Genomic DNA, 285557 nt, shown 5'->3' with positions numbered 1-285557 from the left:
TACAGGGTGATGGCATCATGGGGTATACTACCTACAGGGATAGCTATATAGAGACTACTACCTGCTGGAGGAACTCCCTGCACAGAGAGGCCTAACTACTGTATGGGGCCAAAGGGGGCCATAACTACTGTATGGGAGCATACACGGGGCGAACTATGGTTGCATGGAGGGTTCATGTACTATAGGGTCAGAAGGGCCTAACTACTGTTTGGGAGCACAGAGGGGGCTAACTACTATATGGGAACAGGGGGCAGCTAACAACAGTATGAATTCACACAAAAATGCAACAGCTCACCGCTAATGGCAAGACAGAGACTCAATACAGATATGAAAAAAGCAGCCCCCCCCCCCCCCCCCCAACTACTAAAATAAATCTTAAACTACTATTTAAGGGCACAAAGTGGCCTAAGTACTATTTGAGGACCCATTTAAGGTCTAAATGCACAGAAGGTGGCCACTGTTATTGTTTGATGTGATGCAGATGGGAATTTTGTATGGAGGTGAGGATGTTGCTGAAGCATGGAGCCTGAAATGTTTGTCAGATTCTACAGAGAGCAGTCGTTCCCAGGAGAATTATTTATGCTGACCAGTCCACATTAGAAGAGGAAAAGTGGGCAAAGCAGATAAGGAAAAAAAACCCGCTTGTGATTTACTCTTGGGGGATGTCTCCTGAGAGTCACTGGCTGCATGGGGTGCCAGCTACTATGAGGGTATGTTCACACTGAGCAAATGTGCCTGCCTCAGTGTGACATTGTTTCTCTATGGGAGGGCTCACACGCCTCCATTCTCTGCTCAAAGAATCGACAGCACGCACAAGACAGCCTTCCCATAGAGCAACAGTGTCACAGTAAGTCAGACGGGATTCCGCCACATTTGCTCAGTGTGAACATACCCTAAGGGGTTACACAGGGGGGTAATCTACTAAAGGAGGCTGCACATGGGGGGGGGGTAGCTACTATAAGTGACTTCATGAGGGGCAAGCTACTATAAGGGGACTACACAGGGGGGGAGGCAATTACTGTAGGGGACTACATGGGGGCAGCTATTATAGGGGACTTCATGGAGGGCAAGCTACTATAAGGGACTTCACAGGGGGTACAGCTTCTATAAGAGGACTACACAGGGGGGCCAGCTGCCATAAGGGAACTGCACAGGTGGTGGGCAGCTACTATAGGGGCTTGCACAGGGGGGGGGGCACCTACTCTATTGCTCGAGTACAGAGGAGGATCTACTATATGAACACTGCTTAAGGGTACAAACACACACACCGTATACGCAGCGTATTTACTGCTGCGATACGCAGCAAATACGCAGCAGGTACGCAGCCGATTAGATCTAAATAACTGAACACAGCATCAAGTCTTCACCATCAAATCTGCTGCGTATCTGCTGCATATACGGTGTGTGTGTGTTTGTACCCTAAGAAGGCATTTCAATGTGGTGGCTGCACAGAGGGGTCACCTGTACTGCTGCAGCCACTAACCAGGAACAGGACATCAGGGAGCCGGGAGCCACAGAAGCATGCTGGAGTGCGGATGGGTAAAGTATTCACCGGTCAGCAGGCGGTTAAGGCGGACAGGGTTTACATACTCGCATAATCCGCTGTGAGTATGTAAACCCATACAAACTGACAGTACCGGGAATCGCTGCGGATTTCGCTGCAGAACTCTCAGCGTGCAATCCACTGTGATTCTACTACATGCGAATCTACCTTAAGGTTATGTTCCCACACAGTATTTTGATCAGTATTTCTCAACCACAACCAGGAGTGGATTGAAAACACAGAAAGGCTATGTTCACACACTGTTGAAATTTAGTGGATGGTCGTCATTTAATGGCAAATAACGACTGTTGTTTTAGTCGAAAAAAACAGGAAAAATACTGTGTGTGAACATAGCCTTATATTGTAAATGATTGCTGTTTATAGGTCAGAAGCCTCTGACTCCTATTCTAACAGACGCTTCACTTTCTTCTTTTATTAGGCTGGGTTCACACTATGTATATTTGAGGCTGTATTTGTGAGGCTGTATAGCAACCAAAACCAGGAGTGGATTGAAAACACAGAAAGGCTCTGTTCACATAATGTTGTAATTGAGTGGATGGCCATCATTTAAAGGCAAATATTTGCTGTTATTTTAAAACAACGGCTGTGGTATTGAAATAATGGCCGTTATTTACTGTTATATGGCGGCCATCCACTCAATTTCAATATTGTGTGAACAGATCCTTTCTGTGTTTTCAATCCACTCCTGGTTTTGGTTGCTATGAGGACCTGACATGAGGACCAAATACAGCCTCAAATATACATAGTGTGAACCCAGCCTGGCCAGTGTGTATCTATATATACAATGTGGGATACAATAATGTTTATAAAGTTGCCAGTTTGCTCTTAGAAAATGCAAGACTCTTGGATTAATCCTTATTGTTACTTTATTTGGTTACATTCTCTAAGTGGTTGTACTGACAGTATAGAAGTCAAACACCAACCCATCCAGGTGGTCACTATTAGGAGAACCCACATTGTTTTTCCCCTAATTACTCGCATTTTTACATATGTCCTTGAAGGGAAAACCAATCCTGGTATAGTATACACTTGTGATAGTGTAGTTATTGAAGATAGAGTAGGGAGCATTTATTCCTAGCTCATAGGTTATGGATTAAACCTTGCTGTGAGCTTACTCTTTTAGGCTTTGTTCACACTGCGTAAGTTTCGTGGAAATCCACGGAACTTACGTAGCGCTGCCGGCTGAGGGGATCCCAGCCGGAGTGTATACACTCCAGCTGGGATTCCTAGCGGCGCCGCAGAAAACTCTGTCAGTGCAAACTATGGAGCGAGCGGCTCCGACCGGGATGCACCCGCATCAGAACTAAGCGGCGCTAAAGATCATCTGTGATGATCTTTTCTGAGACCGGCCGTTCCGTGACCTGGCCGGGTCACGGAATGACCGATCTCATACTGTGTATGAACATGGCCTAATACTCTGCTGCAGCAATTGCAGTATGTGCATTGCCATGATTGGCTGTTATGCACTTCAACTCTCATCGCTGATCCTGAATCCGTTTCAGGATTGTTACTCGATCACCACCCCTCCGGCCTCTTTCGACCTGATCAGTCATGGAAAAAAGTGATCTTGTGCCCGATGTCCAGCCTCCTTAAAATGTTTGCGCTCAGGGAGATCAAGTTTTTTCTCACTAACACACACAGATAGTCACAGCACGTATAGCTCTCAGTCTCCCCTCTTCCTCTCTGCAGCCATGCTAATGTTGCTCCACACTGTAACTCTGAGGACCTGTGAATCATATCACTTCATTGCTCTCCCTCTCAGTGTGCAGGGCTATAGGCTGGAGACTGAATTGCTTTCCTTCCTTCAATTGCAGCTGAACAACCCCTGCCACACACAAAACTTTGACAGTTTGGACGGCTATGGGCCCTCCAGGAGGCCTCCTGGGTGGCCACCCAAGTCACTCACATTATACGCCGTACCTGCTCCTGGGGCCCACTCGGCTACCTAGCGCCAATCTGGTCGCGCCCTCCATCCATTGAACTGTAACCTCATACAGGTAGAACAGTTCTGCATTCTTTATAGTTGCATATCAAGAGGAAACTGTGACTAAATAAGTCTTGCTTATCAACTAAAAGGGGGTAAGAACAACCTATAAACTCTAGACATAAGAAATCAAATGCAATTACACTATGGGGGGGTCAGCCGGTAAGACCTGGGCACTGTGCGGCCCATGTGCCACATGCAGCTCGCTGACTTGTTCTGACCGGCCAGTGTCTGAGTGTCTGTGCTGCTTAATCAGACAGCGATCACAAGGGGCACAGCCAGGGGAAGAAGCAATTCTCTGTGACACCACCCAGCCCCTTCGGGTCTCCAACGAGCTGTGTGACGTATGAGGCTGTGTGTGATGGGAACACCTGGACTGTGCGTATACTGTAGGTGGCTGCAGGTGTGTGTCCCCGTGTGAATCACTGGAGGATACTGCCCTCTTGAGGTGCTTGGGTATGATCTGTATGTTACTAGAAGGTAATACTCAGGCCTGATGGTAGATTAGTGACCGGATGGATGGTGTCACAGTTATGGCATGCAGCTGTCGGCTATGGAAAGCCAATGCCGTAAAGCTCTCTACACACAGTTCTGGTGCAGAAATCCCAGTAAATTGTCTAAGTACCGAGCAGCACAAAAACAACATCCAGAGGCTATAAAGGTCCCTGATATTTGGTGTACTGGTACAGAATTGGTCAGGGCAGGCTCAGGGGCCAAAGGCAGAGTTTCCTGAAAGTGTATATTGGAAACTGTCCCTTGCTTTCCCCATGTATCAGATGATAAAAAAAAAACAACAAAGAATAAACATATTGGCCAGACCCTTAAGAGCTATTCCTATTTCTCATGTGGTCCAGGGCTGTGGAGTCGGAGCTAGGTTTGGCTATAGTTGGAGTCAGAATTGGAGTCGGAAAAAAATGTACCGACTCCAGCTTTAAAAAAAATCTTTAAAAAATTTAGAATTGAATTTTGATATGAATTTTACAAATTTTGCTCATGAATATATATTATGAGCAACATTCTAATAGGACACTGGCCCTATTAGATAAGGGTGGTTGAGGAAAAGTTGTCGAGTCCATTGTGTGGGGGGAGATCTGTGCTGTTCTCTTCCTGGGTGCTGGATGACTGTATATGAGCAGCAGTGTAATATGAAGATATCCTGTTTAATATAGAGAAGGAGGAGAAGACATAAGTAGTGTAGCAGTAACCTCTCTCCTCAATGTGGTGTTTTCTCTCGGGGAGAAGATTGTGTGTGTGTGTGTGTGTGTGTGTTATGGCTGAAGTAGGTTGTGTGTGTGTGCTATGACTGCAGCAGGCTGCGTATGTATGCTATAGCTGCAGCAGGCTGTGTGTGTGTGTGTGTGTGTGTGTGTGTGCTATGGCTGCAGCAAGCTGTGTGTGTGTGTTTGTGTGTGTACATTATGGCGGCAGCAGGCTGTGTGTATGTGTGCTATGGCCGCAGCAAGTCGTGTGTGTGTGTGGTGTGCACTATGGCTGCAGCAGGCTGTGTGTGTGTGCTATAGCTGAAGCAGGCTGTGTGTGTATGCTATAGCTGCAGCAGGCTGTGTGTGTATGCTATAGCTGCAGCAGGCTGTGTGTGTGTGTGCGTGCTATTGCGTGCCCCCACAGTGACCCTCTATATCACTGTGTGACCCCTCTCTATATCACTATGTGTGACCCCTCTCTATATCACTATGTGTGACTCCTCTCTATATCACTATGTGTGACCCCCCCTGTATATCACTATGGCTGACCTCTATATTACAGGTATCTGGCATTGTTAGCAGTGTTTCTTTAAGTATGGTGAATATTTAGTTAGAAACATAGAAGACTGTCAGCAGGAAAAGACCACCTGCTCCATCTAGTCTAGTTGTGAGTTGTTCAGGACATGGAGGCTGGAGACTGGCTGCATCCACTGCACACACAGGAGAATCTGCTTTATATACAGTATTCCTTTATTCACTCAGAAGTCACCCCAGGATCATGTAGGACATTAGGGAGAAGCTGCTGAGCCAGTGTGATAAATAAATCCCCTGGTATATGACTGGCCATTTATGAAGGAGTCGGAGTCCGAGTCGGTCCTGATAAAATTCAGGAGTCGGAGTTGGAGTTGGAGCTGCGGCTTACCGACTCCACAGCCCTGATGTGGCCCAATGGGAAAATTAATTGCCCACCCCTGCTTTTGGTCATGAAACTTTGAGAACACCTAAAGTACATTTTAGATCCTCCTTACAATACCATTGAGTATTTGAATTGCTTCATTATACATTTTTGTTCATTCCGGGATAACCCTTTTTCATGAACTTACGCCATTTATGAAAAAACTGTTTTGTGGTCTTATCCAGAGACCTGAGAGTGTCCAGTCTAGCTATATGTAGAAGAGAATGTAACTAGTCAGAAATTTCCAGTTTTAGGGGAATGGGAGATAATAACCAGTAGCGGAATAAACATTTTTTTGACAGCTACTAAGTCAAGTGAACCTCTTTTACTACCACAATTCCAGAATCGTCACAATCAGAGGAGTGGGTTATATAATGTAATATACAACTAGTCGGTGAATTTTGTATTTTAAAACACATCTGTTCTGTATAGAGAAGGAAGTCCCTCCAAACCTTCTGGACCTCCAGACACAACCACAAGCAGTGAAATAAATTAACCTAGGTAAGGAACATTTTGGGCAAGCTCTTAGGTAATGAGCTGGTGTCTCCCTGTGAGAGAATTGAAAGGCATACGTAGCCTTGTGGGCAATTTTTAAGTGCGTTTCGCTCAATTGCTCACACTTAATGGATGTACGAACACTGAATCCCAGGGTCCTCATGAGCAACTTTGGGAGCGGTTTGTGCTCCCCTAGGAATAAAAATTTAAGAGAAGGTAGGTACGTCCTGAGATGAAAAATTCTGTACTTTATTAACACAATGGTGTTAAAATCCCATGGTACAAACTGTGGCAGGAACTGTGCCACAAATGATTTGTTTGATGAAGAATCTAAACTACTTACATATCGTTTACAGAGACGCGGCTATAAAAACAGTTCTATTGAGAGAGCGTATCAGACATAGAGCAGAATTATTTGGTCCAAAATAAAAAAAAAATACAATACAATAGAATACAAGATATTATTAATAAACACACACTTATACTGTACCATGATGAGAGCTTTAAAATAATTCTCCAGAAAGGGTGTAGGGTCCCAGTATACCCAGTAACAGAGTAATAATACATTACATTATAATCGTGTTGGACATTACATAATAAGAAAAACCCACAGGTGAACAAATTAGTGACATAACATTAAAAAAATTTAATCAGCTGGCAACTCGCCCCTATCTCTGCACCCCCATCAGAGCTAAAAACCAGAAGTGTGAGCACTGCACATGTATCCTTACCCACAAGGGTCATGGATGACGTATTCTTCATTCGCACATGTGCAGTACTATTACCCAGCTAGTGAACGCCATCTTGGAAAAGGGCAAATTACCCAAATGTGAAACTATAGAACTGATATTGCGTGGCAAAATATATGTGTGAGGCATCTTGTGTGGAGCTGACTACAGCCATTAAACACAATGTATGCAGAAGTATATTCCATACTAATAAACATAACAGGACATGTAAATACGGTGCTCTAGCTATACACCACAAGTAAATCTGTGTGTCACCACTAGATGTCAGCCTTGTATTGATTCACTAATAGGTACATATTAAACTGGTAGATTCAGAAGTAAAGATTGTATTAGCTGTACACTTATGTAAATACTCCAACATAACGCAAATCAACACCTATGGCGCAATTACTCAGATATATGAAACACACCCACATATATAATGTGCATGCATCCATTCCGAGGAGCATCCTACAGTCTGACATCATTGGAAGTCATGCACTTGTCATCCGTGGATGAAGTTAAGTTGGTCACCCAGTGTATCCCATTGTGCTGCAGCTAGTTTGGGCTGTAATGACTAAGCTGTCTCACTTTACACAGTTATAGCTTTGTGATGCTTTAACATATGCTAGAGATTCTCAGATTCTCTTTTATGGTGCGTTCACACCTACAGGATCTGCAGCTGATTTTCTGCAGCAGATTTATTTTAAATAACTGAACACAGCATCAAATCTGCTGCAGATCTGCTGCAGATCCTGTAGGTGTGAACGCACCCTTAGGGTACAAACACACACGGCATATACGCTGCGTATTTACTGCTGCGATACGCAGCAGATACGCAGCAGATTAGATCTAAATAACTGAACACAGTATCAAATCTGCTGCGTATCTGCTGCGTATCTGCTGTGTGTGTTTGTACCCTTATAAAAAGATTCGCCAGCCATATCCCCTGATCCAGGGAGGGGCAACACAGCAAGGCTGGGGGGAGGTGTGGCAACCTCCCGCACCTCATTTATTAAGGTTTATGCCTGGAAACCAGGCAAAAATGTACAACTGTTGTGGAGTAGGAGTACATTTTTGAGCATTTCCTGCGCAAGTCCTGCAGGATACACTATGAAGCGTGCACAGGGCCTTATTTGGGACACATGAGTATGCCAGTCTTAATAATTGTCTCCTATTGTACTTTATGTTAGTGGCAAAATTTTGTCACTATCTTGTGTTTTTTTGTGTGAAAAACATCAAAATGTCATGAAAAATTGGAAAAATCATGATTTCTTTTTTCTTGTCTTAAACCTACGTTATAAGAATGTGGTAAAAATAACATAATAAATGTATTCTCTGGGTCACTACAATTACAGTGATACTAAATTTGTATTTTTTTTTTCTTTTGCACAATAGATTTAACTATCTTCATTAAAACAAAAAAAAAATTGTCACCACATTGCAAGATCCATAGCACTCTTATCTTTCACGTGACAGAACTGGTTTGGGGTTCATTTTTGGGTAGGAAGATAGTTGTTGTTTATAGTTTTACATATACAGTGGTGCCTTGGATTACGAGCATAATTCATTCTAGGACTGTGCTTGTAATCCAAATCCACTCTTACACCAAAGCAAATCATAGAAATGCAGACAATTGGTTCCTCACCCCAAAAATAATGATTTTATTTTCTGAATAACAGGTAAAACAAACATTTAGAAACAGCTGAATATGTCATATTATATATGGGATATTATGTGATATTATAAGTAACTGTACAGTATAGCAATCAGCATGTGGTGTATAATGTATAGTAAGTGCATAAGAATGAAGAAACAGCAGCAGTTAGTAGATACAGGATGAAACTGCAGATCTTCATAATGCAGTAGTTTAGTACAACAGGCTAGAATAGAGATGCAGGGCTGCTGTCAGAGGTCTGTGTGGTCACATGAGAGCAATGGGGAAGGAGGTGTGCTCAGCATGGACCAATCAGGACTGACAGAGACTGCAGGGAGCATGAAGGAATGAGCAGGGCAGATGTGGGCACAGTATAGCGGCACTCTGTCCATCGAGCCCCAGCCTATAGTGGATCTGCCATGATTTGGAAGGTGAGATAGACTTCCTGGGTCAGAATACAGTGCTGTAGACCCTGCTATGCAGACCATGCCTCTCCCCCACTCCCCCTCCCACCCAGTACAGCAAGCTCTTAAACCAAAGCAATGCTTTAAAACCAAGTCACAATCTTCTTGCAAAACACTCGCAATCCAAGTTACTCTTAAACCAACCAAGTTTTTTTTTACAGTGTGCACTGTGTATAAATGATGCTGTCACATAATGATGCAGATAATAAATGGGAAATCTTCAAATCCAAATTAAATAACTGTACTGACAAATATATTTTTATGGGTAACAAATATAAATGGTTAAAATCAAATCCCACATGGCTTACAACCGAGGTTAGAAGGGCTATAAATGACAAAAAGAGAGGCATTCAAAAAATCTGAGGGGTCAGCTGTAGCCTTTAAACATTATAAAACCTGTAAAAATGTAATAAAAGCAGCAAAAATTCACAATGAAAGGCAGGTGGCCATAAATAGCAAAAGAAACCCCCCAAAATTCTTCAAATATATTAATGCAAAAAAACCAAGGTCAGAGCATGTAGGACCCCTAAATAATAGTGATGGGGAGTTAATAACGGGGATCAGGAGTTACTTAACCCCTTCACGTCAGTAACATGTATATATACGTTCCTACTGCACACACCCCGTGCAGTAGGAATGTATATATATACGTTCCTGACTGACAGGGTTCTTGATGTGAGCGGGAGCGCTGCAGGGATAGCGCTGCCACTCACATCACTGAGTCCGGGGCTGGAGGTAATGAGAGTCAGCTGCGATCCCTCAGCCGACTCTCAATAACCCCTTAAACGCCGCGATCTACAGCAATCACGCCGTTTAAGGTGCTCAGTGACAGATCAAGCATCTGTCACTGAGTGATCGGGACCCGGGTCCCGATCGCATGTACTGACAGGCGGAGGTAAGCTCCTTACCTCTGTCCTGTTGGTTCGGCGATCTATGTGTAGAGTCTGCTCTCAGGCAGGCTCTATACATAGATTGCCGATAACACTGATCTATGCTATGGCATAGCATAGATCAGTATATGCAATCTAATGATTGCATTTTTTACAGTAAAAAATGACACCCCAACCAGCCCTGTAGGTGGAAAAATAAAAGCGATATGACTCTTAGAAGGCGGGGAGGAACAATGCCTTAATTTTACCCGGACTTTTGTGCATCAAAGGGCTCTGTCTTGAAGGGGTTAATGGGTTCTTCAGCTCTCTATATACAAAAGAAGATGGAGCTGCGGTGGGCAGGGCCAGTGCTGCTAACACATGTAATGTACTAAACTGGCTTACTATAGATATGGTCCAAGATAAATTAAATAAACTCAATGCTCAGGGCTGTAATTTCTCTACCCTTGTATGAAATATTCCGTGATTCTTTGCTAACTGGTATTGTGCCGAGGGACTGGCGTAAGGAAAATGTAGTGCCGATCTTCAAAAAGGGCTCTAGGACCTTCCCAGGTAACTATAGACCCGTAAGCTTAACATCCATTGTGGGGAAACTATTTGAGGGGCTTATAAGGAACTATATCCAGGAATATGTAGTGGCTAATAGTATTATAAGTGATAACCAGCATGGTTTTACTAAGGATAGAAGCTGTCGAACCAACCTAATATGTTTCTATGAAGAGGTGAGTAGAAGCCTGGATGGGGGGGGGGGCAGCTGTGGATATAGAGTACCTGGATTTTGAAAAAGCGTTTGACACAGTTCCTCATGGGCGTCTGATGGGTAAGTTAAAGTCTATCGGTTTGGAAAGTTTAATGTGTAACTGGATTGAAAACTGGCTTAATAATCGTACGCAGAAAGTGGTGGTCAACGATTCCTACTCCAAATGGTCCCCGGTAATAAGTGGTGTACCCCAAGGGTCAGTACTGGGCCCCCTTCTGTTTAACTTGTTTATTAATGATATTGAGAATGGAATTAACAGCAATGTTTCTATCTTTGCAGATGACACCAAGCTTTGTAGTACAGTACAGTCTATGGAGGATGTGCAGATGTTACATGCTTACTTAGACTCACTGAGTGTTTGGGCATCCATGTGGCAAATGAGGTTCAATGTGGATAAATGTAAAGTTATGCACCTGGGTACTATTAACCCACATGCATTATATGTCCTAGGGGGAGTTACACTGGGAGAGTCGCTGATGGAGAAGGATCTGGGTGTACTTGTAGATAATAGACTACAGAACAGTACACAATGTCAGTCAGCTGCTTCTAAGGCCAGCAGGATATTGTCATGCATTAAAACAGGAATGGACTCTCGGGACAGGGATATAATATTACCGCTTTATAAAGCTTTGGTGCGGCCTCATCTGGAGTATGCCGTCCAGTTTTGGAACCCGATTCATAAAAAGGATGTTCTAGAGCTGGAGAGGGTACAAAGACGGGCAACTAAACTAATAAGGGGAATGGAGCATCTTAGTTATGAGGAGAGATTAAAAGATTTACATTTGTTTAGTCTGGAGAAGAGACGTTTAAGGGGAGATATGATTAATTTATTTAAATATATAAATGGCCCCTACAAGAAATATGGGGAAAAAATGTTTCAGGTAAAAAACCCTCAAAGGACAAGGGGGCACTGCCTCCGCCTGGAGAAAAAAAAGGTTCAATCTCCGGAGGCGGAAAGCGTTTTTACAATGAGAACAGTGAATCTGTGGAACAGTCTACCCCAGGATCTGGTCACAACAAAAACAGTAGAGGGCTTCAAAACGTAATAGACAAGTTCTTAGACCAAAATGCATATGTATAGAACCTATCATCCCTCCCCCTTCCCTGTATCCTTCCCCTCCTTGGTTGAACTTGATGGACATGTGTCTTTTTTCAACCGTATTAACTATGTAACTATGATGGTAAAGTTTTATAGGCTGGGTTGTTACGGACATGGTGATACTAAACATGTATAGTATTTGTGTGTTTTTTTTTTTTAATGTTTTATATACCGTATTTTTCAGGCATAAGGCGCACCGGATTATAAGGCGCACCTTCAATTTTAGCCTGCTAAGCCATCTAGGTTCATATATAAGGCGCACCGGACTATAAAGCGCACCAGACTATAAGGCGCACTGCATTACAGTGTATAAGTTTGAACGAACGAAAAACGTAAGTCACCTGCTGATCACAATACTTACTGAGGCTCCTTACTATGTCACCTGCTGATCACAGTACTGTATTTACTGAAGCTCCTTACTATGTCACAGTACTGAGGCGCCTAACTATGGTGGCCATAATGCACCATGCAGGATAGGCAGAATTCTGCCAGCGAGTCCCGTTGGAGCATTGTGGCCACCATAGTTAGGAGCCTCAGTACAGTACAGTGTTGCTCTATAACCTCCGGCCACTAGGTGGCGCTATTGAATGAAAGTCTATGCCTGAAGCCTATGCCTGAGCCTGTATCTGGGCTGCGGAGAGCAGGGAGAGTGGGACAGCAGGACAGGCCTGCGGAGCCATGGTCATGGAGTCCGCTGTGCTGTGCGGCGGGGAGATGCGAGCTCAGCAGCCTATCTGCGCCATGGAGGCCGGAGCTGTCCCGGTCCATATATAAGGCGCACTAGACTATAAGGCGCACTTACAATTTCTTAGAAAATCATAGTATTTTAAGTGCGCTTTATAGTCCGAAAAATACGGTAACAGTTTATTCCAGGGAATGCAATGTAATTTTATTTCTAGGGGCATGGGGGGGATTTCTTTTTTTAAGTTTTGTTGCACAATTTTTTTTTTACTTTTACACAAGTGTTCATTTACCAGTGATCTTCTGATCACTGTTACAATACGCTGCACTACCACAGTAGTGTAGTGTATTGTATATGTCAGCATTATACTGACATGCAATCTACACAGCCGGACTTCTGATCGGTAAGTATAATGGCCTTACAGATCCCATTACATGGCGCTGTCATGATTTGACATCGGCAAGTAATGGGTTAAACTAGTTACAGCAGGAGATCAGCTGTCATACTGAGCGGCAAAAACTTATTCTGCCGTCACTGTGAAAAGCTGACGGGATCAGAACAAGCCCATTAGTGACTGCCATGAAAACCTGTATCAGCGGTCACTAAGGGGTTAATGACAGATCCCTGATAGTAAAGGGATGGCCAGGCTCCACCCACTTGCATATTCCATTTTCTATGTCTATTTGATCATAAAATGTAAATTAAGGCCCTTGTGATGTAACGTGTAATGTGTTACCTCAGTTCTCTCCATTTCAGGAGTGTTACCCAACCACCACCAACCATCATTTTGTTCTCACTTTTACTAATAATAAAGCTGAATTGAACACAACTGAACAAGTCCTCCAATGGGGCTTTTCCTGCTTCTTCCGGTAGTGGTGTATTCCTTCCAGCCTGACACAGTGCTGTTTAAGGGGCACTGCCTTGTAGGGGACCAGTTCCGGGAGGGCCACACTGTTAATAGAAGCTACATGCAGCAAACACTAGTGTCTGCTTCATAAAGTGCCCGACTGAGACAGAGTCCAAGAGGCAGTAATGGAGACGTGAGCATTGGCATGAGACAAACTATCAAGCAATCATTTTGTGGGCTGTCCACTCAATTAATTGACCCATATTGATCAGAGTTTATTATCTGGAGCCCATCAGCCTGTATAAAAGGGCCCTTAATAGGTAGCTACCTATAGGCGGCACTAAGGGCCCTATTACATGGAAAGATTATTTTGCAAAAAAATCATTATATTGTTCAAATTTAAATGATAATCTTCCTGTGTGTATGCAGGCAACGATGAAACGACAAATTTGTTTTTATGTCATTGATCGCATTTTTTGAGCTGACTATGTAATGATTGTTAATAATTTTTTAATCGTCTGCAGATCTTTCAATGTATGTATATATAATTTGTTAATTATTATGGTAGTTTGTATATGCATATTCTAGAATATACGACTGATCATAATTATGATCTTAACTATAGACTATCATTCCGTGTATTATGGTGAATGATTTTAGGTTGTTCACAAATTGCTCTTTTGTGATCGTTTATCGTTAATTGGAGAAAACGAAAAATCGCTTTGTCTAATAGGACCCTAAGGCAGTTTGCTTCCCTCTTTTCCCAAGGAGTATTGAGTAACCTTCATCCCCAAGCTAAGTAAGACATCTATCAAGCATTGCTATGAATTAAGTAGTTTTTTAAATTCTATGAAGACATAAATCTGTCACTTGAAACACCAACATTTCACACAATATGATCTCTTAGGGGCAGATGCATCTAGAGCCACCTTTTTTGGCACAGCAATAATTTACAATTCCCCCATTTGCAGATTTATCAAGAGCTGCACCCTTCTTGATAGATCCAGTGTATTGAATGCTGCTCAGCAGGTTAAATCTACACCAGCTCTGAGCTGGATTAATTTTCGCTAACCCTGGCGAAAATGTAATTAAATTTAACACGCCTCTCCATGCGCAATGTTGTGCCCCCTTCCCGCTTACATGGCAAATTGGGTGCAAAACAGGGGGTTCCTTTCGCACAAATTTTAGACTTTTTGCCAACTTGCACAAGGTGCAAAGCTTGGTGCATCTGCCCCTTAGTTTTCACATTACATTCAGATAAGTGTCATGGTCATCTGCTCTTTTTAGAACATTCCAAATAAAATTTATGCTTAGATTTATAAAAAAAAGTCTTGCTTGCATAAAGAATACTTATGTAATATACACAACGCAGAATCAATATATCTATGTTAATTTTAAAGCAAAGTGTCTATGCTACAAGGAGAAGAAAACCATAACCTTTACATATAATGTGATATTTAAAGAGGAGTATATCCTGTATGATTTAAGAAAGTCCCTGTTTAAGTGGCGGTGGAATAGAGTTTTGCATTCATGCCTCTGCAGTTCAACCCACAACCTCTGCATATTTTTAATGCCACAACTGTCAAAAGAGACAAAAGCAAAATGTTTCTGAGGCTTCCGACATCTGGCAGTAGATTGTTTCATAGAACTGTACAGACCAAATATTAAAAAGTTGTTGACATCAGAGGGGAAAAATGTCAAAGTTTTGTTTCCTGTTAGAGCGTTAAAGGTGCTGAAAGGTGTGAGTAACCGTAACAACAAATCCTTATATACCCAAAAGTTATTGTGTGGTTTGTTATGCTCAGATTTTTGCACACGCTTCATGTAAGATCCTTATCAGACTGCAGTTATGAGAGGTATACAAATGAAAGTAGGATGAAGAACATCAAAACAATTCCGTGTGGTTTTTTCACATGCTGTAAATGGGTTAGGTGCTCAACTATCTGTAAAAAAATATCTATGAAAGGAAGGTTTATACTGAACAGAGGAAAAAAGGGATTTTTTGTAGCTAATTAAAATTAGGCATGTGTTTATATAAGCAATTAGCTGTTATTGCTTGGTTTTGTTTTAATAGATGGATATCTTTATTATTACTGAAACATAAATTATGAACAGTTTCCTAATATGTACACAGAAAACTGCAAATTGCAACCAATGAACAGTCAAAATGCTAAGCAATCTGTCAGACAAAAGTAAGTGTGAATTGGTCTCAGACTAATAGCAACAAAATCACAGCTCATTTTTGACAAAAACTGAGCTGTATACAAGTTCAAACACAGTGAAAGTCAACTCACCTCTTTGAGACAATTGTGTCGCCAAGGTACATAATTTGATGAGGGTGCATGGGCCCAAACGGTTGTCAACCGCAATTCATGTAAACAGAACTGTAGAGGTGATGGTCCCAGATCAATGCATATTGCGCAGGTGCACTTAATCATGGTTTAAATTATGCAATCACAGGTTAAAAATAAATAGTAACCAATAATGATATAACACATCATCATAAGTCATCTTAAACAAAGTCAACTGATGTTAGATCGCAGGTCTACACTAAGGTGTCGAACGGACACAAGAAGTTACTATACATATGTACTAATCACATATATGACAATAGCCATAAGTAATCCTACTGCTACCATAATTATGACCATTATTGTAGAACCATTAATTGTATTATTATCAATATTGATTCTCTATACTATTAAGAATAATAAGTTTCCTGCTTACTTATGTGCATATGACTTGTTCACACTGTTTTTCATGTGTGCGTTATTGCTATGTTGGGAACTTGTTCACATTAATAATTATAATTATGGTACAAGTTGAGTCATGTGATTAGTTCTTATGTATAGTAATTTCTTCCACATCTTAGCATAATACTGCAATCTAGCATTACATAACTTAGTTTAAATTGATGTGTATGATTGGTCGGTCATGGTTGGTCATTATTTGTTTTTAATTTTTGTGATTGCATGTGTAATTTAGACTGTGATTAACCCCTTCTAGCACAAGTCCGTACATGTAGGAGGTTAGTTTCAGCACCAAGACGTATATTTACTGACCTGCTTCCGATGCTCACTGTTTACACAAACAGTGACAGGGAGCCGCAACTAAACTGTCAACTCATAGCTGACAGTTTAGTGTAACTGCCGCCCAAAGGGGGTCCAGCACCTGCAATCGCCGGCATAGGTGGATCGGTAATGGTAACTGGTGTGGTAAAAAATACAAAGGATTACATTGGAATCTCAGAAAATGCTAATTTTAACTTTCACTCTTATTTTGCAGTTATTCCTGTGAAATACTGAAAGGGTTAAACAAAACAGTATGAAGGTCAAAAATCGAAAGGGTGAAAATTTTAAAAAGGAGTGATTTCTAGTATAGAGGCCTCTAAAATATACTCCAAAACTGAACTGGTTCCTAAAGAATTTCTGAGTTTGAAATTTTCATGAATATTTAGAAAATTGCTACTGAACATTTACGGCCTCTAACATCCTAAAAAGTAAAAGCGTGTTCAGCAAATGCTGTTAATATAAAGTAGACGTGTTATAGATATGAATTAATAAATATATTATGTAGTATTACTGCAGGGGCGTAGCTAGGGGTTCAGCCTAGGGGGGGCGAGTGAGTCTGAGTGGGCCCCCAACCTATTATGTTACCCATAGGGAACCTCAGTAGACCACAATGCTTTTCGAATAATAAAGGGTATATTCTGCTCCATTACTCAAAGTGATTAAAAGGGTTACCCAGTGCTACAAAAACATGGCCACTTTCCTCCAGAGACAGCCCCACTCTTGTCTCCAGCTTGGGCAGGGTTTTGCTGCTCAGTTCCTTGAAATGAATGGAGCTTAATTGCAAACCGCACCTGAACTGGAGACAAGAGTCGTGTTGTCTCTGAAAGAAAGTGGCCATGTTTTTGTAGCACTGGATAACCCCTTTAAGGATTGAGAGCAGTGTAGGAGGCTTTCTAAATTTCACATATATAACCGTGTAAAAAAAAGGGGTTATTAGAAAACCATAGCTGCTTTGTTCCAGAAACAGCACCACCCATGTCCTGTTTGGGTGTGGTATTGCAGCTCAGTTTTACTTAAAGAGAATAGAGACAAATTGTAATACAACACACACAGCCTGCAGGTATGTTGCTGGTTTGGGAAGAAAGCAACTAATGTTTTATTTAATCCTGGAGAACCCCTTTAATCAGACTATCTTTGTCTACACTTAATGGTGGTATAGGTAATAAACTTTTAGTTATTAGAAGGTGTTAGCTGGTTGTGATCACCATATCACTATATTATCTATCTATCTATCTATCTATCTATCTATCTATCTATCTATCTATCGATTGTGCTGTAGCTGATGGCCTAGCATGGGACACACATACTAGCTACAGGCTACAGCAAATTTTTGTATATATAAAGGATAATATTAATAAGCTAAGAATTTTCTAATTCCAATTCTCTAAATAGCATCATAGCTATCAAATAACACCAGTATACATGAAGTAAATATTCTCACTATACATGTTACTGCCATACTCACAAGAGGCGTCTTCACTACATGAATTACAGGTGATGTTTTTGATATTTCGCTTTTCCTTAGTTCTCCATCTGGCCCGGCCATCATGAAGATTTTTTTTACCATGACTCGTTTCCACAGAATCTGCTGGAGAAAGATTTTAGGCACCTTGTTCAAGCATCATCCTCATCTCCATACAAACTCCCCTGTAGTGAAGCCTCCTTTATGTAACCTCTTTATTGTATACCCCCCCCCCATGTATATCCCCCCTCTGTGCAGTATAGGTCCCTCTGTAGTACACCCCTCTCCTCTGCCTGCACAAGTACCCTTGTCTCCTGCCTGCTATTCCTTAGCTGTGTATGCTGACGCACAGCTACAAGTCACTCTGGGCCAGGGATTTGGAACTTAGATTCCAGATCCCCGGGCAGGTTTCTCTGACGCTGAGGGGCGGGCGCAATAGGTGGCGGCTACAGCCCTAAACAGCTACTGGGGGACTGGCCCAAGAGGCAAATTTCACCCTGCCACCTGGATCAGCCTTGGTGGGGCCGGGAGCGACCGCCCCCTTTGCCCCCCTCTATTTTCGCTACTGTATTACTGTCTTCCTTATTGGCAGAGACTTTCAAAATTAGAGAAATTATAATTTATTTATTTTTTTTCATAACATTTTTGAGTTTTTCACAAAAAAATTCTAAAGGTATCAACCCAAACTTACCACTATCAATCTTGGAATCACAAGGATTGGTAAAAGCATTCCAAAGTTATTAATGCATAAACTGACATGTCATATCTGAAAAATATGGCCGTGTCATAAATGTCAAAACTGGCTGTGTCCCTAAGGAGTTAAGTGCACCTGCGCGAAATGCATTGGTCTGTTGTTACTCCAACATGTTTGTTTTTTTTACTTTTATTTATGCATTTTTTTTAAAACAAAATAGACAACACCAGTGCACATAACCGTTCTCAAGCACCAGGAACTCCAGAATCAGGCGGCCTGAGCAGAACAGAAGATATACAGAAAGAAGTAAGACACAGGACCAGAGAGTCCAGAGCAGATCAGTAAAAATGTCCTTGGTGTGGTGTCACTGCACAACCCAACAGGTGGAACAAATTTGTTAGCTACCTGATGCTTAAAGTGACTCTGTACCCACAATCTGACCCCCCCCCCCCAAACCGCTTGTACCTTCAGATAGCTGCTTTAAATCCAAGATCCGTCCTGGGGTCCGTTAGGCAGGTGATGCAGTTATTGTCCTAAAAGACAACTTTTGAACTTGCAGCCCTGTGCCAAACGGCCGTGGCCTAGATTGTGTATGCATTAGGCTGGCACAACCTCTCTGTCTCTCCTCACCGCTCTCCTCATCATTAGGAATGCCCAAGGCAGATTTTCTACTATTCATCACCTGTGTGAGCATGGCACATGGGCTGGATCGTTAAGTCACCTGTGCAGTTTTCACTGCAGAGAAATAGGAAAAATGGTGAAGAGGGCGGAGGGAGGGACGGAGGGGTGGTGCAAAGTTAGGGCACAGATACTCCAAGCCACAGGGCTGCAAGTTTAAAAGTTGTTTTTAGGACAATAACTGCACCACCTGATAAATGGACCTCAGGACAAATCTTGGATTAAAAGCAGCTATCCAGTGCTAAGAGTTAACTCTATAGATACTGCGGTCAGCACTACTGCAGCATCTATAGGGCTTCTGACAGAGAATTCTCCCTCTATAGAGGGAAAATTCTCTGTCCGCTGTCCATTGGGGCTCTGCGAAGCCTCAGGCTTCCAGTTTCCTGGCTACAGAGGTTGTGGGGGGAGGAAGGGAAGGCTGGGCATGCGCCCATAAACTCTGCCCCCTCCCATCTCTCCCTTGCCGCTGTCACAAGATTGTAACAGCGGCAAGGGACAGAGGAGAGGGGGCAGAGCTAGGGACATCAGCTTATGGGATCATTATGATCCCATAAGCTGATGTCCTAAAACGACCTGGGCATTTATTTATCAATGATCCCAGGTCGTGAAAGGGTTAAAGGGAGCACAGTCAACAGATTTATTAGTCATAGACAATAATGTGTGTTGGCCTATAATGTGTGTTGGCCAGTAATCACTAACTATAGATCCTGGTAATGCTCATTCAACTGATAATTGGCTGCTGTAAAAGTACCAGAGATCGGTCAACGAGCGAGAAAGCGTCTGTTCAGCTGTTGATACAGGGATCATTCAGATGGCGCAGCCAAATGATTTATCATGCCTTGTACAGGCAATGCAAGCAAGCACTGATTTCGATGATGTGCTGGTTTGTAGAGTAGTGAAATATTCAAATTTTTGAATATCGAGTTGAGTAGATTTGACTCTAATGCCTCTGGAATGCAACTGGGACAGCAGGAGAAGCAGGCCTGGGTGCATCTAACATGCCAAAGTCACATCAATATGCCACTATCATAGCCTCTCAACAATAAACTCCAAACACAATATAACTGTAACGCCTGGAGTAGTGGATCCACTGGACCGTCACCAGCGATGGCACTAACCTCACCAGGGAGCGGAGTCTAAGGGGCCGCTGGTTTTCACCAGAGCCCGCCGCAAGGTGGGATGGACTTGCTGCGGCAGGCGACCCCCAGGTCGCTACCCCTGGCTTGGTTGCTGGTGATGGCAGGCGAGGCGTGGCGTGGCAGGAGCAGTAGGCAGGAGATGGTAGTGGCAGAGGTCTGTAGTCGTGACCGCAGGAGACAGGCTGAAGACAGGAGCAATAGAGTAACGGGGAAGCAGGAACCAGGAACAAGGACTAGGGACCAGGTAGTGGACAGGAATCAGGAACAACAGGGGAAGCATGTAGAGGCTCCAACACAAGGGACAGGGCATGCTGGGATTTATAGGGAGTGATTGGGTGCAACTACCAATTAGGGACGGACTGGCCCTTTAAATCTGAGCCAGCCGGCGCGCGCGCGCCCTCGGAGGCGGGGACGCGCGTGCCCTAGGAGGCGGGGACGCGCGCGCCGGCCGGCCGGCACAGACCGAGACAGGAACGGAGGAGAGGTGAGGCGCCCCAGGGGCCGAACTAGCAGCAGCGCCGGGTCCCTACACAAGGACCCCGGCGGCTGCATGGGACAGGAGGCGGTCGCGGCGGCGACCCGGAACGCGGGAAGCCGCCGCGGCCGTGACAGTACCCCCCCCCTTTGGCCTCCCCCTCTTTCTTGCCTGCAAATGGCACAGGAAGCCACAAAGTCTTTGACATCTTGGAACAAACTGGGCCACCAGTAGTGGCGGGAGATCCGTTGCCCGGTCTTTCGGACTCCAGGGTGCCCGGCCTCCAATGAGGAATGTCCCCACTTCAAAATCCCTCTTCGAAGCGCAGGGTGAACATGGGTCTTTCCAGGGGGTATTCTCTGAAGAGTAGAGGTGACGACTGGTACTAGGCGATCAGGAGGTATACTGTGGCGAGGGGATGTGGGTTTGTGGATGAGATCCTTCTCGGCAGAGAAGGCATCCGCCAAGTCTTGGTCTTCTGCCGGTAGGCCGGATAGAGGCTTGGCGGGGTCAGGTGACGACACCGAGTACTTGGTCTGAGGTGACTTGAGACACTGGTTGGAACAGTCCTGACCCCAACTGATAATCTCCCCGGTTCTCCAGTCCAGCTTAGGAGCATGTAATTGCAGCCAAGGGAGTCCCAGGAGGATGGCGGGGGATGAATGGGGCAGGACGTAGAAGGATATCTTTTCCTGATGTAAAGGACCCACCTGGAGGACTAGAGGTGCGGTCTGGAAATATATCTGGTCGGTAAGAATCTCGCCCGTGACCGAGGAGATAGTCAAGGGCCTGGCTAGTTGGATCACGGGTAGCCGCCATCTTTGGACCAATGTTGCCGCAATAAAACTGCCTGCTGACCCAGAATCGAAAAAGGCAGTAGTCTGGTGATTTTGTCCTGAGGGTGTCTGGATGGAAACCGGCATAGACAAACTTGGAAAGGTAGCGTTCACACCTAGGGACACCTGTCCCACCGGACCTAGGTGCGAGCATTTCCCGGACGTTTGGGGACGTAGGGGACATCTCAGCCGAAAGTGATCCGAACCACCGCAGTAGAGGCAGAGATTTAGCTCCAGACGACGAATTCTTTCATCAGGCGTCAGGTGAGCCCGTTCCACCTGCATGGGAATCTCAGGAGAGGGCTGGGGCACCGGAACGTTAGGATTCTGGAAAACCGGCGCCAGCTGGTGATGGCGACGGGGCAAGCCTAATAGATGTTCATGCCGAACCTCCTCCTCCCTCTCCGAAAAACGAGTATCAACTCTGGTGGCCAGTAGGATGAGTTCGTTCAGGGAGGTGGGTAGGTCTCGGGCGGAAAGCACGTCTCTCACCCGACTAGACAGGCCCTTCTTGAAGGTGGCTATTAGAGCGGCTTCATTCCAGTCCAATTCAGCCGCCAGGGTACGGAACTGGATGGCGTAATCGCCAACAGAGGAGCTCCCTTGAGAGAGGTTGAGGAGAGCAGTTTCAGCTGAAGAAGCACGGGCAGGTTCCTCAAAGACAGAGCGAAACTCGAATAAGAAGGTTCGGAGATTGGCAGCAGCAGGGTCATCTCGGTCCCACAGTGGCGTGGCCCAGGCCAGAGCTCTACCCTCTAATAGGCTGATGATGAAAGCCACTTTAGAGCGCTCAGTGGGAAACTGATTGCTTAGAAGTTCGATATACATAGTGCATTGAGTCAGGAATCCTCTGCACAACTTGGAGTCACCAGAGTATTTGCTTGGGAGAGCCAGTAGAAGTCTCGAGGTAGCTGCAGGTGATGATAGGCGCTGGGCTGTAGTATGCTGCTGTAGGGCGGCAGTCAATTGCTGGATTTGCTGAGCCTGTTGAGCGACCACTCTGGCGACGTCACGGAGATCAGGCACCTCGCCGGGATCCATGGTTGGAGCCTACTGTAACGCCTGGAGTAGTGGATCCACTGGACCGTCACCAGCGATGGCACTAACCTCACCAGGGAGCGGAGTCTAAGGGGCCGCTGGTTTTCACCAGAGCCCGCCGCAAGGCGGGATGGACTTGCTGCGGCAGGCGACCCCCAGGTCGCTACCCCTGGCTTGGTTGCTGGTGATGGCAGGCGAGGCGTGGCAGGAGCAGTAGGCAGGAGATGGTAGTGGCAGAGGTCTGTAGTCGTGACCGCAGGAGACAGGCTGAAGACAGGAGCAATAGAGTAACGGGGAAGCAGGAACCAGGAACAAGGACTAGGGACCAGGTAGTGGACAGGAATCAGGAACAACAGGGAGCTGGGCCAAACGCTATGGGAAGCATGTAGAGGCTCCAACACAAGGGACAGGGCATGCTGGGATTTATAGGGAGTGATTGGGTGCAACTACCAATTAGGGACGGACTGGCCCTTTAAATCTGAGACAGCCGGTGCGCGCGCGCCCTAGGAGGCGGGGACGCGCGCGCCGGCCGGCACAGACCGAGACAGGAACGGAGGAGAGGTGAGGCGCCCCAGGGGCCGAACTAGCAGCAGCGCCGGGTCCCTACACAAGGACCCCGGCGGCTGCATGGGACAGGAGGCGGTCGCGGCGGCGACCCGGAACGCGGGAAGCTGCCGCGGCCGTGACAATAACCTCTATGTAAAGTTGAAACCAGGAAACCTTATTTCTTCTACATTAGCATAGACATAAAGCCAAATTTTAAGCAAAAGAAACATTTTCATGCACCCCTTTAAATCACGTTGCCTATGACAACCGTAGATAGTGTAAGCAAGGAGGAAATCAAACAGCAACCTCCCCTATCTGTCATTGTGTGTGTCCTCTTTAAAATTGTCTTGCGATGAAGTGAGTGACCGAACCTGGCCCGATGTCATGTCTAGCAGTTAAAGCTGTGGGGATGTTAAGGCATGCGTAGCACCGCAAAAGGCAGGAAGAGGGAGTGGGGTGGCCAGAGGCAGAGGACAGTCCATAGTGAAAAGGCAGACTAGAACCAGCAGGGCCACAGCTCTTCCCCGCAGCAGCCCCCCCACAGAAAGCTCCCCCATCAAGGGCTTGTTCTCCCTTGGTCTGGAGATATTTAAATGTGTGCGCAAACGACAAAGATAAAAAACAATGTACTGAACTTCAGAATAACATGATCTGATTTAAAGGGATGCTCCAGCGTGGGGGCACTTTTTTGGGGGGACCGGGGAGGAGGTGGCTGAAATAAAAGACGTCCACTTACCTCCCCGGTTCCAGCGGCGAGTCCCGCATCACGGCGCTCCGATGCCCGGTTCCCGGCCGCTTCCGGTGTCTGACGCCGCCCGAGACGCTATTTCTCAGGGCCGCTCAGCCACTCAGTGAAGGAGGCGGGATCCGAGCGGACTTCAAACGGATCCTGCCTCCTTCACTGAGTGGCTGAGCGGCCCTGAGACGTAGCGTCTCGGGCGGCGTCAGACACCAGGAAGCGGCCGGGAACCGGGCACCGGAGCGCCGTGATGCTGGACCCGCCGCTGGAACCGGGGAGGTAAGTGGACGTCTTTTATTTCACCCACCTCCTCCCCGGTCCCCCCAAAAAAGTGCCCCCACGCTGGAGCACCCCTTTAAAACTATTAACAACCTTACAACTATACACAAAACATAGGATGGAAGAAGGCGTAACAGAGCCTGACACAGCACACTTGTGGCGACTTCTCAGCGGCAATTGCGGGCAGAGGAGGAGGCGGTTTTACATACAGCAGACGGTAGCACTCAAGTTGGGTCCGTTCATTTAATTCAGGCGAATGGAGCGAAGAGGAGGAGATGGAGAGTCATCCTTTTGGTGTGAGAAGCAAATGATCCGGATTCAGAGTCTGTCACATATGGCGGACTTCATGTTGGTCTGCTTTTCACGTGACAAACTCGTTTCCCACATCATGAAGATCAAAACATATTGGATCTTCACAATCCTCGACCCCAGTAAAAGCATAACCTATCTTCCCTTATTCCTGTAGAAGAGAGGAGCAATCTTTTGACTTAATACGACAAAAGACACAGCTTCAGAACATGATGGGAATCTTCCCACCTTACATCGCTAGCGGCAGAGAGGAGAGTTACGGGCGGAGTTTAGGGACATCTAGGAAACCCACAGCCATCAGGGGAATACTCTTGAAGGTGTGGGACACATTTATGGCACCCCCTTGGGAAACTTACACCATTGCGGGGCCTATAAGGAGCAGGAGGGAGAAGGGACAAGTTTTGAGAGATTACCGCGCCAACCATAACCCTGTCCCCCCAATCCCTCTTCGCCCTACAATTAAAGGGTGTCCAAGCTGGACACATGGCTGTAACTGTACCTCTACGCCTAGGAGGTGCTGGCCTGCCTTGCCAACAGTGTTCTCTCTGAGAGGGTATTTAACCCAGCTGGGGGCATTATCACGGAAAAGCTCAGCCACCTGTCAACTGACAGCTGACGTTTATCAAAATGAACAGCCACTGGACTAACCCAGACTTTGTCTCTGTAAGGGTGGAAAGCAGCAAAAACATTACCCACAATAATTTTTTTTTCCTTCCCTGGAAATTTCTGCATTTAATCTCCCCCATGTGAATTCTCCCTTAGCCCAGCCCTGTCACACACCATATTACTAGCCCGGCCCTGTCACACACCATATCACTAGCCCGGCCCTGTCACACACCATATCACTAGCCCGGCCCTGTCAAACACCATATCACTTTTTTATGGCACCTTTATCACAGTCTTGACTTAAGTTTTATGTATTGCACTTTGCGTGTTCTGTAGTGTACACAGTGAAACAATGTGTAGCACAGTTTTGTTTTTAATTGTTTGCAGAGCGCTATGTACTGCACTGTGACAAATTTTAGCTAACAGCAGCTAAGCAAACACTTGCAAATTCAGTATAGGTAGAAAAGTGGACGTATAACACTGGCAGATACATAACTTTTTTTCTTTATTTTTTTATTGTTCACAGAGCGCTATGTACTGCATCACGACAATTTTTTGCTAAAAGCAGCTAAGCAAACACTCAGGGCCGTATTTACCATTAGCAGGGGTGATTCTAGCCTCTCTGCTGCCCGAGGCGAACTATAGAATGACGCCCCCCCCCCACCCGTCAATCCGCCCACATTATAATCCACTACTGCCCCCCCACTGGCGGAACTACCGTGACGCGGGCCCCTGGAGCTTACATATCCTGCAGCACCCGGCGGCTGAGCATGCCTCCCGGGTGCTGTAGCCGGGGGCCGGTCCCGTGCTCCTCCCGACCCGAGACTCCTTTCCCCAACCATAGGAAAAAGGAGTCACTGGGCCAGGAGGAGCACGGGACCGGTCCACAGCGCTCCTGTCACCCCCTGTCTGATGCGCGGCTGCCGTCTGATGCCGCGTCCTAGCCCCGGCAGCGCGCGTATCATAGAGTTCTGTGCGGGCTTGTGCTGCGGCCGCGACTTCCGGCACAGAGACGTGTGCCGGAAGTCGCGGCCACAGGCCCACACAGAACTCTGATACGCGCGCTGCCGGGGCTAGGACGCGGCATCAGACGGCAGCCGCGCATCAGACAGGGGGTGACAGGAAAAAGGCTCGACGGGGGAGCGTGTTGTTAGGTGAGTTTTTTTTCTTTTTTTTAAACTTGGTTTCCCTGGGGGGGGGGGGGAGAAGGGGGCATCTATAAGGAAGGGGGGGGAGAAGGGGGCATCTATAAGGAAGGGGGGGAGAAGGGGGCATCTATAAGGAAGGGGGGGAGAAGGGGGCATCTATAAGGAAGGGGGGGAGAAGGGGGCATCTATAAGGAAGGGGGGGAGAAGGGGGCATCTATAAGGAAGGAGGTGGTGAGAAGGGGGCATCTATAAGGAAGGGGGGGGAGAAGAGAAGGGGGCATCTATAAGGAAGGGGGGGAGAAGAGAAGGGGGCATTTATAAGGAAGGGGGGGAGAAGGGGGCATCTATAAGGAAGGGGGGGGAGAAGGGGGCATCTATAAGGAAGGGGGGGGAGAAGCGGGCATCTATAAGGAAGGGGGCATCTATAAGGAAGGGGGGGAGAAGAGAAGGGGGCATCTATAAGGAAGGGGGGGGAGAAGGGGGCATCTATAAGGAAGGGGGGGGAGAAGGGGGCATCTATAAGTAAGGGGGCATCTATAAGGACGGGGGGAGAAGAGAAGGGGGCATCTATAAGGAATGGGGGGACGAAGGGGGCATCTATAAGGAAGGGGGGGAGAAGGGGGCATCTATAAGGAAGGGGGGGGAGAAGGGGGCATCTATAAGGAAGGGGGGGGAGAAGGGGGCATCTATAAGGAAGGGGGGGAGAAGGGGGCATCTATAAGGAAGGAGGGGGGGAGAAGGGGGCATCTATAAGGAAGGGGGGGGAGAAGAGAAGGGGGCATCTATAAGGAAGGGGGCATCTATAAGGAAGGGGGGGGGGAGAAGAGAAGGGGGCATCTATAAGGAAGGGGGGGGGAAGAGGGGGGAAGAGAAGGGGGCATCTATAAGGAAGGGGGGAGAAGAGAAGGGGGCATCTATAAGGAAGGGGGGGGGAGAAGAGAAGGGGGCATCTATAAGGAAGGGGGGGGAGAAGGGGGCATCTATAAGGAAGGGGGGGGAGAGAAGGGGGCATCTATAAGGAAGGGGGGAGAAGGGGGCATCTATAAGGAAGGGGGGGAAGAGAAGGGGGCATCTATAAGGAAGGGGGGGAGAAGAGAAGGGGGCATCTATAAGGAATGGGGGGAGAAGAGAAGGGGGCATCTAGAAGAGAAGGGGGCATCTAGAAGGAAGGGGGGAGGGGACATCTATAAGGAAGGGGGGGAGAGGGGGCATCTATATGGGAGGGGGGAGAGGGGGGCATCTATAAGGAGGGGGGGAGGGGGACCATCTAAAAGGAAGGGGGGGAGGGGGGCATCTATAAGGAAGGGGGGGAGAGAGGGCCATCTATAAGGGGGAGAGACCATAGGGGGAGAGCAGGCCATCTATAAGGGGAGAACATAGGGGGAGAGGGGGATATAAACGTACAACATTGGGGGAGAGGGGAACATCTATAAGGGGACAATAAAGGGGGGAAAGGGGGCCATCTATAAGGGGACAATATAGGGGAAGAGGGGGCCATCTATAGGGGGGGCAACATAGGGGACCATCTATAAGGGGACAACATGGAGGGGCATCTATAAGGGGGACAGCAGGGGGGGGGCAACATAAGGAAGCTATCTATAAGGAGGGGCGACAGAGAGGAGGGCCATATACTAAATTGGGATCACATAGAGTCAGCCTACCCACTAAATGTGGGTGTAAAGGGGCCAATACAGATGTGCAGTTGGTAGAGATGAGGATGGTGACAGAGTGTGGAGCCTAATATGTCTGTCTGGCAGATTCTGTGGATTCGTGGCCCGGAGAAGTTCTCATAACGGCCCAGGGCAGATGGAAAAGAAAATGAAAAGGGAAGAACTCCGATCAGAGAAGACGTCTCCTGTAAGTCACCTGATGTAACTGTACTGTAATTTATATGGTGTACAGGACCTGTGTAGAGCTGAGTGTGTTGATGGCATAGTGGTCGATCGAGAGGGGTTGGGGCGAGGGGGCCCCAATCAAAAGTTTGCTATGGGGCCCAGCCATTTCTAGTTACACCCCTGCCCCCCCCCCCCCACTGCTGTCCCCAATAAACATAATGTTTGGTCCCTTGCTGCACAGAGGATGTCAGGAGAGGCGGGGCTGATCTTATAGGGGAGGTCCCAGCAGCACAGAGGATGTCAGGAGAGGAGGGGGCTAATCCTATAGGAGAGGTCCCAGCAGCACAGAGGGTGTCAGGAGAGGAGGGTGCTAATCCTATAGGAGAAGTCCCAGCAGCACAGAGGATGTCAGGAGAGGAGGGTGCTGATCTTTTAGGAGATTGTCCTCCTCTTCCCCCCTTATAGATGGTCCCCCTCTTCCCCCCCTTATAGATGGTCCCCTCTCCCTTATAGATGGTCCCCCTCTCCCCCCTCCCTTATAGATGGTCCCCCTCTCCCCTCTCCCTTATAGATGGTCCCCCTCTTTCCCCTCCCTTATAGATGGTCCCCCTCTTCCCCCCTTATAGATGGTCCCCCTCGCCCGGACAGCATCTGTAATTAGATGCTGGGAGCGGGGGAGACTGCATTCATAAGCGCCACGCTGTAGTGAATCAGCCGCGCAATGCTGTTACTACAGCGCGGCGCTTATGAATACAGTCTCCCCCGCTCCCAGCATCTAATTACAGATGCTGTCCGGGTGCAGGGGTCTCCAGTACATGGTACAATCAGTGGCGGATTATAATGTGGGCGGCCGCCCGAACCGCCCATATTATAATCTGCCACTGAATGCCGCCCCCATGAAGACAGCTGGTGGCGCCACCTGAGGCAGACGGCTCAGGTCGCCTCATCATTGCGGCGCCACTGACCATTAGGCACCCGTGGTCCGGTGCCTAGGGCAGCACCTTGCAGGGGGGCAGCACCAAGGAGCAGGGGGACAGAAAAAAAAAAATTTTTTGTTTTTATTTTTTATAGTTTCCCTCCTCCTGTTCAGACTTGCCAGTAAATCTGTTGTCTTTTCCAGGGGGGTTGGTGGTATGGTGGTATTGGTCAGGTCAGGTTTAGTGCCTAGGGCAGCAGCAGCTGTTAATACAGCCCTGCAAACACTGGCATATACAGTATAGGTAGAAAACTGGACGTACAACTCCGGCAGATAGGTAGCCTTTTTTATCTTTCTTTCTTATTTTTTTTTGGCTGGGTGCAGAGCGCTATGTACTGCAGTGTGACAATTTGTTTGTTACACGTAATAGGCCAACACAGGTGTATGCAGCAAAATTATACACTGCCTGCCTGTCTAAGTAGCTGATGCCTGGTAGTCTGTTCACTGTATGAATGTAGATATATGTTGTACAGGTAGCCTGCCTATTTACTGTATATGCAGATGTATGCGCTATGCTGTGTATTGTAGTACCCTTGGAAAGGGCTTGTGGGGTCTTGCCTTGTTACAATCAGTTAAATTCACACTCTACCTACTCCAAAAAAACCTATCCCTGAGATTGTCCTGCAATAGTTAGACTGTCGGAGCAACTAAACCCAGTGCAGCTCGTTCATAATACACACCAGCTGCCTGTCTGTCTTAATAAGGCAGCTCCTGTACAGGTAGCCAGCCGATTCTCCCTATATGAACGGAATATACTGTGCTGTGTCTTCTAGTAGCCCTAACAAGGGCTTTAGTGTCCTTTTCTGCCTAAAATCTGCTAAAACCTCCCTTTCCTTGCAGAAGCCTCTCTCCTTGACTACTTCCAACATGGCATCTGACGAACAGGAGGCCCCAAGTTTTTGTACGTTGAAGGTCACATGAGTAAGCCAGCCAAAGAATGTAGATGCTGTTTTCGCAATGCAAGCGTTCTGCTAGGGCCTCTAACACCCCCTGCATAGTTATTGGTTCAAAAAAGGTGCCAGGGAAGGTGGGAGGGGAATCAAATTTTTACTGCGTATTTGGACAGATGTTTGATCAAAAACAAGTATTTCAAACAGCGTAGTACTCGATCTAATACCTACTCGGTCGAATATTACTCGCTCATCTCTATTGGTTTGCGGTCGAGCTCAGACGAATAACATTTACTGGATATAATTTAAAAGGACCCTAAACGCCCTATTAACCGAAGCGATAATCTGCTGAATAAAGTTGATGACAACTATTATTGGCTGATGGTTTCTTTTGGTGCAGACCAAATATACTCATTCACCTACTGTGCATTAATACATCTAATAGCTATGCACGGCTAATGACTATGTAAAGAAAAAATTTTAAGAATATATAATAGCTCTTCACGTTTCCTGGGAGCCTTCCTGGTTCTCCACATTCCCCGCAGCCACTGGTCTCTGAAGTGACAGGCTGCTTAACCAATCACTGGCTGGGACCACCGCAGCCGGTGATTGGCTGATCGGCCTGTCAAATCAGAGACTGGTAGCGTGTAGAAGCCAGGAAGACACCAGGGAGCTTTGAGAGGTAAGGTATATACTTTATTATTTTACACTTTTAAAGCAAGGGCTGCACGGATATTGCTAACAATTTCTGAATCTGGCCATATAGTACAACCCTAAGGCCCCCTTCACACGTCCGTGTCAGTTTTTACTGTCAGGAAATCCTGATCAGGAGGCCTCAAATCAGGAAAGTATCAGGATTTCCTGACAGTAATCCGTTTTTACCTTCAGGAAACCATCAGGAAAAGCCTTCAGGATTTTCTGATGGAAGAAGTAAAAATAGGACATGATGGAAGATGTAGTTCTGCAAACTGGATGGCCGCAGGCTGCAGAAGTACAACTCCCATCATGCCCATCTTACAGGTCATGTCATGATGGGAGATGTAGTTCTGCAAACTGGATGGCCACAGCTTGCAGAAGTACAACTCCCATCATGCCCATCTGACAGGTCATGATGGGAGATGTAGTTCTGCAAACTGGATGGTCACAGCTTGCAGAAGTACAACTCCCATCATGCCCGGCTGACAGGTCATGATGGGAGTTGTACTTCTGCAAACTGGATTGGCCACAGCTTGCAAAAGTACAACTCCCATCATGCCCGGCTTACAGGTCCAGGGGGGACGGGACGGTACTGGCACTGATCGGGCGGCGGGCAGGGGGGTTCGGGGGTGGCGGCCGCAGCTGTTGTCAGGGTGCAGGGAGTCCGGGGGGGGGGGGGGGTGTCGGGGCGGGAGGGCATTGATCGGGCGGTGGGCAGCTGATGTCCTGTCCGGAGGTGCGATGCACGGGGGCTCTCAATCATCCGGGAATCACGGGCACTTTCCTGATGTACATCAGGAAAGTGCCCGTGATTCCGGCGCTCCCATAGACTTCTATGGGGGCGTCCGGGCCGGAATTCCGGACAAAAATAGGACATGTCCTATTTTTTCCAGATCATTTTTCCGGAACGGACACCCTTCCGGAAAAATCCGGAAGGGTGTCCGTGCCTAATCAAAGTGTATGGGTCCAGAAATCCGGGTGGTTTTTCCGGACGTGTGAAGGGGGCCTAAAAGTTTTGTCTCAGGTTGATAAATCTGAGCCAATTTTCTTTGTATGATGATATTGTATATGTCTTTATCTCTAAGTAATAGTGATACAAATATTACCATTATACAAGAAACAAATATCACCATACTGTTAAAGGGGTTACCCAGCGCTACAAAAACATGGCCACTTTTCCGCCACTCTTGTCTCTAGTTTGGGTGGAGTTTTGAAACTCAGTTCCATTTAAATGAGAAGTCAGGCAAAAGATTTTATTAAAGTATTGTATTGCCCCCCAAAAGTTTTTCAAATCACCAATTTTCCCCTTTTACGGGAAATGCACATAAAATGCCTTTTTTACTTGCACTTACTACTGCATCAAGGCTTCACTTCCTGGATAAAATGGTTACGACACGACCCGACTCCCAGAGCTGTGCGGGCTGTGGCTGCTGGAGAGGATGATGGCAGAGGGATGCTCAGTGTCCCTCCAGTGCCCTGAGTCTTTCAGTGTCCCCCTGCCATCATCCCCTCCAGCAGCCACAGCCCGCACAGTGCTGGGAGTCAGGTCGTGACATCACCATTTTATCCAGGAAGTGAAGCCTTGATGCAGTAGTAAGTGCAGGGAAAAAAGCACTTTATGTGCATTTCCCATAATAAGTGTTTATTGGTCAACAGCCAAAAGACATGAAAACAGTTGAACTTAACTAATTTTGGGATGCTGATTTTGAAAATGATGTTCAAATTTTGAAATTGGCTCTAATTTTTAAGCTATAGATGTACTGTCTATATTTCTCACAGCCTGTAATACAATATTGGGAAAAGTTTGCATCATCAGTATTGCATCAACTGGTATATTGCATCATCTTAGAATGACCAACAGACGGATATAAAAGACCATGGGGGAGATAATCAAAAACTGTCTAACGGTAAAACTGTTTTAGTTTCCCATGGCAACCAATCAGAGATCAGCTTACTGCTACTGGTAAAATGAAAGCTCCACTCTGATTGGTTGCCAAAGGCAACAAAGACAGTTTTACTGTTAGACAGTTTTATCTCCCCCCATGTGATGCAACCCTAACTAAAATGACATAACACAGCTTTATATATTCTCCCTTTATCAGTCACCCAGCAATTGTTACAGTTCATATTACGTCTTTGAGTCTGTATAGGTTCATTACAGTTCGGTTCATATCATTCAGCCTATTTACGTTTAGCGATGCCTCGGACCTGCTATAATAAAGCAGATAATTTCTGCTATATATGTGGTGAAGTCACATTTTCATCACAGAAGCGTCTGACTCCTTTGGCTCCTTTGTCTGACTCCACTTGTATTTTGGCTGCAAAAGGACAAGAGTTGGGCTCCACACACATGCTGACATCCTGATATCGCAAAGTGAACTGAACGATCTGTTTAGAGATCTAGACCTGCCCAAGAGTAATGCTGGGTTTACACGGAATGATTATCGTGCGAATTTGCACAATAACGTTCGAATTTGAACGATAATCGTACGTGTAAACGCAGCAAACGATCGAACGACGAGCGAGAAATCGTTCATTTTGATCTTTTATCTTGTTCATAAATCGTTGTTCGCAAAAAATTTGCCGATCGTTCCGTGTAAACAGTCGTCGCGCGAAAGTCCGGCCGCCCGCCGCCTGCAGCCCGGCCCCCCGCTCGTAGCCCGGCCACCCGCTCATCCGCAGCCCGGCCCCCCGCTCATCCGCAGCCCCCTGTGCCAGCTCCCCCGCCGCCCCGGCTACGAGCATACGTTACCTGCTCCGCGTAGCAGGTCTTCGAAATCCCCGACTCCCCTCTTCAGTGCATTGATTGGCTGAAGAGGTGAGCCGGGAAATTCAAACGGCTCCTCTTCAGCCAATCAGTGCTGAAGAGGAGCACTGATTGGCTGAAGAGAAGCCGTTTGAAATTCCCGGCTCACCTCTTCAGCCAATCAATGCACTGAAGAGGGGAACCGGGGATTTCGAAGACCTGCTACGCGGAGCAGGTAACGTTTGCTCGTGGCCGGGGCGGCGGGGGTGATCGGAGCGGCGGCGGGGGGGAGTTCGGGGTTTCGATCGGAGCGGCGGTGGGGCGATCAGAGCGGTGGCGGGGGTGGCGATCGGGGCGGCGCAGGGGGCTGCGGTTGACCGTGGGGCCGAGCTGCGGATGAGCGGAGGGCCGGGCTGCGAGCAGGGGGACGGGCTGATCGTTATGAAAAAAAAATTTGTTACTCCGACATCGTTAATCATACGATCGGGCCAATTATCGTTTCGTCTAAACACAGCATAAGGGTCCGCTTACACACACAGATTATCTGACAGATATCTGACAGATTTTTACATCCAAAGCCAGGAATGGACTATAAACAGGGAACAGGTTATAAAGGAAAGACTGAGATTTCTCTTTTTTTCAAATCCATTTCTCGTTTTGGCTGCAAAAATCTGGCAGATATCTGTCAGATAATCTTATTGTGTAAACGGACCCTAATGGTGCGTTTACACAAACAGATCTTTCTGACAAATTTTGGAAACCAAAGCCAGGAATGGATTTGAAAAGAGGAGAAATCCCAGTCTTTCCTTTATGACCTGATCCCTGTTTATAGTTCCTGGTTTTGGCTTCAAAGATCTGTCAGATAAATATGTCTGTGTAAACGCACTATAATGCTGGGTTTACACGGAGCGATTACTGGGCGAATTCGACGTGTAAACACGGCGAACGATCGAAAAATCGTTCATTTTGATCTTTTAACATGTTCAATTTGCCGATCGTTCCACGTAAACAGTCGTCGAGCAATAGTCTGGCCGCCCACCGCCCGGTTTTCCGCTCGCAGCCCAGCCCCCCGCTCATCCGCAGCCCCCTGCGCCGCCTCGATCGCCACCCCCACCGCTCTGATCGCTACCCCCGCCGCCCCGATCACCACCCCCGCTGCCGCTCCGATCGCCACCCCCGCCGCCGCTCTGATTTCCACCCCCGCCGCTCCGATCGCCACCCCCGCCACTGCTCCGATCGCCACCCCCACCCGCCGCCGCTCCAGGCGCCCCCCCGCTCCGATCACCGCCGCCGCTCCGATCGCGCCCACCGCGCGGCCAAGAGCATACGTTACCTGCTCCACACACCAGGTCTTCCGACATCCCCGGCTCCCCTCTTCAGCGCTTTGATTGGCTGAAAAGATGAGCCGGGAATTTCAAACGGCTCCTCTTCAGCACTGATTGGCTGAAGGGGAGCCGTTTGAAATTCCCGGCTCCCCTCTTCAGCCAATCAATGCAAGGCAGCACTGATTGGCTGAAGGGGGGCCGTTTGAAATTCCCGGCTCCCCTCTTCAGCCAATCAATGCAAGGCAGCACTGATTGGCTGAAGGGGAGCCGTTTGAAATTCCTGGCTTTCCTCTTCAGCCAATCAATGCAAGGCAGCACTGATTAGCTGAAGAGGAGCCATTTGAAATTCCCGGCTCATCTCTTCAGCCAATCAATGCGCTGAAGAGGGGAGTCGGGGATGTCGGAAGACCTGGTGCGCGGAGCAGGTAACGTATGCTCTTGGCCGCTGCGGTGGGGGCGATCGGAGCGACGGCGGCGATCGGAGCGGCTGCGGGGGGGGGGGGCGATCGGAGCGGCGGCTGGGGGGTGCGATCAGAGCGGCGGCGGGGGGGGCGATCGGAGCGGCGGCGGGGGCGATCGGAGCGGCGGCGGGGGGGCGATCGGAGCTGCGGGGGTGGCGATCGGAGCAGGTAGGGGGCTCTGGTTGAGCGGGGGCGGGCGGGCTGCGGGCGCGCAATCGCAAAACGATTTTTCCATACGATATATCGGACCTTCTAAACGCTGATCGTTATAAAAAAAAAAAATTGTTACTTCGAAATCGTTAATCGTACAATCGGGCCAATAATCGCCTCGTGTAAACTTAGAATTAGGCAGAGCTCTTTGGTTCCAGGCTTCAACAGTGGCATATGTTAGCAGATGATGTTCAGATTTCTTTCTTCCACGACTGTCAAAAGCATCTTGTCCAATCCCTCTTCATGAAAGGTGATCATGTTGCATGCAATAATGTCTGCGGTTTATGGAAGCCCTCAAAATCAGCTATAACCCCGATGAGTGGAGGCTATTTATCGACTCATCGACACTAAGGGCCCTATTCCACGGGCCAAGCAACGATGTAAAGGAGCGCCGATCTGCTAGATCAGCGCTCGTTTACTGGGCCTATTCCACAGCCCCGTTACGATGTTCTTGCAGCCCTTGTTTTGCAGCCCTTGTTTCATACATTACCTGTCCGGGCTGCAGGTCTTCTTCTCCCTGTCCCGCGCGGCAGCATCGGCTTCGGAGCGGAGCTGTCTGAACTGACAGACTGCTCAGTCAATCACTGTCCGCGGCGTTTCCAAAGCCGATGCTGCCGCGCGGGACCGGGAAAAGAAGACCTGCAGCCCGGACAGGTAATGTATGGTTCTGCTAAAATCGTAGGTAACCGCCGCTCACCGCTATTCAACCGTAGCAATGCGCTGGTGGCGAACGACGATTTTAGGTCTGAACCTAAATGAATGATCAGCCAATGACATGATCATCGGCTGATCGTTCTTTCTATTCCACGGAGTGAAAATCACTCCTGTGGAATAAGGCCCTAAGTCTTAAAGCTGTTTTACTGCACAATGGCAATACACTACCTTCAGTTTCAAATGGTTATGCAGTTCACATGAATGAAACATATAACAACATCTCTTGAGATGCATAAACTATGATTAACATCTATGGTACCTTTGTGGTGACTTAAAGGTGGTTGCGCTAGTGCCTGGGCTACAGGGTGGATACACCAAGTACTGCTGCTTCCTATGTGAGGGGGACAGTCGTGCAAGATCAGCACATTACAAGAAAAGAGACTGGCCACTCCGAAAATCACTGCAGTCAGGGACTAAAAATGTTATGTATTTAGCACTTGTTCAGCCAACAAAGATACTGCTACCTCACTGCATATCAAGCTTGGTCTTATGAAGAATTTTGTAAAGGTGATAGAAATGAAGAGGCATTCAAGTATCTCCTATGTAAGTTTCAAAGGTTAAGTGAAGCAAAGATAAAGGAAAGAGTCTTTATTGGTCCCCAGATTGGCGAACTTCTTAACCCCTTCAAGACAGAGCCCTTTGATGCATTAAAGTCTGGTTTAAATTAATGCAATGTTCCTCCCCGCCTTCTAAGAGCCATAGCGCTTTTATTTTTCCACCTACAGGGCTGGTTGGGGTGCCATTTATTGCTCCATGATCTCTAGTTTTTATTAATATCATATTGGTGTAACAGAAAAATTTTGATTGCTTTTTATAAATTTTTTTGTGATATATAATTTAATAAAACCAGCAATCCTGGTGCGTTTTTTTTTTTTTCCATTTATGCCGTTCACCATGCGGGAACAATAATGTTAAATTTAATAGATCGGACAATTCCATACGCTACCATATGTAATATGTTTATTTATATTTTTATTTTTATAATGGGCAAGGGATACTTTAAAACTTTTATTGGGAGGGGTTATAAGGTTTTCTTTAATACTTGCATAAAACTTATTACACTTATCACTGTAAAATATGCAATCTTTAGAGAGCAGACTCTATACATGGATCGTCGAACCAACAGGACAGAGGTAAGGAGCTTACCCCCGCCTGTCGGCACGGCTGCGGAGGTCCCGATCACTCAGTGACAGATGCCTGATCTGCCACTGAGCACCTTAAACGCCGTAATCGATGTAGATCATGACGTTTAAGGGGTTAATGAGATTCGGCTGCAGCGCTCCCACACACATAATTAACCCTGTCAGAGCAGGAACGTATATATACATTCCTACTGCACAGGGAATATGCTGACGTGAAGGAGTTAAAGCGTAACTGTCATTTCAGGGTCATTTTTCTGAAAACATTAAATATCAACAGTACAAGCGATTTTAAGAAACTCTGTAATAGGTTTTATGTACTAAAAGAGTTTCCTTCTGTACTGAAAAAGCAATCTCCCAGCCTCCCCCCTCACATCAAAAGCAGCAGGATTTCTGTGTCCATTATGTGGCTATGGAGAGGGGAGGGGCTGTTAGGAGTGACTGAGCATGGAGCAGGCTTGCAAAGCACAACACCCTGCAATCTTCCCTCAGTAAGTTCATAGATAAGCACTGACCTTTCTGACACCTGAATTTAGCGTTTTAGCTGCCCAGAGAGTCTACAAACAGCTGACCTTCATGTCACCTCTTCCTGCTCCCTCATCTCCCCCAGCCCCTCCCCCCTTCATAGGCTTACAATGGAGAGAGCAGAACCTGTCTTCACTGGCTTCTCTGTAATGAAGACGTGTTTGCCTGATAATGCACAGATAAGAAGTCAGGGGGGGAGGCTGGGAGTTGCTTCTTGAGTACAGAAGGAGGCTTTTTTGGCTGATAAAACCTATTAAAGAGTTTCTTAAAATCGCTTATACTACTGATTTCTGCAATAAAAAAAACATGACAGTTACGCTTTCAAGATGATGAGTTTCATCTTTTACTGCGTGACAAAGAAAAGACTGCATGGGAAGCATTCCGGTTAGTAATGACAACGTTTTTGGGAAACACCAAGGCAGATAACTATGAAGAGTTAGTGGAAAATCTCCTCAAGGCATATAAAAACATGGGATGTAACATGTCTTTAAAGATTCATTTCTTGCACTCTTATCTAGACTTCTTTGCACCAAACTGTGGAGCGGTGAGCGACGAACATGGTAAACACCAGGAAATTGGTAAACACCAGGAAATTGTTACTATGGAAAAAAAGGTATCGGGGTAAATGGAACCCATCAATGCTTGCAGATTACTGTTGGACAGTTATCAGAGACAATCCCATGTATAAATACAAAAGACATGTGTAAATGCACCGAGTAGCCAGTGAATAAGGACATACATTCCAGAGTTCAAAAAACATAATTAATTTGTAAAATTTCTTAGATATGCCTGTAACTTGTAGTTGATTTCGGATAGAACTAAGTTTCCTATGAATATATTTCAAAAGTTTATGAACTGTAAACTTGCTTCCTTATGATTGCAGAAGTAATAAATATGTAGGCTATTATACTGTATGCTATACAAATCACAAAACAGTAAAATGAGAACTCTTCGATAGCATAGAAACTAGAGCCAATTAACATTTTTCCTTGTGATATTTGAATTCAGCAGATAAAAATCATTAAGAAATGGCTAATTTTATTTCTGAACCAAACAACTTTTGAAAATTTGTTCATTTTCACCGGACTTCTCCTTTAAGTAAATGGAGCTTAATTGCAAACCACCATCTGCCTTCAGGAGACTGGACCTGGATTTTTGGTAAGTTCAGCTTTGTTTTACAGCATGATAACAAAAAAAAAATAATGAAAGTTTATTGCAAACTTGCTTTTATTTCACATCTACTGTTGATTTAGATTTTTAAAGTTACAACGACAGTGACACTTTAACCCGTTGCTTCCTTCAGGTGTGCATAATACTAGATACATATAAGAAATACAGCGACAACTAGTGGGAAAAACTAACAGTACAACCCTCCTTCATCCCACTGTGAGAACCTTAGGGAGATACTTTGCCCAGGTGCATAAGAGACTTAGGGCCCTATTCCACGGGAGCGATAATCGGGCGAATCGGCCCGAATAGGCCGATTATCGCTTGGTGGAATGGAGAGAACGATCAGCCGATGATCGTGTCATCGGCTAATCGTTCATTTAGGGCCAGACCTAAAATCATCGGTCCCCCACCGCACATTGCTATGGTGGAATAGCGGTGCGTGGCGGCAACTGACGATTTGAGAAGCAGCACCATACATTACCTGTCCGGGCTTCCCCTGCACTCCATCTTCCTCCCCGGGTCCCGCTCGCAGAATCAGCAGCTCCGGAGCGGTCTGACCGCTCAGCCAATCACAGGCCAGGACCGCCACGGCTGCCTTGCCATGACCCCCCTCCCTTTCCCCATCCCCCAGACTCGACAGCCAGAGGAGGATTTAGGACAGCAGCAGATAGTGGAGGGTTCACAGTGTAAGTAGTGCCATATTCACATGTCCGCAATTGCAGATAGAACATAGGACCAATAGATTTCAATGGCCCCGCTCACACCTCCGTACATGTGTATGGGTCTGTTATCTGTGCCTCAAAATAAAGCACAGGTCCTAGTGCATACTCTCTAGTCAGGAAGCCAGTACCTACTATTACCGTGGGCCCCAGGAGTAGTATTTCTAAGGAGCCCCTCTGCCTGGGGCACAGCAGTGGTCATTTTACTAAGTGGGGGCACAGCAGAAAGCATTACTACTATGGGGGGCCCAGTAGGGGGGATTTTATTATGGGGGGGTGCATGAAAGGGGCATTATTACTATGTGTGGTTGCATAGTAGAGAGCATTATTATGTGGGGGTGCACAGCAAGGGTCATTATTACTATGGGGGCATTTTCTATATGAGTTTGTACAGCAGGAGGCATTTTACTATATAGGGGGAACAACGGGGGTATTATCACTATATGCAGTACAGTGAAGGCATTATTACTATATGGAGCAACACAGCAGGGGGCACTTATACTATATAGGGTACAGGAGGTGTCATTATTACCATATCAGGGTGCACAGCTGGGGTGATTGGTTCACTTTAACTGTTACTAACATCTGTTCAGATACTAAGTGCATCTAAGAGGTCACCTAACCTCTGGTAAACCTAAATTCTTTGATCAGGACACATTATAAAACTCTCAGATCCTCCTTTAATTATAATCACACCTGTAGACAAAAGTCAGTTTTGTAGCTTTCTCACTAGAAAACTTTAAAATAGATTGCATTGTAATTGGTTTGAAACAGCCAATTATAACTAAAAGCTTTCGGACTTCATATGTTTCAGTAAAAACATAAAAGAGAAATTATACCCTGTATAAATTAGTTTTCACCACCTTTACAAAATATGCATTTCCACATCTAAGCAGCTTTATTTGATATGCAAATTCACAGGACAAGACAAAGAAAGTTACAAATAATAATAGTTATTTAAGCAGCCACATTGTAATGTGTAAATCAGGAAGCAACAGGACCCAGGGGCACATCTTATGAGACGTTAGGATAAGGGTGTTGCTTGTAGGAAGACAGTAGAACTAAGGCTGGTTTCACACTGCGTTTTTGCAGTCCATTCTTTTCATTTGTATTATGCAAAAAATAAAATAAAATAATGGATGATAAAACAGATGTGTGTGTATTCATTTTGATCTGTTTTTACCATTGACTTCTTTATTATTAAAAAAAGGATAGAAAAATGGAAAAATGGATCAAAATGCATGCTTATTTTAGCATACACAAAAAGATGGTCAAACATGCACAAACGTACGTGTGTTTGTGGGGGGGGGGGATTTTGTTCTGTAAAATTAAAAATAGCTTCTTCTTTTTTTTTCCATTTCATGTGTTTGCTAAACCTGGTGTATTATCTGTGTTCCTCAACTCAGTTCTATTACAAAAATAGGCAATGTATATAACTTTTATTTTGACTGCGTTTAAAAAAGGTAAACCTTTTTTTTTTTTTAAACTGAATGCGTTGGAAATTGCTTTATTCTTATAACGCACTTATTTTTTTGGTCTATGGGGCTATTTGGGTAATCATTTTTTGCACCATTATCTGTACTTTTTATCTGTGTCTGGCGTGCGTATATGTCACTTTTTGATCACTTTTAGAAAGAGCCAATGAGCCGATCAGGCAGCAGGGACTGAGCCAGGCTGTCATCTTTGAGCATACATCGCAAATGAAGAAGCAGAGCTTATGAGCCATTCATCCTGAATGCAGCAGCAGGGACAGACCTGGCTTGATATTTGATGGGAGTCGGTTTACAGTGTGACGGAGCCAGCTTGTGCTGGGAGTTGTAGTTCCTCAGCAACTATCAGTAATATGATGCAGAAAGAGCTTCATATTACAGATAGCTGCTGAAGAACTACAACTCCCAGCACAGTGTTCATGTACAGCAGAGACAGACAGCCCCACACCTCTGCTGCAGCTCATTAGATCAGGAATTGCTGTTAGAGAACTACACCATTATCAGCTCTGCTACATCAAGAACCAATCAGGGAGAAGCACGGCATGACTCCAACAGAAAGTAAATCAGTGGTGACAATGATGAAATGCTTCCTAGCACCCACACAGTCTGGTTGCTTCTCACAGGGGGAATGAGTCTCAACAGTCCTATTCTGTAAGCCACCTGATTCCCACTGGGCTGAATTTTGCAGCTCCTGAGTTGTGATCTTGTGATAAATCTATCTTCACTGTTTCTACCTCACACACAGGACCTTGCTTACTTTTATCTCACACAACACTGACTGGACTCTCTTCCTGATTATTCCATGTCGCTCCTCTCCCAGCATGCAGAGCACAGCTCTCACTGTTAACTCCCTCACTTCTGGACAACTAGCAATGTGTGCTGGCACTACTGTCACTCTCTAACTGCCAGCCAGAGGTAATTCATTAACCCTTGACCATGACAGTCAAGCTCACCCTGGGTCACATATCCATATACATAGATAGATTAGAAAGAGATGAAAAAGCTCAGGAGGCTGTCATTGTTCTGTGTTCCCGCCAGGTGCTCACTAATTGGTGTAATGTCAGTGGTGGGCAGGGTTAGAGATGAGGTGTTACAGCTTGCCTGGCAACAGAAGAGACCAAGTGACCAAGAGACAGAGGAGCTGAGACCATGTGGATATTTTAGCAGCTTCAGGCTATATTTGAGGCTGTATTTTTGATGCTGTATAGCAACCAAAACCAGGAGTGGATTGAAAACACAGAAAGGCTCTGTTCACATAATGTTGTAATTAAGTGGATGGCCGTCATTTAATGGCAAATATTTGCTGTTATTTTAAAACAACGGCTGTTATATTGAAATAATGGCCGTTATTTACTGTTATATGGCGGCCATCCACTCAATTTCAACATTGTGTGAACAGATCCTTTCTGTGTTTTCAATCCACTCCTGGTTTTGGTTGCTATGAGGACCTGACTTGCGGACCAAATACTGCCTGAAATGTACGTAGTGTGAACCTAGCCTCAAGGTGTAAGTCAAGATGTGCTGCAGACAGTCCAGTTCATGTAATAGAAACCTATTACAAAAAAAGCTTAGATTATGCGTAGGGATTAAACAGGGTTACATTTTCTTAAGTGGAGTACCCCTTTAAGAGAAACATGAGCTTTGGTTGCACACAGTTATCTGACAGATTTTTGAAGTCAAAGCCAGGAACAAACTAGTATATAAAGGAAATACTGAGATTTCTCCCCTTTCCAAATCCATTCCTGACTTTGGCTGCAAAAATCTGTCAGATAATCTGTCAGATATCTGTGTGTGTATAAATTAAGTTCCGGTGGATTCCGTCGTTCCTACCCGCTCACATCGGCGCATGTCTCGCCCATGCCATAGACACCACTCTGTGAACAGGCGGATTCCGCCTTCCCCTGGAAGAACTGAGCAGGTACAAGCAACAGAATCCGTCGAATCTTATCTGTGCGGATTCTGTAGTGTGAACCTACCCTAATGGTGTGTTTACACAGACAGATTATCTGACAGATTTTTGACGCCAAAGCCAGGAAATCTATTGGCTAGTCTTTCTGTGTAAACAAATCATTAGTTAGACTTGCCAGTTGTAGCTGGATGGATTGCTTAAAGGAGCAATGTCCAATAAGTATTGTATTTTACTGTATGGGGGCCTGGCAATCTTGGAATAAGTTGCAATTACAAGACTTGGAAGAAATATCTATACTTATGGTTAGGGCAGATTCACATTTACCGAGTTCTAAGCGGATTTCACACGAAATCCTCTGTGATACTGTGTACTGTTATGATCTATGGCTCTGCATTCTCGCTTGGTGTTTTTGTGACTCTAGAATGGCAGTTTTTTTCAAAATGCAGCATGCTGAGGGTCTGGCGTTTCTTCAGCCAACTGTGGCATTTTTCTCCTATAGACTTCAATGAAAGTCTTCTGCTCCACTAAAAAACACCATAGCTTATGCAGATGGTGCTTAATTGCAGGGGGTCCAGGGGGCAACAGTCTGGTCCCCAGGGGTTAAATGAACCCCCTGTGGGCCAGACTGAATCCGTTATGTTGGGGCAGGCAGCGGAGGGTTAACTTACCTTCCGGTCTTCTTGTAATCAGCAGCTGAGCAGGGGTGCCGCTTTAGCTGCTGATTGGCTAAAATAACGCTTATGCATAGTCATCTCAGCCAATCAGCAGCTACAGCCAGAGCCCGGGACACTTGTAGCTCAGTGGGCCAGGCTCTGGTGAAGAAAGATGATGTCGGGGGTGAGTATCAATAGGGTCCCCCGTCTCGCCCCAGCACTGCACCTATCAAAGCAAGGAAGGGGGGTACTTACAGGACAACTCCGGCCAAAACTATTTTTTAATATGTTATTACTTATGGAAAGTTAGGCAAATTTCAAATGTACATTAATTATGGGAAAAGCACATATAGGGCTATTTCCCCTAATTTAGTAGATCAGGGACACTTCAGATTCTCTAAAAAAAAATTGACGTCACGAACCAGGGGTGTAATTACAATGGAGTGTCCAGCAGGGGCGCACTATATATAGAAGTCAATGAGTACCATTGACTGCTATATATAGTGCGCCCCTGCAGGACACTCCATTGGAATTACAATGGATGTGTATGTAAATGTAATATACAGTGTTTTTGATTGAATATATTTATGGAATACTTTGGGGAGCAAGTGTCCTTGTTCCCCAAAGTATTCCATAAATGTAATCAAGCAGTACATCACAGTAAGCCCGCTGAACCGCCGCCGCCCGCCGCCGCTCTGGACTACACTCAACTACTACTCTCATCACCTGGCTCATAGCATGAGCAGGTGATGGGAGATAGTAGCTGGGTTATATGGCTGAGATCACCGCCGCTGATGCTGCCTCGCAGGGGAAGCCGCTCATCACTGTGCAGCAGCTAACATCCCCCTCCGCTCCCCCCTCCTGCTTTATGCGGGATCTGGGCAAACTTTACACTATCTGACGGCTGACTCCCCGCTCTCCGATCACACGTGCCGGCGGCCGGGCGGGGGTCAGCCATCAGATAGTGTAAAGTTTGCCCGGATCCCGGAAGAAGCAGGAGGGGGGAGCGAAGGGGGATGATAGCTGCTACACAGTGATGAGTGGCTCCCCCTGCACGGCAGCGGCGGCGGCGATCTCAGCCATATAACCCAGCTACTACCTCCCATCACCTGCTTATGCTATGAGCCAGGTGATGAGAGTAGTAGTTGAGTGTAGTCCAGAGCGGCGGTGGGCGTTCAGTAGCGGCGGGTGTTCGGTACCGGCGGGCTTACTGTGATGTACTGATTGATTACATTTATGGAATAGTTTGGGGAGCAAGGACTCTTGCTCCCCAAAGTATTCCATAAATGTATTCAATCAAAAACACTGTATATTAAATTTACATACACATCCATTGTAATTCCAATGGAGTGTCCAGCAGGGGCGCACTATATAGAAGTCAATGGTAATCATATAGTGCTCCCCTGCTGGACACATTGTAATTACACCCCCCGATTTGTGACGTCACAGTTTTTTAGAGAATCTGAAGTCTCCATGATCTACTAAATTAAGGGAAATAGCCCTATATGCGCATTTCCCAAAATTAATGTACATTAGAAATTTGTCTAACTTTCCATGAGTAATAACAGATTAAAAAATAGTTTTCGTCGGACTTCTCCTTTAACCTCCTTCCCTGCAGGGATGGGTACATTGTGACATAAATGTGGCCCCTATTGGGCATGCATGCTCACTTAACCCCCTTGGGGCCACATTGTTCAGTCTGGCACACATACAGTTAACCCCTGCCAAGTGCTGCATACTGTAAGGTTGCTCCTGGCTTTTTTTTGTGTGTTTTTCCCTTTGGTTTTTCAGATATCGGTATCCAGAGGATTTGGTGGACTACGTTGATGACCAGCATTGTGTTTTATAAAATGGTAAACGAGGTGTGTGGTGGTTTTATTTATAAATGAAACAATTTGTGTTTTATTTTATTACAGGCTTAGTAGTGGAAGCTGTCTAAGTTTAAAAAAAATTGCTAACACTAGCCCCCCAATTATTACCCCACTACCCACCGCACCAGTGGTATTGGGAACAACCGGGTACCAGTAGTCCCGAAGCATCATTTTCTCTGTGTTTTTTTTTTTTATTACATGCTTACCAGCGGTATAAAATGGCTAACACTATCCCCCCATTATTACCCCAGTACCCACCGCACAAGGGGTATTGTGAAGAGCCAGGTTCCAGTAGTGCCGGAGCTTCAAACCTTGTGCTCCTGGACTGGGCGGTAGCAGATTGGTGTTATTAGGCTGGGGAGGGCCAAAGAAATGTCCCTTCCCACCCAGGTACTACTAGGTGGCTTCTGTTTGGTTTATAAACCTGGCTGGTTATGGAAATAGGGGGAACCCTATGCTTATTTTCCCCTTCGACATGACAGCACCACGGACAGAGGGACCCCGCCCCCAGGGACAGGAAACCTGAAGCATAAAAGGATTAGGCCCTCCTCTCAACCTCAGTGTGGTTTCCTGTCCCTGCGGGAAGCCTGGAGTACGGAGGCTCTGTGAGTCTCCTAAAGGATTAAAAAGAAGCCGGAGCCTCCCCATTTGCTGGGGCCTATTCTAATGGAATGACCGGGGGAATGGCTCTGCATAGCGCCGGTGTAGCGCTAAAAGCCCGACTCACCATCACCAGCCGTATTTCCAGAACGGCAGAGGAGCCGGATCGGAAGCCCCGGGATCTGCTAGTGGCAGCCGCTGGGTATTCGGAGGCAGTTGTGGGCCGAGGCAGTAAGTCACGTCCGTACGGAGCGTGCGTTCCACAGTGTGGCCTACTTCCGGTCCAGCGCGCGGCGACTTCCGGTTTGGCGTTGCGCAGTGACGTGGTGTGGGAGTCACGCGGCGCACAAAATGTGACGTCAGACGCCGGAAGATCCTAGGAACAGCGTGGTGTGCGCGGTGGTGAGCTCTGCCGGCATACTAACAAGCTACAAACTACAATGAGTTCCAGCAGCGAGGCTAGGAAGGATTCCTCTGGGGCTCAGGCCTCTTCCCGGGTATTGAATCACTTCTCCCCTGGTTGGGGTGGTAAGATGATCAACTGTTATTTTACCTAATAGTATATTTGTCTTTTCTTATTTTTCTACAAACCATATATTAGGATTCGTCTAGGAAATCTAAATCCTCCAGACATAAAGAATGCAGACTGTGCAAAGTCAGACTTAGCTCCAGCTATGATAAGCCAACTTGTGAACAATGTATTGGAAGATTGGTAGCTGCGGAGGTTCCATCCATGGACTCTATTCTCTCCTCCTTAAAAAATTTAATAAGAGATGAAATTCAAAATTCCCTTAAAAGTGTACCTGCTACAACTCCGGTTAGTGTTCCAGGACCTTCCCAGAGGATTACTACGGTATCTATACCTGACCATGAGGAAGGGGAAGCTAGAGAAGAAGAGGCAGACGCAGCAGGATCAGAAGATTCTGACACTGGGACAGGAGTTAAGGCCTTATTTTCATTAGAAGATGTGTGGACCTTAGTTAAAGAAGTTCGCTCCACAATGGAGATTGAAGATCCTAAAGAACCTAAGTCCATTCAGGACATCATGTTTGGAAGTTTAGAGGAAAAGAAAAAGAAGGATAGATGTGTCTATCTCTAAGATGTCACGCAAGGGGTCCTTACCTTTTGACGATCTAGGGATACTCAAGGACCCCATGGATAAGAAAGCTGAGGGGTTTCTACAGAAGACTTGGGAAGCTGCCACAGGAAGTTTCAAACCAAACATTGCAGGCACTTGCGTGGCTAGGTCAATGATGGTTTGGCTTTCCCAGCTAGAGATAGATCTTCAGGCTGATGATTTTAAGGAAAAATTCACTACAGCTTTACCTCTGCTTAAAAAATCTGCCTCCTTTCTAGCTGATTCATCCACTGATGCACTCAGGTTTTCTGCTCGCTCAGCTGCACAGTCCAACTCGGCCCGTCGAGCCCTGTGGTTAAAGAACTGGTCAGGGGATGCATCAACTAAGGCAAAATTGTGCACCATACCATGCGAGGGAGAATATATATTTGGGACTGTGCTGGGTAAGATCTACTGGGTAAGGCCGCAGACAAAAAGAGAAATTTTCCAGCAGCTTTTCAAGGGAAATGATTCCAGTCCTTTCAAGGTCAAGGAAAGGAAAAGTTTCACAGAAAGAATACGGACAAGTCTAGTAGAGGAAGAGCCTACAACAAGTCAAGAGGCTATATGTTCTCCCAAAAATCTGACTCAACAAAGAAGTTCTCCTCGCAATGACGCCAGATTTCGAGTGGGGGGAAGGTTAAAACACTTCGCACAGGAATGGGAAAAGATCTGCGGCAGCAGATGGGTACTTCAGTCTATTCAAGATGGAGTACGCTTAGATTTTGCATCCCTTCCTCCCAATTGTTTTGTTATAACAAAGGGCCATCAGGACTTAAGGGAACTAGAGTCCCTAAAATTGGAAGTTCTAACAATTCTGGAGAAGGAAGTCCTGGTTCCAGTTCCGAAATCAGAAAAAGGTCAAGGGTTCTATGTGTAATTGTTGTAATTGTTTCTGGTAAAAAAAAAAACAGATGAAAGTTACAGAGTCATAATAAATCTCAAACCTCTGAATCAACATCTTCGCTACCAAAGATTCAAGATGGAAACCATCAAAAGTACAGTAAACTTGCTCTTTCCAGATTGTTTTATGGCATCAGTAGACCTAAAGGACGCGTACTTACACATTCCAATCCACAAGGATTTTCAGAAATATCTCAGAATAGCAATCTGGATCAACAACTCCCTGATTCACCTACAGTTTCAAGCTCTGCCCTTCGGCATCTCCAGCGCCCCACGGATCTTCACCAAGATAGTGGCGGAAATGGCAGCTCATATAAGAGAGCAGGAAGGAGGTTTCATTCCATACTTGGACGACTTTCTGTTAATAGCAGAATCAGAAGAAAAACTTCAAACAATGTTAAAGAGAACCCTGTCCATTCTAGAAAATCTCGGCTGGATAGTGAATTACAAAAAATCATCATTAACTCCAGAAAGGGAAAAGCTGTTCCTGGGAATTTCACTGGACTCAGTGACTCAAAAATCATTCCTGCCCTTGGAGAAGATAGAGAAGCTGCAGGACTTAACAAACTATCTTCTTCAGAATCCAGTAACATCCATAAGGAAGGGTATGTCGCTTCTTGGTCTATTTACAGCAGCCATTCCAGGGGTTCCTTGGGCCCTAATTCATTCAAGGCCCTTACAGGCTCAGCTCCTCAAGGTATGGGATGGTTCTCCCACAGGTTTGGACAAAAAAGTTACCTTATCCCAGGTTACATTGGAGAGTTTTGCCTGGTGGTTATTCAGGAATAATCTCTCAAAAGGTCTTAGCTGGACTTTTTCCTCACCTGAGATAATAACCACAGATGCCAGCCCTTCGGGCTGGGGCGCTCACATCAGACATCTTAATTTTCAGGGTACCTGGGATGAGGAATACAGCAATAGATCTTCTAACTTCAAAGAATTAGCAGCTATTTATTTTGCCCTGTGTAGGGCAAAGTCTCACATAAAAAATTGTAATGTTAAGATCTTCTCAGATAATTCAACAGCGGTTTCCGTTATCAATAGGCAGGGTACCACCAGGAGCCCCCTGTTATTGGACATGTCTTATCTTATTTTTTCTTTTGCAGAGAAAAATCTTTTGAGTCTATCAGCTGTCCATCTCAAGGGAATACTGAATACAAGAGCAGACTACCTCAGCAGACATCGGCTACTACAAGGGGAATGGCGCCTGAATCCCTCAATCTTTCAGATGATAACTCACCTTTGGGGGAGGCCGGTCATAGATCTGTTCGCAACCAGAGCAAACAGACAGGTGAGACAGTTTCTTTCCTTGTCCCTAGCAGACCGGCCCCTAGGCGTAGATGCCCTAAGTCAGACTTGGTCAGTCTAATGTACGCTTTTCCTCCACTGGCCTTGATCCCTCAAGTACTAAGGAAGATACGTCAGGACTCAGCACGAGTGATTCTTATAGCCCCATTTTGGCCACACAGAGCTTGGTTCTCAGGTCTCAGATCCATGTCGGTGACGGATCCCTGGGTTCTACTTTCTCAGGGTCCAATCTTTCATCAAGAAGTGAATCAGCTGCTCCTGAGGGCCTAGCTTTTGAAAATTCATGGCCTCTCTGACGCTGTAATTTCAACCTTACAGAAGAGTAGGAAGCCTGTAACCTCTAAGATGTACTTCAGAATTTGGAGGACCTTTTTTTCTTTTTTGGGGGCAGATAAAGTAGACCTTCATAAGCCTAATATTGCTCAAATCTTGGATTTCCTCCAAAAGGGCCTAAAGAAGGGCCTTAAGCCAGCCACTTTAAAGGTTCAAGCATCTGCTTTAGGTGCATTATACAACCAACAGATAGCTACTCACCCTTGGGTAGTTAGATTTTTTAGAGCAGCTTCCAGGCTCTCTCCAAGACTGTCTCCCTCAGTTCCTTCTTGGGACTTGAGTATAGTCCTTAAAGGGAACCATTCACCCCGTGGCCCCCGGCAGAAACTGACATACAGTGACATAAAGGTCAATATACTTACCACATCGCTCCCGGTCCCGTCCTGGATCCCGTTGTTGACACAGAGAAATCGACGATTCTTCTTCTCGCGCCCATTATGGTAATGAGCGCAGCCGGGTCCGAAGTCCGGCCTTCTCCCCGCCTCCAACACTTGATTGACGCCGGGTCCTCTTCCTCCTCTTCTTTCTTCTCGCTGGATCCCGCGCAGGCGCCGTGACAGTCGTTTTCGGCGCATGCGCAGTTCACAATTGAAGCCGCTCTGCAGCTCTTCAGTTTACTGCGCGTGCGCCGATTGTCTCGAACATGTATCCTGTTTACCGTGCAGGCGCAGAAGAGGTGATGGGACCATCGCAACAGCGCCTGCGCGGGAATTCGTCAGAAGACTGAAGACTAAAGACGTCAATCAAGTTCCAGGAGGCGTGGATGGGCGGCGACGAGAAGAGGACCTCATGAATAAGTTGGACTCGTCCGTCGTTTCCTATGGACATTGGACTCATCTCAGCTCATTACCATAATGGGCGGGAGAAGAAGAATCGGCGATTTCTCCGTGTCAACAACGGGATCCGGGACGGGACCGGGAGCGATGTGGTAAGTATATTGACCTTTATGTCACTGTATGTCAGTTTCTGCCGGGGGCCACGGGGTGAATGGCTCCCTTTAAGAGTTTAACAGATGCTCCCTTTGAACCTTTGTCAGAAATCTCTCTAAAAAACCTTACTCTTAAAACGGCCCTTCTAGTGGCAGTAGCATCAGCCAGGCGAGTAGGGGAGTTAGCTAGTCTGTCATGCTGTGAGCCCTATACTAAGATTTTGTCAGACAGAATCATAATCAAACCCTGCGTTTTTGCCCAAAATTGTTTCAGATTTTCATCGCTCACAGGAAATAGTATTACCCTCTTTCTGTGATAATCCTGCTAACAAGAGAGAACAGGAATTTCATTGTTTGGACGTAGGACGCTCAGTTATACAATACCTGGAAGTCACTAAGCAATTTAGACGATCTAGATCTCTGTTTATTCAATTTTCAGGAGCCAATAAGGGTTGCAAGGCTAGTAGTAGTTCTATAGCCAGATGGATCAGGCATGCTATTTGCTCATCTTACTCTTCTGCTGGTCTTTCTCCTCCCCTTAGGCTCAGAGCTCATTCCACCCGTGCGGTTGCGACCTCTTGGGCTGAAAGAAGTGATGCTTCCATCTCTCAGATCTGTAGGGTGGCTGTTTGGTCCTCACCGCACACTTTTTTCCGACACTATAGGTTGGATCTTTCTGATTCCTCTGGTGTATCCTTTGGGCGTAAAGTCTTACAGGCTATAGTCCCTCCCTAATTCTTTTTTCATCTCTGGTATTCTCTCCGTGGTGCTGTCATGTCGAAGGGGAAAACAGAAGTTACTCACCGGGTAATGATGTTTCCTCAAGTACATGACAGCACCATTACGTCCCACCCTATTGGTTATCTTCACTGTTTGTTTCACTTGGGTGTGCAAAGAAAAAAAAAAAGTTTTTGTTGATTTGATATTGGTGACGGTTCTTAAAAAGAGGTAAACAAATCCTTAAACTAATCATGGCTCTCTTCAGTCTCTGTAATACACACTGAGGTTGAGAGGTGGGCCTAATCCTTTTATGCTTCAGGTTTCCTGTCCCTGGGGGTGGGTCCCTCTCTCCGTGGTGCTGTCATGTACTCAGGGAAACATCATTACCAGGTGAGTAACTTCTGTTTTCCTTAATTATTTTTTATTAAAAAAAAAAAGCATAGGGTTCCTCCTATTTCCATAACCAGCCAGGATTAAAAACCAAACAGCAGCAGCCTAGTAGTACCAAGGTGGTAAGGGCCATTTATTTGCCCTCCCAGCCTAATAATACCAGTCTGCTACTGCGCAGTCCAGGAGCACAAAGTTTGAAGCTATGCCACTTCTAGAACCCTAGCTCTTCCCAGTACCCCTTGTGCGGTGGGTACTGGGGTAATAATGGGGGGGACAGTAAGACACCCGTCATTGACCATTTCATTAATCAGTTAGTGACCGCCCATATGTCTTTAGACGGCGGTCTCTAATGGGCCTGTCAGGAACCGGACAGCAAGACAAGACACAGTGAGCCCTAAGCTCAGCCCCGCCCACTGTCCTCTACCTATTTGCCACAATCCGCCCTAAGATGGCGGCGAGCAACTGGGCGTCAGTCCCTGCACTGGCTAGGTGGGACACAAAGACAAGACAGACAGACAAAACACAATAAAGAATGGTCGACAGTCCGGGTCACAACAATCGGGCAGCAAAAGTACAAAATCACAATCCAAAGGCGAGGTCAATAAACAGGCAATATGGTCAGGGGCAGGCAGCAAGCAGGAATGGTCAGAAATACAAAGCAGAGTCAGAATCAACAGAGCAAGAATAGCAAATACAGAACCAGGCAGAGACAAGCTCAATATCCGGCAGTGAGAGGCAGGCTGGCAGACACTATATAGGAGACCAGAGGTCCAGTGCAGGAGCTGATTGGACCAGACCCCTAATCTCCTCAGAACACCTGGGGCAAGAGCAACCTGACTGGCAGGGAGAACAGTCTGTCAGACTAGCTAACCAGCATCAGAGTTAACTCCGGAGTGGCCAGGAGTATCTCAGGCAAAGCGGGTGTGGCTGAACACACAGAAGGAAATAGAGCAGTGTTCAGACAAGGTTCAGGTTACTGCTCAAGACACACAAAACACTGAAATCAGCGCCATCTCAGCCGCGCAGCACGAGCCGAGGGGCGCACGGAGTTCATCCCAGGCACATTCATGACAGTACCCCCCCTTTTATGAGGGGCCACCGGACCCTCACTCAATAAACCAGAAGTAGGCGGAAAATTACCTCTTACCACACAGGTTTGAATATCACTAGCAATATCGCTATCAGTCTCCCACTCGTCAGCAGAGGACTCTGAGTTATAGACAGATGAGGTACAGACAGAGTTATCATCACCACAATTTTCATTTACATCAGGCACAGGTATGGCAGGATTATCAGAGGAACAATTTATGCCAATTTCACCAATTGTTACCTGTGCGCCCAGATGACCTTCCTGGTAGTCATCTGGACGCTGATGATGTTCTGATCGCTGGGGACGGATGGGGCAATGGCTGATGTAGTGACCACCGTTCCCGCAGTAAAAGCACAGGCCATTGTCTCTCCGGAATTCTTGTCTGGTCCTGACAATCAATGCTCCCATCTGCATAGGTTCCTCCTCTGAGACAACAGGGAGGAAAGGTTTTTCAGCAGGAAAAGAAGAAGATTTGAAGAGGTCAGAGTTTGCTTTCGCCCTCTTCCTGTCACGGAGTCTGCGGTCGATACTAATGGCCAAGGCCATGGTCTCTTTAAGGGTTGGAGGATCTGGGTGACCTACCCAGGCATCCTTAATGGCCTCTGCCAATCCTTGCTTAAAGTAAGCCTTCAAAGCTGGTTCACACCAAGCAGTCACCACACTAAATTTTCTAAACTCGGAACAGTATTCCTCTGCTGGTCGTTTACCCTGACGGAGAGAGAATAGGTTATTCTCTGCCAATGCCCTGTCATCAGGTTGAGCATATATAGTACCCAGGGACAAAAAGAATTTCTCCAAGCTATTCCATTCCTCCGCCTCAGGGGGAATTTTGAGAGCCCAAGCCTGAGGATCTCCCTGAAGTAGTGAGACCACAATACCAACCTTCTCCTGCTCAGAAGGGAAGTGATTGATCCGAAAAAACAACATGCAAGCACCCCTAAAGGACTCAAACTTTTCCATATCACCAGAAAATCTATCAGGGAGCAACATGACCGGTTTTCTAGGCCTTTCCACCACTGGGGGCGCTACCACAGCATTATTCTGGTTGACGGACAAAACTTGAACCTGTTTAGCTAGGTCTTCAACCAGGCAAGACAAAGCCTCCATCTTAGCAACCAGGTTAGAATCCATTAACTGGGTGATCTGGTTTGCCAGTTTGACCACCAGGCCTGACACCCCCTCCACCCGGGTAGCAAGATCTTCCACAGTAGCCATGGCACCAGAGGGGGCAGTATATATATTTGGCCGGATATTCTGTCAGGAACCGGACAGCAAGACAAGACACAGTGAGCCCTAAGCTCAGCCCCGCCCACTGTCCTCTACCTATTTGCCACAATCCGCCCTAAGATGGCGGCGAGCAACTGGGCGTCAGTCCCTGCACTGGCTAGGTGGGACACAAAGACAAGACAGACAGACAAAACACAATAAAGAATGGTCGACAGTCCGGGTCACAACAATCGGGCAGCAAAAGTACAAAATCACAATCCAAAGGCGAGGTCAATAAACAGGCAATATGGTCAGGGGCAGGCAGCAAGCAGGAATGGTCAGAAATACAAAGCAGAGTCAGAATCAACAGAGCAAGAATAGCAAATACAGAACCAGGCAGAGACAAGCTCAATATCCGGCAGTGAGAGGCAGGCTGGCAGACACTATATAGGAGACCAGAGGTCCAGTGCAGGAGCTGATTGGACCAGACCCCTAATCTCCTCAGAACACCTGGGGCAAGAGCAACCTGACTGGCAGGGAGAACAGTCTGTCAGACTAGCTAACCAGCATCAGAGTTAACTCCGGAGTGGCCAGGAGTATCTCAGGCAAAGCGGGTGTGGCTGAACACACAGAAGGAAATAGAGCAGTGTTCAGACAAGGTTCAGGTTACTGCTCAAGACACACAAAACACTGAAATCAGCGCCATCTCAGCCGCGCAGCACGAGCCGAGGGGCGCACGGAGTTCATCCCAGGCACATTCATGACAGGGCCTTATTCCGATACATATGCCTTTTAACGCCATATGTATCGGAATGCTCTGCGGCGGTGGGGGGGGGGGGAATCAGCTGTCAGTATGATGGCTGATCTCCCCCTGTAACTACCTGGAGCGAATAATCTGTCAAATCAAATCATGACATCGGCATGTAATAGGTTCCGGTGGATGCGGGCCATATGTGATCGTGATGTCCGCCATGCCATGCAGTCCCCTGATGGTCTCCATGGTAATCACAGGGGCCTATTGAAGGCCCCCCGGATTACCATGTATATGCCTCTGCAGAACCATGCCAGAAGCATGGCTGTGCACATTGCCTGTCAGCATGATGCTGACATATACAATACATAGCACTACAGGAGTAGGGCAATGCATCGTATCAGTTATCAAAGATCACTGTTTAGTATTACACTAGTGTACAGTAATGTACACTAGTGTAAAAGTTAAAAAAAAGTGCATCAAAACACAACCTCCCCCAGCCCCCACAATAATAAGAATGCTCGACGGGCGTGTCCCCGTCTCCGAAGGAGCGCGCGTGGGCTCTGCTGTAATTTAAAGGGTCACTTTGCCTTTAATTGACTGCTGCTCTGCTCTGAGACTCTCCTATAAATTGCAGCCCTGCCCCACCACAGGTGTTGGAGCCTCTGCATGCTTTCCTTAGTGTGTAGCTCTCCTGTATCCAGCCTGTGTATCCTAGCTGTATACTCCTGCCTGTGTATCCTGCTCTTGTATCCTGTCAAGTGGTTCCAGCCTATCTGCCTACTTGTCTCCTGCTGCACCTCGCCACCACCACTAGCAAGCCAAGCCAGGGGTAGCGACCTGGGGGTCGCCTACTGCAGCAAATCCATCCTGCCTTGCGGCTCTGGTGAAGACCAACGGCCCCTTAGACTCCGCTCCCTGGTGCCGCTTACGTCATCGCTAGTGGTGGCACAGGGGAACCACAACTCCCAGCGTTACAGTAGGCTCCAACCATGGATCCCGACGCGGTGCCTGATATCCGTGAGATCGCAAGAGTGGTCACCCAGCAATCTCAACAAATCCACCAGCAGTCTCAGCAGATACAGTAATTGGCTACTGCCCTACAGCAGCGTGCGTCAGCACAACAGGCTCCTCCTGCAACTCCACCACCTTCGGCGCCAGTAACGTCACCTCTTGGCCCGAACCTACGCCTGGTACTTCCATCTAAGTATGGTGGAGACCCCAAGATGTGCAGAGGATTTGTCACTCAGTGCGCCATGCACATGGAGCTCCTGGCTAACCAGTTCACCACTGAGCATTCCAAGGTGGCGTTCGCTATTAGCCTCTTGGAGGAGGAAGCCCTGGCCTGGGCAACACCATTGTGGGACCTAGACGATCCAGTTACCGCTAACCTCCGGACCTTCCTGGCAGAGTTCTGGTGTGTGTTCGAGGAGCCAGCTCGAGTCTCATCTGCGGAGACTGCGCTCCTCAACCTGCAACAGGGGAACTCCTCTGTTGGGGAGTATGCTGTGCAATTCTGCACTCTGGCCACTGAACTAGACTGGAATAACGCCGCTCTAGTGGCCACCTTCAAGAAGGGCCTTTCCAGTCGAGTGAAGGACGTTCTTTCCGGCCGAGACCTCCCATCTTCATTAAATGACCTGATCCACCTGGCTACCCGGATTGATGTCCGGTTCTCTGAGCGCGAGGAGGAGCTTCAGCAAGAATGCCTGCTACATCGTCCTCACCAGGCATTCCGCCTGGTTCCAGTTTTTCAGAGGCCGTTCACCCCTGAGCCCTCGCCTGTGTTGGAAGAGCCTATGCAGGCGGAGAGAGTGCGCCTGACTCCCGAGGAGAGAACATGTCGCCTGAAGCAGAATCTCTGCCTCTACTGTGCCGGTTCCGGTCATTTCCGCCTGGATTGTCCTCAGCGTCCACAGCGGGTGGAAAACTCCTGCACCTAGGTCCGGTAGGTGTATATGCTTCTTCTCTAGGTCCGGTAGGCCTCCCTAGGTGTATATGCTTCCTCTCCACGATTGTCCTTCCCGGTTGTGATCTTTACTCCATCTGGTCGCCAGTTCCAGTCCTCAACCTTCCTGGATTCCGGCTCCGCAGAAAGTTTCATCGCTGCATCCCTGGTGAAGGAATGGCAAATACCAGTGGTTCTACTTGCCAAACCCCTGACCATTTCCTCTGTCACAGTCGAGTCTCTCAGCGATGTGGTTAGGTATCAGACTGGACCGTTAACCCTTTAGGTGGGGGAGCTGCATTCGGAGAAGATAGTCTTCTATATTTTGTCCCGCTCTTCTTCGGCCATCTTGTTGGGGTTGCCATGGTTGCAGCTCAATGCTGCCAACCTAAATTGGAAGACTGGCGAGATCTTACGTTGGGGTCCAGAATCTTTTGGCCAGATCCAGCCTCCTTCGTCTTCGCCTGGCTCCTCCAAACTTCTGCCTGGTCTACCGGCCGAATACCGAGACCTGGCAGATGTAATCTTAGAGAAAGAAACTGACACTCTACCGCCTCATCGGCCATACGATTGCCCTGTTGATCTCCTTCCAGGTGCCACACAACTTCTCGTGGTAGAGTGTACCCCCTTTCAGTCCCAGAGACTGAGGCCATGGCTGCTTACATCAAGAAGAACCTGCAGAAGGGCTTCATCCGTAAGTCCGACTCTCCTGCCGGTGCTGGGTTCTTCTTTGTCCAGAAGAAGGATAGATCACTCCGTCCTTGTATTGATTACAGGGGACTCAACAAAGTCACGGTGAAAAATCGATATCCTTTGCCTTGATTTCTGAGATATTCGATCTTCTCCGGGGAGCCCGAGTCTTCACTAAGCTGGACCTCAGGGGGGGCCTACAATTTGATCAGGATCCGAAAGGGTGATGAATGAAAGACTGCCTTCAACACCAGGGATGGGCACTACGAATATCTGGTCATGCCTTTTGGTCCCTGCAACGCCCCAGCGGTCTTCCAGAAGTTCGTCAATGACATGTTCCGGGATCTCCTCTACGTTTGTGTCATTGTGTACTTGGATGACATCCTAATCTACTCCCCTGATATGCAGACCCATGTGACTCAAGTACGCCAAGTACTGCGATGGCTAAGGGCCAACCATCTGTATGCCAAATTGGAGAAGTGCATGTTCCATCAGTCCAGCCTTCCCTTTCTTTGGTACATAATCTTAGACCATGGTCTACAGATGGATCCAGCTAAACTCTCGGCAGTTCTTCAATGGCCACGCCCCGTTGGGCTCAGAGCCATACAACGCTTCCGGGGGTTCGCCAATTATTATGGACAGTTCATTCCACATTTCTCCACCTTGGTTGCGCCAATCGTGGCTCTTACCAAGAAGAAAGCTGACCCCAAGCAGTGGCCAAATTGAAGTCAGCCTTCGGTTATGCTCCAGTCCTCTCTCGTCCAGATCCCGCCAGGCCATTTTTGTTGGAGTTGGATGCCTCCTCTGTGGGCGTCGGAGCTGTTCTCACTCAGAAGGACTCTTCGGGCAAGACTAGGACCTGTGGCTTCTTCTCTAAGACCTTTTCCCAGGCTGAAAGGAACTATACCATTCGAGACCGTGAGTTACTGGCGATTAAGTTGGCCCTGGAGGAGTGGCGTCATCTCCTAGAGGGGGCAAGACACCCAATAAACATCTTCACAGACCACAAGAACCTCCTGTACCTCCAATCGGCACAACGACTTAACCCCAGGCAAGCCAGGTGGTCCCTTTTCTTCTCCCGTTTTAACTTTGTTATTCATTTTCGTCCAGCGGAGAAGAACGTGAAAGCTGATGCTCACTCGCGGGCTTCCGATATTCTTGGACAAGAGGACACTCCCTGCCACATCATACCACCAGAACGGCTGATGCCGGTCGCCAGCTCTGTTCTCCAGAATGTTCCTGCCGGCAAAACCTAGGTTCGGCCAGCTCTCCGAAGGAGAATTCTGAAATGGGGGCACTCTTCGTTGATCGCTGGGCATCCTGGAGTCCGTAAGACAAGGCAAATGATCTCCCGCCACTACTGGTGGCCAAGTCTGTCCAAGGACATCAAGGACTTTGTGGCTTCCTGCACCACGTGTGCCCAAAACAAGTCCCCTCGTCAGAGACCAGCCGGCCTGCTGCAGCCTTTGCCCATTCCAGAACATCCGTGGGCACATATTGCTATGGAATTCATTACTGATCTTCCGCCTTCTGAAGGAAACTCCGTGATCTGGGTGGTTACCGATCGGTTCTCCAAAATGTTGCATTTCGTACCTCTGCCTGGCCTGCCTTCTTCCCCTTGCCTGGCCATTCTGTTTTTCCAACACATCTTCCGGTTGCATGGTCTACCACAACATATCGTTTCCGACAGAGGACCTCAATTCATCTCCCGGTTTTGGCGTGCTCTCTGTTCCCAGCTCCAGGTCAAGTTGGACTTTTCTTTGGCCAATCACCCAGAGTCCAATGGGCAGGTTGAGAGGATCAATCAAGTTCTAGGGAACTACCTACGGCATTTTGTTTCTGCTCGCCAGGACAACTGGGCTACCCTACTTCCCTGGGCAGAGTTTTCCTATAACCACCTAGACTCAAGTTCCACTGGCAAGTCCCCGTTCTTTATTGTCTACGGTAGTCACCCTATTCCCCCGCTACCTCTATCCACATCTACTGAGGTACAAGCCATGAAGGAACTAGTAAGAGACTTAAAGTCCATCTGGGAGCAGACACGCCAATCCCTGATACATGCAACCGGTCAAATGAAAGTGCAGGCAGACAAGAAGAGGAGACCTGCCATAACTTTCAATCCTGGTGATAAAGTCTGGTTGTCGGGCAAGCACGTTCGATTGAAGATCCCTAGTTACAAGTTAGGTCCACGTTTCCTTGGTCCATTCACGGTCCTGAGGCACATCAATCCGGTCGCCTATAAACTACGCCTGCCTCCTACCATGCGAATCCCGAACTCTTTCCATGTCTTGCTCTAAAAACCAGTGGTCCTCAACCATTTTTCCAGTAAACCCTCCTCTTCTCCTCCACAAGCAGTCTCTGATGACATCTATTCTGTTAAGGACATCCTAGCAATGAAGACTGTTAGAGGAAGACGCTTCTTTTTGGTTGACTGGAGAGGTTTTTTTCCCAGAGGAGGAGGATCCTTGGAACCCGAAGCCAACATCTTAGATCGGGATCTCATTAAGAACTTCTTGCAGGCAAGAAAGCGGGGGAGGCGGCCACGCTGCTGCTGCCCCATCTCCTGCTCTGTGCCGGGGTTCCTCCTCCTCCAGCTCCCTGTCAGCTCGACGGGCGCGTCCCCGTCTCCTAGGGAGCACGCGCGCGGGCTCTGCTGTAACTTAACGGGTCACTGTGCCTTTAATTGACTGCTGCTCTGCTCTGAGACTCTCCTATAAATTGCAGCCCTGCCCCACCACAGGTGTTGGAGCCTCTGCATGCTTTCCTTAGTGTGTAGTCCCAGCTCTCCTGTATCCAGCCTGTGTATCCTAGCTGTATACTCCTGCCTGTGTATCCTGCTCTTGGATCCTGTCAAGCGGTTCCAGCCTATTTGCCTACTTGTCTCCTGTTGCACCTCGCCACCACCACTAGCAAGCCAAGCCAGGGGTAGCGACCTGGGGGTCGCCTGCCACAGCAAATCCATCCTGCCTTGCGGCAGGCTCTGGTGAAGACCAGCGGCCCCTTAGACTCCGCTCCCTGGTGCGGCTTACGCCATCGCTAGTGGTGGCTCAGGGGAACCACAACTCCCAGCGTTACACATATTCCCACGTCCAAAACAACCCAATCTATAAAACTATATCATTAGAAGGGGGGCCCTATTGATACTCACCCCAACATCTTCTTTCTACACCAGAGCCTGTCACACTGAGATACAAGTGTGCCAGGCTCTGGCTCTTCAAATCTCAGTACAGTGTATCAGCAGCTGCAGCCAGGACATCACTGCAGCCGCTGATTGGCTAAAATGACAAGGCACAAGTGTCATTTAAGCCAATCAGGGGCTGAAGCAGTGTCCCTGCTCAGCCACTGAGAAGACGGGGAGAAGACCGTGGGTCTTTCTTTCTGAAGTCCATGTTTGGGTAAAAACACCAGCCTGAAAAATGCCCAAAGTACAAAAAACACATTCATACATAAAGTCAAAAATGGCACAAAAAACGCAACCGCATAAAAAAGGCACCACACGCAGCATTAGCGTTTTTTGGGCGTAAAAAAGTGCTGTGTGAGGGCATCCTGAATGGCTTTTCTAGCCATATTGAACTTTTTTTTTCTCTCTATGAAGATTGAGCCTAGGACCTAATGCTGTAATTCTGGAATGCTAAGCACTGGGTCTTGGGATGTCACAACACATTTTGAATTTTGAGTTCGATACCGATACCAGCTTTTTTATTTTGATACTCCATACCAATTTGATACTTAAAGGGGTTGGCCACTTTATAGTAAAATAGTTCAGTACAAAGTATTAGTAAGTGTGCTCAATGTATATACTGACAGCAGCTCCCTGTGTACCTCATAGAGCTAATATCAGACTCCCCTCCTCCAGGCTGTGCTGCCCTGCTCTGTGGTGATTTGGTCCATAAGATTGCTTACATGGAGGAACATGTGACCATGCCCCGCCCCCCAGTGTCCACCACTGAGCCTGTATATGTCTATGGAGGACACAGGGGACAGGGCATGGTCACATGCTCCTCCATGTCAGCCATTTTATGGACTGAAACATCACAGAGCAGGGCAGCCCAGCCTGGATGAGGGGAGATGATTTTAGCTTTATGAGGTACACAGGGAGCTGCTGTCAGTATATACAGTTAGTACACTTACTAATACTGTACACTGAACTATTTTACTATAAAGTGGCCAACCCCTTTAAGAAAAATTTTGTTACATTGTATGGTTCAGACAATTACGCACTCAATGATGTCAAATATATATATTTTTGTTAATTTTTGTAACTTTTAAAAACACTTTTAAAAAAATAAAATAAAAATTCCCTCTACCTCCCAGCATACCCCCTGGAGCACAAGAAGGTATGCTGGGTGTTGTTGTTGTGTCAGGAGGCGGCTGCTGCACAACTGCAACTCCCAGCATACCTCCTGGTGCACAAAAACTCCCAGCATACCTTCTTGTGCACAACAACTCCCAGCATACCTCCTTGTGCCCAACTTCCAGCACACCTTTTTGTGCACAACTCCCAGCATACCTTCTTGTGCACAGCAACTCCCAGCATACCTCATTGTGTACATCTTCCAGCATGCATTGCATCTCAGAGCCAACTGCCAGGTACCTGTCCCTGTCCTGTTGTCTGCTCACCACTGGCTCAATCTGTCCCTGCTTTGTAAAGTTAAAGGGGTTATCCAGCGCTGCAAAAACATGGCCACTTTCTTCTAGAGACAGCACCGCTCTTGTCTCCAGTTCAGGTGTGGTTTGCAGTTAAGTTCCATTCACTTCAATGGAACTGAGTTTCAAAACCTGCAACCAAACTGGAGACAAGAGTGGCGCTGTATTTGGAAGAAAATGGCGAAGTTTGTGTAGCGCTGGATACCCATTACCCCTTTAACACAGTATCTATCTATCTATCTATCTATCTATCTATCTATCTATCTATTCATCTACATAGATTAGAGAAACAGAGATAAAACAACATTGTCTCCTTTCCCCTATACTACTGAAGAGAGGCTGTTGTTTTCCCTGCTCCTGACCAGGTGATCAGTGTGAGATGTCAGTGGTGAGTGGGGTTACAGATGAGGTATTATAGCTTTCCTGGCAAAAGAAGCGACAGAGATCATGTGACCTCTCTCTCAGAAGGGAAGGTGAGGACCAAGAGTGGACTAGGAAGTTTGGATTTTCATCAGCATCAGTGTGTGTCAGGATGTGCTGCAAATGGTCCAATTCATGTAATAGAAGCCTATTACAAAGAAGCTTAGATTATGGGTAGAAGGATTGAACAGGGTTATTTTTTTCTTAACCATCTTCTTTATTGATGCTATGTATTGGTGGTTTTACACGGAACGATGTATCGTTCGAATTTGCACAATAACGGTCAAATTCGAACGATAATCGTACGTGTAAACCACTGGCTCAATCTGTCCCTGCTTTGCAAAGTTAAAGGGGTTATCCAGCGCTGCAAAAACATGGCCACTTTGAAATCAAATCACCCACTTGCTTAGATGCCTAAAGGACAGGCTGTGATAACAGGCGGCTAATAACAGAGAACAGTTACATGTGCTTTAATCCATTTTTAACCCCACAAATACCGAACAACCAAACTGGTAAGGAAATAGAACTAGAGTCATAGAACTCTATGGCAGAGCCTGTGGATAAACAAAATTGGCAGGTTTTGGTTGCTAGAGTCAACAAAGGGAATAATACTATAAGGCTATGTTCCCACACAGTATTTTTGCTCAGTATTTTGCAACCAAAACTAGGAGTCGATTAAAAAACTTAAAAACACAAAAAGGCTATGTTAACACGCTGTCCAAATTTACTAGATGGTCTTCATTTAACGGCAAATAACGGACATTATTTCAAAACATCAGCTATTGTTTTAAAATAACAGCAATTATTTGCTGTTATTATTATGGCGCTCATCCACTACATTTCAGCAGTGTGTGAACATAACCTTTCTGTGTTTTCAATCCACTGTGTGGCAATAAAGCCGCCTAAGGGTGCCTTCATACACACCGGATCCGCAGAAGATTTCACGCTGCAAATTTGCAGCAAAATCCGCTGCGGATCTGGTGCCCGTTCATCCCAATGAGAATACATACTCGCAGTGGGATTGACATCCTGCTGCGTGTATGTAAGTAAACCCCCCGCCAGCTGGAGCATACATTATCTGCTCTGAGATCCGGCTTGCTTTGGGGGTTCCCATCGTCTGCTCGTCCCGCTTAGCCTATCAGTGCGCTGCCCTGCCGCAGCCACTGATTGGGCAGGACGTCCAGTCGAGAACCCCCGAAGCAAGCTGAAGCGGGGAGGAGGTGATGTATGCTCCGGTCAGCGGTGGGTTAACTTACATACACGCAGCAGGATGTCAATCCCGCTGCAAGTATGTATTCTCATTGGGATTAACAGGCACTGGATCCGCAGAGGATTGCACTGTAAATTCGCAGAGTGAAATCCGCTGTGGATCCGGTGTGTGTAAAGGTACCCTAAGGCTGGATTCACACAACGTTTTTCCTATTCGTTTAACGTATACGTTTTATGGAAAAAAACGGATAAAATTGCGTGCCATCTGTTTGGATCCATTTTTCCATTGACTTCCATTATAAAAAAGAACGGATCTAAACAAATTCTTTTTTTTTTTTTTTTAACGTACACAAAAATAGTGTTGACTACACTTTTCTGTTCGTTAAAAGCAACTAATTAAAAACGTAGTGTGATCCCAGCCTAAGGCAAAATACTAAGCAAAAATACTGTGTGGGAACATAGCCCAAGGGTGGACTCACATGTACTGCAGTGAAATCCACAGTAATACTGATTTCTATTAAAGTCTATGGCAATTTTATAGAATATCATGCTATAGACTTGAAAAATTTAACTCCCGACACAATGCTTACCTGTCCGTGTTCACCAGCGTGATTGACTGAGCAGGGACTCACAGAAGCCTGGGGGAACACAGACAGGTAAGATTGGTCATTAGTTTTCCACACAATACATTCTTGCAGCAGAATGAAAATCTGCTGGGAGAATTGAGCACTATAAACTTTAATAGAAATCAGTAGCGCAGCGGATTCCACTGCAAAACTCACAGCATGAAATCCACTGTGATACAGTAGGTGTGAATCTACTCTAAGAAAGTGCCACAAACCTCCCCAAACTGTTCTGGCAATTGGATGTCTACAGAACACAAGCAGTGATAATGGCTGATAACAGAGAACCACAGTCCGCCAAGGTCAAGACCTTTACATAAACTCTCTGGGTGCCAACGTATCTGCATGCCAAATTGGGGGCCGAAGAGTTGAGGCATTGGGAGGCCTGTAGAAGGACAGCCATCGCCTTTATACCATAGATGTGAAGCTGAAGACAATGCTATCTAATCTATCTACCTCATGTTATACAGCAGGAAGAACTGAGCAGAGTGATCTATATCGTAGTGAGAAACTTGTAGCTTGTTGATTTAGTACGGGTTCACATGTACCATATTCTGCAGCAAAATCCGCTTCGGATACGTTCCCTGTCATTTTCTGAGAAGACATACTCGCAGGGGGATTGTCATTCCGCTGAGAGTATGTAAATGCCGTCCCCTATAACTTGCAGCCGCCTGGAGCATATATTACCGACTCCGCTGCCTCAGATGCCGCCGCAGCGTGGAGCAGGTACAGTATGCTCCGGACGGCGGCGGGATAAAGGGGGTCGGCATTTACATACTTTAAGTTAGATGACAATCCCCCTGCGAGTATATCTTCTCAGAAAATGACAGGGAACGTATCCGCTGCAAACTCGCAGTGTGAAATCCACTGCGGATACATAACGTGTGAACCCATCCTAAAGTTCCGGCTCATCATGGGTTAAGGAGTCCTGTAAACAGTGTCACCCAATGATAGGATCACTCTCTGGACTCATGGCAAGATCAGGGATCCCAATCACTAGATTAGAAGTTACACTATTTCCCATAGAGATTTCATCCTCTCCTCTATAACACGATGCCGGCAGCTGAGGTAGCACTTTCATTGTGACAGGTTCTCTTTAAGAGCCTGGCCGTGCCGCCTTGGTTCAGCCCCCGGGTGCTCCATGCAGCCATCAATCAGCGGGCGGTGCGCTTTGAAGTGCTGCTCTGCCTCCCCCTTTTCCTCACACGATCACAAGCTACAACTGCGCTCGGCTCCTGTCCCGTCCCTGCTGCGGCAATCCGCTTCCTCCAAACTTTTCCCTGCTCCCCCTCTCATGCCGGGCACCCTCGCCTGGCTCCTGCCGTGTAGTTCCTCCGCCCCACTATTCCGTGTTGCCCCAAGTGCCCGAGCAGCAGGGTCCACTAGCTGCCATGCCCCAGCTGAGTAGCGGCGGAGAGGAGGACCTGGGCGCCAGCGATGAGATGATCTCCTTCAAAGACGAGGGCGACCAGGAAGAGAAGATCCAGGAGAATTCCTTCACGGAGCGGGATCTGGCAGACCTCAAGTCCTCCCTGGTCAATGAGTCTGAGAGTCCGGCTGATCACTCTGAGGTAATCCCCGCGCCCGCTCCCCGCCGCTGCCCTGCTGCTCCCACACAGCCTCTCACTCCCTGCTCTCTCCACAGGCGATCAGGCGGGCACAGGAGGCACAGAGAGTCTACCAGGAGAAGCTGGCCGATCACATGGAGGATGGTAAGCTGCAGAGACAATCCTTCCATCCCTAGTCAGACCCTGACACAGGTACACACAAGGGGGCATTAGTTGGGGGGTTAGTACAAGCTGCAGGAAGCTAGCCCTCCTGTATGGAGCCATTACTGTACCTCATCCTCCCAGGTGCCCAGTGTAGCACCTTCTTCCAGGATGCTTCCCAGTTACACCTGGGAGGCTTTCCACCAGTATATGTTATCCCCCCTATTCACCTGACAGAGACCATGCAATTCTATCCAAGGGCATGCATCAAAAACTGTGCTGGCTCCCAGATATGCTTGGGGTTTTTTACTTTGTGGCCATCTATGCGTCTTATACAGTGGCATATGGTGGATGTAAATACCTGGAAAGTAACACACTATGTGGATTAGAAGCAGCGATTCTTACCCAGATCTCAATATATACAACAGAATATTGGAAGACAGCCCTCAAATATTCCCTTGTATACCTGGAAATTAACCGTATATTTCTAAAGTACACTAAAAATTCATTGTGTATCCATATGGTTCAGCCTTGGGCTTGTGATTACTATGTCTCCTCACACGCCAAGGTGCAACTTCATAAGAATTTGCATCTAGATGATTGTAAACTTCTTAAAGGCTTCTTCCAGCATTAGAAAAACATGGGCAAGTTCTTCTAGAGACAGCACCACTCTTGACTCCGGTTTGGGTGCAGGTTTTGTAATGCTGCGTTTACACGGAACAATTATCGTTTGAATTTTGGCATAAACTGTTGCGTTTGAGCGATAATCGTACTGTGTAAACACAGCAAACGACGAGCGAGAAATCGTTCATTTTGATCTTTTAACATGTTATTAAATCATCGCTCGCTGAAGATTTGCAGATCGCTTCGTGTAAACAGTCTTTCATCGATTTACCCTATGTAAAAGATGGGCTTAAGTGATCTTAAAAACGATCGCAATAACGATTTTTCTTACAAATTTTCTAACTATTTATTCGTCTTAACGCTGATCGTTCTAAAAACCAAATTGTTTCTACAAAATCGTTAAACGATCAATTGGGCGAATTGTCGCTCCGTGTAAACGTAGCATTACACTGTTCCATTGAAGTGAATGGAGCTTAATTGCAAACCACACCTAAACTGGAAACAAAAGAGGTGCTGTCTCTGGAAGTAAGTGGCCATGTTTTCATATTGCTGGATAACCCCTTTAAGCATTCTGACGGCCGGAAATCTAGAAACACTCCTAGTTCACGTTGTTGACAATTGTAAATAAAGTTTATTTGTGATATCCTCTCCTGTCATTTCTCACCTGTACAAAAGCCTGTAATACTTGTGGTAAGGGACTGGCTGCTGATCGGCTCATATTGTGGGTTTCCCGGCCTGTGTAGAAGGGACCTAAATAGAGGAGCTGGGCTGGAGCTGACCTTTTCTCTTTTTTTTTTTGAGAAAAAAAAAAGACCCTGTCTTATTTTCGGAGAAACATGCTGGAATCTAATCCAACCTTTATCCAACAGATCATAGAAGCCAAAGCCAGGAGCAGACTATAAACAGAGTACAGGTCATAAAAGACTGAGATTTCACCTCTTTTCAAATCCATTTCGGGCTTTGGTTCCATATTCTGTCAGATATGTGTGTGTAATAGGGGACTAAATTGCCCCTCTAGGTTTTGCAATGTGGTCTGTATTATCTGGTATAAATGTGGTCCGTGCACCTCGTATAATAAAGACAGACAGGTGCTAAATGTTGTCAGCTGCTGCTCGACGTGATGCATTTTCTCTGCAGCTCAAATGTTAAAGGGGTTATCCAGCGCTACAAAAACATGGCCGCTTTTCCCCAACTCTTGTCTCCAGTTCAGGTGTGGTAAGCTCAATTTTCTTCAATGGAACGAAGTTTCAAACCCCACACAATCTGGAGACGAGAGGGGAAAAAGTGGCTGTGTTTTTGTAGCACTGGATATAACCCCTTAAGGACGGGGCCCATTTTCGTTTTTGCGTTTTCGGTTTTTCCTCCTTGTGTTTAAAAGGCCATAGCACTTGCATTTTTCCACCTAGAAACCCATATGAGCCCTTATTTTTTGCGTCACTAATTGTACTTTGCAATGACAGGCTGAATTTTTGCATTTGGTGCACTACGAAACCAGAAAAAAAATTCAAAAGTGTGGTGACATTGAAAAAAAAACCTGCATTTCTTTTATTTGGGGGAACTGTGTTTTTACGTCATTCGCCCTGGGGTAAAACTGGCTTGTTATGCATGTTCCTCAAGTCGTTACGATTAAAACAATATATAACATGTATAACTTATATTGTATCGGATGGCCTATAAAAAATTCAAACCATTGTTAACAAATATACGTTCCTTAAAATCGCTCCATTCCCAGGCTTATAGCGCTTTTATTCTTGGGTCTATGGGGCTGTGTCAGGTGTCATTTTTTGCGCCATGATGTGTTCTTTCTATCGGTACCTTAATTGCGCATATACGACTTTTTGATCGCTTTTTATTACATTTTTTTTCTGGATTTGATGCGACCAAAAATGCGCAATTTTGCACTTTGGGATTTTTTTGCGCTGACGCAGTTTACCGTGCGAGATCAGGAATGTGATTAATAGTTCGGGCGATTACGCACGCGGCGATACCAAACATGTTTATTTATTTGTTTACTTTTATTTAAAACCTGGGAAAAGGGGGGTGATTCAGACTTTTATTAGGGGAGGGGGCTTTTTACTATAAACAACACTTTTTTTTTTTTTTTTTTTTTTTACACACATACTAGAAGCCCCCCTAGGGGACTTCTAGTATATATACTTTGATCTCTCATTGAGATCTTTGCTGTAAAGATATACAGCAAAGATCAATGAGAGAGGCACTCGTTTACTTCTGGCTGCTGCAGCCGGAAGTAAACGAGTGCCGAGCCGGGGACGGCGCCATCTTGGACGAGTCCCCGGCCGGCATCAGTAACGGAGATCGCTTCTCCGGGACAACGTCCCGGAGGAGCGATCTCCCCCACTAGACCCCAGGGAAAGGTTGCCTCCGGTAATCAGAGGCAGCTGTCAACAGCTGCCTCCGATTAGCTAATTAGTGGGCACGGCGATCAGACCTTGCCCACTAATAGCGGCGGTCCCGGGTTACACGTGGCACCCGGGACCGTGGCGCTTCAAAGCGGGGTCGCCGCTAAGAGGTTAAGGGGGGAAGAAAAGCCTTATATATAGTGGCCATTTGTAGATGCTTTGGCAAATTGTGTGTCCATAGGAAAGGTTGGGCATAATGTTCATGCATAGCCTGCTACTATTTACTAATACAGTGCTTCTCAATTCCATTCCTCGTGGCCACCAACAGGTCATGTTATGAGGATTTCCTTAGTATTTCACAGGGGATAAAATAATACTCTGTGCATCAGGTATTATCACAGGTGACCTTTGTATGGGATATCCTCAAAACACGACCTGTTGGTGTGGGCCATAAGGACTGGAATTGAGAACACTGGCCTAGAATGAGTCAGATTACTGTTAGTAACTCCATTACTTTTCTCTAGCACAAGTTTTGGTAATTTGCCCTGGCTTATTGTACAGTATTTCTCATTCATGCCACTTAGCTAAATGCTCATTTTTCCTACAGACCTTTACAGATAATTCCTGACTTACAACTAAGACTGCCATTATGTTTTAATAATAGTATTTGTATTTTCTAAGCTGCATTGTCTACAGCCTGAAAGATTAAGGAGAGCAAGTGAAGTTGGAACTGATATTAGAAGTAATGGCGTTACCGAATGTAAGTTTCTAGCAATTGGAGTCGGTCATTTCAGAACTAGAAGTGCCTATAGATATGAGCTTTGGACTGCAAAGACTTTAGCAAAATTATGTTTTGCCGGCTGCTCGTAAAGCACAATTAAAAAAATGTGTGCATTTTCTGCAATGCGTTTTTTTATTTTTTTTTATATTTTTCTCTACAGATCTCAAACACAAATGTGGGAACGTAGTGTAAAGACCTCTAAACATTTTACTGAATAGATTCAGTATGAGAAACTTCTTGTACACAGGTCTGCTTTAGGGTACAAACACACACAACATATCCGCAGCGGATTTCTCACTGCAGAATCCACTGCAGATACGTTGTATGTTTGTACCCTTAACCTTTAACGACATGGGTTGTACGTTTACGCCCCCACAGCCTGGGCCTTGGTGCAAACGGGTGTAAATGTACGCCCCGCCAGGGTACCGAGCTATGGAGCGGGCTCAGGAGCTGAGCTCGGCCCATAGCGGGTGAGGACCGGCTGCTATCAGCAGCTGGGCCCTCATCCCCAATGGCTGGCTGCCGCGGCCTCCCGCCGTGAACCCATTAAACGCTGCGACAGCGTCGTTTAAGTGTAAGTGACCAGAGCATCTCTGGTCACTTACCGATCGGGACCCCCGCAGCGTGTCTGCGGTAGTTCCGATCGCATGGCCTGAGTGCCGGAGGTCTTTACCTTCCTCCGTGCAGAAGATCACAGATAACGCTGATCATTGCTATGCTATGGCATAGCAGAGATCAGTGTATGTAATCCAATGTTTGTATGTAAAAGTCCCCTAAGGGGACTATAAAAGTGTAAAAAAATAAATTTTAAAAAAATGTCCCAAAGCCCCTCCCGCCAATAAAAGTGAAAATCACCCCCCTTTCCATTTTATACATAAAACAAATAAAAATAATAAAGCTAAGCAACATATAATAGACCGTACAGTGCGTAATCGTCCGATCTATTAAAATTAAACAATATTGTTCCCGCCTGGTGAACGGTGTGAACAAAAAGCGGTAAAAAAACCCCGCAGAGATTGCTTTTTTTAAATCACATTTTATGTATAAAAAAAATTAAATGTAGTAAAAAGCGATCAATACGTCTGAGCTAGAAAATTTTTTTACTAATAAAAACTAGAGATCATGGCACATAAAATGATGCCCCATACGACCCTGTAGGTGAAAAAATAAAAGCGATTTTAAGAGTCACAATAGGGCCTTTTTAAATACACCTGTTTGCAAAAGAAAAGTTTTACTGCTAATAAAAATAGTAAAACATTAGAAAACATGCATATAGCTGCGTTCAGACTGACCTATTGAATAAAGAAAAATGACAGTTTTACCCTAAAGTAAAAATGCCCCCCCCCCCCAAAAAAAATATTTTTTTTTTTCACCCAAATTTACACCATAACTGGGTTCACACTATGTATATTTGAGGCTGTATTTGTGAGGCTGTATAGCAACCAAAACCAGGAGTGGATTGAAAACACAGAAAGGCTATGTTCACATAATGTTGTAATTGAGTGGATGGCCGTCATTTAATGGCAAATTTTTGCTGTTATTTTAAAACAACGGCTGTTATATTGAAATAATGGCAGTTATTTACCGTTATATGACGGCCATCCACTCAATTTCAACATTGTGTGAACAGAGCCTTTCTGTGTTTTCAATCCACTCCTGGTTTTGGTTGCTATGAGGACCTGACTTGAGGACCAAATACTGCCTGAAGTATACAGTGTGTGAACCCAGCTTTTAGGGTGTACAGGATCTGCAGCAGATTTGATGCTGTGTTCAGTTATTTAAATAAAATCTGCTGCAGAAAATCAGCTGCAGATCCTGTAGGTGTGAACGCACCATAAATGATATTTTGGGGGTTCCGTCATTGAAAGATGCCATTACAAAGTACACCTGTTCCTGAAAAAACAAGGTGGAAAAACAAAAAATATGGGTCTTATGGTCCTTTTTAGATGGAGCAATAATTCGCACGATTAGCGATCTTGAATGAACAATGTGTTGTTTTTTTTTTATAACGATCAGCGTTTAGACGGAATGATACATCGTACGGAAAAATCGTTTTGCGACACAGAACGATCTGCAAATTTTTTCCGACCGATCGACGATTTGAAAGATCAAAACGAACGATTTCTCGTTCGCTGTGTTTACATGGAATTGATTATCGTTCGAATTCGATCGTTATCGTGCAAATTCGAACGATAATCGTTCTGTGTAAAAGGACCATTAGAAGGCGAGGAAGAAAAATCAAAAACACAAAACGGGCAATTGGCCTGGTCCTTAAGGTCATTTCAGGCCCAGTCCTTAAAGGGGTAGTGTGGTCTAAAACATTTTTTCACTAAATAACACACATTACAAAGTTATACAACATTGTAATGTGTGTTATTTAAGTGACTGGCCCCCTTCCCAATGTTCCCCGGACGTGGACCCGGAAGTGTGGTACTTACGGAATCGCTGTCGACCCCAACCGCCATCTTGGGATGATCATGTTGTGTTCAGGAGGCCGGCCTGACTGCTCCAGCCCTCCTTCATGCTGGCCCCCCTCCAGCGCGTCATCAGCTGCGATTGGCTGAGCATAACAGTTATTCGAATTTTATAAGTTGTTCCCATTTTATAAGTAAAAATAAAAAAACATATTTGGTATCGTTGTATAAGTAATCGCACAAACTATTAACTATTCCTGATAATGCATGGTGAACGGCGTAAGTGCAAAAAATGGTAAAGCGCGAAATTGCTGATTTTTAGTCACATCCAATCCAGAAAAATTGTAATAAAGCGATTAAAAAAGTCGCATATACGCAAGCAAGGTACCGAGAGAGTACAGATCATGGCACAAAAAATGACACCTCACACAGGCCCATAGACAAAAGAATAAAAGCGTTAGGGATGGGAGTAGAGCAGTTTTAAGAACATTTCTTTTTTTTTAAAGGTTTTAATTTTTTTAAAAGCTGTAAAAATAAGTTATACAAGTTACCTATCATTGTAATTGTACTGACGAGGAACATGTCAGTTTTACCATAGGGTAAACACTGAACCCCCCAAAATTAAAAAAATTGTGGCTTTTTTTTTTTTTTTTTTTTTAGTCATTGCAAAGTACAATTGGTGATGCGAAAAATAAGGAAAAAAATGAAAGCACAAAGTAAAAAATTTGGCCTGGTTATCAGAGGGTCTATTTATGCAGAGAGATTTATCTGACAGATTTTTGAAGCCAAACCCAGGAATGGATTTGAAAAGAGGAAGTATCTCAGTCTTTCCTTTGACCTGTTCTGTTTACAGTCCGTTCCTGGCTTTGGCTGCAAAAATGTGTCCACCAATCTCTGTGTAAGCACACCCATAGGGTTTATTCCTACCCCCTCTCCCCCTGCCAAAATGTATCAATATCATGCCGGAAGGGGAAAACTACAGTGCCGCAAAGATACAGTTTTCCTGCTCCCAACATCATATTGATACATCTACTGGGCGGGGAAACATTCTGTTGCAGGGCTTCCATGTCCGTAATTTACGGGATGTGGGAATAAGCCCTTAGTGTATGTTTTCACTGTGTGTTATACTATATGTGGCCTTGTTCTCATTTATAATTAAACTTTATTTTCAGGGTTTTTTTGCTAGCGTTGTGTGGACGTGCATTCCTATACCACACAGCTTACTTCTTAACTGTTAGTATCATTATTATTTGAGGGAGGCTGGCCTGTGGCAGACTCTATGCAATGATTACCCATCTGACTGCATGGAGGAAGGTAAGAGACCTCCGGCAGTCAGTAAAAACGTTCAGGACCCCCGCATTACACTGTTGGGTCATCTGGGCCGTGACTTTCATGGCACACTTTTATGTCCATTGTCATTAAGGGGTTAAAGGAGATATTTTAAGTGCTTTACAGTGGGTTATTTAACATTATGACCAAAAAGGAAATGTCTGTCCTTTCTAAGGCTGGGTTCACACTACGTTTGTGTGACGGATCGCACACAAATACGTTCGTTTATTTAATCTTTCGTTTGCATAATAAAATGGGTGAAAAAAACGCAGTGCGAACCTAGCCCAACCTAAAAAAAAAACAAAAACAAAACGTGACGTCACAAATCAGTTGTAATTCCTATGGAGTGTGTCCAGCAGGGGGCGCACAAATATATATATATATATATATATATATATAATAGAAGTCAATAAGTACCAAGTCTATGTAAAAAGTTATGTAATGTACAGTATGTTTTATTGATTGAATACATTTATGGAATACTTTGGGAGGCAAGTGTCCTTTTCTCCCCAAAGTATTCCATCAATATAATCAATCAATACATTTGGAGGGCACCGAGCAGGGAGGGAGAGAGGTGCCTGTGCATCTAACTACCTTCCCCCTCCCTACCTTCTCGTATGAGCAGATGATGCGGGAGTAGTACTAGCGCTATCCCCATAACATGCACATCCCTGCTGCTGACATCGCCGCAGCTGATGCACTCACATGCCCTGCCGGGGACTAACTGCAGAGCTCACCGCTGCCCAGCTTCTTGCAGAGTCGTTACCTGATGTCACCTGAGCTGCTGGGGGTGACATCAGGGAACGAGTCGGCAGGAGGCAGGGACGGCAGTGAGCTCTGCAGTCACACTCACATGCCCTGCCGGGGACTATCAGCGGGGGCAGGGATGTGCATGTGAAGGGTGTGATAATCGACAGGTAATCAGTCAGTCACTGACGGTAATCTGCTCGTGTAAAAGAAACAACCATCAAATAACTGATCGCATCTTATGCGCGGCCAAATGCTTTAGCATTTAGCCTGTCAGGGCAAGCTCATGTGCAGTAGGTTCCAGAGGAACCAAAACTGACGAACTATGTAAAGTGCTGCGAATCAGTTGGCGTTGTACAAATAAAAGCATTATTATTAATGCTGAAAAAGGGGAGGGCTCGTCTGCTCAGGATTTAAATAGGGCAGAAAGACACCTGTCAATCTGTAGGCCAAAGAAGTTCACTAGCTGTGCTTTTCAGGGCACTAGCATCTAGAAATTACTGTCTTGCTCACTGCTCTTCACAATAATTCCCAAAGAGTTGCTAGAGTTATGGTCCTTTTTAGACAGAGCGATAATTCGCCCGCTCGCACGATTAACGATTTTGAATGAGTGATGTGTTTTTTTTATAATGATCAGCGTTTAGACGGAACGATAAATCGTTTTGCGATCGTTTTGTGATCGCTTAAGCCTATAGGTGAAATCATTGAAAGACTGTTTACACAGAACGATCTGCGAATTTTTTACGGACGATCAATGACTATTTGAGAACATGTTGAAAGATCAAAATGAACGATTTCTTCGCTTGATCGTTCGATGTGTTTACACTCAAATGCGATCGTTATCGTGCAAATTCGAACGATAATCGTTAAGGACCATTAAGCATGCAGTGCTGTGGCCAAATACTCTAAGTGGGACATTTTATTAAGTCCGACGTTTTCTGCGCCGGACTTAAAAATGCCCCCGCAGCTCTGGCGCTACGGAAATTTATGTAGATGCAGACTGCCTCTACATAATTCCCCTGAACGCCAGTGCGCACAGCCGAAAACCTACGCCACCTGAGGACTGGAGTAGGTTTTCGCCGTAACTTTGGCCGCCGCCATCACTGTGAACAGACTCTGTTCACAGTGATGGATTCCTAAAAATGATCAAAGCTCCATTCTCTCCACCATCGGAGGAGGCAGAGAGCATGGGGCAATGATCGGGGACCACCCAGTGTGGTCCCAGTACAGGCGGTCAGCGGTATATACTATGTACCGCTGATCACTTGTTCCAAATGGTGCCGGTACTTTTTTACCCTTGTCGCCAAAGTCAAGTGCCCCGGATTGCCCGTGACCTCCCCGGATTGCCTGTGACCATCCCAGACATCCACATATTGCATGTAACTAAAATGACACTCCTTCTCTTCTGAGCCCTGCTGTATGCCCACAGAGTGGTTTATGCCCACATATGGGGTACCATTGTGCTCAGGAGAATCTCCGTTACAAATGTTGAGGTGCTTTTTCTCCCCTGTTCCTAGTGAAATTGAGAAATTTCAAACTAAACAAAACATGTTAATGGAAAAAATTAAATTTTTTCATTTTTACGGTCTAGTTTTGAATACTTTCCTTCAATACCTGTGGGGTCAAAATGCTCACCACACCCCAAGAGGAACTCTTTGAGGGGTGTGCTTTCCTAAATGGGGTGACTTTTGGGGGTTTCTATTCTGCAGACATTACAGGGGCTCAGAAACTTTTCAGAAACGCACCTGGCGCTCAGAAACTTTTCCAGAAAAATCATGCACTGAAAATGCTAATTGGCGCTCCCTTCCTTCTGAGGCCTGCTGTGTGCCCATACAGTGGTTTATGCCCACGTATGGGGTACCGGTCTACTCAGGAGAACCTGTGTTACATATATTGGGGTGAGTTTTCTCCCCTGTTCCTTTTTGAAATTGAGAAATTTCTAACTAAACAAACATTATTGGAAAAATTCTATTTTTTCATTTTTACTGTTTCCTTTTGAATACTTCTAATACCTGTGGGGTCAAAATGGTCACCACACCCCAAAATGTATTCTTTGAGGGGTGTACTTTCCAAAATGCGGTGACTTTTGGGGGGTTCTATTCTGCTGACACTACAGGGGCACTGCAAACGCACCTGGTGCTCAGAAACTTCTTCAGCAAAATCTGAACTGGAAATGCTAATAGTCACTCCTTCTCTTCTGAGCCCCACTGTGTGCCCACACAGTGGTTTATGTCCACATATGGGGTACCGTTGTACTCAGGAGAACCTGCGTTAAAAAATTTGGGGTGCATTTTCTCTCATGTTTGTTATGAAAATGAGATACTTTAATCTTAACAAATATATTATTGGAAAATTTCTATTTTCCATTTTTTTTACTTTCCTAAAGCCCCTGTAGGGTCAAAATGCTCATTAAACCCCTAGATTAATTCTTTAAGGTGTCTAGTTTTCAAAATGGGGTCATTTATGGGGGTTTCCAGTATACAAGCCTCCTAAATCAACTTAAAAAAAGAACTGGTCCCTAAAAAAAAAAATCAGTTTTGGAAATTTTCATGAAAATTTGATAATTTGCTGATACATTTCTAAGCCCCGTAGCACCCTAAAAAAGTGAAATATGATTATGAAATCAGAATAAAGAGGACATATTAATGATGTGACTTACTAATTTTTGTTATGTGACTTTTTTTTAGAAGCAAAGAATTTCAAAGTTTGTAAGATGCAAATTTTTTCAAATTTTTCATGATATTTTGATGTTTTTCACAAAAAAACACACAAGACAGTGACCAAATTTTGCCACTAACATAAAGTATCATATGTTACGAAAAAACTGTCTCAGAATCGCTAGCATACCTTAAAGCATCACTGAGCTATAAGCGCATAAACTGAGACAGGTCAGATTTAGAAAAATGAGCCTGGTCATTAAGGTCCAAATAGGCTTGGTCCCTAAGGGGTTAAAGGACAACTCCCGCGGGACCCCCCCAAAAAAAAAAAAACACAGACACCATACTCACCATCCCTCCGGTGACGATCGCCACTCCATTCGCCCGCCGTCCGCCTCACCGTCACCGCCGTCCAGCGATGTCTCTGTCTTCCGGGTCCTGGGGATGGAAAAGGCTGCCAGTGCGCTTGCGCACCGGCAGCCTTTTCATTGGCTGGAGCGCATCACATGGCTTCCAGCAACCGTCCCATTCACTCTCTATAAAGACGCCGAGGAGGAAGAAGACCCGGACCGCCCCCCGGCTCTGACGTCGTCGTCACCAGATGCCGCCCGGGAGAAGAAGACCGTGACGATCGTAATAGGTAATGTATATATTCTTTAACTTCCGGGCGGGGGGGTCGGGGGTCCGAAAGTGGGGGAAGGGGGCCAGACCGGGTATTTAACCACATTACAAAGTTATATAACTTTGTAATGTGTGTTAAATAAGCTAAAAAAAATTTTTGTGGGAGTTGTCCTTTAAAAGCAGTTTTTGAGTGACGGTAATAATTGGAGGAATAACTGTATATACATAAAGCAGTAATAGTGTGGGCATACATCTTGTACATGTTGTGTGACATTTCCTCTGTAAGCGAGTGCAATCTACCAGGGGAGTGGTGCTGATTTACCACAGCCGAAAACGGCTAGTGTGAGTACTTTCACCTTTAACGGCTTCACAAGAATCCAGCAGCACTGTACCTGTGTTGTCATTTGTCATGTGTGACCCTTTTTGTTTTTGTATCTTTACCTTGAAGTTACACGTCATTGCTTCGCCTGTGATCAGTGTAATCTGATCAAATAACTGTTTGACAAATGAAGATTATGGTGCGTTTACACAGACAGATTTATCTGACAGATCTTTGAAGCCCAAACCAGGAACAGACTATAAACAGGGAACAGGTCATAAAGGAAAGACTGGGATCTATCCTCTTTTCAAATCCATTCCTGGCTTTGGCTTCCAAAATCTGTCAGATAAATCTGTCTGTGTAAACGCAGCATAAGTCAAATAGCTGTAGAAGAACTAAAGGCCCTATTACACGGGCCGACCCGGAGGAGCAAGCGAGTGCTGACCTGTCAGATCAGCGCTCGCTTGCTCCTTGTTCCCCGCTTGCTGCCCCGACAGGAGCCCACATGGCAATGAGTGACAGCCAAGAAAACAGAAGATACACACCATAAAATTCTTTTCAGTTTCTTTATCCAAAATAATTTCAGGATAACAATGCACATAAGGTATATCACCCAACACTCGTGCTCATAATCTTCAGATGCTGTGTGAGAGACGGAAAAGTCCTTTAAGGCTTAATCCGAGCTCTGTCATCCTCATGGAGGTGATCGGCGTCGCGGGAGCAGACGCCGGATTCTGCGATGTTTCGTGGAGGAACTCCACTTTGTCAAGCAAAAATCGATTGGTGTAATAGGGCCTTAAGGCTTGTGTAGACACTAGATGATAAAGAATGATAATTTAATTTATAATCACATGTTTTATTGGGATATTTAAAGAGCAGCTGCCTGTATAAATGATCAGTAATAGTCTAACTACCAAATGTAATAGTTTAAGGGGTTATCCAGCGCTACAAAAACATGGCCACTTTTGCCACAATCTTGTCTCCATTGTGGGTGGGGTTTTGAAACTCTGTTCCATTGAAGTAGATGGAGCTTAATTGAAACCACACCTGAACTGGAGACAAGAGGGGGGCAAAAGTGTCCATATTTTTGTAGCACTGGATAACACATTTTCTGTAAATGTAGTAAGTCCATACAAAATGGATCAGAGGATATCCAGTCTTATAAACCTGATCCTGGTGTGTCACAATGTGTAAATGATGAAGGGAAACTAGATGGTAAGCCTCTCTAGTTATATGGATTGCTGTTACATTGATGATCTGCATGTAGTGCTGCTAGATATGTTGGCTAGATATGTTCTCTAAGGGTGTCGGACTCCTCTCTGAGCGCACACACTGCTTCCAACGGGGATTCCTCAGCAGCGGGACGGGGTCCAGGACTTCGAGAGGGGGATAAGTATAAGGGGCTCCACCCTGGCTGCCAAGGTGACAGGCTTTCTTTAAGTTTGCAGTCCTATTGCATATGTGGAATCACAGCCTTAGGCTAGGTTAGCATGTCTGCAGTCTTGTTGCGTTTTTATTCAGTTATTTTTTGTTCACACAATTAGGCTGCGTTCACACTACGTATATTTCAGTCAGTATATGTATATTTCAGTCAGTATACAGTATATTTCAGTCAGTATTGCAACCAAAACCAGGAGTGGATTAAAAACACAGAAAGGATCTGTTCACACAATGTTGAAATTGAGTGGATGGCCGCCATTTAATGGCAAATATTTGCTGTTATTTTATACAACGGCTGCTATATTGAAATAATGGCAATTATTTACTGTTATATGGCGGCCATCCACTCAATTTCAACATTGTGTGAACAGATCCTTTCTGTGTTTTTAATCCACTCCTGGTTTTGGTTGCAATACTGACTGAAATATACTGACTGAAATATACGTAGTGTGAACCCAGCCTTTGAGCGTAATTTTATTTTGTTGACGTTCCCACGTTTGCAATTGTGAATGAGTGAAGATCTATGCCTCCTTTTTTCACCAATAGCTGTGCTATATTGCCAGAATTACTGCTATTATCATGCGACTATCTGTAACCGCATGGGGACGTGGTTTGGGCCACGATCTGGGACCAAATTGTGGGAATGTTGCGTTTTTGGGCTCTGTAGTTTTGTCTTGGTTGTTTAAATCTGATTAAGATCCCAGACAAATCAATTGAAGCAAAACTGCAGGGACTACATAATTAGCCTGTTATTAATTTGTGCATGACTGTATGTCCATTTCTGCGTTGCAGCATTTGGGAAGCAGATCAGTTACACCTTTGGTATGACGCCGGCCAAAATGGTGAGAAAATACACATTAAAAATAAATAAAATCCCCCCCCCCCCCCAATCCCCTGTTAGGGTAGACTCATACTGAGGAATTCTCGCAGATAATATCCGCGGAATTCTGTCGGCTGTCCGCGGTCCTTTCCGCCAGCTTTATAGACACCATTCTATGGGTCGGTGTATTCCACTATCCGCCGTAAGAAGTGACATGTGCAGCGTGAAATTTAGGCCCATTCATCCCTATAGAGCACATACTCGCAGCGGGATTGACATCCCGCTGCGGGTATGTGCGTTAACCCCCTGCAGTAGTTTAACTCTCTGCATGCCGTGATCAGTATTGAGTGCAGCATGCAGAAAGTGACTGTTCGGTTTCTAGGACTATACACTCCTTTTGTGGCAGCCACGGTGTCTCTGCTGATTTGAGTCTGGCTTAGGTAGACTTGGGGCCTTATTACATGGAGTGATAATCTCCCGAATTAGGCCGATTCAGCATATTATGGCTACATGTAATCAAAACAATGATCAGCCGTAGAAACGATAATTGTTTAAACCTGCTTAAAAATCACCAGCCGCATATCGCTCTGTGTGTTCGTGCGTAGCAGATGACAGTGTAAAAGTTTACCAGTTAGTATACTGTATATGATAGGTCTTCCATTTTCGTTTTATTGGTACACTGGTGTACACTGAACAAATAAAGAAGAAAATGTGTATCTTTATTTCACATAAATCAAAGTAACAAACATCACACTGGCACATAAACAGTTAAAAACATCTAAAAAAAAAAAAACAACACAAAATACATCAAGGGGGCCCCACTACATATAGGGAAAAGCCCCCAGGACTCTCTGACAAGCAGAAATGGCAAGGACCATATCTGACCGATGAATCTGATGTGATAACTATGCCCCACTACTGTAAACAATGATAAGGTGGTAAAACTACCAAAAGATGTGCAAAACAAGCCAGGGCAGGTATAACCAAAAAATGACCAAATATGGAGAATAGGTAGGTATATACTCTATCATTTTTTATGTAAATAAACAAGGGCTGCACTATAATAGAGCTGTGTATGGGCTTGTTAGGCAAGTGCCAATCTAGCTTTGTTTAGGGTGTGTGCACACTACAGAAATCATGCAGATAGCTTGCTGCGGATTCCGCCACTCGCACTCAGCGCTCTTGCTTTACTGTCCGCCCGTACCATAGACTCCATTCTATGCTCAGGCAGATTTCAAAGAATGGACACGTTCATTCTTGGGTGGACTGTGGAAACTGCCTAAGCAGTGTAGTTTATGGGACGGGTGGACAGTATGGCGGGAGCGTGGGGGGATGAGCGGTGGAATCCGTTGCAAGTTATTTGCGTGATTTCTTTAGTGTGCCCATACCCTTACTGTCAGGGGTTCGGCAGTGTAATACAGACCTTAAACAGCAGAGCTCTGATCTAACTGATTCGTGCTGTGCAGTGGCAAAGCATTGATTAGGGTCCGTTTACGCAGGTTATTTGAAGCCAAAGCCAGGAACAGACTATAAACTGGGATCATGTCATAAAGGAAATACTGGGATTTCTTCACTCTTCATATCCATTCCTGGCTTTGGCTTCAAATCTTTGGCAGATAATCTAATCCATCAGATAATCTTTCTGTGTAAATAGACCGTGCATTTAGGCAGTCTAATGATCGCCTATTGTAGTCCCCAATGGGGAATTAAAAAAGTGTGTGTGTGTGGGGGGGGGGGGAGTGTTTTAAGGTAAAAAAAAAAAAAAAATCTCTTCACTAGGGCGATTAATTAAATTAATTATGAGTAATTCTCCCTCTGTACTCTGTACCCACAATCTGACCCCCCCCCCCCCCCCCCCCCCCAAACTGCTTGTACCCTCAGATAGCTGCTTTTAATCCAAGATCTGTCCTGGGGTCCGTTTGTCAGTTGATGCAGTTATTGTCCTAAATATAGCTTTTAAACTTTCAGTGATTTGAGGTTAACTGGGGGGGGGGAACCCTAAGGACAAAATTGATGATTTTTTTTTGTCATGTTATCTATCAACTATTAACTATTACCTCAATCAAAACCTGAAAAAAAAGCCATTGTACTTCTCTGTAGATGAAAAAATTACAAGGAAATTAAAATATAGGGATTCAAAACAATGTTGTTTTTTTTTTTTTTCTTTTTTTTTCCACTTTTATTTTTAAAAGTTGGTATGAAAGATTAAAAAGTAGATAAATTGGGAATCGTTGTAATGGTGCTTACTAGGGATGGTCCGAACTGCCGAGGTTCGGGTTCGTCAGCCATGGGCTGTATCCCAGTTTTCCAGGTGGTCCTCCGGCTGTATCAACCCTCTCCACGGAGGTGGAAGACACCGGGAATCATTGCCGAGAGTTCAGGTTCGTACGAACCCGAACCTCGGCAGGTTCGGACCATCTCTAGTGCTGACCTTCAGAATAAAGATAATTTGTTGTGTTTTTGTTCCCCAATTTTGGCCTAGAAATATTATACTTTTCTGTTTTACAGTACGTTTTATGATACAATGAAGTTCTTTTTTAAAGAATAGAGATAAGCGAACCTCGAGCATGCTAGAGTCTATCCGAACCCGATCGTTCGGCATTTGATTAGCGGTGGCTGCTGACGTTGGATAAAGCCATAAGGCTATCTGGAAAACAAGGATATAGTCATTGGCTGTATCCATGTTTTCAGACAACCTTAGAGATTTATCCAACTTCAGCAGCCCCAGCTAATCAAATGGCGAACTATCGGGTTTGGATGGACTCGAGCATGCTCCAGGTTCGCTCATCTCTATTAAAGAACTATTTGTTTCTCAAAAAGGAGCCCTCATATGAATCATTGTATGAAAGAATATAAGAGTTACTACTCTTAGATGTTTGGCAAGTCTGTAACTTCTCACATTCAATGGGAAAAGGGGTAAAAGAATATAATGTTGATTTAGGTTGTCTAGGATAATACATTTCTTTTGTTATCACTCTTATTTTTCAACAGAGTATTCGGATTTAAATAAACATTATCCACCAATCACAATATAGGGGATAAACATCAGATTGCAGGTGGTCTTATTTGGCTGATTGGGACCCTGCACAGACACTTTCTTCAGTATAGGGCCCAAAGGCTGCCAGAAACGGCTAGGATTGTTCTGTGGAGTTATTTTAGAGTACCTCATTAACCCCCCCCCCCCCCTACAGTTTTCCCCGAGTCCCAACTTTAAAGGAAATCTGTCACTAGTTTTATGCTGCCTTTAAATGAGGGCAGCATAAACTATTGACGAATGCTGAACAGATCGGTTTATTACTTCATTTTGTTCAGCCGTTCTCCTAATATTTAGGAGAATAGGATTCATGCCTCACCTCTGCCTCCAGCTGCTGATTGACAGTTGACTGCCTATACACAGCATGGATAGCTGCTGGTGGGTGGAGTTTTCTGCTTCTCATGAATATCCAGGACTACTGGGCTCACGTTCATAATGGAGAGGACTACTTATTGTCCATGTTGTTCAGAAAGATATCTCCGAATCAGCTGCACAGAACAATGTAAGTGAAACATCATTCTGTTCAGCTTCTGTCACTGTTTTATGCTACCCTTAGATAGGACAGCATAAATCTACTGACAGAGTCTTTAATCTTTAACTTCCTAGAAAATGAGGACTAAAACCTGACTGGTGGATATAGGTGCGTGCTTGACTTCCCTTTTTGTGTTTTTCATAAGTCTCCCCAATATACGAATAGATTCTAATAAGTAAAGTAGTAAAATAATTGTTGGTCAGAAAAAAAGGATTTAATGTTGTTATAAATGAGTTGACGCTGTATTTTCTATTCCTACAGGTATTAAACATCTGGATGAGTCCAACTTTAAAGGTTCAGGATATTCCAGTTATCCATTCCTTATGCTGTCGGATCCCTATTTCTCTAATGGATCTATGTCTACACTAGTAAGTCTACCGAAGGATATTCAAATTTTACTGGAAGAAATCATAAAGGGCAATTGAAACTAGATTTGCATTTCCAGGGAAATACATAGTGCTTGAAAAGAGCGCCCCTTCAACAGTGACTTCCCTTTAAGAGAAACTTTAACCCTTGATACCCTCCCTTTAAGAGCAACTTTGGTACTGTCCCTTAAGGAGCGACTTTGGTGCCAACGCTTTGAGTGACCTATATACTGTACCTTTCAGACCAGCTTAAGCATATATCATAGCGTGCAGGTCCTGATCTGTTAAAATATAAATATTTGTTCCTGCACGGTGAATGGCGTGAACGAAAAGAGAAAAAAAAAACACCAGGATACCTTTTTTGTTATTAATAATAATAATAATAATCAGAAATTTTTCTTTTATGCCAAAATGATACCAATAAAAACTATAGATAATGGTCCAAAAAACTATGCCCCAATCAGCCCTGTAGGTGGAAAAATAAAAGCATTATGGCTTTTAGAAGGCGAGGAGGAACACTGCTTTAATATATAATTTTTTTTTTTTTTATAAGTGTAATTATAATTAAAGTTTTATAACAATAACGAAGACGTACATGTAAAAAAGAGAAGGGAGGAAAGCAGGTCCCACGCAAGGGAAAAAGAAACAAATACATTGCATAATGTTGTCAACATTACACATTATGACGTGGAGACTAGACAATAGTATACAGATATTAATGCCATGAGATAAAGAAATTGATGGCAAGGGAACATCAGGCTAAAGAAAATAATTATCATAATTAACCCAACCGGGAGACTACCTACGGGAGTGGTGAGAGCAATACCAATCAAACACAACTAGACAGGAAAGACAGGACAAACTAACAAGGGGGGGGGGCGGGGGGTAGGGGGAAATAAAACAGGTACCTAAGCCGGAGTTTCTTGCGGAGATGAATACGCATCCCAAGGAGCCCAAATTCTATCAAACTTTCCTAACCTGTTATTGAGGGATGCAGTAAGACGACCTCATCTCTTTGATCCTAGCAACTAAGTCCATTCAGGAAGGGGGTGCCATCTGTCTCCAGTGCCGAGCCACGAGCGTTTTTGCTTCCACCAATATCTGTATCAGTAGTCTGGTGGAATGCTTACCCAGAGTTTTGGGGGTGAGATTGAGGAGACACACCATAGGGTCACAGGGGACCGATTTTTGCAAGACCGCCGAGGCTAGAGTGCAAACCGTGTTCCAGTAAGGTCTAATAACTGGACAGCGCCAAAAGATGTGATACAAGGACCCAACGTCCCCAAGGCATCTCGAACACAGCGGGGATATAGTGTTATTCAGCTTGTGTAGGAGCTCTGGGGTGTGATACCATTGCATAAGTATTTTATATTGGGTTTCTTTGTAGGTCGTGTAAATGGATGACCTGGCAGCTCTGTCCCATATAATTTGCCAGCATTCTGGGGATATATCTTTAGTGAGGGCAGCTTCCCATTTAGTCATATGTGTGCCTAATTGGGGAGTCATCTGCAGGGGAGTGTAAGATCCTGTAAATATCTGATATTAGGCCTTTGGTAGAAGGGCCTCTACGCATCAGTTGCTCAAACATGGTAGGTTTAGAAACTGTAAGGGACCCCTAAGTTGTATGCATATAGTGGTTCAGTTGCAGATAAGTGTACCTTTCTGAGCGAGAGAGATTGTATTTATCAACTAGCTCCTCAAAAGACAGGAGTTTTCGGGTTATAGGGTTCACAATATCTGCAAACTGGAACAATTTTCTGCTCCCCCATATCTGCACCACCGCAGACTCTAGACCTGGAGGGAAGGATGGATGATGCAAGAAAGAGATTAATGGAGAGGCCAAAGAGGTGAGGTGGAAAGTGGGATCACAGGAGGACCAAACGTGAACACTATAGGACCCAGGAGAGGGCCCAGTGGCGGAGAAGGGGGGAAGGTGTGCCATAGCAGGGAATTAGGATGTACAGGAGCTAGCCAACGTTTCTCAATCTCAGTCCATTTTTTATAAGCATGGTACTGTGACCAAGAGGAGACATGACGTAGGTGCGCGGCCCAGTAATAGTAGAGGATGTTCGGGGTGGCCAAACCTCCCTGTGCTTTGCTACTCATCATGACCAAACTGGGAATCCTGTGCCTCTTACCACTCCAGATAAACCTAAAAATTGCCGTCTGGAGTGATTTAAGGACAGATCTGGGGATTCTCACCGGCAGGGTCTCAAAGTAGTAAAGCAGCTTCGGTAGGATGGTCATCTTGACCGATGCGATGCGGCCCAGGAGGGAGATGTAGCAATCTTTCCATTTCGTTAGAAGGGTCCTTATTTCGTTAAACAATGGGAGGTAGTTAGTGGAGTATAATGAAGTGTAAGTGGGGGTCAGACGGATGCCTAAATAGCGGATAGAAAAGGAGGACCACCGGAATTTAAAGTTTGTTGTGAGACGTTGATAAACATCGCTAGGGATATTCAAAGGCAAGGCCTCAGTTTTGGTCGTGTTCACCTTATAGCCCGACAATACCCCATAGAAATTCAATAGATCATGCAGTACAGGTAATGATATGTGAAGATTAGTTAATTTCAATAACACATCATCAGCGAATAGCATGATTCAGAATTCCTTGCCCCTAACGTTTACTCCCTGAATGTCCAGGTTATTTCTGATGGCCGCCGCCAGGGGCTCGATGCATAATAAACACTGCTTAATTTGACCTGAACATCCTTGCATTAATGACCTTTAGTCGTGATGGGGTTAAAGAGGAGTCAGTCATGGAATTAGGCCAATAGTGGACAGGAATCGCCAGGGAGAGAACCGCACATGGAGGGATTCGCACAGGGGGAAGAAGCCATACAGGGAGGGAGCTGCACAGGGAGAGAACTGCACGGGGAAAAACATGCATAGAGAGGGCACTCTGGGTAGAGAGATGCACGGGGAGGAAGCTGCAGGGGGAAAGAGCCACACTGGGAGGGAGCTGCAGGGGGAGAGAACTGCATAGGGAGGAAGCCGCCAGGGGAGAGAGGCATACAGGGAGCTGCAGGAGAAGAGAGACTCACAGGAAAAAAGCTGCATGGGAAAGAAGCCACACAAGAAGGGAGCTGCAGGGGGAGAGCACGGCAGGGCTAGGGAGACAAAGTTCAGCTTACTGGAGGCAGGCACACTGAAGGTGATGTCTGGTGTCCTCCCTTTCTTCAGTGGGCAGGGTTATAATCGCTAACCCCGTCCATTGAAGAGACGGAGGACACGTGATGCCGACATGTAGGGTGGGCGCTAGGAGAAAGGAGCAGTGTCGGAAAGAACTGGGTTTAGTTCCTTTTTTTGCATTCAAAGGGTGTGAGAGAGAGCAGAAAAAGGACCAAAACTGCTCAAAACCCATAATAACTTGCTTTGACCAATATGTAAAATTTTAAATTTTGCGTAAATTTTTTCCTCCTTGCAATGTAAGGGCGCCTTTCGAACTAACATACCATGTATGATGGAACCCCCAAAATATAATTTATGGGGTAAAATTGGGGGGCAAATTTTGGGCAGGGGGGGTTCCATGTTTACGTAATGCACTGTTGGAAGTGCCTGCCTGGGTTTAATGGCGGGCCGCTGCAATCGCGAAGCGAGTCATTAACAGTGAGCACCTGGTGGTTGTTGGCAGCTGGTGCCGATGCGCTATAAAGTGAGCTCAGCTCCTGAGCTTACTTCATAGCGCTGCTGGACTCACTGGCATACTGGTACGTCATGGGTCCTTAAGGGGTTAAAGTGCATCTCCCTTCAGTTTTCACTGATTATAGACTGCCTCACCATGTGTAGACTGCACCTCGGTCTAGTCGTGGCATCCCTTACGTTTATTATGTTATCCCAATCAAAATAGTGTCCAATGTGCTCTGGGGAAACACTCTAGATCTGCAGCAGGTTTGATGCTGTGGATCATGTATGTGTGAAGCTACCTTATAAAAGAATTTATAGATATCTGACAATGAGTCAAACCTGTCCCTGGTACCCATTAGCTTATCGAAGTTCCCCATTTTTTTCCATATTGGAAAAGTCACATACTATGGGTGTACATGAAGATATGAGTTGTAAATATTGGAAAGAGAAAGGGGAATACAGCGCACGGCGCACATAGTGTAATTCTGCAGGGTAGGTTGGTGTAGTAGTGAGTGATAGAATATTGCTCACCTTTGCGTGTCGTGCTACGAGCCCGACACCGCCAGATGCTTTAAACGCTCGCTGCCCACCAGGGGTCCGACTGGGTCGGTAGAAGAAATCGGTGTGCAAGATCACTTTATCCAGGCAGGATACGTGGTGTACTCTGGTGTCCGGCGCTGAGCGGGTTTTCCAAAAATTTTCAAGGAGATGATGGAGTCGTAGTATTAAAATCTTAAACTACTTTATTGCATGACGTAAAATAAAATACGTTTCGAGGAACATGCCTCTTCATCAGATAATTGAAACCATATGGACAAGCTCTCTATTTATAATGGGCCGGGGCGGGAGATTCAACATTCAAATTTCCCGGGCGGGACTGTCATTGGCTGTGCTCTCATCTTCAGTCTACTTTCATTGTTTACTCAAAACATTGTAATGTTCTTGGGAAATACGTGCTTGTACTTAATCATAAATGAATATATAAAAATACATGAAATAAATACATAAAAACATAAAAAATACAAACTGACATTTTACTGTGTATATACATACACCAACACTTGTTGGCTTTTGATATGTGTCTAATTCTAACTCTAAATCCTTTACCTGGAGTGAACCTGCTGGGTGGTGAGCCGGCAGATGTCCCGACCCCGGCAGCCGGCATCCCATGTTCAAATCCCCAGCCAGACAGATTCCAGTCGAACAGTTTAGAGTGTTTTCTGCACACAATATTATGCTAGAGACTGGTCGGGAATAGATTCAAAGGATATTAAATAATAAAATGAAATGAATAATAAAATGAAAATATATTCTTCGCGGACGCAGGTAGGTGTTCCACTGTATATAAAAAAAAAACAAAAAAAAAAAACAACATATTGTTATGAAGTTTGGTTACTCAATCATTTCTGTGATCTCGTTTAATCCTCGGGGTTGGAGTGTATTCAAGCGATATATCCAATACATCTCTTTTCTAATTAAATTACCCAATCTATTGTTCACATGTATAGGTATGTGATCAATGGGATAGATTATCAATTTTCTGAAGTCGCAGTCATGTTTTTCATAGAAGTGTCTGGACAATCCGTGTTTTTGGAAGCCTCTTCTGATATTCAGTCTATGGCCATTTAATCTTAGGTGTAATGGCTGTGTCGTGCGCCCGACATACTGATATGAACATGGGCATTCTATCACATATACAACATAACTGGAAGTGCATGTGAGGGAAAATTTAATAGGAAATTTTTCGCCCTCCCTGCTGCTAAACTCTGTCATTCCGATTTTTAAGGAGAGGCAGCATAGACATCTGGACTTTCCACATTTATGGATTCCCTTAGACGGGTTGGTGGTTTCACTCAATCCTTTCGTGTGTTTGCGCAGTCTACTAGGAGCTATCAGACTTTTTAGGTTGGGTGCCCTACGGTAAATGATCCTTGGTTTATCGGGTAGGATGTCTCTTATGAACGGGTCCAATTTTAGAATGTACCAGTGTTTTTTTAGTATCCGTCTTAATTTATTGTGATCAGTGGTATACGTGGTAATGAAATTTGAGGATTGGGTTTGTTCTTTTTCTTCTGGTTTTTCTTTTTCTTTTTCTTTCAAGCATTCGTCCTGTGTAAGGGCTCCAGCCCTTAGTTTTGCTTCACTAATTAATTCTTCTGGGAAACCTTTTGATTTAAATCTCTTGTGGATGATGGTCGCCTGTTCATTATATTTACTCTCTAGTGTGCAATTCTTCCTCACTCTTCTGAACTGTCCGAAGGGAATGTTCACTTTCCATTTTTTGGAGTGACTACTATCAAAAGGAAGGTAGCTGTTAGAATCAACGGGCTTGAAGTAAGTGGCTGTGAGAAATTTATGTTGATCATGGTAAATTAGTAGATCTAGGAATTCTATCTGTGCTTTGGAATGATGTGGTACGAGTGTTATTCCCCACTTGTTCTGGTTGATGTCACTTACAAACTTATTGATTTCTCCACTTTCCCCCTCCCATAAAAGGAAGAGGTCATCTATGTAACGTTTGTATAGTCTTACATTTTTATGGTATAAGGCGTGTGTTTTGATGAATTTCTCTTCAAACCTGCCCATGAATAAGTTTGCATATGCCGGTGCCACTCTAGTCCCCATGGCTGTCCCGCATATTTGATGGTAAATTGTGCCATTATATTCGAAAAAGTTGTTCTCCAATGTATATTTCAGACAATTCATTAGGAAATTTCTTTGGTCTTCGGGTATTTTTGTATCTTGTAGTAGGAAGCTGTCAATACATTCTAGTCCTATGTTATGCTTGATATTGGTATAGAGTGCAGAGACGTCCATTGTTAGCATAATGGTCTCGTTAGACCATGTTTCATTTTTTAGAAGGCTTATCAATGAATCTGAATTTTTTAAATAGGAATCCAGGTCTAGCACATATTCCTGTAGTAATAGATCAAGATATTGGGATATATTGCATAGGGAGCTATTTATGCCCGAAATAATGGGTCTTCCTGGTGGATTGGTTTCTGATTTATGAATCTTAGGAAGATGATAGTAGAATGGTCTGGAGGGATTCCGGATTAGCATGAATTTCTTTTCCTCCTTGGTGATTATTTCCCTGGTCAGGGCATCTTCAATTAATCTGGTTACCTTTTGTTGCAATTCAGGGAAAGGATCTGTTTCCATGACCTTATAATATTCCAGATCTTGGAGGTTCCTTAGTGCTTCCGTGTGGTAATCGTGGTAATTCTGTATCACGATTCCCCCTCCTTTATCTGCTGGTCTGATTACGAGTTCCTTATTAGATCTAAATGTTTTGAGAGCCTGGCGTTCCCCCTTACTAAGTCTTCCTTCTTTCTTTGTGCACTTTTTTGTGGGTATTAAACAATTTATGTCTTCTGAGACTGCATCCAAAAATGTTTTAATGGAGGGTCCTTGACTTTCCACTGGATAGAATCTGGATTTGGTCTGCAGTTTAGGGTGTTTACCTTTAACTGGATTGTCATGGATTCCGTTTTTCGACGGCATTCTGTTCTGATTGGACGGAAGCGAAAAGTGTCTCTGTAACGTCAGTTTTCTTATGAATTTGTGTAGGTCTAAGTACACATCAAAATTCTTTGTCTGGTTTTGTGGACAGAATGACAGTCCCTTCTGCAGTAGGGATAGTTCATTTGTGTTCAAAATATGCGTCGATAAATTGAAAATTTTTATGTTTTGGTTAGTTTGGTCATTGCTTTCATTAGTAGTTGTTCTTAGTAGTGTTGTTTCTTTTCTTTTTTGTTGTTGTGTATGTCTTCTTCTGATTTTTCTATTCTCGAGTCCTCCTCTTCTTCCTCGTCTCGATTTTTTCTTTTGTGTTTCTGAGATGTCCTTAGGGGGAAGAAGTTGGTAATGAGATGTTTCCCTTTTTCCTTCTCTTTGGTCCTTGGGTTCGGGCCTAATTCCAAAAAAGGCGTTTCTGTTGCAGTTTCTTCAGTGAGATTTCCTGTGGTGGTATTCCTATAAATTCCAGGTTGCAAAAAGGGTACAGTGGCCTTACTATTGTGAGCTGTATTATCAATAATGATATTGTTGGTTCCAAAAGCTGTGTTACCTTCTTGTTCTGGCAAAATGGGTGAGCTAATAGGACTAAAGTGTACTGTAAAAAAGGAATCCCCTGGTTCTTTCAGTGGTGTGTTTTCATACGCGTTAATCGGTGGACCTTTTCCTTTCTGGCCAATGTTGCTTGGCTGGGGTGAGTATTGGAGGATGTTTGATTCTCTGTACTTGGCTTTTATTCTGTCTATGTTCTTTCTGATCTCTTTTAGATCGTTAAGGGATTGTTTGGGAGTTCTCGTTGGCGTGCTGTATCCTGGGGAGTTGATGGGCAAGTGATTGCTACATTGAATGGAAGAGGTAGCGGGAGGATCAGGATTCTTCTCCCTCCTGGAGTTAGTTCTATTGGGGGCCGGTGGTGGGTTTTTGAGTCCAGATTGAGGTCCTCTTTTGGAACTGTTGAAATATGTTTTAGTGTATGTTTTAGGTTTGGTGGAGTTCACTCTGTCCGTATTGAATGATTGAGTAACCAAACTTCATAACAATATGTTGTTTTTTTTTTTTTGTTTTTTTTTTTTATATACAGTGGAACACCTACCTGCGTCCGCGAAGAATATATTTTCATTTTATTATTCATTTCATTTTATTATTTAATATCCTTTGAATCTATTCCCGACCAGTCTCTAGCATAATATTGTGTGCAGAAAACACTCTAAACTGTTCGACTGGAATCTGTCTGGCTGGGGATTTGAACATGGGATGCCGGCTGCCGGGGTCGGGACATCTGCCGGCTCACCACCCAGCAGGTTCACTCCAGGTAAAGGATTTAGAGTTAGAATTAGACACATATCAAAAGCCAACAAGTGTTGGTGTATGTATATACACAGTAAAATGTCAGTTTGTATTTTTTATATTTTTATGTATTTATTTCATGTATTTTTATATATTCATTTATGATTAAGTACAAGCACGTATTTCCCAAGAACATTACAATGTTTTGAGTAAACAATGAAAGTAGACTGAAGATGAGAGCACAGCCAATGACAGTCCCGCCCGGGAAATTTGAATGTTGAATCTCCCGCCCCGGCCCATTATAAATAGAGAGCTTGTCCATATGGTTTCAATTATCTGATGAAGAGGCATGTTCCTCGAAACGTATTTTATTTTACGTCATGCAATAAAGTAGTTTAAGATTTTAATACTACGACTCCATCATCTCCTTGAAAATTTTTGGAAAACCCGCTCAGCGCCGGACACCAGAGTACACCACGTATCCTGCCTGGATAAAGTGATCTTGCACACCGAGTTGTAAATATTGTAATTTATGGGTTGGTGGGAGGTGGAATTTATCACTCAATTGTTTGTGGGATAATATGACATAGTAAACCCGGGGTAAGGATTCAGACTTTGCGGGTAGAATATATGACATAAGACTGGAAAGGAAGGTCATTTTTCATTTTTGTTTGTTTTTTTCCTCCTCGCTTTCTAAGAGCCATAACTTGACTTGTTTTTTTTCAAGAACAAGTGTACTTTGTAATAGCACTGTTCAGTCTACCATGAAATGACGAAGTCTATGTAATGCACTTTATGGTAAAACCGGTGTCCTCTTATTCTGTAGGTCAGTCTGAATACATAGCTTTTGTTATGTGTGTATATATTAGTGTTGCATGATGCACCGAAATATCGATACGACTATCGATATTTCGTGCAGAAAAATGGTTTGGTACCAGGATTTCCTGGTATCAATACTTTTTATGTTAAGCTGCATAATAACGCAGCTTAATATAAAGTACAGCGCAGAGAACACGGCAGGCGGCTAGCTGAGCGCCAGCCTTGTTCTCTTTGTGCCGCCCCCTGGTGCCACCTCCTCCGCCCAGGCACGGATTTCCCAGCGGCGCCAAATTCAAAAAGCCGGCACATAGCGATCGCTAGTGCCGGCTGTTTTACACGGTAGTCACAACTGACAGCGGCATTTAACCCCTCCAGAGCCGCTCCATATGCAGCAGGAGTCTGCTGCATATGGAGCGGCCCCCACTGCCAATGACTGCGGCCCGGGATATTACGGGCGGCAGTCATTTAACCATTTCCCCGCCGCCACTGCGTGCTTCCAGTCCTGCCCCCCATTCTGTCAGCCCCCTGCACCTGCCAGTCCAGCCCTTCATCCACCCCTCCCCTCCCTCCCCCGGGACCCGCCGCTGCACTTTCCGGTCCCTCACACCGGCCAGTCCCCTCCCAGCATACCTGCTTGTGCACAAGAAGGTATGCTGGGAGTTGTAGTGCACAGAGGTATGCTGGGATCGGGAGGCTGCTGCTCCACAACTACAACTCCCAGCATATCTCCTTGTGCACTACAACTCTCACCATACCGCTTTGCACAAGAAGGTATGCTGGGGGTTCTACTGCACAAGGAGATATGTTGGGAGTTGTAGTTGTGCAGCAGCAGCCTCCCGACACTACAACTCCCAGCATATCTCCTTGTCCACTACAACTCCCAGCATACCTTCTTGTGCACTACAACTCCCAGCATACCTCCTTGTTTACAAGGAGTTATGCTGAAGGTTGTAGTGCACAAGAAGCTATGCTGGGAGTTGTAACACACAAGGAAATATGTTGGGAGTTGTAGTTGTGCAGCAGCAGCCTCCCAACACAACAACAACTCCCAGCATACCTCTTTGTGCACTACAACTTCCAGCATACATCTTTGTGGACAAGGAGGTATGCTAGGAGTTGTAGTGCACAAGAAGGTATGCTGGGAGGTACAGGGCAATTAAAAAGTGTTTTTAAAAATTACATAGTAACATAGTTAATAAGGTTGAAAGAAGACAAGAGTCCATCAGGTTCAACCTAGGGAAACTCTACTGTGCTAATCCAGGGGAAGGCGAAAACCCCTATGAGGCAGATGACAATTAAAAAAATTCAGAATAAAAGTTCTAATAATCCCCGCTTTTCCCTTCTATTCAAGTCAAAAAATAAACATTTGGCATCATTGCATGCGGAATTGTCCGAACCATAAAAAGTGATCAAAAAGTCACATAAATAAAAATGTGGTGCATGGGGGCATCATACCCACAGTGTGGGTGAGGGGGTAGATGTCATTATGTTTGTATTTTAAGCGCTTTTTTTCAAAAGTATCGAAATGGTATTGTATAAAAACAAAATAAATAAATAAAAAATGTCGAACTGAAAATTCTGATATCGTGACAACCCTAGTGTATGTGTATATGTGTATATATATATATATATATATATATATATATATATATATATATATATATCTCATTTTATTTTTTTTTTAATTCTTATATATATTGTGACTTCTTATAACTTTTTTATTTTTTTTAATCTACAGCGCAGTTTGGGGTTTCAATTTTTGCGCCATGATCATGTTAATCTGCTCGCGTTGCAAAGAAAGCATTGAGTCTTAATAAGCGCCTGTAGTCCAGGGTAGTCAGTGTTTCATCCACATATAGCCGGATTGATGGAGGCATCTGAGACAAAATGCCACTATTAAGCTCCATTGACTCTGTTTTAGCAGCATGGTCATAAGTTTATCCACCTTGGCTTCAGTATCTGAGACCCGCTGACTTACCTCCGGCTGCCAATTGGGAAAGTTCATCCTGAAAAAATTGCTTTATGGAGCAAGTCTTTCTGTTGGATTCATTACTATCTCATAGAAACATCGATTATTGTCGGCAGAAAAAGACCACTGGGTCCATCTAGTCCCCCCTTTTAGGATTCCCCTCCTTATTATCTAAGGATAGATATACAGTGGTTCCTTGGATTACGAGCATAATTTGTTCCGGGGCCATGCTGGTAAACCAAATCCACTCTTAAACCAAAGAAAATTTTCCCATAAGAAATCATAGAAATGCAGACATTTGGTTCCACACCCCAAAAATAAATATTTATTATTCTGAATAACATGTAAAACTAATGAAACAAATATTCAGAAACAGCAGAATATGTTATCTTATAAGTTACTGTACAGTAATGGAGAGGATGGGAAACACAAGGGCGGACAGAGACTGCGGGGAGTATGTAGGAATGAGCGGGACATATGTGGGCACAGTATAGCAGTGCTCTCTGTTTGGGTAGAGAGGGGTTACAGCTATGAAGAGATTACCTCCACAGTCCTGTCCCCTGATGTGAGCCCCAGCTTGAAGTGGATTTGCTATGATTTAGAAGGTGAGGGAGTATTACTTGGTCAGAGTACAGTGCTGTAGACCAACCTGTGCAGGCAATGTCCCTTCCCCACTCGCGCTCCCACCCAATACAGGGAGCTCTTAAACCAAAGCAATGCTTTTAAACCAAGTCACAAGTTTGAAAAACTGTGAGCTCTTAAACAAAAACGCTCTTAAACCAAGGTACCACTGTATGTTTATTCTAGGCATGTTAAAATTCTGTTTTAGATTTACCTACCACATCTCCTTGAAGTTTGTTCCAAGCATCTACTAATCGTTAAGTAATTTTTTCTCACGTTGCCTCTAATCTTTCCACCAACTAACCTCTCACTGGGTTCTCTTGTTCTTGAGTTCAGTTTTACTAAAAACACTTCCCTCCAGAACTTTATTTAGTCCTTTAGTATACTAAAGTTCTACAACAGGGAGAAGGGGCAAATCTGGTGTATGCTCCTGCCAGAACATTGCTAAATGTCCCCCATAGTGTTTATAATATATTTAAATATGTAATAAATATACATGCTGTGTGTGTGTGTGTGTATCTATATAATAAAAATGAAAAGTCTGTCTGTACCGTATAGACTTCCAAACGCCTGAACCGTTTGACCCCAAATTTGGCACACAGATACATTGGGTGCCCGGGAAGGTTAGAGCGAAGGTCCCGTCCCCGCCAGTTGTACAGAGGGGGAGGGGGAAGAGCTGTGCCCCATAGAGATGAATGGGAAAATTTCCACACTGCACACACGGGTGTTATAATTAGCTGCATCTTTCCAGCAAAAACGGCAGTTGGGAGCCCTAGCAACGAATAGGATTACTACTTTCATTTTCATAGAGAGCTGAAATCTGAATGGTTGCTAGGGCAGCTGCCTCACAACAGATCCACAGAAATAACTGGTAGACCCCCTACTCCATCTATACAGTACAGGTATACAGGGCAGTATTACCAGCTGCTGCTGCCCTAAGCACTAAACCTGAAGCTGGCCCATCCTCACTCACTAATTAGCATCAGGATAGGTAGATTGGTAGATAATAGCTCCAGACGTCACATTTAACACCGCCATATCAGACCTGGCCAATACACCAAACTGTGACTGGATAACACTGTCATACCAGACCTAACCAATACCGCCATACTGTGACTGGATAACACTGCCATACCAGACCTGACAACTACCGCCATACTATGACTGGATAACACCACCACACCAGACCTGACCAATACCTCCATACTGTGACTGGATAATACTACTATACCAGACCTGAACAATACCGCCACACTGTGACTGGAGAACACCGCCATACCAGACCTGACCAATACAGACACACTGTGACTGAATAACACTGCCATACTTTACACTACAGTTATACAGGACTCCCGAACTATATACTACAGATATACAAGACATCCACCAACTATACATTACAGGTATACAGCACCAACTATATACTACAGGACCCCCGAACTATACAGTACAGGTATACAAGACTTTCACCAACTATACACTGCAGGTATACAGGACTTCCCAAACTATACAGTACAGGTATACAGCCCCCCCCAAACTATACACTACTGGTATACAGGACCTCCATCAACTATACACTAATGTAATACAGCCCCCCCCCCCAACTACACACTACAGGTATACAGATATATATATACTACAGATATGCGAGACCCCTAAAAACTATACACTGTAGGTATACAGAACCCCTCCAACTATGCACTACAGGTATACACTAATTCCACTGATTAACTCAGATGAAACCATGCCTTTAGATTGGCCTACTGGGCACCTTAGAACAAATCTAATTAACACACTGACACTCAAATTAATGTATTTGGAAAACTTTATAAGTTGACGGGCCCTACAAGTAGAACTGTAGTAGCTGAGATGGGTCCACAAGCCGTACAAGTTTAACAATTATCCTAAAGGCTTAAAAATATCCAAGTATCATAGTGTAGTGGTCAAGAATATTTTCAGCTACTGTAAGTACAGTTCTGGTTTCCTTAAAGGAGAAGTCCAGCGAAAATTATTATTTAAGTATTGTATTGCCCCCCCAAAAGTTATACAAATCACTAATATACACTTATTACGGGAAATGCTTACAAAAGTGCTTTTTTCCCTGCACTTACTACTGCATCAAGGCTTCACTTCCTGGATAAAATGGTGATGTCACGACCCGACTCACAGAGCTGTGCGGGCTGTGGCTGCTGGAGAAGATGATGGCGGAGGGATGCTCAGTGTCCTGTGTCCCTCACTGTCCCTCTGCCATCATCCTCTCCAGCAGCCACAGCCAGCACAGCTCTGGGAGTCTGGTCGTGACATCACCATTTTATCCAGGAAGTGAAGCCTTGATGCAGTAGTAAGTGCAGGGAAAAAAGCACTTTATAATCCTTTCCAATAATAAGTGTACATTGGTGATTTGCATAACCTTTGGGGGCAATACAATACCTTAATAAAAAATTTTACCGGACTTCTCCTTTAACAATGCTTTTGTGTTAAATTTGTGACTCTTCCCATGGTGCAGTTGGAGGCATGAAAATACTTGCTGTCTGGACCACTTTTTGCCTTTTGGCATGCTTGAGTCAAAGATTCATGGATGTGGCACACATTAAAATGGCAAATGTTCTCTGGGAAGCCATACATGACACTTTTATTTATTTTTAGGCTATGTTCACACGTCGTAAGAGACCGGCCGGGTCACGGAACAGCCGGTCTCTGGCCGGATCATCTCGGCCGGTACTTAAGTACTGGCCGGATGATCTTTCCGGCCGCAGAGCTCTGATGCGGGTGCGCGTCAGCATCAGAGCTTCCCATGGCACACAGTGACCATGTGACACCAGGGCTGTGAAAAGATAAAAAAGACTAAAGCTTTATAGTTTCTGCCTTCACATCTGAAGGACAATAGTGTTTTGCTAACAGTTCATCCACCACAACATTTTTTTTTCTCACAGAGATGAGTTATTCTTTGACTGTGAACCATATGAAGCCCATTAAGCTTACTCTTATAAAATCCACATCACTTTACCACATGAAAGGAGGATCCTATAAATAGCTGTGTGCAGGGGATGCTGGAGTAGTTACAGTCTGACTGATCATCAAGTGGTTTGTTCTTTTGTCCTGGATTGGAACTAGGTGCCTATTACAGTTATATAGTACATAATGTTTATAATGTTTGAGTGTTTTCAAATCTTTTCTCCCCTCCATTGCTACAAATAACGGTTATGTTCCTTTTGGCTTATTAGACTAAAGCCAAATAAATTGTGAGCTACATTAGTCACAAGAAGAGGCATTGTACATTGAACTAGTGCAAACAGTAAGTGTGATGTGGTATGAGAAGAAACTTTTGAATAAAATTTGTTTTATTAGTCATTAACCCCTTAAGGCCCCCTGATGTACTGGTACGCCATTGGGTCTGGCGGCACTATGAAGTGAGCTCAGGAGCTGAACTCTCTTCATATCGTGGGATAACAGCCAGGTCCTCACTATTAATGACTGACCGTGGATCAAAAGGATTGAAACGGATCCCTTTTTTTTAAACGGACACCAAAGTAGCATTTTTTTTTTTTTTTTATAATGGTAGTCAATGGAAAAACAAATCAAAACAGATGCACACAAATGCATGTTTGTTTGTTTTTCCATCCGTGTGTTTTTTTTTTTTTTTGCAAAAAAACTGGTTAAAAAAACAGATTGCAAAAATTCAGTGTGAACCCAGCCTGGTCTAATAGGACTCTTAGACCCATTTTTATTAAAGGGGTATTCCACCCAAGAGCTAAAAAATGAAATGCTCCCAAATCTAGCTGGTCTTACTCAGCAAGTCCCCTTGAGTATTTTGAGCTATATCTCGTCTTTCTAGTTGCCGCCATTCCTGAGCTATGAGTTTTTCTAAAAGTCGACCTATATCCAAGATGGCACCAGCCAGGAAACTACATTTTCCAGCATGCATTGCACATCAGAGCCAACTGCCAAGTATCTGCCCATCACTGGCTCAATCTGCTTCTGTTTTACACTGTAAACAAAATATCTATCAATCTATTCGTTATCCGCAGCCACTTTTTAAAAAATGGTATGGCAGTGTGGGGTACTGTAAGTTCTTTTAGATTCTGAGGGAATTGGAGGGGGTGCCTTTAAGCATATCCTCTTTATAGCACACCACTTGAAGATAAGTAGGCTCCACTGTAGTGAAGTTTAAAAGGATTTATTCAGAGAGAGATTACACAACTGTTTCTTTTTCCCTATACAGCTCTGGAGGCTGCTGTTCTGTTGTTTCGCTGCCCCTTGGCCTTGTGCTCACTGATTAGTGTGATGTCAGTGGTGGGCGGGATTAGATGTTAGAGAGAGGTGTTACAGCTTGCCTTGCATCAGAAGAGACAGAGTTCATGTGACTTTGGTCTCAAGAGGGAGGGGAGGACAGAGAAGCCGAGACAATGTGGACCAGGAAGTGAGGATTTTCAGCAGTCGGGACATGCTGCAGACAAACTGTACAATTCAAGTAATAGAAACCTATTACAAACAAGCTTGGATTATGGGTGGGGATTGAACAGTGTTAAATTTTATTAAGTGAAGTACCCCTTTCAAAGAGTATAAAATAGATACTGACATAACCAGTCACAGCTTAGCTTTCAGCTCTGGTAAAATAATCCTGAGCTGAGATTTGTTGTACCAGTTTCAATGAATGATGATGATGATTATTGAGGATGATCCACACACAGCAATATAACACAAGGCAAATCATACTGCACTTTAAAGGGTTAATGGTCATGGTTTAAGAGTTTTTTTTTTTTTTTTTATAATTAACCCTTTGAGGACCAGGCCCAAAATGATCCAGTGGACCGCGCAAATTTTGATCTTAGTGCTTTAGTTTTTCCCTCCTCCCCTTCTAAGAACTCTAGCACTCTCAGTTTTCTATCTACAAGCCATGTAAGTGCTTGTTTTTTACAGGAATAGTTGTACTTTGTAATGGCGTCATTCATTTTACCATAACATGTATGATGGAATTCCAAATATATTATTTATGAAGATATAAATAGGTGAAATCGTAAATAAGAATGCAATATGGTAACGTTTGGGGGGTTCCTGTGTCTACGTAATGCACTATATGGTAACAGCGACATGACACTATTATTCTATAGGTCAGTCCGAACACAACCATATGCAGGTTACACAGATTCTCTAATGTTATATATGTATTTTTTTTTATGAAATCCTTTTTTTTGGCAATTAAATATTAATAAAATGGGCCTATTGTGATGCTTATAACTGTTTTATTTTTTCACCTACGGGGCTGTATGGGGTGTCATTTTTTCCGCCATGATCTCTAGTTTTTATTAATACCATATTTGTGAAGATCGGCCGTTTTGATCACTTTTTATTGATTTTTAAAAAAAAATATATAATGTAACATAAAATCGGTAATCTGCGCACTTTTTCCCCTCTTTTCGTGTACGCCGTTTACCGGTCGTAATGACGCTTGTTATACTTTAATAGATCGGACAATTATGCACGCTACGGTATATTATGTTTATCTATTTACCATTATATAGATAAAATATATAAAAATGAATAAAGGGGAGTGATTTAGACTTTTATTGGGGGAGGGGTTTTGGGGTAGTGTGTTAGTGTTTTGAACTTTTTTTTTTTTTACACTTTTGAAGTCCCTTTGGGGGACTTCTACATACAGTACTTTGATTTCTACACTGATCAGTGTTATCGGCGATCTGCTCATTGAGCCTGCCTGTGCAGGCTCAGTGTAGCAGATCGCCGATCGGACCGCACAGACGCAGGTCAGAGACCTCCGGCAGTCCGTTTCAACGATCGGGACCCCCGCAGTCACACTGCGGGGGTCCCGATCGGTAAGTGACAGGGGACTCCCCCTGTCACTTACACTTAAACGCCGCGTGTCATTACCGGTGAGGTCCCGGCTGCTGATTGCAGCCGGCCCCCACCTGCTATGAAGCGCGCTCCGCTCCGGAGCGCGCTTCATAGCGGGAAAAACACCCAGGACGTAAGGTTACGTCATGGGTCGTCTGGGGACAGACTTCCATGATGTAACCCTACGTCCACGGTCGTCTAGGGGTTAAGGAGTACGAAGTCCTAAACGTTATATACAAGAAATATCATCTTTTACCACCTTACATTGATTACAGTAATAACTTTTTTTTTAACTTTTGTCTTTATGTACCGTAATGTTCTGTGAGCTGTAAAGTAAGGTCACTGGGTTACAGGAGATATTTAATAAATTGCATAGCAATGTAGGCCGTTAAACTGCCGTCTGCCAGGCTGCATTCCTGATGCTCCAGCAGCCGATACCTCTGTATCCGCTGCAGGAACGTTCCTTTTTTTTATTTATTTTTTTTTATTTGCGGACGTGTTAAAATATTGTGTGAACACAGCGGGAGGCATTGCATTGAATTCAATGGAAAGCCACCCCTGCAGTAAAGAACAGACGCTGATTCCATTGCATTACTTAAAAATTGTTGTGTGAACATAGCCTTATGCTGTCTTAAATGAGGGCAGCACAAACTAGTGACAGAAATGCTGAACAGATTGGTGTATTTACGTACGTACTTACATCATTCTGTTCAGCTGTTCTCCTGATATGCAGGGGAATGGGCTTTGTACACGGCACTCCATTTACCATCTGACTGCTGATTTGACAATTTTCTGCCTATACACAATAGATGTATACGCACAGTATAGATAGACAGCTGCTTATCAGTGGCTGATGGGCTGAGGGAGCTGGTGCTCATGGTTATTGATGACTACAGAGCACACTCATAGTGGAAAGCCCTGGTTTTCAGGATGATCTCTCCAAATCTGCTTCAATTAACAATGTAAATGATACACCATTCTATTCAGCTTCACCTTAAGTAGGGCAGCATATGAGACTCAATGAATGAGGTAGCCTCTAGCGCCAAATTTTAGACCGTGTACAGCAGGGGTGTCAAACTCAAATACACAGTGGGCCAAAATGAGAAAATTGGACAAAGTCGTGAGCCAACCTTTATATTTAATGAAGAGTGAATGCAGCGTTTCTGGAACTGCCTGTCCTAAAGTAATTGTCCCCACATGGTGGTTACCCATTATATCCCTCAAGCAGTAGGTTATCCCATAAATGTGCCCAATGAAGTAGACCCGCCCCCAATAGTGCCCCACATACTCGCAAGGCCTACTACTAGAGGCCCACATAGTAGCCGGCACCTCCAATAGTGATCCATATAGTAGACAGAACACCTAATAGTGGCCAATATAGTAGCAAGCCCCCCCGGTAGTGTCCCATATAGTAGACAGCCCACAATAGTGTCTTATATAGTAGCCAGCCCTCCCAATAGGCCCAATACAATAGTCCTCCCTCCCAATAGTGTCTTGTATAGTAGCCAACCCTTCCAATAGTGTCTTATTTAGTAGCCAGCCCTACCAATAGTGCTCAATATACTAGCCAGTGCTCCTAAAAGTGTCTAAGATAGTAGCCAGCCCACTTAATAGTTTCTTATATAGTAGCTAGCCCTCCCCCCATAGTTTCTTACATAGTAGCCAACCCTCCAAATAGTCCCTTATATAGTAGACAGCCCTCCCCAATATTCTCTTTTATAAATAGAAGCCAGTCCCTAAATTAGTTTCTTATAATAGTAGCCAGCCCACCCCAATAGTTTTATATAGAAGGCAGCCCTCCAGTATAGTCTCCAAAATAGAAGCCAGCCCCTACTGTAGTTGTTCATGACTGCCCCATTAGCTTGGACTTACTCTTCCTGTATCTTCTCAGGCTGCGGGAGGCGCCTAGCAGGGGATGTACGCAATGACTTCACCGCGTTGCCAGTGTCGGGGCACTACTGACTGACATCTAGGCCGCAGGCAGTTTCTACGAGATTATAATATGGTTGGTCCAAGTGGCGGTCCGGTCCACCCATATTATAATCTGCTGCGACGTCAGGCGGGCCAGATTTAATACAGCAATGAAAAAGCTCAGCGGGCCAAAAATAATGGCACAGTGGGCCCGATTTGGCCCGCAGGCCACAGTTTGACATGACTGGTGTACAGGATCTGTTTTTACAATCTTGTGTTTTTGTAATGTCCACCACTATGTTGTAAGATGAATGTATGTTTGATACATTTTACTTCTGTGTTGGATTTGCCCTTCTCCTTTTTCTTGTAAGTCTTAATCAGATTCAATTTATCTAATGTATATTGATTGTCACTGTCGTTTAAAACTTTCAAAATCTAAAACAATAGTTGATGTGAAATGAAACAAGTTTGCCATTTGCATCCATTTTTTTTTATTTTTATCATGCTGTAAAACAAAGCTATACTTATCCAGGTGTGGGCTCCTGAAGGCAGATTTTTAGTCTTGCGCTGGTTCAAAAAACGAGACTCAATGCATGAAGTCTGACTTGTGCAGAGTCAATAGCGCTATAATTGGTGTACACTTGCTCTCAGGGACATTTTAGCGTCACCTTATAGGGGCTATACATACTGACTATATAGCTACATATCCTATCCTGTTCCACATCCTAATATATACCTGGCCTTAGGAGCGGAGTGTATATATATTTTCACATGTTCAGCGTGTGATTTATTTTGCATAATATTGATCCAACTGTGATATTTAACTCGCGTATTTGCTTTATTATTAATAATGCATACCAATAAAAGTAAAATTTTATTCATATCTAATACTATCTAGACTCAGTAGTGGTAGGGGATATTTCAAGATAGAGGGGTTCCTTTTCGGGCTAATGGTCTTATGTGTATTGACTGTTTTGCAGGTCAGATCTATTAACCCCTAGACGACCCAGGGCGTATAGTTACGCCATGGAAGTCTGTCCCCAGACGACCTAGGGCGTAACTGTACGCCCTGGGTGTTTCTCCCGCTATGAAGCGCGCTCCGGAGCGGAGCGCGCTTCACAGCAGGTGGGGGCCGGCTGCAATCAGCAGCCGGGACCTCACCGGTAATGACACGCTGCAGCGATCGCGCTGCCGCGTGTCATTAACTCCTTAAACGCCGCGATCGCGGCGTTTAAGTGTAAGTGACAGGGGGAGTCCCCTGTCACTTACCGATCGTGACCCCCGCAGTGTGACTGCGGGGGTCCCGATCGGTAAAACGGACTGCCGGAGGTCTCTCACCTTCCTCCGTGCGGTCCGATCGGCGATCTGCTACACTGAGCCTGCACAGGCAGACTCAATGAGCAGAGCGCCGATAACACTGATCAATGCTATGCCTATGGCATAGCAATAATCAGTGTACAAATCAAAGTACTGTATGTAAAAGTCCCCCAAAGGGACTTCAAATGTGTAAAAAAAAAAAGTTAAAAACACTAACACACTACCCCAAAACCCCTCCCCCAATAAAAGTCTAAATCACCCCCCTTTCCCATTATATAAATAAAACATATAAAAATAAATAAACAAATAAACATATAATATACCATAGCGTGCGTAATTGTCCGATCTATTAAAATATAACAAGCGTCATTGCGAACGGTAAACGGCGTACACGAAAAGAGGGAAAAAAGTGCACGGATTACCGATTTTATGTTACATTATATATAAAAAAAATTAATAAAAAGTGATCAAAACGTCCGATCTTCACAAATATGGTATTAATAAAAACTAGAGATCATGGCGGAAAAAATGACACCCCATACAGCCCCATAGGTGAAAAAATAAAATCGTTATAAGCGTCACAATAGGCCCATTTTATTTATAATTAATTGCCAAAAAAAAGGATTTCATTTTAAAAAAATTATAACATTAGAGAATCTGTGTAAACCTGCATATGGTTCTGTTCGGACTGACCTATAGAATAATAGTATCATGTCGCTGTTACCATATAGTGCATTACGTAGACACAGGAACCCCCCAAACGTTACCATATTGCATTCTTTTTTGCGATTTCACCAATTTATATCTTCATAAATAATATATTTGGAATTCCATCATACATGTTATGGTAAAATGAAAGACGCCATTACAAAGTACAACTATTCCTGTAACAAATAAGCCCTTACATGGCCTTGTAGATAGAAAACTGAAAGTGCTAGAGGTCTTAGAAGGGGAGGAGGGAAAAACGGAAACACTAAGATCAAAATTTGCGTGGTCCACTGGGTCATTTTGGGCCTGGTCCTCAAAGGGTTAAAGTTAAAGGGGTTTTCCAGGGAAAAATGATTTTTTGTATTAGGAAAGGGTTAACCAAGGTTAACCCTTCTCTAATATACTTACCTGCCATTAGATGTCTGCTCTGGGAGATCTCTGGGACGGTCACGTGACTTGCTTGCTTCGGATCTTCTGTCTTCCTGTCATTCTCCGGACCGGAAGCTTCTCCTGTCTCTGCTTCTGGTTCGGTGACGTCAGCTGCACTGAGCTCTTCTGCGCCTGTGCCAGCCTCTCCCTCTTATTGGCTGCAGAGTACTTGAGCCTGATTGGCTACACAGTAGCCTGTGCAGATCAAGCGTGAGGGGGACTTGTGAAGACGGAGGAGCTTGATTTCTATCAGGCAGGTCCCAGCAGGTCTCGGCAGCAGCACAGGCAGTGTCTCTCCATCCCCAGAGTAAGTCTGAGTCATCCTGAGAGGGGAGAATGCTGTCTGCGCTGCTACAATTCTGATCAACACTTGGTTCTGTGACATGATATACATAGAGCTGAAGCAGCTGGGGGGAGGGGAGGAGGTCAGGACAGGGGAGATGATTTCTGTGTGACACAACACTGTTCCCTGACACATAAATCATCTCCTCTGCCGTCCTAACCCCCTCCCCCCCTCCCCACACACAGAGAAGCCGTCAGGGTAAACCTTCATATACATAGAGCTGAAGCAGCTGGGGGGAGGGGAGGAGGTCAGGACAGGGGAGATGATTTCTGTGTCACACAACACTGTTCAGTCTGAGAGAAGAGGTGAGGGGCACCAGCTATATCATCAGGAACACTCAGCAACACCACAGAGGCACACAGCGTTTCCCTCCAGTAATGAATATCAATGCTGACATGTGCAGATATTCATTATGGAGAGTGAGGGGCACTGTGGCTGTATGTGGGGGGCTGGCATGAGTCCTGTGGGGGTGGGGGCACAGAACTGGGGTAGTGATGATTTCTGAGAGGCAGAACACTATTCAATCAGAAAGAAGAGGTCCACAAGCTATGAGAATGGGAGCACTCTTGGCAGCAGCAGAAACATTCACAGATGGCTTCTGTACCTCTTAGGCCCCCTTCACACGTCCGGAAAAACCATCCGGATTTCCTATCAGGAAATCCGGACGGATTTCCGGACCCATACACTTTAATTAGTCACGGACACCCTTCCGGATTTTTCCGGAAGGGTGTCCGTTCCGGAAATATATCCGGAAAAAATAGGACATGTCCTATTTTTATCCGGAATTCCGGCCCGGACGCTCCCATAGAAGTCTATGGGAGCGCCGGAATCACGGGCACTTTCCTGAAGTAAATCAGGAAAGTGCCCGTGATTCCGGATAAGTGAGAGCCGGCCGGCCCCCGCAACCACTGGCACCCCTACCTCCCCACCGCACAGGCAGCGGCAGCACAGGCCTCCCTCCCGGCGCCCCGCCCCCGCCCCGGACAGCTTCCACCAACTCCGCCCCCTCCCGACCGGACAGCTTCCAACCCCCGCACAACCCCCCCCCCCCCCCCCCCCCCCCCCGGCCCCGACAGCATGCACCTACCCGCGCCCCCCCGGACCGGACAGCATGCACCTAACCCCCTCCCCCCCTTCCCCGGACAGCATCCACCCAACAAGCCCCCCCCCCCCCCCCCCCCGGACCGCAGCCGCCGGATGACCCGGCCGCGTAAGCACAACGCCAGCGCACTTCTCCCCCGCCCCCCCCCGGAACTCACCACTCTTCGTCGCTGCACCCCCAGACCGGACAGGGACAGCTGCCGCCCGATCATCCAGCTCACCACTCTTCTCTGCACCTCCGCCGGCCCGCACGGGACTCACCACCAGCCGCCGCCGACAGGTGAGATACAACATCCCCCCTGAACTAAAACTCCCATCATGCAGGCCATGATGGGAGTTGTACTTCTGCTGCCTGTGGCCATCCAAGTTGCAGAAGTACAACTCTCATCATGCCTCTGCTGCCAGGCCATGATGGGAGTTGTACTTCTGCTGCCTGTGGCCATCCAAGTTGCAGAAGTACAACTCTCATCATGCCTCTGCTGGCAGGCCATGATGGGAGTTGTACTTCTGCAGCCTGTGGCCATCCAGGTTGCAGAAGTACAACTCTCATCATGCCTCTGCTGACAGGCCATGATGGGAGTTTTACTTCTGCTGCCTGTGGCCATCCAGGTTGCAGAAGTACAACTCCCATCATCCCTTATGTTGGCATACTAGACCATATTAAGAACTATTTTTTTTTTCTCATCAGGAAATCCTGAAGGTTTTTCCTGATGGTTTCCTGATGGTAAAAACGGATTACTGTCAGGAAATCCTGATACTATCCTGATGACATTTGAGGTCTCCTGATCAGGATTTCCTGACAGTAAAAACTGACACGGACGTGTGAATGGGGCCTTATTTCTGTGTTTTTTCTTTCAAATAGAAATCATCACCACCTGGCTCCCCATCCCTTTTTTATTTAATTATTCAGAATTAGATCTATTTTATAGACTATTTCCCTCTTGCTTCAACAGCCTCCTACTATGGTGCAGTGGTAAGTGACAGGTTTACCATGCAAACTGACCAGGGTTCACATCCCGTCAGATTACTTTTTTTTTTTTCCCAATTATGACTTGTGCTAGATATTATGGTGATTGTAGTTCCTCTGCAAACAAGAAACACTGAGGGTAATATACAAACAAGATGAATTTTCTAAGAAAATAATGCTCTAATGACTCTATTGCTCCATGTATAGTTGTATGCATGTATCACCTAATCAAAATAAAATCATATCATATCTTTTGTCCACAATATAATAAATTATATTTTATTCCATTGTGGCAAATAGATATGATTTTATTTTGATTAGGTGATACATGCATACAATTATACATGGAGCAATAGAGTCATTAGAGCATTATTTTCTTAGAAAATTCATCGTGTTTGTATATTACCCTCAGTGTTTCTTGTTTGCAGAGGAACTACAATCACCATAATATCTAGCACAAGTCATAATTGGAAAAAAAAAAAAAGTAATCTGACGGGATGTGAACCCTGGTCAGTTTGCATGGTAAACCTGTCACTTACCACTGCACCATAGTAGGAGGCTGTTGAAGCAAGAGGGAAATAGTCTATAAAATAGATCTAATTCTGAATAATTAAATAAAAAAGGGATGGGGAGCTAGGCGGTGATGATTTCTATTTGAAGAAAAAAAAAGTACATGTTGACTCCTTTGAGGTCATGACCAAAGGAATAAGTATATATATTTGAACTTGGGGTTTTTAGGACAGATGTCATTTTGTTCCTGTTTTCATAAAACTACCGTGATTTGATTAATAACCAATTTTTTGTCTACAATAGGCCTAAAAATACAGCTTTTCCAAGGATCGTACATCAAACAGCCCAAACATTGTATACTACTATAAATGTGGTCTAGAGACCAGGCAGGGAAAAAGAGAGTGAGGGAAATTATATATATATATATATATATATATATATATATATATATATATATATATATATATATATATATATATTAGTGTAAAGCATGGGTCCCAAACTCGCGGCCCGCGGGCCAACTGCAGCCCTCGGGACACTAGTTTGTGGCCCCCACCTCAATGGTAAGTTTACTGTAAGTGTGGCCCGGGGGCGCTCCGGCAGAGAGCTGCACTGCACATGTAACTACAAATAGAAGATAGAAGTGCCGTTTTTCTGCTGGAGCGCCCCCTCCCCCGCCCTCCTCCCAGGCTCCGGCAGAAACACAGCACATCTATCTTCTATTTGTAGTTACATGTGCAGTGTAATGCAGCTCTCTGCTGGAGCGCCCCGGCCCCCCAACTCCCGCAGCGCTCAGCTCCACTCCTGCGCGGCGCCGGAGCATGACTTCACCCGGACCGCACGTTCAGCCTATCAGTAAGGGGACGTGCGGCCTGGGTGAAGTCATGCCCCGCCGGCCCTCAGGTAAGAGTACTCTCGGCAGGGGGTGATAGTGGTGTGTGGGGGAGGGCTGGGGGTGATAGTGGTGTGTGGGGGAGGGCTGAGAGTGATAGTGGTGTGGGTGGGAGGGCTGGGAGTAATAGTTCTGTGTGTAGAGGAGGGCTGGGAGTGACAGTTCTGTGTGTAGAGGAGGGCTGGGAGTGATAGTTCTGTGTGTGGAGGAGGGCTGGGAGTGATAGTTCTGTGTGTGGAGGAGGCTGGGAGTGATAGTTCTGTGTGTGGGTGGGAGGGCTGGGAGTGATAGTTCGTTGGGGGGGAGGGCTGCGAGTGATAGTTCTGTGTATGGAGGAGGGCAGTTCTGTGGGGGGGGGCTGGGATTGATAGTTCTGTGTGTGGGGGGAGCGCTAGGGGTTTTAACAGATGAAAAAATAAAAACATTTGATGACATTGGAATGTTTTTGTAAGAGCTTTTCTTGTGGAAAACCTGATGCGGCCCAGCCTCACTCAGACTCTACCTCCAGCGGCCCCCGGGTAAATTGAGTTTGAGACCCCTGGTGTAAAGTGAGACTGGCTCAGTTGCCCCTAGCAACCAATCAGATTCCACCTTTCATCCCTCACAGACTGATTGGTTGCTAGGGGCAACTGAGCTAGTTTCACTTTACACCGTGTTTGATAAATCTCCCCCCTAGTGTGTGAGTACTAACAAGCAGTGTTACAGTACAAATGCTTTGCTTCTCATAGCAAGCACTGCTTTCATTTTTGCAAGGCTAATTACTATTGAAAGCAAAGCTGCAATCAGTTGCTATAGGCAACAAAGGAAAGTACTACTGTAAGACTGCACCACTTCCACCTGTATGTATGGAGAGGGAGGGGGAGGAGTAAAGAGATGTTGAAAGAGAGTGTGACCATCACATACAGAGTAAAACAAACAGTAGCGTGTAGACACACAATATAAAATTCAGCTTACTAGTGAATGGTACATAAACGGAATGATGGAGCAAAAAAGGTTGTGCTAAATATACATAGTTTACTTCAGACAAAATTACATACATAGATACAGTACAGTAAAGCAGAGAGGGATAGGAAATGAACAGTATAACAAATGTTTTAGGAACAATCAGTACATAAAAATAAAACGTTACCATGCTGTGGTATTTTATCATGCACAGCTGCAGTGTCAGCAACTGTATATGTGATAACCAGTGGCTTGTGGTGGGAGGAGCCTGAGGCTGCAGTTCATGAGGTATTTGATTAGCTTGTTATACACTGCAATTCCAACTCTGGCCACTGGGTGTGCTGTGTATGTAAACAAACTGAGCAGCTTGTAAACAAACAATACAAGATATAAAAAGAGCTTTTTCATCTCATGAGAAGCTGATAGAGAAGAAAAATTTATATGGGGAGGTTTGTCTTGACTTAGGCAATCATGCTGGATGATTTTTGAAAAAACATAAAAATCCTGGAAAACCCCTTTAAGGGGTAAAGTTGTTTTTCTTAACCCCTTAACAACGCATGACGGTTATACCTGCAGTGTCCCAGCACATAGGTTCTTTCTTTCTAAAAGTATTCTGTTAGTTTAGTGCTGGAAAGTGTAATAGACACTGCTAAAGCTCGTTTTATGTTGAGCCCAGTGTTTAAGTCTGGTATTGCATCTTATTCTGTCATAATACTGCTCATGTATATTGATCTGCTTATTTGTTAGTCATGTGGTGTGGTGATGCAAGAGGCCTAGTATCACATGATTCCCCGGCTGCCATAGCAACTCCAATAGCCATTGAGCTTTTGGCTGGGGTTTAGTTAGTTCCTCTCTAGTCCTCAAGAGAGAAGGTCGCTTCCCCTCTGGTCCTGTGAAGAGAAGGTCCGCTACCACTCCTGTCATATATATCTACATACCTGTTCTGGTCCAGTCAAGACCTGCTGTAGTCTCCAAAACTCCTATCCACTTCAAGATCTGAGTTCATTGTTCAATTCTCCATATTCTCCTCATCATCGCTAACTGCAAGTATTCTCTTCTCCACTACTATACCCAGCATCAGTATCTCAAGGGAACTACTACTCCCATCCTCAGTAAAGATTCTTCCTAACAAAAAAGACACTTATAGATCACGGCCTATTGCAACACCACCCATCTCTTCAGTTATAACTAATTCTGCCTATTGCCAAGTTGATTATTCCTGGTTGCATCCAGAGACTGTTGCCAATAGAGTTGCTGCTCAAATAAACATACAACTACCGTTGTTTCCGAACCCTGGCATTGGTCTCATCATTGGTGCCTTGACTAGGGACAATGAAGAATTGGGCTGCGTGACCAGGCTCCCGTGGACTAACCACATACTCTCGTGCCATAACCGTGACCATACCACCTTGCAAGTGCCAATCTGGGGCCTGGTTACCGCATAGCCTTACAAGTTTTTTTTTTTTTTTCTTGTAAGGCTATGCGGTAACCAGGCCCTGGGTTGCCACTTGCAAGTTGGTATGGTCACGATTATGGCACGAGGGTATGTGGCTAGTCCATGGGAGCCTGATCATACGAACCCCAACCTCGAAGGGTTCGGACCATCCCTATATGGGAGTAGTAGTTCCCTTGAGATACTGATGCTGGGTATAGTAGTGGTGAAGAAAATACTTGCAGTTAGCGATGATGAGGAGAATATGGAGAATTGAACGATGAACCCAGATCTTGAAGTAGATAGGAGTTTTGGAGAATACAGCAGGTCTTGACTAGACCGGAACAGGTATATAGATATATCTGACAGAGGAGTGGTAGCGAAGCGTCCACACCACGAGGCTGGCGGTTCCGGACCTTCTCTTCACAGGACCAGAGAGGAAGCAACCTTCTCTCTTGAGGACTAGAGAGGAACTAACTAAACCCCAGCCAAAAGCTTGATGGCTATTGGAGTTGCTATGGCAGCCCGGGAATCACGTGATACTAGGCCTCTTGCATCACCACACCACATGACTAACAAATAAGCAAATCAATATGAGCAGTATTATGACAGAATAAGATGCAATACCAGACTTAAACACTGGGGGCAACATAAAACGAGCTGTTGCAGTGTCTATTACACTTTCCTGTACCAAACTAACAATACTTTTAGAAAGAAAGAACCTATGTGCTGGGACACTGCATACCCGTCATGCGGCCGTTAAGGGGGATCAGAGAGGGCTCCCGGCGTGAGCCCTCTCTGCAGCCGCGGTCCCCGGTTGCTATGTGCCGCTAGGGACCGTGGGTATTAGCCGCCACGGCCGGCTAATTATTCAAATGCAGCTGTCAAAGCTGACCGCTGCATTTGAATAGTGTATGTGGACCCTCTCCCTGGTGTCTAGTGGCTCGGCAATCCATTTAGATGGTTTGCAGCAGACCCTTATAATAGAGCACCGATCTGATGGATCGGTGCTCTGTTAAACACAGCGTTGATCTCAATGGGAGATCAGTGCTGTGTATATAGAAGTCCCCCAGGGGGCTTCTAATTACTCTATGTAAAAACAAAATAGTGTTTTTATTAATAAATAACCCCCTCCCCTAATAAGTCCACATCACCCACCTTTTCCCATTTTATAAATAAAAATAAATAAATAAATAAAAAATAAACATATTTGGTATTGCCGCATGCGTAATTGCCCGAACTATTAAATGCTTACATTCCAAAGTGCAAAATTGCACTTTTTTGTTTACATTAAATCCAGAAAAAATGTAATAAGTGATCAAAAAGTCGCATATATGCAAACAAGGCACCAAAAGAAAGAACAGATTGCGGTGCAAAAAATGACACATCACACAGCCCCATAGATCAAACAATAAAAGCATTATAAGGCTAGGAATAGAGCGATTTTAAACACATTTAGTTTTCTTTTAAAAGGTTTAAATTTTTTAAAAGCCATCAAATAATATAAAAGTTATACAAGTTACATATCGTTGTAATCGTAGTGACTTGAGGAACTTGGATAACATGTCCGTTTTACCATAGGGCGAACCGCGTAAATATGAAACCCCTCAAAATAAAAGGAATTGCATCTTTTTTTCAAATTTCACTGCACATATAATTTTTTTTCTGCTTTTGCAGCATATTTTATAGAAAAATTATGTCTGTATTTGCAAAATATAATTAGTATCGCAAAAAATTAGGGCTCATGTGGGTCTGTAGGGGGAAATATGCAAGCGCAGTGGCCTTTTAAACATGAGGAGGAAAAAACAAAAGCGCAATTCTGACTTCTCTTTATAGATGTAAAGGGTAAATTAAGCAGTTTTCATACCATATTTTACATCATACGTCATGGTGCTTGTTAAAGTAAAAAGTGATCTTTTATCAACTGCAGATTGTGCTAAGTTGGCGTGGCTTCACAGCAACTGTGCCACTTAGCCCCAACCACAGCACCACCTTAGGCCCCGTCTCTCCGTGGCATCATCGGCACATAGGCCCGCCTCTTGCTGACCATTGGAACAGGCTGGCCTAAAGGTGGAGGCGCCATCCCCTCTAGGTTGGCCCATACCAATGAGTGTCGAGGGGGCGGGCCTATGTGCTGATGACATCACAGAGGGGCAGGGCCTAAGGTGTTGCTGCGGACGGGGCTAAGTGGTGCTGCTGTCATGAAGCCCCGCCCACTTAGCACAATCTGCAGATGATAAAAGATCACTTTTTGCTGGAACAAGCAAAATAAGGTAAGAAAACTTCTAAATTTTACCCTTTACTCCTGTGTAGAGAAGTCAGAATGCAACAAGGGGGTGATTGTCACTGTAAGAAAGTACTTGCGAGAGAATAAAAGGATAGGCTTTCCTTTCCATCCTCTGTGGTTTTCTGCCCCTGCAAGAAGCCTGAAGCAAGGCCTAGTTGTTTGTTTTTTTTAGCAAAAGCCAGGACCAAACACTCTTTACACCTCTTTCCTGGGCTACCATGGTGTTGAGTAGCTGAGGGGATTTTCAGTGGGCCACATTGTGCAGCTCAAGTTTCCAGATCGCTTCGTGTAAACAGTCTTACAAAGATTCACCCTATGTGTGAGAGAGGCTTAAGCCTATGAAGAGGGGAGGGGCTGAGGGAGATGAGGGAGCAGGAAGAGGTGACATGAAGGTCAGCTGTTTGTAGACTGTCTGGGCACCTAAAACGCAAAATTCAGGTGTCAGAAAGGTCAGTGCTTATCTATGAACTTACTGAGAGAAGATTGCAGGGTGTTGTGCTTTGCAAGACTGCTCCGTGCTCAGTCACTCCTAACAGCCCCCCCTCTCCATAGCCACATAATGGACACAGAAATCCTGCTTCATCTGATGTGAGGGGGGAGAGTGCTTTTTCAGTCCAGAAGGAAACTCTCATAGTACATAAAACCTATTAGAGTTTCTTAAAATCGCTTGTACTGTTAATGTTTAATGTTTTCAGAAAAATGACCCTAAAATGACAGTTACGCTTTAAAAATGATCGCAATAACGATTTTTCTAACTATTTGTCTGAATGCTAATCATTATAAAAACCAAATAGTTGCTTCAAAATTCTAAAAAGATTGATTGGGCGAATTATTGCTTGGTGTAAATGGACCATTAGAATCAATAATTTTGTGGATCCAAAACAGCATGGCTTTACTGCGGGCAGATCAAGTCAGACTAATCTCATTGATTTCTTTGATTGTCACCAAAGTGCTGGATTTAGGTGGTGGACTATCTGGATTTTAACAAAGCTTTTGATACAGTTTCCCATAAAGAGCTGATAGAGAAGTTGGCGGGAATTGGACTTAATCCCTGGATAGTTCACTGGATTTGTGGTTGGCTGAAGGATAGATATGAGAGGGTTCTTGGTAATGGGCTATCTTCTGATCAGGGACTGGTTACAAGTGGAGTGCCACAGGAGTCTGTTCTGGGTCCTATTCTTCTTAATATATTTGTGAGGCAAGGTTTGTTTGCTGATTGTACATAAAGTGTGCAATAGGGTTGATATTCCTGGTGTTAACATTACTATATATGTGATCCAAACAATGGAAACTGCAGTTCAATGTTCCTAAATGTAAAAAAATGGACTTGCTGAGAAGAAATTCTCTATTTAGGAATTTAGGGTACGGTAGGATTTAGGGGTAGTAGTTTCTCATTGGCCCTAGGCTTGCACCGCCTCTTCATCCCCTTTTCATTGCCCTCCTCATCATTAGGAATGCCCCTAGAACAATTTCTTCTATTCATCATCTGTCTGAACACTGCACAAGTGCTGGATTGTTAAGGCACCTGTGCAGCGTTCAGACATGTGATGAATAGGAAAAATCCCACTAGGGGCATTCCTAATGATGAAGAGGGCAGGGAGGAAGGGGCGGTGCAAGCCTAGGACATGGGTTCTCTAGGCCACACCAATTTGACACAGGTCTGCAAGTTTGAAAGTTGTTTTTTAGGACATTAACTGCTGCACCTGCTGAACGGACCCCAGGACAGATCTTGGATTAAAAGCAACTATGTGACATTACAAGCAGTTTGGGGGGGGGGGGGTGTCAGATTGTGGGTACAGAGTCACTTTAAAATGAGTCACCAGGGCAACCTGGCCATAGGGAAGGCTAATCTTATGCTGTGCTGTAAAGCTAGAGGTATAACCAGTAGGAAGAGGGAGATCGTGATTCCGCTGTTTAGAGCTCTGAGACCTCGTCTACAAAAGATATTGATAAAATGGCTATAATAGGCTAAAACAAAAGTGGGGATGACAGGCATACTGCATATTAGGAAAGACTTAAAGGGGTTATCCAGCTAAAATTTGTAATTTACTTTCATTTAAAAATTTTCCCATAATTATCAGCTGCTGTATGTCCTGCAAGAAATGGCGTTTTCTTTTCAGTCTGACACAGTGCTCTCTTCTTAGAAAGGAACTGTCCAGAGCAGGAAAGGTTGTCTATAGGGGTTTTCTCCCGCTCTGGACAGTTCCTGTCTCAGACAGAGGTGGCAGCGGAGAGCACTGAGACAGGAACTGTCCAGAGCGGGAGCAAATCCCTATAGACAACCTTTCCTGCTCTGGACAGTTCCTTTCTCGGACAGAGATGTCAGCAGAGAGCACTGTGTCATACTGAAAAGAAGACCCCATTTCTTTCAGGACATACAGAAGCTGATTAGAGATGAGCGAACTGGGTTCGGGTTCGAGCTGATCCGAACCCGAACGATCTGCATTTGATTAGCGGGGGCTGCTGAACTTGGATAAAGCTCTAAGGTTGTCTGGAAAACATGGATACAGCCAATGACTATTTCCATGTTTTCCACATAGCCTTAGGGCTTTATCCAAGTTCAGCAGCTACCGCTAATCAAATGCCGAATGTTCGTATTCGAATCGACTCGAGCATCCTCGAGTTTCGCTCATCTCTACAGCTGATGAGTATGGGAAGACTTGAGACTTTTAAATGGAAGTAAATAACAGAATTGTATAGCTTTCTGAAACCAGTTGGTTTGTTTTTTTATAGGTCCTGACTTTTGCTGTTCAATTTAATTTAAGCACAAAGAATGCAGAATTTGTAAAGGAAAGTTTAGCATCTGATTATGACTGTCCTACTTCTTTGTATTGAAATAGGTGGCAGCTGAGGTTCCATCTTTCCCTTCTATCCTATCATCGGTTAAGGTCCTCACTTAAACAGTTTTCCAGTGGCAGCTAAAAAGCAGCCTGAACCCTCGTCTGTTGTGCAAAATCTAACAATAGAGCCAGAGGGAGGGCCTTTAGGGGAGAGGATTCAGACTCTGGGTCTGAAGGGGATCAGTCCAGGAGACCCATATTCTCTTAGAGGACTTAGAGCCTCTTGTTAAAAAGGTACAAGTCACAATGAATTTGGAGGACCTTAAGTAAGAAAGGTCCATACAGGACATTATTTTCAAAGGGTTGGACACTAGAAATTAGACTATGGGTGCTATTACAGGGAATGATAATCGTCCGAATTGGCAGGATTCTGCCGAATATCGCTTGGTGTAATAAAGACAACGATCAGCCAATTGTTGTCATCGGCTGATCGTTGATATAGGTTAGAACCTATAATTACAATTATACAATTATAATATACGTGTAATAGCGGTGCGCGGCCAGCAACTGACGATCTACGTTACCTATCCACGCTCCAGGGCTGCTGCTGTGGTCCGCTTCTCTCCGGGTCCCGCGCGCTCTAGCTTCAGAGCGGCCTGTCAGCTGACAGGCCACTCAGCCAATCACAGGCGTGGACCGCCGTAGCTGAAGCTAGAGCGCACGGGACCCAGGGAGAAGAGGACTGCTGCAGCAGCCCTGGAGCATGGATGGGTAATGTATACCATCTAAGCAAGGACTCCAAGGACATCGGTAACTATGTCCTTGCAGCCCTTTTTAAACGATTATCAGGCCGTGTAATAGGCCCAGTAAACGAGCACCGATCTAGCAGATCGGCGCTCGTTTACAGTTGTTATTGGGCCCGTCTAATAGTACCCTAAAAATATTCTTTGATGGGATAGGATTGACATGTAGGACAGTCAAGAGAAAATATCCCTTTAATGAGACTGAAAACCCCTCCTGGGAATGATCCCCAAAAATATGTCTCAATCACAAATGATTCTAGAAGGGGGTCTTTGCCATTTGAGAATCGCGGTTCTTTTGAACATCCCATATAGAAAAGGGCAGAGGGGTTTTTGAAGTCCTGGATCATTATTGTCCTGGCTCTCTAAATTAGAAGAATAGAATAAGAGAAAGCACTCCATAGCGTAATCCAGACAAAAGAAATAAGGTGAAGGTATATATGGAACTCACACTAGTGAGTTGTGCAAGTATAAGACACAGCTCTTACAAAGAGCACAAAATAGAACCACAGCCACTCCCGTTTAATCCTCTAAGGGATTAACACAGACTAACTCCTCCACTCTAACAGAATGCCTGGCGCAGGTCCAGGTAGCCAGGAATCAAAAGTGAATAATAAAATAATTTATTAAAACATGTGTTACAGGATACAACGCGTTTAGAGTCTGGTCTCGACGCGTTGTCCTGTAACACATGTTTTATAAATTATTTTATTCACTATTGATTCCTGACTACCTGGACCTGTGCCCGGCATCCTGTTAAAGGGGAGGAGTTTGTCAATTAGAAGGTGTTTAGCCTAAGGAATCCTGGGAAATACTTTTGTCCTTTAACCCCACAACTAAAATCCAGTTGCTTTTTTGGCACATTCAATGCTGTGAGGTTTTCGGCCAGGCCAGCAGCCCTATCTAACTCTACCAGAAGAGCGATCTGGCTTAAAAATTGGTTGGGGATGCAGGGTCTCCTGGAGTAATCCTCATCAGACCAGGTATTAAAATCTGAAGATAGACTAACTTTTTTTTTTTTTTTTTGCTTAACCCCTTAAGGTCAAAGCCTATTTTCGTTTTTGCGCTTTTGCTTATTCCATTTTAAGTTTAAAAGTCCATAGCGCTTGCATTTTTTCACCTAGAGACGTATATGAGCGCTTATTTTTTGCGAAACCAATTGTACTTTGCAATGACCGACATTATTTTTCCATAACATATGCTGCAAAACCGGAAAAAAATTTGCGCTGTCAAATTGAAAAAAAAAACGAATTTGTTTTGATTTCGGGGAGTTTTGCATTTACGCCGTCCGTCCTATGGTAAAACTGACTTGTTATGCATGTTCCTCAAGTCGTTACGATTACTATGATATATAACATGTATAACTTATATTGTATCTGATGGCTTGTAAAAAATTCAAACCATTGTTAACAAATATACGTTCCTTAAAATCGCTCCATTCCCAGGCTTATAGCGCTTTTATCCTTTGGTCTATGGGGCTGTGTGAGGTGTCAGTTTTTGCGCCATGATGTGTTCTTTCTATCGGTACCTTGATTGCGCATATACGACTTTTTGATCGTTTTTTTATTACATTTTTTCTGGATTTGATGCGACCAAAAATGCGCAATTTTGCACTTTGGAATTTTTTTGCGCTGACGCCGTTTACCGTGCGAGATCAGGAATGTGATTAATTAATAGTTCGGGCGATTACGCGCGCGGCGATACTAAATATGTTTATTTATTTATTAATTTATATTTATAAAATGGGAAAAGGGGGGTGATTTGGACTTTTATTAGGGGAGGGGATTTTTTATTAATAAAAACACTTTTTTACTTTTTTTTTTTTACATGGACTAGAAGCCCCCCTGGGGGGCTTGTATATACATAGCACTGATCTCTCATAGAGATCAATGCTGTGTATATACACAGCAAAGATCCATCAGATCGGTCATAGATTACTATGGCCTGCTGCAGGCCATAGCAATCTATTGCCGAGCCGGGATCAGCGTCATTCCGACGCTGAGGCCCGGCACGGGCAGAAGAACGGATCTCCCCCCCGCGATCGCATCGCGGGGGGGAGATCCGACCCACTAGACACCAGGGATAGTGTGCATAAAGCACTTCAATGCAGCTGTCAGGTTTGACAGCTGCATTGAAGTGCTTAATTAGCCGGCGTGGCAACGGGACCCGCGCCGGCTAACAGAGGCACTGCCCTGCTGCACGTGTCAGCCGGGATCAGCGCCGTTCAGAGCGGGTTCCCGGCGGGACCCCGCTCTGAACACCCCCCGCGGCGCCATGACGTATCAGATACGTCATGGGTCGCTAAGGGGTTAATCTAGTTTTAGATATTTTTTGTCTGGAAGAAGAAGGGGATAAAAAGGATTTCCTAATAATTTACCAAAACTGACAGTTTTGGTCCATACAGAGTAGTAATAAACCTAAAACCCCTAAACAGCCAACTCAAATATGAAAAGTTCAAGATGGAAACCATCAAATCCCCAGTAAATCTGCTTTTGGAGGATTGTTTCATGTCCCGCATAAACCTAAAAAGATGGTTATCTGCATGTTCCTCTAAACCTAGGCATTTAGAATTACCGAAGGATAGCCGTAGTCATCAATACTCATCTTATGCACCTCCAGTTCAAGGGCCTGTCATTCGGGATCTTCATTGCTCCCCAGGTATTCCCAAGATAGCGGCGGAAATGGCTGCTTATGTAACTTAAATTTTTCAGACGTAGTGATGTGCGGCCGTGCTTAAATGACAATCAGCCTCCTTGGCTAATTGTCTTCATTACCTGGAGTGATAATCTGCCAAATCTGCCTGATCAGACAGATTATCTGTGTAATGGGGCCCTTACAATTTCATCCTGGTGGGAGACTCTGTAGAGGAATTACATATTTATGGACAGAACGCTAGGAATCCTAGAAAAGTTGGGGTAGATCACAAATCCTCCCTAGTTTCACATCAAAGGGAAAAATTCTTAGGCATTGTTCTGTATTCAGCAGCTCAACAATAATTTCTTGAAAAAGAAAAGATCCTAAAGATTTAGACCTCTGTATCCTCAGTAGTACGCAACCCAACAGAAAGAGTATGTTAAATATCCCTTTGGTGTTGTGCGGTGATATGCTAAGGGGTTGTGTTGCTGGGTGGTGTAGTGCAACCTTAGGGCTCGCCTTCTGAAACCTTCCTGTCATGGTGGGTTCCGAGGGTGCTGGGGCACCTTGTCTTATTCAGCATACACACAGGGACATATAATTTTTAATAAAAGTCTTCACACAATAGCGGTGAAAGTATATTGAGACTTTACTTGAAGGATAACTTTATACAATCCAATACAGGGGCATCTGATGACTGTAAACTGTTTGCTTAATCTGAGTCCTTAATCAGAGTCCTTAGCTTCTGGGGGAGGGTTACCTTGGTTACTATAGCTTAGACTTGGTGGATAAATTGGGTTTCAAGTAGACAGACCTGTTCCAGAGACTATAGCTTTCCGCCTTTATAAGGTACGTGTGAATAGGTACTTGAAGTTACTGAAGAGACTTGACGCTGTCAACGCTCGCTATCATGTAGGAGGAAGACGCATGGACACACTGACTTGGAAGCCAGGAAGATGTGGACGGTGAATGGGAGACCCTCTATCACTTCACCAATCCGACAGCAGGCACTAATAAATACAGAGGATGTCCTGCTAAGACTTAGAAGACACGTATTAGCCTTTATGGCTGACTAGAACCAGGTTATGGGTTGAAGATGGAATCTGACAGGATTACTAAGGTGATGTAGGGAGGTTAGATGTGACTCTGGCAATGCCAGACTACCAACTGTCAACTGACAAGACCACACAGCCCTTCTGGGTAGAAGGTGGGCGGAGCTAGCTTTCCCTTGGCCAATCACTAGAGTGTGATAGGTTGCAGGGGAGGAGCACTGATCAAGCTCAACACTTGTCTCATTAGAGATTACTACATAACATATTGAATAAATATATGACAGAAAACACTATAAGACAGTTAGGAAAAAGCAGCAAATACATGGGTCCCAATACAGACTATCCAAGGTTTCCGATTGCAACAATACATCTCCAGACGCCTGACAATAAATACCTTTCTGGGGCATTACATATGTCATTATTGGGGCTCTTCACAGCTTCTATCCCGGCAGTTTGCTTGGCTCAAATCCATAAAAGACCCTAAGAGTTAGAACTTTTTGCAACCTGTGATGGGTCCCTTCTGGATTTTGATAGAACAATTACTGTTTCCCTTGCGGTGATGGTTTAATAATGGTCAGTACAAAACCACCAACTTAAGTAGGTCTTAATTGGTTGGTCAAGTCTCCAAAAGTAATCAGTATGGAGGACTTGGGGGGCCCATATATGTAAGCAGAATTTTCAAGGGTCTTGTGCGAGTGAAGTCTTTGGGACTGATAAAATCATGACCAATAACTCCATAGTTGTGGCTCTAATTAATAGATAAGAACCACTAGAAGTGTGTCATTAAAGAGGACCAATCACCTAAATTTAACTGTCCCTGTTGTAAAAGTTCCTCTCTCCCTAAGTCATCTCTGAAGATACAGACTGCCACTCTGTATCTTTCTAATTTACCTAATCTATCCTAGTGGCGCAGTAAGGCCGGGCGCGGCCATCTTAATTATGTCCCTTGCGTTCCAATGGTGCGTTCCACCGTCGGACCGCAAGTGACGTCATCAAGATGGCGCCCTACTTTACAGCACCGCTACAGAGGACTGGGTAAAGTATAAGATACAGACTGCAAAGGCAGTCTGTATCTTCATAAAGTCTATTCCTGAAGATACAGACTGCTTTTGCAGTCTGTATCTTATACTTTACCCAGTCCTCTGTAGCGGTGCAGTAAAGCCGGGCGCCATCTTGATGACGTCACTTGCGGTCCGACGGTGGAACGCACCATTGGAACGCAAGAGACAAGATGGCCGCGCCCGGCCTTACTGCGCCGCTAGGATGGATTAGGTAAAATATAAGATACAGACTGCAAAGGCAGTCTGTATCTTCAGAGATAAACTAAACTGTCAGTTAGGACATTTATACACAGTGATCTCGCACTGTATAGCGCGGGATCACTGTGTATTTACAGAGCGGCGGGCAAAGGCTCATGGGAGCCCTTCCCGCCGCTCGGCATGCTGGGAGTTTCCTGTCGCGCGCCGGCTCTTTTGAAAAGAGCCGGCGCGCGACAGTGAACGGAAATGCAAATATATTAAAAACCCGGCAAAAAAATTGATATTTACAAAAATTTATTAAAAATTAAATCTTATTAAATGGAGCAATAAAAAAAAAAAACATTTGCCCGTGATTGGTTCTCTTCAAGTTTATACCTATTCAACTAGAAGGAGACTGCACTACCAACCAGGGTGCTGCCTAAGGCTTACTAAACCAGCAACCACGATTACACAAAGCAAAAAAGAATAAGTCTACAGCATGACAGGCGCACACCCAAATGGTAAAAAATGAATACATCTTTATTAAACATCATAAACATTACACAGTAGCAATTGGAACTAAAATCCCTATACATGATTAAAAACCAGAAACAACGTGGGGGTACCAGACAATACAAGAAAAAAACCCCAGGGCCTACAACCCAATTATGAATATAAACCAACCTTCCCATGTAAATAAATACCTAAGTACACGAAAGAAAAACCATGATTATAATTATAAAGTGCTATACCTCAAAGTGCAAAAAATATTTATATCCTATTGCAGTTCAAAAAACCCAAATATTGCATATTCCAGTACAGAAGAATAAATATAAATAAATTAAATAAGCAAACAATTCATATCACCATGTGCATGGGAAGGGAGGAACACAAAGTCTGCAAAGTGCTTGTATGGCTCATTCAGTGCAGGTCTGGACAGATTCAGAACACTGCTGTACAAACTTCATTGTTTGTTTGCTGGGGGACAGGTAAAAAAAAATAAAAACCATCATATTCTCTTACCTCCGCTTCCATCCATCTGAAATTTTTAGTTTTACAGCTCCCACAGCAACATATCACATTTTCTTGTGATACTGGAATATCCCTTTTAAGTCAGTGCTTCTCAATTCAAGTCTTCATGGCCCACCCAACAGGTCATGTTTTGAGGATGTCCTTAGTATTTCACAGGTGATATTATCATACATCAGATATCACAGGTGTTCTTTGTATGGGATATCCTCAAAACATGACCTGTTGGTGGCCATAAGGACTGGAGTTAAGAAGTGATATGTTGCTATTTGCAAGAGATACATAAGGCTGGGTTCACACTAAGTGTTTTTTTTTTTGTTTTTTTTTTTCATTTGTTGAAAAATAACTGATGCATTTGTGTGCTTCCTTTTTTCCATTGACTTCCATTATAATAAAAAAAGTATCAAAACAGATCATTTTTTAATGTACACAAAAATGGATGTTTTTGATCTGTTTTTGTTTTTAATGGAAGTCAATGGTAAAATTAATAAAAACGGATGCACACAACAGATGGGAAAAAAAAAACAGATTGCAAAAAAATGTAGTGTGAACCTAGCCTAAGACATTGCTTTGCTACATGTTTGCAGTGATATTGCATGAACATCTGCAACCATTTTGCATTTTGTAGGATAGATACATTAATTTGTGGTCCAATATTGTTTTTTCTTTTGGAACATGCATTGTCGTTATAAAACATTTAATTATTCAATTATTTCAGTGTGTAATTTTAGGTTTAGTTTTTCCCTTCCTAAATACATTTTAGACTTCTAATGAATGTTTTGCTTTGGGGTTTAGAAACGTTTGTAGGTTTAGAGTCAAATAATAGGCTGTTTAGTTAAATGACATTGTTGTCTTAATGAGCTGAAATGAAGTTCATTAGGTTTGGGTTTTAACTGAAATCAGATGGCGCTTTGCTTAAGAGCATGTATTTCAGGCGCATCGTACACCATGTATTGCTTCTGTACAGTTTTCTGGCTTGCATCCCCAGTCATGTCCTAAGACGTCTTATTGGGATCAGACACTGACTTTAAGGGTGGTATTACACGGGCCGAGCAGGGCCCGATAATACCTGTAAACGAGCAGCGATCTGCTAGATCGTTGCTCGTTTACTGGACCTATTACACGGCCCGATAATCGTTTGACAAGAGCTGCAAGGACATTGTTACCGATGTCCTTGCAGCCCTTGCTAAACTGGCATACATTACCCATCCACGTTCCAGGGCTGCTCCTGCGTCAGCTTCTCCCGGGGGTCCCGCGCGCTCTCTAGCGTCACAGCAGCCTGTCAGCTGGTAGGCCGCTCAGCCAATCACAGGCCGGGACCGCCGCGGCCTGTGATTGGCTGAGCGGCCTATCAGCTCACAGGCCTCTGTGACGCTAGAGCGCGCGCGGGACGCAAGGAGAAGCGGACGGCAGGAGCAGCCCTGGAACGGGGATGGGTAATGTATATCGTTAGTCGCCGGCCACGCACCGCTATTACACGCAGCGGTGCGCGGTCGGCGCCCGACGAAATTAGGTTCTAACCTATATCAACGATTAGCCGATGATCGTTGTCATCGGCTGATTATTGCATTTATTACACGGAGTGATAATCGGCCGAATCGGGCCAATTCGGCCGATTATCGTTCCGTGTAATACCACCCTAAGGGAATCTACCTTCAGGCTAGTTTCACACGTACAGGATCCGCAGCGGATTTTACGCTGTAATTTCCGCAGTGAAATCTGCTGCCATCCTGTGTCCAATCGTTTTCTATGGCTTTACCATACTCCAAAGCGGATTTTTCATTCCCCTCCTTACTTAACCCACCGTTGCAGGGCTAATATGTTACCTGCCCGTGCTCCTGCTTGCTTCTTAGGCTCCTGGATCCCTGGTGTCAGCTCAGCCAATCAGTGCAATGCCCCACCACAGCCACTGATTGTCCTCCTGGCTCCCTTACATCCTGCTGAGCCAAAGGATCACAGCAGATTTTGCTGCTAACTCGCAGTGTGAAACTGGCCTTAAAGAGTTGTTGGGCATATTCTTCCTAGTATTTTTAGGATGTGCCATCACGTAATGATTTTTGGGTGTTCCTCATCTGGGCTCCTTTTACTCTCCATGGGAATTAGTCGTCAGTGATTAGTAAATCAGAGAAGATGTCCAACATACCTTTTTATTTATTATTATTTATTTATAAAGCGCACTTAATTCCAGAGCGCTATACAGGCGACAAGGGTAACAAACAAGAACATTACAAGATCAAAACACATTACATGAAGGCAGATGGCAGACTGATACATGGGGAAGAGGACCCTGCCCATGAGGGCTTACAATCTATAAGGTACTGGGAGAGAAACAGGAGGTAAGTGCAGCCATTCAAGTGTGATGCCGAGTTATTGTAGGTTGTAGCCTTGTTTGAAGAGATGGGTTTCCAGGTTACTTTTGAAGGACTTGATGGTGGATGAGAGCCAGATGTGTCGGGGTAGTGAGTTCCAGAGTATGGGGGAGGCTCGGGCAAAGTCTTGGAGGCGTTTGTGCGAGGTATGAACAAGGGGGGAGCGCAGACGGAGGTCACTGGAAGATCGAAGGTTGCGTGAGGGACAGTAGCGAAATATCAGGTCGGAGATGTACGGAGACGACAGGCTGTGGATGGCCTTGTAAGTCATGGTCAATAATTTGAAGTGAATACTTTGGGCAATGGGGAGCCAGTGGAGTGATTGGCAGAGGCAAAGCGAGAGGAAAAGTGGATTATTCGGGCGGCAGAGTTAAGGATAGACTGGAGGGGAGTAAGGGAATTAGAAGGAAGGCCAGAGAGGAGGATGTACAGTAGTCCAAGTGGGAAATAATGAGAGCATGTACCAGCAGTTTGGTAGAGTCAGGGGTGAGAAAAGATTGGATTCTGGAAATGTTTTTGAGGTGAAAGCGGCAGGAGGTGGTCAGGGCCTGAATATGCGGTTTAAAAGACAGGGCAGAGTCAAAGGTGACCCCAAGGCAGCGGACTTGGGGGACAGGGGACAGAGTGCAGCCATTGATAGTGATTGACAGATTAGACGACAGGGTAGAGCGGGATGGGGGGAAAAATGATAAGTTCCGTTTTGTCCATGTTGAGTTTTAGAAAGCGGGAAGAGAAGAAGGAAGATATGGCCGACAGACACTCTGGAATCCTAGATAGCAAAGAGGTGACAACCGGACCAGAGAGGTAGATCTGGGTGTCATCGGCGTAGAGGTGGTAGCTGAAGCCGAGGGACTCTATGATATGTCCCAGGCCAGAAGTATAGATGGAGAAGAGAAGAGGCCCAAGTACAGATCATTGGGGAACACAAACTGTGAGCGGATGAGGAGAGGAGGTGGTGTGAGAATAGGAGACACTAAAAGTGCCGTTGGAGAGGTAAGAGGAGATCCAGGAGAGGGCTGAGCAAGTGACGCCAAGGGATGAAAGAATTTGTAAGCGAAGAGAATGGTCGACTGTGTCGAAGGCAGAAGATAGGTCAAGGAGAAGAACAGCAGAATATTGGCGTGAGGTTTTGGCAGTTAGCAGGTCATTGGCAACTTTGGTTAAGGCAGTTTCTGTGGAGTGGTGTGGGCGGAAGCTGGATTGCAGGGAGTCAAAAAGTGAGTTGGATAAAAAGTGGGAGGAGAGTTCATGGTAGATGAGCTGTTCTAGGAGTTTTGAGGCAAAAGGGAGAAGTGAGATGGGGCGGTAGCTGGATAAGGAAGTGGGGTCAAGGGATGGCTTTTTAAGGATGGGTGTGATAGTTGCATGTTTATATGGAGATGGGAAGATTCCAGAAGTTAGTGATAGATTGAAGAGATGTGTTAGTGCTGGGACAAGTGTTGAGGAGAGGTTGGGGATAAGGTGGGATGGTATTGGGTCAAGTGCGCAGGTAGTGAGATGTGATGTGGAGAGTAGTTTGGAGAGATGTTCTTCCGTGATGGTGGAGAGGTGAGTTAGTGGGGAAGAGCACTGGATGGGCATTGGGGGGGGGGGGGGCTGAGGGGACTGTAAGGTGAAGCTTACTCTGATGTTGTCGATTTTCTGCTTGAAGAATGTAGCAAAGTCCTCAGCAGAAATAAGAGATGTGGGGGGTGGCAGTGGGGGGCGGAGAAGAGTGTTAAACAGTTGCCTAGGGTTGTGAGATAAGGAGGATATGAGGGAAGTAAAGTAGTCCTGTTTAGCAGAGGTGAGAGCAGATTTGAAATCAAGGAGTGCTTGCCTGTATGTCTGGAAGTGTTCCTCGGAGTGGGACTTCTTCCAGCGCCGCTCGGCAGCTCTGGACACTCTCCTTAGTTGTTTGGTTATGTGGGTGTGCCAGGGCTGTCTGTTTATGTGTCGTGTTCTCTTTTTGGTAAGGGGGGCAACAGAGTCAAGAGCGGAGGTTATTGTGGAGTTGTAGAAGGTTGTGGCTGTGTCCGTGTCATTCAGAGAGTGTATGGTGGAGAGTGGCGCGAGGGAGTCAGAATGTTTGGGTGTTGAGGTTTCTAAGGTTCCTGCGAGGGTGGGCAAGGTTCTGGACTGGGGGGGCAGATGAGGAGAAGAGAGGAGAGCATGTTAGGAGGTTGTGGTCAGAGATATTGAGAGGTGTGCTAGTGAGGTCAGATATAGGGCAGAGGCGGGAAAAGATAAGGTCCAGTGTGTGACCCTTTTTGTGAGTAGCCATGGAGGACCACTGTGTGAGGCCGAAGGAGTAGGCAAGGGATAGTAGTTTAGAGGCGGCTGATTTGGATGCATCGATGGGGATATTGAAGTCGCCCATAATGATATTGGGAATGTCTGTTGAGAGGAAATGTAGTAGCCAAGTGTTGAATTGGTCAAGGAAGGTGGTTGCAGAGCCTGGTGGTCGGTAGATCACGGCCACTTGCAGGTTAGAGGGGGAATAGATACGGATAGAGTGTACTTCAAAGGAGGTGAGGGGAGGGGTTGGGGTAAAGGAGCAGTTGTCCATTAGCAGCAGGCCAACCCCACCACCCTGTTTATTGCCAGGGCGAGGGGTGTGAGTAAACTGGAGCCATCCGTAAGAAAGTGCAGCAGGGGAAGCAGTGTCAGTAGGGGACAGCCATGTTTCAGTTATGCCTAGGAAGAAGAGGTTGTGGTAAAGAAAGAGATCGTGTATGAATGTGAGTTTATTGCGGACAGAGCGTGTGTTTCAGAGTGCAGTGGAGAAAGGGACAGTGGGAGGGGGGTCAGGACGGATGCGTATGGTGTTAGAGGGGCGGCGTGATGTAGAGAAATGTGAACGAAAGGAGGGCAGATGCAGGGTAGATGACATCTGGGGGGGGGGGGGGGGCGGCAGGGTTTGGTGAAATGTCGCCGGCAGTGAGAAGCAGCAGAGACAGCAGGTGTGAGAAGGTGAGGGGGCGCGGACATTGAGAGCATTTAGAGGTAAAGGTTTTAGTGTATGGAAAAAGGATAACAGGAGGGGTGAGATCAGCAGGTAAAAGAGCTGGAGAAATAAAAAGATTGTTACTAGGTGTGGGAAGTGGAGGGTTAAAGCAGAGTTTGAGGATAATGGAAGCGAAGGTGAAAGTTAAAATGAACATTGTGAGCTAAGAGAGGGAGTAGGGATGAGAATGTGGAGGAGTGTTACCTTTGGTTCACTTCTGGTTTCAATTCTGGTATGAATTCTTTTTCACACTTAGATGGACTCACAGATGATCAGGGTCACATATGACCCAGAGTCCACAATATATAGGGATATAGCAATCACTAATACCAGGTGTGAGACATGGGGTGGGTGGGGGCCTTAGGGGTCGGGTGTAAAGGACGACACAGCTCTCTGGCTGTGGCTTACCGTTCCCCATAGAGAACACAGAAATGCTTGGCACAAATGTTCCTCTGTACGTGGAGCACAAGGACAGCCCTTAATGTTCCTCTTTGTTTATTGAAGGCAGATAAATACTACAGGTCTATAATTTTTTTTTCTGGTTGAAAACATATTTTCTATAAAAGGGGGGAATAATCAAAAAACCTCTGTTGCCTATAGCAACTGTAGACATGTCACTGGTAAAGTGTGCGAGGGGGTGTACATCTCACCTAGGTTACAGCTTAGTGTGAGATGGTAAATCTGGGAGAGATCGGTTGCTCAGCAGTGATATGCTGCTGAGTCGTTGTTTAAGTTTTCCGGGCCGGATTTACTGGAATGGCGGATAGGTTGGTAGTGGGATCTGCCATTCCCTCCCCCTCGATCCAGTGTGGGTTTTGGGATCAGGTGAGCTCGGATCCCAATCAGCCTGAGAAGGCAAAAAGCTCACACAGTGTACAGGTCCTTGCTCTCAGACAGGAGTAAACAGCCTGCGTGGTCTGTTTGGTGAGAGCTGGGAATACAGCCGCTGCTGGGGCCTGTTCACACCCCGCAATACTGCCGACTGAAGTGCCAGAGAGGTAACCTGCTTTGTTAGTTAGCGCCCAGACCTTTTTGTTTTGTTCTTAAAGCACAGTGTTGCTATATTTCTGTTATGGACTGTTTATGCTGCAAATAAACGCCAAGCTGTTATTTTACAAGTCCAAGTCTGCTGTGAACTGTGTCCAAACACACCATCCCCCGGGAAGATCCCTACACAACCTATTAGAAAGTTAGATGCCCCCTCAGGGATGCTGAGGAGAAAGGAGTACAGTTAGGAGCACTGCCGCGTCATCCCACCTGCCTCTTTTAATGATAATGGAGGGGGTGGGCGGGATGACGTGGCAGTACCCCTAACGGTGCTCTGGAGCGAAGTTTACCCTGGCTAACAGTGAGGGACCGGTGCCGAGGAGGAAGGTAAAGACACATACCTTCCTCCTCAGCGTCCCAGGTGCTATAGGGGGCTATCAGCAGGTTAGATTAGTCTAACTTGATAGTTTCCCTTTAACTTTTTAATATGCTCTGTGGTTACTTTTGAATATGTCCCATATTGTATTCTCAAGTAGAATAAGTTTTTAACTAACAAAAAATTGCGGATAATAATAGAGATAACTAACAGTCAAATGATTGTTCAGCCGCCAGCTATTAAAAGTGTATGGTCGCTAGAGATGAGCGATTTTATAGTAAAAAAAATTAAACTCTTTGCTACACTCGGCAATTGGCTTGTCTGCTGGCTGCCTTTGATGTCCAATCCACTTCTTCCAGGACTGCATCCAGATTTGCCAGCCACTCGGAGAGGAACAGAGCAGAGATAATGGATTCCGGCTGAAAAGCCGATTGCCGAGTATATCAATGCACCTTGTTTACACTGTAAATTTGCTCCCTTTAATGCAAAAGGCTTGCACTCTTTTGAATCTGGCTGTCACTATAAGGCCTCGCCCACACAGCTAACATGTAATTTGTTATTACTTGTAACATGTAATACCACACACAAATAAACATTAAAAAATAATTTAAAACTTTTTTTAAATTCATACTACCTTAAAAAACAGAAAGCAATCAGAATGTCATCCCAGATGTGCCCCATAATGGTACCAGTGTAAACATCAACTTGTCTCAAAAACATTTTAGTAGCCCAATGCCTCTATAATTTGATGTGATGGCTATAATATATCCTGAAGAAAAGCTGGCCCAAAAATCTACTAGGTGCGCATTTGTGTCAGGTAGGTAGCACACAAGGGTCACATTAAGGATGGTTCTAAAGACATCATAATTAGAATAAATATTAAGTTTCACTTCTTTAACATCTGCTGGATTATGATTACAGAAAAAAAAATAATAATTAAAATTGAATATCTGCCAGAAGAATAAATGTTTCTTTCCTGCCTCAACTGTGGCTTAATGAATTTCTGAAATTTTAAATTCTTTTAAGGGGTGCAGTTTTTCAAATTGTGTAATGTTTGGAGGGGTTCCAACATACAGGCCCATCAAATCCACTTTAGGGCTATGTTCATACACTACATACAATGGTCATTCCGTTGTTTAAAAGTGAACTCAAGGTAGAGGTTTAAAAAATGAAACTTCTGCAGAAGCATAAAGCATTACTATCTATCCCAGTTTTGAAACTAACAAAAATCTATTTGTTTTGGGGGGTTTTGTTCTGGATTGTGTTTCTGTACTTCCTGGTTGAGCAGTTCCCAGAATGCAGTAATGGTTTCAGAATGCAATGCTTTCCCTCAGCTGTTCATCACAGTCCTCCACCCTGCCCATTCCCTGCCCTAATCTGTTGCAGAACATCTAGGCTGTGTTCACACATTGCAGTGTTACTGAATGATTTGCAGTACTTTATCATTTTATTGTGGTCCCACCCACACAGCACACAGTTACTACCTGTAACACCACATAGCACACTGTATTCTCTACCTGTAACATCACACAGCATGCTGTATTCTCTACCTGTAACGCTGATACTGGAATAAAGTAAAGAAATTATTAAATTTAATTTTTTTCCCCTTTCATTTCCACGCATCAAATATCTTTTGAAGTTGAGCCCCAAAATAATGAGTTTATGCAATACTATCTTACATGGGATATACTGTTTATGCCTCGTTTTTTGTCCAGGTGGAATTGGCAATGCCTGCTTTGATCCTCTCTGTTGTTTAGCATCATTTGCTTGTGTTACTGCATCATTATTGTGAATACGCTGCAGTACTGCAATGAAACTCCAATTTCACTGCACACTTCTGCACAGTCAGTGAAATTGCAGCAGCTGCTTCTGGCCGGTCAGAGATGGTGAATCACTCAGGGGATTGGGGGATCCAGCCAAGCATCCTGTGACATCATGCTCTGCCCCCTGTCTGCATCATCAGCCTGTGGCTAGCACACACACAATGTGAGACAGAGGCATGGAATATTTGTCTCCTAAGGTGGGAGAGCAGAGGGAGCAGGATACAATGTGAATTGGCACAAAGGCCGTTTTTCTTCACTTCCTGGCTTCCTATCCGCTACCAGTGTGGCAGAACCGCACAGATATGCTGATACATTATATAGACACATCTATATAACTTTTAGGGTGCTCTCACACGTACCAGATCGAGTTTGCAGCGAATTCCTCTGCGGATCCATGTAGTGCGAAGGTCTATGGGGGTTACATATCCGCAGCGGAATATTCATTCCACTGTGGATATGTAAGCCGGCCCCTTAAACCCCGTGAACTGATGGGGAGCCGGGAGCCTCACACAGCCGCGGCGCCGAGCAGGTAATGTATGCTCCGGGTCGGGGGCTACGGGATGCGGGGGTTGAAGGGGCCGGGTCACATACTGGCAGCAGAATGCAAACTCGTAGCGTGAAATCCGCTGCGGATCCAGTACGTGTCAAGCTACCCTTAGGGTGCGTTCACACGTACTTGATCTTGAGCAGATCTGGAGCAGGTTTGAATCCGCAGCGGATTTCATGGCCCAGATTAGATTTGCATTAAATCTGCGCCATCAAATCTGCTGCAGATCCTGTACATGTGAATGCACCCTGAATGTACTTTTAATAGAAAACAAATTTTCCTTATGTGGAGTTCCCCTTTAACAATAGCTGAAGCCATTTGTACAGCATGTGGATATAGACTAGATCTGAACAGGTTGTTGGGTTATTAAAAATGTTTTTAAAATTTTCCTAACAAATTGCTGCTAAATATCTTAACATCCTGAAAAAGTAGAAAGATATTTAACAAATGATGCTAAGATAAAGTCTACTTATTGTAGAATTTAGAAGGCATAATTATTTCTCTTACCAGCAGAGAATTTCAAACTTTGTAAATTGGAGAGAGGAAGCCCTAGAGGGCCAAGAAGCAAAATTGATTTTTTGTTACATTAATTCAGGAACAATTTGAATAATATAGTCACATATTGCTGTCACCAAGTTGCTTTTTTATTGTCCTTTAGCCCATTTTGTCACCGATGTCCGTAGATAGCTCTTTGGTCTTGGCCAGGTTAGGGATTTTTAACTATTAACGACTAACGATAAACGATTGCAAACGAGATTTTGTTTATTTTTAACCTTAAATCGTTCACCATATTACACAGAACGATAATCGTTAGCTACGATTGTTAATGCGATCGTTACTATGATCATTTTATACCTTCTGATCCCCGCAAAACAATGAACAATGTGTAATTACACTGAATGGTAAAAAAATGCAGAACTTGAGCGAACGAATGTGGAATTACAGTGAACGAATAATGATAATTTTAGGTTCAGATCTAAATCAACGACATACAAACTATTTTACGATCGTTGCCTGCACTTACACAGAATGAATATTGTTTAAATTTGAACAATATATTGATTTTTCACACAATAATTGTCCCGTGTAATAGGGCCCTGAGAGTATGATTGACTGAGAGTATGATTGAGTGTGTAAGTAGGTGTTTTTATAAACAGGTAACATGATCAAACAGGTGAGTGCAGAGTAGGAGTGCTTATTAAAGAAAACGAACAGGTCTTTGAGTGCTAGAATTCTTGCTGGTTGGTAGGTGATCAAATACTTATTTCATGCAGTAAAATGCAAAATGCTTAATTAAAAATCAGTGTGATTTTTTTTTTTTTTTAAAGATTGTCACCCACAGTTGAAGTGTAGCTACAATAAAAATTACATCTCTATTCTTTGTAGACTGGAAATCTCAGAGAGCTACACTGCTGATTATTTATCTATCTATCTATCTATCTATCTATCTATCTATCTATCTATCTATCATATAATCTCTGAATAAAAGCCTTTTTTCTCCAGAAATGGTTAATATTATTGCTGTTTAAGATTAAGAAACTTCCAGAGCTCCCCAACTGTACTCAATTTAGTTAGTCAACCAGCATTTAGATATTTTTAAAATTCCAACCTATAATTTCATGCATTCCTGGATTAGTGCTTCTCAGAAACACACAAATCTGTTCACTACTCTTTTTGCTTTCTGTTTTGGCAGGCTCAGTTATTCTCTGTAGCTTCTTAGGTAATTTAATTGACATTCAAGAGTTAAAGGGGATCATGATGGAAAAAGAAAATAATAATGTGGATATACTTTGCTTATTGTTATCGAAAGCACACCTTCCTGAAAACTCTTTAAAGCGAATGTGCATCCCCCCCCTTTTTTTTTTTTTTAATATAAGCAGACGCGGGGATCCCAGTCGTTTTTTTAAACACCACCCGGTTCCCATGTTTAGCGCTGTTCTTTTGCCATGCATTGGCCCACTGCCCCTACTGTGACGATATGCTCTCCACTCTGTGACATGGCTTCATTAGAACCATGTCGCAGTGGGGAAGGGGATATGTTCGACACTGGGTGGCGGTGAGTCCATCCCCAGTCCGTAGAGCCGTGTCAGTGCACAGCAAAAGAACATCACTAAGCGCAGGAACAAGGTGGCGTTTGAAAAAACTGGATCCCTGCATCGTTGCCGATCCCAAAATGATGTACCTGATGGTACATTCACTTTAAGGCTACTCACTTCTGATAAGGACCCTACTATTTATAGAATAGGTAGTCATACTTGCAGAATTTTGAGAGGTCTATTTTATTAAATTTATTGAAGATTGCCTATTAGCAGCCATGTTTGCAGCATTTCAAAGCAAAAACTGTTTTATAGGATTCAAAAGCGTGTCTAATGTTAAAGCTTTGGCTTTCCAGGCACGATGGGAATTGTAGTTTTGCAACAGTTGAAGGGCTGAAGGTTCCCCATCCCTTATTTGCAATCGCTAGCAATGTTCACAGAGATCTTTCCTTAGTCAACCGCACGTCTCTTATTACAAGGAGGAATGGGTAACCGACTGCAAATAATTTTTTGACGTATTGAAAAACAGCGATCAGCCATCAAGCCAACAATTGCTCCCTTTTCTACTGACCGCTGGCTCTATTGCATCTAAGCCTCTTGGTAAATTTGGCAAATCTGATGCTGGAGTAGACATAGATTTTCATCATTCTTTACATCTGCCTGACCAAAAATACTGTGTGTGAACATAGCCTTAAAGTGACTGTACCACCAGGCCCAGGCTGAAGCACTGGAGGCAACCGACCCACCCTTAGTGGGAAGAAACCCTAGCCCCTCCATGACGTGACTCCATTAGAAGCAATGGAACCCTATCATAGAGGGGCTAGGGTTTCCTCCCACTAAGGGTGGGTTGGCCCGCCTCCAGTACTTTAGCCTGGGCCTGGTGGTATAGTCACTTTAAAGTGAATGTACCATCAGGCCCGGGCTGAAGCACTGGAGGCTGGCCAACCCAAACCTAGTGGTAGGAACCAATGGAGTTGCATCATAGAGGGGCGGGGGTTTCCTTCCACTGGGGGCAGATCAGCCCACCTCTAGTGCTTCAGCCCGTGTCTAATGGTACATTCACTTTAATCAGAATTAATCCCTGGAGAATGACCCTTAGGGTATGTTCACACTGAGCAAAATCGCTTGGCGGAATCCCGCTTGCCTCAGTGACAAATCAGTGGGGGAGATTTATCAAACATGGTGTAAAGTGCAACTGGCTCAGTAGCCCCTAGCAACCAATCAGATTCTACCTTTCATTCCTCAGACACTTTGGAAAATGAAAGGTGGAATCTCATTGGTTGCTAGGGGCAACTGAGCAAGTTTCACTTTACACAATGTTTGATAAATCTCCCCCAGTGTGTCTATGGGAAGGCTCGCATTCTTCCACTCTCCTCTCAAAGAATTGGGTGCCACACTGTAAGCAGCAATCTGTAAAGATGCTGCATACTAAAGGGTGCACAACACCGCTCACAATGATGGTTGTTGTGCTCCTGTTTGTGTGTTGTGTTTCTCCCTTTTTGTTTTTCAGCTATCGGTATCCTGTGGATTACGGCGGATTCGATGGACTAAATCCATGACCAGCGGTTGTAGGGATTTTTTTTTTTTTTATAAAATGGTCAACCAGGGGTGTGGGGGTGTTTTTATTTGAACAAAAAATATTTTTCACTTGTGTCGTATCTTTATTTCTTTATTATAAAGACTAAGGGCCCTTTTACACAGAAAGATTATCTGACAGATTATCTGCCAAAGATTTGAAGCTAAAACAGGAACAGACTATAAACAGAGATCAGGTCATACAGGAAAGCCTGAGATGTCTCCTCTTTTCAAATCCAGTCCTGGCTTTGGCTTCAAATCTTTGGCAGATAATCTGTCAGATAATCTTTCTGTGTAAAAGGACCCTTAGTAGTGGAAGCCGTCTAATAGACGGAATCCATTACTAAGTTAGGGCTTAGTGTTAGCCGGTACAAAATGGCTAACACTAACCCCCCCCCATTATTACCCCAGTACCCAATGCAACCAGGTGTACTGGGAAGAGTTGGGTGCCAGTGGTCCCGGATTGTCAAAATTAACGCTCCCGGACTGGGCGGCAGCAGGCTGGTAATATTAAGGCTGGGGTGGGCCAAAAACAATGGCCCTTCCCACCCTGGTGGTACTAGGCTGCAGATGTTTGGTTTTTAACCAGGCTGGTTATGAAAATAGGGGGAACCCTACACGTTTAAAAAAAAAGAAAAAAAAAATTATTAAAAAAAAAAAAACCTGTAGGGTTCCCCCTATTTTAGTGTTAGTTTTAGCCATTTTATACCTGCTAACACTAAGCCCTGACTTAGTAATGGATTCCGTCTATTAGACTGCTTCCACTACTAAGTCTATATAGTAAAGAAATAAGGACATGACACAAGTGAAAAATATTTTTTATTCAAACACCCCTTGATAACCATTAAAAAAAAAAAAAAGTCCCAACAACCACTGGTCATTGACTTAGTCCATCGAATCCGCTGTAATCCACAAGATACCGATATCTGAAAAACAAAAAGTGAGAAACACACAAACGGGAGCACAACACCTATCATTGTGAGTGGTGTTGTGCACCTTACAGTATGCAGCATCTTTACATATCTCTGCTTACAGTGTGGCACCCAAGGGGTTAAAGGAGGATGCATTGCATCCCCCTTAACCCCCTGGGGGCCAGATTGTTCAGTATGGCACCCAAAGGGTTAAGTAAGGGTCCCCACTTAACCCCTTGGGGGCCAGACTGATGTCAGACTGCACCCATACCAGCAAGGAAGGGGTTAAGTATTAAAGTATTAATAATTACATTCAGCTATATTACTGGTAATAGGTATTGCAGGCAATAATAAAGCTTCCCGTAGTAGTTAATATTTAATTAAGGCTATGTTCACACTGCATTTTTGCAATCCGTTTTTTTGCAAAAAAACGGATGCATTTGTTTGCATCCGTTTTTCTATTGACTTCCATTGTAAAAAAGGAACAAAACGGATCAGTTTTTTTAAACGGACGCAAAAGTAGTGTTAGCTACGTTTTTGTGTCCGTCAAAAAAACCGGATCAAAACTGATGCACACAAATGCATCAGTTTTTGCAAAAAATGGAAGAAAAAAAACGGATTGCAAAAACGCAGTGTTACCCCGCCTAATAAAACACATTTCCGTTCTAATAGTTATTTATCGCTCATCTCTAATAGTAACTATTTGTATATAGTTATTGGTCCTCTTTCTGTTGTCTTTTTATTAAAGTAACAATAACACAGCTTTCTTTTTACATAGTAACATAGTAAATAAGGTTGAAAGAAGACAAGAGTCCATCAGGTTCAACCTAGGGAAACCCTACTGTGTCGATCCAGGGAAGGCAAAACCCCCCACGAGGCAGACGACAACCACCCCACCACAGGGAGAAAACTCCCCCCGACCCCAATGGCAACCAGAACAATCCCCGGATCAACGTATCACCGGAAATCTAATGCCCATAACTTATAATATTATATTGTTCAAGAAAAGCATCCAGGCCTCCCTTAAACTTATTTAACCCCTTCACGTCAGCCATCTGTATATATACGTTCCTATTGCACATGCCCCGTGCAGTAGGAATGTACATATACGTTCCTGACTGACAGGGGCTTTGTGATGAGAACGGGATCGCTGCAGGGACAGCGATCCCGCTCTCATCTGTGTACATCACCGGAGATAATGAGGATCAGCTGCGATCCCGCAGCTGACCCCCATTAACCCCTTAGTGACCGCCGAAACGGGGCCGGTGCCGCCGTTGTATTTCATCTCCCCCCACCGTGAATCCACGGTGGGGGGAGATGAAATAAGTAAAAATCAGACCCCAGATCAGCCCCCCTAGTGCCCCAGTCACTAACCCCCCCTCCCGCGGCGGCCATCGGATCCAAGATGGCCGCCGCGATCACTGTGAACAGACTAATGTCTGTTCACAGTGATCAAGCAAGAAAAATGAATGAAAGCCCCATGCTCTCCGCCACCGGAGGTAGCGGAGAGCATGGGGCAGTCATCGGGACCCCCCCTGTGGGGTCCCGGTACAAGCGATCAGCGGTATATACTATATACCGCTGATCGCTTGTGCCATGTGCCGCCGGCACTTTTTATCCCCTGTCACCATGAATGATTGGTGACAGGGGATAAAAAGTGATGTCCCCCCACCCCCCAAGTCGCCCCCCACCCCCCCTGTCACCCCCGTCCCCGAGTCACCCTCCCCTACCCCATATACTCACCGGATCCACGGAGCTCCTTCCTCCTCGACGTCCTGGCTGGTTATGAAGTGCGCATGCGCTCCACAACCAGCCAAGCTCTGAAAATTTAAAGTGACAGAGACCAATTTGGTCTCTGTCACTGAACTATGATTACTGTGATAGAAAATATCACAGTAATCATAGTAATACAGTGAAAATGAATGTATAAAGTACAAAAAGTGACAAACATACAAAAAAAATAAAACACACACTTTTTATTATAGTAATAATTACAGTTTACTCCCAAATTACCCCTAACCCCCCCCCAGATTACCCGTAACCACCGCAGGTTGCCCGTAACCACCGCACGTTGCCCGTAACCACCCCAGGTTGTCCGTAATCACGTCAGATTGCACGTAACCCCCCAGATTACCCGTTAACCACCGCACGTTACCCATAACCACCACACGTTGCCCGTAACCACCGCACGTTGCCCGTAACCACCGCACGTTGCCAGTGACCCCCTCCAGATTGTCCATAATCACCCCAGATTGCCTGTAACCACCCCAAATTACATGTAACCACCCCAGATTAGCTATAAGCACTTCACTCTATCCGTAACAATTCTAGATTGTCTGTAACCCCTCCAGGTTGCCCCTAACCACCGCAGGTTGGGCATAACCACCCCAGGTTGGGCATAACCACCCCAGGTTGCCCGTAATCATGCCAGATTACATGTAACCCCCCAGATTGCACGCAACCACCGCAGGTTGCCTCTGACCACCGCACCTTGCCTCTGACCACCGCACGTCGCCTCTGACCACCGTACGTCGCCTCTGACCACCGCACGTCGCCTCTGACCACCGCACGTCGCCTCTGACCACCGCACGTCGCCTCTGACCACCGCACGTCGCCTCTGACCACCGCACGTCGCCTCTGACCACCGCACGTCGCCTATGACCACCGCACGTCGCCTATGACCACCGCACGTCGCCTATGACCACCGCACGTCGCCTATGACCACCGCACGTCGCCTATGACCACCGCACGTCGCCTATGACCACCGCACGTCGCCTATGACCACCGCACGTCGCCTATGACCACCGCACCTTGCATCTGACCACCGCACCTTGCCTCTGAACACTGCACCTTGCCTCTAACCACCCCAAATTGCCAGTGACCCCCTCCAGATTGCCCGTAACCAAGCCAGATTACAGGTACCCACCTCAGATTACCTATTAGCACTTCAGTTTATCCGTAACCACAGCAGGTTGCCTGTAACCACCCCAGATTGTCCGCAACCACCCCAGATTGTCCGTAACCACAGCAGGTTGCCTGTAACCATACCAGATTGTCTGTAACCACAGCAGGTTGTCCGTATTCACCCCACGTTGCCCATAACCACCCCAGGTTGCCTCTAACCACCCCAGGTTGCCTCTAACCACCCCAGGTTGCCGTAACCACAGCAGGTTGCCTGTGACCACCCCATGTTGACCGTATCCACCCCAGATTATCCGTAACCACCCCAGACTGCCCGTAACCACCCCGGACTGCCCGTAACCACCCCGGACTGCCCGTAACCACCCCAGACTGCCCGTAACCACCCCAGACTGCCCGTAACCACCCCAGACTGCCCGAAACCACCTCTAGATTACCCGTAACCACCCCACATTACCTGTAATCTAATTTTTTTTATTGTATTTTAGTAACTGCGCTATTCTAATAACTGTTACTAGCTGCGGTTTTGCTCCAGCAAATTGGCGGTCCTTCCCTTCTGAGCCCTGCTGTGTGCCCATACAGTGGTTTATGCCCACATATGGGGTACCGTTGTACTCAGGAGAACCTGCGTTACAGATTTTGGGGTACATTTTTTATCCTATTCCTTGTGAAATTTAGAAATTTCAAACTAAACCAACATATTATTGGAAAAATTCAAGTTTTTCATTTTTACTGGCCAATTTTGAATACTTTCCTCTAATACCTGTGGGTCCAAAATGCTCATCCTACCCCAATATGAATTCTTTGAGGGGTGTACTTTCCGAAATGGGGTGACTTTTGGGGGGATTCTATTCTGTAGACACTACAGGGGCGCTGCAAATGCACCTGGTGCTCAGAAATTTCTTCAGAAAAATCTGCAGAGAAAATGCTAATTGGCGCTCCTTCCCTTCTGAGCCCGGCTGTGTGCCCATACAGTGGTTTATGCCCACATATGGGGTACCGTTCTACTCAGGAGACCCTGCGTTACAGATTTTGGGGTGAATTTTCTCTCCTGTTCCTCGTGAAATTGAGAAATTTCCAACTAAAGGAACATATTATTGGAAAAATTCGAGTTTTTCATTTTTACTCTCTACTTTTGAATACTTTCCTCTAATACCTGTGGGGTCAAAATGCTCACCACACACCAAGATGAATTCTTTGAGGGGTGCACTTTCCAAAATGGGGTGACTTATGGCGAGATTTTACTCCGCTGACATTACAGGGGCACTGCAAACCCACCTGGCGCTCAGAAACTTCTTCAGCAAAATCTGCATTGAAAAAGCTAATTGGCGCTCCTTCCCTTCTGAGCCCTGATGTGTGCCCATACAGTGGTTTATACCGACATATGAGGTACCTTTTTACTCAGGAGAACCTGCGTTACAAATTTTGGGGTACTTTTTTCTCTTGTTCCTCGTGAAATTGAGAAATTTCAAACTAAACGAACATATTATTGGGAAAATTTGAGTTTTTCATTTTTACTGTCTACTTTTGAATACTTTCCTCTAATACCTGTGGGGTCAAAATGGTCACCACACACCAAAATGAATTCTTTGAGGGGTGCACTTTCCAAAATGGGGTGACTTATGGCGAGATTTTACTCCGCTGGCACTACAGGGGCTCTGCAAACACACCTGGCGCTCAGAAACTTCTTCAGCAAAATCTGCATTGAAAAAGCTAATTGGCGCTCCTTCCCTTCTGAGCCCCGCTGTGTGCCCATGCAGTGGTTTACGCCCACATATCGGGTACCGTAGTACTCAAGAGAACATGTGTTACAAATTTTGGGGTGCTTTTTCTCTCATGTTCCTTTTGAAAATGAGAAACTTTAATCTAAATGTATATATTATTGGAAAATTTTAATTTTTCATTTTTTTACAGCCTAAGGCTGGGTTCACACACTGTATATTTCAGGCAGTATTTGGTCCTCAAGTCAGGTCCTCATAGCAACCAAAACCAGGAGTGGATTGAAAACACAGAAAGGATCTGTTCACACAATGTTGAAATTGAGTGGATGGCCGTCATATAACGGTAAATAACTGCCATTATTTCAATATAACAGCCGTTGTTTTAAAATAACAGCAAAAATTTGCCATTAAATGACGGCCATCCACTCAATTACAACATTATGTGAACATAGCCTTTCTGTGTTTTCAATCCACTCCTGGTTTTGGTTGCTATACAGCCTCACAAATACAGCCTCAAATATACATAGTGTGAACCCAGCCTAATGGTGAATACTTTCCTCCAGCCCCTGTAAGGTTAAAATGCTCATTATACCCCTAGATTAATTCTTTAAGGTGTCTAGTTTCCAAAATGGGGTCACTTATGGGGGTTTCCAGTATACAAACCTCCTAAATCAACTTAAAATAAGAACTGGTCCCTAAAAAAATCAGTTTTGGAAACTTTCACGAAAATGTGGTAATTTGCTGATACATTTCTAACCCCCGTAACACCCTAAAAAAGTAAAATATGTTTATGAAATGAAGCCAGAATAAAGAGGACATATTGGTAATGTGACTTAGTAACTAATTTATGTAATACAACTTTCTTTTTTTAGAAGCAGAGAATTTCAAAGTTCATAAAATGCTAATTTTTTCAATTTTTCATGATATTTTGATGTTTTTTCACAAAAAACACACAAAGTAGTGACCAAATTTTGCCACTAATATAAAGTGCCATATGTGACGAAAAAACAATCTCAGAATCGCTAGCATACATTAAAGCATCACTGAGCTATAAGCGCATAAAGTGAGACAGGTCAGATTTTGAAAAATTAGCCTGGTCTTTTAGGTGCAAATAGGCTCGGTCTTGAAGGGGTTAATGAATCGGCCATGACAACTTCATGTGGCAGAGTTTACAGTCTTACCGCTCGTACAGTAAAGAACCTGCGTCGATGCTGATGATAAAATCTTCTTTCCTCTAGATGTAGAGGATGCCCCCTCGTCATGGTTACAGACCTAGGAGTAAAAAGACCACTACAAAGATCTCTGTACTGTCCATTCATATATTTGTACATTGTGATCAGATCGCCCCTAAGAAGTCTTTTTTTCTAGCGTAAATAACCCCAAGCTTGATAACCTATCCTGGTACTGTAACCCACCCATTCCCTTAATGACCTTTGTTGCCTTCCTCTGCACCCGCTCTAGTTCAGCTGTGTCCTTCTTATATACCAGTGCCCAAAACTGTACACCGTATTCCATATGTGGTCTGACTAGTGATTTATAAAGAGGCAAAACTATGTTCTCATCTTTAGCATCTATACCTCTTTTGATGCATCCCATTATTTTATTAGCCTTGGCAGCTGCTGCCTGGCACTGATCACTAAAGTTGAGTTTACTGTCCACCAATACCCCCAGGTGCTTTTCGGAAGTAGTTTTACCCAGTGTTTTATTATTTAGCACATAACTGTATTTATTATTTCTATTTCTATGGCCCAAGTGCATAACCTTACATTTATCCACATTAAACTTCATTTGCCATTTTACTGCCCAAGCCTCTAGCTTCTCCAAATCCCTCTGTAATATGATATTATCTTCCTCTGTACTGATTACTTTACCCAGTTTAGTATCATCTGCAAAAATGGAGATTCTGCTCTGTAGCCCCTCAACAAATCATTAATAAAAATATTAAAAAGAAGTGGACCCAACACTGACCCCTGTGATACCTCACTAGTAACTAAAACCCAATCTGAATATGTTCCATCAATGACCACCCTCTGTTTTCTATCATACAACCAGTTACTTACCCATTTGCATACGTTTTCCCGAGTCCCAACATCCTCATTTTGTAGACCAACCTTTCATGCAGCACAGTATCAAATGCCTTTGAAAAGTCCAGATACACAATATCCACAGCCTCCCCCAGGTCCAGTCTATAACTTACCTCTTCATAGAAGCTGATCAGATTAGTCTGACAGGATCGATCCCTCATAAATCTATGCTGGTGCTGCGTCATAAGATTGTTTTCATTAAGATACTCCAGTATAGTATCTCTTACAAACCCCTCAAATACTTTACCTACTATAGATGTTAGACTTACGGGCCTGTAGTTTCCAGGATCACTCTTTGACCCCTTCTTGAATATTGGTACCACATTAGCTATGCGCCAGTCCTGTGGAACAATCCCTGTCGTAATAGAATCTTTAAATATTAGGAATAACGGTCTGTCTAACACAGTATTTAATTCTTGCAAAACTCTAGGATGGATACCTTCTGGGCCCGGTGACTTATGGATTTTAATGATTTTAAGGCGTCTCCCCACTTCTTGTTGTGTTAGGCAGGTGAGATTTATGGGAGGATTTATATTATCCTTAGTCATGTCGTCTGTTATGGGATTCTCCTCTGTGAATACAGTAGAGAAGAATGTATTTAGTAGATTGGCCTTTTCCTCTTCCCCCTCCACCATTACACCCAGATTATTTTTGAGGGGACCAACATTTTCAGTTTTAAGTCTTTTGTTGTTTATATAAGTGAAGAACACTTTGGGATTCGTTTTACTTTCTGTGGCTATCCTTCTTTCTGTTGCTATTTTTGCTTCTTTTATTTGCTTTTTACACATTCTATTCTGTCTATAGTTGCTCAATGCTTCCCCACTACCTTCTTGTCTTAGTGGTCTGAATGCTTGTTTCTTATCACTTATTGCACCCCTTACAGCTGAATTTAACCACATTGGATTTCTCTTATTTCTACTACTTTTATTCCCATATGGTATGTGCCGTTCACAGGATTTACCCAGGATGCTCTTAAATATGTCCCATTTCTCTTGTGTACTTTTATTTCTGAAGGCATTGTCCCAGTCTATGTTCCCAAGGTCCTCTCTTAGTTTTTGGAAATTAGCCTTCCTGAAATTTTATGTTTTTGTAGCCCCTCTGCTAATTATTTTATTGAAGAATAATTGAAAACTTACTATATTATGGTCACTATTACCTAGGTGACCCCCTACCTCTATTTTTGATATTCTGTCTGGCCTATTGGTTAAGATCAGGTCTAGAAGGGCCCCCCCTCTTGTTGGTTCCTGTACTAGTTGGGAAAGGTAATTATCTTTTACTATTTCCAAAAACACGCTTCCTTTCCTGGAGCTGCAGGTTTCTGCTTTCCAGTTTATATTTGGGTAGTTAAAGTCCCCCATAATAATGACTTCCCCCTGCTTCGCTGCCGCATCTATTTGTCTTATAAGAAGATTTTCTGATTCTTCCACTATACTTGGAGGTTTATAACTCACTCCTATAAGAATTTTATTATTCTTCGTCCCTCCCTTTATTTCTACCCAAAGAGACTCCACACTATTATTACTTATATCCTCCCGCAGAATGGGCTTAAGGCAGGATTTAACATATAGACAGACCCCTCCCCCTTTCTTATTTTTACGGTCATTTCTGAATAGACTATAACCCTGGATATTAACAGCCCAGTCATAACTCTCTTCCAGCCATGTCTCGCTTATCCCCGCTATATCATATTTCTCTTCAACCATTATGAGTTCTATTTCCTCAGCTTTATTAGTGAGGCTTCGAGCATTAGTATACATACATTTAATATGTTTGTCCATATTCCCTTTCCTCTTGTCACTAGTAACTGTTCTAACCCCTCCCGCTGCTCCACCCCCAGTTCCATAATCTCCCCTCCCCCCGGTCCCTAGTTTAAACACTTATTGCATTTTAAGAAACTTTAGCTGTATTCTGGTTGCTGTGGTCAACATAGTTTTGATAAATGTGCCCTAATATTCCACGTGCGGTCTGACTAGTGATTTGTATCGTGGTGGAACTATTTCCTCCTCATGTCTGTCTATGCCCCTTTTGATGCAGCCCATGATGCATATTTGCCTAGGTAGCACCCACCGATGCTAGCTACTACAATTTACTGTCAACTGAAAGTCCTTAAAGTGAAAGCGTGAATTGAAACCACTACTATTTGCTACCATCCTCATGGTGGAACATATTTAGGTCAGACCTGTGTGCTGGTCATTCTCTACTATGGTGTGTTTTTCATTGTAGGGTAGATGTGACACTGACCCATTTTTGACCATGGATCATTTAGAAATACCGGTCTGTAGTTGTTGAACCATTTCCTGTTATAAAGAAGAGGCTTGAAATATTATGATGTTGCAAGGTTTCTATCATTTTAGATTTTTATGGTCTTATTGTGGTTTTCTTGGCTGAAAAAAGTTCTTACAACACTGGTACCTAATGGCCAATATTAATAAAAAATGCAACAAAAAGGTTTTTATTGCCGTAAATGTCATGTTTATATCTTCCTAAACCTTCTCTATAATATGGTGTTAAAGCAACTCTGTACCCACAATATGTCCCCCCCCCCCCCCCCCCCCCCCCAAACCACTTGTACCTTCGGATAGCTGCTTTTAATCCAAGATCTGTCCTGTGGTCCGTTCGGCAGGTGATGCAGTTATCCTAAAAAAACAACTTTTAAACTTGCAGCCCTGTGCCCAACGGCCATGGCTTGGAGCATCTGTGCCCTAACTTTGCACCACCCCTCCGTCCCTCTTCACCATTTTTCCTATTCCTCTGCAGTAAAAATTACACAGGTGCCTTAACGATCCAGCCCATGTGCCTTCCTCTCACAGGTGATGAATAGTAGAAAGCATTCCTAATGATGAGGTGATGAGGAGGGCGGGGAGGAGGGACAGAGAGGTTGTGCCAGCCTAATTCATACACAATCTAGGCCACGGCCGTTGGGCACAGGGCTGCTTTTAGTATTGTTGTTTTTTCGGACAATAACTGCATCACCTGCCGAACTTACCCCAGGACAAATCTTGGAATAAAAGCATCTATCTGAAGGTACAAGCGGTTTGGGGGGGGGGGGGGGGGGGGGTCAGATTGTAGGTACAGAGTCACTTTAAAGGGCTCCAGCATTAAAAAAAACATGGCCACTTTTTTGTCTCTATTACTATTGTCTCCAGTTTGGGTGGGGTTTTGTAGATCCATTGGAGTGAATGGAGCTTAGCTGCAAACCACATTGCTTTGACATGTTATTTCTTTTGCCTGGAGGGGAGGGGTGGCGGAGGATATAAGGCATCCTAGTCAATAAATAGGACAGGCAGAACTTTAAGTGGGAATTACTCACTTTGAATGGGCCCTTTTAAAGGGAATCTGTCACCAGCTAAAAACATAGCAGTGTATAAATAGATCATAGGATAGATCTCTGTATAAACCCATAACGTATTTGTAAACAGTTACCAGGTCACCACAGTTGTCTTTTTCTAAACCAAATAATCCTAATTTTCATAATCTATTTGGTGCTATAGTTCCCTCATTCCATTTACTACTTTGGTTGTCCGCCTTTGAACCCACTGAAGCTCGACAATGCCTTGTGGACTGATGCCCAAAAAATTCAATTTTTATTTAGGCACGCTTAACTTTTTTTTTTGAGACTCTCCATATGCGGATGCAATACAGATAATAAATAAATAAATTAAATAAAAAATTATATATAAAATTATATATATATTGTGTGTGTGTATATATTTCTACTGTGCCAAAGTAGTAAGGCCATATAAATTTGGTATGGCAAATGCAGTGCACCAAAGAATGTATTCATTTTTTTATGCCATAATTTTATTATGCAAAAAAAATAGTTGATCAAGTTAAGTATATGAATGCAAGAATGGTGTAATTTAAAATTAAAACTTGTCCCACAAAAAGTTCTTATATGGATGTACCAAAGTGTTAGAAGGGAACAACAAAGAAAGTTGCTTGGTCATGAATGCCTTAAACAGACTGGTCACTAAAGGGTTAAAGCTTGGGTTACAGTACAGTAACCCTATATGTGTCTGCGTCTGTGTTCTCTTATTGGGCCATGAAGGTACATTTGACATTAAGGCTGGATTCACACTACGTATATTTCAGTCAGTATCATGGTCCTCATATTGCAACAAGGAGTGGATTGAAAACACAGAAAGGCTCTGTTCACACAATGTTGAAATTGAGTGGATGGCCGTCATTTAAAGAGGACCTGTCACCCCCGGTGACGGGGTGACAGGCTCCTGACCCCCCGTTAGAGCCACCTATACTCACGTGATCCCGCCGGGTCCCGCTTCTGGAGATGGTCGGGTCATGGAGATATCTGCGCCCGAAGCCCGGCGCGCGCGCTCCTCAGATGAGTCCAACACTCATAGAGAATGACAGGAGAGTCCAGCGCTCCGTCATTCTCTATGAGCGTTGGACTCATCTGAGGAGCGCGCGCGCCGGGCTGCAGCGGCTGAGATCTCCGTGACCCGACCATCTCCAGAAGCGGGACCCGGTGGGATTAAGTGAGTATAGGGGGGTCGGGAGCCTGTCACCCCGGCATGGGGGGTGACAGGTTCCCTTTAATGGCAAATATTTGCTGTTATTTTAAAACAATGGCTGTTGTACTGAAATAATGGCAGTTATTTACTGTTATATGGCGGCCATCCACTCAATTTCAACATTGTGTGGACAGAGCCTTTCTGTGTTTTTAATCCACTGCTGGTTTTGGTTGCAATATGAGGACCACAATACTGACTGAAATATATGTAGTGTGAACCCAGCCTTAGGGTGTGAAGTCATTTGTAGGGCACAGTAGATAGACCATGTCTTTTTCTGCCATCAACCTTCTATGTTTCTACCTTTTTCATGTTATCGTAATAACAAAAAATTATGGTGGAAAGACGTCAGATGTATACAATTCTGTTAACCACAAACACACCTAACTGAAAAAGCTGTATATTATTGTGGTTTAAGCCAAAGTACTGTGGAAGTGGTTTGCACTAAGAAATTAGACTTTACTGTAAATATCATCTACACCCAAGTGCGATTTTTGGTGTAATAATAAAAGTAAACATTATATAGTTTATAGTCTATGGGGGAATGGGGTTAGGAAGAGAGGCATAAATTGCATTATTTATACAGTTGTCCTGCTGCTTCTATGAAAGAGTAGTAAACGGAAAGCTTAGTGAATCAGGTTTGCGTTGTAGATTCTTGACAGAACATAGGAGCAGATCATGGAGAATAGGGAGAAGGCTTAGGGAGGTAAAACACTATTGAGAGCTTTTTGGGTGAGAGTGAGGTGTTTAAATTGTATTCTGAGCTTAGAGTCACTGTCATTAAACTCTTAAAGACGGAAGAAGAGTATGCTCGTCCTGCCGCCGTTAAAGGGAACCATTCACCCCGTGGCCCCCGTTAGAAACAGACAAACAGTTACATAAAGGTCAATATACTTACCATATCGCTCCCGGTCCCGTCCCGGATCTCGTTGTTGACACAGAGAAATCGCCGATTCTTCTTCTCCCGCCCATTATGGTAATGAGCTGAGATGAGTCCAACGTCCATAGGAAACGACGGACGAGTCCAACTTATTCATGAGGTCCTCTTCTCGTCGCCGCCCATCCACGCCTCCTGGAACTTGATTGACGTCTTCAGTCTTCAGTCTCCTCACGAATTCCCGCGCAGGCGCCGTTGCGAAGGTCTCGTCATCTCTTCTGCGCCTGCGTGGTAAACAGGATACGTGTTCGTGACGTTCCTGTGTACCGCGCATGCGCGAAGTCCAACACGTCGCTTCAGCTCTGACAATCGGCGCACGCGCAGTAAACATTGAAGCTGTGGAGCGGCTTCAATTGTGAACTGCGCATGCGCCGAAAACGACCGTCACGGCGTCTGCGCGGGATCCGGCGAGAAGAAAGAAGACGAGGAGGAAGAAGACCCGGCGTCAATCAAGTGTCGGAGGCGGGGAGAAGGCTGGACTTCGGGCCGGCGGCGCTCATTACCATAATGGGCGCGAGAAGAAGAATCGGCGATTTCTCCGTGTCAACAACGAGATCCGGGACGGGACCGGGAGCGATATGGTAAGTATATTGACCTTTATGTAACTGTTTGTCTGTTTCTAACGGGGGCCACGGGGTGAATGGTTCCCTTTAAGGGTAAGCAGAGAGGGCTGACTGCGTGGGCTCACTCTGCAGCACGTTGTCCCCGGTTCCTATGTGCAGCCAGGCACTGCGAATTAGCCAACGCGGCCGTCCGTGTGTAGTCACCGCTCTTTTCCTGTCAGCGCACTCGGCGGGGTGATTGATAGGGAGAAAGGCCTAGAATCAATGGAGCCGCGTCATAGAGGGGAGGGAATTCCCTCCCACAGGGGGGCGGGCCGGCCGACCTCTAGTGCTTCAGCACGGCCCGGTACCGCTGGATAGAACGACGCCGTACACAGGAACCATGTTGCGGTTCGAAAAACAGACCGCGGCACTGGCTTCCCCATGACGGCGCCATTCTATCGGTGAGTTAAATTCAAGAGGATGTACCTGGTGGTACATCCTCTTTAAGCAAAAGAGGCACTTGCTAGTAGCTAGAAGGTCTGAAGCTACAATTGTAAATAACGTGTATGTGTGTGTGTGTGTGTGTGTGTGTGTGTGTGTGTATGTATGTATGTATGTATGTATGTATGTATTGTGACAATCTGGGGGTTACTCACTTGCTGGGATCGGGGGGTTACTCACTTGCTGGGATCGCCATCTCCTGGGCCTGAGACGGTTGGCACATCACAAGTTGCAGTCCAGTCAGTGCTGTATGCTTTATACTGACCACAGTCAGCTTTATTTATCCGTTCAAATAACACAAGACATAGGCAACACTGCCAATAAAATAAAACCTGGGCTGTCTAGCCACTGACTAACACATTACAGCTTCCCTAGCTGACTTTCTGAGTCTACTGCTCCACTTGACCAGGTACACTGGTCTCACCCAGACTTCTTGTCTGCAGCTCCCACAGGCCTAGCGCTGCCTGTTCTCCCACCCTGGGAGTCTTCACCTGGGAGCCATCACCTGGGAAGCTCTGGAGTCTCTAATAGAGCTCCACCAGGTGGTTTCAGAGCCTCATTAGCTCTAAGGCTGGAGTGGAGTATCTGGACCAGGAGCTCCACCTGAACTTCAATTCTCACTCCAGAGGCATAGAACTGCCTCTTACAGTCCCACCATGTCACAGTATGTATGTATATGTAATATATATATATATATATATATATATATATATATATATATATATATATATATATATTATATTATTTATAGTGGTACCTCGGTTCTCAAACTGCTTGGAACTCAAACTGTATTTTCAAGAAAAGTTTGCTATGGTTCTCAAACTCTTGCTCGGTTCTCAAACACTTTTCAGGCACCCAGTCTTGAAGTACTCAGTACCTGAACGTTTCTACGAGCGTGAATAGTGGGCTGTACCCCGTTAGTTTAGCACTGGTGATGCTTCACATACAATACAGTACTGCTGGAGTGCATACACAGTGCAGCCGCGCCACCGAGCAGGTAATGTATGCTCTCGGCGGCGGGCTGCAGGATGCGGTGATGGAGGATTCCGGGGACGGGGATGATGGGACTGACATGGAGGATGTCGGGGACTGGGATGATGGGACTGGGATGGAGGATGCTGGGGACGGAGATCCGGGCGGCGGGGCTGCGGGCACCAGGGATGTCAATCCCCCTGCGAGTATATGCTATCATAGGGGTGAATGATACTGGATGTGCAATTGATCTCGCTGCGAATCCGCTCGCTGCTGTACAGTACTGTGGAGATTACACTGGACACTTATCAATGTAATATATGGATACTGTAGGTAATTATTGGTTGGTGCTGGAACCAATTAAACACATTTACATTATTTCCTATGGGAAGACCCTTCTGTTCTCAAACTGCTCGGTTCTCAAACTGCCTTCCGGAACCAATTAAGTTTGAGAACCGAGGTACCACTGTATGTGTGTGTGTGTGTGTATGTATGTATATGTATGTGTGTGTGTGTATATATATATATATATATATATATATATATATATATATATATATATACATACATATATGTATAAATAAAATTTTTACTGAAATGATATATTAAAAGTGTTATTTGGTACTTAAAAACTTGTTATATAATGTTGCCCTTATATAAAACATAACAAGCCTCTTATCTCCGCACTCTCCTTGTGGCGTCCTGCAGTGTCTCTGGGTTCATTGCTGACCACAGATTGTCTGACTAATGGTGCGTTTACACAGACAGATTTTCGAAGCCAAAGCCAGGAATGGATTTGAAAAGAGGAGTAATCTTAGTCTTTCCTTTATGACCTGTTCCCTGTTTATAGTCTGTTCCTGGTTTTGGCTTCAAAAATCTGTCCGATAAATCTCTCTATGTAAACGCACCATAAGACTGGACAGCGCAGCTGGCTGTTGCTGCCGAGGAGAGTCTGTCTTGGAATGGGTTGTGGCTCTTGTCAGTAGGGCTCCTGGAGACACTGCAGGAGGACACCAAGAGGTGTGAAAAAGATGTTGGTTATGTTTTATATAAGGGCAACAACATGTAAAAGGTTTTTAAGTGGCATACAAAACTTTTAAGTATTTTACAATAATGACTTGTTGGTCTTTATTCCCGCCAGTGGATGACTGTAGGATGTGATTTGAAACCTCAGCTGTTTGCTACCATCCACATGGTAAAACATATTTAGGTCAGATCTATATGTTGGTCATTCTCTGCTAAGGAGTGTTTTTCATTGTAGGGCACAAGTGATACTGACCCATTTCTGACCATGGATCGTTTAGAAAAAAAAACCTCCCTGAGTAATTAAAGAGGAGGCTTGACGTGATGTTGTAAGGTCTTTCTCAATCTATATTTTGTCTTATGTGGTTTTCATGACTGAGAACGTTCTTCTAATGGTCAATCTTAATAACCATAGCAAAAAGCTTTTTATCATATTAAACCTTTTTGTGTATAATATAGTATTAAAGGGTATCTGTCACCAACAAGCAGCATATCATTTCAGCATGTTCACTTCTAATATTTCCTGTGCATGTAGTAAAAATTGATGAAAATCCAATTTATCTGTGGGTGTCAGAAGAGTTAAAGCTCTACAGTACCACAGACTGGCACGCCTCTCTCCTTACCCCATCTTGATTGACAATGATTGAGAATGCAAATTTCATGCATGAGTGGTAAATCTTGGCACATGTGTGGTAATTGATAAAGAAAACTGCTAACTGACCACACTGGGCAGATAAGATTGGTGGTAATCGTGTCGCCAGTGCACTAAAGCAACTAATTTGTGTATTATAATGTAAAAATTTCCCCAAAACATGTCTGAGGATGAAAATAAGAAAATTACTTCATTGTAAGCATTACCAGCCCTATGGGAAAATAACAGCAGGTAGGAAGCCTTTAATCCCATCCTGACGTATGCCGTACATTTGCGGCACAGGTGTTTGGGCTTTCGCATGTTGTGCTGTAAGTGTACACTTTCTCCTGCAGTCATACTATGAGTGAGCTTAGGAGCTGATCTTGCTTCATAGCAGGCCGGGGGCCCCACAGTCAGTGACCGGCAGCAGATATTGCGCTTCTTTCCACTATTATTCCGAGACTGCACCATTGAAGTGTCAGTGAGAGGAGCGACTACTGTCACTGTCTAAACGGAACCTGCGGGGGGGGGGGGAGGGGGAGGGATCCCAATTGGTTTCCCAATTGGTTTCCCTGACTCCTGGAGGTATAATGCTTAAAGGACAACTCCCGCGGGACCCCCCCCCCCAAAAAAAAAAAACACAGACACACACAGACACCATACTCACCATCTCTCCGGTGACGATCGCCACTCGAGCCGCCCGCCTCTCCGTCGCCGCCGTCCGCCATCCAGCGATGTCTCCGACTTCCGGGTCCAGGGGATGGAAAAGGCTGCCAGTGCGCTTGCGCACCGGCAGCCTTTTCATTGGCTGGAGCGCATCACATGGCTTCCAGCAAGCTCAGCCAATCAGGGCTGAGCAAGCTGGAAGCCATGTGATGCGCTCCAGCCAATGAAAAGGCTGCTGGTGCGCATGTGCACCAGCAGCCTTTTCATCCCCATTCACTTTGCATGAAGACGCCGAGGAGGAAGAAGACCCGGACCGCCCCTCGGCTCTGACGTCGTCGTCACCAGATGCCGCCCCGGAGAAGAGGACCGTGACGATCGTAATAGGTAATGTATACATTCTTTAACTTCCGGGGTGGGGGGTCGGGGGTCCGAAAGTGGGGGAAGGGGGCCAGGCCGGGTATTTAACCACATTACAAAGTTATATAACTTTGTAATGTGTGTTAAATGAGCAAAAAAAAATTTTTGTGGGAGTTGTCCTTTAACTCTGTGCAGTCTGATTGGCAATCTGCTTCTAGAGTCTGCATGCAGATTGGCCAATAACACTGATCAATGCTATGCAGTGGCATAGCATTGAACATTATAAACAATCTGATTGCCTGTAATAGTTCGCTAGAAGGACTTAAAAAAGGGTTAAAAAATGAAATGTTTTAAAAATATGACAAAGCCGTTCCCCCAATAAAAGTTAAAATTTTACAAAAAAAAAAAAAAAGGTAAAATAAATAGCATGCAATTCTCTGATCTCATCTCTGATTTAATTTTGTTCCTGTGCGGTGAACAGTGGGAGAAAAAAAATTCCAGGATTGTTGATATAGTAAAGTCGGCCAGCCCTGTGCCTGGTGCAGGCTTTGCGCAACAGATGTAGGTTGTATTGTGCATTATGCTTGTAAGCGAGCATAAATCATGATTAAATCAGGTGCGAGGAGGCCACACCACCTCCCCACCTTGCTTCACTCCCCCCCCCCCCCAATCAAGCGAGTGGGGTTTACGATTGGCCTACGCAACGGAAAAGGGGTGAATCTGATCCTTTTGCAAGGCGCACGCCGGGGTACAGCTTAGCTAATATCCCCCATTGTGTTCTGTTTTATCCAAAAGAAAGGAAAGTTGATAATCCTGCATGGCGTCATCTGGTTTAAAAAAATTACAAACAGTTTAAAGCCCTAGATCAGTACAAAGTTTTGAGTACAAAAACTAACATGTGAATAAATAACTAGTATTCCCCATGTAGGCAACCCTGTGGGTATGCCTCTAGATTTAGCCATTCACCCCTGCCCCCTCTGTAATATTGAAAGAAAAAACATACCTGGTTATGATGCAGTCCTAATACTGCCTGTGGCCACCAGTGGTTAGCAGAGCGAGGAGCCAATGACTTTTCGCTTTGTTAATCAGAGCGACGCAATTGACTGTAAGTTCTTAAGAGTGTGTACTGTTAAAGAGCTAGACCATGGTCTTATACCAAGCCTGTATGACACTCCTGCTGTGTGCACATTTTTATTATAACATGAATGTGTTATTTGCATAAGAGTGAACTCTTACTCCTTTATTTATACCTTTTTTTATAATGCTCTCAATTTATTATTTCCAACATAAAAAATAGGAGATAAAATAGGGAACCATGAAGGGCATTGCCATACTCATCATCTAGGAGTGTTTTCCCTTCCCTTACAGTAATTCAGGATTGTATTTCTGTAGTAGTGTACTAGTAGAGTATTGTTGTACCATGTTAGCCATAGAAATCAGTAGAATAGAGAAGAAATCAGGCGATACCTTTTGGAGGCTAACTGAGTATATTTGAGTGTAAGCTTTCGAGAGTCTAGCTCTTTTCGTCAGACAAGATGTTATACAGAACTGAAAAAAATCACACTTATATACACACTAAACAGAGCTCATCAAAGGATTTTAGGAAACTTTGGAGGAAAAAGATGTCGCTGTTGAGTTGTGCAAGTTTCTTGAGGCAATTTTTCAGTTCCATTCTTGTGCGGTACATTGCGGTATCTTCCAAAGTTGCTAGTATAGTCTGTTTAGTGTGTATATAAGTCTGTGATTTTTTCAGTTCTGTATAACATCTTGTCTGACGAAGGGAGCTAGACTCTCGAAAGCTTACACTCAAATATACTCAGTTAGCCTCCAAAAGGTATCGCCTGATTTCTTCTCTATTCTACTGATTTCTATGGCTAACACGGTACAACAATACTCTACTAGCAACTTGGAAGATACCGCAATGTACCGCACAAGAATGGAACTGAAAAATTGCCTCAAGAAACTTGCACAACTCAACAGCGACATCTTTTTCCTCCAAAGTTTCCTAAAATCCTTTGATGAGCTCTGTTTAGTGTGTATATAAGTCTGTGATTTTTTTTCAGTTCTGTATAACATCTTGTCTGACGAAGGGAGCTAGACTCTCGAAAGCTTACACTCAAATATACTCAGTTAGCCTCCAAAAGGTATCGCCTGATTTCTTCTCTATTCTGTAGTAGTGTACTGTGAAAGACCTAGCCTTAGAGTGTCTAGGCTTGAAATCCTTGGATATTCCAAAAGTTTCTTAACCATTAACTATTTGATATCTTTGAGCTTACATTTGTTTTCAATCAGTGTTCACCACCAACCCATGGCTGTAGTGAAGCCAGATTATACGGTATAGCTTTGTGGTTGCTTCGTTGGCGCAACATTTGTCAGTATATCATTAACAATGGTTCTTCTCTCCGTTTGATCATTCAAACTCCGTACCATATGGAATTGTTTTTATTTTTGTCCTTGCAGAATGGATAGATGTTCTTCTTTTGCTGTTTCTATATTTGCATAAAAATGAAAAGATTATAGTAGGAGCCTAGAGACTACTTATTACACCTAGTGTAATAGGAATTGTCATCCCAGCGTCTGGACATCCTGCTCAGCCCATCAGTGCGCTGCCCCACCGCCGAGAACCCCTGAAGCAAGCCGGAGCGTGGACCATTAATGTATGTACCGGGCAGCAGGGGTTTAAGGGGGTGCCCTTTACATACTCACATTGGGATGACAATTCTGCTGCGAGTATGTAATCTCATTGAAGTGACGGTGAAGGCATCCTCTACGGATTTCGCTGCAAACTTGCAGCGTGAAATCTGCTGTGGATATGTTATGTGTGGACCCACCCTAATTGAGCCTTTCTGGTGAGCTAGCTTCAGCTATCTACAAGTGTGCAGGATCTACAGACCCAGCTGCAACATCTGTTGGCAATGGGGCTGCAATATACTCCTCTTGTATCCAGGCTACAGAGGGCCCAACAGAGTACTACAGCTTCCATTTAGTTGTCTGGTTTTACCCAATAAACCTATCAATTTGCTCTAATATGGTAATAACTTAAAATAATATAAATATATATCATTATTACTTTTACACATTTCAGTGTCTTTCAATGTTTTATTCATTGCCAACAACTCCTCCTTGATACAATATTTTTGTCAGAGTGTTTCTTATTTATTTTTTTTTCCCTGCATGTAAATTATGCTTTACAGCAGTCACATGAAACCTTTCTGAAGCTAACTTGACTGTTTACAATGCTGAGACAGCTTTGTAGACATGATCATGCCGTATTGTCAATTGTAATTTTGTGATATATATAATGTGTTTTGGATGTTACGGCAGCCATGTTTGTACTTCTCGAGCCCCATACACCCACTGTTCATCTGAGCTTGCATATGTCTCTTGATATATAGAGAGAAAACTAACCGGCTTGGGCATGTTAATATCTAACTGCCCAAACCTCTATTCCCACACATGGTCAACCAATCTCGCCCAAACTGCAGTTTCAGCCACCATTTGTCTAAAGTGTATGGCTATCTGCACCCTACTTTGTAATCATAAATGTGGTGATACTGAGGAGACTGTCGAGAAGAGATTGTCCAGAACACAAATATTCAACTTGGCAAATAGGAATGCTGTATAACGGATACACCAACAAATAACAGCACATACAGATATGTCCTACAGTTATGCCTTTCCATGCTTCCTCTAGACAGTTCTGCTTTGTCTATTAAAGTGACTCTGTACCCACAATCTGTCCTCCCCTAAACCACTTGTACCTTCGGATAGCTGCTTTGAATCCAATATCTGTTCTGGGGTCCGTTCAGCAGGTGATGGGTTATTGTCCTCAAAACCTTTAAAACTTGCAGTCCTGTGTCAAATTGCCATGGCCTAGAGTGTCTATACCCTAACATTGCACCGCCTCTCCATTCCTCCTCCCCGCCCCCTTACCATTAGGAATGGCCCTGGCAGAATTTCTTCTATTCCTCACCTGTCTGAACACCGCACAGGTGCCTTAAAGCGACTCTGTACCCACAATCTGACCCCCCAAACCGCTTGTACCTTCACATAGCTGCTTTTAATCCAAGATCTGTCCTGTACAGAGCCATGTGAGGGCTTGTTTTTTTTTTTCAGGAACAGGTGTACTTTGTAATGGCATGTTTCAATCTGCCATAAATGAATGATGGGACCCCCAAAATATAATTTATGAGGTGAATTTGGGTCAAAAAATGCGATTCTGCAAATTTTGGGGGGCTTCATTGTTTACCTAATGCACTTAATGGTAAAACTGGCATTTCTTTCTTTATTCTATAGGTCGGTCTGAACACAGCAATATGCATGTTTACTAGGTTTTCTAATGTTTAACTATTTTTATTAGCAGTAAACCCTTTTTTTGCAAATAGGCATGTTTAAAATGGCCCTATTGTAACTCCTATAGCGCTTTTATTTTTTCACCTACGGGGCTGTATGGGGTATCATTTTTTGCGCCATGATCTCTTGTTTTTATTAACATTTTTTTCTAGATAAGACAGATTGATCACTTTTTATTAATTTTTTATTTATACATAAAAAGTAATTTAAAAAAAAAAGGAATCCCTGCGGTTTTTGTTCACACCGGAGATGCTCCGGCCACTTACACTTAAACGCTGCGGTCGCGACGCTTAAGGAGTTAATGGCGGCAGTCGCTGCGGTCGCGACGCTTAAGGAGTTAATGGCGGCAGTCGCTGCGGTCGCGACGCTTAAGGAGTTAATGGCGGCAGTCAGTCCTCACCCGCTAATGGGCGAGCTCAGCTTGTGAGCCCGCTCCATAGGCCAGGAGTAAAGTCCTTAAGGCCCAGGCAGCGGGGGCGTAAATGTACGCCCGTGGTCTTTAAGGGGTTAAACCACAGACAATATCAGGTTAAATCAGTATTATAAATCCTACCATTGATAAATATACATTTTCTCCCCACAATAAAATTGCAAATAATTGGATTGGATTTGCCAAAACATAAAATCCAGTAAAAGAGACTTGGCAGCTCTTCCAGAGTCTTCCTTCCAGTTTAATGAGGGCTTAAATGAAACAATGGCCACTCTGCACTATTGTATTGTACTATTGGACATTTGGAATTAGAGCATGTCTACATCAATGCACATTACATTCTGCAATAGAGAATTCTCTTTTTTTAATTGCAACTTGCAAACATACTGAGTGGTATTTGTACCTGCATGACAATGACCCATTTAGATTTACTACATAAGTGCAATTATTTTGGGGGGGTACTCAAAGTCCAAACAATGGAAAAACATTGGACAGGTTTTTTATTTTTTGAACAAGTAACTTAACTTTCTCACAATTACGAACCATTTATGTACCAAAGAGTGTTATAGGGATACTCCTCCACTTCCTGCAGGACATATAGCAGCTGGTAAGTACTGGAAGACTTAAGAGTTTTAAATGTAAGTAATTTAAAAGGGGCACGTCTATCAGTGTGCGCTTTATTTTGCACAGCTCTATTCTTTAAAATGTTATGCCTGTTTTTGCCCTATTCCAGGCGAAAATTGGAATAAATTTTGCATTGCCGTGCTCACACCCACTCTCTGCCCAAGTGCCCTAGTGCACAAGCTTAAAGCGCAGTTTTTGAGCAGGTGGAGCTGCCTTGCACAAAAATGTTAGATTTTTTTTTAGTTCAAGTTTGCGATAGGTGCAGAGCTTGATAATGTTTTTCAAAATTTAGCATTTAAAAAAATATCCTGCTTGTAAATAGTCCCGCCACACAAATAAATGCAGTGGTGGTAAAATTTTAAATATTCAATTTTTTTTTTTAAGTTTTTCTACTGCAATCTTTTCTTTTCTGTAGCATAGAAATCTTCCATATGTGGCTTCCTGTGTCACACGCAGGCCTCAGAAGTAAAGGAACACCTTGACACTTTTGGGGCCTTGCTTTTATTAGTGTTTTACAGGCACAATAATAGGTAGACAGGCCCCATAGGCTTACATTTTAGGCCATGTGAAATAGAGTCGGACATTAATGCACTGCGAGCTGACTTCCTTACTCCTTCTTTCTCCTTGCTTCCTTTTCCAGAACATGTGTACACAAAGCGGACCTGAGCATGTGGGTTGTACTCTGTTATCAGAAAGGCAGTCATTGGCCAAACAAGTGTATAGCAAGGGCATCCTTGCTGTGAAGTTTTGTCTGAGAGTTTGTACTTTTGACATACTGATGCATTTTAATTGTCTGAATAAACTCCAGATTTTAACCGATCTTTCTCCTGGATGCTAGAGGTCTCTTTCTGCAACGGCATAGCCAGCTTAACCCCTAGACGACCCAGGGAGTATAGTTACGCCATGGAAGTCTGTCCCCAGACGACCTAGGGCGTAACTGTACGCCCTGGGTGTTTCTCCCGCTATGAAGCGTGCTCCCCGGTAATGACACGCTGCAGCGATTGCGCTGCCGCGTGTCATTAACTCCTTAAATGCCGCGATCGTGGCGCGACCGCGGCGTATAAGTGTAAGTGACAGGGGGAGTCCCCTGTCACTTACCGATCGGGACCCCCGCAGTGTGACTGCGGGGGTCCCGATCGGTAAAACGGACTGCCGGAGGTCTCTCACCTGCCTCCGTGCGGTCCGATCGGCGATCTGCTACACTGAGCCTGCACAGGCAGGCTCAATGAGCAGATCGCCGATAACACTGATCAATGCTATGCCTATGGCATAGCATTCATCAGTGTAGAAATCAAACTAATCTATGTACAAGTCCCCCAAAGGGACTTCAAATGTGTAAAAAAAAAAAAAGTTAAAAACACTAACACACTACCCCAAAACCCCTCCCCCAATAAAAGTTGAAATCACCCCCCTTTCCCATTATATAAATAAAACAAAACATATAAAAATAAATAAACAAATAAACATATAATATACCGTAGCATGCGTAATTGTCCGATCTATTAAAATATAACAAGTGTCATTGCGAACGGTAAACGGCGTGCACGAAAAGAGGGAAAAAAGTGCGCGGATTACCGATTTTATGTTACATTATATATAAAAAATTTTTTATAAAAAGTGATCAAAACGTCCAATCTTCACAAATATGGTATTAATAAAAACTAGAGATCATGGCAGAAAAAATGACACCCCATACAGCCCCGTAGGTGAAAAAATAAAACCGTTATAAGCGTCACAATAGTCCCATTTTATTTATAATTAATTGCCAAAAAAAAGTATTTCATTTAAAAATATATATAACATTAGAGAATCTGCGTAAACCTGCATATGGTTGTGTTCGGGCTGACCTATAAAATGATAGTATCATGTCGCTGTTACCATATAGTGCAGGGGTGGGGAACCTTTTCCATGTCGAGGGCCGGTCGGGCCTTAATAAAATCATTCGAGGGCCGCACTCAATGTTATACCCTGCGCGGCAGTTAGTAGCGGGGGTTTGCAGCACCCGAACAAGGCAAAGTATTGTTCCCCTAATGCCCCTGCTATTGTAGTTAACCCTCTGTGATGCCCCTTGTACCTGATTTGAATCCTTAGTGATACCCCTGGTAGCCTAGTTAACCCCCCAGCCATGTCCCTGGTAGCCTAGTTAACCCCCCAGCCATGTCCCTGGTGGCCTAGTTAACCCCTCAGTCATGTCCCTGGTAGCCTAGTTAACCCCCCAGCCATGTCCCTGGTAGCCTAGTTAACCCCTCAGTCATGTCCCAGGTAGCCTAGTTAACCCCCCAGTCATGTCCCTGGTGGCCTAGTTAACCCCCCAGTCATGTCCCTTGTGGCCTAGTTAACCCCCCAGTCATGTCCCTGGTGGCCTAGTTACCCCCCCCCCAGTCATGTCCCTGGTAGCCTAGTTAACCCCCAGTGTCTGCCCCAAATGAAAAAAATAAACATCCCACTCACCTTTCCTCCGCTCCCACGCTGTCCAGGTCCTCTTCTCCCTCCTCTCTTCTGTGCCGGTCTTCTCCTGCAGGCGGCGCGCGATGAAATGACGTCATCGCGCGCGGCCCGCAGGAGTCAGAAGACGTGCGCCGCTCTGCGCCGCGCTGGTGAGGCAGGAGGCGGCATACAACACATCTTCCTGTGTCTGTGCCAGCTCCTGCCTCACCAGCGCGGCGCACGTCACAGGAGGGCAGGAGTCAGAAGATGTGCACCGCTCTGAGGGGAAGGAGCCGGCGCTCACAGCATCCTCCTGGCAGCTGTCACAGACACAGGAGGATGCCGTGTGTGTCAGCTCCTTCTCCTCCAGAGCGGCGCATGTCACAGGGGAGCCGCGGGCCACATCCGGAGGTGTCAGGGGCCGGATGCGGCCCGCGGGCCGGAGGTTCCCCACCCCTGATATAGTGCATTACGTAGACACAGGAACCCCCCAAACGTTACCATATTGCATTCTTTTTTGCGATTTCACCAATTTATATCTTCATAAATAATATATTTGGGATTCCATCATACATGTTATGGTAAAATGAATGACGCCATTACACAGTACAACTATTCCTGTAACAAATAAGCTCTTACATGGCTTGTAGATAAAAAACTGAAAGTGCTAGAGCTCTTAGAAGGGGAGGAGGGAAAAACGGAAACACTTAAGATCAAAATTTGCGCGATCCACTGGGTCATTTTGGGCCTGGTCCTCAAAGGGTTAAAGTGACACTGTCACCCCCTTTTTGCATTATGACTTCTCTGCACAGGTGTAAAAGGTAAATTTTGCAGTGTTCATACCTTATTTTATATCATATGTCATGGTGCTTGTTCCAGTAAAAAGTAATCTTTTATCACTTAGCCCTGCCCACATCGCCACCATAGCCTTGCCCCTCCGTGACCTCATCGGGACATAGCCCCTACCCCCTCAGCGGTCTAGGCCCCACCCCCACTAGGTTAGCCCACAGCGATGGGCTTCAAGGGGACGGGGTCTATGCAGCAATGACATCACTGAGGGGCGAGGCACTGTGCCCACAAAGCCCCGCCCAGGTAGCTCAATCCGCAGATTTACAGACTGTTAAATAGTAATTTTGTTTGACACCAATTTTCATATTTCCATAAAATATGCTGTGAAACAGAAAACATATGATTTTAGTTCGTCATGTCAGTTTTACCACATGGAAAACAGTGTAAAGTCAGAATGATTACAATGACACCCACTTTATGTAACTTGTTTTTTTTTTGTTTTTTTTTTACTACTTTTAAAAAATTGAAACAGGTAAATCTCTATTTTGACTGTTATAACGTGTTTTTTTTTTTGTTTTGTTTTTTCCTTCCCTTCCTTTGGGTCTATTTGAGGGTTAATTTTTTTGCACCATGATCTGTAGTTCTTATAGGTACACTTGCATATATGCAACCTTTGATCACTTTTTATTCAGATTTTTTCTGGGATGTGATGTGACTAGGGATGAGCGAATTTACAGTAGCAACGAAGCAAAGCGCTTCATTCTTGCCAGCATTCTGCTCATTAGTCTGTGGGGCTTTGAAGTCTGCTCCTCCCCAGGTGTTAGAAAAAGATTGATCCCGTCCTGGGAAACTGGATCCACCTTTTTTTCAGCACCTGGGAAGGAGCGACGCAGAGCAGACTTCAAAGCCCCACAGCCCGATGAGTGGAGTACAGCTAGGAACCCTCATCCCTAGAGGTGACCATAAATCAGCAATTTTGCATTTGGGCAGATTTTTGCACTTCGGCAGTTTACCGTGCCAAATCGGGAATGTGATCATTTAATAGTTGGGCAATTCTGCTTATTTTTTTTATTTTAAAAAAAATTGTAAAAGGTGATTTTAGCTTTTATTATGAGATGGAATTATTTAAACATTAAAAACCTTTTTATTTAATTTTTTTTCTTGATGAGGGCTCTGAGAACACTGAGCTGTTTTTTTTTATTTTTTTATTAAATACACTTTTATGCTACGCATGTTTATGCCCTATTCACATTTAGCGGCATACATGCGTTTTTATTATATATTTTTGGCTAATTGCACTTTCATCTTATAAGGAAGTCCTCGTTTATCCGCCTGGTCCGGGTCCAGGTCCCTGTTTGTGTTTTGTTTTTTTTTAACACACTTTTGTAGTTTTCCTAGGGACTTTGACCGATAGCTTCAGCCTGCTGCAGGCAAGCTGACACAATAGCAATGTCAGCCTGGCATACCTTGTAGAGGCCTCAGACTCTACTGACATTGGATTGGCTCCCCGCAATTTCGCTGCAGGGAGCTGATCTGCCCACTAGACTACCAATGACTGAATGCTATGGCCATTTTAATGCTCTCATTCTGAGACCCGATGGGTCCGTGCATGCAGACAAGTGTTAATCGACAAGACTGATGCTTGCTTTGTAGTACCTTTTACAAGGCATGGTAAATCGCTGAGCCCTGCCGTACAATCTCTGCATCATTTGTGCAGCCATTTAAAAACATTGCTATCAATTGCACACCACCTGTTTACACAGAGATGTGGCGCCAATAACAGGTTTTTTTTTTTTTCTGCACAAAAGATCAAATCAGTTGGTGAGTGGAGCCGTCGGCTGATCTGATATTTTTACAGGGACAGATTATCGACTGACTGAGCGTTCCTGGGAATTGGCTAAAAATATCAACCCATCCTTTACTTCAGTAGGTCTTTTTTCCTTCCCTATTGGGTCTTTTGGGTTGATTGATCTTAGTCCTTTACTTACTTTGGGTCACAAGATACAAGAAACCAAAAAACCTAAATGTCCCACACATTTTACTGTGACATAGTTACTTTCTTTTTTTTCTGGTCTGTTTTGTCAGCAGCTGTGTACTGTGCGGTGGTATTTACAGCTGTTACAGGCAGGTAGTGGTTAACCCATATTTATCACTTTTGCTATATTCTTCTAGCTCAGTTGTATCTCTCACCCTAGCTTGTGTTCAGGTGTCTAACAGTAAAACTAACCAAAGTTCAGGTGAGCAGAAACAACCTACACATCTCTGCTTGTATGCATTTATTGAGACTTGCTCTAAACAAACGCCACTGCCCCTCTGCTGCTCATCATTAAAAGGGTATTCCTATGCCACAGAAACAGCTTCCTGGCCTCCTTCCCATCTAAAATGTTTTTTTGGGTTGCAGTGGGACCCCATTCACTGACCTTAGGCGTGACCCATGACATATTGTAGTGACGTCTAGCTGTGTGAATCAAGTAACAGAAAAAATTGCTGTGTAACTCCACTAGCGCCCCTACTTGCAACGAAGCATTATTTTGTGATGCTGCTAAGCCAAGCACACACTGTTGTTCAGAAGAAAAATGACTCTAGATATTTAAACAATGAATGTCGTGTCACAGGTTTACGTCAAAAGTTTAGATCAGTGGGGTCTCACTGCTGGTTTGTGTTTACACCATTCACCCTATGGTAAAACTGACATGTTATCTACGTTCCTAAAAGTGACCCCCCCCCCCCCCACCTTGCACCACATCTCTGTCCCTCCTCCCCACCCTCTTCACCATTAGGAACACCACGGGGCAGCATTTCTCCTATTCCTTACTTGTGTTAACATTGCACGGGTGCCTTAACGATCCAACAAATGTGCAGTGTTCACACAGTTGATGAACAGGAGAAATCCTGACTGGGGCATTTCTTATGTTGTCGAGGGCATGGAGGAGGGACAGAGAGGCGGTGGAAGCCTTGGGCATAGACACTCTAGGCCACACCAATTTGACACAGGGTTGCAAGTTTAAGGGTGTCTTCTCACAGGACATATTTCAGCGGAAATCTAGCTGCGAGGTTTTCAGCGAGATCCGCTACGATGTAAGGTCCTGGCGGGTCCCTGTGAATACAGACTGCTGCGATTATGTAAGTCACCCTCCCCCTAACCCCTTAATCGGCTCCCGCTGTATACAATACATTACCTTTCTTTAATCCTTGCTGCACGGGGTCCTGGCTTCCTGCTCTCCCCCCCAGCCAATCGGGAGAGCAAGATTGTGGGTACAGAGTCGCTTTAAGTCAGTACGATTACAACGATATGCAACTTATATAACTTATTCTATTTGGCTGCTTTTAAAAAATGAAAAACTTTTTAAAATAACTAAATGTTTTTCAAATTGCTCTATTACTATCCTTATAACACTTTTATCCTTTGCTCTGTGGGGCTTTGTGAGCTGTCCTTCTTTGCGCCATGATCTGTTCTTTCTATCTATCTGTTCTTGCTTGTGTATATGCAACTTTTTGATCACTTTATTTAGCAATTTTGGTCTTTCGCATTTTTTGTTTTTACGCCGCTTATTATGCGAAATCAGGAATGCCATAATTTAATAGTTTTGGGCCAATATGCACGTGGTGAGGCAAAAATATGTTTGTATAATTTTGTTTCTTTATTTATAAAATGGTAAAAAGGGGTTGATGTAGTAGGATTTTTATTCATGAAGAAAAAATTTTTACACTGTAATTTGAAGTCTCTCTGGGGGACTTCTATTAGAACTATACTGATCTCTAATAGAAATCAGTGCAGTATATACATACTGGAAAGAATATAATGGAGAGGACTACTTAGACTTTGTTTGCGGGCTTATAGTGAAGGAATGCAAGTATGTAAAAAATAAATACCACTTATGTGCTTCCAGTTCCTGTCTGGTTTTTTTCCCTGACTTTGACCCCCTCTCCGCTGCACAGAAAGTTCTGTAGTTTTAAAAATTTCTATTTGTGTTGGCACAAAATGGAGGACAGTAACGTATTGTGACAACACGTCACAGAACGTGTCGTGTCACTGGGCGGTCTTGGCAGTGAGAGTCTTTTCTAATTCGTCCCCTTCCTCAAGGCTAATTTCAGTATCTGAGTGTAACAAACCAATAGGAATTCAGATGCCCAGTGTCACATGTTCCTTTTGAGCCATTATGAAGGTCCTGAAGAGCACTCTTTACATGGTCCCTCAGAGCCAATAGAATCACGGGTATTGACTGTGTTGCCTAGTGTTGTGTTCAGGAAAGAAGAAATGGACCATCTGTGCTCTATGTAAAGAGAGAATAGAGACCACTACTCCCCCCATAATCTCCCCCTTCCAGCAGAGTTTGTATATACATGCAGTGACTGTACTACAGTATATATACAATGCAGAAGAGCTGAGTGCCTGTGCTTCTGCCTCTTTCATGTTAGAGCAGAAGCAGCATCATCTGGGGATATGATGAGAAATCATATGGCGAAATGATGGCTGGGTTTTTGTGTGATTCTTATTTCAAGAAGTAGGCGTTGTGGAAGGGGGTGGGCTCCAGCACGCAGAGAATGCTGGTCTATGTAGTTTGGCAGGCCCTGTGCTCAAATGATCCAAACCAGGAAGTAAAGATAAGTTGGGTGAATAGAAAACAGTCCATGGTGGCCCCGAAACTTAGCGAATCACGGCAAAAATTGACAGGAGGAGTTAGGTAAGCTACAGTGTCTGCATTTTTTTTTTTTTGCATAGAGTTGAACATCCTCTTTAAGTTAAGGAAGCGTTTTGGAGGTGACAGAGTTTCTTGAAGCAGGAGATGTTTGCAATTTGCTCTTTCTAGGTTGATAGACCTTCTTCCCTGTGCACGTGTGCATCCTGCTTTATAGAGGATGTACCACCAGGTACATCCTCTTTAATCTGAACCGATGGATCAAATGGAGCCGTCACGGGGAAGCCGATGCCGCGGTCCCTTGTATAACGGGGCTCCATTAGAATGAATGGAGCCGCGTCATACAGGGGAGGGAATTCCCTCCCACTGGGGGCGGCTCGGCCTACCTCCAGTGCTTGAGCACCGGCCGGTTCCAGTGCATAGAACGGTGCCATACACGGGAACCAGGCCGCGGTCCGAAAAACGGACCGCGGCATCGGCTTCCCCGTGACGGCTCCATTTGATCCGTCGGTTCAGATTAAAGAGGATGTACCTGGTGGTACATCCTCTATAAATAATTAAATTCCAGGACCTGACAAAGAACACTTCCCCTTTGCCCAGTATCGTGAGATACAGTATGGCTCCACAACCTTACAACTGTATCATGGGATAGAGGTATTGATGCTTGTAAATAATGATAAAAACGTTCTAATTTAACATATGTAAAAATGAGGGCCGGGCTAATGTGCACAATAAAATTGTAACACTCCCACCCCCTGACACTCACTCATGAGTAAGGTTAAAGGGGTAGTGCGGCGGTAAAGAATTATTCACAGACTAACACACATTACAAAGTTATGCAACTTTGTAATGTATGTTATGTCTGTGAATGGCCCCCTTCCCCGTGTCCAACCACCCCCACCCGTGTACCCGGAAGTGTGGTGCGCTATACTCACCTGTCACGTGCTGACACCCGTCTCCGATCTTCAGCGAGTGACATCTTCTTCGGGCGGACGGCAAACAGCTCCGACTGTCCCAAATGCCGCCCGCCCTCTGCAGCGTCATCCGATGCTCAGCCGCGATTGGCTGAGCATAACTGTGCTCAGCCAATCGCGGCTGAGCACAGTTGTGACGCGGTGGAGGGGGGACGGGCGGCAGCGACTCGGCCGTCCGTCCGAAGATGACGTTTGGCACAAGATGGCGGACGGCCCTTGACACGGATCAGGTAATGTATAATGCACCACACTTCCGGGTACACGGGTGGGGGTGGTGGGACACGGGGGAACGGGGCGATTCACAGACATAACATACATTACAAAGTTGTATAACTTTGTAATGTGTGTTATTCTGTGAATAATTTCTGAGCGCCGCACTACCCCTTTAATACCTCGAAAAGACACACATGACAGATGGGGGAGGAATGCTACTGTAGCTTAACTACAAATAAATACTAAAGCTTAGAAGCCCTGGTCAACAAGAAAATGGGCTATGAAAGAAAATAACTGAAAATTAAAACGAGTGAACCGTGAGCACATTCATTATTGCCAATAATTTGAACATTGTTGGGGAACACAAAGATTTTTCCAGATTAAAGTTGCATACACTATAGCTGTCAGCAAACCAACATTGGTGTATATGACTTTGTCAGAAACAGTCATTAACCAGGCAATTTTATCTGTTGTCAGCCTACTTCGAGCTAAAGTTTATGGCCCCTTTTATTAAATAAAGTGTCTGTAATCCTCATTATAGAAACATAGAAGATTGTCGGCAGAAAAAGACCACTGGGTCCATCTAGTCTGCCCTTTTAGTATTTTCTTTCTTATTATCTTAGGATAGATATATGTTTATCCCAGGCATGTTTAATTGTTATTCTGTTATTGTAGATTTACCAACCACCTCTGCTGGAAGTTTGTTCCAGGTATCTACTACTCTTTCAGTAAAATAATATTTTCTCACGTTGCTTCTGATCTTTCCCCCAACTAATCTCTCACTGTGTCCTCTTGCTCTTGAGCTCAGTTTCTTACTAAAAACACTCCCCTCTTGAACCTTATTTAGTCCTTTAACATAAAGGTTTCGATCATGTCCCCCCTTTCCCTTCTTTCCTCCAGACTATACAGATTCAAATACTTAAGTCTTTCCTGATATGGTTTATGCCTTACACCCTCCACCATTTTTGTAGCCCGTCTTTGGACCCGTTCAATTTTATCAATGTCCTTTTTTAGGTGAGGTCTCCAGAACTGGACACAGTATTCCAGATGCGGCCTCACCAGAGCTGTATACAGCGGGATCACAATCTCCCTCTTCCTACTGGTTATACCTCTAGCATTATAATAAAACTAGGCTTTTGGAGCTGTCACTAAAATATATTTAAATTGGTGGGGGACAGTGTGAAAGACACATGAAATGAAGTGTTCCCCAAACAAAATCCCCAAAGCTCTCTTCCATGGGCTGCCCGGATGGTAAGTGGGGAACGAGGAGCAAACGAACGCTAACCTGACAGGTCGGTGCCCATTTGCTCCTCTAAATCGCCCCGTATAATAGGGGCTTAATGGTTCACACTTTATTTTATCCTAATACATACATAAGGCTTTCAATCTCTGCCTCCATGTAGGTTTCCTAACTTTCCAATCTTCCTGTAAATTGTTGTTTAACCATAGGGGCAAAGTTAAAGCGGTTGTATGGGATTTTTCAATAAACTAAAATTGCATTGACCTCTGTGGGTGTTGTATATTCTGCATACACTTCTATTATTTAGAGGACTTATTGTGTTCTCAGGCTTAGTCACCTGACCACTCTGCCTGTGTTTTCTTTACTTCCTGTGATGTCATGTTCCCTTTCTGTTTCCTATTCCTGCTAGTGAGGGAACAGTGAGTCATCAGGTGGGCGGGGTTATGCATCCACATTTTTTTAGCACCACCCCTGTAGGAGGAGCTAACATATGATCCAGTATAAACTGCAGCAGTAAGGGCAGCATGACATGGAGGAGACCAGCAGCTGATAGCTATGTTGCTTTGTAGCGTTGGGGTCCTGGGATAGTGGCTACATGTATGTCGCCCCCCCCCCCCCTAATGGGGACAGGGAGCAAGATGAGTGACTACAATCTCTGTAGAGCACTGCAGAATAGGTTGGAGCTATATAAATAAACTATGGGGGGGATTTATCAAAATTTGTGCAGAGGAATAGGGAAACAGTTGCCCATGGCAACCAGTCAGATTCTAGGTTTCATTTTTAAAGGCCTTTTTACCTGTTTACCTGATCCTCTGCACAGGCTTGTATTTTAGTGTACAGATCTACAGTGTTAGGTCAGTGCTGCTGCTGCTGTCTGTAGTATGGAGAGGAGAGATGAAACTTCACCTCATGTCAGTTACTATTCTATCTGTTTCTTGCTGAAATGTGCAGCCGAATGCTGGCTCATAGAAACCCCACCCACCTGTAGGATGGCTACTGTAGAGTATATGTAATCCAGGACTAACATGTAACATGTACATGTGTGCTGGGTGTTTGTAGTCCTACAAAAGATAAAAGATAAAAAAAAAAACGAATGTATTTAATAATATAAGTAACTGGCAGACACTGAGCCACCATGCTGCTCAAAAGACACTTGTAGGAAGACATTTCCCTGCCTATGGTTAGAGTGGGTGGGGCTAGATTCAGAGGAGGGGGTGGAGCTACAGGCTTGCAGAACTGTGATGTCACTGCTGACCCCTGTGATCTGGAAGTTCTTTATGTAAACAAAGAAAAAGTAATCTCGTCCCACCAACTATAAACTCCAGAGATTTCACCTGTTCTGGTAGAGTGTGGAGAAGACTACAATGATAGTAGGTACTATACAAAAATAGACATTTAATATCTAAAAACATATGATAAATACAAAAACAAAAATATAAGATGAAGCTTAAGTGTCCTAAAAACCATAATGGAGTCCAAGTGTCCTAAAAACAAGTTTAAATGTCCTAAAGTATTATCAAATACGCTGGCTAAGTATGTAGATACAAAAGGATCACTCACTCATCAGTTGTTGTCTGTGAAAGCCATCTATCGGGCCGGATAGTTATCCAACTGTTCGCAAATGTAGTTACCGAGGTCAGAGTAAACAGACTGTTCAGCAGAAGCTAGATGGTAATATAAAATATAATAAGTAATAAGCATAACCTAGCAGGGCTTCTCCTCCACTCTGTCTTCCTCCCCGGGTCCTGCGGCGCAGCATCAACTCCGGAGCGGTCCCAGACAGTGATTGGCTGAGCGGTCTGACAGCTCAGTCAGGCCGCACCGAAGCTGATGCTGCCGCGCGGGAACCGGGGAGGAAGACTGAGTGGAGGAGAAGCCCTGCTAGGTAATGTATGCTGCTTCTCAAATCGTCGGTCGCCCGCTGCGCACCGCTATTCCACAATACGATATGCGGTGGGTGACTGATTATTTTAGATTTGGGCCTACATAAACGATCAGCCGAAGACACGATCATCGACTGATCGTTTTCTTTATTCCACCGAGCAATAATTGGACGATTTTCGCTCTGTGGAATAGGCCCCTAAGGGTCCATTTATACAGAAAGATTGTGACAGATTATCTGACAAAGATTTGAAGCCAAAGCCAGAAACTGAGATCGGGTCATAAAGGAAAGCCTGAGGTTTCGCCTCTTTTTAAGTCCATTCCTGGCTTTGGCTTCAAATCTTTCCCTTTCCATAAAAAAATTGGACAACCTCTTTAAGAATAACCTCCAGTTTTAATATTTTGCAAAATAATTTCTGGGCTTTAACAATTTTAACCATTTCCAATTTTTCATCCTCCCTTAAGTAGCCCTGCTTCCAACAACATAGAAAAAAATGTACAGCATCTCCTCTGTTCAGTATTCTAAAACGTTTTTTCCAATTTATCAAAATTTCTCTTTTGGGAGACAAAGCAATTCCAGATTCATGTGGACCCCATTATTCCCCAATACAAGAGAATTAATAGCTGCTCAAATTCCCTTGATAGTTCTCATCAATCCATATGGGAGCTAGCCCAAACAAATACAGTAATTTAGGTATACATACTGTTTGATTTAATACAGCTTTTTCCATTCTGGATATTGGGAGCCTTTGCCATGCCTCTATTTTTTTTCCAGTCCTTTTGAAGTTTTTTGTATTTAACTCAAATACATTATTCTCCTGAAAATCTTAATCCATAAATATGTAAAACTCCCTCCTTCCTCCAAAACTCTTAATGGTGAAAATTGCATATTCAGCCATTATCTAATGGCATGGGACCATTTCCTGTAATAGTTGCATAGTTCTTGGGACAGCAACCTCTGGATCCTTTAAATATAGAAGCAGGTCATGAGCGTATAGTGACAGTCTCCTCCACCCCTTGCCCCAAACCCCTCCATATTTGGGTCTGATCTCATAATTTTAGCCAGGGAGTCGGGGCTAAGAGCAGAGGGTCCACCCCTGCCTTGTACCTTGAGTAAGCTCAAAGGGTTTATCTTAGGGGTTAATTATCTTAATATTTAAACCCTTTATTAAAGTTTGATTACAAGCATCTACTACTCTTTCTGTAAAGTAATATTTTCTTGTTTTTCAGATTTTTCCCCAACTAACCTTAGATTGTGGTTTGTGTTGTGTTCAGTTTATTAGAAACACTTCCCTCTTGAAAGTTTTAGTCCTTTTGATCATGTCCCCCTTTCCATTCAAGTCTTTCCTGATTTTATCAATATCTCTTTGTAGGTGAGGTTTCCAGAGCTTGATACAGTATTCCAGATGTGGTCTCACTAGAACTCAGCGGGATCACAATCTTCATTTTCTACTGGTTAAACCTCCTCCTAGTAGGTAGGAGATTGGTTTCTCCTTTACATCAGGGGTGGGGAACCTTTTCCCTGTCGAGGGCCATTTGGGCATTAATAAGGGCCGCTGCACTCAATATTATACTGTGGGTTGGCAGCACCCAGGGCAAGGCAAAGTATTGTGCCCCTGCTATTGTAGTTAACCCTCTGTGATGCCCCTTGTACCTGTGAATCCTTAGTGATGCCCCTGGTAACTGTAGTTAACCCCCCAGTGATGTCCGTGGTAGTCAGGTTAACCCTTTATTAATGTCCCAGGTAGTCTAGTTAACCCCCCAGTGATGTCCCTGGTAGTCTAGTTGACCCCCATTGTCTGTCCCAAATAATAATAAAAAAAAAAATCCCACTCACCTTTCTCCACTCCCACGCTGCCCTGGTCCTCTTCTCTGTCCTCTAGTTTGTGCCAGTGTTCTCCTGCAATCCTCTCGGAGAAAAAAAGCATATGCACAATAATGGTAGCACATCACAAGAAATCTTTATTACATTATTAGCATAGATACAAAAAATCACATATGAATATAAATGTACAGGAGCAATACAACAAGGGAGACAAACCCCTTCTTACTGCTCTACGTTAAAATCACTTAAAATGTCAAAACCAAAGTCCTTCTGGCATTCCAGCTAGGACTAATCTACCAACCTGACCCTGGACTGTATATGCACTGATAGCAATTGAATGACTCTACGGTAACAGAAGACCAGTGAGACACAATACAACAAAATGGTAAAAAAAATTAAAAGGGGGGAAAAATGTGAAAGAATTCACCATATTCACTCCAACAAAGTAGAGAGAGGGTCAGATGGGATAAGGAATCACCCCTACCATTATTGTGCATATGCTTTTTTTTCTCCAAGAGGATTGTATGCTATTTATATGCATTGGTTTAGCACTTCATTATTGTTATTAGTGGTGCCCACTAGTTTTGCATATATATATATAACCGTGTTCTCCTGCAGGCGGTGCGCAATGAAATGTCATTGCGTGTGGCCTGCACTCCGGTGGGGAAGGACAGCATCCTCCTGTGTCTGGCAGCCATCACAGACACAGAAGGATGCTGTGTATGCAATCTGTCTTTACAATCTGTCTTTGAAGGATAGGGAACACTTATTGTCACTTATTATATTGTTAAAGAAAAAGAGGTATCTGAATTACTGGCCTCAATACCCAAGGGCAAAAGCTCTGGCCCTGATGGCCTGCTGTCACTCATTTATAATACTTTCTGTACATCTATACTCACACAGTTTATAGCACTGTGTAATGCTCTGCTAGGTGGTGCTTATTTCCTTGTCCGTAGAGGTGCATATCCCATTTATTCCAAAAGAAGGCAAAAGTTAAAAAATAGTTTGGCAGCTACCACCCTATATCTATGCTAAGATGCTCTACTCCGATGTTAATCTTTGGGCCAATCACATGCAACCTCTTCTTAAGCTTATAGATCTTCCTCTTCCTACTGGTTATATCTCTAGCTACTGTATGCAGCCCAGCAAACGATCAGCTTTCCCTTAAGCCTAGTTGGCCTGGCGATTTTAAAAGAGAAGTCCCCCTGTCTCCGTGCCCCCGTAACGCTGCTTCTGGGTCTCGCTGCCAGCTATCATTTTTAGCTGGCATCTGGGAATGTTGCATACTGGGCTCCTCTAGCTGCTGTGATAAGTTGCTGCAGTTCCCCTGCTCCCAGCATCTTATCACAGATGCTGCCCGGGCGGGGTGGAGTGGAGTCCATAACAGGCATTCCACGTCTGAGTTCCGTGCAGAACACAGAACGTGTGAATACGGCCTTACCTAACAAACTTTCTCCTACAAACATTAAAAAGAATAGGACCCAGAACAGACCCTTGTGGCTAACCATTTGTAACAACTGCTCAGAAGATACACTACTCTAACTTCTCTTTTAGCTCTTGTAGCAAAGGCTTTGCTGAAGTCCAGATAGGCGATATCCACGGCACCACCTGTATCCTGCAGTTTTTTGACAGTCAATGAAATAGATGAGTTTAGTCTAACATTATTTGCCCTCAGTAAAGCCATGCTGGTTTGGACCTCTGATAGAAGTTTTTAATTTCTCCTGAAGTGCGCTTTCTTACACGTTTCACCAACAGTGCCCCCCTGTGCTGCAGGACATCTTATGCTGTTTGCAGTTCTAACAGCCTATTGGTTCTGTTTCCAGCAATGGGATCGTCATGATAAACAATTTTATCATGATCCCATAGCCTGAAACTGCGATCTCTCATATTTTGAATTTCAGCTATAGGATCATAATGATCCTATAAACTGAAGCCACAGTCTGTGCCCATCCTCCCTCCCCTGACTGTTTCACTAGCTCCCCAGAGCGGCCAGCATCTTCAAATCCTTTTATTTTAATGACAGGACAGAAGAATTATAGGTGCTTCTATTGCAAACACAGAACAGATAGGGTGACGGAGCTTTTTAGCTAATGGGATCATCATGATCTTTATCGAGACTATCTTATGGCTGAGAACAAAACTGATCCAATGGCGGCTTCAGCTTATTAGGATTATTATGATCCTGTGGTTGAATTTCAAAATTTGAGCTGGGTATTGAGCCATCAATGACCCCTGGTTGTAAGAAGGTTAAAGGACAAGTGCCATGAAAAACTTTTTCCCAGTAATTGAAGCACATTACAAAGTTATATAACTCTGTAATGTGCTTTAATCACCTATCTGCCTCCCTTCCCTGTCTTTTCCCCCCTCCACCCCCCACCAGGAAGTGCACTAAACTTACACAGACCTGATTACTGTCGTCACCGTCGCCAAGCTCTTCTCTGAGCTCCTTCTCCTGTTACACAAGCCTCCCCCCTCCCCTGCCTTGTCAGGTAACAGGCTTGCTCAGCTCCCATTGGCTGAACAACTGCAAGCCATCACTTGTCACATCTCACTTGCTTATCTTCCCTCTGACTGACTCCGGCACATAGGCAGCTCCCCCCTCCCCTCATACCCGCTCTCCTGCTGCCGTGGATTCAGTGAAGGAGTCATGTCACTAGAGAAGATAAGCTGAGCAAGCAGAGTCACCTGACAAGGAGGGGAGGGGGAGGCTGGTGTAACAGGACCTAGAGCAGCCCTCCTGCTGATGACTCATCCTCACAAGAAGGAGCTGCCTGGTGACGGTGACGACAGTAATTAGGTCTGTGTGAGTCAGGACACTTCCTGGTGGGGGGTGGAGGGGGGAAAAGACAGGGAAGGGAGACAGATAGGTGATTGAAGCATATTACAGAGTTATATAACTTTGTAATGTGCTTCAATTACTGGGAAAAAGTTTTTCATGGCACTTGTCCTTTAAATAACGGCCAAAATTTACACCCATTGTTCCACAGTATAAATGTCTTTGCCAATATGACTCTTAGGGTCCATTTACACAGAGAGATTATCTGCAAAAGATTTGAAGCCAAACCCAGAAATGGCTTCAAATCTTTGGCAGATAATTTGTCAGATAATCTTTCTGTGTAAATGGACCCTTAACTCCTCACTACTGCTATTTTAAATGAGCCCCATTCAATTAATAATTCAATTCCCCAGTTTGACTCTACTGCATTTCCAAGCAAAATTTTGATTTGAAGAAATATAACTTCTACCCAAAACGTTGATTGATCAGGTTAATGATGTTGGACTGCTATATTTTAGAGCAGTACTCAAGAGCCCCTAAGAACACAAACAGCCTGAAAGATGGCAGTCAGCAACACTATATCTGTGTTCTATAAACTTTTAAGTGGTTTAAATTTTTCTAATGTAGAATAATCTATACTGGCCTCATTTCATAAGAGGCATAATCCACTAATGCCACCCTTCACAAGATGTTCCTTGACATACAGTCTACTAACAAAGGGACTTACTGCTTGTTTCAAATTCGTTTCTGCCTTTTACCTCAGAATCCTTTGATGTGATAAAATATGGCTTTAAAAGGATATCATTATTTAAGAGAAATATATTTCAAAGTGGTAATGTATCTGGTTAATGCACCTTCAGGAAATGCCAGTTCCCCTTGATGGAAAAGTGTTTACATAGATCTGGGTTTTAAAGTACATTTTTTTTTTAGTGGCTAAGGTTTGTGCATTTCTATATGATGGTCATAGTGCTATTGTGTTTTCAGATAATGTTTTGGTGATCTTTTAATAAACTTATACAAATACATAAAGAGTGACTTTAAAAAAAAAAACTCTTAAAGGGAACAATGCGCAAGGATTTAGGGTTCTGAATTGCATTAATGTTATGAAGCTTGCTGCAGGGTTTCCTACCATATTAACTGCCCATTTACTGTTGCCTCTGTTGTCCCAAAAATGTAATTTTATTCTCCCCCGAATGCAAATCAGTACTAACTAGTCATATGGGTTGGGTCTCTCACTCACTCAACTGGTCACGGCTCCTGTGCTGTAATCACTCTCCTCTGTGGTGTAATCCCGCTTTTCTGGGTGTGATTCCCAGGCCAGGAGCCTGCTTCATCATTCAGAGAGGGGATTACAGTGCAGAGGGGAGTGACCTACAGCTTGGGAGCTGTGACTAGTTAGGGGATAGATGCTGCCCACATGCCGGGTTAGCTCTGATTTACATACAGCGCAGGAAGGAATAAAGCTACATTTTCAGGGAAACTGAGGCAATGACAAGAAAAAACTGTAGCATGCTTCATAACATCATTATTGTAACTAAGAACCCTAAATGATCATTAATGGTTCCCCTTAAAGAGGTTATCGAGGATTAGAAAAATATAGCTGCCGCCTTCCAGAAACACTGCCATTTATGTACTCAGTTTGTTTAAGGTATTGCAGCTCCAGTCCATTGACTTGAAAGGAACAGAGTTGTAATACTACACACAGCCGGAGGTTAGGTGTGGCACTGCTATGGTTCTTTAGGCCTATGGTTTTCTAGCAGTTGCAGAACATCTCATTTTATTGAAGACTACTCTCCTTCACCTGCTTCAATTCACTCCCTGTCTGCTCCTGTTTCTGTAGTTTCATTCATCATAAGGCGGTAGATGCATCTGTGGTCCTAAATGGTGCCATCACTCAGGGGGCAGGGCTAGAGCCCAGAGATTCAGGCAAGCCTACTGTGACATCAGAGGATGAGCTGGGGAGCTGTAGAGGTTATATATTTTATTTTCCTACTATTTTCTATTCCTAGTTAGTGGTAAAGTATGCAAAAACACACTGAAGTCAGTACTATGTCCCCGCTCACACTATGAAATCGGAAACCGGATTCTGCCTTCAATCTCTTTGAATGGGAAGGCTCTCCCATTCAAACACATAGGTGCCGAATCCTGCCTTCAGAGTCGATACAAGGGTGCCGATTCCGTAGTGTGAGCGGGACCTTAGAGATAACACTACAGTCATGGCCAAAAGTTTTGAGAATGATACAAATATTAATTTTTAAAGTCTACTGCTTCTGTTTTTGAAATGGCAATTTGCATATACTCCAGAATGTTTATAAAGAGTGATCAGGTTAACAGCAATTAGTTGCAAATTCAATATTTGCCTAGAAAATGAACTTTATCCCCCAAAACACATTTTAACATCATTGTAGCCCTGCCTTAAAAGGACCAGCTAACATTGTTTCAGTGATTGATCTCCAGCCCTGTCCTCATCAACACCCACACCTGTGTTAATTGAGCAATCTGTCATGATTAAGTAAGAATGACACCACTGGACACTTTTAAAGGAGGCTGAAGCTTGGCATCATTGTTTCTCTTCTGTTAACCATGGTTATCTCTACCCTGCCCTCCCAGCTGCGCATGCAAGTGTATGGGGAGAGAAGGGCTCTAAAGTTTTATAGCAGTTGCTAAATGCTCATTTGGTAAAACCGCTCTTGGCTGGCTCCCTTTGTACAATGGATGCAGTAGGCCCCAGATGGACCCCAACAATGTTGTATTTGGAAATGTTGTCGTGGAGTTCTAGCATAACAAGGTGATCAGGCAATAAGGGAGAACGTTGTCAGGGAAATTTCTGCCCTTCCAGAGTCATCCATGGAAAACATTCAGCATTTATAGCAGCCAGTATTCTTTTGAGAGGGGTGTGTTTTGTTCTTGCCAATCAGATGCATATCTTGAGACTGGTCTTATGCGAAGATGGTGGTAATACATCGTGGCTGCTGAAAATAGTGCTTTGTGCTCATTCCAAGATTCCATTGAGTTTAATAGTGATCTGGGAATGCTGAATTTAATATAAACAAGAAGTGCTATAGTTCCATTTATAAATAATGTGTAATTCCTATGGTTATAATTCAATGTTTATTTTCTCTTTTAGTCAAGTAAGGTTCCTGTGGTACAGCCATCGCATGGGGTCCACCCACTCACGCCTCTCATTCCATACAACAACGAGCCATACAGTCAGAGTTCTCATTCGCCACATCTTCCTGCAGACCTCAACCAGAAACAAGGTAACTTTAACCCAGTAAAGAAATAACCATGATCTTTCCAGATAGACCACCTTCAGTTTTTGGCATCAAGTTGTTTGAAGGGCTGCTGCACACACCTGATTGCTGGGGCCATTTGTATCTGTGGCCTGGTACTACCTACTCAGTTAGGCTGGGTTCTTGCAATACGTTTTTACAATACATTTTTTGCAAAAAATTGATGAAAAAAACAAATGCATTTGCGTGCATCCGTTTTGATCTGTTTTTCCATTGACTTCCATTATTTAAAAAAACTGATTAATGGTGCGTTCACACCTACAGGATCTGCAGCTGATTTTCTGCAGCAGATTTCATTTAAATAACTGAACACAGCATCAAATCTGCTGCAGATCTGCTGCAGATCCTGTAGGTGTGAACGCACCCTAAAACAGATCAGGTTTTTTTTTTTTTTTTACGGACACAAAAATGAGGTCGACTATGTTTTGGAAGTCAATGGAAAAACAGATGCACACAAATGCATCTGTTTTTCATCTTTTTGCAAAAAATGGATTGCATGAACCCAGCCTTACATGCATAGGATTGAGATGTGGAAAGCTGCAGGAGCTACGAAAAGGTATGGTACTTATGTGCCCATTAAACAAGGTATGCAGCATTTATTTAGCACCACTGCCCCCCCCCCCCCCCCCCCCCCCAATGAAGGTGAAGGTGCTAGGAATTGGACTTCCATCATTCTGATATTGATGGCCTATTCTTAGGCAAACTTTTTTTGTACTGGTGCCTCCCTAACAGAGCAAAGTGAGTCAATTATGTTCCTAAACCATATATTGTTTCAGTCAGGGAAAGGACTGTGCAGTTTATAGTGACTTTTTTGTAAAATCTGCCCCTCCAGGAACTAGGGGGCACCTCACAGTTTGAGAAGCAATGGGCTAGGCCACTAATACTAAAGGGAACCTGTCAGGAGTTTCATGCTGCTATAGACAAAAATTGAGGGGGTGGGGAGAAGTTGACTGAGACTGCCCTGGTGACTCGCCCAATCTCTCTCCTATATAGAAGGATTTTCTTTGCCACATCATTTCACAACACATCAGGGGCCTGTCTTCATTTTCATGCTGCCTGTGCTTCACAAAGCATGAAACTCCTGACCCCTTTAAAGTCCCATAAAACTTGGTGAGTTTATGGATGAGTGAGATGAGTGATAGGGATGTCCGGGTATTTAACTAGAAATGACTGCGCCCCACAGCAAACTTTGGATTGGGTCCCCGACCACACCCCAGCCCCTACCCCAAAATATCGAGATGTCTAAAAGGACCCTTTATCTAAACTCAAACAATCACACAGCTACCAAATAACACCATTGTGTAATGAGCTTTACTGTATGAAGGCCTGGGATGACAGGCAAGGGTATACTGAGTGACCGGGCACCCATGGTTAAGACCCCACTGTTCCCTAGAATGGTTAACTCTGCTGGTAAGGAAGGACAGGGAACAGTTTGTGGTGGGAAGAAGTTTTATAGAACGATGACCAAGTTTGGAAAGCATTTAAAAAGTAGAGTGTTCCTCCTATCAGTTGAGGTCTCGGTTGCCAGACTCCAACCAGTCTAACTTTTACCACATACCCAGTAAATAGATGATAAAAGCTAGAAAGCTTCTTTAAAGGAGAAGTCCGGCGAAATTTTTTATTAAAGTATTGTATTGGCCCCCAAAAGTTATAACAATTACCAATATACTTATTACAAAAAAATCACATGAAGTGCTTTTTTTTCCTGCATTTACTATTGCATCAATGCTTCACTTCCTGGATAAATGGTGATGTCACAACCCGACTCCCAGAGCTCTGCAGGCTGTGGCTGCTAGAGAGGATGATGGCAGGGGGATGCTCAGTGTCCCTCCAGTGCCCTGTGTCCCTCAGTGTCCCTTTGACATCATCCTCTCCAGCAGCCACAGCCCGCACAGCTCTGGGAGTCGGGTCGTGACATCACCATGTTATCCAGGAAGTGAAGCCTTGATGCAGTAGTAAGTGCAGGGAAAAAAATCACTTTATAAGCATTTCCTGTAATAAGTGTATATTGGTGATTTGTATAACTTTTGGGGGCCAATACAATACTATAGGTACATTCGATTTAACACGACCCATGGATAGATCTGCGCCGACACAGGGAAAACTGTGCCTCGGTCCATTTTTTTTGAACCGCGACCCGGTTGCCATGTACAGCGCCGTTCTATCCATGGGTACTGGGCCAGGGCTGAAGCACTGGAGGCAGGCCCGGCCGCTCCCAGTGGGATGAATCCCCCGCCCCTCTGACACTGCTCCGTTAGAATCAATGGAGCCGCGTCATAGAGTGGAGCGGCCCGGCCCGCCTCCAGTGCTTCTGCTTCGGCTGGGTACGCGTGGACAGAAGAACGCCGTACCATCTTCCTGATGGTACATTCGCTTTAATGTTTATTTTTATGTGTAATAATAGTACTATGTGAAAGAAATAGAACACTTACCAAAGCAGTCATTGACTAAAACTTGTTGCTGTTCAGAAATTGGTTTCTTATTGCTGGACCACTGCATGCAAACCATTACGTCACCATTTGTTTAAAAAAAAAAAAAAGTTATATTGCATTATAAAAAGTTTTGGGTGGGAAACAAATTGTGCTACACACAGGGACACTAGATATTGTTCTTAGAAGTTAGATAAACTGTGCCCAAATCGTCTAGGGCTACCATAGATTGATACAGAGTCAGCATAGTGATAACCATGCAGTCATTACCTTGTTTATGAGCACATTTAAAGGTGTTATCAGGGTAACAAAAACAATGAGTGGGAGAAGAGTGCACGGCAGCAGCTTGTTCTACTGATAGGTCAGGGTCTGAACACTCAGATCCTGACTGATAAAAACTCTTGATATGTGCCACATTAAGAGTTGTTTTTTTTTTTTATTACAGATGTTCTATTCCAGTGCTGAGGTGAAAGAGTAACATGCTAGCCCTGTGTTTCTACCAAATGTATGGTTAGAGGTGTTGTCTGGCAGAAAGTTATTTTTTAAAGGATGAAGACTTGGTGAGAAAAAAAAAAATAAAAAAAGTAACTGCCCTGCTCACTAGTTAAAGGGTAGTAAGAAGAATATGGAATATAAACTTTACCTAAACAGTAATCTGTTTAATGCACTAAACTTTATCCCTAGAACCTGTCCGGAGACTGCTGGGTAGCAGACTATCACTCATATGCTTATCAACAGAGTGATGTGAGTTTGATGATTCAAGTTTGGGAATGGTTTATTAGAGGAAATATTCCTTATCCTGGTGTTGCAAACAGCACTTTGAAAATAGACCGTGCAGTTTTTATGTAGTTTTCAAAGCCCAACCCAGAAGCAGGGAGAAGAGGTCTCTTCTTATTATTCCTCTTGAATCATCTTCTGGCTTTGGCTTCAGAAAACTGAATGGAAAGCTGCCATAAAAACATCCAAGTATTTTCAGAAAACTGTGTGTGAGGATCGCATAGCCAGTAAAAAGTAAGAGCCATAAACAACTCATAATATGCTTTGCATGGGTTGAGGATAGGAAGTAGATTTTGTCAGCAGGTGAAGAGCGATGTGTTCATGTGGTGATGAAAATGGAAAGTGCATCATACCATAATTGAGAGCAACCAGTCATCCTTTGAAAAAAAACTGTATAAGACAGGAAACAGTCTTGCTGCAACAGCTATGTATTTGGCTTGCCCCTGGATTTCACATACGCTGACAGGAGTTTGCCCACACATTGGTAGGAGGCTGTGGTCACCCTCAACTGCATTTGTATGTTAACATATAGTTGTAGCAAAAAAAAAAGCAATGCGATCTACCAAAGTAGTGTAGATGTAAAATGTCCATATGACAGTTGTAACTACAAAACAGTGGAACAAGGGCATATGGACATGATATGTTTAACTTTGGCAGGACCAACCTGCTTTGGCCTTTAGGACCTGCTATTCCAAGAGCCATAAGTTAATTTTTCTGTTAACAAAGCTATATGATGATTTTCATGTTTACGCTGTTTGCCCTATGGTAAAACTGACATGTTATATATGTTCAAGGCAGTACGATTACAACGAAATGCAACTTATATAACTTCCATTTTATTTGATGGCTTTTAATTTTAATTTTTTTTTAAAGTTTTCATTTGTTAATGTTCCTTAAAATTGCTCTATTACTACCCTTTTATAACACTTCTATCCATTGGTGAGGGGTCATTATTTGTGCTGTGATCTGTGCTTTCTATCATATATGCAATTTTTTTTTTTTTTTACTACATTGATCTCTCATTGAGGACAAGCACAATAGATCACCAAGCTGGGACGAGCGCCATTACGGGGAAGGGCCTTGGCAGATCGGATGCAGGGACTGCTCCTGTGCGATCGCGTCGGGGGCGACCCCACTAGTGCAACCCCCATCTGAACTCCCCTAGCCGAAACAGGACGTACATGTACGTCCTTGGTCATCAAGGTGTTAAAGGGGGCTTTAAAGGAAATGTCATCTAGATTTTTATTTATTTTTTTTAACCTGTTTTTATTTTGTAATTGCAAATTTTTAAAATATTTTGTTTATTATGAAGGCAGCCATATTGCCAGAGCTGTATACGTAGAGATGTTTTACAGTGAGTCTCATGGGCGTTGGAGATGAACAATCGATATCTTTGGTTGAGTTTTGTAGGCATGCTCTGGGTCCTGTACAGAGAACATTGTACAGGGAAGGGAAGCGAGGTATCCCCCATTGTAAATGGCTTGGTTCTGTCGGGGACTGTAAAATTTTGCTATGGGGATTTATTAGAGAGCGCTGTCAGACTGGAAATTATTAGTGGTGCGTGAACATCAGAAGTGGCGCTGTGCGTGGGAACCGGGCCGCGGTTCAAAAATTTAAGATTTAAATTTAAGAATTTAAGACTGGATGCTCACTGTTCTACTGGTTGTGTTTTATTTTCAGTTATTCTATGCTTTTTGTTTTATAGGTGCACACAGACCTCCTCAAACACCAGATCTTCCAGCATTTTACCCTATGCCTCCTGGAGGTGTTGGACAAATATCACCTTCAATGGGATGGTAAGTGTACAGGGATTTCATTATAAACCTAAATAATAAACTAACTTTTGTGCTGATGACCTGTCAGATGTTATAGTATTTTAATAATGAAGCTGAACGTTAGTCTTTTACTGCTGCCTAAATCTAGTATAAAATAACTTGTACCGGTGTGGGACAGTTCCTTGGAAATGGTGACACACAGTTATCAGTTTCACCCTCCAGGAGAATGTGCTCTAGAATTTGTGCTTCATGGGAAATGGAGGTGTTTACTGAAACATACAGGCCAGGTTATTGCTCTACATTTCATGCAATCCAAAGAAAAAATATTCCACAGATGAAATGATGTCACAGATGTATTTTGGCTTTCAAGTGTACCTTTCATTTCTGGTAACTTTCGGCATACTGGAGCAGTATTTCGGAGCAATATGCAGCTTGCAGGTGTACTCTCTAATTTTCAATTGTCCCTAATTTCTAATCTGATCTCCTATACATTTTACATACAGAGAAGAGGCGATTCTGCCCCTTCGGGAGTTTAGATGACATACTAAGAAACAGCAGGAGTATGGAGGACATTATAGAGCAGTACTAAGCAATGTAATCTGTGATTCAAGCATTTTTGTAGACTCTCCATATCTCCCCCTCACCACAAACTAAGGTCTATGCCATTTTTAATCCCCCCCCCCCTTATCCTCCCCGACATGTCATGATGCTGGCATATGGAGGAGCTGTGAAAATATTAATAACAACTTGAGTCTAAGGCCTCGTCCACACACCATGTACAGCCTGTGATATATAGTCCATTTGCTGGCTGCATATCTTAGACTAATTCATAATTCATTATGATGCAGTGAGATCCCAAACGGCCAAAGCACTACTCTACGAGAATTCCTCATAGGACCGAGAACGTGAACATGGCATAATGAAGGCCACAAAATGCATGAGCCTAGACCCAGCCCTTTCCATAACACATGGGGGATGTTAAAGGGGGGATGTTAAAGGGAACCAATCAGCACGATTGATTCTGGGAACCATAACACATAGTATAGTATAGAGCTACTGTGCAGCTTGCGGCACGTACCAGCCGATGCTGCAGCAGTAGCTTTAGTAAGGAGAAAAGTATTCTGATACGTACTGCAAGCTGCATAGTAGCTCTATACTATGTTTCTGGGATTTTGGGAACCATATCGGCACAATTGTGCTGATTTGGTTCCCTTTAAACACTTAAGTAAAGATGTAAAAAAAAAATCTTTTGCTTGTGGTAATTCCTGAGTTTTAGGGGGAGATTTATGAAAGGGTGAAAAATTTAGACTGGCGCAAACTGCCCAAAGCAACCCATTACAGCTCCTCATTCATTTTATCAGAGCTGAAAGCTGAGCTGTGATTTGTTGCCATGGGCAGTTTGCACCAGTCCAAATTGTACACCCTTTGATAAATCTGGACCTCAGCGTTCAGTTGCCCAAGTATAGTGACTTTTAATAATTTATGTCTTGTTTTCTTAAATCAATGTGTTAACCCCTTAGCAAACCATGACGTATCTGATACGTCATGGTGCCGCGGGGGGTGTTCAGAGCAGGGTCCCGCCGGGACCCCGCTCTGAACGGCGCTGATCCTGGCTGACACGTGCAGCCGGGCAGTGCCTCTGTTAGCCGGCGCGGGTCCCGTTGCCGCGCCGGCTAATTAAGCACTTCAATGCAGCTGTCAAACCTGACAGCTGCATTGAAGTGCTTTATGCACACTATCCCTGGTGTCTAGTGGGTCGGATCTCCCCCCCGCGATGCGATCGCGGGGGGGAGATCCGTTCTTCTGCCCGTGCCGGGCCTCAGCGTCGGAATGACGCTGATCCCGGCTCGGCAATAGATTGCTATGGCCTGCAGCAGGCCATAGCAATCTATGACCAATCTAATCGATCTTTGCTGTGTATATACACAGCATTGATCTCTATGAGAGATCAGTGCTATGTATATACAAGCCCCCCAGGGAGGCTTCTAGTCCATGTAAAAAAAAAAAGTAAAAAAGTGTTTTTATTAATAAAAAATCCCCTCCCCTAATAAAAGTCCAAATCACCCCCCTTTTCCCATTTTATAAATATAAATTAATAAATAAATAAACATATTTAGTATCGCCGCACACGTAATCGCCTGAACTATTAATTAATCACATTCCTGATCTCGCACAATAAACGGCGTCAGCGCAAAAAAATTCCAAAGTGCAAAATTGCGCATTTTTGGTCGCATCAAATCCAGAAAAAATTTAATAAAAAGTGATCAAAAAGTCGTATATGCGCAATCAAGGTACCGATAGAAAGAACACATCATGGCGCAAAAAATGACACCTGACACAGCCCCATAGACCAAAGGATAAAAGCGCTATTAGCCTGGGAATGGAGCGGTTTTATGGAACGTGTATTTGTTAACAATGTTTTGATTTTTTTAAAAGCCATCAGATACAATAAAAGTTATACATGTTATATATCGTTGTAATCGTAACGACTTGAGGAACATGCATAACAAGTCAGTTTTACCATAGGGCGAACGGCGTAAATGCAAAACTCCCCGAAATCAAAACAAATTCGTTTTTGTTTTCAATTTGACAGCGCAAATGATTTTTTTCCGGTTTCGCAGCATATTTTATGGAAAAATAATGCCGGTCATTGCAAAGTACAATTGGTTTCGCAAAAAATAAGCGCTCATATAAGTCTCTCGGTGAAAAAATGCAAGCGCTATGGACTTTTAAACATAAAATGGAAAAAGCAAAAGCGCAAAAACGAAAATTGGCTTTGACCTTAAGGGGTTAAGCTCAGTACATAAAGCTACATGGTAAGGCAGAGAATTGTCGAAAGTACATTATTTGATGTAACTAGTGATTATGTGGAGATAGTTAAGGTAACTGAAGCCTTCCTGGAGAGCACTAACTCTTTAGTTGTGGCAGCTTTCGTTGTCATTAGTGAATGAGAGAGAGAAATTGCTGGAACTTTAATAATTGTATACAGACCAGGTGGTTGTAATAGTTTTCCTTTAGTCTTGCTTTTCCCTAGGTAGACCTTACACTGTAGAGGAACAGGATGATGCCCTGGAACTTTTCCTAATCAAACTGTATTGGGTGCAGATGGCTTGCCTGGGGATTTCTATAAGGGTGTTTTCAAGCTTGCAGTAATGCAACGTGAATGGATAGTTTCATTTCCTTAAAGGGGTAGTGCGGCGCTAAGAAATTATTCACAAAATAACACACATTACAAAGTTATACAACTTTGTAATGTATATTATGTCCGTGAATCGCCTCCTTCCCCGTGTCCCACCATCCCCGCACGTGTACCCGGAAGTGTGGTGCATTATACATACCTAATCCGTGTCGCGCCCGTCCGCCATCTTGTGCCAATGATGTCATCTTCAGCCGGCCGGCCGAACTGCTCCGACCGTCCCTATTGCCGGACGCCCTCTGCAGCGTCATCAGATGCTCAGCCGCGATTGGTTGAGCACAGTTACGCTGCAGAGGGTGGCCGGCATTAGGGACGGTTGGAGTAGTTCGGCCGTCCGTCCGAAGATGACATCAAGATGGCGGACGGGCGTGACACGGATCAGGTATGTATAATGCACCACACTTCTGGGTACACGTGCAGGGGTGGTGGGACACGGGGAAGGAGGTGATTAGCAGACATAATATACATTACAAAGTTGTATAACTTTGTAATGTGTGTTATTTTGTGAATAATTTCACAAACCACCCCTTTAATTGATCATTTCATTGCAGTTCTAATTTAATTGCCATCCAGCCTTCCTTCATTCCACAATTAAACTCTCTAACTGCACATACACTAATGGTCTTTTACATGGAGAGATTTATCTGACAGACTATAAAGAGAGAACAGATCATAAAGGAAAGAGTGAGATTTCTCCTCTTTTAAAATCTATTCCTGGCTTTGTCTTAAAAAATCTGTCAGATAAATCTCTGTGTAAAAGCACCGTAAGGGTGCGTTCACACCTACAGGATCTGCAGCTGATTTTCTGCAGCAGATTTCAGTTAAATAACTGAACACAGCATCAAATCTGATGCTGTGTTCAGTTATTTAAAGGAGAAGTCCGGCCAAAATTAATTTTTGATATGTTGTTACTTATGAAAAGTTATACAAATTTCTAATGTACATTAATTATGGGAAATGCACATATACTGCTATTTCCCTTAATTTAGTAGATCAGGAAGTGTTAGAAATATCTCTGAAGAAGTGACGTCACGACCCAGGGTGTAATTCCTATGGAGTGTCCAGCAGGGGGCGCTCTCTATATAGAAGTCTATGGGACTTTATTGTTTCTATGGGTTTCTATGTAATGTAATGTAATGTAGTGTACAGTGCTTTATTGAATGAATACATCTATGGAATACTTTGGGGAGCAAGTGTCCTTGCTACCCAAAGTATTGCATAAATGTATTCATTCAATACATTCAATACACAGTAAGCCCGCCGATCCGCCGCATTCCCGCCGATCCGCCACACGCTGATCCGCCGCATTCCCGCCGATCCGGACCATATACATTGAACTACAGCTCCCATCATCTGCTTCTAGTATGAACAGGTGATGGGAGCTGTAGTTGGGTAAGGGATATCACATGCCGCCGGGCGCAGGGGGGAGACGCTCAGTACACAGGAGCGCTCCCCCCTCCTCCTCCTCCTTCCGTGATAACTTCCGCCTATACCAATGCTGAGTCCCTGCCTGGCCGCCGCTCTCCGCTCACATATACCGGCTCCCGGCATCAGCGCGGACACCAGGATGCATCGGGAGCCGGTATGTATGGGGGGGGAGAGCGGAGAGCGGCGGCCAGGCAGGGACTCAGCATTGGTATAGGCGGAAGTTATCACGGAAGGAGGAGGAGGAGGGGGGAGCGCTCCTGTTTACTGAGCGGCTCCCCCCTGCGCCCGGCGGCATGTCCCAAAGCCAGGAACGGACTATAGAGAACAGGTCATAAGGAAAGACTGAGATTTCTCCCCTTTTCATATCCATTCCTGGCTTTGTTTTTACCAATTGCATCCACAAATCTGTACGTGTGAACAGACCATTAGAGTTACCAATAAATTCTCCTGCCACAGTTTTTGCAAATGTTTCATCACTGACTTGATTCCTCCACGATTCAATGAAGTAATACTGGGTAATATCTCTAAGCTGGGTAAATACGATTCCTAAATCTTATTGGCCATTGCTGTGTACAGATGTGAACATGTTTGAGTACCTGTCATCCGTGTCTGTGGGAGTTTGGGTCTCCATGGAAGTCTGGAACACCCAATGTGCGCGACCCCCATCATGATCAAATGGTCTCATGAGTGTTTGTAGCCATAGAGACACGAACTTCCTCAGGCAGAGTGGAATTCACCGCTGGTCCGGCAGCAGCCCTGATGACAGGTACACTTTAAAGGGCTCCTAGCTATTATTTTTCAAGTGATCTATGAAGACCAGATCAGCTTTATGTCCAACCAATCGGCCTCCCATAAGTATTTTTAAATTGTTCTTCAATTTTCCAGTGAAACACAACAGCTTTGGGCTGTAGGATGGCGTTCTCGTACTATGCTGGTGGAAATATGGAATGTGGAAATATTTATTGGCCATTTTGTAAAAAGTTGACATTGACACTCTGTTTATTGCCTGGGTGAAGTTGACTTGCGCCTAACTTGAAGCAAGGATTCGGGCTGAGGGGAGGTGATGAAGTACTTTGCAATGCATAGGGGCACTATTTGAGTACTGTTGCACCTTCTCTTCACCGTAGTTACATAAACACTGGCCCATAATGAAATTTCCTTGTAGAGAAATAGAAGAAGTTTCTTTGCAAGGGGTAAATTTGGCTTACTTGTGTATGAAGGCCTTTTAGACTAAAAAAATCAAACAAAAACAAAAAATTGTCTCCCTTCCTTGATATTATGGCAAGGTTTACCCCCACAATTTCATCAAAGAAACTGTCAAAATGATGTATCCCTGCTCTGATTGTCATGGGCCCATTCATTTCAATGGCCTGAGTTCTTTCGAGTTTTGTCTCGGACTGTGATAACAATGCCCAGCCTGATTTCCATGCCATGTGGAAAATCATTATGGGTACTGTGGAGCTGGAGACAACTGATGTCGATCAGGCCAATAAGCTTATTGCCGTTCAAGAGATACAAACCAGAGGGATATACATAAAACCAGGGGCGTAACTGCAACTATAGCAGCCATTGTGGCTGCTATTGGGCCCACCACATCAGGGGGCACCACTGCCTGCTCCTGCAATACACTGGGCCCCCTGAGCTGTCATAATTTGCAGCACCAGGTGGCCAAATGGGCCTCCGGAATCTGCAGATGTTCCTTTAACTGCAAGTGCTCCTGATAAGTGCTGGCAGTTATGACTAGACTTGATGGCCTAGACCTGATAGTGATCAGTCAGGGGGCCCCAATGAAAAGTTTGCTATGGGGCCCACCCATTTCTTGTTACGCCTCTGCATAAAACATAAACGTATTTTATAATTTTAGTTCTGTCTCAGGAAGCTGGATGAATACTTTTAATCTACCCACCCAGGTACTGCTAAAAACATTCAATCTAATGCAGGCCTGTTAGGTTCCACGATGAACCAGGATAAAGGAGCATGATGGATTGTAAATAAGAAGAGTGACCTCTGAACATGATCTTCAAAACTATAGGACATGTAAATCATTTTCTTTGCACAATTTTTTTATATTTTGGGTTTTTGCACAGGTTTTATGCATCATTTCTAAAGCAGTTTGCTCCATTTTCAGCAGTATATGCTCTCTGCTTGTCAGTGCGCAGTGCAGAGATGATTGACAGACAAAGAGGCCACTAACCAGTCTCTCTGCCTGTCAATCATACCTGCTTTGTGCGCCGACAGGGAGAGAACGGTGACTAGTCACAGATGGCTCCGCGCCTAGATGACTAGTTGCAACCCCTCTCCCTACCTCACGCAGCAGAAAATAATTGAGTTATTTGGTGCAGCCGCTGTTTTCTAATTAGCAGCTGTACAAAATAGACCTGTCAATTATTTTGTATAAGAGAGCCTGTGCTCACAGTGTAAAGTATGGCTCCCGGACGTAATTTACATTGTGCTCTATGGCTAATTGGAGTGTGGGCACACCCGAATGTGCCCCCTCTTTCCAATTCAAATAGTGATGTTTATCCGGATGATACTACAGTATTGGCCAGGTGAACATGAGATGAGACAAGGTCTGTTGTTTGACACTGCAAACAATGGCTGTGTCAAACAATGCCCGATGTTCTGTGTAAATGGCCTAGAGTTCTGTGTAAATGGCCTAGAGTGTTACTGTCATTTAAATTGGGGTTTTTTTGCACAAATCAGTAGTACAAGCGATTTTCAGAAACTCTGTGATAGGTTTTATTTGGCAAAAAGCCTCTTTCTGTACTCAAAAAGCTGAGTCCATTATAATCTATGGAGGGGGGAGGGGTTGAGGGGATGAGTGAGCAGAGAAGCAGCCTAGCAGTTTGGAGACTGTTTGGGCACATAAGCACTGACATTTCTGACCACTGAGTCCAGTGTTTTATCTGGGAGCTTGGTGAGAGAAGATTGCAGGATGTAGTGTTTTGCAGTTCTGCCCTTTCTCCTCTCCATTTTCACTCACCCTCCTTAATCCAGTGCCCCTTACTCTTTTGCCTAATAAAACCTATTACAGAGTTTCTTAAAATCACTTGTACTATTGATACCTATTGATTTCTAAAATCTGACATTTAATTGACAGTTACGCTTTAGGCCCCATTCACACAGAGCAAGAGCGGCGGAATTGTCCGCTGCGGAATTCCGCCAGCCTCCGTGTCATAATGACACTCTATGGGAGGCGCGCAGCTCCTCTCTCCGCGCTGAAAAATGAACAAGTGTCATCATGACACGGAGGCTGGCGGAATTCTGCCGCTCTTGCTCTGTGTGCACGGGGCCTTAAACTGATTCTGATCTCCCAGCATCATCATGAATCATAATGTTGGGAGCTCTGAGGTCCAGTCTGCAGAATACTGTCTGCACGAACAGTATTTTACGGATGTGTGAATGCCGATTTAGGCCTTAAGAGGGACAGAGGTGTGATAATTTTAGTTTTTTTTTTACTTCAGACCTACATGAGAAATGTTATGGAATGGCCTCTTCTACAGTGTCCCCACAGTTATAGCAGAGGCATATCTGGTTACAAACAGGTTACTAGGGATACATTGTTAACAACCAAAGTCCTTTTTAAATGAACACGTAGAACCCCTAAATAATGTAATTGTAATGGTGAGTTAATCACTTTGGAGAAACTCTGTCTATAAAGAGAAGGGATGAGCTGAGGTAAGCAGGTCCAGTGCTTGTGTAAAATCATAAATATCGTTTAAGGGGTTGTATCATTAAGAAACTGTGCTTTAACTAATGCATTATGTGGAGTTAAACATCTTTCAAAAGTACAAGCATTTCTGAAAATCTTTGGCTTCAAAGCCACAGATTAACTAATCCCTCATGTACCTTTTTGGTTTGATATTCTGCTGCCTTTGGTTTTGACCCACTAAGGTGGGCCAGGCATGCTCCGTTCAACTGCAGTCTCCAGGAGGTACTGGCAGTTGGTCTCCACTAAACTTGCAAGCAAGGAGGGCTGTAGGGTAGTGTGTGCACTGCTGCAGGGTCACAATTGAAGAGTCTGTGATTGCATCCTTTTTATTGAATTGCATTGAAGTCTATGGAGTAACAGACATCATTTGCACACAGTGTATTATATGATGGACATCTTTTGAGGCGGACATCAAAAAATGTTCATGACATCTATTTTCAGATATTTTTTAGTTCACACAGTTTTTATTTTACCACTGTCCTTTTACTGTCTTTACTATTAAATTCAATGGACTTTTCAATTAAAGACACACCCAAAGGCCAATCAGTCAATGTACCAACAGCCGTTATTGCACTGACAGACATCATACCGCAGTTATCCCACCAAATAATGGACGTTGTTTTGGATTTAAAATGACGGACATCATTTTAAAAAAAATTATAGACAAGAAAGCATGTTGTGGGAACATTGCCTAATAATGACACTCTAACTGTTGTGGTAAATTAAGACATTGTGTCTATTAAGGATATAATCAGTCTTTATTTAATAATATAACTCACACAACTAACACATCTCCAGATCTGTATGCCAAACAAAACACTTTGTTCACTCAGTGTTGACTGGGAAACTTACCCCCATAAGCAGAGTACTAAAGGGATGCTCTGGACAGCTGTAACAGTGTCCCTCCTCTGCTGCTGAATGGCGGAGTGGGCCTGTCAACGGCACATGTGAAGTCCTGTCTGAGGTGTGAGTGGCCGGAGACCAGGGGAATGGAGCAGCATGATGTGTGCCCCGCCAATGGAACTGGAGAGGTAAGTGAACGGCATTGTTTTCATCCACCCTCACTGCCAATACTGAAAAAAGGCCTCCCGTCTGAAGAGCCCCTTTAAAAATGCACTGACTGCAATTTCACATCCGTTAAAAAGCCTAATGGAGACCTGATCTGATCATACACCAGCACACTCAATCGAAGTGCTACAAAAAAGCACAAGAAGGCAGTTTTAAACAAACAACTCTCAAATGCACAATGACACTCTGTGAAGCACATTTACCAATTTATACAATAATTCCAATGATATAGGTTTCCTTTTATCAGGTTGCTGGACATTTTCCCATATCCTTTTAAAGGGAACCAATCACAACACAAATTGCTGTAACACAAAAAATAATTGCTGGTACACTGACCCAGCACACTTCATAAAAATAGTTCTGAAGCCCGCATCCCTGTCGGGTATTTTGAGAAAACGTACAAAGTGCTGCGCTGTATGTAAATTACCCCCAAGTAGTCATCTGGTCGTCTGCTCACCATAAACCAGTCACTGTCCCCTGGGTGTTCCAGCACTGTAATCACTCCTCTTCTCTATCATTTGTTACAATATGTTTATTAATAACCTATTGAAGCTCCTTCTAAATGTATACCAAACAAGGATAAGAGGAAACTGATGTTCTACATTGTAACATTGGGGGAAATGTTTAATTCTTAGGTTATGTTATAAGCCATCAGTGAGGGGAGAGAGCCCTCTAAAGAGGTGGGACAACCATCTCAAGTTAATAGGAAAATATTTTCTTTCTCATCCATCAACCTTGGTTTCCAATTGCAGTAATTAACATGTCAGACACGTTTAGGGTAAAGGTGTGAAGGCCTTAATCCTTTTTGTATCCTAGTAATTTGTCCCATGGAGTTACAAATGTCATTGTTGGATTAATTTTGAGCATTTCTGCAATGCTTTGGGGACGGAATGTGGAACTTCAAAGGAAGTTGATGTACTGCCGCACTTGGGCATCTGTTGGTGTGATTACAACATACACAATTAGCTTTTAACTAGTGTGGGAGTGATTATTGTATGCCACCCTGTAAACAGATTGGCAGCTAAGAGGTGAATGCAAGCTGGCCATGAAGAGAGAAATGTTGGCAATGCTTGGACACACACATACTTTTCAAAATATCTGTGTGGTACAGCAGGGAAGAAAGGGCGCTAAAAACTTTTTACACAAAGAGGATTATTTAGTGTGAGAAATTTTGGTGAACTGCTCAATTGGGTGTTGTAGAAACATAAAAAAAATTAAAAAGGATGATTCTGTGTTCCAAGACTAGCAAACAAATATTTCTATCTTTATTTGGATTAATTTGCCTATATTATCGTTATTCAGATTGACTTTTTGATTGAAACACCACATTGACTCCATGGATTGTTTTCTCCCACTCACAGGCAAAGTCAGCCTGTCTATCCGCTGTCTTCTTGTGGATTTAGACAGACCTATTCACCAGCACTTTCTACAGGTGCATCATACTCCCGGTAAGTATTGGAACAGTTAGTGTGCGCCTCCTTGTGTTCAGTGCTTTGCAGCTTTCAGTGCTCCAGCTTTATCGTCCTCTTCATCCATCCTGCAAGTTGCACTTGAAGCTGACTTCCCAGCCTCTAATTGTTGCCTTTGTCTCTTCCTAATATTCCGCTCTGGGGGAGTGACACATTTGAGCTTCCCTTTGCTAGTAAATAGATTTTATAAAAGAAACCAGCTTTCTGGCATTCCTGTGCAGATTTTATGTTTTGTATGTTTCTATGTATTGACATTTAACCCCCGATCGTGTTTTTTTTTTTTAAGTGTCAGAATTTCTTTTTGGAAAGAGCAGCAATCTGGTTGTATTGAATATGTTATATATATATATTTATTTTTTTTTACTGATTTCATAACATTTTTTGTTATGAACAGATCTTCATACTGACAACACTTACTTCCAAGGTAACATGCAGTAGAGCTAGCCAAGCAGATCAAAAGCCACTTAGTTCTACTATAACAAAACAATGACCTTGTCTGACCTTTCTATTTGGTGCCCTTTTTCTAATTTTTTAGAATAGGTCCAACAATGATAACCTTGAAGATTTTATCTGATTCCCATGGCAATGTCCAAAGTTATATCTAGGTCATTTATATGTATAGGTTACATGTCAATAATATACTAAAAATGTTGTCTACTCTAGATATCTTTATTGTTTTATGTGTAGTATAATCTACTGAATAAGTGGGAATTAAATGGGGTATTCTGGCAGCACAAAGTTTTTTTCTTCGACTTGGGTGCTGTGAAAATACTGTTACCCACCTGCCCCAATCCCCCCACTGCTGACATGGTAAAGCTGGTTTCTTTGTGATAAAAAAAAATAATGTTTTTATGTCAAACATATTTTTAAAGAATTTTTTTGGTGACATTTTTTCTAATTTTTCTATCTATATTATAAAATGATCCAGAAATCTTGCAGTTTCCATTCTCACCTCTGGGGCTAAAGCTAAGCTGAGACTTCTTGTTCTGTCTGTAGTGATAAGAGGAGTCTACTGTAAAGGGATGCTGTCATCGTGTGACACCAGTAGGTAGATAACATAAATACAAGACAATAGCATAAGGTTATAGTGTAATGACCTTTTCAAAGTTCACAGAGCGCATTTAAAGATGTTTTACATTCATCTCAAGACAGACTGTCTATTGTCTTCTGTGAGTCTTGCTGTAAAGCATATCACTAAATTCTGTTAAAAACAGCGCAGGCAATATGGTAGCCCCCATAAAATAGAAACAGATAAGAATAAAAGCAGTTTTAGTATGTGATTGTTATCAGGAAAAGAAAATTTAGATGATACATTCCCTCATCCTATAAGATGAAGGGATTTTTAACAATCGTTAACCTGAATTCTTTCACCATATTACATAGAATAGTCATTGGTTACGATCATTGCTACGATCGTTTACTTCATCGGATCCCGGCAAATGAAGGAACAATGTGAAACTACCCTGAACGATTAGTGAACAGTTGCAGAATTGCAGCGAACAAAATGTGGAATTACTGCGAACAATTAATAATGATTTTGCTTTCAGCACCAAACGAACTGTGAACAATTTCTCGTTTGATCGTTGCCTGCATTTACACTAAACTATTATTGTTTAAATTTGAACATCATAAAAATAATTCTCACAGTAATTGTCCCATGTAATAGGGCCCTAATGCTGTGTTCAAACATGGGGTTTCTGGTGAATATCCATAAGAAAGGATAACCAATCAAGCTTTTTCAGTAAAACTTCTGCTTTGCTTTATTAAAGTTCAGTAAAAAAAAAAAAAAAAACAGGACAATTCACACCATCGTGCAACACACTCCTTAGTCTCTGATGTGTTTCGGACACATGCACCCTTGCTCACAGACATCAGCCCATACTTCCTACTAGGTTTAAATGCACTTAATACAGGTGTATTCACTAATTACAGAATTGCATTACCATTCAGAATTCATTTAACTCGTGGGTCACAAACATCCCTATACCAAATACAATATATAGTACAATACATATAAAATAATTCAAAGGCTAATTATCCTGTCCAGTTTTTTACTGAACTTTAATAAAGCAAAGCAGAAGTTTTACTGAAAAAGCTGGATCGGTTATCCTTTCTTATGGATGTTGGAGCACATTGCCGAAGGTGGATCCGTGCGAGTCAGTAAAGCAGTGGGCAAGCTGACACTTTTGAACTTTGTTTCTAGTGAATACTCTGGGAGCTGAAGAAAACCCGAAAGGGAGACTGGAAAACAGCAGGAGATGAATCTTTCCATCCATAAGTAATGCCACTCTCAAAAACTTGCAATGCGAAGGTGGCACAGGAACATAGAGATATGCATCTGTAACATCCAAAGAGGCAAAATAGTCTCCACTGTCGAGCAAAGGAATCACAGATCTTATATTTTCTATTTTGTAATAAATTCTCGATTCTTAAAGTGTCACTGTCGTGAATTTTTTTTTTTTTTTTGCAGAAATCAATAGTCCAGGCGATTTTAAGAAACTTTGTAATTGGGTTTATTATCCGAAAAATGCATTTTTATCATGAAAAAGCAGTTTGAAGCTCTCCCCCCGTCTTCATTGTTCTCCTATGGAGAGAGCTAAAGAAAAGACCAAAACAGGACAACAAAGAGTTAATCTACAAATCCCTCACCTGATATCTCCTGGGACAGTCACCACTGACCTCCCTGAGCTCGGATTACAGCTGTCACCCAGCTCTGTGCCTGTAATCCTCTGTTATCTGCTTTCTGCTGCCGGCTAACTCCCTCCTTCCTCCTCCCCCCTCCCCTCTCTATAGGAATAGACAGAGTGTGACTCATGCAACAAGTCACAATTTTCAGATTTTTTGGAGTGGATGAAAAAGAGGAAGGAGGGGGGGACCTGGGAAAAGGCTTTTCACATGCAGATAATGGCAGATTTGGCTAATAAACCCAATTACAAAGTTTCTTAAAATCGCCTGGACTATTGATTTCTGCAAAAAAAAAAAAAAATACGACAGTGACTCTTTAATCTAAGTAGGCTACTTTCTAGAACTGAAGTTGACTCTTCCCAGGTTGAAAGAAAATAGGCTAGCCGCCCTCCTATGCCTATGGCTGTTAAATAGGCATTATAACTAAGGATCGATCTTCGGAGGAGCCTTAGAGAAAGCAGAAGAGGAACCGGACTGCTTGGACCTAAAGTTCCTGAAGGGATTTAGCTCTGTAGTCTCTGCACGGTTTAGGAGCTCATGTTCTGCCTTCTGGGCTTGAGTGGAGGTTTCTTTAGAGCAGGAAAAGATGACCCTTTATCTTTATAAAGATCCTTGAGGATGTCCTTAAGCTGGGTGCCAAACATGAACTCTGGCTGCAATGGCAAGGCACAGAAAATTTTTTTTAGATGCTAAATCTCCTCATGATTGCTTTAACCAAAGGTACCTTCTTGTAGAGTTTAAAGCCATCAAGATTTTGGAAGACAGTGCCAAAGAGTCTACCAGGCATCGCATAGGAACTCAGCAGCAGCTTTTCCAATATCTACTCACGAAAAAACCTAAGAGGTTAAGTCTTTGGTTGATGTCACTTGCAGAGCAGGAGCTACTGGGACAGAAGCTAAAGAAACTTTTTGGCCAAAATGTCTGCCTTTCCTTAGTGGCTGGGAAGTAATATAGAGCATCCTTAGGTGCTTTATCTTTGATAGACCTTTCAGACTTCAGAGCCCCTTTAATCAACTTAACCCTTTCACGACCTGGGGTCATTGATGCCTCAATGCCCAGGTCATGTTTGGACATTAGCTTATGGGATCATAATGATCCCATAAGCTGATGTCCGTATGTCTGCCCCCTGTCCCCTGCCGTTGTTACAATCTTGTGACAGCGGCAGGGGAGAGAGGGGAGGGGGCAGAGCTCATGGGCACATTGCACAGGTGCAATTGCACATGATCCAGCCTACAGTATGTTCAGTATTCACACAGCTGACGAAAAGGAGACAATCTATCAGGAGCATTCCTAATGATGAGGAGGGACAGAGAGGGTGTGCCAGCCTAATGCATACACAATCTAAGCCCCGGCCGTTGGGCACGGGGCTGCCAGTTTAAAAATAGTTTTTTAGGACAATAGCTGCATCACCTGCCGAACGGACCCCAGGACAGATTAAAGGATCTTGGATTAAAAGCAGCTATCCGAAGGTACAAGCGTTTTTTTTTTTTTTTTTGGGGGGGGGGGTAAGTAATCATTTGGCAGAATAACAGAGTTCGAAGACCCCTTTGCCTCAAAGGAATGAAATGGGGAGTAGTTGGCTCTAGAAAGTTTATTTGCTTAGGGAGGTATTAGACTGTCTGATAATTAGGAGCAAACAATGTGTGCTGCTATTTTGGCAAATTCACTGCAAATATTGCACTTTTTTACCACATTTGCGCAAGTCACAGCAAAATAACATAAAAAGGTAACAAAACCACCATGGGTGAACACAGGCTAAGTTAGGACCTACAACTATTTGTTTCCGTGGCTACACTATGTGGTCGGGTCTTGTAGTTCATTCCAGGACCAAGACAAGCTCCTTGTGGTTCCATAGGCAGATAAGGCATATAGCACATGCCCATCCCAACCCCCTCTGCCGCTTACATACAAATCTCCAAGACAACATAGCAGTAAAGCAAATGTTTTGTGTCCGAATACTGTATACTGCTAAATATTTATACAGCTACTGAATAATAAAATTATATAAAAGATCAATACTAGCAATATGCATATCATAATGTTACTTAACCAAATCCAGTATACTGAGACTTGGCAATAATACCAGCATGCAAGGGGCACCATCAGCATACCCCTTGTCCCAGCTCTCTCTATATGTTTTCCAAGGCTGCTTTCAAACAGGTCTGATACACTGTGGATTTTCAGCATTGAATTTGCATGCAGGAATTACTGTACCAGCAGTGTGAATGAGATTTTAAACACGTCCAAAGTGACCCACAAACTACCTCTAGTACCATATCGATTTGGTGATCATCTAGCACTGTCCTAATACCACATTTTACAACTTCTGTAAAATAAAATTACTCAGTATACTAAACTATAATTACCTAGCACATAGCACAGTCTTTTTTTTTTTTAGGTGTGGCGCATATATATATATTAACAAAACACAACAATCACTGAACTCAGGGAGAACAGTGAAAAAATCCAATGGAGTACTCATTTACGTTGTGTTTTGTTGGTCTATTTGTCATTGTCCCAGTAGCCAGAATCCTGCTCCACACTGACGAGGGGCAAATACCCCGAAACTGCAGTCTGTGGATGGATGCCTAGCCTTGGTAACCCTTGTCTTATGTCGTTATACTCGCCACAGAGTTAGATTTTGACTTACAGGGGCCACCCTGGTGTTTCCCTATTTAGGTCCCAAAGCTCGCAACAGAGTGAGGACCTGAGGTACTACGTATCAGGGTGGTTTGGTGCTCTCCCCACTAGGAGGCACCACTTGGCAATGGGCTTCCTTCTCTGGAGAGAGGGATATCTGGCTATTCCCGTGTTTTGAGACTCGTAACTGAAACTCCACGGCTCCTTTTTTTGCATATATATATATATATATATATATATATAATATTATATATATACTGTATGTATAAGTTAAATTAGGAGATTGACTACTCTTTGCAGTTATAACAGCTCCCACTCTTTTAGGAAGACTTTCTGAAAGACTTTGGAGTGTCTCTTGCGGATTTTTTGCCTGTTCATCTATGTTAATTCTTTGGGCGGATGGCGGATTGAGCTTGAGAAATGCATTAAGTCAATGGTCCACTGCGAGGCCTCCACTTGTAATTTCTGTGCGTATTCCATAGTGTGAATATAGACAAATGGTCATAAAAATGCCGTTTTTGGTAGATTGTGATGTATGAAATAAAGTAACATATCATCACATCAGACATGTACCACCATGTGTACATTAAGGATCATTCTTCATATGTGGACGGTGGGGGTAATCTTTGGAGGTATGCATTTTTACTTCTGTTTTTTATATAGCGGCATCAGTCCATCTCAATTTGATTCAAAGGAGTCTGTGACAATACCAGAGGTTCCATGGGTATATGTACTGGACGACAAGAGAGAACTTCTGCAACTTTGTAAATTTAAGTTCTTTATTGTAGATCACAGCATAAAACCAACACATGTCTGAAGCCTTAGAGCCTAGTTCAGAGACGAGATACATTGTCTATGAAGAAAGAAGAACTACAAAATATGTGTGTCTACAGCTCACAGTCTCTACCCTATTTTCTATTTCTGGAAACCAAAACCATCTGATTTGCACAAATTGTTATAAGTTTTTAAGGCTTGAGTTAACCCTTTTATGCAGCTGATCTGAAAATTTAATCAGTGGAGGTGAAAGAGTATGAAAGTTGGATGAGGAGCTAAACCCACTCCAATACTGCAGATATCTGCAGAAGACAGCTGATACTAATGACCAGCATCAGCAATTCTGCTGATGTCGGTCATGTAACCCTTGAAATTCTACAAAGAGGGGCATTTAAAAGTCAAAATGACAGGCGTGAGGTGACTGTCACCCTTGCAATGCCGTCACAGTGCTTTGCTAGGCCTCCATGCCAGCCATATTGACTCTGTTTATAGAGATATATAGGCTCTTCTAGAAGTGTGCTGATCTAACTGATCAGTGCAATGCATTTGTCATAACATCTAGTGCGAAATGATCATTGCTTTTTTTTAATTTTTTTTATTTTAACTATGTATGTCTCCATTCACCATGTGAACATTTAAATATTCTGCATATTTGGACGGTGGGTGTAATCTTTGGAGGTATGCATTTTTACTTTTTGTTTTTATATAGCATCATCTTGCAAATAACATATAGCAAATGGTATATGTTGAAGGCTGCCAACAGGAAAGGTTGTTGACCCTAAACCTCTGGCAGAAACTTAACATTGACTGAAAACTGATACTTGCCCTGTTTTTTTAGACATCAGATGGCTGGATGACCTGGAGAAGAGAGTCCTGAGAGATCTCCAGGCATCATTTTATGCAGACGGCTGCTATCTTCTATGGGCCACCCAGACAATCTAAAGATCATCTGGGCAGCCCTTCCCAAAGCTCCCTGTGGCCCTCCCGTTCCTCCATGCTTGCTGTTGGCATAGAGGAAAATTTTATTGAACTTTGCCTTGCCAAAATTGTAATAACGTGCTTGCACAACATGACATTATATTCATAATGTCATATTGTACAAGGGCGTTATTACAATATAGTAAAAGCAAGCCCACAATCAAGATGGTTACTATAAAGCCATCAGCTTTCTGTCTTCTATGCATTTGTACTGTATGTGTGGACCTCCGTGTTGCATGTGGGTTGTGCTGGGACTGCTAGTTTTGGCAAACTTGATTCCCTTCTACACAGTTGGCATAAAACACAAAATGACTAGTAATTGGATAGTAATAAATAAATGGTGCCAATTACCAGATCTACATTTTTATGCGATTTCATAAAAAATATAAAAGGCAGCACTCACAGAAATCATACAAATATATAAACGTATACTCTTAACTTGGTAATCAGGTAAGTATATTACTTGAGCATAATGCTAAGCTATAAAGAGGACCATGTCGATGTGCACATTTTATTTACTGACAATCTGATAAGTATATAAACTGCAAAAAATATATATATAATATAATGCATTCCTAGGTAGGCAACTGTGTCTCTGTGCAAACATTGTTTCATTACCCGGATACCAGACTCGAGTGAGAATCAAAAAATAAATATGATGTAGTGTGGTCATTGTGTCCTGCCAAATTTACTATGATTTACAAATCATAGCTGAAACCTACACCTACTCAGAGCTTGCATCAAAATGTAGCATTGGGGCAGCTGCTGCTGTGCCAAATTCATTAAGAATTGTGCACCTATTAATAAATGTACATGGTCACATTATTATGACAACCAACCAATATCCACAGTATCATCCTTGTGCAGGCTTGGAGTCGCCCCATAAGGTCCTGGTAGGTTGTCTAAGTTATCTAAAGCCATGCTGACTGCAGTGCATGCCACAACTACTGGAGGGTGTGTGGGGGAGGACCCATAACGATCAAGGTGGTCCAACAGATGGTCAAGTCTAGGGAATTAAGGGACCAGGGTAGTACTTGAAAGTGTTGGTCATGCTCTTCCAACCATCGTCAGACATTTCTAGCCATGTGCATTATCTTGCTGAAAGATCCTATCTGCTCCATGGAAGACAATCAGCATGTATGGGTGTATGTGATCTGCAAGGATAGATTCATATCCAAATTGGTTAAGAGTGCCTTCCACACGAATGGGCCAAGCGAATGCCACCCAACTTTCTCCTGACCATAGTGTTGCCACCACCTTCTTGTGTTCTTTCAGCAGTGTTTTCAGGGTGTTTGTTCTCTGTTTAGGGAGAGGGGATATGCAAAATAGCTTTCACACCACCTTTTCAAAGTCGCTTTCCTTAAGCCAGGACTCTTTCCAGGACTGAAAGAGTAGTAGATACTTAAAACAAACTTCCAGCAGATGTGGTTGGTAAATCTACAATAACAGAATTTAAACATGCCTCGGATAAACATATATCTATGCTAAGATAAGAATGGAAATACTAAAAGGGGAGACTAGGTGGACCCAGTGGTCTTTAAGTTTCTTCTTGAGGTGAGCGTCATAAAGACGTATGGAGACTTACAGGCTGTTCATACTTTACTGTGAATTCTGGAAGCAAAGGATATACTAAGCAGCTGTCACATTCCCTTTTCAAGGTATCATTCCCTTAAAGTTATGGCCCTATTCCACAGGCCGACTGTGAGGAGCTGTCAGCACTCATTTGCTCCTTGTCCCCTGCTGGCTGGCACCGCTATTACACGTGGCGGCAGTAAGCGTGAGGGCCCATGCGGAGGTTGGGGGGCTGGGCTGCTAGATCGTCCGGGCAGCCCATAGAGGATAGTGGCCATCTACTGCCGCCGCTTCTATTCCACGGACGTACGGCAGCAGATCGCTGCTATCACTGTCGTTTGTCTTTTAACATTTTGTTGGCTGATCATTGCCTTCTATTCCGCGGGAAGATTATCAGTCGTAAAGGCCGAAAGTCGTTCCGTAGAATAGGGCCGTTAGTGTGTCAAATGAGGTGTGTTGATCACCTGACATGCAGAAAATGTTACCTAGAGAAAATCCAACAGCATCCACAGGAAATCTTCAATGCTTTATTATGCAGAACAGCTTACATGAAATAAGACGTTTCGACCCCGTCCAGGGTCTTTGTCAAGTAAATACTTGACAAAGACCCTGGACGGGGTCGAAACGTCATATTTCATGTAAGCTGTTCTGCATAATAAAGCATTGAAGATTTCCTGTGGATGCTGTTGGATCTTCTCTAGGATACATCGTCTTGACCCACCTGAGGGATTGTGGGTTCACCAGCGGGCTTCCTCCTACTAGGCACTACTGGGTCCATTGGTGCTGCTGACCACCACACTGCTACTTGATGCAGAAAATGTTAGTCTTTGGAGAAGGCAAAGTCAAAAACACAAATCATATACATATTTGGTATCGCTACGTCCGTAACGACCCAATCTATAAAACGATATCAATAATTAAACAGTACCAGAATAGCTGTATTTTATCGATCTGCTTTAGAAAATACGTCATAAAAGAGATCAAAAAGTCACATACATATAAAACTTGGTATCAATAGAAACTACAGATCTTCCCGCATAAAATAAGCCCAAAACCAGCTCTGTCGTGCAAAAGATAAGAACGCTATGGATCTTGCAATGCGGCGACAGTTTTTGTGGGTTTTGGCTAGGAAGATAGTTTCTATTGCGCCAAAGTGGTAATAATTAAAAAAACCTACACAAATGTGGTATCACCGTAACCGTAGTGACCCAGAGAATACATGTATTATGTTATTAGTGACCGCCGATATGAATTTTTTACGGCGATCACTAATTGGCTCTATTCTGCTGCCATCAGCTCTTTATGGCGATGGCGCAGAATAGTGCAGCAGCATCGGTAATGCCCGCAGCCCCCTCCTCTCAGCTACCGGAGGTCGCTGAGAAGTTGGGGCAGAGTGTGGGCTCAGTCCCGGCCAGTCCCCGCACCGACTATCGCCATTATTACCAGTATAACTGTGGCCACCGGTAACTGGCACTGCATGCTTTCATCTATCTCCTCTCACCGTTAATCCACAATGAGAGGCGATGAAAACATGTTCCCCCCCAGAATAACCAAATTTTAAAGTTTGTAAAGTGCAAATTTTCCATGATATTTTTATGTTTTTCACAAAAAACACAAAAGATAGTGACCAAATTTTACCACTAATATAAAGTACCATATGTTACAAAAAAACTGTCTCAGAATTGCTAGCATATGTTAAAGCATCACTGAGCTATAAGCGCATAAATTGAGACAGGTCAGATTTTGAAAAATGAGCCTGGTCATTAAGGCTCAAATAGGCTTGGTCCCAAAGGCGTTAAGACTGGCTTATAAAAAAATGTTTTTCTCCTTGTTTTTAAACATGTATCAGAAACAGAATGTGTAATATTGATTTTTTTCTTGCTAATAGAAGAATTTATGTTTAGCAAATGTTGTGTTTTCAGGTTTACCCATCCCCTAATGCTTGGCTCTGGTGTACACACAGCAGGAATCCCTCACCCAGCTATAATGCCTCATTCAGGGAATAAAGATATGGAGTGCTATGACCGGGGCATGTAAGTAGTGAGGACAGCAGTATTATTATTATTATTACTATTATTATTATTATTACTATTATTATTATTACTATTATCACTATTGCTATTACTTATATATATATATATATATATATATATATATATATATATATATAATTTTATTTATTTTTTTTTTATAATAGGCAATGTTTTAACTATGGTAAAATTGGTGCACTAGAAAGATAAACTGTGTTCACATTCTATTAAAATATATAAGCATCGTAAATCCTCTGCTTAACTCCTTCAGGAGCGGTGACATAACTGTACATCAAATTTTGTATTTTGTTCCCACTCATGGACTTAGTTACATACTTTGGTGAAACGGGTGCCCGGAGGATGTGCCCGTGCAATCCACACTGGGTCCGGGCTGTAAGTAAGAGCCACATAGTGCGATCACTGCAACAGATTTTTCCCTCTGCTCTCCATTGGGCAGAGTCCTGATGGTAGCTCTGACAACCAAAGCAGCGGCGTAGTGACCGCGGTCGCCGCCGCGACCGGGCCGCTACCAAGGGGGGCCCGCGAGGCCCCCCCTTGCCACTGCACTGTTCCCCTCCCACTCCCTCTTGTGACCGCAAGAAATGTTTGCTTGCGGCCACAAGAGGGACGGGCCCCCGGCTGACTTGCGGCTCCCCAGGGAGCTCTGTGTGCGCCGGGGGGAAGTACTTCCAGCGCAGGGAGCATCGCGTTGGGGAAAAAAAACAGGTCCCGCGAAGCTCGCCCCCTCCGCGCTAAGCCCCGCCCCCCGCCGGGGGGGGGGGCGCCAGCGCCTGTGACTAGGGGACTACAGAAATCATTCAGGTGAGTATAGATTTTTTTTGTTTTTAAGGGGATGATGAGGGTGTAGTGGTATGATGATGGAACAAGAGGATGATGGGGGTGTAGTGGTATGATGATGGAACAAGAGGATGATGGGGGTGTAGTGGTATGATGATGAAGGAACAACAGGATGATGGGGGTGTAGTGGTATGATGATGATGGAACAAGAGGATGATGAGGGGTGTAGTGGTATGATGATGATTTTGGAACAAGAGGATGATGGGGGGTGTAGTGGTATGAGGATGATGAGGGGTGTAGTGGTATGATGAAGGAACAAGAGGATGATGAGGGGTGTAGTGGTATGATGGAACAAGAGGATGATGAGGGGTGTAGGATGATGATGAAGGAACAAGAGGATGATGGGGGTGTAGTGGTATGATGATGAAGGAACAAGAGGATGATGAGGGGTGTAGTGGTATGATGATGAAGGAAGAAGAGGATGATGAGGGGTGTAGTGGTATGATGATGAAGAAACAAGAGGATGATGGGGGTGTAGTGGTATGATAGAACAAGAGGATGATGAGGGGTGTAGTGGTATGATGATGGAACAAGAGGATGATGAGGGGTGTAGTATGATGATGATGGAACAAGAGGATGATGAGGGGTGTAGTGGTATGATGATGAAGAAACAAGAGGATGATGGGGGGTGTAGTGGTATGATAATAGAACAAGAGGATGATGAGGGGTGTAGTGGTATGATGATGGAACAAGAGGATGATGAGGGGTGTAGTATGATGATAATGGAACAAGAGGATGATGAGGGGTGTAGTGGTATGAGGAAGGAACAAGAGGATGATGAGGGGTGTAGTGGTATGAGGAAGGAACAAGAGGATGATGAGGGGTGTAGTGGTATGATGATGATGGAACAAGAGGATGATGAGGGGTGTAGTGGTATGATGATGAAGGAACAAGAGGATTAAGAGGGGTGTAGTGGTATGATGATGAAGGAACAAGAGGATGATGGGGGGTGTAGTGGTATGATGATGAAGGAACAAGAGGATAATGAGGGTGTAGTGGTATGATGATGGAACAAGAGGATGATGGGGATGTAGTGGTATGATGATGGAACAAGAGGATGGGGGGGTGTAGTGGTATGATGATGAAAGGGCAGGAGGATGAAGGGGTAGTAGTATTAGGGTGGGTTCACACTACGGAATTCTCGCGGACAATGTCCGCGGAATTCCGTCAGCTGTCCGCCCGCACATCTGGGCGCCTTTCCGCCGGACCCATAGACACCACTCTATGGGCCGGCGTATTCCGCTATACGCTGAAAGAAGTGTCATGTCACTTCTTTCAGCAGATTGCGGAATACGCCGGCCCATAGAATGGTGTCTATGGAGCCGGCGGAAAAGCGCGTGCCCGTGCGGGCGGACAGCTGACGGAATACCGCGAACATTGTCCGCGAGAATTCTGTAGTGTGAACCCGCCCTTATGGTGGAGGTGGTTGTAGTATGATGATTGAGGGGCAGGAGGAGGGGACAACATGGGGGGCATCTGTAAGGGGGATAAAATGGGGGTCATCTATATGGTTGATAACATGGGGGCAATCTATATGGGGGATAACATGGGGGGCATTTATAATAGGGACAACACAGGGGGCTATCTATAAGGGGGAAACATTGGGGGGGCCATCTATAAGGTGGACTACATGGGGGGTGTATACAATAGGGGGATATGTACTATAAGGGTGATCACATAGAGTCAGGGCTACCCACTAAATGAGAGTGTAAAGGGGCCAATACAGATGTGCAGTGTGTAGAGAGATGAGGATGGTGACAGTGTGAGGAGCCTAATATGTCTGTCTGGCAGATTCTGTGGATTCGTGGCTCCAAAAAGTTCTCATAATGGCCCAGGGCAGATGGAGAAGATGAAAAGGGAAGAACTCCGATCAGAGAAGACGTCCGCTGTGAGTCACCTGATATAACTACACTGTGATGTATATGGTGTATAGAGCCTGTGTACAGTGCGTCCACCTCTATATGACTGTATGAAGTGATATTGGTCTATGTACAGAGGATTTTATTCAGTAGCAGCGGTGGTGTTAGTCAGTATGTGGTGGTATTAGTCAATAGCAGCGGTGGTGTTGTTCAGTATATGGTGTTATTAGTCAGTATGTGGTGTTATTAGTCAGTATGTGGTGTTATTAGTCAGTAGCAGTGGTGGTGTTAGTCAGTATGTGGTAGTGTTAATCAGTAGCAGCGGTGGTTTTAGTCAGTATGTGGTGGTATTAGTCAATAGCAGCGGTGGTGTTAGTCAGTATGTGATAAGAGGGGGGCCCAAGTTGACCTCTTGCACCAGGGCCCAAGAGACATTCGCTACGCCCCTGAACCAAAGGCCTCCCGTGTTATAGCTTCAGAAGCTGATCAGGCTCAGAATTAGTAGGATATTATTACTAGGATAAGTTAAAGCATCGTGGAGCTATGACCGCATAAAAGGAGACAAGTTAGATTGAAAAAAAAAAGGGCTTTGGTTTTTGAGGCCAAAATTAGCCTGGTCCTGAAAGGGTTAATTCAGACCAGCTACATGCTAGAAAACAGTGACTGCCATTCCTGTGTACATTTGCCCTGTAGTGGCTGTGTTTTGGGATAAAGGAGTGGCTGGGTTAAATGTAATCTGCAAAATCAACCTTTTTTTTTATTTTTTATTTATTTTGAAATCCACAAAAGAGAGGTGAAAACACCTCTCCTCCCACTGACAAATACAATGTGATCCAGTAAGGCATACAACAGAAAAGAGAAACTCTCCATAAGACAACGAGAAATGTCCATAAGAATGCAACAACGAAAAGAGTCATGAAATAAGAAACTTTTACAATTAACCTCAAGGGCAAGAGGGCCATCACTGCATCCTCCCCGGGACTTCAGTTTTATAAATCAATAGAGAGGCTTGACCTCCCGAAGGGGGCCAATCCCGTCTTCAAAAAGACGAGAGAGAGTAATAGAAAAGAAAAGGTAAACGAGACCTAAAGAAGAGGGAAATGATAGAGGGAGACAAAGGAGGAGAAAAAGGAGGAAAAGTGTGTAAGAGAAAAAAAGGAGACGCAAGATGAGAGAGAGAGGGAGGGGAAGGGAAAGAAGAAAAGAGGAAAAAACGGGGGGGGGGGGGGGGGGCCTTTTTATAGAGTACCTCTATCCATCCACTTACTTTCCTGCCTCATGCTGGTATTATGGTGCTTCAGTCCAACCATGTAGATTCTTCCTAGTTAGGGGACATGATATTGCAGCCTAGCTCAGCCATTCAGCAGCTGCAGCGGTTTCCCGTCTAGGCTACTGATTGGAAAAGCGGACCTGTTACATCACGTAAATAAAGTGTACTGCATGGACATCTCCTTTAGGTTAACACCCCTTTACAAAATGATAGTAACATTTTAGTTTTCTCTCCTCACCTTCACGACGGCACCACAGGAGTTAACTCATGCCCTAGGGACAGGAAAAGCACAAACACGAGAGGTTAAAAGCCCCTCCCCTTCCTGCTAGCACCAGTGCTTTTCCTGTCCCTGTAGGGCAGGCACGAGAGGTGGGGGATCCATGGTGAAGATGAGAAGATCCCCCTGTTTGAAGATTTTATTTCCCCTTACCAGCAGGGATCGATCGGGGTTTAACCTCCTTCCTTCCCATGGAGGCGGCTGGCTGATCTTCGGATCTGGGGTAAGGGATGGCCCGCTGGTTCTCCTCGCGCCATCCCTGACGTGGCGGAGGCGCGCAGAGAGTTTCCGTTGCTGCAACCTCCGGACCTCTCCTTTGTATACGCGCGTCCCGGGACTGGTCGTGCTGTGGCAGACGCTGTGGCCTAGTGGTCCGCGTTTGCGGCCTACTTCCGGCCGCAATGTACGGGCGTTCGGCGGAGGTCAGGCCTGAGGCCTAGTCTTTCAGCAGTGCCTTCAGTGGGGGGAGCACGCTGACGCCATGTGCCGGAAGAGACAGAACTCCTGGTCTTCCGAGGACGCCGGGCGGCAAGTTTGGAAAATCTGCAGAGTTGTGTGTCATCAGTCTTCTGAGGTCTGATCCACTGCATCACCTATGAGGAATCCTGCTGCAGACTAGCCTCCTCTGCCGCTGCCGGTGGTAAGTGTGCCAACTAAAGTCTGCTACACTTGGGGGAGAGTGCTAGCGGTCAGCTTGTATAGTTCTGACTCTCAGTTTTCTATCTCCCTCTCTTCTTCCCTATACCTTTCAGGGTGATATATAATTACTCTGTGTGGGCACCAGCGTGCTGTATTCACCTTGGTGCTTAGGACTGTGATATATATACTTATGTATGTATGGATAAGGTTTTGCTCCTAGCTTTATTTTGCGAGAAGGAGCTTTTCCTTTTAGGAGATTTACCTGTTACTATGCGGGCCTCTCTCCTTTATTAACAAGAACATAAAACATCCTGTGTTTAATGTCATCATTATAGAGGATGTTTAAATGGATGGAAGATCTGGCCAATCAGATGTTGCATTTCACCTGTTAAACACTGGCATAACCTAATGTAACTGTCATCCTCTGCGCTGTTTTCTCTCCTCATCTTCCTTCCTATCTGTTCGGTCAGATAATGAAGGATGATATGGCAGCTGCTACACCTATTGCTATACCTTCTTATGGCTTTAGCAGCTTTCAGCGTACCAGAGGTACCTGTTAAAATCTAGGAGTCACAGGGCCTGTCCTTTTGCTTCTAGGCTTGAGTCTTGTACATTATCTGATTCAACTATTTGAATCCAGTAATTTATCTCTAGGCTTCTCTGCTCTATCACATTGATACACAGAGTCTAGGGAACATATTTTGCCATTTGATCTTACCTTCTCTCTGTCAGACTTCCACTGGGATGGAGGATACACAAGAGGTGTGATCTATTGGGGATGAGTTGTTTGCTGGGGTTAGCATGTGGAAGCTAGTTCCTATTCAGCAGACCTTTCAGGCCTCATCACTGATGATTAACAAAACCTGGGAAGAATGGGATTTAGACACCCAGGTGGTTAGAGTTACTAGCAATCACCTTGCCATTTGTAGACTCTTCAACTGAGGCCAGGAGGATTTGTACAAGTCTTATAGACTGTCACTTTTCTCTTGTGAGAGATGTTGCTGCTACATGTGTTCTTGTGCAGTACATATGGGAATCAATCAGAGACGACCATCAAAATAAATAAATATTTATAAAGGTTCCCTCGGGAACACATTATTGATGTGTCTTTTCTTTGTAGCAATTCCTTAGCCTTCTTGGCTGATTCCTCAGCAGTGATGGTCCATATGGTTGCCAGGAATTGGGTTCTACCTTTTCTGCAATTAGTCACACAAAAAAAAAAAAAAAAAAATCTGACAATCCCATTCTATGCAAGGTCTTCAGTTTGCCCTTTATAGTATCTGGGAAATTCTTCTGTTCTAATAGACCTTCAGTAGTTAAGAAGTATGGGTTCAATGTAGCACCATAGAATTCAGGAGCATTATAGGAGGGATGTCTATTGACCTCTCCCAAGGCCTCCCAGGACTACACCAGGTCACTATCCTGGAGGTGGGGGGAGATTCTGGAGTTCAGGAGGCTTGGATGTGTGTCACCCAAGTCATCTGGATCCTGGACGTTATTCTCCAGGACTTCAATATAGTCATCTTCTCCCCCCAAATGTTTCCTAGTCCACCTACCTTCTCAGCTCCTTTAATCAGGACTCTTCTACAGGGTCTAGAAGCTGATAAAGCCCTGTGTTGTGACCTCTGTCCTAGTGCCAGAGTTAGAGAAGGGGCACTTTTCAGCTATTCCTTATTTAGTAACTGAACGGAACATACAGGCTTAGTATAAACCTGGAACCCATCAAAATTTATCTGATACAGAGGATTCAAGATGGAATCCATGTAGTCTACTACTCAACTTAATCTATAGGATGCTATGAGGGCGTTAATCGACTTAAAGATGTTTCTACTATGTTTCAACTCTTGTCTTTAGTAGAAGTTTGCATGGGCAATTGTGTCCAGCATTATCAATGCAGTGCTCTCTCCTTCGGGATTCATCAGCCCTTTTGCATCTTCTTTAGTTTATGGGGAAGTTGATTCCCTACCTTCATCGGTTTGGGATAAATATTCCGCCTGTCTGGTTGAGTTTTCTTCTTTTGACAGATTCCACATAGAAGCTGTTCAGAAAATAACGACAGCCAGTGGTGATCTTTATTCCTGGGGGTGTCCGATAAACAATCAGTAATCGGATCTCAACCCAGACACTCAAAATATATTTGGGGATCCTCCGGATTCCTAGGTAATAATGTCCTCTCTCCCCTCAGATTGGGTATCTCTGGTGGAGAAGACTAGACTGTTCCCAATGTAGGAGGCCTGGCTACACTTGAGGACTATGTCCATTTGGAATCCATGACTACTTATTCTCCAGTGACACCTTAGAATCAGACTCATTCTAGATTCTTACTGTAATAAACCAATAGACTTGTCTATGGTCTGGTGGTTTCTATATGTTGGCCTACATGGCTTACTTGAAGATGGGGTTATCTTTGTATCCCTCTTCCTAAGATAAGATTAGTCACAGACGTTGGCCAGTTTCTGCTATCTCCAAGGACAGCAGCAAGGTCTTAAGGCCTTAAAGAGCTGCAGGCAGTCGGGTGCCTTACAGCAGGCGAATAATATCTGGAATCTAACAATTCACATCTTATTGGACAACAGTACCACTGTGGCACATCTGAGACACCAGGATAGTGCAAAGCAGAATCCACTTCAATCCATTCAGATTGGATCTTCACCTAGGGGAGCGACATATTTATCCCCAACAGCCACATATCTTACAATTCACATGGTTTATCTTAGCAATCAATCCATTTTCATGAGTGAAGGGTGTCTCAAGGAGGAAGGTCCAGATTTTATCCCTCAATTGGATCTGCCTCTGATTTTTATAGAAGTTCTTTCCAAGCGATGTTCCAGTGGTGGTGGATGTACTTGAACAGCCTTGATTTTCAGTCTTGTATACAATCCTTTATCTTTTGGCTCTTTCCTGGGACACTACAGGAAATCCTAACAGTGGAAATGGCTGTAAGAAGGTAGTCAGGCCTTGTACGAAGACTGGTCCTGGAGCCTCTGGGCTCTTCAACTTTTGGATTTGAGCTTTCGCCTTCTACTTCTTCAGGGACCAGTTCCGTCCGGATCTGTCAAGACTCAAGATGTCGACCTGAATCCTGAGTCTATGTTTAGGAGCAGAGGCCTCTCTGAGGCTGTAATTCCTACAGTCTAGGAAAATAAGGCCATTCTCTTCTAGGATATATCAGAAGGTCTCAAGTCGGCCACTTAGGTGCATGTTGCAACCTTATCCGCTATTTATTGTTATATGATATATCATCTGCTATTTATCATATATCTTCTGCTATTACTCATTATATCATATATCTGTTATTTATCATTATATCATATATCTGCTATTAATCATTATATGATACATCATCTGCTATGTATCATTATCATATATCATTTGCAATTAATCATTGTATCCATATATCTGCTATTTATCATTATATTTATCATGAATCATAGATGTCTTTAGAACTTATGAGGAACGCTTTTAGGCTGGGTTCACACACAGTATATTTCAGGCTGTATTTGGTCCTCAAGTCAGGTCCTCATAGCAACCAAAACCAGGAGTGGATTGAAAACACAGAAAGGATCGGTTCACACAATGTTGAAATTGAGTGGATGGCCGCCATATAACGGTAAATAACTGCCATTATTTCAATATAACAGCCGTTGTTTTAAAATAACAGCAAATATTTGCCATTAAATGACGGCCATCCACTCAATTACAACATTATGTGAATATAGCCTTTCTGTGTTTTCAATCCACTCCTTGTTTTGGTTGCTATACAGCCTCACAAATACAGCCTCAAATATACATAGTGTGAACCCAGCCTACGGTAAACAGGAATCCTACTTTTAATCGACATTTCCCTTGGGATTTTAACTTTGTACTTGAAGACCTTAGTCGTCTTCCTTCCAAACCTATTTGGAGTACAGTCTCAAGTTCCTGTTCTACAAGACAGCCATCCTGTGACCATAATCTTAGATAAGACGAATCAGAGACCCGCACACTGATTATCCGTGACTCTTACTGTCTTTTCCAGAGGGACAGAATAGTGTCACACTGATCCCGATTTGTTTCCGTGGTAGTTTCATCTTTCTTGGTCTTATGATCATTCTGTATCAACTCCAAAGATGATTAAGGATGGAAGTTTTATTCCTGGACCGTAGAGAAACTTTAATATAGTTCCTGGAATCCTGTAACACCTGGATTGTTCTTCATTCAATTCCAGAGGAAGAATATACTGAAGAGATTTCCAGCAATTTGTAGCTGGTGGAATCCGGAATGCTGTATGGAAGCGTAGGTATAGGACTTACCTTTACCTTTATTGATCAAGGCCCTTTCATTCAGGGCTGCGTTCACTTCTTGGGCGGAGAAGGCTTACACATCTTTAGATCAGATTGCAGAGCTATCACCTGGTCTACTACTATTGCCATGCATTGTGATTGGCAGTTTCAGCTCAGTGAAGACCTGGTTGGTAAGAAAGGTCTCCAGGCTGTGGCCCCGCCCTAGGGGAAATTGTTGGTATTTCTCCTGTGGTGCCGTCGTGAAGGTGAGGAGAGAAAATAGTATTAGTCTTACCGGTAAGACGTTTTCTACGAAACCTTCACGACGGCACCAACATCCCTCCCTATATTGTATTGTTGAATATAATACTCACGTGGTGCTCAGAAATTGTTATAATGCACTGGTGCTAGCAGGAAGGGGAGGGGCTTTTAACCTCTTGTGTTTGTGCTTTTCCTGTCACTAGGGCATGAGTTAACTCCTGTGGTGCCGTCGTGAAGGTTTCGTAGAAAACGTCTTACCGGTAAGACTAATACTATTTTTTTTTTTAGTTTTTTTTTTATTGACTACATTCTGTTAGTTACTTTTTGACACAGCATCTGATGCAATACTGCCAAGTATACTTTTACTGTCAAAAGCAGAACAGTAGATGTCAGGCCATGGCAAAACACTAAATAGGAGTAATGTAGGCGGGAATGGGAATTTTTTTTGTGAGGCTGTGTTCACACGTTGCAATGTATAAATACAGAGCCAGCAATGCATCAGACTTTCCTTTTATACATGTCCTCCATTTATCATCTGTACCTGGCATTGTATTTAGTTATAGCAAGTACAAAAACGATTGTGTGAATACACCCTTGGACAATGTTCACATATTGCAGTGTTAGTGCAGTACTGTTACTTTAGTGTAACTGCAACATGTGTGAACATTTGGTTGGTTGGTTTGCATTCCTGAGGTGGCCAGTTAACCATTGGAAGCAACCAAAATATCCCTGTGGAACTACTTATATAACTGTGGAGTTATATGGGAACTGCTTTGAAGGACCTACCACTGCATAGAAGCACAGCCTAACCACAGCATTGAAAACACTGTTAATACTTTTTGAATCATTAATGTATACTAAATTGGTATGCTTTACAGGAAACCTCACTCGGACCCAAAAAAAGAAAAGGAACCCAAGAAACCAACAATTAAGAAACCACTGAATGCTTTTATGTTATATATGAAAGAGATGCGTGCAAAGGTTATTGCTGAGTGCACTTTAAAGGAGAGTGCGGCTATCAATCAGATTCTGGGAAGAAGGGTAAGTGTAGAAAACTAATAGATTAGTAAGATGTCTGGAATATAAGTACTTTACACCTCATACCTGAAGATTAATATATGCTACATATGAGTAGGGTACTGCTGACCCAGTAGTCAATGTGAGTGGCCGCATACTGTCTAAAATCCATTTGCAACTATGAGCGCTATAATTGCTCAGCTAAGATTAGAAAAAAAACATGGCTGCTTTCTTCCAAAAACAGCACTGCACCTTTTCACGTGTGGTATTCAAGCTCAGCAGCTTCACTTCAATGCATTTGAGCTGAAATACAGCACACAACATATGGACAGAAGTTGCATGGTTTTTTAAAGAAAGCAGCCCATGGTCCCTGTCATTTTAAACATATATTTGACTTGTCACTGACACGTGTGCAAAGTTTTGATTCGTCAGGTCACGTTCAGACCAACACTATTTGTTAGAACGAGAAGTGCACAAGAGTGTTTTTTTGTTTTTTTTCTTGGCTTGCTGTGTTCAATGTCTTGCTGCAGGCGATTGTAGGTGGCCAACAGGTGTGCCACCCGCAATAACTGACCGTCCACTTGTGAAGAGGACTAAAGTCTATGGACTGTGGGCTCCTGTGGCATTCACAGTTGCCTGCAATGGCCAACCATAGCCTGCAATGTGTCTTATACAGTCTGTACTTGGGGGTCTGCAATTGCAGACTGCAAAGTACAGCTGTGTGGACTGCTGAGACATTTCTCCCAGTTTGTTCTAATGATTCGTGGGGGGCCAAACACCCAGTTCCAAACTCATAAAAACATTTAAAATGTCTGTTTCAAATTATAGATACACTTTAGTAAGGTTGACTCGGCAGGGGGTGTTTTTATGTATGTGCCCTGGAAAACAGTGGTATACTCACCTAGTCTACTCTCTTGCCACTGCCTGTTTTCTGAGTGCCCAGTCTCCGCCATGGTCGTCCTCTTTACTAGTTCCAATGATACATGTGGCTGGTAGGAATTGGAAGCGAAGAGGTCAGCTGAACTGAACCACCTCTGCATCACTGTCTCTCCCATGTAGCTCATAGAGCTGAGACTGGTGGTCGGGAACCTAGGCAATGTGCTGACAACAGTAAGGGAAAGGAAAAGGCCAGACTACAAAAAAGCTATTTTGCTTATGCAAAGCATTTCTAAAATAACTTTTTTTTTGCATTCCCGATCATTCCCCATACCCTGTATGCCGTGGGTAACTAAACCAGTGGCTCCACATCTGGTATCCAATCAATATATACAAAGAAATACACTTAAACTTCTTTTTAGCTTATTTTAGTAACTATTTAGCAACATTTAGTTACACAATACATGAAACCTAAATGATATCGCTCTGGCTGAATAGCACAGGAGTACCACACTGATGGCTTGCTCCATCTGTGATATGAACACCTTATTGACAGATGATGCCGTGCGGTGGGAAGGGGGGGGGGGGACTCATCCACTCGTAAATAAGGCCTAAGAAGAGTCAGAGGCATTCCTTAGCTCCTGAAGTGCACTAGGCAGTAACACCTCTTTAGCTCCCATACCTGACCCTGCTCGGGAATTTGCTTCCAGGTGTCAAGCACCAAAGAATAATAGAACTACATCCCGGAAGCCCACTAAAATATATGAAAGGTACAGTGTGTCTCCCTGACCAACAGCTATCTAACATTGTCAACTGCAATTCACATTCCAAACATTCCAAACTTTTAATATGTTGCTGCCCTGACAGAGAACATAACAAACACGGTATTCTCCTCGTTCCACGCTCCCCTGGTTTCATACTATGTCATCTTCGGGTCCCCACAATCCCATCTCTACTTCTGAGACTCTTCTTGGCAGTGACAGCCCGCTCAGATGATCATTGGCCACAGTGCTAGCCTATCTCAGTGAGTGGACGGACCCAAACATGCTTGAGTTGCGCTAATCTGTGTAGAGCCCATACATTTCCCAAATATTTAATGGTGTCACTCTATATTTTTTTTTTTTTTTTTTTAGTGGCATGCACTATCGAGAGAAGAACAAGCAAAGTATTATGAACTGGCCAGGAAAGAAAGGCAGCTTCATATGCAGCTCTATCCTGGCTGGTCTGCACGGGATAACTATGTAAGTACAATAATGTGTATTCCCATCGTGTGTGTATTATATTAAAGGGAACCTGTCACCGGGTGACTGAGATCTCAGCCGCTGCAGTCCAACGCTCATAGAGAATGACGGAGCGCTGGAGCGCGCCGGGCTGCAGCGGCTGAGATCTTCATCACCCGACCACCTCCGGAAGCGGGACCCGGCAGAATTAGGTGAGTATAGGGGGCTCTAACGGGGGGTCGGGAGCCTGTCACCCCGGCACGGGGGGTGACAGGTTCCCTTTAAGAAGACAGAGAGCAACTTAGAGCAAGTGACCTAGACTTTCATAATTTAAACAAAAAAACTCTGACCTGGTTTGGGCTCCTGGGGCCCCTTGGAACCAGGGCTGTGGAGTTGGAGCGAGTTTTGAAAGAATAAATGTACCTCCAGCTTAAAAAAAAAAAAAAAACTTTCAAAATTTTATATATGAGTTTTCATATTCCTTTTTATAAATGTTCCTCATTTATATATTTTATGTTCCACCAATCTAAGGAGCTTATTTATTAAACCCAGAAATACCCTTCATCACATACATTTGGTTCCCTCCATATATCACTAATAAAGCACTGGTCCTATTAGATAGGGGTGGTCAAGGGAAAAGTTCTTCCTCTAACCTGCTCTCTGACACCCTGAGAAGGGTAGCACCGCTCCGGATCCCAACCCTCACTCACTTAAGTAACCCTACCATAGGGTGGCTAGCTATCCTATGGGTGCTAAGGATAAAAGTGCACACTGTAAGTGCCTGAGATAAGGCCCAATAGATATAGCAAGATGGCATATTTCAAGAATAGGTATCCATAGCATCCCCACCTGGACTTTACTGCTAGACATATACACACAGCACATTTTGTCAACATATGGTTTGGCATTTGTTGATGGTACCACATTATTTTATTTATTTTGATGAGAAATGGTTTTATGAAATATTAATTTATTGGTATCCTGTTGTGCAGTGGCACATTTTGAGTTTTGGGAACTACTCTTATCTATTACAGTCATTTAAGCAATTTCTTTTTTAAAATTTCATTTCTTAAATACTGAACAGCCCCGGTGCTAGAACCTTTTTTTTTTTTTTGGAAAAAAACTCTAGCACTGGAGCAGAAACTTTGATGGTAGATGGAGGCAGCAACATTGCCAGTTTTATTGCAAGGTGCAAGTTTTTTTTTACCTGATTCAACTCTGCAGCAGGCAACCTACAGCTGTATCAGTACAGTCCAATGAAAATTTTAAAACTCTTGGCTCTCCCTGCGTCATATTGCGTAGCTATTCTCCCGTCCCCTCCATGTCTCTGAAGGCATGTGGATTCACAGGAATTGAGCACTAAGGGGCAAAAGGCTTCAGCTGTCTTCTGCTCTGCAAACAACCACTTTAAAGCATGTCTGTGACAACTTAAATATTTTCCTGTTCAATGAAAGTTTGGGTTACAGTAGACATGTCCCATGTATTGGCGACATGGCACATTGTTTATCTGAATTAGTACAATTTGTGGAATAAAACTTTTGCTCCAGCAGGACATCCAGCGAGGATTGTTGCTTTAAACCAGCATTAGAAAAATATGGTCACTTTCTTCCAGAGACAGCAACATGCTTGTCTCCAGTTTGGAAGAAATTGCATTGCGATCAGCTGAGCTGCTTTAAGGAATCCGTATCTGGCACGTGCCTGCATCAGGAGTGTGGTGGCATTTTTTTTTTTTTTATGGTGTATCCTGCTGCCCGCTAAACATCATAGTTACCCTTTTAAGCACATGTGGTAACACATTGCCTTTTTTGATTGAATGCACCATTATACAGTCTTGGTGCATCTAGACTTCTCCAGAGAATATGTTAGGCACCAGCCTTCAGATGAAAGTAATGAGAAGGCATTCTTGTTGGTTCCAAAAAATTTAAAGACACAACTGGTTGCTACACCATCAGTTCTGGATCTATTGTGGTATCAATGTACTAACTACAATGTACAATGTACTAACTACCCCCAAAACGTCTTATAGCTACTCAGATACTACAAATAGTTGTTGCTCAAAGCTCAGCCCACCCTCTTCTGTGGAATGAGCCATGGAGCATGCTTACAAATATGTCCCATACATAGAATAGGGGCTGGAGATGTTCATTGTATCAATGTCTATGAGACTTATCATGAAACATATCCCTAAATGCTCACTAAATACAACTTAGGCAAGAAGGCAGCCCCTATAATAATGTACTATTAATAAAATTCATTCTTTGGACGGAGGGCAGAATCCGCCCATGCATAGAAGGGAGTCTGTGACACGCGTGCCCGCCACAGTCCTCGAGCGGGTGTGAGCTGGTGAATGCATGACTGGTTTTCCGTGGCATTTCTGTAGTGTGCACGTACCAATAAAGAAGAGCCACTTTTATTCAGTTTAAGTGGTGTGGTATACGCCAGCTTCCTACAAATTGATTTCAGCCAAATAGTGTTTTATCATAGCTTGTTCCTCTAAAGTATCTTCTGCTTATGAAAGCAGCACCGTATCTTGTCGGAGGGGTCATACCTCTCAAATTTTTTTTGCCGGTCTTTTAAATTGTCCTTTAGTTCATTTTTGGGGGATTCAGTATGGCATATGTGAAATTAAGTAAGGGATTACTGGCCTCTTGGCAAGCAAGATATAAAACATCATCTGCCATGTTTTGACAGTGCCTATCCCAAAGAGCATTTGGAATGGCCGGGCCACAGCAGGTAAGAATTATTGAAAGCATTCTTACCTTAATTTTAGGTAATTTTTTTTGATGTGTTACCTTATTGAGACAATCATGAAAGTGCCAATCGGTGCCCTGAAGAAGGCTTAGCAACTGGCAAGCTAAATGGTAGTAAGCACAGACAGTGCCATTGATATGAGAAATTTAAATTCTTTTGGCAATCTGCAATAACATCCATAGGTAAAAGTTGTTAGGATGAATGTAGTATACAGTGTATATAAAGAGCATCAGTACAATAAAGGCTTGGCTGGTCTTGAACATGAATGCTGATCTCTCACCATTGAAACTTGGTCTCTGAGACATTTCACGTATAGTATAAAAGAACATTGCATAAAATAGTATCCTTGCAAAACTGTCCTGTTGGCTTACAGCTGTGAAGTATACCTTCTTACCATTTTCAAGATGGAAACTGAGGTGTTGGACAGATAACTATCCCTCATTGTTCACTACTGCTTCTGTAAAGTAAACGTGGTACTTCTCAGGCTTTCTGTGTCTCATTTACCATTGGTCTGGTTTGTAGCTGTAAGGTTTCTTGGGTACCTTTTTGCTGTAGATTCCTTATTGCTTCCTAGTTGAGTTTGGAAAACCTGGTCCACGCGACTCAAGAACCATTTAGGTCGTCATTGTTACAATCAGATCAGGATCAATTTTATTTGGCTTGTTTTTTTTTCCAGTTAGCCAAACCAATGTATAAACAAGTGGCAGAGCTTTCTAATGTCTCATCTAGCATTGGGGCACATGAAAGATGCACCCTTTAGCAAAAGACTCACACAATCAAATCTTGCCTTGAAGATTGGGTAGAACAAATCTGTACTGTCCTTCCATATTGGATGGCTGATAACTGTGAACAGTAAGCAAGTGCTGTAAACATCCAGTAAGGTCTAGGACTTATGCGATAACCTTCTCAATCACCTAATGTACTATGACCTAAATTTTGTTTTAAATGGTTCAGGTGTTTGAATCCATATAGAGCACAGACAGACATTTGCTATGGGTCTGAATAATAGCAAAGAACAACGGGGAGTGAGTAGTGTATGTTTAACAAGGTCAGGTCAGAAGCCTTTACAGACACCCTTCGTGGCAAATTTGGGATCAAATGGTTCAGACATTTGGCGATATTTTCTATTAAAAGTACATTATAAGTAATACAGATATTTCTATATAATGTTTTACCATATCTGTGCGGCGCTTCCACACTAGTAGCTGACTGACATCCAGGAAATAAAGGAAAAAACTGGTCTCTGCGTCCATCCACTTTGTCTCCTGCTCCCTCTGTTCTTCTCCCTCTGGAGACAAAGATTACATGCCTCTGTCTCACATTGAGTTTGTTTGCTGAGCGCAGGCTGAGGATGCAGACTTAACCGAGGGCAGGGCGTGATGTCACAGGAGGCTTGGCTGGATCTGGTCTCCCACCCCCCTGAGTGATTCACCATCTCTGACCAGCCTCTCAAGCCTACATCTGAGGAGGCAAGGAATGACAGATGCAGCTGCTGCAACTTCACTAATGCTGTCCAAAAGTCTGCAGTGAAATAAGGACTATGTTTACGCATTCTGGAGTTTTATTGCAGTACTGCAGCGTCTTCACAAAAATGATGCAGTAATACAATTATATGATGCTAAACGGCACAGTGGAACAGAGCCGTCACTGTCAATGCCACTTGGACAAAAAACAAGGCGTAAACAAAATATCCCATTTAAGATAATATCCGATAAAGTCCTTATTGTGGGGCTCAACTTCAAAGACAAAAGATGCTTGATCATAATATGTGTGTGGAAATGAAAATGAAAAGAAAAAAAGTACAATGGTGCCTTGGTTTACAAGCATAATTCGTTTCGGGACTGTGCTTGTAATCCAAATCCACTCTTAAACCAAAGCAAATTTTCCCAAAAGAAATCACTGATATGCAGACAATTGGTTCCACCCCCCCCCCCCCCCCAAAATAATGAGTTATTATTCTGAATAACAGATGAACAATAGATAAAACGAACATTCAGAAACAGCAGAATATGTGATATTATATGTTACTGTACAGTAATGGAGAGGATGGGAAACACAAGGGCGGACAGAGACTGCAGGGAGCATGAAGGAATGAGCAGGACATATGTGGGCACAGTATAGCAGCACTCTGTCCGGGGAGAGAAGGGTTACAGCTATGGAAAGATTACCCCCCACAGTCCAGTCCCCTGATGTAAGCCCCAGCCTAAGTGGATCTGCTATGATTTGGAAGGTGAGGGAGACTTCCTGGGTCAGAGTACAGGGCTGTAGACTCCGCTATGCAGACCATCCCCTCCTTTCCAGTACAGGGAGCTCCTTAACCAAAGCAATGCTCTTAAAGTCACAATTTTGAAAAACTCTGAGCTCTTAAACCAAAACGCTCTTTAACCAAGTTACTCTTAAACCAAGGTACCACGGTAATTAAATTCAAAAAGTTTGCTTTATTCCAATATCGTAGTTACAGGTAGTAACAGTGTGCTGTGTGGTGTTACAGTTAGAGCACACAGAGCTGTGTGGTGTGACCACAATGAAATGATAAAGTACTGCAATTATTTCAGTAACACAATGAAACTGCAATGTGTGAACACGGCCTAGATGTTCTGCAACAGTTTGGGCAGGGAATGGGTAGGGTGAAGGACTGTGAACAGCTGAGGGAAAGCATTGCATTCTGGAACTTGTAGTACTGTGTACAACTGCTCAACCAGGAAGTATTGCCACAAAATACAGAACAAAGACCGCCAAAACAAATGAATTTTTGGTAGTTTCAAAACGAGGTTAGACAGGTAAGCAATGCTATATGCATCTGCAGCAGGTTTATTTTTTTTTTACCTCTACCTGAAGTTCCCCTTTAACGTTTACAGATGGAAAGTCCTGTCAAACTTCAAGCTATTGACTAATTTAATTAAGAACTAGAAAGATGACATAATTATAGATGTGGATGTACTCGCATTACCATACATACCAAAATGTTTTGTTTCTATGTAGTAATCTAGCTGTAAATTATATACAATATCATGATAGATCGGTGCAGTTTTGTGGCTGTACAATCCTTTTCTGACTCAGTTGTTGTCATGAAGTTTTGTATATTATATCACCTTTCTGGAGTTTCCACTGCTGTTTTTGTACACCCTTATGTTGGGCTCATGTAGAGAACAGTAAAGAACCTGTAGAAACCTGTAGAAAGGCTAGACAACCAGTCAGTGCATGTACTTCAGGAGAACCTGCGTTACAGATTTTGGGGTACATTTTTTCTCCTGTTCCTTGTAAATTTAGAAATTTCAAACTAAACACAACATATTATTGGAAAAATTCAAGTTTTTCATTTTTACTGGCCAATTTGAATACTTTCCTCTAATACCTGTGGGGCCAAAATGCTCATCCTACCCCAATATGAATTGCTTTGAGGGGTGTACTTTCCGAAATGGGGTGACTTTTGGGGGGGATTCTATTCTGTAGACACTACAGGGGCGCTGCAAAATGGCACCTGGTGCTCAGAAATTTCTTCAGAAAAATCTGCAGAGAAAATGCTAATTGGCGCTCCCTTCCCTTCTGAGCCCGGCTTGTGTGCCCATACAGTGGTTTATGCCCACATATGGGGTACCGTTCTACTCAGGAGACCCTGCGTTACAGATTTTGGGGTGAATTTTCTCTCCGTTCCTCGTGAAATTGAGAAATTTCCAACTAAAGGAACATATTATTGGAAAAATTCGATTTTTTTCATTTTTACTGTCTACTTTTGAATACTTTCCTCTAATACCTGTGGGGTCAAAATGCTCACCACACACCAAGATGAATTCTTTGAGGGGTGCCACTTTCCAAAATGGGGTGACTTATGGCGAGATTTTACTCCGCTGGCACTACAGGGGCACTGCAAAACCCACCTGGCGCTCAGAAACTTCTTCAGCAAAATCTGCATTGAAAAGCTAATTGGCGCTCCTTCCCTTCTGAGCCCTGATGTGTGCCCATACAGTGGTTTATACCGACATATGAGGTACCGTTGTACTCATGAGAACCTGCGTTACAAATTTTGGGGTACTTTTTTTCTCTTGTTCCTCGTGAAATTGAAAAATTTCAAACTAAAGGAACATATTATTGTAAAAAATTTGAGTTTTTCATTTTTACTGTCTAATTTTGAATACTTTCCTCTAACACCTGTGGGGTCAAATTGCTCATCCTACCCCAAGATTAAGTCTTTGAGGGGTTGTACTTTCCAAAATGGGGTGACTTATGGGGTTTTTTTCTCTCTGCTGACACTACAGGGGCTACTGCAAATGCACCTGGCGCTCGGAAAACTTCTTCAGCAAAATCTGCAATGGAAAAAGCTAATTGGCGCTCCTTCCCTTCTGAGCCCCGCTGTGTGCCCATGCAGTGGTTTACGCCCACATATGGGGTACCGTAGTACTCAAGAGAACATGTGTTACAAATTTTGGGGTGCTTTTTCTCTCATGTTCCTTTTGAAAATGAGAAACTTTAATCTAAATGTATATATTATTGGAAAATTTAAATTTTTCATTTTTTTACAGCCTAATGGTGAATACTTTCCTCCAGCCCCTGTAGGGTTAAAATGCTCATTATACCCCTAGATTAATTCTTTAAGGTGTCTAGTTTCCAAAATGGGGTCACTTATGGGGGTTTCCAGTATACAAACCTCCTAAATCAACTTAAAATAAGAACTGGTCCCTAAAAAAAATCAGTTTTGGAAACTTTCACGAAAATGTGGTAATTTGCTGATACATTTCTAACCCCCGTAACACCCTAAAAAAGTAAAATATGTTTATGAAATGAAGCCAGAATAAAGAGGACATATCGGTAATGTGACTTAGTAACTAATTTATGTAATACAACTTTCTTTTTTTAGAAGCAGAGAATTTCAAAGTTCATAAAATGCTAATTTTTTAAATTTTTCATGATATTTTGATGTTTTTTCACAAAAAACACACAAAGTAGTGACCAAATTTTGCCACTAATATAAAGTGCCATATGTGACGAAAAAAACAATCTCAGAATCGCTAGCATACGTTAAAGCATCACTGAGCTATAAGAGCATAAAGTGAGACAGGTCAGATTTTGAAAAATGAGCCTGGTCTTTTAGGTGCAAATAGGCTCGGTCTTGAAGGGGTTAATACCAGGACTTTATTAGTACAATTCCAGCCAATCAAATTAGCTGCAGATCAGCAGTGCCTTTTGAGTTAGAATAACAAAAAAGTTACTATGGCTGGGGATAGATCTTTGTTTGTCAAAAATATTGCAACCTGATGACATTGTAACTTGAGGGACCAGTGTGTTCCTAAATCAGTAGTATATCCTTGCAGGTGTTAAACAGAAAGGAGAAAGCTGCACACAATTTGTATTAAACCAGCATGCTGATATGATTTTAAGCCAAGCAAATGGCATCCACTGCTTTATGTATTTTACTTGTGACTAAAAAGAATGTCTAATCTTTTTTCTTTTTCTTTTTTTGTTGTTCCATAGGGAAAAAAGAAACGAAGAAGCAGAGAAAAACATCAAGATTCCAGCTCAGGTGAGATTATCATTTGTCCTCGTTTACTTAGCCTTTTGCACGGCTCCATTATCGTGCAGCGATGTCCGTGAAGCCCTTGCTTTGGTGTAAAAATATTAAAGAGATTTACTTACCTGTCCAGGCTCCCCCGATGTCCCTCAGCCTTGTTTCTTTGTTCCTGCTTACTGCAGCCTCCTCGGGGACTCCTGATTGGCTGAGCAGCCTGTCATCCCAGAGACAGGTTGGAAAGTGCCAGAGGTGGCTGCGAAGAGCAGAGAACACAGGAACAAGGCAGCAGGACTTGGGGAGCCTGGACAGCTAAGTATAATCTTTATTTTTTTTCTTTACCCAAGCATCAGCCATCAGTCATGCATCACTATTACACGTAGTGATGTGTGGCCAACGATGTTAAGACAAGCTAATTTAGAATATGTAAAATTGCAAACTGAGCATGCACATCGGCCTGTAATCATCTGTATGCATCTGCATGCCCAGTTCGTAGGTTTACAGCAGGGAAGTGCAGGTAAATACAAAAACATTGACATATTTTGAATTGGCTTTTTTTTAACCTTTCTAATTGTAGTTTGGAAGAGTTTGGAGGTAACAGAGTGCCACCAAATGAAGAAAAAAAATCCCAGGAGTAATACACACCACTATTTTAACACTATTTATATGAAAACAGGTGCCCTTTTAGTGTCATTTTTATTGTTTCTATTTAATTTCTTTGCCTGTCTGCATCATAATAAAAATTGTATTTGGTACCAGGATGCAGCTGTATTTCTCAGGAGTGCATTGCAGTCTGACCTAGTTCCCACAGATCACATCTTCTATCACTAGCCTGTGTAGAAAGTATAGACTTGATAGGTACAAACTGTATAATTCCCCTGGTGGGATGGCCAGCAACAGAACTTACAGGTCCACCAGAAGGAGGAAAATTAACAGAAAAGAGAACGGCGCTGATGTCAGTTTAGAAACCTATTTTTATACATGCTGAAAAACACATAATTTGTTTAAAATAAAAATAAAATTCAACCTCAAATGAACAATACATGCAATTTACCAAAAGGTGAATGTCTAAAAAAAAAAAACTGCGCGACCATCACTGCTGTTCACTGCCGGTTAAGGGAAAGTTATCTCTTATAACAAAAGGTACACAGGAAGTGGGGGCAGGGCTTAGCTTGTGCTGTGTGCCAGAAAGAGGGACAGAGAAAGCTTGGGCTGAGTGCATGCAAGCCATGAGCATGTCTGCCTCCATAAAAAAGAACAAGGCTAAGAGTGAGAAACAGATGTTCACTATGGGGGAGCTAAGTAACACAGCAGTCTTTGTTCTTAAACTATTACTGAAGTTTTTGAGCCAAAAAAAAGAAAGACAGTGGAATAGGGAATATGCTACTTGCTGCTGGATCCATTTGTGGCAGCAGCCAAACAGCAGTGAGAGCACTAAAATGGCCACTGTGAAGGTTTAATGTAACCAAACAATGCAAATTTATAATTTCTAGTACTTACCTAGTAGAGTTTTTGGCACCACTAGCTCTGTTCCGGGCCGCTGTATAGACAAGTTTGTATACGAATCTATGGAGGGCCTTTTATTGCTGAACCTTGCAGTGGTGGTCAACATAAGTCTAAGTCTTGTAAAATAACTTAAATGTAGAAGGATGTGGTACTCGCAATGCGTTCATGCAAAAATAGAAAAAACTTTATTCCATACTGGTATGTGGATAAGTAGGGTACAGCAGTGAGAGCACTAAAAGGGCCACTATGAAGGGTTAATGTAACCAAACCATGCAAGTTAATAATTTCTAGTACAATTAGTAGATTTTATCTTTTCATATTTAACCCCTTCCCCCAATATGACGTCCAGGGACGTCATGAAAAGCAGTGGCAGAAAGCATTATGACGTCCCTGGACGTCATGGTTTCCCTGCCTCCCCCCTCTGTCTCTATCTAAGATCGAGCAGCAAGAGGAGGCTGTGTGACACAGCCTCCTCCTGCTGCCTCTGCCCGGAGGGGAGCCGCGCTCCCCCCGGGCAGTTAACCCCATAAACGCCGCGGTCAATGCGACCGCAACGTCTATGGGGAGAATCCGTGTCCTCCCGCCGATCGGGCGGCGGGGGGAGGCTGCAGAACGTTGCCTCCTCCCACCGCCACTACATTTATATCCCCCGGCCCCCTCCCCTCGTCCTCCGATACCGGCGGATCGCTGCTATTACCGTTATAGCGGCGATCCGCCTGTACCGGGCGCCTTACATCTCCCCCCCCGCCCTAGTGGGCGATCACTATCCCTCCCCTCCCCGGGCGGCCATCACATCCAAGATGGCCGCCCCCATCCCTGCGAACAAACGATGTTTGTTCGCAGGGATGGAAATGAATAAATGATCAAAGCCCCATGCTCTCCGCCATCGGAGGTAGCGGAGAGCATGAGGCAGTGATCGGGGACCCCCCCCCCCCCCCGTGTGGTCCCAGAGCAGGCGATCAGCAGTATATACTATATACCACTGATCGCCTGTTCCCAGTGCAAAAAAACACTTTTTATCCCCTGTCACCATAAATCATTGGTGACAGGGGATAAAAAGTGATACTGTGTCGCACCCCCACCCCCCCACCCCCCCCCAGTCACCCCCCTTCCCCATATACATTACCTGATCCAGGGAGGTCCGTCCTCCTCGGCGTCCAGGCTGATTCTGAAGTGCGCATGCGCTCCAGAATCAGTTATCTCGGAAAATTTAAAGTGACAGAGACCAATTTGGTCTCTGTCACTGAACTATGATTACTGTGATATTTTCTATCACAGTAATCATAGTAATATAGTGAGAATTAATGTATAAAGTACAAAAAGTGAAAAACATACAAAAAAATAAAACACACACTTTTTATTATAGTAATAATTGCAGTTTACTCCCAGATTACCCCTACCCCCCCCCAGATTACCCGTATCCGCCCCAGGTTGCCCGTAATCACGCCAGATTGCACGTAATCACCGCACGTTGCACGTAACCACCGCACGTTGCCCATAACCACCGCACGTTGACCGTAACAAACCCGAATTGCCAGTCACCCCCTCCAGATGGTCTGTAATCAGCCCTGATTGCCCGTAACCCCCCAGATTGCATGTGACCACCGCACGTTGCCTCTAACTCACACACGTTGCCAGTGACCCCCTCCAGATTGCCCGTAACCACACCAGATTGCCGTAACCACCCAAAATTACATGTACCCACCCCTGATTACCTATAAGCACTTCAGTTTATCCGTAACCACCCCAGATTGTCTGTAACCACCCCATGTTGCCCGTTATCACCGCAGATTGTCTGTAACCCCCCCCAGGTTGCCCCTAATCACACGTAATTCCCCCCAGATTGCCTCTGACCACCGCACGTTGCCCCCGACCACCGCACGTTGCCTCCGACCACCCCAAATTTCCAGTGACCCTCTCCAGATTGCCTGTAACCACCCCAAATTACAGGTACCTATAAGCACTTCAGTTTATGCGTAACCACCCCAGGTTGCCCGTAACCACCCCAGGTTGCCCGTGACCACCCCAGGTTGCCCGTGACCACCCCAGGTTGCTCGTGACCACCCCACATTACCTGTAATCTAATTTTTTTATTGTATTTTAGTAACTGCGCTATTCTAATAACTATTACTAGCTGCGGTTTTGCTCCAGCAAATTGGCGCTCCCTTCCTTCTGAGCCCTGCTATGTGCCCATACAGTGGTTTATGCCCACGTATGGGGTACCGTTTTACTCAGAAGAAGCTGCGTTACAGATTTTAGGGTACGTTTTTTCTCCCATTCCTCGAGAAAATGAGAAATTTTAAACTAAACGAACATAATATTGGAAAAATTCTAGTTTTTCATTTTTAGTGTCTTATTTTGAATACTTTCCTCTAATACCTGTGGGGTCAAACCGCTCACTGCACCCCAAGATGAGTTCTTTGAGGGGTGTACTTTCCTAAATGGAGTGACTTTTGGGGTGGTTCTATTCTGCTGACACTACAGGGGCACTGCAAACGCACCTGGCGCTCAGAAACTTCTTCGGAAAAATCTGCACTGAAAATGCTAATTGCCGCTCCTTCCCTTCTGAGCCCTGTTGTGTGCCCATACAGTGGTTTATGCCCACATATAGGGTACCGTTCTACTCAGGAGAACCTGCATTACAGATTTTGGTATGCAGCTTCTCCCCTGTTCCTAGTGAAATTGAGAAATTTTAAACTAAACGAACATAATATTGGAAAAATTCAAGTTTTTCAATTTTACTGTCTTATTTTGAATACTTTCCTCTAATACCTGTGGGGTCAAAATGGTCACCACACCCCAAGATAAATTCTTTGAGGGGTGTACTTTCCAAAATGGGGTGACTTTAGGGGGCGTTCTATTCTGCGGACACTACAGGGGCACTGCAAACGCACCTGGCGCTCAGAAACTACTTCAGCAAAATCTGAACTGAAAATGCTAATTGGCGCTCCCTTCCTTCTGAGCCCGGCTGTATGCCCATACAGTGGTTAATGCACACATATGGGGTACCGTTGTACTCAGGAGAACCTGCGTTACAAATTTTGGGGTGCGGATTCTCTCATATTATTGACACTACAGGGGCGCTACAAACGCACCTGGCGCTCAGAAACTTCTTCAGCAAAATCTGCATTAAAAAAGCTAATTGGCGCTCCTTTCCTTCTGAGCCCGGCTGTGTGCCCATACAGTGGTTTATGCCCACATATGGGGTACCGTTGTATTCAGGATAACCTGCGTTACAAATTTTGCGGTACTTTTTTTCTCTTGTTCCTCGTGAAATTGAGAAATTTCAAACTAAACGAACATATTATTGGAAAAATTCGTGTTTTTCATTTTTACTGTCTAATTTTGAATACTTTCCTCTAATACCTGTGGGGTCAAAATGCTCATCCTACCCAAAGATGAATTCTTTGAGGGGTGTACTTTCGAAAATGGGGTGACTTTTGGGTGGATTCTGTTCTGCGGACACTACAGGGGCACTGCAAACGCACCTGGCGCTCAAATTTCTTCAGCAAAATCTGCATTAAAAAAGCTAATTGGCGCTCCTTCCCTTCTGAGTCCTACAGTGGTTTACGCCCACATATGGGGTACCATTGTATTCAGGAGAACCTGCGTTACAGATTTTGGCATGCTTTTTTTCTCATGTTCCTTTTGAAAATGAGAAACTTTAATCTAAACGTATATATTTGAAAATTTTCATTTTTGATTTTTTTACGGCCTAATTGTGAATACTTTCCTCCAGCCCCTGTAGGGTTAAAATGCTCATTATAACCCTAGATTAATTCTTTAAGGTGTCTATTTTCCTAAATGGGGTCACTTATGGGGGTTTTCAGGATACCAGACTTCTAAATTTAAAAAAAGAACTGGTCCCTAAAAAAATCAGTTTTGGAAACTTTCACAAAATGTGATATTTTGCTAATAAATTTCTAAGCCCCATAACACCCTAAAAAAGTAAAATATGTTTCCCAAATTATGCCAGAATAAAGAGGACATATTGGTAATGTGATTTAGTAACTAATTTATGTGCTATGACTTCCTTTTTTAGAAGCCACAAATTTTAAAAGTTCATAAAATGCAAAATTTCCTAATTTTTCATGATATTTTGATGTGTTTCACAAAAAACACACAAAGTAGTGACCAAATTTTGCCACTAATATAAAGTGCCATATGTGACGAAAAAACAATCTCAGAATCGCTAGCATACATTAAAGCATCACTGAGCTATAAGCGCATAAAGTGAGACAGGTCAGATTTTGAAAAATAATCCTGGTCATTAAGGACAAAACAGGCTGCGGAGGCAAGGGATTAAATAGCGTGTCTAGCAAGTGAACTGATGCAAATATTCTCAGTAGCTTTCAAATGTGTCGAGCTCTTTGCCTGTCTCTTTAGGTTTTCACTCCTGTCTTAACTTTTCACTAAAGAATTTAAAACTTTTCAAACGTGTTCCATATTGCTGCAGAGTTCATCCATTTAACATGGAAATTAATATGTAGTTACTGCGTCAGAGGTATATGTTAGGAATACTTCTGTCACTGGCTCCCGGAAGAATGGGATGTTTTCTGAGCTTCCCTCATAATTGACAGTGATGTTGCTGACTGATGCCAGACAGTCGCTTCCTTCACCCATAGGCCAATATGTGGCTATGTTCACATGCCGTCAAAATGACGTATGTTTGTTTTTATTGGACGGCTGTCATTTAACAGCAAATATTGGCCTTTGTTTTAAAATAGCGGCCGTTATTTGCCGTTAAATGACAGCCATCCATAAAAAATGGCTGCCACTTCAATGGTGTGTAAACAAAGGAACACACTGTCCCTTTGGATGGAATAGCATAGTCTACTGTGCTATTCCATCCTTCAGATTTCTTGCAGCATTTGTGAAGTATCCCCGACCGACGGTGGCCAAATGTACATATTTTCGTCCCTCATCAGTGTAAGAATTTAAACACATTTAGCGTACGTGAGTAGATTGCGCGCTTTTCTGTCATACCTGCTTGGCTTGGGCATTTTGTTTTTTATGTGGATATTGAACCATCTCTACAGCAGAAAATTTTCACTGCATTTGCACTGTAAACAGGACAGGATTACAATCAGAATTTCTACCTTTATTTAGATGGAAACTAGAATGTTTCTGTTCACTGTTAACAGGCAGAGATCTTGAAAATAATGAGCAATTCAAACCCAAAGTATATTTAAAGGTTGCAGCACATAAGAATATAAACATACCGTCACCTTCTTGACCTCAATTTATAGGTCTTTCACCCAAACAAGAAAATATGTATCAGTTCAGGGTGTTAGGATAACCCCAATGAGCTGTGGTTTACACTGCATTAAAGTGATGAGGGCAGTAGAGAAAATTTCCAGTAGCGCCGTAGACTGCATTGTAAGTCTACTACAGTGCAGTCTATGGTGCTTCCAGGAGTTCCCTCCCCCACTTGTTTTAGAAGAGGACAGCGTACCTACAGGAGTTTTCAATGTATCCTGCCGTGCTCACCAAATGAAGGTGATGGTAATCCTAGGACAAGGAACCTATATAAAATCGTAAAATTTGTTTTTGATAGAGCATTTTCCTAAGACCTAGAATATAAATGGATTATAAAAGTAACTGTGCTGGTTAAAGAGAACCTGGTCTGCTAAAAAAAAATTGTCCTCAACTGCTCACCCATATACATAGCTGTGTAAGCAGTAAGACTTACTGTACCTTTTATTGTATTTGTCCAAGGCTGCAGTTATCTATAAAAATGCTTTTTTTATTGTTTGACCTGATGTCATAGAGGGGTGGCTAAAAGATTTTACTTAACGTCAGCGCTTTATGGCAAATCAGAGCAGCAACAAAAAGCATTTTTCCAGATGATTTTAGTCTTGGACGAATACAATAAAGGCATAGATAGTCTCATAGCTGAGATGTAGGCAGTTTGAAACGTCTTTTCTAGCTGACAGTGTTCGTTTTATAGGGGAAGCTTTACTGCAGTACTACTGCAAGTATGTGCGCATTACAGACCACTGACATAAAGAGAGGGAGATTTCAAAATCTGAAGCTCCAAATAAGAAGATGCACCAATGCCTGTTTTTTGTAGCAATCTGGGGGTGATGGGATACACCTCCCATCTCTTTAAGTAAAAAGCCAATGTCAGTTTTTTACATTTTGGAGAGTATTTGTCACCTCTATTCTTCCACTGAAAGGTCTCTATTAAAGGGGTAGTGCGGCGATTAAACAATTATTCACAGAATAACACACATTACAAAGTTATACAACTTTGTAATGTATGTTATGTCTGTGAATGGCCCCCTTCGCCGTGTCCCACCACCCCCACCCGTGTACCCGGAAGTGTGGTGCGCTATACATACCTGTCACGTGCCGACTCGTCTCCAATCTTCAGTCTGCGATGTCTTCTTCGAACAGCACGGCCGAATCCCTCCGACCGTCCTGAGTGCCGGCCGCCCTGTGCCGCGTCATCGGCTGCTCAGCCGCGATTGGCTGAGCCAAACTGTGCTCAGCCAATCGCGGCTGAGCATCTGATGACGCTGAAGAGGGCGGCCAGCACTCGGGCGGTTGGAGGGATTCGGCCAGGCCGTCCGAAGACGACATCGCAGACTGAAGATCGGAGACGAGTCGGCACGTGACCGGTATGTATAGCGCACCACACTTCCGGGTACACGGGTGGGGGGACACAGGGAAGGGGGCCATTCACAGACATAACATACATTACAAAGTTGTATACAGTACAAGTTGTATAACTTTGTAATGTGTGTTATTCTGTGAATAATTGTTTACCGCCGCACTACCCCTTGTTCACACAACGTAAAGAGACCGGCCGTTCCGTGACCGGGCCGGGTCACGGAACGGCCGGTCTCTGCCCAGATCATCCCGGACGGTACTTAAGTACCGGCCGGATGATCTTTCCGGCCGCAGTGTTCTGATGCGGGCGCATCAGCGCGTGCCCGCATCAGAACTTCACATAGCACACAATGAAGCAAGCGGCCGGAGACTCTCACTTCATTGTGTGGACTGGCAGGTCTTTCTGCGTCCGCAATTCACTGATTTGCGGCCGCAGAAAACTGACATGTCAATTATTTGCGGGTCAGCATGGGATCCCGGCCGAAGTGTATACTATGTGTATATGCTCCGGCCGGGATCCCATAGCAGATAAGGCAATGTTCCACTCCGCATAAAGTACGGCCGTTGTTGCCGATGGCAACAATGGCCTTACTTTTACATAGTGTGAACATAGCCAAAATGTTTGTTTTATTTTTTTTTTTAAGACTTTTGCATCTGTTTTTCTGTATCTTTAGGTTTAAGTGGCTAAATACTGTTGCATCTTTTCTTTCTCGTGTGTGCCTTTGCCTCCTTCCTGTGCATGTTTCTATACTCAGATCCTGGCTCCCCTAAGAAATGCAGAGCTCGCTTTGGCCTCAAACAACAAAGGGAGTGGTGCGGCCCATGCAGGTGTGTATGACAAATTGTGGCATATCTTTCTGCAGCTTTCCTTCCTTCACTCCATTCCCTTCTTTTTATTTTTAACATGCTTCCTAATCATAGTGTGTATACACCAGCTTACATATGTCATATGGTTTTAGAGCATTTCTGCTTACATGCTCCTGGGATGTAAAACTAGTTCTGCTTATGTTAACTGTAATTCGGTAATGACCTGATAACCTTCATCTGTGTTCGCGGCAGCAGGAGCAAACTGTAATGGTATTGTTGGAGGCAGTTTTCCTGTCCAGTATTGTTAGGTCCTATGAATTCCTGATCATTGACTCATGTGAACATCCTAGAGATCAGCCGACAAACAACCAACACTTTGTTTGTTGGCTGATTGCGTCTTTTATGTAGATGTGAAGTAATTGTTTTTGGCAGCACATATCTCTGTATACGGAATGTATAGAATAAGTGCTAAGTCATCGGACACCCTTTTATTTTAGGAGTAAAAGGAAAATTTTCATCTCTAAATATCCCACAAGTAATGGGTGAGTAATGGTCTAGAACAGGGGTGTCAAACTCAAATACACAGTGGGCCAAAATTAAAATATTGGACAAAGTCGCGGGCCAACCTTGATTATTGAGATGCGAATTACGCAGGCCTGGCACTGTCAGAGAAGCATGCAGCATTCCTGGCACTGTCAGTGGTGTGAGTCTCCCAGTGCTGTGCACTATGATAAATGACATGATATATTGCTATGCCATGATTAAACCCTAACACATGCAATAGCCAACCCGCCAATATTGCCCCATGTAGTAGCCAACCCAACCAAAATTGCCCCACATATTAGCCAGCCCTTCCAATAGTGTACAAATAGTAGATAGCCTCCCACATGTCCCATATAGTAGCCATCCCTCCCCCATAGTCTCATATAGTAGCCAGCCCTCCCCATAGTCTCTTATTTAGTAGCCAGCCCACACCAATAGTCTCATATAGTAGCTAGCCCTCCCCATAGTCTCTTATGTAATAACCAGCCCACCCCAATAGTCTCATATAGTAGCTAGCCCTCCCCAATTGTCTCATATAGTAGCCAGCCCTCCCCAATAGTCTCATATAGTAGCCAGCCCTCCCCAATAGTCTCATATAGTAGCCAGCCTTCCCCCATAGTGTCTTATATAGTAGCCAGCCCTCCTCAAAAGTCTCATATATAGTAGCCAGCCCTCCCCCATAGTCTATTATATTAGAGCCATGGTGGGCCAGATGTAATTCAAACTCTAAATTGCCTGGCGGGCCAAAAGTATTGGCAACACGGGCCAGAGTTTGACATGACTGGTTTAGAACTTGGTGCTAGTTTTTCCAGAGGGTAGGTGGTCATGATGTAGCATATTAAAGAAGGGCAGAATTGTCTCAAAAAATTATCAACACAGATAGTTTCTTGGTGTCTCTAGCTTCAGCTTCTCTGTTTAAGCACTTTTGACAACACATTGAAATCATCAAACAGCTGTGAATCACAGGGAATGTTCCTGGTATTTTCAGCAATCAATTTCTGTGACAATTCTGGTCATCTTTGATATGTTGCATCTTTGTATAACATGGGGGGCATTGAATTTACTGGAGGAAAAATGAGAACTTTGTGGCAGCTATACCCCAATAATGCCACATGACAATCTCAAGGAAGTTCAGCTCTAAAAGAGAAGTCCCATGAAACAAAAGAAAGGCAGGTGGGTGCCGCTCCCGGGTCTTGCTGACAGCTGTCATTTTCAGATGGCATTGGGTTAGAACACGTACCTGGCTCTTCCAGCTGCAATGTCACTGATCTCATGGAGGAGGAAGACACTGCTGGGGAGCAATGTGTGAGGTGAGCGTTGTTGTTTTTTATTTTCTAATTTACATGGAGCTGCACAGCACAAGGTTGGGGGGAGGGAGGCTTGATGTTGGGTCAGGGGGCCCAGTTCAGAGCTCTGCCCAGGGGCCTATAATTCTGTTAAGACTGCCCTGCTCTAAACCAGACAAAAATCATCTAGACCAGAAGTGTCATACTCAGAGGGGCCAAAATTAAAAGATTAGACAAAGTCACGGGCCGACCTTAATATTTATTGAAGAGGGCATGCGGCGCTCTTGGCACTGTCAGATTAACTTGCGGTGTTCCTGGCACTGTCAGTGGTGTGCATCCCCCAGCACTGTGCACTATGATAAATGATAAGATAAATTGCTATGATATGGTTAAAACCCCAACCCCAATGGTTACCCATTATTTTCCCCAAGCAGTAGGTAATCCCATAACTGTAACATGAGAAAAAATAGAAAAAATGTCAGCTCACCAAACTTGCTGTAGTGATTAGCTCAGTTGGCAGTGGTGTCTTGAAGCACGTGGGAAAAACATATTGCGGGCCACAACCCGTAGGGCAATCAGCAAAGGGTAAACATCCACAGCTTCTTAAAATGTAAAATTCTTAATTTTTGGCATCAAAACATAAAAGAACAAACAAAAAAAGTGAACAGTGAGCTTAAAAAACGCCGACGCATTGCGAGGCTCTACCTCTTAATCATGGCAAGGTGAAAGCATAAATGACAGATTTTTATGTTGCCCCATGTGATGCGAAAGGAATAGGGAACGCCCGTCAAAGGGAGGGGAAATCTCTCGTCAAATCGATCACATGATCGGCTTACAGCATATATACAAAAACACGAAAGACGAAAGAAAAATAACAAAATTACTCCCAGAAATAAACACCAGTTACAACCCAAGGGGCTTAATAAATATACAATAAGTCTGATTTGTAGTTCAGGCCTCTTGGGAATCTGGTGTCCAATAGGAGAATCCACAGGGCTTCTCGTTGGCGCAAAAGGGAAGTCCAATTGCCTCCCCTCCTGGGTTGTTTAACCCTTTCTATGGCGCTAATGCGGAGACTACTGATGTTACCAGGGTGACACTCTACAAAGTATTTTGCTAAACCGGATAATGATCTACTAGATCTGCCAAGGGAATGTGATCTGATGTCCGCAATGTGTTCCCCCATTCGGATTTTAAGTTTTCGTGTACTGGAACCTACATATTGGACGTTACAGATGTTACAACGTGCTACATATACAATGTAATTTGTGTTACAGTTAATAAAAGATTTTATGGGATAGTTGCGACCTGTACTACAGGAGGTTATGATATTACTCTTATTTGCGAATTGACAAATACCGCATCGTGGTACCGCACATTTAAAAAATCCCTGGACCGAGAACCAATTATGTGCTCCTCTGTCAGATACGCTAGATGAAACATCGCTGGGTGCAAGTAAATTACCCAGGGTAAGGCCACGTCGTGCAACACACCTGATGCCGGTTTTAAGGGCTAGTTCACATTTCCTGTCCTGATAGAGTAAAGGCAAATATCTATTTACAATTTTACATATGTCCTGAAATTGGGGGCTGTATCTGGTGGAAAAAACTATGGGATTATGAGAAAAATGGTTAGCTTGGAGACTGTTCACATTATGATTTGTTGTTTCATGTCTATCCCGCAAATGAAAAGAACGGTCCCTACTCTCTGCTATGGCCCTTGCTCTAGTGATAACATGATGTTTGTATCCTCTAAGTGTCAAGCGGTGGGTAAGTTGTTCAGCTTGGCGGGTGTAAATGTCTTTGTTCGAACAGTTACGTATAAGGCGAATGAATTCACCTATTGATAAATTTCTAGTAACGTGTGGGGGATGGCTGCTAGAGGCATGGAGTACTCCATTTCCTGCACTCTGTTTCCTATACAATTCAGACTGTATCCTACCTTCCACAAACCTCAGAGTGACATCTAAGAAGGAAATAGAATCAACTTCAAATTGAAAAGTAAAACTGAGGTTAAGTGGATTGTCATTGATAAACCGCACAAAATCTGCAGCCTCATCATGTGAACCCCGCCAGACCAGGAGGAGGTCATCTATGTAGCGTCCATACCAGGCCACCAAACCTACAAAGGGGTTATGGACACTACATAGATAAACCTCCTCCCAATATGCCATGAATAAATTTGCAAGAGAAGGAGAAAAAGACGCGCCCATGGGGCAGCCAAGAAGCTGTAAAAAGAAATCCTCACCGAACTGAAAAAAATTATTGGTCAACAGAAAAAACGTAACTTTTAGTATACATTCACACAGTACATTGCTGTAGTTACTGTATTTTTTCAGATGAAAAGCCAAAGCAGTAATAGCAACATCATGGGGTATGTTCGAGTAGAGTGCAACTACATCGCAAGATAGCCAGGATACATTGTGTAGCATCGGAAGATTTTCAATACTAGCCAATAAACTTTTACTATCTCGAACATACCCCATGGTCCGAACCGCCAAAGGCTGCAATAAATTGTCCAACCAAATACAAAGTCTTTCCAACAGAGAATTAATGCCAGAAACAATAGGACGAAACGGAGGGGGAAAAATATTTTTGTGAGTTTTAGGTAACGCATGAAATACGGGGATAACAGGGAAAGGAGGAAAAAGATGGCTGCGTTGCTTATCACTCAAGACATTCCACTCCACCCCTGTATCCATCAGATCTTGTAGTTTATTTCTGATAATCCCAGTTGGATCACCCGGCAACTTTTTATAGGTTGCCGGGTCATCCAATATACTGCGAACCTCTCGTATGTATAGGTCTCTATCTAGAATAACCACAGAGCCCCCTTTATCAGATTTTCTAAATACTAGGTATGGGTTATTCCTAAGTTCTGTCAGAGCTATGCGTTCTCCCCTAGTTAAATTATCCTTATGTGCATTATCCCCGAGATGTGTGTATAGATCCGTAAGGGCTTCTTCTACTCTGTGTTGGAATAAATCCATTCCAGAAGTTCTGGATTGCACAGGGTAGAAAGTTGGGTTAGGGATGGTCAGCTGACCACCGGTGTTAGTAATATTTTGTTCATCGTTTGACCCCAAAGCCTGCAAATCAGAGAGTCCTTGAATACACATTTTTAAATGTGCGGTACCACGATGCGGTATTTGTCAATTCGCAGATAAGAGTAATATCATAACCTCCTGTAGTACAGGTCGCAACTATCCCATAAAATCTTTTATTAACTGTAACACAAATTACATTGTATATGTAGCACGTTGTAACATCTGTAACGTCCAATATGTAGGTTCCAGTACACGAAAACTTAAAATCCGAATGGGGGAACACATTGCGGACATCAGATCACATTCCCTTGGCAGATCTAGTAGATCGTTATCCGGTTTAGCAAAACACTTTGTAGAGTGTCACCCTGGTAACATCAGTAGTCTCCGCATTAGCGCCATAGAAAGGGTTAAACAACCCAGGGCAGAGGCAATTGGACTTCCCTTTTGCGCCAACGAGAAGCCCTGTGGATTCTCCTATTGGACACCAGATTCCCAAGAGGCCTGAACTACAAATCAGACTTATTGTATATTTATTAAGCCCCTTGGGTTGTAACTGGTGTTTATTTCTGGGAGTAATTTTGTTATTTTTCTTTCGTCTTTCGTGTTTTTGTATATATGCTGTAAGCCGATCATGTGATCGATTTGACGAGAGATTTCCCCTCCCTTTGACGGGCGTTCCCTATTCCTTTCGCATCACATGGGGCAACATAAAAATCTGTCATTTATGCTTTCACCTTGCCATGATTAAGAGGTAGAGCCTCGCAACGCGTCGGCGTTTTTTAAGCTCACTGTTTACTTTTTTTGTTTGTTCTTTTATGTTTTGATGCCGCAATAAAGAATTTTACATTTTAAGAAGCTGTGGATGTTTACCCTTTGCTGAATCCCATAACTGTACCCTATGCAGTAGCCAACCCCTCTAAAAGTGTCCCATATAGTAACCAGCCCTCCCAATATTGCCCCACATAGTAGCTAGCCCTACTATTGGTGCCCCACATAGTAGCCATATAGTAGCCAGCCCTCCCAATGGTGACGCATATAATAGTCACCCCCCCTCCCCAAATGTCTCATATATTAGCCAACCCTCCCAGTAGTATCTTATATAGAAGCCAGTCCTCCCCAATAGTGTCTTTTATAGAGGCCAGCTCTCCCGAATAGTCTTATATAGTAGCCAGCCCTCCCCCATAGCCTCTTATATAGTAGCCAGCCCTCCCCCATAGTCTCTTATATAGTAGCCAGCCCTCCCCCATAGTCTCGTATAGTAGCCAGCCCTCCCCTGTAGCCTCTTATATAGTAGCCAGCCCTCCCCCATAGTCTGATATGGAGTAGCCAGCCCTCCCCAATAGTCTCATATAGTAGCCAGCCCTCCCCCATAGTCTCGTATAGTAGCCAGCCCTCCCCTGTAGCCTCTTATATAGTAGCCAGCCCTCCCCCATAGTCTGATATGGAGTAGCCAGCCCTCCCCAATAGTCTCATATAGTAGCCAGCCCTCCCCAATAGTCTCATATAGTAGCCAGCCCTCCCCCATAGCCTCTTATATAGTAGCCAGACCTCCCCCATAGTCTATTATATAGTAGCCAGCCCTCCCCTATAGTCTCTTTATATAGTATCCAGCCCTTCCCAGTTGTCTCATATAGTAGCCACCCCTCCACCATAATCTCTTATGAAGTAGCCAGCCCTCCCCAAGTCTCGTTTATAGTAGCCAGCCCTCCCCAATAGCCTGTTATGGAGCAGCCCTCCCTCCCCCATAGACTCACCCTTCCTGCGACTCCAGCCGGTGCGGGAGGCGCCCGGCGCCGGACGCACGCAACAACATCATCACGTTTCCGATACCAGGCGCGTGCGGCGATGTCATTGCGTTTCCGGCGTCAGACGCGCACAACGCCGTCATTGCGTTTCCGGTGCCGGACGCTTCTTACATACTGTGGCCTACAAGATTATAATATGGGAGGTCTGAGCGGCCGTTCGGACCTCCCATATTATAATCTGTGATGTCGGCGGGCCAGAATTAATAAAAGAGTAAAATAGTGTGACGGGCCAAAAATAATGGCACCGCGGGTGAGTTTGACATGTCTGATCTAGACTGTCGAAACTATAGACCTTATGACTTAACTTAGACCTAAAACTCTCTACGAAATTCTTGACCTTCTGCCTTAACAAATGGCTTCCCTCACCAGTCCACAAGGACCAAGCAGGGTTTGTTCCTTGCAGACAGGAAGAAGACAACACCCGCTGGGCCATAGGTTTATCTGAGTGGGAGACTATATAGATTCGCCATTCTTTTTTCTCAGGCTTGATGCTGAAAAAGCAGTTGATCGCCTTGGCCCCTTCCTGCTACAATCGAACGCCTGCATTCTGCCCTCAGTCTTTTTCTGCTTGTCTCATGCTACAATTCCCCCCCCCCCCCCTCCAAATTTTTAATGTCACATGCCACTTAATGTTCACATTCTCCCCTCCAGTTTGTGCTCAGCATTGATTACTTGGTGGCTTCCATACACACCACCAGAGGACCCCAGCGTGGGCAAGTCTCCCTGCTTATACCAAATTGATGGAGACTTTTATGGCTGGTGCCTGTACACCCTAATAGTTTGTTCTGGTCAGGGAAGTACCATCCTCCTATGCGAGACCTCTTGGGTCCCATAGCATTTACCACAGATATTAGGGAATATGCTCAGGTTTCCACCTGCTTCTAGAGCCTCCACCCTGACTACTTTTCTATTCCATCCACATTTGGCTAGCGGGTTTACCTCCATGTTCCCTTCTGATTCTTGGTTTTAAAAAGGCCTGTTCTGCATTACTGATGTAGTTACCCATATAATGCAACAGCTACTCCCCTTCTAGGACCTTGTAACAATATTCGCCCTCCCAGGCAGTGTTCTTTTCTTTACAAAAGAAGCAAACACTTTTCTGGGACACAATTGTTTCCCTTTCGAATGTGTCAATATGCCACCTCCACCAGAGGCCTCATTTCTGTCATGTACTTTGCCCTGGTACCCCTGCTCTCTGAAAGCTTACCACACCACCCCTATATGTTAAGAGAACCAATATACAGTGCCTTGGATTACAAGTAGAGATGAGCGAACCGGGTTTGGGTTCGAGTCCATCCGAACCAGAACATTCGGCATTTGATTAGCTGGGGCTGCTGAACTTGGATAAAGCTCTAAGGTTGTCTGGAAAACATGGATACAGCCAATGACTATATCCATGTTTTCCACATAGCCTTAGGGCTTTATCCAAGTTCAGCAGCCACCGCTAATCAAATGCCGGGTTTGGATGGACTCGAGCATGCTCGAGGTTCGCTTATCTCTAATTGCAAGCATAATTTGTTCCGGGACCGTGCTTGTAATCCAAATCCAAATTTTCCCATAAGAAATTATAGAAATGCAGACAATTGGTTCCACACCTCAAAAATAATAATTTATTATTCTGAATAACATGTAAAACTAATGAAACAAACATTCAGAAACAGCAGAATGTCATATTATAAGTTACTGTACAGTAATGGAGAGGATGGGAAACACAAGGGCGGACAGAGACTGCAGGGAGCATGAAGGAGTGAGCAGGACATATGTGGGCACATACATGCAGCACTTTCTGTCCGGGGAGAGAAGGGTTACAGCTATGAAGAGATTACCTCCACAGTCCTGTCCTCTGACCCAGGAAGTCTCCCTCACCTTCCAAATCATAGCAGATCCACTTCAGGCTTTGGCATCAGAGTACAGGGCTGTAGACCACCTTGTGCAGACCATGCCCCTCCCCACTCGTGCTCCCACCCAGTACAGGGAGCTCTTAAAGGGGTAGTGCGGCGCTAAACATTTATTCACAAAATAACACACAATACAAAGTTATACAACTTTGTAATGTGTGTTATGTATGTGAATGGCCCCCTTCCCCCTGTTTCCCCTACCCACGCTAGACCCGGAAGTGTTGGTACATTACACTTACCGCATTTGTGTCGAACCCCGGCCGCCATCTTGTGACAATGACATAGTTAGCTGCCAATCGCGGCTGAGCAGCTGATGACGCGACAGGGGGGGGGGGGCGGCATGAGGGACGGATGGAGCAGTTTGGCCGGCCTCCTAAAGACGTCATTGTCACAAGATGGCGGCCGGGGGTCAACATGAGTGCGGTAAGTATAATGCACCAACACTTCCGGGTCTAACGTGGGTGGGGAGAAACACAGGAAAGGGGCTCATTCACATACATAACACACACATTACAAAGTTGTATAACTTTGTAATGTGTTATTTTGTGAATAAATGTTTAGCGCCGCACTACCCCTTTTAAGTTCATAAGCACTCTCCTTTTCTGTGCTGCTGCTGTGGAGAAGCTTAGGGGTGGTGGTGGTTAGGTGGTGTTTTCTTTCCAGTGTCATGGTGCTCCCTGCTGCCACCTCTGTCCATGACAGGAACTGTCCAAGGCAGGAAAGGTTTTCTATGGCAATTTGATGCTGCTTTGGAAGCTCCTCTCATGGACAGAGATGTCAGCAGAGAGCACTGTCAGAAACGCCATTTCCTGCAGCAACTGATAAATACTGGAAGACTGAAGATTTTTAAATAGAAGTAATAAATCTATATAACTTTCTGAAACCAGTTGATTTGAAAGAATTATTTTTTTTTTTTAGAGTAACCCTTTAAAGGGGAACTCCAGGTAGAAGTTAAAAAAATGAAACTTAAGCATAAAGCATTACTTAACTATCTATTCCCATTCCAGAATGCAATGCTTTGCCTCAGCTTTTCATCACAGTCCTTCACCCTGCACATTCCCCACCCAAATCTGTTGCAGAACATTTAGGCTGTGTTCACACATGCAGTTTCATTGTGTTTCTGAATTATTTGCAGTACTTTATCATTTCATTGTTGTCCCACCCACACAGCACGCTGTATTCTCTACCTGTAACACTGATATTGGAATAAAGTAAAGAACTTTTTTTGATTTTTTTTCTTTTCTTTTCATTTCTATGCACATATTATGATCAAATATCTTTTATCTTTGAAGTTAAGCCCCACAATAAGGCTCTGATCCTCTCTGCCATTTAGCATAATTTACTTGTGTTACTGCATCATTTTTGTGAACACGCGGCAGTACTGCAATGACACTCCAACATGTGTGAACACAGCCCTAATTTCACTGAAAACTTCTGCACAATCAGCAAAATCAGTACAACACCGTCTGGCTGGTCAGAGATGGTGAATCACTCCAGCCAAGCCTCCTTTGACATCATGCCCTTCCCCCTGTCTGCATCATCAGCCTGATCTCAGCAAATACACACAATGTGAGACAGAGGCATGGAATATTTGTCTCCTAAGGTGGGAGAGCAGCAGGAGACAACGTGGATTGGCTCAGATGCCATTTTTCTTCACTTCCTGGATTTCAAACAGCTACCAGTGTGGCAGAACCATACAGATATGGTAATATATTATATAGACACATCTATATAACTTTTAATAGAAAACAAGTTTTCCTTATCCAGAGTTCCCCTTTAATGTTGCACATTGGAAGCTGCAGATATCGGTGTTACTGATTGAACACAACTTTAAATCTGCTATAGAACCTGTGTGTTGATGCTCCCTTATTACTCTCATGTGTAATAACTTTTGACGGATCACACATGTGAAAAGTTACTAAGTGGGTCTCACTCTTGAGACCTTCTGTGATCCTGAGATACGTCCAGGAAGAGAGCATAGCCGACTCTTTTTTGCTTAATAGATTATATTGACTTGGATTTGATTGACAGTTGGGGAGAGATTCATGCAGCCGCATTCTAGTAGCTAAAAGGGGTTATCTGGCTAGGGTTAACTATATATGGATTGTCTATAGACTAAGGGCCCAATTCCACCGGACGATTATCGTTCAGATTATCGTTAAATCGTTCGAATCTAAACGATAATCGTTCGGTTGAAATGCAGTTAACGATTAACGACCGAACGAGAAATCGTTGATTGCTTTAGAAGACCTGGACATTTTTATCGTTGCTCGTTCGCAAATCGTTCGCATTGAATAAGACGTCGTTCGCAGCAGATACGAAAGCAATAGCGAAGAAATAGCAAAGAAAAAACTATCTCAAATACGATCATAAGTAAAGATTATCGTTCCATGGAAATGAGTGAACGTTTTCAGGTCTTTCGCAATGGCGGTCATTTGAGATCGTTAATCGTTAAACGATAATTGTCCGGTGGAATAGGGCCCTAACTTGTCTAGGCTGTGACAGCTCGCTCAGCCATTGGCTGCGGTGCTGTCTTGTTTGTCAGTGATTGGCTGAACGGGCTGTCGCCCCCTGAGACTCGGTCTGTCTCGGAAGTGGAGGTGGGATGAATCAGCAGGGACCCAGGAGCTGCGATGTCTGTTTGAACCTCAAACCAAGCGCCGGAGGAGATCGGGAGTGCAGACAAAGTATTAACTGTTTGGGCAATCGTCGATTCCTGGCAGCAGATGATTTTAGGTACACAAAAACACAGAAGAATGCAACAGCTCACCGCAACAGCAAGATACAGACCCACCATAGACATGAAAACAATTAAAAGCAGCCCCCCCAACTGCCCAAAAAATTTCCACAAAAATGAGTCTCTTGGTTACTATTTGCAAACAGCGTAAACTGCCTCACCACGATAAAGTGGACTCATATCGAGGCAGACCCTACACTGTATGTACACTATGGCCTCTCCATGGCGTATAATACGCCTATGCTCTGGGCATGCAAGATCCGTCTAATACCTGCAAAATAATTGCATCACCTGGGTGAGACAGGTGGAGTGCACGACCAAATAGAGGCAGCCACTCCCCCAACTGGAAAACAGGTCTGGGCCTAAAGAAATGATCAGCTAATAATCATTTTATTGGCTAATCGTTGTTTCTATTACACAAAGTAATAATCAGCCAAATTGGGCTGATTATTGCTCCGTGTAATGGGGCCCGAATCTGGTAGCTACAATTCACATTCCAAACTGTTGATAATGTTAGATAGCTGTTAGGTCAAGGAGATACACTGTACCTTTCACATATCTGTGCTTCCATAATGTAGAAAAATGCTGCTGTTCTACAGTTAGAGGATTCCCCAATTGCCTGAAGTGCAGCAAGCTGTAATACCATTTAATGTGTAGGGAAGCCAGCACTGGACACAATCAACCTCTTTTGAAATCTATTCCTGGCTTTGGCTTAAAATCTTTCACAGATAATCAGTCAGTTAATCTTTCTGTGTAAAAGTGCTACATTTTGGCAGCCTTTTTTAAGGCTGTAATTTGATTTGACCTAACAGCTCTGTTAACAGTGTCAGCAATTTGAAAACATGAATTACAGCTGACAGATTCCCTTTAAGGACCCTCCTACCTCATTGTCATTGGTGTCAATGTGCACCATGACCCATTGTTCCTCACTGTCCTGCCTTACTGCAAAAATTGTTCAGAAATGGTTTGGGGCGTATGACTCAGCTCAAGGTGTCCAGCAATGGACACTTCATGGAGTCCATGTCTGTGCCTTAAAAGGTCACCGCAGTTATAAGTGGTCTGTAGAATGTTAGGCAAGTGATTTTGTTATAGCTGGCCGGTTTGTATATGCATAAAGACCAGCCTGCTATAACTATAAAATCAACTACCTAACAAATCAATGCAAACAAAATAATTTTACAGCCACAGAATTGAATTTCATCATAGGGTATGATTGGGTCACTGACTTACTAAGTGGGCAATCAGTTGCAGCTAAAACAGCCATGTATGTGAAATACCGGATTTCCAGCCAAAACTGACAGCCAGCACTCATCAACGGGACCTGGAAGCAGCGCTATTCAGGCATAGGGACTGGTAAGTATACATGAAGTGCGGATCCACAACTACAGACAAATTTAGGGCACATTAATTTCAGTTGGGCTGTTCATACTGTCTGTAGTTTTTCGGATTCGTAAACGTTAACCAGCACTAGTATGGACCATAATTGACACACAAATTGGCCCATAGAAGTCTATGGGAGCGTCCATAATTTTAGCGGATCCATAATTTTTATAGAAGAAATGTCTGTAATGTCTGCAAATCTGTAAAAAAAAAATAAGGATAAGTAATCATTTGAAACCATTCCCACTTATTTAGCTGTCCCCTTCTTAGCTGATCCACAAAAAATACAGATTTAGGATGCATTACAGGCAAATTCTGATTCACAAGGCAGATTGTGAACGAAGATTGTAGAGATCATATAGGGTCCTGAAAAACTACTGAACGCGTGAATGTAGTTTTCCCTGCAGTTCTCAGCTGTTAATTTCCCTTCAAATAGCTTTGGGTGCCACCTATTTACAATTTCCTTGATATTCCCTTCAATTTCTGATATACAGTATGGGGGTTTATAGTTTCTCATAATTCAATGTAAGAAGGATGGGTGTGGTCATACAATCGGGGGAAAGAAAAGAATAGCACCCGTGTGTGAACAGTGCAAAGTATAAACCCAAATATCTCGGGAACAGGAGGGCATATCAAGAAACTGTTTTATTGCTTTTAAAAAATCTACTGTGTGTGTGTGTATATATATAATCCAAAGTAAGTAAATTTTGGTATCACTGTAATCCCACTAACCCATACAAAAGTTCACATAGTATAGCTGTAAAAAGAATGTGTCATCAGAAAATATCCTAATGTTTTTATGTTTTATGTTTTAAACATTTTTTTTAAGCATTGTTAGTAACTTTTTTCTAGTTTTCCATTTTACTATTGATTATTATAAAATTCTGAAATCTTGCAGTTTTCATTCTCACCACTGGGGCTTAACCCTTTGAGGACCAGGCCCAAAATGACCCAGTGGACCGCGCAAATTTTGATCTTAGTGTTTCCGTTTTTCCCTCCTCCCCTTCTAAGAGCTCTAGCACTTTCAGTTTTTTATCTACAGGCCATGTAAGGGCTTATTTGTTACAGGAATAGTTGTACTTTGTAATGGCGTCATTCATTTTACCATAACATGTATGATGGAATTCCAAATATATTATTTATGAAGATATAAATAGGTGAAATCGTAAGAAAGAATGCAATATGGTAACGTTTGGGGGGTTCCTGTGTCTACGTTATGCACTATATGGTAACAGCGACATGATACAATTATTCTATAGGTCAGTCCGAACACAACCATATGCAGGTTACACAGATTCTCTAATGTTATATATGTATTTTTTAATGAAAACCTTTTTTTTGCCAATTAAATATTAATAAAATGGACCTATTGTGACGCTTATAACGGTTTTATTTTTTCACCTATGAGGCTGTATGGGGTGTCATTTTTTCCGCCATGATCTCTAGTTTTTATTAATACCATATTTGTGAAGATCGGACGTTTTGATCACTTTTTATTAATTTTTTTATATATATAATGTAACATAAAATGGGTAATCTGCGCACTTTTTCCCCTCTTTTCGTGTACGCCGTTCACCGTTCGCAATGACGCTTGTTATATTTTAATAGATCGGACAATTACGCACGCTACGGTATATTATATGTTTATCTATTTATTTATTTTTATATGTTTTATTTATATAATAGGATAGGGGGGTGATTTCAACTTTTATTGGGGAAGGGGTTTTGGGGTAGTGTGTTAGTGTTTTTAACTTTTTTTTTTTACACTTTTGAAGCCCCTTTGGGGGACTTTTACATACATTACTTGGATTTCTACACTGATGAATGCTATGCCATAGGCATAGCATTGATCAGTGTTATCGGCGCTCTGCTCATTGAGCCTGCCTGTGCAGGCTTAGAGTAGCAGAGCGCCGATCGGACCGCATGGAGGCAGGTGAGAGACCTCCAGCAGTCCGTTTTACCGATCGGGACCCCCGCAGTCACACTGCGGGGGTCCCGATCGGTAAGTGACAGGGGACTTCCCCCTGTCACTTACACTTAAACGCCGCGGTCGCGCCGCGATCGCGGCGTTTAAGGGGTTAATGACACGCGGCAGCGCGATCGCTGCAGCGTGTCATTGCCGGTGAGGTCCCGGCTGCTCACTGCAGCCGGCCCCCACCTCCTATGAAGCGCGCTCCGCTCCGGAGCGCGCTTCATAGCGGGAATAACACCCAGGGCGTACAGTTACGCCCTAGGTCGTCTGGGGACAGACTTCCATGGCGTAACTATACGCCCTGGGTCGTCTAAGGGTTAAACTAAGCTGATATTTCCTGTTGAGCCTGTGATGATAAGAGGAGTCTGCTGTAAAGTGATCTGTACAGCATTACAGCATCAGGTGACACCAGTAGATAGCATCAATACAAGACAATATTAGCTCCCTGTTGAATGACCTGTTCAAAGTTCAGAGTACGCTCAGTAATGTTTCACATTCATGTAAAGAAGAAGGTACTGTCCATTATCGGTGTCCAAGAGGCTTTTTATAAAGCATGTCACTAAATGCTGTTAAAAATAGAAACTAAATAAAAGAACAATATAAGAAAATCTAGACGATACGTGCCCTTTAAGGTGTACCTGTCGGGAGATAGAGCGGGAGATAGATCGGGAGATAGAGCGCTGAGAGGGCTGCAGCCAGTTGCACTCCATAGAGCTCCGTAATTAGTCTGACAATAAAAAAATACAACTTTTCCCACAAAAAGTAAGCCTTTATACAACTCCAGGCCCAGATTTATAAATGTGAAGAAAACAACCTGGTGTAACCTGACCACAGCAACCAAATCACAGCTCAGCTTTCATTTTACCAGTCTGATCTGTGATTTGGTTAATGTGGTCAGGTTACACCAGTTTTACTATTCATTTCAGTGAATCTGGGCCTATGGATCTTTAGATGGTGAGGAGTAAAAAAAAAAAAAAAAGGAAAAATTTAAGAAAATCAAACTTTGTTTATGGGTTAAGCAATGGGTTAATGATTTATGCTTTTCCGTGTATTTTAGATTTAGAATAATTGTTTCTTTAAGTATCTGAAATGATGGACTTGCCCTTTATTTACAGATAACTCTATTCACTGTTCCTAGGAGGAAAAAGAAGTGCATTCGGTATTTACAAGGAGAAGGACGCTGTGGCAGCCCAGTTTCTTCCGATGGAAGTGCTGTAGACTCTCCTTCCTCTCCATTGACTGCACTCCAGTGCATATCAAGTTCTGCTTATTCTTCTTGCAAGCTTTCTATCCCTAATGGTACTGTGCAAATTGAGCAAAGCTATCCTCTAAGTGCTTCTGTTAAGACTGTATCTGCAAAGATATCTACAGGACATAAAACCAGAGTCCCGTGTCATCATCCATCTGATGCTTCGGAAGAGTCTGCCGCTGAAGTTAGTCCTACCATCATGACAACCTAACTTTTTGATACTCTTGCCCCCACCCCTTTCCTTGCCATTGGATATGTTGCACATGTTTGGACTCTTTTTCTGAACATTTATACATGAAGATGCAACATCATTCTGTCTACCATGAGATCCAAACAGGAGAGTAGAAATCCTGAGGGACATTGCTTCATTTTTCCTCCTTTTATTATGCTTGTTTTTTATTCTGCTTTATTCTGCCAATTTTTAAGAAATCCTTTAAGGACAGGACAATCTAATAATTTGTGCATTTTAACCTTCAGTATCCATTTTGCTGTATTGTTTACAAATGTTTGGCCAAGCAGGATTTATTAAAAAAAAAAAAAAAAAAAAAGAAATAGCACTTGAAGTACTTATGTATTTGTCTTTTAGATCTTGGATGATGCACTGTATCACTAGAATAATATAACAGGCTGCTGGACCCAGCATAAAATACAGTTCTTAAAATGCTTTTGTTCCGATGAATCCGAATGTTATATTTTAAGATTGTCACGATTCCATTAAAATAACTAATTTGTATAGAAATGTTTGCTGCTGCAAGGCAAACATTATATGCGCCATTTTATTTTTGAAGACTATATTAGTAGCCTAAGTATGACAATTCCCTGCAAAGTAAATATGAAATAAATGTTGTCCAAGGATGGCAACATTAACTTGCTATAATGGTATTCCTGATTATCAAACAACATGGCTGATAAGATACCAGATTCTGGATTTCTGGTAATATTGTAAATATGCCAGAAGTCCTATAAGTCCTATAAGAAGGTGGTCAGGTGTCAAATCCACTCTCATAAAAAAGTAATAGTTAGTGGAGAACAGTTTAAGATTATAACACAAACCAGTCACTACAATATAACTCAGTGGTTCCTAACCATAGTGTCACTTTAAGCATGCCCCAGAATTAGGGATGGTCCGAACACAGTTCGGTTCAGGTTCGTACGAACCCGAACTCTCGGTAGTGATTCACGCTGTCTGCCCTCTCCGTGCAGCGGGCGGATCCAGCGGGAGGACCGCCTGGAAAACTGGGATACAGCCATAGCCATAGGCTGTATCCCAGTTTTCCAGGAGGTCCTCCCGCTGTATCCACCTGCTCCACGGAGCGGGTAGACAGCGGAAATCTGATGCCGAGCATTCAGGTTCATACGAACCCGAACCTCGGAGGGTTCCGACCATCCCTGCCCAGAATGGAAAAGGTTGGGAAACACTAATATACTGTAGCTTTGCCTAATAACAGACTTTTGCACCACATATTGTGTTTCACATTTCCTCATTCTGCCTGAAAATGTACCGTTTTTTCCAGTGTAGAAGACTTTTTTTAACCCCGAAAAATCACCGTAGAAGTCGGGCGTCGTCTTATATGCTGGGTATGGTCGCCCAAAAATGGCCGCATCCCCACCATATGGGGATGGGGCGACCACTATAAAAACAAACAAACAAACCGCTAACTCACCTGTAACCTGTAGCCGGGAATAGAGCTTTGGGGATCAGGGAAACGGGACAGGAGACGCGCAGCTGCCGGGAACGGGTCAGAGTTGAGGTAACTGTTTTGGTTTTTTTTTTCTCTTAAGATGCAGTAAACCCCTACCTGACTGCAGCACGGCTGTGGTCAGGCAGGGGTTAACACTTCCAGGCGAACCCCTGACAAGAGTGAGGGGTCGTCTTATACGGTGGAAAAACGGTATGGCGATATTCACACTGAGCAAGAACGTCGGAATTCCGCGGCAGAGCTCTCCCCTGCGAAATCCCGCCATGCTCGGTGTGCTGCTTTGAGTGAAGGAGAGGACGCGCGCTCCTCTGCTGCTGCCATGTCATTTCTTTGAGCGGAGAGGGGAGGAAGCGGACGCGCACGTGCCCTCTACTTTACTCAAAGCAGCACAGTGAGATTCTGACGTTCTTGAACGGAGCCTATTTGTATATTCTTTCCTGCACATATGCAAATCAGTCCTATTTAGGAAATACTCAAGGATCTACATCTTTATGGTCTGGAGAAAAAAAGGAAGGGGCATACATGAAACCTTTTAAAGGGCTAAATAATAAGGTTGGAAGTTTCTAATAAACTGAATTAAAGAACAAGAGGACATGATCTGAGGTTAGATGGGCAAAAAATCGGAAACAGTTTGAGATACTTTACTGAAAGAGTGGTTGATGCTTGGAACGGACTTCCAGCAGATGTGGTTGGTAGAGATGAGCGAACCTACCAAAAGCTGGGATTCGTATGGACCTGATCGATCAGCATTTTAATCTCGCTGCCTGGAGAAGGTGAATGCAGCCCAAGGACTGCCTGGAAAACATGGATACAGCCATAGGCTATGTTCCCATACAGTATTTTTTGCAACCAAAACCAGAAGTGGATTGAAAACACGGAAAGGTTATGTTTACACACTGTTGAAATGTAGTGGATGGTCGCCATTTAATGGCAAATGCAGTTATTTTAAAACAGCAGCCGTTATTTGCCTTTAAATGGCAGCCATCCACTCAATTTTAGCAGTGTGTAAACATAGCGTGTATGTTTTCAATCCACTCCTGGTTTTGGTTGCAAAATACTGAGCGTGAACATAGCTATAGCCTGTATCCATGTTTTCCTGGCAGCAAAATTAAAATGCCAATTTGTCGACTTCATACAAACCCAAGCTTTCGGCAGGTTCTCTCATCTCTAGCGGTTGGTAAATGTAAATTTGTTGGGGTGATTAGACTGAAAGCGGCATGAAAGGTTATGTTGGAGAAAGCCTTTTCAACCCCTTAACCCTTTGAGGACCAGGCCCAAAATGACCCAGTGGACCGCGCAAATTTTGATCTTAGTGTTTTCGTTTTTCCCTCCCCCCTTTCTAAGAGCTCTAGCACTTTCAGTTTTCTATCTACAAGCCATGTAAGTGCTTGTTTTTTACAGGAATAGTTGTACTTTGTAATGGCGTCTTTCATTTTACCATAACATGTATGATGGAATTCCAAATATATTATTTATGAAGGTATAAATAGGTGAAATCGAAAAAAAGAATGCAATATGGTAACGTTTGGGGGGTTCCAGGTTCCTGTGTCTACGTAATGCACTATATGGTAACAGCGACATGATACTATTATTCTATAGGTCAGTCTGAACACAACCATATGCAGGTTACACAGATTCTCTAATGTTATACATGTATTTTTTTTATCAAATCCTTTTTTTTTTGGCAAATGGGCCTATTGTGACGCTTATAACAGTTTTATTTTTTCACCTACGGGGCTGTATGGGGCGTCATTTTTTCCGCCATGATCTTTAGTTTTTATTAATACCATATTTGTGAAGATCGGACGTTTTGATCACTTTTTATTGATTTTTTTAAATATATAATGTAACACAAAATCGGTAATGTGCGCACTTTTTTCCCTCTTTTCGTGTACGCCGTTCGACGATCACAATGACGCTTGTTATATTTTAATAGATCGGACAATTACGCACGCTACGGTATATTATATGTTTATCTATTTATTTATTTTTATATGTTTTATTTATATAATAGGAAAGGGGGGTGATTTCAACTTTTATTGGGGGAGGGGTTTTGGGGTAGTGTAATAGTGTTTTTAACTTTTTTTTTTTTTTTACACATTTGAAGTCCCTTTGGGGGACTTTTACATACACTAGTTTGATTTCTACACTGATCATTGCTATGCCATAGGCATATCATTGATCAGTGTTATCGGCGATCTGCTCACCGCACGGAGGCAGGTGAGAGACCTCCAGCAGTCCATTTCAACGATCGGGACCCCCGCAGTCACACTGCGGGGGTCCCGATCGGTAAGTGCGATCGCTGCAGCGTGTCATTACCGGTGAGGTCCCGGCTGCTCACTGCAGCCGGCCCCCACCTCCTATGAAGCGCGCTCCGCTCCGGAGCGCGCTTCATAGCGGGAGAAACACCCAGGACGTAGAGTTACGTCATGGGTCGTCTGGGGACAGACTTCCATGACGTAACCCTACGTCCAGGGTCGTCTAGGGGTTAAAGCCCAACTATAATTTGAGTGGTCAAAAAATGTAAATACTCATATACAAAGCCCACATTACCCTTTAAAAAGGGCCCTAACTTGTGTTAATAGCTTGTGTGCTTGCTGGACAGATTTCCCTCAGAAAATTAAATGAATTTTTCTCCTGGCTGTCTGAAAGTGGGCTTGGCCTCCTTCCTGTCCCCTCCCTTGCTGAGCCCCTTCCACTCACTGCTGACCAGCACTATAGCAGATAGTATCAACACAATGGGCTTAGATACATTGTCTCAGAACAGCATATGGTATCACATACAGTGGGATTAGATACAGAGCCCCAGCAGATGTTATAGTCACCTGCCCTCACAGCACTGTCATGTGGAATATGGAAGGACTACAGCTGTGTTGTGCTGCGAGTTGTAGTCCCCACTTCAGTGACACTCGCCTTCTGGCCTGGCCAGAGCATATTTGAGTCATGGCCTGCATGTTCCTCCTGGTTGAAGCACTCAGTACACTGCCTTAAAGAAGTCCTAGAACTATTCCCCCATCAGCCAGCAGTGATTTGCACCAGTCCAGCACCTCCCCCACCGCGGCTGCTCACACAACAGTGTGAAGACTGCCTGTCATGTGGCTGCCTGTTATCTGTTGCTGTCTGACAATCTGTGTCTGTGTTACTTGTCAATTCTTGTTTGCCTTGTCCCCCTGAAAACTGTACTGTGGCTGAGATTGGGACAGACACAGGGCTGAGGGGACATTCAGCTACATGTATTGAAAAAAAAAAAAAAACTGTTCAATTTAGCTTCTTAATGTATGTTGCAAAAATTCTTATCATGACCTAAGCTAACTAGAACTAGATGGTCAAAATATTTTATTGTTACGCTTTAATGACAGGGTGTACATTTACACCTTTGGTGCCTGGGTTTTCACGCATGAGGGCGTAAATGTACACCTTCCTGGGGTATAGCACTATGAAGTAAGCGAGGGTGCTATCAGCACTCGGATCCTCACCATTAATGATGTCCCGCAGCGATCGTGACGAAGCCTGTTACTAACCCCTTAAACACAGCATCACTGTGAGGGTCCCGATCATTTTCCCTTACTGCTGGAGGTGTACTACTTACACAATTGATAGATCGTCTAGCACACACATTACTATAAAGCTTGAATTGCATTGGACCTAATTAAAAGAATGATGCAATTGGGCTCTAGATTGACCCCACACAAACTTAAAAGCTTACCAACGCAATCTTTTCAAGTAGGAGCCTGAGAGGTGCAATAAGATGGTTTGTAATATGTATAATAACTTAGGCAGGGAATCCATCTTTATTTCACTTATTTTACCAAACCAAGATACAGGAAGTAAGCCCCAACCCTGCCAATCCCTCTCCAGAGGGGACCTAAGGAGTTTATAGTTTAGCTCAAACAGGTGCGCAGGATCAGGCATAATGAGGATCCCCAAATTCTTAATATAGTCAGTTTTCCACTGAGAGGCCCCGTTCATCTGAACCCGAACCCCGTTCAAGTCCATCTGAACCCGAACGATCGGTATTTGATTAGCTGGGGCTGCTGAACTTGGATAAAGCTCTAAGGTTGTCTGGAAAACATGGATACAGACAATGACTATATCCATGTTTTCCACATAGCCTTAGGGCTTTATCCAACTACAGCAGCCACAGCTAATCGAATGCCGAAAGCTCTGGTTTGGATGGACTCGAGCATGCTCGAGGTTCGCTCATCTCTACACAATACCAAACCCTAGCCGGGGGGTCCTACTCGCCCAGATTCTACCTTTTTAGATAGCATTAGAGATGAGTGAACCTCGAGCATGCTCGAGTCGATCCGAACCCGAACTTTCGGCATTTGATTAGCAGTGGCTGCTGTAGTTGGATAAAGCCCTAAGGCTATGTGGAAAACGTGGATAGTCATTGGCTGTATCTATGTTTTCCAGACAACTTTGGAGCTTTATCCAAGTTCAGCAGCCACCGCTAATCAAATGCTGAACGATCGTGTTCGGATGGACTTGAACCCAACTCTAGATAGCATCTATTTTTTGGCCTTCCTTCCCAGCTCCATCCTTTTCTTACACTGCCACCTTTCAACATACACACAGGAGGTAGTGACTTCAGCGGTGCCCCTAAGCAGAAAATTAAAAGAGAGAGGAATCAGAGGAGACTTTAGAATTAGACACAAGAAACAAGAGGGAGGAAACCGCTGGACTCTGATCCAATAGAGAAGGTTAAAATATTCAATTTATCCAATTGGACTCTTAGTCAGATTGAAATCACCATCTTAGAAAGGGGCCTTTATTTCTGCCCAACTACTAGAAGTAATGATTTTAAAGTATTTCTAGATTTTAATGCCTATATTAGAAAACTCACCCTGAAAAGGCATTTTTAGATTAAAGACACAAATACTATCAAACAAGTCACCTCAGAGACTCATGTGGACATAGTAGATCTCCCTGCCCTTGATAGTGGTATGAAACCCAAGCCTAGGAGTAATTATCTAGAAACTTTCTCAACACTGATACTTGCAGATGTTGATAACCTAATACATCAGCCAGTGAATTACCCCCAAAATATAAGTAAAGCAAAAAAAAAAAAGGCTTTGAAAACTCTATCCATTGACATGTCAATAGTAATTAAAGCAGCAGATAAGGGGGGTGAGATTGTGATTTTGGATCGGGATGACCTGTAGAATTGTGTGTCTGAGAGGCATCCAGGCCTCTCTTAATCAGTCTTGTAAAAAATCATTATATTCCTTTAAATATGTTAAGTATAGGTGTTCTCAACAAAAGAAAACTGGACTTCCTTCATCATATTAAGAGCCTTTCCTCCTACACACAAGACTTCTCACACGTCATAAAAAAAAATCACTAGTATTCCTTGGCAGGAACACTTTATCTTCCTCACAATGGATATATCATCATTATATACGGTCATTGCAAAAAAGTTTTGGATTTCCCGACTAAAGAAAAAATATTCCACTACTTCAAACTCTTCAAATACTAGGCAGTATTCGTTTCATTCTCAAACAAAATGTATTTCAGTTTAAAATTAGGATATTCAAACAAGAGAGCGGAACTGCGATGGGCAGTGCGTTTCCACCAAATTTTGCTAACTTATTTGTGGGAAGTTTAGATCATTTCCCATGGATTTGTTGTGCTGTGCTTATTTATCAAGATATACTTCTTATCTTGTCCTGCTGACTTGTTACCACGCTCGGTTGCTCATCTGTTGTGCAGGGTGACGCCATTTTTCTTTAGCCATCGTCCATACCAGTAGTACATCTGCGGACGTCTTGAATCTAAGTGCACCGAGGGTGCATTACTTAGCTGGCATTGCAGTGCTGTGTTATAAGTGTTTATCCTACTTAGTACTGCTGCTTACAGTTTTCATACTTTTTTTTTTTTTTTTTTTTGCTGCTGCTGCTGCTGTGCTGTGGCCTGTGTGTTGCCTTGAGCAGCCTCGAATTGTGCTGGTTGGCTCTCTGGCTTGTATTGATTCTCCTACTCCTATTGCTTTACATTGTAAGTTTATGGTGTGAGTCTGCTGCCACCTAGTGGCTATTTTTCAGTATTGCAGCCTGAATATTTCCTAAGCTTTCCTTATGGATTTCCTTATGTATTTTAGTTACTTGCTACATATTTTAGTATGCATGATTTCTGCAGATGTCCTTCATGGATACGAGTCCTTGTTGCAGGAAGACTGCTGCTAAGAGAAAGCATTTGGTTTGTGGCCAATGTGAACATCTACTTTCTGACAGCTATTCAGAAAAGCAGATCAACTCCTTAGGTCCTTTGGTCCCCCAACTTCTTGAGTTCTTCCAGGACGGGTCTAAAAGGGGTCTAGCTCCTAACTGTAAAAAGGTTCAGGTAGCCAGGGGCGGATTAACTTTACTATAGGCCCCGGGCTGTTCACCAAGTCTGGGCCTCCCCACCCAACTGTAACTATGGCAGAACTAGCGTGGTGTTGATCGTACAGGATAGATAATGTCATGAAGCCCTGATTTGTGCTGAACTGCGGTGAAAAAGCAGCTATTTTTTTCAAATCATGGCAGAACTGTAGCCAGGAGACAATACATCACTAAAATTATGTATTTTTGGGTGGCCATGGGCCCCGGGCTACCGCCCAAAACGGACCGATTATAATCCGCTACTGCAGCTAGCTGCTATCTCGTCCTTCTTAAATAGAAGACTATTTCAAATTTTGGAAATCAAGAATTTTTTAAAAGCTATAACCAGGGTAAGACCCTGTGTTATCAGACCCGTTGGAAGTTAGGATCTTTCCATTGTCCTTAGACAGCTTTGTGCTGCTTCTTTTGAGCCTTTGGAGGAAGTGGATATTAAGTAATGCTCAAATCTATTTTCCTTTAAGCCTTCTGCCAAGAGAGTAGGGGAGTTACAGGCTCTAGGCTCCGAGCCACCTTACACAATTTTTTTCGGAAGATAAGGAAATGTTAAGATTTATTTCTGAGTTCTCCTAAATATGCAACCTTTGATAACATCAATCAGGTTATCGTGTTTTACCTGTTTTTTCTCCCGAGGACCCAAATCAGGATTCCTTAGATCTTTCGTGTCTGCAGAGCTCTGCAAATTTACCTTCACAGTGTCAAAGACTTCAGGAAGGAAAAAACATGTTCATGCTTTTTCATGGAAGGAGCAAAGGGAAAAATACTTCCAAACCTTCAATTTCTCGTTGGATTTGCGAATGCATTGAGCTAGCCTATTGTTCTACGGGTCTTCAGTCTCGGACTTTACAAGAGCACATTCCACTAGGGCTGTTGCTACTAGTTGGGCGGACTGCAGTTTGTTTCTTTTAGAACAAATATGTCAATCAACCACTTTGTTTTCTAATTCTATCTTTGACAGGCATTATAAGCCTAATTCCAATCTTTTTGCCTGGACGACGTTTGCTAGGTCAGTCTTAAATGCTGCTGTGCAGGAAAGCCCTCTAATGGGGGATATTACCTGCTAATTCCCCATACATTGTGATGCCAGTGGGACATAAGGGAAAACACATTAACATCATATTGTAGGCTTCTGCCTCCAACACAGGTGAGGGGCTCAGCTTATTAGGTGTCTCCTTGAGGGTAAGGTCCGCCAAAAGGCCCTTCAATTTGCAAGCACCCTCCTCCTTAAGGTGTGCCCCATGAGAAATAAATACGCCCTTAAGGACACACTTTAATGCTACGTTTACACAAAACGATAATTCGCCCAATCGTACGATTAACGATTTCTAAGTAACGATTTTTTTTATAACGAACAGCGCTTAGATGGAACGATATATCGTACGGAAAATTCGTTTTGCGATCATTTAAGCCTATCTCGCACATAGGTAAAATCGGTGAACGACTGTTACACGGAACGATCTGCGAATTTTTTGCAAACGACGAAGACTATTTAAGAACATGTTCAAAGATCAATATGAACGATTTCTCGCTCATCATTCGATCGTTCGCTGCATTTACACGTACTATTATCGTTCGAATTCGATCGTTATCGTGCAAATTCGCTCAATAATCGTTCCGTGTAAACGCTGCATAAGGCTCTCCATTTAATTAGGGGGGCTGGTAGGGTCCTCCCTATGAGCCTGTTCAAAATCTCTGTTAGATGCCTTGAGCTCAGATAAGCAGAGAGTAACTTAAGAGGTTGTCATTGAGACGCCAGTTGTACCCCTACTTTAACACCCAATGACACGGGGAGAGATTCAAGAACCGGGGTATGGTATGAACACAAGAAGACATCAATAGAGGCCTTGGGTTGGGCATCTAGAAAAGCATGTGGCACAAAAATGTAGTCTAAGCAGACCATAGCTATTTTGTGCCTGAAAATGGTGACTATAATCCCTGGCAGTGGGATGCAGAACCCTCCACATGTCCAAAAATTTGAGACTTAAGGGTTTCTTTTTAAACATCTGATAGCATGCCAAGGACTTGCCTGTTGAAGAATCCAGACCGGGGTCCATGCGGAAGTCCCTGCCCAGCAGAATGTTCAAGCCATCTGTGAAGGTAGACAGAGTCTGTAGTAACTCCAACCCAAATGACACCTGATCCTGATTAGATAAGTACACATTAGCTAAAATTAGAAAATTGAGGGGCATTTAATAAGACCGGAGTACTCTTATACCTGTCTTAAATTAGTCCCTGTCCCCAATTAACCTGTAATTACACCTGTAATAAGAGGTGCAGGCCTCTTGGTGAATCAGGTGGAAACTGCACTTGGAGGGTACACGTATCTGTATACGCTTGAGAAAGGGTTTATCCCGAAACTTAGCGTACTACATCACTTCCGGTCGCCAGGAGGGTGAGCGCCCCTATGGACTTGAGGACATTAAGAGCGCCGCGGCTGCGGCATGAAGACCAGCCTCCCATCTACAACACTGTAGTGATTTATTCTGCTTATGTTATTGTATTGTGCATGAAGTTTTTCAACAAAGAAGCAATTTTGAAGCAATTTGTGTTTGTCCGACTTTACTTACCTGACGCATATGGAATACTGGGATTAGCGACCCACAATAGGACATTGTTCACACAGTATTGGATATGGCACAGGTTTGCTTTCTCTAATACGGTAACTGCACTTGGCACAGGAATTACTGAAAAATGTATACCTGCTCCGGAACAGGTTTGCATTTTTGCCTGTTTTTACACAGCCAGAGGAAACGCTGAGAAGCACGAAACGTTTGTTGCTGTAAACACTCCCGCCATGCTCCCTCTCCCTCCACCACATCAAGATGTAATAGACATTAAATAAAAGAAGATTTACACGCAAATACCGGTGAGTGTCATCTTCTTTCTCAATTATTGTCAAGAGTTTTGACTGCTACTACATTGGAAGTGCACCTCCATACCGAGTTAAGCGTCTCCCTAAGTTAAAGTGCAGAGTCTAACGTTTTCTGGGGATAGTGGTGCCGAGTCGATTACTCTTCTGTGGCAGTGGAACTAACAGAACATGAGAGACTTTCTCGGTCTCTATAGTAAATGCTAGATGACTTATTGTCAGCCTTCTGCTGTCATTCTGAAGGTCAGCCAGCTGACAACCTGACTCCTCACTTTATATTTAATTAACAGGGGGATAACTATGACCCTTAGTTACATTAAGAGTGCAGAATATATGTAGAAGTAATACAGCACATTCAGCTATAAATTCATCAGGATTAGATGCTCCCAGGTTGTCTTGTACTTCCTTGGTTGAGCCTTTCTCTGGGGTTTACTCAACAATTTTACTTACAACAATAATAATAATATAAAGTGTAAAAAAAAGTGAGTTAAAAACAAGGGACCATTATTTGTTGACTCCATAGAGTATAGTAATATCATAAGTATTCCTTTCAGTTATTTCAAATTAATATTTAACCAACTGTACTATTCGACAAGGCCACTAGATGTCAGTATTATATTTTTAACCAGTTGTAATATTTTATACAGACACTGGGTGTCAGTATTGTATTACAATGTTTTTAAGCAGCTGTAATGATTAATACAGCCACTGGGTCTCAGTATTGAATAGCAGTTTTATTATATTAAAACGATTCTGCTATACAGTGCCTGGATATCGGTGTTAGTGCATTTATACGGCAATTGATGATGTACTAGTTTATGTATATTATTTATATAGTAGCAATTACCCTGAGGTCAGTGCCTGTCTCGCTGGGAGCTTCTCTTTTATAAGACTGAGGTATCTTTATAAGTGGATATTAGTATTATCATTTATACAGTTGGAACAGATATGGTGGGTAGGTTATTGTGCCGTGTACCCTGTGTCAGGATACTATGCTAGTATATGTATATTCTCTATCTAGGATAACATAGAAGAAAGGAAGTGGGTCCCAGCATAAATTCAAAACCCTCCACTACCCGAACATTTCTCTGGGGTTTAGGCTCTACTCTCTGCTAGCCATCCTTGGGTGGGGAGATTGAAGGGTGCACACAGTCAGCCGTTCCGGGAGAGAGAGCATTGGTATTTCAAGTCCCAAGGAACTTTGGGAGGTCTCCCAGGGAGCCTAAGATGCTGATTTTCCATCTTTCTTGGCATATATCTGTAGGGAATGTCCCGATCACACAGTGCAGAAAGAAGGGGTCTCCAAGCTTTGCGGAGCTGTAAGGGACCATTTGCCAAGTCTGAGATATCAGAGTTCCTTGGCCTCCCTGGCCTTTTTGAGAATAGCTTTTTTCTCCTTAAAGTGTCACTGTCATTTGGGAAAACTTTTGACATGTCATACAGACGTGTATAAAATTTAAATTGGTCTGGGTGGGGTTGTTCGATGGGGGAACTAGCGGAAGAGGAGGTGCTAATCATCCCAATATCGCTCCATGTAATAGAGACAACGATCAGCCAATGACAGAGATCATTGGCTGATTGTGTCTTTAGGTCTGACACCAAAATCATCCCCCGCTGACCACGCATGACTATGTGTAATATCGATACATGTCTGACAACTCCCGCCAATGGTCTTCTCCTGCCCTCTACTTCTTTCTCGGCACCACGGCTGTAGCCTCAAAGCCAGTCTCTGAGCTGACAGGCCGCTCAGCCAATCACTGGTCGCAGTGGTCTTGGCCTGTCAGCTCAGACCACTTCCAAGCTACAGCCACAGTACCGGGAAGCAAGCAGAGGGTAGGAGAAGACCGGGAGCGTGGGGAGGTAATGTATAACAGTTTAGGGCAGGGGCTGCACGGACATCACTTGCTAAATGATTATTGAGCTGTTTAATGGGCTAAGTAAAGTAGCGCTGATCTAGCAGATTGGCGCTCGTTTACAAAAATAAAATTAAAGGACCCTAAGGCCCCCTTCACATGTCCGGAAAAACCACCCGCATAGACTTATTGGACACGGACACCCTGTCCGTTCCGGAAAATAGGACCGGATTTTTTAGAACCGGTCATATTTTGTCCAGAAATCCGTCCCGGACGCCCTCATAGAAGTCTATGGGAGCGCCCGGGCCCCGGACGCTTTCCTGATGCACATCAGGCAACCACGGACACTCGCGGCACCCCCCCCCCCCCTAACCCCCTCCCGGAGCAAGCCACAGCCACTTGCGGCACTAGACCCCCCCCCTCCCGGCACCTCGCAGCACCGCTGCGGTCATCGCCCACCGCACAGCAGATCAGAAGACCAGGGCAGGTGAGATCCCCCCCCCCCCCACACAAGAAATAGGACTCCGACCATGTCCTGCTGAGAGGTCATGATGGGAGTTGGACTTCTTCAGCCTGTGGCCATCCAGGTTGCAGAGGTACAACTCCCACCATGCCCTGCTGACAAGTCATGATGGGAGATGTATTTCTGCAGCCTGTGGCCATCCAGGTTGCGGAAGTACAACTCCCATCATGTCCTGCAACCTGGGTGACCACAGACTTCAGAAGTACAACTTCCATCATGACCTGTCAGCCGGGCATAATGGGAGTTGTACTTCTGCAAGCTGTGACCATCCAGTTTGCAGAAATACATCTCTGATCGTGTCCTATTTTTCTTCTGTTTAGGAAATCCTGAAGGTTTTTCCTGATGGTTTCCTGAAGGTAAAAACTGATTACTGTCAGGAAATCCTGATACTTTCCTGATGACATTTAAGGCCTCCTGATCAGGATTTCCTGACAGTGAAAACTGACACGGACGTGTGAATGGGGCCTAAGTCTATGGAACCCAACACTTTTTTTTCTTACAAGTGAAGAAGAGGAGCTTGTTCTCCCAGAACAGTCAGACCTGGATCAAAACTTTTGACATGTCTCTATGACATGTAAAAAGTTTTCCCAAACTACAGTGACACTTTTACTGTATACAATGTCCCAAGCACATGCTGGGTCAGATGGTTTAGGGCAGAGTGCACAGTGCATCCAATCTATATACAAATCAAAGAGACAAGAAAGGCACTACAGGAACGAACCCCACAAAAATCAATGCATCACTTCAATCCAGTATAAAATCATAAACATAATCTTTATTGGGACACTACATACACATGATTTGTCCTAGTGTACTACTCTTACAGGGAGCTGCTATTGTCAAATACAAAAAAAATCATGATCAGAGGCACCAATTATTACATTACAATTAATACATAACACAAAGTCAAAATCATAATCTATGTTGTAAAGTGCAAAATAATGCACAGAGTACTATTAATGGCAATGGCAATGGCAATAAAGTGCACAATAATTCCAGAATATAATAACTGCAAAAGTGAACAGCTGATACAAACAACAAATGTGCAAGCTAGTAATCACAGGTCAAAAAGCGACAGTGTTAATCCAACAAATCTTTTAGGACGAAAGACCCAAAACAGAGCACCACTGCAGAGTAATGAAATATCAAACCGCTCTGAGTCTTGGTGCAATGCTCCTCAACAGGGGCGTAGCTAATGTCTCCTGGGCCCTGGTGCGAGAGGTCAACTTGGGCCCCCCCCCCCCTTTCACGACCAAGTGATGCTACTGGTAGGTGTATGTGTGTGTATGTAAATATATATATATATATATATATATATATATATATATATATATATACATACACACACACACACTCCAAGACAGATATTACCAATAACACCAGCATATAGGAAGTGAAAATATTATCACCATATATATTACCGCCATACTTTTACTGTATACTGAAACCAATATTGCCAATAATACAAGTATACAAGGGGCAAATATTAACGCCACACCACAACCATCACCACCATATTGTTACTGACCAGAACCTGTATACTGAGACCAATAAAACACAGAACCAGATAACAAGTAACAAATATTACCACCACATACTGACTAACACCACTGCTGCTACTGAATAAGATCCACTGTACACAGATCACTATCACCTCATACAGTCATATAGAGGTGGAAGCAGCTCCACACAGGTTGTATACACCATATACATTACAGTGCAGTTATATCAGGTGACTCACAGGGGACATCTTCTCTGATCGGAGTTCTTTCCTTTTCATCTTCTCCATCTGCCCTGTGCCGTTATGAGAATTTCTACGAGCCACGAATCCACAGAATCTGCCGGACAGGCATATTAGTCTCCTCACACTGACACCATCCTCATCTCTATACACACTGCACATCTGTACTGTCCCCTTTACACCCTCATTTAGTAGGTATAGTATATATAGATGGCCCCCACTGCATGTTGCACCCCCCTTCCCTTATAGATGTCCCCCTCCCCTTATAGATGACCCCCTCTACCCCCATTATGGATGCCCCCCTGCCCTTATAGATGGCCCCCACTCCCCCCCCTTGAAGATGGCCCCCTCTTCTCCCCCCTTATAGATACCCCCTCCCCTTATAGATGGCCCCCTGCCCCCCCTTGAAGATGGCCCCTCTTCTCCCCCCCTTATAGATGCCCCCCTCTCCCCCCATTATAGATGCCCCCTCTCCCCCCCTTGAAGATGGCCCCCCCCTCTCCCCCCATTATAGATGCCCCCTCTTCTCTTCCCCCATTATAGATGCCCCCCATTATAGATGGCCCCCTCTCCCCCGCCTTGAAGATGGCCCCTCTTCTCCCCCCCCTTATAGATGCCACCCTCTCCCCCCCATTATAGATGGCCCCCTCTCCCCCCCCTTGAAGATGGCCCCTCTTCTCCCCCCCTTATAGATGCCCCCTCTTCTCTTCCCCCCTTATAGATGCCCCCCTCTCCCCCATTATAGATGCCCCCCCTCTCCCCCCATTATAGATGCCCCCTGTTCTCTTTCCCCCCTTATAGATGCCCCCTCTCCCCCCATTATAGATGCCCCCCTGTTCTCTTTCCCCCCTTATAGATGCCCCCCTCTCCCCCATTATAGATGCCCCCCTTCTCTTCCCCCCATTATAGATGCCTCCCCTTCTCTTCCCCCATTATAGATGCCCCCCCTCTCCCCCCATTATAGATGCCTCCCCTTCTCTTCCCCCCATTATAGATGCCCCCCCTCTCCCCCCATTATAGATGCCCCCTGTTCTCTTTCCCCCATTATAGATGCCCCCCCCTTCTCTTTCCCCCATTATAAATGCCCCCCCCTCTCCTCTATGCTAAGCAGTATTTAAAAAAAAAACAAACACACAAACTCACCTGACAACCCGCTCCCCCGGCGATCCTCTTCTTCTTCAGGTGCTGTCCCCGGCTGATGCACGGCTGCCGGAGGTGTCCCGTCCTATCCCTGGCAGCGCGGCGCATCAGTGAGCTCCCTGTACGCCGGGGCTGGGACTTCTGACACAGGAAGCGTCTCTGACGTGCGCTTCCTGTGCCGGAAGTCAGGGCCCCAGGCAGCTCACTGATGCGCCGCGCTGCCGGGGATAGGACGGGACACCCCCGGCAGCCGCGCATCAGCCAGGGGCCCTGACGAGCACGCTCTTGTGACCGCAAGCAAATCAATGCTTGCGGTCACAAGAGTAATTTAAGGGGTGAGCAGTGCATTGGCGAGGGGGGGCCCGCGACCGCTGCGACCCTGGTAGCTACGCCACTGCTCCTCAAGTATTGTAACCCTCCGGTGACTTTGTCAGAAGTGCTGCTGTATCATAGATGCTGCTATTTATACCTATATAGTTATTGCAATAGAAAACAACTGAGATTAATAAACATAGTTATCATTATAACTATAGTTACCAGGTGGATCTAGGACCATACCTGGCCTCCCTGAGTAGACCAAGATGGCAAGAACTAGTGTGCGGGTGTACCGACTGAGCAAGTCCCTATGTGTTTATGCGTCACAACATTTATGTTATTATTATTCTTGCACAAGCGCAAATCAGAAAAGAGTCGATCCCCTATTGCACATGTGCTCAGACAGTATTATTTGTGAGTGTCAATGTCTCCAAACACTGCGTGCGTTATTGACAAAGTATATAAATATGGGCCTCTTGGCTGTATCTACAGTTGTGCTCAAAAGTTTACATACTCGTCTTTTTTTCACAGAATATGAATGATTACACAAAACATTTTTCCACTCATGGTTAGTGGTTGGGTGAAGCCATTTATTGTCAAACTACTGTGTTTTCTCTTTTTAAATTATAATGACAACAAAAAACATTCAATTTACCCTAATCAAAAGTTTACATACCCCAATTCCTAATACCATGTATTGCTCCCTCTAACATCAATGACCGCTTGAAGTCTTTTGTGGTAGTTGTGGATAAGGCTCTTTATATTGTCAGATGGTAAAGCTCTTCATTCTTCTTGGCAAAAAGCCTCCAGTTCCTGTAAATTCCTGGGCTGTCTGGCATGAGCTGCATGCTTCAGATCTGCCCAGAGTGGCTCAATGATATTGAGGTCAGGAGACTAAGATGGCCACTCCAGAACCTCCACTTTATTCTGATATCCAAGGAATTGATAATGCCAGTCAGCAGTGTTCAAACTGTGATTAACAAATAAAAAATCAGAGGCTCTGTAAAATCCAAACCACAGCCAGGTAGACCTGTGGTGGCTCGTTTTGTTGATGATGTTGTTATATCAGCCAAAGATGGTATTATTGTGTTGCCAGTGCTTATCCAGCACACAGGTGTGGTGTTGGTACCTGCTTGTTTATATGGCTGGCTGTGTTCCCAAGTGGTTTGTAACCTGCCAGGTTGTAATGGGTCCCTTGGGCTCTTGTCACAGCAGTCCTGAGTGGCAATTGACCCACCCGAACTATCGGTACCACCACCCACAGAAAGGGGTAAAATAACCCAAGGTGTGCGGCTGGTGTGTATGCGTGCTGGTGCGTATAAAGGATGACGGAGTCTCAATAATATAAAAAATAGAACAGCTTTACTACAAGTTCACTCAGTAATACACTTTTGTAAAATAGATAAATCTTCACACAGACTTTAGTGCTTGAACTCGTTTGTGCTTGAGGAGGTGCTGGAGAAGTTGAGTAGGAGAGGTAGTTGTAGTGGTGCTTGGAAAGTTGAAAGTAGAGGAGAGTACAAGAGAAGAGTTTGTTGAGGGAATCCCAACCCAATGTAGCAATGTACTCTGCCGGAACTTTAGAGAATACTTGTAGCATGAGAAGCTTACTTGTACCCATGTTTAGACTGTGTCTCACCACCTTGTGCCCTACAGTGTCGAGTGACCCGTCCTAATAGGGTGATACAAGCCTTAGTCATGGTTATCTGGGTGAAGCTAAGTTCCTGGGGGTGTCCTAGTTACCTGCACTGCAAGATAGAATATGTAGACCTTCAGGGGCGTAGCTAATGTCTCCTGGGCCCTGGTGCGAGAGGCCAACTTGGGCCCCCCCCCTCCTTTCACGACCAAGTGATGCTATTGTTGTGTGTGTGTATATATATATATATATATATATATATATATATATATATATATATATACACACAGTGGTGCCTTGGATTATGAGCATAATTCGTTCCAGGACCGTGCTTGTAATCCAAATCCACTCTTAAACCAAAGCAAATTTTCCTATAAGAAATCATGTAAATGCAGACAATTGGTTCCACACCCCAAATATATTTATTATTCTGTACTGTACAGTAATGGAGAGGATGGGAAACACAAGGGCTGACAGAGACTGCAGGGAGCAGGAAGGAATGAGCAGGGCAGATGTGGGCACATACATGCAGCACTCTCTGTCCGGGGAGAAAGGGGTTACAGCTATGGAGAGATTACCCCCCACAGTCCTGTCCCCTGATATAAGCCCCAGCCTGAAGGGGATCTGCTATGATTTGGAAGGTGTTTAGAGTACAGTGCTGTAGACCCCGCTATGCAGGCCATGCCCCTTCTCCACTCGTGCTCCCACCCAATACAGGAAGTTCTTAAACCAAAGCAATGCTCTTAAACCAAGTCACAATTTTGAAAAACTGTGAGCTCTTAAACCAAAACGCTCTTAAACGAAGTTACTCTTAAACCAAGGTACCACTGTATGTATATATATATATATATATATATATATATATATATATATACACACACACCAAGACAGATATTACCTATTACCGCCATACTGTTACCGACCAAATCCTGTATACTGAGACCAATATTACCAGTAATACCAGTATATAGGGAGGAAACATTACCGCCACACCACAACCACTACCATCACCACCATATTGTTACTGACCAAATCCAGTATACTAAATCACCTCATCCAGTCATATAGAGGTAGCCCCAGCTCTATACAGGCTCTATACACCATATACATTACTGTGCAGTTATATCAGGTGTCTCACAAGAGACGTCTTTTCTGATCAGAGTTCTTTCCTTTTCATCTTCTTCTCCATCTGCACTGGGCCGTTATGAGAACTTCTCCGAGCCACGAATCCACAGAATCTGCCAGACAGATATATTAGGCTCCACACTCTGACACCATCTCCATCTCTCTACACACTGCACATCTGTACTGTCCCCTTTACACACTCCTTTAGTGGGTAGCCCTGACTCTATGTGACCTCCTAATAATATATGCCCCCCTCTGTGTATTCCCTCTCCCCCTATGTTGCCCCCCCCAAATAGATGGCCCCCTCTACCCCCTCCCTTATAGATGGCCCCCTCTACCCCCTCCCTTATAGATGGCCCCTCTCTCCTCACCCTCCCTTATGGATGGTCCCCTCTCCCCCCACCCTCCCTTATAGATGGCCCCCTCTCTCCTCACCCTCCCTTATAGATGGTCCCCTTCCCCCCCCCCCCCTCCCTTATAGATGGTCCCCTTCCCCCCCCTCCCTTATAGATGGTCCCCTTCCCCCCCCTCCCTTATAGATGGTCCCCTTTCCCCCCCCTCCCTTATAGATGGTCCCCTTTCCCCCCCTTTATAGATGGTCCCCTTCCTCCCTCCCTTATAGATGGTCCCCTTCCTCCCTCCCTTATAGATGGTCCCCTTTCCCCCCCCCCCCACCCTCATAGATGGCCCCCTCCTTCCCCCCCACCCTCACAGATGGCCCCCCTCTTTCCCCCCACCCTCATAAATGCCCCCCTCCTTCCCCCCCACCCTCATAGATGCCCCCCTCCTTCCCCCCCACCCTCATAGATGCCCCCCTCCTTTCCCCCCACCCTCATAGATGCCCCCCTTTCCCCCCACCCTCATAGATGCCCCCCTCCTTTCCCCCCACCCTCATAGATGCCCCCCTCCTTTCCTCCCACCCTCAAAGATGCCCCCTCCTTTCCCCCCACCCGTACAGGCTGATAAAAAAACAAAACTTAACTCACCTGACAACGCGCTCCCACGTTGATCCTCACTCCTTCGATCTGTCCCCGGCTGCTGCGCGGCTGCCGGGGGTGTCGCGTCTTATCCCCGGCAGCGCGCGCATCCCGGAACTCCCTGCGCGCCGGAAACCGGAAGTCAGGGCCCAAGGCGCGCAGGGAGTTCTGGGCTGCGCGGCTGCCGGGGGTGTCGCGTCTTACCCCCGGCAGCCGCGCAGCAGCCGTGGGAAAGACGGAGCCAGACTCTTGTGACCGCAAGCAAAACAATGCTTGCGGTCACAAGAGTGATTGATCGGGGGGCCCCGCGGGCCCCCCTTGTGGCGGGCCCGGTAGCGGCGGCGACCCCCGCGACCACGGTGGCTACGCCACTGTAGACCTTCCTTGGTAGCTTTGTCCTATCCAGGCTAGTTCCTCTTGTTCTTAGGATACTGCCCTGCACCTTTTTGACTGGTTTACGGCGTGGGTTAGGGTGTTCCTGGACTCTCCCCCCTTTAAAGTGCTTAGCACTGCATAGGAGATATAGTATAAGTAGTAGTAAAATAACTGGTTGTCTCTAGCTGCATCTGTAGACACTCGTGTCTCAGATTAGACTCTTCTTACTTCCCGACAAGGGTCCTGGCATAAGCCTGGCCCTGGCTTGGCTACAGCAGGGGCACTTGCTCTCTGTGTCTTTCTCCCATGAGAATCTGACTAGAACTGAACTGCACTTCCTCCACCAGGTAACTAACTTCCTACATGGGGCTAAGTAATCTACCCTGTGAGTGGTGGGGAGGAGTGTGCATAAAGAGGGAAAGAGATAGGTCAGAAGAAGAAAACACATCCTACTGGTCAATAAGAGCACATGGTGTACAGAAAACATTAACCAAATAGGACCTTCAGCTGTACATATAAAAGATACTGACATCTAGTGGTGACACTTTAAAAATACCTTCATCCCCACTTAACCTGGAGAAAGAAGCTTTTATGACAGGTGCACAAGAGAAAAGAAAAGAACACCAGTGGTGGCAGTTGCAGCCAAAATTTTTGTTGGTCTGTGGTATCCCACAGACCAACAAAAATGTTGGCCACAATTGCCAGGAAAATTGTTTAGGATGCGAAGAAAAACCCACAAATACCATCAGCTGAAATACAGGATTCTCCGAAAGATAGTGGTGTGGCTATTTCAAGATGCACAATAAAGAGGCACTTGAAATAAAATGGGCTGCATGGTTGAGTCACCAGAAGAAAGCCATCACTGCGCAAATGTCACAAAGTATCTCACTTACAATATGCCAGACAGCACAGCGACAAGCTTTAAAACTTCTGGAACAAGGTCATTTGGAGTGATGAGACCAAAATGGAACTTTTTGGTCACAACCATTAACGTTATTTTGAGAGGTGTCAACAAGACCTATGATGAAAGAAACACCATTACTAATGTAAAGCACAGAGGTGGATCGCTAATGTTTTGGGGATGTGCAAGCTGCAAAGGCACAGAAAACTTGGTCAAAGGTGAAAGATGAATGCAGCACCTTATCAGCCAGGAGGCTGTGCATGGGACATACTTGAAAGTTCCAGCATGACAACGATCCAAAACACAAGGCCAAGTCAACCTGTCATTGGCTACAGCAGAACAAAGTGAAGGTTCTGGAGTGGTCATCTGAGTCCCTTGACCTCAATATCATTGAGCCATTCGGGGGATCTCAAGCTTGCAGTTCATGCAAGACAGCCCAGGAATTTACTGGAACTAAAGGCTTTTTGCCAAGAAGAATGGGCAGCTTTGCCATCTGATAATACTGTGTAGCTATAATTTCACTGTGCATAGGGTCAGGATAGTATAAAAATTTGGATGTTGTCCCTGCAAGTCACGGCAATAGTGTATCAATAAATCACATAATTAACCCCTTAACGACATCGGGTGTACCTATACGCCCCCGCAGGGTGGGCTTTAACGCAAACGGGCGTATAGATACGCCCGATGTTTCCCCGATCGCTGCGTGTTCACACACAGCGGTCGGGGAAGATGGCCTGCTATAAATCATAGCAGGCCATCTTAGCTTCACGGCACGGGGCTATTTTCGGCTCCAGCCTCGTCATTTTCCAGAATTTGCGCTCTGCTGCCCTCTAGCGGCTGATATGTGTAATACACTTATCAGCAGCTACAGGGATGTTCAGAATGTAGAAAAAGTTTTTGGTTTTTTTTCTATTTTCCGCACCCTATCGCCGCTGAGTGTTGATCAGCATAGCACGAAAGTGTGCTGCTAATCAGCAACTCCTCCTTTTTGGCGTAGGGTGTTTTTTTTCTATATTCTACTGCCACGGTCTGCTGATAAGTGCCGCACATAAGTGCGGCATTTATCAGCAACTCCTTTGTTGGCGTAGGTTTTTTTTTATACTTACTGTAAAAAAAACACGTAAAAAACACTACATTACACCACACTACATTGAATAAAGTTTGACACTACACCACTACATACCCCATATACTAGTCCCCATATAAAGATGGCCCCCAGGGTGTTTTCGGTGTCGGACGCATACGTTATTATTGCCTCCGACACCGAAACAGCCAGTAAGGATGAATGGGGGGATCCTTCTTTCCTCCATTCATCCTCCTCATCATCCTCATCATCCAGTGACGTGTCTGGGGGTAGCGTAGCGTACGCTGCCCCCCAGACACGTCTTTTCCGCCAGTACCGTCCCAATAAGAGATGACGGTATGGCGTGAAATTCTACAAACTGTGTGAGCGTACCTCAGGGTACACTTACAGATCCAGGGTACGTGCACACTGCGGAATGGCAAAGGATAACCCTTTGTGCATTCCGCAGCTGGCACCCGCCGGCGGACTGATGCGGGCGCATGTCTCCACCCGTGTCATAGACTCCATGTTATGCACAGGCGGATTCCATCGTCCGTCCAAAGAATGAACACGTTGGACGGAGAGCGGAATCCGCCCGTGCATAGAATGGAGTCTATGACACGGACGGAGACGTGTGCCTGCATCACTCCGCCGGTGGGTGCCAACTGCGGAATGCACGAAGGGTTATCTGTCGCGATTCCGCAGTGTGCCCGTACCCTTAGAGTGTATGTAGGAAGGGACACCCAAATCCAGCCCCAGATGCCCCCAGATGCCCCCTCCCCCCCCTCCCCCCCCATCCTCGGAACAAGTGGGAAGATCGTCCGGGAACTGATCTTCCCACTGCTGGATAAAGGTTACCACCTGTACGGGGATAACTTTTATACCAGCACCCCCCTCTTCCAGTCCCTCGCTGCCCTGTAGCTTGCGGCACGATCCGAACATATCAGAAGCAGTAATAGAGCCCTAATATTTAGCAGCCATGGAGCGGACCCAGCACTTCTGGATAAGTGGGACCCCGTATTGCACCAGGACAACTTTCTCTAGGTGACGTCCCCCACACAGGAGAACGGGAGACCCCAGAAGAAGTGCAGAGTGTGGCGTAACAGGGGGATCAGGAAGGACACCATTTTCCAGTGTGCCACCTGTCCTGATCCCCCCGGCCTCTGCATACTGGATCGCTTCAAGGCGTACCACACGTCATTGGGGTTCTACATTATCTAAATTATTATCTAAATCCAAAAAACATTATAATACTGTAATATCACTTCAGGTTACATAGACCCACAACAATTTACTGTACTATCCGTGTTATACATTGTAATCTGTATCATGCGACATCCACACAATAATAGGTGTATACTGTAAGTACAAAGTTCCTGATGGTACAATAATATACCTAATAATTACATAAATCAATTACACAGGGTTCCAGAAAAATAAAATGAACCCAACCTCACCTTGTGCCCAAAGGAGCAGCTCATCCTGGCACAGATAAAGAGCAGTACAGGACATGTAGTATCACACTGTACTGTATGGAAGCGCTACTAGACAGCCAATCACTGCATGTACTATAGTAACACAGGATTTTAGCAGTAAAATAGCCACTTTCATTGGTTGATCTAGTTTTTTAACTTGTGCCACAGATCCTGTCTGGCTATAGCAGCGGTGGGGAATTCACAGTATCTTCCTGTGTCTGTGACACAGGAGGATGTTGTGAGTGCTGTCCCCTTCCCCACCAAAGTGGCGCACGTCTTCCTTGTCCTGCGGGCCGCGCATGATGACGTGATTTCATCGTGCTCCGCCTGCAGAAGACGGGCACAGGCTAGAGGGGTGAGAAGAGGACCTGGGCAGCGTGGGAGCGGAGGAAAGGTATGTGGAATGTTTATTTTTTTTATTTGGGACAGGCACTGGGGGGTTAACTAGGCTACCAGGGGCATGACTGGGGGGGGGGGGGGGGTTACTTAGGCTACCAGGGACATGACTGGGATACCCCAAGGTACCCTAGTACCTTCGGATAGCTGCTTTTAATCCAAGATCTGTCCTGCGGTCCGTTCAGCAGGTAATGCAGTTATTGTCTTAAAAAACAACTTGTAAACTGGCAGCCCCATGCCCAACGGGCATGGCCTAGATTGTGTATGCATTAGGCTGGCACAACCTCTCTGTCTGTCCCTCCTCCCTGCCCTCCTCATCATTAGAAATACTCCAGGCAAATTGCCTCCTATTCGGCAGCTGTGTGAATACTGAACATGGGCTGGATCGTTAAGCACCTGTGCAGTGTTCAGCATGTAGAAAATGTTCCAGAGGCATTCCTAATGCTGAAGAGGGTGGGGATGAGGGACGGAGGGGTGGTGCAAAGTTAGGGCACAGATACTCGCGTCTGGCATGGGCTGCAAGTTTAAAAGTTGTTTTTTAGGACAATAACTGCATCACCTGCTGAACTGACCCCAGGACAAATCTTGGATTAAAAGCAGCTATCCAAAGGTACAAGTGGTTTTGGGGGGGTCAGATTGTGGGTACAGAGCCGCTTTAAGCTAGTGTAGCTTTACTTTAATGGGGTTACATACCCGCAGCGGGATTTTCATTCCACTGGGAGTATGTGACCCGGCCCCTTTAAACCCCTCCCCCCCCAGCATACATTACCTGCTTGGCAGCACGGCTGCATGTGAGGCTCCCAGCTCCAGTCAGCCAATCAGTGCATGGCCCCGCCGCAGTCACTGGTTGGCTGAGGGGAACCGGGAGCCTCACATGCAGCCCCGGCGCCAAGCAGGTAATGTATGCTGTGGGGCTGGGTTATATACTTGCAACAGAATGAAATTCCGCTGCGGGTATGTAACCCCTATTGAAGTGACAGTACCATGATTCACAGCAGATTTTGCTACAAAACTTGCAGCTGCACGGTACGTGTAAAGCTACCCTTACAATGGTCCAGAAAGGAACATTGTATGTTGAAAATATTGTAACGAGGTCATTGTAAGTTGAAGGACCACTGTATTGACTTCATAATGTATTGGTACTATAAGCGGCTAGCACACACAGACACACTCATCCACATTAGACAGTCAGAGGCTTTACTTTCAGCTAATGGCAGAGTACCCCACAACTGTTACACAGACAAGTTGCACATGCAGAAAGTATGTGTCATGAAGCAGTGTTGAGCGAACCTGTCAAAATGTTTGGGTTCAGCAGTGTTATCCGAACCCAAAAGCTCAGCAATTGATTCCCCATGGCTGCAGAAGATGGTTGCCTCCCTAGAGCTACCAGAAAAACATGTCTTCCAGGACTCCATGGTGTCCACTCGGCACTTTAATAAAATGTTACAGAAAGCTTGCCGACTTGTCTCTGTCAAACAAGCCCATTCATGCACACCTGATACTGACACACTAGCCATGCCGGAAGGATAATCGCATAAAAAGGAGTTACACACAGCTCGACAATGTTATCATACCTAAGCCATGTTAGGGACTGCAGATGTTTGTGTTTAAAAAAAAAAAAAAGACCAAGAGGGTGCATGGACTGTAAATTGGGGAAAAAGGGAGACACCTAGGGGCATTGTTGATTAGAAAACATAAAAAAAACATAGTTTTTATTCATTTAAAAAAAAAAAAAAAGGAGTGCCTTTAGTTTCTTTTATATAAATTTAATGGTGCATCTTTTTCTTGAGGTTGGTACAAATTATAATCCGGAAAGGTTTTCATGGCATTTTCTGGGCCAACTCCTCTATGTGGAAGGCACTCTCAACTAGTTTGGCTGATCATGTACCAACACACATGATAATTTATCATGATTATTTATTTTCTTCCCTGGGGCAGATAGGATCTTCTATCAAGACAATGCAACATGTTTGCAACCTTGGGTAGAAAAGCACAACCAACAATTCCCACACTTGAACTCAATTGTTGATCAGCTGTTGATCAACCACGATCACTTCCTCACGCTCCTCGAGTAGCTGTAGGACGCAGTGACGTAAGCATGGCTCCAGCTAGAACTTACCAGGACCTTACCGTGTCACTGAGCCCATCCAGCTGCACACACTGTGTTACTCTCAATATTAGCATATGTTCATAATGTATCTTTATTTACACTGGATTATAATTATGTATACCGCAACACACTTGTCCTTGGTTTTTGTGTAGTGATCATTTGTGTCATGAAGCAAAAAGGTGGCAAAATCAGGTGTGTACCATTAAGTATTTAACCTCTTAAAAACAAAAATGAAAATTGGCCTGGTGCTTTAGGCCAAAATCCACTGTGTTATTTAAGAGGTTAAATACTTAAATAATGGTACACACCTGATTTTGCCACCTTTTTGCTTCATGACACAAATGATCACTACACAAAAACCAAGGACAAGTGTGTTGCGGTATACAATAACTGCATCACCTGAAGTTATAGGTCATGGTGCAAACAGTTAAGCCCCTAACCAGCCCTTTGATTTTTTCCACCTAAAGTGCTATGGCTTTTTGAAGGCAAGGAGTTAAAAACAAAAATGAAAATTGGCCTGGTCCTTTAGGCCAAAATCCACTGTGTTATTTAACTCCTTGCCTTCAAAAAGCCATAGCACTTTGATTTTTCCACCTAAAGGGCTGGTTAGGGGCTTAATTGTTTGCACCATGACCTATAACTTTAGGTGATGCAGTTATTGCCCTAAAAAAACAACTTTTAAACTTGCAGCTCTGTGTGAAACTGGCTTGGCCTAGAGTGTCTGGGCCCTAGGTCTGCAACGCCTCTCCGCCCCCCTTCATCATTAGGAATGCCCATGGGCAGGTTTTCTCCTAATCAGTTGTCTAAACACTGTTTTTGTTCTAGATCACATGTGCAGTGTATAGGTGAAATCTTTCCCAGGGGCATTCCTAATGATGAATGGGTGGGTGAGGCGTCGCTGGCCTAGGGCACAGACACTAAGCCACAACAGTTTGACACAGGTATGCAAGTTTTAACTTTTTTTTTTTTTTTTTTTTTTTAGGACAATAATTGCATCACCTTCCAAACAGACCCCAGGACAGATCTTGGATTAAAAGCAGCTGATGGCAGGCGGATTGTGGGTACAGAGTCGCTTTAAACGGTAGCAGGCTGATGAATGGAATGCAGAGATAAAATGCTTTGCTTCGTTATTACTTTAAAATCGCTCATCTCTAACAGTGACAATCTAAAGCAGGCGTGTCAAAGTCAGGTCCTCCAGATGTTGGAAAAAATTACAATTCCAATCATGTCTGGACAGCCAAAGCTTTAGCAGGACCCACATGACCCAGTCTCTGTAAAGCAGCAGTAAAATGCAGTTTGTCAGAGACTGAAGTCACTATTCTGTATGTTTCATTATGGGATGCTGAATCAAGCCGGTCAGAGACCAGGTCACATAGGCCCGAAAGAAACAATGAGACAGTGCACCACAGGGTGTAAAATGCCCAAAAAAAAAAAAAAGGATGGGAGCAGGTGCACCTTGCCCTGCCCCAAGGTGCCAGCCATCGTGACATCTGAGACCGGCAGCACATGGCATACTTGTACTTTAAAGGTACTCCATCAGATGTCAGGCTCATATCCCCAAATTTTTTGAGTAAAAAAGTGTAGAAGTTTGATCCAGTTATCTTTCCTGTCCTCCCCATACATAGGAACGTTTGGCATGAGCATTTCTGTGTTCTCTATGGGATGAGTAGGTGTAATCCGCAGTCAGACAGCAAGATCGTGGAGATAGGGGTCAGATTTGATGGAAAAATCACTGTCTGACTCCTATTTGTCAGTGGAGCTTCGGGAGAGCCAGATACACTGTATACCGATGGCCAAAACCACCACAAGGATGTATGGGACCTTCAGACTTAAGGACTAAGGGAAGTTTCTACTAAAAGATATGATCTACCAGTGAAACAGTAGCAAACAACAACTGCATTATAAATAGGGCTTAGTGACTAATGGTGCGTTTACACAGGCAGATTTATCTGACAGATTTTGGAAGCCAAAGCCAGGAACAGACCATGAACAGGGAACGGGTCATAAAGGAAAGACTGAGATTTCTTCTCTTTTCAAATCCATTCCTGGCTTTGGCTTCCAAAATCTGTCAGATAAATCTGCCTGTGTAAACGCACCATAACACTAAACCTTGGTAAAGTAAAACATATGGCAACAAAGTCCTTTAAAGTTGATTTATTAGGAAAGTTTAAACCTGCTCATCAATACAGATTAAAAAGTATAATGAACACATCAAATGTTTATGAAGAAGCTAGAGGGGGAAGATGCACAAATCCGTTAAGATTAAAAGTGTACCTCTAGGTAGGTAGGGGTTGTGTGTGTTCAGGATGGGGGGGGGGGGGGGGGAATTGGGCTCACTTGTAAAACATGACTACAACAGTCATTTCTCTAATCCCATCAGATTTGAATAAAATACCAGAATAGGATCACAGGCACCCTAATCCACATATAACCTTATAAAACGAAGCTTCCCGTTGTGTTTCAATAGCTCATCTCTCTACCGCATAATTCAGCCTTAAAGACCTACATTACACATTCTTCCTCTGGAGACTAAAGCAATGGAGATGTAGTAGGAAGCTCTGCCTCATAACATGTAGTTGGATGAGGCAGGGAGCCTATCCTTAACCTATTCAGCCACTGAATTCATACTGATGTATATCGCGTACTGTGCTGCGCAACAGTCATTTTTCAAAAAGCACCAGAGGTACACTTTAAATGCAGAACCCAATTAACGCTTATGTTTTCTTAGTAAAACAAGCTGGGCTTAGCTGCACATGAGCAAATTAAAGTCCCAAGTCCCCCCCCCCCCCCCCCCCCCCCAAATATCCTCTTTGAATTTCGCTGGCACTTCTCCTTTAGGTCAATGAATCTTATCTAGACTCTTGAGTAAAGGCCCTATTCCACCAACAGATCTGACAACAGATTATCTGCCAAAGATTTGAAGCCAAACCCAGGAGTGGATTTGAAAAGGAGAAGAAATCCAGTCTTTCCTTTATGACCTGTTGTCTGTTTATAGTCTGTTCCTGGGTTTGGCTTCAAATCTTTGGCAGATAATCCGTCGTCAGATCTGTTGGTGGAATAGGGCCTTTAGAGTACTCTTATCACAAATTTATAGCAAAGTAAAGTGTTACTGGATGATAATCATGTCCTAAAATTGCAGTCTTTGCAATTTGATATATCAGATTAAAGAGAACCTGTCAAGTCTCCTGACATATCTGTTGTAGTAAACACTGGTAGAAAAACTAAAATTCTGGTACTTTTTTCTTAAAAGGTTGCTGCATTGCAAAATTCCTTTTATCCTGAATATTCAAGAATCGACAACTGGCCACTCTGCTTGTGAAAGGGCTGTCTCTCCACAGTCTAACACTCAGAAGTGACTGGACAGTGACAGAATAAACTTTTACAGACAATTGTCAATTTAGTCCAGAATTGTTAGGAGCAGAGGGGTTGCACAACAGAGAAACAAAAGCCGCTGCAGAGTTATTTAATAGTAAATAGAATTTACTAAAATAGAACTGTCAGGAAAGACTAGTTACAGGATTAAAGTTCCCTCTTCTATGACTAAAATAAGTCAGTCTAAACTATTAACCCAAAAGCACCAGAACAAAAAAAAAAAAAAAAAAAAAAAAAAGGGGGGGAAAAAAATAAATAAACTCATAAGGTATGTGAATGCAGTATGACATGCCAGTGAGTTCTAAGCTAAACTTACTAAAGCTGGGCATTACCTATGAAAAATGAAACAGCAGGACTTCTGCAAGCTCCATACAAATCTGGGTGATAATGTCATCTGAAGATGACAAGTAAGACTGTTCTGCACAAGTTCACTGTTATCATGCAGCTTCTCTTGGCTCCGAAGCTTACATAATAACAATAAATCATTTAAAGTGAAACAGTCCATTATCATATGCAACGGTGATCACTTGCCTAAAAACAATAGGAATGACATCTTCTGTCTTCACAGCACAGAGATCAAAGATTTATTATAGTAAGTCACACTAGATTACAATGGTAAAAACACAGTCCGGGAAGAGAAACTGTTACTCACAAAGAAAAAAAAAAAATTATATATATATTTATAGAGGACACAACATGCAGCAAAACGCCCTGCTGCTAATATGAGAAGCTGCTGAATTGTCTATTATAAACAGAGCAGTGCAACTATTTGGAACGATTCTTACAGTGTTATAATGACAAGAGGCATGTTTTTTTTATTTCTCTTCACACCACTGATTCTCTTTGCGTACCTGGAATATAAGAGAAAGCCAAATCAATGGGAGACAAAAGTTATTGAAATCTACCATTTATAAGATCATCACAACAAGCATTAGCCATTTACTGGTGTTTTTTTATTGATTTGATAAAGACTGTTGTATAAAGCAGTTATATACAGATGTGCTGCAACTACTACACTTGAAAACCCCTGCTGTAATCCAGAATTCTGATGTATAGGGAGGACGACTTCAGCTCAGCAAAATAATAGCGAGGACTACTTAGGGTCCTATTACATAATCAAACTCTAAACGAGTGCCAATCTGCTAGATCAGCGCTCGTTTACTGTGCAATTACACGGCTGACTATCATTAGCAATGTCCAAGCGGCCCTTGCCTTTGTTTAAAATATTAAGGTATTAACTTACCACGTTCCTGGGTGTTCTTGGGTCTTCCCTGGTCTCTGTAGCTTCTGCCAATCATTGGCCTGTCTTAGCCTGTGATTGGCCAAGTGGCTGTGGCCTGCCTGTCTGTACAGAGACCGGAAACGTAGGGAGGAGCAGGCAAAGATGCAGAGACCAGGGAAGGCACGAGGACACGGGGAACATGGTAAGGTAATTTAATACTACAATCATCAGCACATCATTACACGTAGCGATGGGCGCCTGATGCCCCACGATTTTAGAAAACGATCAGCCCATGATCATTTCATCGGCTGATCGTTCTATTACACAAAGCAATAATCAGCAAAACCAGCCAATTACTGCTCTGTGTAATAGGGCCCTTAGACTCCTAATCATAGAATCAACCGATCACTGACTGCGGCGCTGTCTAGTCAATGACTGGCTGTGCGGGCCACCACTACAGAGATGGGTTCATTTGCAGAAGTATCTGCAACAGATTTGGTCAGGGGACCCAGAGATGCGGCATGAGGACACTAAAGAGGTAAGCATCTTATTTTCTTTATGCTGTCGAAGGACCCCTATAAAAGTAAGGGCTGCACAATTATAGAGCTGTGCAACAGGCTCAGTAAGAGCGTGAATCTAGCAGATTGGCACTCACTTACCCCACAGAAAGGGCTAATATGGCCCCAAGTCTTAAGCAGCTGCTGAGATGCAACCACCACCAATCAGAAAAATAAAAGCCAGAAAGCCCATTTCTAGGCAAAATTACCTGTGCCTCTTCCTCTTCAGTAAAGTCATTTTTTATATTAAATGTCTTCCGAATTTCTTCTGGGGTTTTTCCTTTAATCATATTTGCCACGGTTTTGCAGGTTACATCAAGTAGTCCTTTAATATCCAAATAGTTGGCAGCCTGGATAAATAATGTAATGTGTTATAAGTTTATAGGAATGGCAAAAACCCCATACATAGAAAAACACACCCATACAACTGTGTGCCAAAGAATTTTCATATATATTATATTTTGAGTCCAGAAAAGTAACCCAGGCCTAAAGGTATATGCACCAACCTGCGCACAAAAGCAGACCTAGTTAAACATGTACATAGAATACAAAGTTCTATTAAAACACATAACATACCTTAATGTAAGTGCACTCCTAAACCCAATGTATTTGCTGAAAGCAGAAAACCTAATGACTGCCATTGTTTTAATATGCTACAGGCACCTTCACATGACTTTGTGACAAACAGGACTTAAAACAATAAAACCAATAGTTTATTCCATCTACAGTACAAAAAAAAAACAACTCGCAAATGCTGAAACACAGAATATGCACTATTTAAGCCACAAATGTGTTGAAAACATATGCTGCACACCAGAAGGGACTAAGATGATACAAAAAAATAAAAAAAAATTACAAAAATCTACATTTACCAATGCATACCATACATATAAAATTTAACACTGGTTGTCCAGCCTTCTGCTGAATGCCAGGCGAGAGCTTGAGTGGGGGGAAAAAGAAAAAAAAAACAAAAAACACTTACCTCCCTGGATCTTGGGCCTGCTACTCCGCTCCCCAATGTGCAGCAGCTTCTTAGCTCCGAGATCTGATGTAGCAGGATTGTTTAGCCATTCAACCGATGTAGCTGAATGGCCAAATGGACCTGCTACATCACTTCACAGAACCTAGAAGTGGCTGCAGATCGGGAATCGGAGCAGTGGAATAAGGCGCAGCGAGGGAGGTAAGTGTATGTTGAGGGGTTTTTTTTCCCACTCACCCTCTCTCCAGACATTCTACAGGGAGGGGTCCTGGCAGGACAACCCTTTTAATACAGACAAGTACCTCCATGCAATGTTGCATCAAACAGATTATAGGTAAAAAATATT

General features: G+C 44.0%; 2 protein-coding genes across 10 annotated transcripts in view; one reads left to right on the top strand and one right to left on the bottom strand.

Annotated features, from left to right (window-relative positions):
- The first annotated feature begins 65730 nt into the window (after positions 1 to 65730).
- TCF7 (transcription factor 7) lies at positions 65731 to 252560 on the top strand. Of its 9 annotated transcripts, XM_069970142.1 has the most exons (13): positions 65731 to 66130; positions 66205 to 66271; positions 84208 to 84314; positions 180167 to 180299; positions 185244 to 185334; positions 196079 to 196165; positions 206758 to 206868; positions 217170 to 217332; positions 219318 to 219425; positions 222096 to 222137; positions 227625 to 227673; positions 236535 to 236607; positions 252369 to 252440. In XM_069970142.1, exons 1-13 carry the CDS (start codon positions 65951 to 65953, stop codon positions 252370 to 252372), a joined length of 1215 nt encoding a protein of 404 aa, XP_069826243.1. In that variant the 5' UTR covers positions 65731 to 65950; the 3' UTR covers positions 252373 to 252440. The 9 variants fall into 9 exon arrangements, with proteins under 9 accessions (XP_069826243.1, XP_069826235.1, XP_069826262.1 ...); XM_069970134.1 differs by lacking the exon at positions 236535 to 236607 and having other exon boundaries at positions 252392 to 252560; XM_069970161.1 differs by lacking the exon at positions 236535 to 236607 and having other exon boundaries at positions 252369 to 252478.
- Positions 252561 to 283007: 30447 nt separating this feature from the next.
- SKP1 (S-phase kinase associated protein 1) overlaps positions 283008 to 285557 on the bottom strand; it is a 7504-nt gene continuing 4954 nt past the window's right edge. The window contains exons 5-6 of the mRNA XM_069970120.1: positions 284442 to 284582; positions 283008 to 283304 (exon numbers count right to left, since the gene is read on the bottom strand). Coding sequence (XP_069826221.1) covers positions 283269 to 283304; positions 284442 to 284582 — 177 coding nt within the window. The 3' untranslated portion in view covers positions 283008 to 283268. The remainder of the gene's footprint in view (positions 283305 to 284441; positions 284583 to 285557) is intronic.

This window comes from Dendropsophus ebraccatus, chromosome 1 (assembly GCF_027789765.1).
Source record: "Dendropsophus ebraccatus isolate aDenEbr1 chromosome 1, aDenEbr1.pat, whole genome shotgun sequence".
NCBI lineage: Eukaryota > Metazoa > Chordata > Amphibia > Anura > Hylidae > Dendropsophus > Dendropsophus ebraccatus.
Note: the sequence above shows the minus strand (reverse complement) of the source record. Positions and strands in the feature narration are given on the sequence as shown.

Excerpts from the sequence above, each read along its gene's own strand:
- TCF7 (XM_069970134.1), top strand. The coding sequence starts at position 65,951 with ATGCCCCAGCTGAGTAGCGGCGGAGAGGAGGACCTGGGCGCCAGCGAT. Across the intron at positions 66,272-84,207 it reads GGCCGATCACATGGAGGATG|GTATTAAACATCTGGATGAG; the intron begins GTAAGCTGCAGA and ends CTATTCCTACAG. Across the intron at positions 217,333-219,317 it reads ATCAGATTCTGGGAAGAAGG|TGGCATGCACTATCGAGAGA; the intron begins GTAAGTGTAGAA and ends TTTTTTTTTTAG.